General features: G+C 34.1%; 1 protein-coding gene and 3 pseudogenes across 3 annotated transcripts; all 4 read right to left on the bottom strand.

Annotated features, from left to right (window-relative positions):
* Positions 1 to 131419: 131419 nt before the first annotated feature.
* On the bottom strand, positions 131420 to 190944 carry GABRA1 (gamma-aminobutyric acid type A receptor subunit alpha1). 3 transcript variants are annotated; one of them, XM_074291998.1, is made up of 10 exons: positions 190779 to 190944; positions 188336 to 188417; positions 185120 to 185232; positions 171441 to 171508; positions 166035 to 166255; positions 162273 to 162355; positions 157127 to 157270; positions 140896 to 141048; positions 136045 to 136247; positions 131420 to 132587 (listed from the first exon to the last, which is right to left on the bottom strand). In XM_074291998.1, the coding sequence occupies exons 2-10, from the start codon at positions 188404 to 188406 to the stop codon at positions 132276 to 132278; spliced, it is 1368 nt and encodes a 455-aa protein (XP_074148099.1). In that variant the 5' UTR covers positions 188407 to 188417; positions 190779 to 190944; the 3' UTR covers positions 131420 to 132275. The 3 variants fall into 3 exon arrangements, with proteins under 3 accessions (XP_074148099.1, XP_074148100.1, XP_074148098.1); XM_074291999.1 differs by lacking the exon at positions 190779 to 190944 and adding an exon at positions 190654 to 190719; XM_074291997.1 differs by lacking the exon at positions 190779 to 190944 and having other exon boundaries at positions 188336 to 188559.
* On the bottom strand, positions 145731 to 147190 carry LOC141556506 (histone-lysine N-methyltransferase SETD2-like; annotated as a pseudogene).
* LOC141556458 (histone-lysine N-methyltransferase SETD2-like) lies at positions 146914 to 152456 on the bottom strand (annotated as a pseudogene).
* Positions 190945 to 192277: 1333 nt separating the features above from the next.
* On the bottom strand, positions 192278 to 283893 carry LOC141552873 (calcineurin B homologous protein 1-like; annotated as a pseudogene).
* Between the last annotated feature and the right edge of the window lie 4465 nt (positions 283894 to 288358).

Below are 288358 nucleotides of genomic sequence, written 5' to 3'. Positions count from 1 at the left end.
GATGTGAGAAAACTGGGACACTGATACATTGTTGGTGGAGTTGTGAAAGAATCCAACCATTCTGGCGAGCAAACTGGGACTATGCCCAAAAAGTTATCAAACTATGCATACTCTTTGATCCAGCAGTGCTATTACTGGGCTTATATCCCAAAGAAATACTAAAGAGGGGAAAGGGACCTGTGTGTGCCAAAATGTTTGTAGCAGCTCTTTTCATAGTGGCTAGAAACTGGAAGATGAATGGATGTCCATCAATTGGAGAATGGTTGGGTAAATTCTGTTATATGAAGGTTATGGAATATTATTGCTCTGTAAGAAATGACCAGCAGGATGAATACAGGGAGGCTTGGTGAGTCTTGCATGAACTGATGCTGAGTGAAATGAGCAGAACCAGAAGATCATCATACACTTCAACAACAATACTGTATGAAGATGTATTCTGATGGAAGTGGATATCTTCAACATAAAGAAGATCCAACTCACTTCCAGCTGATCAATTATGGACAGAAACAACTACACCCATAGAAGGAACTCTGGGAATTGAATGTAAAATATTAGCAGTAATGTCTATCTACCCAGGTTACTTATACCTTCGGAATCCAACACTTAACGTGCAACAAGAAAATTGGATTTATACACATATATTATATCGAGGTTATACTGTAACACATGTAAAATGTATGAGATTGCATATCATCTAGGGGAGGAAGTAGAGGGAAGGAGGGGAAAAATGAATACAAGGGATAATGTTATAAAAAATCACTCATGCATATATACTGTCAAAAATTATAATTATAAAATTAATAAAATAAAAAATAAATTAAATTAAAAAAAAGAAAAATTGACCTGATATTCTAGAATCAGATGGTAAAATAAAAATTGAATTAAAAAAGAAATTTTTTTCTTTTTTTAAATTAATTTTATAATTATACATTTTTGACAGCATATATGCATGAATAATTTTTTTATACATTATCCCTTGTATTCATTTTTCCAGATTTTTCACTCCCTCCCGTAGATGATAGGCAATCTCATATATTTTCCAGGTGTTACAGTATAACCTAGATATAATATATGTGTGTAAATGCTATTTTCTTGTTGCACGTTAAGAATTGGATTCCAAAGGTATAAGTAATCTGGGTAGATAGACAGTAGTGCTAATATTTTACATTCAGTTCTCAGAGTTCCTTCTATGGGTGTAGTTGTTTCTGTCAATCATTGGTCAACTGGAAGTGAGTTGGATCTTCTTTATGTTGAAGATATCCACTTCCATTAGAATATGTCTTCATACAGTATTGTTGCTGAAGTATATAGTTATCTTCTGGTTCTGCTCATTTCACTCAGCATCAGTTCATGCAAGTCTCTCCAAGCCTCTCTGTATTCATCCTGCCAATTATGTCTTACAGAGCAATAATATTCCATAGCCTTCATATACCATAATTTACCCAACCATTCTCCAATTGATGGACATCCATTCATCTTCCAGTTTCTAGCCACTACGAAAAGAGCTGCTACAAACATTTTGGCACACACAGGTCCCTTTCCCCTCTTTAGTATTTCTTTGGGATATAAGCCCAGTAGTAGCATTGCTGGATCAAACGGTATACACAGTTTGATAACTTTTTGGGCATAGTCCCAATTTGCTCTCCAGAATGTTTGGATTCTTTCACAACTCCACCAACAATGTATCAGTGTCCCAGTTTTCCCACATCCCCTCCAACTTTCATCATTATTTGTTCCTGTCATCTTAGCCAATCTGGCAGGTGTGCAGTGATATCTCAGAGTTGTCTTAATTTGCATTTCTCTGATCAGTAGTGATTTGGAACACTCTTTCATATGAGTGAATATAGTTTCAATTTCATCATCTGAGAATTGTCTGTTCATATCCTTTGACCATTTATCAATTGAAGAATGGTTTGATTTCTTATAAATTAGGATCAATTCTCTACACATTTTGGAAATGAGACATTTATCATACCTTTTAAAAATATAATTTGAAACATAGTTTACGTCTCAAACTTGTGGAGGAGGAAGAAATTTATGACCAAAGGAGAACTAGAGATCATTATTGATCACAAAACAGAGGATTTTGATTACATCAAATTAAAAAACTTTTGTACAAACAAAATTAATACAAACAAGATTAGAAGGGAAGTTACAAATTGGGAAAATATTTTTACAGTTAAACGTTCTGATAAAGGCCACATTTCCAAAATATATAGAGAGCTGACTGTAATTTATAAGAAACCAAAACATTCTCCAATTGATAAATGGTCAAAGGATATGAACAAACAATTCTCAGATGATGAAATTGAAACTATATCCACTCATATGAAAGAGTGTTCCAAATCACTACTGATCAGAGAAATGCAAATTAAGACAACTCTGAGATACCACTACACACCTGTTGGATTTTCTAAGATGACAGTAACAAATAATGATGAATGTTGGAGGGGATGTGTGAAAACTGGGATATTGATGCATTGTTGGTGGAGTTATGAAAGAATCCAACCATTCTGGAGAGCAATCTGGAATCATGCCCCAAAAGTTATCAAACTGTGTATACCGTTTGATCCAGCAGTGCTACTACTGGGCTTATATCCCAAAGAAATACTGAAGAAGGGATAGGGACCTGTATGTGCCAAACTGTTTTGTAGTATAGATAATGGAAAATGAATGGATGCCCATCAATTGGAGAATGTCTGGGTAAACTATGGTATATGGATGTTTTGGAATATTATTCTCTGTAAGAAATGACCAGCAGGATGAATACAGAGAGGCTTGGAGAGACTTACATAAACTGATTCTGAGTAAAATGAGCAGAACTAGGAGATCATTATACACTTCAATAACAATACTATATGAAGATGTATTCTGATGGAAGTGGATATCTTCAACATAGAGAAGAGCCAGTCCAATTCCAATTGATCAATGATGGACAGAATCACCTACACCCAGAGAAGGAACACTGGGAATTGAATGTAAACTGTTAGCATTTTTTGGTTTTCTCCCTAGATTATTTTTATCTTCTGAATCCAATTCTTCCTTTGCAACAACAACAACAACAAAAAATTCTGTTCTGCACATATATATTGTATCTAGTTTATACTATAACATATTTAATATGTATTGGAAAGTCTGTCATCTAGGGGAGGGGGTGGAGGGAAGAAGGAGAAAATTCCGAATTGAAGGGAGTACAAGGGATAAATTTGTAAAATGTTACCTATACTTATGTACTGTCAAAATGTTATAATTATAAAATTAATTTTAAAAATTAAAAAAAAAAAAAAGAAATGACCAGCAGGATTAATAGAGAGAGACTTGTAGAGACTTACATGAACTGATACTGAGTGAAATGAGCAGAACCAGGAGATCATTATACACTTCAACAAAGATACTGTATGAAGATGTGTTCTGATTGATGTGGATATCTTCAACATAGAGAAGATCTAATTCAATTTCAGATGATCAATGATGGACACAATCAGCTATACCCAGAGAAAGAACACTGAGAATTGAGTGTAAACTGTTTGCACTATTGTCTTTCTTCCCAGGTTACTTTTACATTCCTAATCCAATTCTTACTGTGCAACAAGAATTTCGGTTTTGCACACATATATTTTATCTAGGATGTACTATACCACATTTAAGATGTATGGGATTGTCTGTCATCTAGGGGAGGCGGTAGAGGGAAGGAGAGGAAAATTCAGAGCAGAAGTGAGTACAATGGATATTGTTGTAAAAAAAGTTACCCATGTATATGTACTGTCAAAAAATTATAATTATAAAATTAATTTTAAAAATTTAAAAAAGAAGAGGGAGAAAGAAGGGATGAGAGAGAAAAATAGAAAAAAAGAAGTAATCAGGTACCTGAACTATAGAGAGCAAATGAAAAGACCGCATGAAGGAACAGAAAATAATTCAGAAATGATAGGCCAGGTTTAAATGACCAATTTGCCAAGTGAGCCTAGTATTATCACCTCTAAGTATAAACAATTTTCAATCTTTTCAGTCTTTTTCTAATCAGTTCCTATAAGATCACTCATTTTTATCTACTTTTTCATCTCAGTAAAGGTTAAAAAGTAGAACAGAAAAAGTAGAGAGAAGGTTGTAGTAATGTTGTTTTATTGATGTTTTGTTTTTTGTATTTTTTCCCTCTAGAGAATAATGTGTCAGAGAAGCTGGAGGGGAGATGTTCTTCCTAGGAACAGCAGCATAAGCGGTGGGGGTGGAATATATTTAATCCGTTAGGGGGTTGGTACTGAATGTAAATCAGGGAACTGTGGCTATTCCAGCCAGTCTTTGTATTCTCTGGCTGGTGGCTGTCCCTAAAGATACTAAGCCAATAGGGATTAATTTAGAAACCAGGCTGGGCAGATGTCCACTTCCACCCCCATTCCCAATCAGCAGACCATGCAGACTGGAGGTTTTAAATGCCCTGCCTTCTCTTTAGACCTAGTTTTTCTTGTTCACAATGATTCTGTTTCATTAATCTTCTCGATTAAAGTAACTGAAGAGAAACAGCAGGTTATCATGTGAAGATTTTGATTAAATGGAAAAGTTTCAGGAATTTGCTGTCTTTCAATTGACCCACTTGAAAATATAAACTTGTAAAGACTTTTAGAGTAGGAGAAGCAGAGATGACTTTTCTCCCAGATGATATTGCCAATATTCCTGTTTTTTTTATAATATTCTTTTTTCTTCCACATATAAAGATGTTGAGTTTCACATTTTTCTCACAACACTCCCTTCTCTCTAAAATGGTAAGAAAATTAGTATAAGTTACATATGTATAAGTACATAAAACATATTTCCACATTAGTCATGGTGTGAAAGACCAAAAGAAAAAAAAAGTTAAAATAGTATGTTTTGATCTATATTCAGGCTCTACAATATTTTCTCTGGAGGTGTATACTTTGGAGTAGCATTTTCTATTGTGTTGGATCATTGTATTGCTGAGAAGAACTAAATCACTCATAGATAATGATCACACAATGTTACCATTATTATGTACAATGTTTTTCTGTTTATTTTACTTTGCATTAATACTTTGTATCAGTTCCTGCAAAACTTTGAAATAAATAAATAATTGAACTCTTATTTTATTCCAAGCAAACATTTATCAGTTTGATATAATTACATAGGGGTAGTAATTATAAATTCTGATATTAGGCCTCAGAGGTGTGAACTGCATATTGTAAATTCCCTTAATTAATCATAGGAAACTAACACCCTTGTTTACACTTGTTAAGGTGACCAAGTCCAGTGTAGCAGAGGAGACTCAATTTCATGGAAACCACCTCTCTAACTATTTTTGTTGCTCCTTTGTCACTTGAATTCCTTCCATTATCCAATAGTGGGAAATGACTATAAATATGACAATACTACTAAAACTAATCTATTTATTTAGTGCTATACCAATCAAACTCCCAAAAAACTATTTTACTGACTTAAAAAAAACAATAAAATTCATCTGGAAGAACAGATGGTCAAGAATTTCAAGGGGAATTAATCAATTTAATTAATGGGGAAATAAAGAGCAAATGAAGGTGGCCTAATGCTATCAGATGTAAAACTATATTATAAAGCAACAGTCATCAAAACCATTTGGTACTGGCTAAAAAATAGTCTAGTTGATCAATAGAATAGGTTAGGTTCACAGGATAAAACAGTCAGTGACTATTAATCAAGTGTTTGACAAACTCAAAGACCCAGTTTTTGGGATAACAATTGTTGTAAAAAAATTACCCATGTATATGTACTGTCAAAAAATTATAATTATAAAATTAATTTTAAAAATTTAAAAAAGAAGAGGGAGAAAGAAGGGATGAGAGAGAAAAATAGAAAAAAAGAAGTAATCAGGTACCTGAACTATAGAGAGCAAATGAAAAGACCGCATGAAGGAACAGAAAATAATTCAGAAATGATAGGCCAGGTTTAAATGACCAATTTGCCAAGTGACCCTAGTATTATCACCTCTAAGTATAAACAATTTTCAGTCTTTTCAGTCTTTTTCTAATCAGTTCCTATAAGCTCACTCATTCTTTTTATCTACTTTTTCATCTCAGTAAAGGTTAAAAAATAGAACAGAAAATTTGACAAAAACTGCTGGGAAAATTGGAAACTAGTATGGCAGAAACCTAACACCATATACCAAGATAAGGTCAAAATTGATTCATGATCTAAACAGAAAGAATGATATTATAAACAAATTAGAAGAACACAGGATAATCTACCTCTCAGATCTGTGAAGGAAGGAATTTATGACTAAAGAAGAACTGAAAATCATTACTGATCACAAAATAGGTAATTTTGATTATATTTAATTAAAAAAGTTTTTGTACAAACAAAACTAATGCAGTCAAGATTAGAAGAAAAGCAATAAATTGGGAAATCATTTTTACATTCAAAAGTTATAAGGGATTCATTTCTAAAATATATAATTAACTCAAATTTGTAAGAATCCAAGCCGTTCTCCAATTGATAAATGGTCATAGAATTTGAACATAATTTTAAAATGACGAATTGAAGTTATTTTTAGTCATATGAAAAGGTGCTCCAAGTCTCAATTGATCAGAGAAATGCAAATTAAGACAACTCAGAGATACAAGTACACACCTCTCATATTGGCTAAGATGACAGGAAAAGGCAATGATGAATGTTGAAGAGGATGTGGGAAAATTGATACATTGTTGGTGGAACTGTGCATTGATCCAACAATTCTGGAGAGTAATTTGGAACTATGCTCAAAAAGTTATCAAACTGTGTATACCCTTTGAACTAGCAGTATTTCTACTGGGCTTATATCCCAAAGAGATCTTAAAGGAGGAAAAGGTATCCACATATGCAAAAATGTTTGTGGCAACCCTTTTTGTAGTAGCTAGAAAGGAGAAACTGAACGGATCCCCATCAATTATGGAATGGCTGAATAAATTATGGTATATTAATATTATGGAATATTATTGTTCTGTTAGAAAATACCAACAGAATGATTTCAGAGAAGTCTGAAGAGGCTTACATAAACTTTAGTTAAGTGAAATGAACAGAACTAGGAGATCGTCACCTGTGGTAAAAACAATGCTGGGTGGTGCATGGATAGAATACCAGCCCTGAAGTCAGGAGGACCTGAATTCAAAACTGGCCTCAGACACTTTCTAGCTGTGTGACCCTGGGCACATCACTTAATGCCAATTGCCTCAGCAAAAATAAATAAATAAATAATGGAAGTGTGTGCTGAGGGAAAGAAACTTGCTTCTATTTGGATACAAATGTAAGTCATTATTTTGGAATTTCTAAAATACCACTTTCATAAGATAGGGGAAGAATAGTCAGAAAGAAGTTTGCCTTTTTAAAAAAAAGTTAAGGGTGTTAGTGTACTTTACTGTGAAACAAGACTATTGTGAAAATGAAGAAAGCTAATAAAAAATTAATCTGCATTAAGACAAGCAAAGTACTCAAGATTAGAATAGTGGTGGTGCCATTGGTGGTGCCAAACACATGTATGCTAAGATTTAATTCTTAGATGCTACATTTGAATAAAATTATTCACAATATCACAAAATGAATACAGGATGATGGAAAGACTCACAATCATTCAAGATTTATTGAAGGAAGTGGGAATGTTTAGCAATGAGAATATTTAATAGTCTATAATTATAGTCACATGATAGAAAAAGCATTGTTGTTCTCCTTAGTCCCAGAGATTAGAACTTGGATCAACCCATAAACATTTTTAAATAGGCATAATTATACTTATTATCAAGAATGTCTCCCTAACAAATGGATCTTTTTTCAAAGTGGGAGGAAATACTTTGGGAGGGAGTGGGTTTCTAATAAAAACAAAATAAAGAGCTCTCATCTTTGACTATATTATGAATGAACTTATTTTACAATATGTGGAGTATACTACATAGTCTTTAATGTAGTTGCCACTGGGATTCAAGTATTTTGTTTGCTTTGTTTATGTTTGATGAGTACATAAGAATGAAACAAACCAAAGTTACCAAATTATTTTTCATAATATGAACATTTTGTAATCACAGAACAGAATGAGAAATGGAAAATAGAAAACACTTTATCTCTTGATTGTTCATTACAAAAAAATTAATAATTTGTTGAAGCAACCGTGGCCACCAATGATAAATGCTTAATATTAAAATCCTTTAAAGTGTCTCCCATATACATATTAACATAGTACAAAATCACTTGATAGATAGCAGAACAATATCTTATGATAATCAATATAAAGTAAAATTATCTGTTATATCTATCTGTTCCCTTTTCATATGCTAGCTGATGTTTCATGCCCCATCTTCATCAAAAATATGACCAAAATTCATATATACAGGACACCTGAATCTCAGAGATGGGAGGAATTTCAAGGGCCATCTAGTTTAATCCATATATGAAAGTTGTTCTTTCTACAGTATAATATATAAGAAGTCATTCAACCTTTGTTTGAAAATATTTAGAGAGGTGAATTCAGTTATTACATGAAGAAACATCTCATTTGGACATATATGCTCAGATTTCCTTTAGTGTTGTATATGCAGAATCTAAATAGAAGAGAGATTCAATGTAATTGGAAAGGATATCCATATTTTTTGTTTGTTCATAATGTACTAATTCAATAAAGACATTTAAAATACACACACACACACACACACACACACACACATATATATATATATATATTTCATTACAATAGTATATTGAATACAGAGCTGACTAGGAAGAGAAGAAAAAAGCATTGCATTTGAAACTAAACATAAGAGTGTTTGAAGAATCAAAAATATGCACCAATTAAAAGTAAATAGAGAATTTAACAGAAGATATAATTCAACATGAGAATTATTGAAATAGTTTTGGGGTACAGATTGATTTAAAATATTATTGAAATAGGAGAGAATAGGAGATTGGAGAAAAGTGTACATATAGGGAAGAGAAAATCACAAACAAAACAAACTTCAACTGTGGAAATACGATTATATAAGAAAGGAGTCAAAGGGGAAGACAATCATCAGTATCTTGACTGGTTGAAGGAAAAAAAATGCAGAATATTAAAATCATACAATGGTAAAGATTACTTGATTTTTTTAAATTTAAAATGTCTTTCTTTAATATGTTTTCAGTTTCTCTATATAAAGGGACTGAGAAAGAGAAGGAGCACTATAATAATGTCATTATTTTGTAGTATAGCATATTTAATAGGCTGAAAAAGCCATTAAACAGCCAGTCATGATTATGTATGTGAATATGATGCACTCATTCATAAAATAGAAAGGAACCCAAAATGTTACTTAAAAGAAAAATGTTTGAACTATAAAGATCTATATAACATTAAAACAGAAGATCTGGGGATTGACCTTTTATATACTATCTTTGACTAATCCAGAAATGCAGAAGATCATAATTGTAAGGGATAAACAGCCTCTAGTAGCAAGAAATGCAGCTCAAGGCATGTGGGAGGACCTGAGGGATGAGAGGTTCAGAGGTGAAGGCAAGTCCTACATGTAGGTGGGGCACAGCCCCATGAGGTGGTGTCTGATTCCAGGTACCACACCTCCCTCCTTAGTGCTCTCAAAGCCTAGCACGCCTCCCTCCTTCTTCTTGGACCAATCATATTATGCCAGGTTCCTAGAGGACTTTCCCCTTCCCCCATATCATCAGTGGGGTATAAATATGTGCTATCTCAGAATAAAGTTTTTTTTTTTTTTTTTAGCTTCACCCCTACCTAATGGTGGTCTGTCTCTATGGGATCCAAGTTGGTGCCCGAAGACGGGTAAGTGTGGCCTAGCCGTGCCGTTGATGGACGGGCATTAAGAGTAGCTCAAAGGGGAGCTAGCAAATTAGAGTAGTCCATAGGGGTTTAACAATAATCTCAAAGAAGGATTTGGAAATAATAAAGATATAAAAAAATATGTTTCAAACTACATATGTGCAGTGAAAAAATACAAATACTGTGCAACCACACATATGTACCAATACTATGTGTGTGTTGATATTTATATCTCCTTCTGTCTCTACAGAAATAAATGTGCATGCATACAAAGATCAAGTAATACAGAATCAAAATACATAAAAGTAATCAAACTAGAAAGACACAGAAACTAAAACAGCAAACATAAGGTGCTATAATATGTCCTTTTGAGACTTAATCACATCTGAATAAAAAAAGATTAAACACTTTAGAGATCTAAATAAAATTTTACAAATTTAGACATGACAAATATTTCCATTCTGCCAATGGTAACTGAAAATATAGCTGAAAATAGCTATAAATGTTTATTAGCTTTCCATGTGAATCTTACAAAAATAATTATGTATAATTTAAAGCTTAAATCACAAATAAATGTTAAAGTGCCAGAAATATTAAAACATTAGTTACTGACAATAACATTAAACTTTTTAATCTTAAAATGAATTTGATGAAAACATTCAGAGTTAGAGAATAGTTTAGAAAATCAGTGAAATTCTTTCTAGTTAGGGGCTACTTCTTTATGTGTTCTGGTTTTATTTATAGCAAGAAGATCACTGTGAGTATTCCTTATGGACATTTATTCTAGTAACATATCTCTGACCACTTTGTGAATATATACACATTTACATATATAAGGTGCTGTTACATCATTATTGATGGTATGAGAACTTCCATATGTAGCATTCATTTCTGTTACTCCATTCCGATAACGTAAAAAATCAAAGAAATACACAGAGGATTGCTTGTTGTTTTGCATTTATATCTATGTCATGAGTTTAAATATTAAGAAATAGTATGACTTTTGAAAATTTGTTTACTGAATAAATTGATGTATTTATTAGTAAATACCAGCTTGAGGTTTTCCAAGCAGAGAAGGCTATTTTTAATGCCCTAAAGAGAAAAAGTACATTAAATCTTTAAACAATAGAGGTTGAAATATATGAAGTAAAAGCAACTCAAATGAGTCAGAATACTGGCTATTTTCATTTGTTCATCATATGATCAGGAAAAACTCTATAATCTCTCTTAGTTTACTTCTTCATCATTTAAATAAAGAAAAATTATTTTCATGCTTCCTATAAAACTTAACAATCACTTGGTGAATTTAAAACAACTATGAAAATGTATAATTATTGTCTTCTGATACAATTATTCCCCAATTATTTTCCAGTGTTATTCCTATTATTAGTATTGAAAGCCCCCTGCTAGAAAAAAAATCAATTTGTTATTATTGTCATAATACACTTCCATTCCATTTCCAGTTAAGTTTTTTTTAATTTTCTTTTTTTAAAATTTAAAACTACATTATACTCTCTTGCAATAAAAGGACATCCAAACTTAGAACAGGATGACCTAGTTTCAAATCCTAATTCCATTACTTTCTACTGTATTATGTCATTGGCAAATCACTTCATTTCCCTTATCCTCAGTATACTTATTTGTATTCTAAGAATTTCAGTATATTTCTCTCTAAATAAGAACATTCTAACAATCTACCTTTCTTTCTTCCTTCCAGACCAAGCTAAAATCTCATATTTTACTGGACACTTTCCCCATTCCCTCTTCCCTTTAATTATTTCCTATTAATCTTGTATATAACTTGGTGGTTTATATTATTTATTGTCTCTCCTATTAGATTGTGAACTCCTGAAGGACAGGAACTACTTGTTTTTCCCTTTCCTTTTTTTTTCTTTAGCACCTAGCACAATATCTGCCACATTGTAGGCATTTGACAAAATAAATGCTTATTGACTGAGTGAAAAGTGATAGAATCTACAGCACTGTTATTATAAATTATTTTCACATGACTTAAATCTATTGCATAGGACCAGGGTTTTCCTGTTTCTCTACAATAATATTTAGTTTTCTAGAAAGTCAACAAAGCAATCCTTGGGAGTTGGTTAACCCATCCCTCTCTTCAGTCAGCTTCCTAATCAATGAATTGCATTTAAAACTCCTATGCCTTTTAGACAGGCTTCATTCATTTGTTGGTGATTTGTTCAAAACTGGTTCAAAGAAGAAACATCTGTGTGTATGTGTGTGTGTGTATCTACATGTATAAATACACACCCACATATATACACATAATTAATTGATAATAGAAATTTATCTTTAACAACAGGGTGTAATAGGGAAAGGGGAAAATAATTATGGAGTGAGAAAAGAGAAAGCAGATGAAAGAGACGATGGACAGAAGGAAAAGTAACTTTAGAATATCCTCAAGATGGAGAGAGAGAGAAGAATAAAGAGAAGAAAATAAGATGCAGGGAAATACTAAGTATAGTAATCATAAGAGTGATTAGTATTGAATGGAAGCAATTCACCCACAAAATGGAAACAGAAAACAGAATAAAATAATACATTGTTTACAAGAAACACACTAAAATCAAAGAAATATCATGTTAAAATAAGGGAGGTTCAGAATCTATTTTGCTTCAGTTGAAGTAAGAAAAAGTCAAGGGAAGCAATCATGGCCTTGGATAAAAAAAAAATTAAAAAATAAACCTAATTAAAGAAATAAGCTGGAAAAAAACATCTTGCTAAAAGACATTATAAACAATTAAATAATTTCAATATTTAACATATCCAAATTCTTCAAGGAAAACTAAATGAATTATAATAGGATGTCAATTTTCCCCTCTAAGAGCTAGCTAAATGTCACTATAAAATAAATAAGGAAGAAGTCAAAGAATAAAATCTTAGAAAAGAAAGATGTCATAGGCCTTTGGAGAAAGCTGAAAACGGAAAAGTATAAACCTTTTTTTTAACTGTGGCAGCTTCACAAAACCAGCCATTTACTAAGCATACTGGCTTTAATAAGCATGAAAGCCTTACAATAAAGAAAAAGAAATATTAGATAAGCTATTTTAAAACTGTAATGTAATAAAATTATATCTAATAATAGAACATAGAAGAAAAAAAAATTAATTAGAAACTAAGTCACCTAGTCTTAAAGAATTAATAGGTGAAAAAAGATAGAAAGTTATAGAAAAAATCAATAATTCCATTAAAGAGAATGATGAAAATGTTGAAAAATTTGTGGGATGAATTGTAATACTTGGAGGAAATCTTATATATCTAAATAGATATATGAATAAAAAATTTTAAAAAGGTAAATAAATGAATTGGACATGCAACTAGAGAAAAAAAAAAAACTAGAAAAATAAGAAAGTAATTCTTCAATTAAATACCAAAATGTACATCTTGAAAATCAAAGAAGAAATTAAAGTAATTATTAGTTATTTTCTTTAATTAAATTCTAGTAAAACTGACATTCTAAGAATAATGGATAAATATTTGCAAAAGTATAAACTTCCTAGATTAACAAAAGAAGAAATTGAATACCTAAATGAAGGGAGAAAATAAAAGTGAGAAAACAAAACTATTACTCTCAGTGATCCTCAAACTTTTTAAATAGGGGGCCAGTTCACTGTCCCTCAGATTGTTGGAGGGCTGGACTATAGTAAAAACAAAAGCTCACACTCTGTCTCGGCCCCTCAGCCCATTTGCCATAACCCGGTGGGCAGCATAAACGTCCTCTGCTGGCTGCATCTGGCCCCCAGGCCATAGTTTGAGAACCCCTACTATGCAGATGAAATAATGGTTTACTTAGAGTATCAACTAAAAATTGGAATAATTATAAATTTCACTGAAGTTGCAGAATATAAAATGAACCCACATAGATTTGCAGCATTTCTATATAGCATGGCAACACCCAGAAAGAAGAGATAGAAAGATAAATTATATTTAAAATAACTGTGCACCATAAAAATAGTTGGGTATTTGCCAAGACAAGTTTAGTGACTATATGAAAACAGTTATAAGACATTTTTCTCAGAAAGAAACACAGATCTAACCAATTGTAGAAATATTCTTCACTCATGAGTAGATCAAGTCATTATACACATATACACACACAAACATATACTAAATATATATGTGCAAACACACTTTTATAAGGACAATCCTACCAAATTCTACCTTCTTTGTCAAAGGAGACAGCATATCAATTTTAGATTTCAAACTATTTTACAAAGGAGTAATCATTAAAACAATTAGATAATGGCTAAAATAGAGTGGTGGATCAGTGGAATAGATTGAGTACACAATACATAGTAAATGAGCACAGTAAGCAGAAGATTAAAAACTCAGTATTTTACAAGATTCCCAGAAAAAAGTGGGAAAAATTTGGTAGAAACTGATATAAACCAATATCTCACACCTATATCAAGATAAAATCAAATGGGCAAATTATTTAGATGGAAAGGGCCATAAGTAAATTAGGGAAAACATAAAAAAAAACAGTACCAGTCAGATCTGTGGGTAAGGAAAGAGATTATGACCAAACAAGATATAGAAGGATCAGAGAAACTTTTGTTTTTTAAATTTTGATTACATGAAAATAAAAAGGCTTTGTAAAGAAGAAAATATAGCTTAAATTTAGAAGGAAACCTGGAAAATGAGGGGGAAATGTATAGCAAGTGCAGTTGATAGTCAGAACATATGAACAAGCAGTTTTCAGGAGATGAAATCAAAGCTATCAATAGTCATATAAAACATTTTAAAATATTGTTGATTAGAGAAAATAGATAAAAATGAACCCTAGTCCCTGAACCCTAGAAGCTTTAATTTTGCTGATGATGTGGAGAATACAACATTACATACAAAAAATAAGACATAAACTAGAAAGTAATGATAGCAGGGAAGAGAATGGAACAGATTTCCTTGGGGAAATCTGATGAAGATATCATTTATAGCTTTGATGGTAAAGGTGGTAATTGGGGAACGAGAAGCAGGAATCCAAATCAGGTCAAGGAAATCTTCAAGGATGTGATTTTTGAGAAGTTCCTGAAAGGGTAACTTAGTATTTTCTTTGTTTTTTAAAATTTTTGTTGTTATGGGACCTATAGGAAGATCTGTTTCATTTGGCTCATGGTCTCATGATGCAGAATGAAGTCTACCTCTATCAGTTCTATGATGTTTTTCATAGCAGTTTTCAAGGCTTCATTCATTCTCTTCAACTAAGATCAAAAGTTTAGTTGTCTGCTCTTCTACTTGAGACTACAATGACAATTCTGAGGACTGATCTAAAGACAGGTCCATCCTCTCACTTACATTAAGATTATATTTTGCATTGTTTACAGGAAGTTCTGATTTGTTGATGAATTCTGGGAAGTTTTTCTGGGTCCATTTTCCCCCCATCTGCTGCTTCAAAATAAAACTACATTAAAAAATGTATCCCTGTAAACCAAGAATGCTTCTCTTGCTCAATGTTAATTCAAAGTAATGTATCAATTCAGACTTTCAAAGTCTTCAAGAGAAATGGATTTTGATTTTGTTTCATCATGGTTCCATAAGAATTATGTTGGATTATGCTTACCATGTTCTCTTCAAGGAAAGAAGCAGAGAGTAAAACTGGGATTCTAAATAAGGACAAGTTCAGATTAGAGGTAGAATGTCAAAGTAAAAACTTGAACATTCTTTTTTGGACTACAATAGGGAACTAATAAAATATTTGAACATAAGGAGAAGCTGACATAGCCAGTACTATACCTTCAAATTATGCATCTGGAAGTAGGCAGCAGAAAAAGTAGAGAGGATTAGATTGAGGAAAATCACTGCTTTTGCAGTATTTTAAGCAAGAGGAAATGAGGGCAAGATTTAGAGGCATTGGGGCAGCCAGGTGGCGCAGTGGATAGAGTACCAAGCCTGAAGTCAGGAGGACCTGAGTTCAAATCTGGTCTCAGACACTTAACACTTCCTGGCTATGTGACTTGGGCAAGTCACTTAACCCCAATTGCCTCAAAAAAAAAAAAAAAAAGAATTAGAAACATTTAGAGATAAAGAACTGATGAGATAGAATTAACAAAACCCACCTAGATATTTGTGTTCAATTATATTCAAATATAGTCTCACAAAGAATCTTGGTAGTTTTTCCTTAGTAACAATTAGATAGTAACATATTACATATGTGGAAAGTTTAATTACAGGACAGCTCTGCTTATAGAAATGAGAAATTTGTCCTTTTCACACAATGTACAAGATAAGATCTTTCATTAGAATGATCTTTGTGAAAGATTAATCTAATTAATAGAAATAGCAGCAGTCAAAAGAAATTTATGAATCATAAAGTGAGTCCTGATTGTCAAAAAAAGAGAGAAGTATCAAGTTGAACAGAAAAATAACACCGAGGCAATACACATTTTACATAATTTGTCATGTGAGAAATTACAAAACTCAGATTGTATGAATTTATTTTCTAACCTCATGAATTAGAATTTTTTAAATGAAGGTTATCAATTCATAATCAACAACACAATTATTTATAGGTCTTCTGTCCCACAAAGTATGTTAAAGACTCTATCATCAGGAAATATGCATTATAAACTTGGTAAAAGTGAAAGACTTGTAAAATAGCAAAACCCTTAACCCCTTTTCCAGCCCAAATAAGTCCAAAATGAAAAAGACTATTAGAGCCAAAGTACTGAATTTAGAATCAAGAGTCTTAGATTCTGCTATTAAGAAGCAGTATAACTTTGAAAAAAAATGACTTCTGTCTGAATTTTAGTTTTCTCACTTATAAATTTAACAAGTTGGAACAGATAATTCCTTAAAATCCTTTTAATGTCTAATATTCTATTATTCTAAAATATCATACCTCCTTATACCTTTCCCTATTCTCCTACCACAATTGTGCACTAGAAATAATCTAATTATGGATTAATTTGCTACAGATTAGATAAGAGCTGGTCATTTTTTTCTAAATTGCAATATTTATCTAGATGGCAGTTAAGGATATTCAAATCTTTTGGGGAAGGGGTATCAGTCTTTTCAGATCCTTCAAAGAAATGAGTTAGGTGTTTTGAGTCCTAATGCAAAAATATGAGATATAGTATTTGCTTCTTTACAGCTTACAGACTAGAAGACTTGATAAGTTATATGTAAAATTAATTGTGTAAGATAGTGTAAGATCAGATGAAGTATAGAACATGCTTGAGACACTAGGTTCTTATCCACTGGCCCTTTTATATTCTCTTCATGCTGTATATTGCTTCTTTTAGTGATGTAATCAGCTCCCAAGATTTAATTGTCATCTCTCTGCAGACAATTATTAAATCTACCTATTTCCCTCCATTTTTCTTTGTTACCACAAATCTGTCATCTCCAATTGCCCAAGATGTACAGTCTTAAACTCGAGATGTCCAAAGTAGAACTAATTTTCTTTTCCCTTTAACTCTCCCTTAACTTCCCTGTTATTATTAAGATAGTTATGTTTCCAGTTACCTAGGTTAAAACCTCAATTCCTCATTAGTTCCACATCTTCCATATCGAATCTTTTTCCTAGTCCAATCAGTTTCACTTTTGCAACAGTGCTCAAAATATACTTCATTTTCTCCTTTGATACTGTCTCCATTCTGGTGTAGGCCTTCATCACTTCATGCTTAGACTATTACAGTAGTCTACTGGTGGAATTGTCTACTTCAATTCTCTTTACATTCTTATCTATTCTCCATTTAGACATCCCCACTTTTCTTGATCTTTATCTTGCCACTGGACTCAGAAGGCTCTGGAGGGGAAAGTGAGGTAGGTGATCTTGCACAACTTTCTCTCTCATTTAAATTCATTAACTTGCATGCCATGGCATCACCTCCTTGATGTCATGGTCTTCTTCAAGATTTAAGGACAGACAACAAAAACGACAACAACAAGATACTAAAGTGCTTTTCCTTAAATGCATGTATAGCAATGTTGAGCCCTTACCCACCCACCCACAATCAATAACTTTCAATTATCTTCAGAATCTAATAGAAAACACTTTCACATTCAAAAGGCCTTTATAGCCTAGCACCTTCCTATCTTTCTAATCTTCTTATGCCTTTCTCCTCATCATGTAGTCTTTGAGCCAGTGATATTGATCTCCTAGATGCTCCACAATGATAATTCATCTCTCAGCTCTTGGCTTTTTCAAAATCTAACTGTCCTTCATGTATGGAATACTTACTCTCTTCATCTCCACATACTGCTGTCCCAGGTTTCTGTTAATCCCAATTAAAATCTTATTTTTTAAGGAAGATTTTTCCTATTCCTAATTCTCATCTTCTCCTCTCAATTATATGAAATTTATTCTGTGTACATACATATATGTGAGTATGTGTATATATGTATCTAACCTCTCATCGAGGTTACTGATTTGCCAGGGCCATACATACCAATCTTCCCTGGATAAACATGGAGACAAGCCAATGTTAAGGTGCCAAACTGCCTTTCTTTCTGGTAACCTCAGCAGGGATTAGCAGGAAGCAAATGTATTTATGTTTTTGCATCTTTCTTTCTACATCTCTGAATCTCTCTACATCTCTGCCTCTCTCTATTTCTTTTCACATCCTTTTTTACCTATGGACTCAAATATGATTATTTATATTTACTCTCCTCTGGGATTACCCTGTGTTTAACTCACTCAGCACTGCGTAGGTGGATCCACAGAAGAGAGACACCTGGAATTAGTGCTGTGTCCTAAGAAAAGATCTAGCAAGAGGGCACACCCCTCAGTATTTCAAGGAAACACCTATAAGGCACAAACTCCTGCCTCAGAAGACAAGCCCCTTTTTACCTCCTGGGTCTACCCTACCAGCTGACATGACATACATGGGCAATTCTCAGAAGGAAAGTTCCCTAACATATGTATATATATACATTTTTGTATGTATATTGTTTATGTATATTTGTTTTTTCCCCACACTCATTAGGTAATGAGATGTTTGAAGGCAAGAACTATATTTTGTCTCTTTTTGTATGAATAAAACTTAGTAGAGTACATGGCACTTTATGCACTTTTTATTGAACTATTTGTGCCTGATCTGTGATTAGCCTGATCAGCCAACATACTGTGCCTTAATTCAATGATAGTGATGTCATTTGGATCTTTTTCAAGAATAAAAAACCATCAACTAACCAACCAACTTTAAATTAACAGCTGCTTTGGTAAGCAAGTTACAGTTACATGAGAAAAGTGACTAACCTATTAATACCCTTTGTGTCAATGATCCCAATATCAAGTGTAAAAACCAAGGAAGTCAGAGATATGAAAAAGATCCCATGAATGACATTATATTCATCACATTCTTCCTCTGATAAGAAACTATTGGGAACAGAGGGACTTCTGATGTATCATTTAACTAAAATTGCTTTCTGCAAATTTACTGTTAATCTCTTATTTTTAGTCTCCCTTATAAAAACAAACAAATAAAATCCAAACAAATAAGCAAACAAAATTTCACTTTATCTACTTCTGCTAAAAAGCTTCTAATATCACTGTTATTTTTGTGGCCAAACTTATTGAGAACACTATGTTCAAGATATGTCTTTACTTTCATTCTATTTAACTCTCTACAATCTGACTTCTGATCTGACAATTAAAGTCAAACTATTATCTATAAAATTAGTAATAACCTATTAAATGCTAAATCTAATCATCACCCTTATTGATCTCTTAGCAATGATATTAATAAATTGCTTCCTTCTTTTTGATACTCTTCTAAGTTTTCATAAAGCACTTCTCTCCTTGATAATCTTTATACCTGTCTGATCACTCCTTCTCTTTGCTGGTTATTCATTTAAAATTATGTATTTTAGCTGTGGGCTTTGCCCTAATCCCTCTTTGCATGTTCCTTTATACTAATCACTTAGTGACCTCATTAGCTTCCATGGTTTCAGTGATCTTTCCTATAAAGATAACAAAATGAATTGCTTACTTTTAACATATCTTCCAACCTTCATTCTCATATTACCAAGTGCCTATGAGACATCTCTGATACCCCATAGACATCTTAAACTCAATATGCCCAAAACGGAATTTATTCCCTTTTTCTCAAATCCTCCCTTTTTCAAAACATCCTTATTTTAATATTACTATTAAGAATATCATCATCCTTTCAGTAAATCCTAGGTAACAATCTAGGTATCATCCCTAATTCCTATTTTCTTTTTTCCCACCTTATCCAAACTGTTGCCAAGTTTATTGCTACTTTCATAGAATTAATTACCGTTCTGCTCCAACATTTCAACCACTCTACTTCAGGGCTTTATCTCCTCACATTTTAACTATTTTGATAATTTGGTCATTTATTTCTCTGCTTTTCATATCCCCACTTAGCTGTCAGATTGATTTTTCTTAAAATGCAACTCTGATATATCATCTCTCTCCCCAATTCAATAAACTTCAGTAAGTCCTTATTACTTACAATATAAAAGATGTAATATTCAGGCTAGCTTTCTGGAGAAACTCGGGACCAGCCTTGATCTTGTTGAGGTGTTCAGGAGACAGGAGAGACACCAGAAGGATAGTCAAAAATAAAATGTCCCATTTCCATTCCTTCTCAGCCCTTATATACCTTAGTACAATTACATCATTACAGCTTACTGAATATGTGTGAATTAGAGAACCATTACATAACCATACTAAGTATATATGTGAACCAAAGAACCATCTCTCATCAATTCCACTAACTTAACACCTTGTTTCAAATATACTTCTCCAGAGTTTTGGCCCTCTATAAAAATATAATTTTTTTTGGTGTTTAAAATTGTATATAACCGTTCCTATGTTTTTAGTCTTTTTAGGCTATCAAAGTGACTCAGGGAAATAATATTAATAAGGAAAGGTTGAACAAATTATGATCTAAGAATGAAATAAAATGGTTACTTTGTAAGGTATAATGAAGGAAAAAAATGGATAGACTCATATAATTCAAGTATGACAAGAAACCAGCTTTTAAAAAAAGCATGCAATAATGCCAATATTATTAAATAATGGTAAATTATTAAATAGTTCTAAAAATCTGATAAGCATAAATTAAATAATTGATCTTTAATCAAAATGACAGATGATCAGAGTTCACTCTGCAACAGAGATATTGGTGATTATTTTGTCTTGTGCTGCATACATTTTCAAATATGATTGTTTTATCAGCCAATGTTGCTACTAATTTTGTTCATTATAGGATATACTTTTAAGAATTGAAATGGTGCAGCATATTGGGATATAACTCTGACATAAAAAGTAATAATTTTTTGAATGTTTAGTTCAGATTTTGTTACCATACTAGGTAAGATTAATCTTTTCAGTAAGCAGGGAAGTCAAGCCACTTTCAAAATGAATGCCTTTTAATAGTAAGCAATGAGAGAAAAAAAAGAAAAGGCAAGAGGTAAAAGGCCATAATATTTTAACTAAAATTAAAAAGTGACTCTAGAAAGACTAGAGATGAGAAAATCTAGGGGTCACTTCAAAGTTTAGGGTACAATGGTTTTGAAAACAAGAGGGTGAGTTTTTAAAACACTGAATGAGCTTCAATTCCAACAGACTTCCAGAATTGCAATAATCAGCAATTCATCTAGAAGAGAACTATCTGAAAATGTTTCAAACATAAATATCAGTTTGAAACAGAAATTTGGTAAGTCATGAGTGGTAAAATAAGAAAATTTAAAAGGCAATCTGAAAAATGTAAAATATTAATAATTATATGAAAGATTGCATTATATATTTAATTGCATGAGGAATGCAAATTGAATTAAATAAAATTTCACCATTCACTGAGCAAATTGGCGATGGTAAAAAGAAGATAGAATTTCCATGTATGGTATGCACACATTAATCCATTTTTGGAAGGAATTATGAATTAGATAACCCTATTTAAAAACTATCTGGTAGTATGATAGTTACTAGATAGATAGATGGAGACATAGATAGATAGAGACTAAAATGGCCATTTTCTTTAATCCAGAGATACAACTGTCAAATATATATCCACAACGAGGTTTAAAAAAAAACACAAAAAAATGAAGTTTCCATAGGTATCAAAGCATTTATCCTTTAGTAGTATATTTTGTGGTAGCCTCAATTGAAAACCAAATAAGTGTCCATCAGTTTGACCAATGCCAGTACAATGATATCAGAGTTATTTTCCAATGTACTGCACCACTTCAATTCTTGAAATTCTCCCTTATGATAAACAAAAATAGTAGCAATATTGACTTACATTTTACTCAGATTCAAGTTTTGTCATTTAAGATGTTAAGCAGAATATATGGGTGGTAAAATGGTGATTCACATTTATATTTTGGCTTTAAAATTTACAATTTTTTTTCTCAAATAACCTTGTAATAAAGTGGGTAGATGTATTTTGGGTTATTTTTTTTTCCTTAGGTGAGAAAACTGAGAATCAGGGAAGATAACATACATGTGTATAAGTTTAGCAAAAAGATTCAAGTTCCAATATTCTAACTCAAAGTCCAGTGTTGTTTTCTTACATAAAAAGCAATTTGTTAAAAGAAAAGAAATTTTGAAGTGGAAGTTAAAAAAACTCCATGGTAGGCTACAGGATTATTATGTCTACTTTGAATTTAATGTCGTGTTTCCTCTTTTAGTTTAATGACAGATATAAATCAAGAAATTGTTTATCTAAACTTGCTATAACTAGGGAAATTTTACATATATATATATATATATACATATATATATATATACATATATATATATATATATATCTTAATGTACATATATAAAACACACATATATCTATATATCCATTTGGTTTTATACATGCTACCCCCAAGAAATTATATATATATATATATATAAATATATATATGTGTGTGTGTGTGTGTGTGTGCTTACTGCCCCTCCTAATACTGCTCCTCACTCCCTTTCTTCTCTCTTTCCTTCCCTTTCTCCCTCCCTCTTTTTCTTCCTTCTTCCTTCTGTCCCTCCCTCCCTTCCTGTTTTCTTCCTCTTCTTTTTCTGTCTCCCTCCCTTCCTGCATTCTTCTCCTTCTCTCTCTGCCTCCCTCTCTTCCTTTTTCCCTCCCTCTCTTTGTTTTGTCTCCTCTCCCTCCTCCCTTCCTCCCTTCCTTTCTCCCTTTCTCCCTTCCTTTTGGTCCTGGTTCCCTCCCTTCCTTGTGTCCTCCCTACCTTCTCCCTCCATCCCTCCCTCTCTCCCTTCTTCCCTCCCTCCCTCTCTCCCTTCCTTACTTCCTTCCTTTTTTCCTTCCTTCCTTCCTTTCTTCCTTGTTTCCTTCTTTCCTTCCTTCCTTTCCTCTCTTCTCCCCCTCTGTCAACATAGGGAATCATACTCTTGCTGTAGGTGCTTGCTTAAAGGAATATACACTTTAATTACTAAAACCTCATAAGATATATGGGGTTTGTAGGCTAGATTTAATTTAGAAGAACCTTGCTTTAAAACCAAATAAGTCTAGTTCCTATTGGTTTACTGCTAATAAGTCACAACCCCAAACCTTACTTTATATCGCCTAGGAGTAAGATTTTTTTTTAATTTAGAATTTATTTCCCCACAGTATACATGCATGAGTAATTTTTTTTTTATAATATTATCCCTTGTATTCATTTTTCCAAATTATCCCCCCCTCCCTTAATTCCCTCCCCCCCGATGACAGGCAATCCCATACATTTTACATGTGTTACAATATAACTTAGATACAATATATGTGTGTAAATACCATTTTCTTGTTGCATATTAAGTATTAGATTCCAAAGGTATAAGTAACCTGGGTAGATAGACAGTAGTGCTAACAATTTACATTCACTTCCCAGTGTTCCTTCTCTGGGTGTATTTATTTCTGTCCATCATTGATCAACTGGAAGTGAGTTGGATCTTCTTTATGTTGAAGATATCCACTTCTATCAGAATACCTCTTCATATAGCATTGAAGTGTACAGCGATCTTCTGGTTCTGTTCTTTTCACTCAGCATCAGTTGATGTAAGTCTCTCCAAGCCTCTCTGTATTCCTCCTGCTGGTCATTTCTTACAGAGCAATAATATTCCATAACCTTCATATATCATAATTTACCCAACCATTCTCCAATTGATGGGCATCCATTCAACTTCCAGTTTCTAGCTACAACATAAAGAGCTGCCACAAACATTTTGGCACATACAGGTCCCTTTCTGCTCTTTAGTATTTCTTTGGGATATAATCCAAATAGCAGCAAGGCTGGGTCAAAGGGTATGCACAGTTTGATAACTTTTTGGGCATAGTTCCAAATTGCTCTCCAGAATAACTGGATTCTTTCACAACTCCACCAGCAATGTATTAGTGTCCCAGTTCTCCCACATCCCCTCCAACATTCATCATTATTTGTTCCTGTCATCTTAACCAATCTGACAGGTGTATAGTGGTATCTAAGAGTTGTCTTAATTTGCATTTCTCTGATCAGTCGTGATTTGGAACACTTTCATATGAGTGGATATAGTTTCAATTTCATTATCTGAGAATTGTCTGTTCATATCCTTTGACCATTTATCAATTGGAGAATGGTTTGATTTCTTATAAATTAGGGTCAGTTCTCTATATATTTTGGAAATGAGACCTTTGTCAGAAACTTTACTTTTAAAAATATTTTCCCAATTGGTTACTTCCATTCTAATCTTGTTTGCATTAGTACTGTTTGTACAGAAATTTTTAGTTTGATGTAATCAAAATCTTCTATTTTGTGATTAATAATGATCTCTAGTTCTCCTCTGGTCATAAATTCCTTCCTCCTCCACTGGTCGGAGAGGTAGACGATTCTCTGTTCCTCTAATCTATTTATTATCTCATTCTTTATGCCTAAGTCATGGACCCATTTTGATCTTATCTTGGTATATGGTATTAAGTGTGGATCCATATCTAATTTCTGCCATACTAATTTATAGTTTTCCCAACAGTTTTTTTCCAAATAATGAATTTTTATCCCTAATGTTGGTATCTTTGGGTTTGTCAAAGATTAGATTGCTATAGATGGACCCTTTTTTGTCCTTTGTATCTAATCAGTTCCACTGATCTTCCGGTCTATTTCTTAGCCAATAGCAAATGGTTTTGGTGACTGCTGCTATATAATATAGTTTTAGATCCGGTACACTTAGACCACTTTCCTCTGACTTTTTTTTCATTAGTTCCCTTGCAATTCTCAACCTTTTATTCTTCCATATGAATTTTGTTGTTATTTTTTCTAGGTCATTAAAACAGTTTCTTGGGAGTCTGATTGGTATAGCACTAAATAAATAGATTAGTTTGGGGAGTATTGTCATCTTTATTATATTCGCTCGGCCTATCCAAGAGCACTGAATGTCTTTCCAATTATTTAAATCAGATTTTATTTTTGTGGCAAGTGTTTTGTAATTTTTCTCATATAATTCCTGACTATTCTTTGATAGATGGATTCCCAAATACTTTATACTCTCAACATTTGTTTGGAATGGAATTTCTCTTTGTATCAATTGCTGTTGCATTTTGTTGGTGATATATAAAAATGCTGAGGATTTATTTATGTGGATTTATTTTGTATCCTGCCACTTTGCTAAAATTCTGAATTATTTCTAATAGCTTTTTAGCAGAGTCTTTGTGGTTTTCTAAGTATACCATCATGTCATCTGCAAAGAGTGATAGTTTGATTTCCTCATTTCCTACTCTTATTCCTTGAATCTCTTTCTCAACTCTTATTGCTGAGGCTAGCATTTCTAGTACTATATTGAATAGTAATGTTGATAGTGGGCAACCTTGTTCCACTCCTGATCTTACTGTGAAAGGTTTCAGTTTATTTCTATTGCATATTATGCTTACTGAAAGTCTTAAATATATGTTCCTGATTATTCTAAGGAATAGTCCATTTATTCCTATACTCTCAGGAGTTTTTAGTAGGAATGGATGTTGGATTTTGTCAAATGCTTTTTCTGCATCTATTGAGATGATCATATGGTTTTTATTAATTTGATTATTAATATGGTCAATTATACTAATAGTTTTCCTAATATTAAACCAGCCCTGCATTCCTGGTATAAATCCTACTTGATCATAGTGTATTATCCTGGGGATGATTTTCTGAAGTCTTTTTGCTAATATCTTATTTAAGATTTTAGCATCAATATTCATTAAGGAGATTGGTCTATAATTTTCTTTCTCAGTTTTCGATCTACCTGGTTTAGGTATCAGTACCATGTCTGTGCCATAAAAGGAGTTTGGTAGGACTCCTTCATCCCCTATTTTTTCAAATAGTTTATATAACATTGGGGCTAATTGTTCTTTAAATGTTTGGTAGAATTCACATGTAAATCCATCTGATCCTGGGGATTTTTTCCTGGGGAGTTGATTAATAGCTTGTTCTATTTCTTTTTCTGAAATGGGACTATTTAAGCAATTTATCTCCTCCTCTGTTAATCTAGGAAGCCTATATTTTTGGAGGAAGTCATCCATTTCACTTAAGTTATCAAATTTATTGTCATAAAGTTGGGCAAAGTAACTCCTTATTATTTCTCTAATTTCCTCTTCATTGGTGGAAAGATCCCCCTTTTCATTTGTAAGACTAACAATTTGATTTTCCTCTTTCTTTTTTCTGATCAGATTTACCAAAGGTTTATCTATTTTATTGGCTTTTTCATAAAACCAACTCTTGGTTTTATTTATTAATTCAATAGTTTTTTTTTTTTTACTTTCAATGTTATTGATTTCTCCTTTTAATTTTTGGATTTCCAGTTTAATTTTTGGTTGGGGGTTTTTAATTTGGTCTTTTTCTAGCTTTTTAAGTTGCAGGCCCAATTCGTTAATCTTCTGTTTCTCTATTTTCTTCAAATAAGCCTCTAAAGATATAAAATTTACCCTTATTACTGCTTTAGCTGCATCCCACAGATTTTGGTATGATGTCTCATCATTGTGATTATCTTGGGTGAAATTATTAATTGTTTCTATAATTTGCTGTTTCACCCAGTCATTCTTTAAGATGAGATTATTTAGTTTCCAATTCCTTTTTGGTCTATTTACCCCTAACTTCTTACTGAATGTAGCTTTTATTGCATTGTGATCTGAGAAGAAGGCATTTATTATTTCTGCCTTCCTACATTTAATTTTGAGATCTTTATGTTCTAATATATGGTCAATTTTTGTATAGGATCCATGAACTGCTGAGAAGAAAGTATATTCCTTTCTATCACCATTCAGTTTTCTCCACAGGTCTATCATACCTAGTTTTTCTAATGCTCTATTTACTTTTTAAATTTCTTTCTTATTTGTTTTGTGGTTTGATTTGTTTAAATCTGAGAGTGCAAGTTTGAGATCTCCCACTATTATAGTTTTACTGTCTATTTCTTCTTGCAATTCTCTTAACTTTTCCTTTAGAAAGTTAGATGCTATACCACTTGGTGCATATATGTTTAGTATTGATATGGCTTCTTATTTATGCTACCTTTCAGCAGGATATAGTTTCCTTCCTTATCTCTTTTAATTAGATCAACTTCTGCTTTTGCTTGATCTGAGATAAGTATAGGTACCCCTGCTTTTTCGGCTTTACCTGAAGCATAATAGATTCTACTCCAACCTTTTACCTTTACTCTGTATGTATCTCCCTGCTTTAAGTGTGTTTCCTGTAAACAACATATTGTAGGGTTCTGATTTTTGATCCAGTGTGCTATCTGTCTCTGTTTGATGGGAGCGTTCATCCCATTCACATTTACAGTTAAAATTACTAATTCTGTATTTCCTGCCATCATATTATCCCCAGATTATGCTTTTTCTCTTGACCCCCCTGAACCCATTCCCCGATATGTAATTTTTAGACCCTACTTGTGACGCGCAGCCCTCCCTTTTTTTAGTGTCCCTCCCCCCTCCCTCCAAGTCCCTTCCCTTATTCTCCTTTTCCTTTTCCCTTTTCCTCTCCCCCCTTTTAATGAGGGGAGAAAGAATTCTCCCCCTCTCTCAATTCCCTCAGATATGGTGTATTTTCTATGCCTCTTCCTGGGATGTAGTTTCCCTCTTTTTATCACTCCTTCCCATTTTTCTGATACTACCCCCTTCCCTTTACTACACCTCCCCCCTTTTTTCTTTTATTTCAGTAAAATCAAATTATCCATGAGTACTTTCTATATACCCACAACAGAGGTATAGTTTCAAGGGTTCTGTGTACCTTTTTCTGTTTCTCTTCAGTCATGTGGATGTAGATCATATTTTTTGTTTAAGTCTAGTTTTTTTCTTAGAAACATATGGAATTCCTCTCTTTCATTGAATTACCATCTTCTTCCATGGAAAAAAAGATGCTAAACTTAGCTGGGTAGTTTATTCTTGGTTGCAATCCTTGATCTTTTGCCTTAAAGAGGCCCTTCTCTCTTTTAATGTGGAGGCAGCCAGATCTTATGTGACCCTTATTGTGGCACCTTGGTATTTAAATTTTTTTTTTCCTAGCTGCTTGTAAGATTTTCTTCTTTGTGTGGTAATTCTGCATCTTAGCCACAATATTGCGTGGTGTTCTTTTTTTAGGGTCTATTTCAGAAGGAGTTTGATGAATTCTTTCGACATCTACTTTCCCTTCTGTTTCTATTATCTCTGGACAGTTCTCTTTGATAATTTCATGTAAAATAGAATCTAGGCTCTTTTTTTGGTCGTAGTTTTCGGGAAGTCCAATGATCCGCAGATTATCTCTCCTAGATCTATTTTCCAGGTCTATAGATTTTCCCAGTAAGTATTTGATGTTATTCTCCAGCTTTTCTTTTTTTTTTTTTTTTTTGTTTTGTTTGACTGATTCTTGGGTTCTCAATGAATCATTCATTTGTATTTGTTCCATCCTGAATTTTAAGGAGTTATTTTCTTCTTTCACAGTTTTTAGTTCTTTTTGTAGATGCCCAATTTCGTTTATAAATGAATTATTTTGCTCTATTGAATTTTTTTCCATTTCCCTAATTTTTTTTGAGAATTATTTTCTTTTTCCAATTCAGAAATCCTATTTTCTTGAGACTTTTTTTATCTTTTCCAATTCAGAAATCCTACTTTCCTGTTATTTTTTAACCTTTTTGAATTCACAAATTTTGTTTCCCTGCATCTCCTGTGAATTCTTTATTTTTTCCAACTCCAATTTCAGAAAATTGTTATTCTTTATCATAGCTTCTTTTTCCTTTCCCTATTTTTCTTCAAACTCTCTTAACTTTTTAATTGTCTCTTCTAGGAGAGAGTTATGTGATGGGGTGTGGGAATCGTTCCCTTATAGGCTGTTATCTGCTGACTCTCTACTGTTAACTTCCTCGGGGTTGGATACCCGCTCTTTCTCTGTGTAGAAGGAATCGATCATTTTTCTTTGCTTTTTACTCATATTTAAAAAATCTTTTGGGGTCTGTCCCTCTGGTAGGAAATTATTTATTTATTTCTTTACCACTTCCTCCCAGACTGGATGGATGCAGCGGCTCCTGCACCTGAGCTAAGAGAGAGCTCTGGGAGTGAGTTCCCCACCCCCCTCCCTGGAAGTGCCTCAGAGGTGATCAGCATTGCTGTGCTTTGTGGGCGCTGTGTCCTAGCGACTTTCCTGAGGTTTAAGACTAAACAGTAAAGGCGACACAAAGCCCAGCCTATGCGTCCCGGTGGGGCGTGGATGTCAGCAGCAGGTGACGTGAAAAGCCCCTGTGCTCAAACTGGAAGTGTCTGCCCTGAAACCACAGTCCCTAGTTCAAAGGTTCATCTTCTCTGGGACTTCCGCTGCTGATTTCCACAGCCTCCAGCCCAGCAAGGCTCTATGAGTTACCGCCCGCTTTTCAATCTCTTAAGTACCCCCAGGTGAAAGCCAGGACAGCCTAAGTCGGCCACACCCACAGTGGCAAGATCTGCTGAGTCACCCCCGGATTGGGGAAGATCTAGTATCTGGCTTTAAATTTTAAAGTGGCTTGATTTCTCTTCTGAATTACTGTTTTATAAGCAGGGAAGAGCTAACAGCCTGTGCCAGATTCTTCTATCTCAGTGGCTTCTCTGATCCCAGAGCCCTCCTCAGCACAATCGGCGCAGTGTGCCACCACCCAACCGTCTGTGTTGGCCTCTTTTTTTTTTCCTCCCCTGGGAACTAACCTTTTCTGTTGAAACTCCAGATTCTCTTCAGCTGGTAAGTCGTGCTTCCAGTCCTTGTGGTTTCTATCAGTCCAGCGCTATTTTTGAGGCTGATTTATCTAATTGGTAGTGAGGGAAGAAGGGCGCTCACAGAGTCGCATGTATCTTCTCCGCCATCTTGGCTCTGCCCCCCAAGGTAAGTTTAAATAGCAACTTCTGTTTTGGTCAGAATCTCTAAGGTTCTTCTTCCAGAATGATTGTTTTGCTGTTGTTACTTGTCTAGGTAAAATTTATTTCCGTCAGATCTTACATAGCCTTCTGAATGGGTGTTGCCTCTGTCAAACTGAGTCCTGGAAAAGACCTTCACTTCAGAAGGCCCAGGTTTTTCACAGCATCATGATTATTCCCATTTATTTAGATCTATGTCTTGCCATTGTGCCCTGATGGCTTTGGAGGAGAGACTAAGATTAGTGACTCTGCACAATCCTCCCTTACTTAAATACAATTCTCTTGCAAATCATGACATTTAGTTCCTGATGTCATAGTCCTCTTTGAGAATGAAGGATAAAAATGAATGAATTAATTATTTCTATAGATCTATACTTTAAATTATATATACATTTTTACATAGATATAGATGATATGTCCACATGGATACAAAAATAGATAATGAAAATGATAGATATAAATTCAATTATTTAAAATTAAAGGAGAAAAAATGCTTCACAAAATGATTATATTTCAAATAAATATTTGATAAATGCATCCAAGTTGTACAAGCAATGTATACTCATCAAGGATAAGAAAATGACATTCTGGGTTGAGCTACAAAGAAAGCATATCAATCTAACCCAACAAAGTGATGACTAGAATGACTGTGTTGAATTAGAATTTTTACGACAAGAACTATGGCTGGGTATTTGAAACTTTTGGAGGGAGAGAATCATATGAAAGACTCAGCTGAAGTAATTGATTTTGAGGGAAAAAATACTAAAGCCTAGAAAGGAATGCTGGAGGTATAACTATTGGGGATATGAAGTGAAATCTGAAAATTCTATCCTTCTTAAAATTTAGCCTCCAAGGGGAAGAAGCATTGCTGCTACCAAAGCAAAACTCACCATTGAGAGAGAAGTTGATATTGACATTTAACCACACAGGAGAATAATGACATAGGATGAGCACAAAGATATTAACCATAGCTACTGCTAAGGGAAATGTTAGAAAGGGAAGGAATACCTTTAGGAAAAATTTGTCAGGAGTAAGTACCTTCAGGAAGAAGTTATTAATATGCTAAACCTTGTCTGACAATGAATAAACCTCTATTATAACATGGTTATAGCTCTGCTTATGGTTTAAGCATTAAATAAGAAAGAACTCTAGTTTCACTATTAATAAGTGTACTCTCTGACATTTCATTCACACACAACTCTAATGAAAACTGAGACCTGAGAAAGACCTTAACATAGAAAGGCCACAGTCAATCACTGCATAGCTGATCATTATTAGTCATTTTGATTTTAATCTTGCAACTGTAGTTCAATAAATGGAGGAAGGATGATTTAATACAACTGTGTCTCACTTAAGTCCGTTTTACTTGTAAGATAAGATGTTATTCTTTTGATGTCATTGGTCCTTTTTTGAAAACAAAAGATGAACAACATCTCAGATCCCTAAATTTCCCAATACACTGGATTAAAGCACAACAGTGTTTGCTTCAGATGGGAAATCATTGTCTTTCATCAACTGGCAGATTACATAGCTGTCAGAAGACATTTTTAGACCTAGAGTAGGTCTAATATCTGTTGTCATTGAGAATTCATTTGATTCAGCTCAGAAAACTGCTATTGAAAGGAAAATGATACCACACACTTTCTGAATATTTAGTATTCTATATAGTTTTATAGTCTGAAATAGAAAAAAACAAATTATGGTTCTGAATAAAATAGCTAATATCTTTCCTCTTTCTCTATAGTAATTCATCTTCTAACAAGATTTGATCAAAGCCACTTTTCTTCATCAACTCCATACTCAGGGACTCTACTATTTGATTGAAAAGAGTGGAAGGTGAACATTGGAAAGCTTTTTCCAGACAATACACTTAAGAAAGTGGGATGGGCAATAATCTTATCTCCCTCATATTTTGCAAGATTTTCTCATGTAGAGCTAATTATCCTCTGCCCATTCACTTTATTTTATTTTATTTTTACATGTTGTCTTCTCCCATTAAATTCTAAGTTTCTTGAGGGCAAGGATTGTCTTTTGATTTTTTTTTAATTTATTTTTTTTAAATCTCCAGAACTTAGCACAGTGCCTAAAAATGAGTAGGCACTAAATAAATGCTTATTTCTTAATACACACACCCTTCTCCCACACACAAAGTAATTTCAGAATATCTTAATTGGGGTTTCTCAAATTAATTATATTATGTTGTTTTATTTATATTTTAAATGAGCCATTCAAAATATAAAATTAAGAGAAATGGGGTTAAGTCGAGGTACTTATCTGAACCAGAAGATATGAGCAAAAGACAAGAAAAATTACTGTAAGAGGCAAAGTAAATCCATGTGATTGGACTATGCCAAGTCACAAAAGGGTCTGCTAGAAATACTCATTCATTCATTCATCTACTTAAATCACTTACCAAGCACTTGTGAAGTGCTTAATATGCACCAGAATCTGTGATTCTAGGCACCAGAGATATCAAATAAGACAAATATGCTTTGCTTTTGAAATAAAACTTCCAGACCTCTTGATAACAGAGGCTAAAAATGAATAATCAGATCCTCCTGTAAATGGACAAGTTTGACAAGTGAAGGGAGAGGAGCATAATATTCCAGAAAAATGTAATGATATGAACATATGCACAGAGGCTGTAAGTATAGGTAACAAATATGAGAAATGGTAACTAGTATAGAATTTTTGTAAATGGAAATAGTTTGAGTTAAGTCTAGTGTAAGAAACTATTGTGTCTAGACTAGCTCTTTGGAGGATCTCGACCTGAGTCCTTGAACTTAGAAGAGAAGTGATGAAGCAGGTCTCACATGGATGATCAAACATGGAGTCCATTTATTCCAAATTCTCTCAGCCTTATATCCCTAATACCCTTATATAACCAAAGCAACACTGCACATGCACTAACTATATTGAACATGCAGACCACATAAACAACTTGCTATTGTATATAGATGTCCCTTTGCCACTTGGTACCACTCTGCTTCTATTACAAAACAGGTTGTCACTGCTTCCTGATTTCCTGGGAAGGCCAAGAGCCCTGGGGGAAGTGGGGAGCTGATTGAGACATTGTCAGAAGGTTCTCTCTGGGCTGATGGGTCTTATACTTCATACAGAATTCCTCCACTATCTGTGACCCTCTACAAGAAAAAAAAATCTTACCAAGAACTACACTGATGAAGAAAGGAAAAATTTATTTTACATTCCTGTTATGAATGGATACCTATGTTAGTAGACACACCTTTGAAATTCCAAAGAGAACATTTTATTTCCTATTCTAAAGGCAAGATTCCTCCAATTCCCCAGCAATTAGACATTCAGAGTTAAAAGAGATTTGAATCTCCATCCCTCTCCATCCCACAGCCAGTCCCTGCCCCCAGTGTAGAACTTACATTCTAGAACAGAGTAGATGGCAGTGGAGGGCTAGGGGCAAAGAATAAAAGATTCTTTTCAAATCTCTGGGCCACCAGTCTTGATTACAAAACCCAGTTCCTGGCCCCATGGAGCTTACATTCTTACATTCTTTGGGTGAAGATAATCTTCATCCTACTCTTTGATGTCCTCATGGGTTTCAATTTTCTAATTTAAGTTTCATTCCTCTAAATTATTTTTGTAATTGTGAAAACCAAATAAATGACCATTCATTTCTTACATATAGAAAAGTCAAAAGATGCTAGATTTGAGAGGTTCTTAAAGTTAAGTCTTAGAAATTTAAATTAAAATCGTCACTTAAGGGATAATTAAAAGATTTAGGAATACTCATATATACTTAAAAAAATCTTAATACATGATAAATTGACTGACAGAGGATGGATATGTGGGGATAGTTAGAAGTGAGTAGGTTATAGCAATGCATTACCAAATAGTAAGGATGATCTGCCTTAATTCCATTGTGATGGGAGCAATAGATAGGAAGGGATAACTGCAAAAAATATGTGATAAGTAGACACCATAGAACTTGGTAACTAATTGATTATGGCAGGTGATATCTAATAAGACAAAATGGTTGAATAGTGTCATGTGGGACAGTATCAATCACAAAAACAAATCAGAGACTCTCAGAGTAAAAAAAAATATCAAATAGGGGTTCATTACATTCTCATGACAAAGGACATCTCCCAACTCACAAGGTGTTTGTCAGTAAAAGGAGAGTGTAAATCATAAACTGCAAAACACAAAATTGAACACTCTGAACACAGAAGTGCCTATCTCCAACTGGTCTTTTCTCCCATTGTTTAGGAGAATCTGTTATTACATTCTAGTTGAGGAAATCTAATCCAGAAAGAAAAAAATACAAGTTAATAATAATAAACTCTTAGTTTAAATTTCCCTAGGGAATTGCTGTGTAAGCATATATCATCAGATAACATAATTCAAAGTCATCAGCACCTTTAAAAGAAGTACGTGAATAATAATTAATAAGAGGTGATGGGAAACAGAAGGAGACAAACACCTTCAACTTTTAGCTATAGTTTTATTTGTTATTTTAAAGTTTCAAGTCACAATTAAGGGAATAGTTTAAGGTTATATTCCCATGAGAGTGTCTTCACTCAGATAATTCTCCACAGTATGTTGCCACTTACCAAAAAGGTACTGAAATTGAAAGGAGTAAGGGAAGGGATGGGGGGGAGAAAAAATTTACTATCTAACATATAATGGTTAAAATAGAAATGAACACCATTTTCAGTACTTCTAAGTTATTAGGGAATGAATGTGGGGTTCACAAATTATCAGGAGCTTTTTTAAATAGGCAAAGTAAAGCAGTGGAAAAGGAGAAATTAGGTTATTATTCAGACAATGGAAATTCAATCCAATTTAAATTTATTTTGCCAGAGAGCAGTTAAATTAATATAAACTTCTCCACTGTCTTTGCTGGTTTAAAATGTATTCCTAATGGTGTATAGCCATTCCTTTAATAGATCATTTCATTTCCTTCCCTTTAAAGCACTAAGAAACCAGTTACAATGGATCTCAATCAACCTGCTTCAAGCTTGATCTCATTCATCTTGTTAACTGATGGGGAGGCTTTACTTCTCCTCTCAAAAAGTGATTCTTTTGAGGGGAGAACAATAATAAAGGTACTCTCTATTCTCTCTTTCTTCCACCCAAAATACATCCAACTTTATAAGGGACAAGGTTAGAACTAATATATTGATGAGACCTGTTTCACATTCTATATGGATAGCAGAAAACAATCATTAATCCTTTGGAAAAAAGACAAAACAAATTTCATAACTCTCAGGAAAACAAATACAGATCTTCATCACCAAAAGGATAGAAGTGAATACAGAAAGAGAAGGGAGGAGAATATGGAAATATTTTTGTTAAAAGTCTGAAAAGAAAATAACAGCTTACCTGGAGTCAGAAAATATGGATTCAAATAGCCAATTAGTTATTTAATAAATGCTAAAGATATGTTGAGGGGTCCACAACATTTGGGGGTCCACAGGCTGATGTCACAAGTTTTGCAAAAGAATTGACAGTCCCAGTCTCCAAATTAAAGTTGGCAAAAAGGGTTTATTTTGACATTGAGAATTCTCAGTTGGATGGATTCCTGATTGGAATAGTAGCAGATTATTGAGAAATAGAGTTCACTGGGCTTATATCCCAAAGAAATACTCAAGAAGGGAAAGGGACCTGTATGTGCCAAAATGTTTGTGGCAGCCCTTTCTGTAGTGGCTAGAAACTGGAAAATGAATGGATGCCCATCAATTCATCAATTGGAAAATGTTTGGGTAAATTATGGTATATGAATGTTATGGAATATTATTGCTCTGTAAGAAATGACCATCAGGATGAATACAGAGAGGCTTAGAGAGACTTACATGAATTGATGCTGAGTGAAATGAGCAGAACAAGGAGATCATTACACACTTAAACAACAGTACTGTATGAGGATGTATTCTGATGGAAGTGGATATCTTCAACAAAGAGAAGATCTAACTCAAATCCAATTGATCAATGATGGACAGAATCAGCTACACTCAGAAAAGGAACACTGGGAAATGAGTGTAAACTGTTTGCATTTTTGTTTTTCTTCCCAAGTTATTTTTACCTTCTGAATCCAATTCTTCCTTTGCAGCAACAACAACAACAACAACAACAACAAAAATTCGGTTCTGACACATATATTGCATCTAGGATATACTATAACATATTTTATATGTATGGGAATGCCTGCCATCTAAGGGAGGGGGTGGAGGGAAGGAGGGGAAAATTTGGAACAGAAAGGAGTGCAAGGGATAATGTTGTAAAAAATTATCTATGCATATGTACTGTCAAAAATGTTATAATTATAAAATTAATAAAAAAGAGAGATAGAGTTCCATTTTAATTAGTTTTCTACAGCCCAGAGCTAAGAAGCAACCTCCAGAGGAATTAAGCGTGGAAGGTGGTGGTCTACAGAGTAATTTCCAGATGAATTAAGGGTGGAAAGTGGTGGTAAAGAGAGTAATCTCCAGGTAAATTAAGGATGGGAGCTGGTGGGCCAGATACAGAAGGTTCAGGGGTTTGTGACTTAGGTCCCCTACAAAAGTCAGGGGACCAATGAATTTTATTACATCATTCCACCCTCAAGCAGTGACCCCCAAATTCATTTGGGGCAAAGGGATGGAGGTCTCATCTTTTGGAGCCGCTCCAAGCTGACAAGGGGCATAGAATTGTCCCTATGTTCAATGGGAATTCAGGCAGGGAAGGGAAGTGGGATTTGAAGATGGCAGCAGCAACATCTAGTGGATGTTGAGTGTCCCAGTCAGTTATTCCATGATCATCAGACTGAACGAATAGTTGAAATTTTATAGCTTAGAGCCTGGAGGAAATAAACCTCACAAGTAGTTTAAAAATGGGGTGGTATCCGGGGTGGAGATGACAGCATTTGGGAATGGAGCTTTTGCAAATGATGCATTAGGTCCCATCTGTGGGCTACCTTGAGAATCCTAAGGACACACCCAAGAATTCTGAATGCCCTGCTGCTCACAGAGTTTCCTAGCCTGAAAGACCTCTGAGGACTTAACACCCTATTGGAAGGGGTCACAAAATGAGACCAAGAAAGCTGGAGAGAAAATGCCAAGAGTAAAGTTCTCATCCTTGGAGTGGGAAATAGCAAGAAAGAAGACTAAAGTGAGAGAAAGAGGAACACAGACAATTTTACCCTTTTTTCTCCAGAGCGTTTTCAGGGGTCCTATGGAAGAATAGCTTCAGGTCCTCTAAGGGTTCACAGGAATATTCTGAAATACCGTGTTTCCCCGATAATAAGACACTGTCTTATTATTTTTTTGGGACTAAAAAACACCAGAGGGCTTATTTTCAGGGGAGGGCTTATTTTATCCTCCATCATGCCCCTTTTATCCTCCATCATGCCCATTTTAGCCTCCATCATGCCCCTTTTAGCCTCCATCATGCCCCCTGAGTGCTTATTTTATTCTCCATCGCTTACTGAACTTACCGAGTTTTTAGATGGTCCTGTCTCAGCTCTACTCCGCGGCGCTGCTCTCAGTAGCGCCAGCAAGCAAATCACCAGGGAAGAAGAGGATGACGCGCTCACTGCTGCAGCTCTGATTGGATGCAGCTCGGAGCGCGACGTGCGTTTCACCCGGGAGGGGAGGGCGGCGCTGCTTACTGAAGGTACCGCTACGCAGCATATAGCGCAGGGGATCACCATGATGACCGTTTTCATAGTAAGTTCGATAGGGCTTATTTTCGGGGGAGGGCTTAATTTAGCAGGATATTAAAGAGTATGTGGGTGTCTTATTTTCAGGATAGGTCTTATTATCGGGGAAACACGGTATCTAAGGGAGAAGTAACAGAAGGAGTATTTTTAATTCTAGAAACATGAGTCCAGCTGGGGAAACCTTCTAGTTTGACTGACATTGGAGTAGGCACCATGAACTTATATGGTCCTTTTCACTCCATATCCAGAGAGTCAGCACCTTGTGACTTTTAAGATTTTAAGTATATCATGTCCCCTGGATCATATGGCAATCTGAGTATTACTGTCTGTATATTTAGGGAGATGTTCATTTGTGTATTCAGAAAGTTCTTTCTGGATTGCACCCAGCTGTGTGGCAAACTTAGTGACTAGATACTGTTCTGGGTCTACAAGAATGTCAGAGGTTAAGAAGAGTTTTCCATACAGAAGTTCAAAGGGGTTAAGATTAATGTTCTCCTGAGGTACAATGTGGATTCTGAGACGTCCTAACCAAAAGGACTAAGAAGTCCAAAGGGGTGATTCTTCATCTAATCCTCTTGTGTCTCCAAGAACAGTTTAGTAAGGACTCGCTTGAGAATGTGATTCATTTTTTCCATCTCCCCAGGACACTGAGGACACCAGGCAGAGTGGAGGTGGTAAGTGATTTTAAGTACCTGGCCATGTTTTGGGTTACTTGAGAAATTGTCACTCTGCAAGGAGCGAGGCATGCTGAAGCCAAGGTATGAATTATTTTAGCAAGCACTTTCTCATTTCTGCAGGGAAAAGCTTCTGTCCAATTAGTAAAGGTGTCTAACAAAGACCAAAAGAAACTTGAAAACTCTTCAAAGGGGCATATGCGGAACAATTTATTTGCCAGTCTTCCCCTGGGTATTTTGCCCTTTCTCTGAACAGGCTTCAAGAGAGGGGAAGGTTTAACAGCACCTTCAAGATTCACTTGAGCACAAACTGAACAGGCCTGGCAGACCTAATTGTTTCTCCCAGCTTGTCATAAGGGATTGAAGAGCATTTCTTCTCAAGTGGGTAGCTTGGTGAAAGCCAAAAAGAACTTTTCATTGGCTTGCCTTTGGGATTAAAATGTAGCCTTAGGGTTTTTTAAATCAGACAGAAGGACAAAGGGTGTGTCCCCTTTTTTCTGTAAAGGCATGTTTCTGTGAACTCCACAAAAGGGTGTAAGAATCAGGAAGCCTGGAATTAAAGATGCCATAGTCAGGGACAAATGGGAGCAGCATGAGCAGCTGAATCTGCAAACCTATTCCTTTTGGCCTGAAGTGAATCTCCTTCTGGTGTCCTTTACAAAATATGACAGAAACTTCTCTAGGTTCATGGACAGGTTGCAATAGTTGTACAATTTTCCCTGCATATTTAATTTTTGCTGTCAAAGTCTCCTTTCTTTCCATATAGTCCCATGAACAAGCAAAATATGAAAAGCATATTTGGACTCTGTATAGATGTTCACTCTCATTCCCTTTCCATTTCCAAAATTCTACTTAGGGCAATGAATTCAGCTTTTTAAGCAGAAGTCCCAGGAAGGAGTGGCTTGGTTTCCAGGGTGCCATTGAGGGTCACCACAGAATAACCTGCCTTTCTTTACCCTTTTTTTAAAAAAAACTAGACTCATCTGTAACTCATTCGCTATCTGGGATGTCAACAGGAATATCCCTCAAGTCAGGTGGCCTGGAGTTGACATAATTTAAAGCTTCCTCACAATTATGAATAATGTCACCAGACTGAGTGTTATCAGGGAGCAGAGTGGCAGGCTTAAAAGTGTGACACACCCGGAGAGTCAAGACAGGGGGATCTAGCAGGAGAGCCTGATATCTAGTAAGCCTCCCACTAACACTTTGCCCTTTGGCTTCTAAAATGCTTTGAACCCAATGGGGGGTTAAAACCTACAGTGGCTGACCTAGGATGAGTTTTGAGCCTTCTTCAATTAGAAGGGCTATAGCAGCCACTGCTCTAAATTACAAAGACCATCCTAAGGATACTGAATCCAGTTTCTATGAGAAGTAGGCAACTGGGCTGGCATCAGGTCCAAAAGCCTGAGTTAAAACCCCCAAGGCCTGGCCCCTTCTTTCATCTACATAGGAGTGAAAGGCTTTTCTTAGTTAGGTAGGGCCAGGGCAGGGGCAGAGGTCAGTTTGGCTTTCAGGATCTTAAAAGCTTTAGCTTGATTGGGGCCCCAGTCAAGGGGAAGTTGTCAGGCCTTGAATAGAATCATGGAGGGGCCTAGCTATAAAATGTTGGGTATCTCTACCTGAGAATCTGCTACTTCTCTCAGTGGGCAGAAATTAGAAAGGGTGGTTGAATGAGTGTTCTGAGGAAGAAAAAAAGCCCTCCCTCCTGAGAGGGACTGAGGACTGGGGGCTGGAAAGTCTCATGATATGGTTCAGGAAGTAAGAGGCACTGAGTTGAAGAAATATCATTGGACATAAGGTCCTGGCTTTGATAAGCAGTTGGTTCAAGAAGGGATTCACAGATCTCCTGATAAGGACTTCATGGGGGTGCAGAGGAGGAATCCTGTGTCCATGGAGGAATAGAAGGGAGGGGGCATCATTTAAAAGATCAATATATAATTTTGATTTACCCCTAGTAAATTAAGTATCCAAATTCTGCAGAAACCAGCCATGCCTAGGAAATTGCATAGATGTTTCTTTCAGGCAGGTTTGGGGAGAGATACGATTGTCTGCTTTCTCTACTCCAAACCCTTTAAATCTTTAGCAGTAACTGTTTAAATATGTATAGGCTATCTCAGAAGCCCTGGAGCAAAATAGTCCAAGTTAATTGTTGGGGATGTTCCCCTGGCTTTGCCCATTTAAAAGCAAAAAGAAATCATTTTTTATGCAAAAGTGTACAAATGAAGGAATCTTTAAGTTATAAAGTGGAAAATTATTTTGTGTCTTCTGGGATCTAAGTAAGGATTAAGGCTAGGACAGCATAAGTAGCTTGCCCAGGGATTCCTTAGTCCCAGACAGAGGAATCTATCCTCTCAGATTTCAAAGGGAATATGGGAGGGCTTGAGAGAAGCACAAAAAGGTCATCTGGAAGTCTGAGAAGGAAAAATTGGATTGCCAATTTCACCATTAAATCATGCCCCAATAAGGGAACAGGACAGGAGGGGTTTATATAACAGATCACCAAACTGTTAAAGCAGAGGGAAGATCTCAGAACAATTCTCAAGTTTCCCTTCATTCTCCATTATCCTATGGGGAGAAGAGTAGGTGAGACCAGAATGCCAGAGCAAGACAGAGAGGCCCTTATATCCAAAAAGAAATTCATTGGTCTTACCTAATATATCCAAAGTTACCCTGGGTTTGGCTGTCATAATGGAGCAAGAGGGATCCTGGCCGAACTCTGGGCCCCATCACTCTAGGTCTTGAGGACACTACAGGGCAAAGCATAGGGTGGGTGGCAGCAGCTCTACTCCTCCACCACGGACAGACTCTCTTCCAGTGTTCTTCCTGATTGCACTTGGGGCAAGGTCGGGGTGGGCTTTCCTTTGAGGACAGTTGTGAGCCTGGTGGCCCTGTCCATTACACTTGAAGCATGAATTCTTATGGTTCCTAGATATGGCAGCAGCTAAAATTTGAGCCTGTTCTTTGTTTCTTGCTCTGACTCTGCAGTCTTCCTCCTGTTACAATTTGGACCCTGTTAATAAAGACTCCAAAAGCTATTTCTAACAACTGAGTCTGGGAAGTTTGAGGGCCCAAGGCTGACTTCTGCAGCTTCCTCCATATCTGGGGCAGATTATTATTGGCATGTTCCCAGGAAAGATCAACTTGGAGGACAATAGCCTTAAACCCTTCAATATATTTAGAGAGGTCCTTAGAATAATGGTCAAGTTTTTCCTGAATCTGAGAAAGGTCTGACATTGAAAAAGGTTATCTATAGCCTTAGTGTCTCTCCATGAGAATCTGCTACTTCTCTCAGTGGGCAGAGGTTAGAAAGGAGAGTTGAATCAGTATTCTGAGGAATAAAAAAGGGGCCTCCCCTCCTGAGAGGGACTGAGGACTGGGAGCTGAAAAGTTCAGGATATGGTTCAGGAAGTAAGAGGGACTCAGTTGAAGAAATATCATTGGACATAATAAGGTCCTGGCTTTGATAAGGAGCTGGTTCAAGAAGGGATTCACAGATCTCCTGATAAGGACTCCATGGGGGTGCAGAGGAGGAATCCTGTGTCCCTGGAGGAATAGAAGGGAGGAGATCATCTAAAAGATCAATATATAATTTTGATTTCCCTATAATAAATTTTAGCAGCATCCTGCAGTGGTCTTAATTTAGGATATTGAGACAAGGCCATAAAGGCTGACATAGAGAATTTCAGTCTACTTGCCTTTTCTTTAGCAAAACAAATCAAATTTCTAGATAGTGCTATAGTTAATTGGGCCATTAGTGGGCCATTTCCCCTGGTTACACAAGATATATAAGGCCAAGCAGTATTGCAAAAGGAAATAAGTTTCTTAGTTTTGAGATTTTTCAGACCAAGTTTATCTATGTTTTTGTTTTGTTTTGTTTTGTTTTAAAAGAGAATCTTTGGTCATAAACACAGAGATGGATTGTCCTATTTTTGTCACAATCCTTTCACTTTCTGAATTGTATAGTGCCCATCCTCTTCAGGAATCCAAGAGAGGATGATAGGTGGCAGAAATGCCCTACTTAAGGGTACTTCTGTTGAGAAGTGGAGGAACTTTCAAGTCTAGGTGTACCCAATCAAGGAAGTCTGATGAGCATGAAGTTCCCAATAGCCCCAAGCCTTCCTATGTGCTTGGGTGGTCCCAGCTATAGAATAGAGGCAAAAGAGGCAAAATGAAGTTTACCTTAACAAGGAAGATGTAAAATTTCAGGGATCCCCATGTGGACCACCAAATGTTGAGGGATGAGAAACCCTAACTGTGTTTGGGGGTCTGCAGTCTGATGTCATAGGTTTTGCAATAGAATGTACACTTTTAGTCTCCAAGTTAAGGTTGGCAAAAAAGGGGTTTATTGTGACACTGAGATTTCTCAGTGGGCTGGATTCCTGATTGGAATAGCAGCAGAGCATTGAGAGACAGAGTTCAATCTTATTTAGTCTCTATAATGGAGTGGACCAAGGGCGGGAGTGGTCTCTGTGGCTGGAAAAATTACAGGGGGGACTCTACCACAGCTTGGCTGTTCTGCTTTGGTTGCAAAGCAGCAAACAAGCAGAGAAATTAAAGCCAAAGGTAGACGGTTATCTACAAAACACCAGAACCTAACAGGACCTGGCTATACCCAGCCAAAACTGGAAATGAGTGACTCAACACAGACCACAACACAGCTGTGCATCAGCATTCTGCAGCATGGAGCTTTCATGGGGGCAGTCACAAATCTGCACTGCAGGGGGATACAGCCCAAGGCAGCCTCAAATCTGCACAGTGATCTTGATCTGGGGCAATAGAATTTCCGCAGAACAACTGTACTCCCCAAGGCAGAGACACGTCTGGTTCCATGAGGGGTCGAGAAACTGCTAATACCCAAAACAGGCTTTTGTAGGGGGCAATGACACTTTTTTTGCACAGCCTCTAGCCCCAGGGCAGTTGCGAATCCTCACAGTGGGGCTCCTGGAAGAGCACTTCCACAGTTCAGCCCCTGCAACTTAAGCCTGAGTCAAAGTCACTAACATTATGGAGCTTTTCCCAGAGCACTCCCACAGCTCGGCCTCTTTTGCAGCCCGTTTGCAAGACAGCTACTGTCCATATATAGATAGATAGATAGATAGATAGATAGATAGATAGATAGAGATAGAGATAGAGATATAGAGATAGAGATATATCTAGATCTAGATCTAGATCTAGATCTAGATCTAGATCTAGATCTAGATCTAGATATATCTCTATCTCTATCTCTATCTCTATCTATCTATCTATCTATCTATCTATCTATATATATATATATATATATATATATATATATATATATATATATCCTCTGAAGAGGAAGAGGTAATCTCCTTGCCCTGAAGGCAGACCCTAAAGACTTTTTTAAAATGAGCAAAAAAATTAAAAGGACTATTGATAGCTTCTATACAGAAAGAGAGCATGTTTCCAAATCTTAGGAGACTAATAGCAAACAATCTCCAGACAATACCTCAAAGGGGGATGTAACTAATTCCCATGACACAAGGCTCTCATAGAAGAAACTATAAAAAAAAAATTTTTTAAAGACAGCTAGAAGAAAAATGGGGAAAGGAAAGAGAAGCTTTGCAAGAGAGTAACAACTTTCTGAAATGTGAATTGGAAAAGTTGAAGAACTCCCAGGAACTGCAGGGAAACAGAATTTGTGAATTGGAAAAGGTAAAGGATTCATAGAAAAATAGGATTTGTGAATTGGAAAAAGAAAATAACTCAATAAAAAATCAATAGAGCAAAACAACTTATTAATACTCAATTGGACATATCCAAAAAGAAGTTAAAAAAAAAAAAAAGCAAATGAAGAATATAATTCCTAAAAAATTAGAACTGAACAAATAGAATGATTCAATGAGACATCACGAATCAGTCAAACAAAAGCAAAAAGATAAAAGTTAGAAAAAAAAATGTTAAATATCTATTTGGAAAAAAATAGACCTGGAAAATATAGGAGAGATAATCTGAGGATTATTTAACTTCCTGAAAACTATGATGAACAAAGAGTCTAGATATTATTTTTCAGGAAATCATCTAAGAGAACTACCCAGATGGAAGAGAATCAGAAGGTAAAATAGGCATTGAAAGAATTCATCAAGCACCTTCTGAAAAAGACCCTAAAATAAAAACCCCAAGGAATATTGTGGCTAAATTTCAGAACTATCAGATTTAAGAAAAAAATATTATAAGAAGCCAGAAAAAAAAGTCAAATACCGAGGAGCCACAATAAAGATCACTCAACATCTAACTGCTTCCACATTAAAAGATCAAAGGGCCTGGGATCTGATATTCTGAAAGGCAAAAGAATTTGGAATGTAACCAAGAATAAATTATCTAGCTAAACTGAGCATTTTCTTCCAGGGAAGAAGATATATATTTAATGGAACAGATGAATTACATTTGTTTCTAAGGAAAAAAATCAGAATTAACAAAAAATTTGATCTCCAAACATAGGACTCAAGAAAAGCAGAAAAAGGTAAAAGGAACTCTTAAGAACTTTATTTCTGTTATGGATATAAATAAATAGTATATGTATAATTTGATTTTATTGATATAACATAAAAAAGGGAAGTGGAAATGGAAAGGGGATAGTATCAGAAAAAGGGAAAAGATGAGATAAAAAGTGGGAAACTAAATCCCATGAAGAGGCAAAGGAAACTTATCATATCTGAGGAAATTTAGAGAGGGGGAGGAAGATTGTATGAATCTTACTCTCATTAGAGTAGGCTCAAAGAGAAAATAATTGACATATTTGGTTTACAGAGAAACTTCTCTTACCTCATTAAAAAGTGGGAGAGGGAGGAAAGGGAAAAAGAAAAGTGTAATAAGGGAAAGGTTCAAGAAGGGGGAAGGGTTTCAAAGGGTGTGGGAGGGATTTTAAAGAGGGAAAGCTGTGTGAGGCAAGTAGTAGCCATAAGTTTAATACTGGGAAAGGTGTTACAGGGGGCAAGAAAAAGAAAAACATAATCAGGGGATAATAGGATGGCAGGAAATACGAAATTAGTAATTTTAACCATAAATGTGAATGGGATGAATTCTTCCATAAAGTGGTTGCACATAGAAAACTGGATCAAAAGCCAGAAACCTACAATTATGTTGTTTACAGGAAACACATTTAAAGCAGGGAGATACATATAGAGTAAAGGTAAAAGGCTGGAGCAGAATCTATTATGCTTCAGGTGAAGTGAAAAAAGCAGGGGTAGCCATCCTTATCTCAGATCAAGTAAAAGCAAAAATTAATATAATTAAAAGAGATAATGAAGGAAACTATATCTTGCAAAAGGGTAGTATAGACAATGAAGCAATATAATACTAATTATATATATATATATATATATGTGTGTGTATATATGTATATATATATATATATATGTGTGTGTATATATGTATATATATACATATACATATATATATATATATATACAGCAAGTGGTGTGACATCTAACCTCCTAAAGGAGAAGTTAAGAGAGTTGCAAGAAGAAATAGACAGAAAAACTATAATAGTGGGAGATCTCAACATTGCACTCTCAGAATTAGGTAAATTAAACCACAAAACAGATAAGAAAAAAAATTAAAGAGGTAAATAGAATATTAGAAAAAATAGTTATGATTGATCTTTGGAGAAAACTGAATGGTACCAAAAAGGATATACTTTCTTCTCAGCAGTTTATGGAACCTATACAAAAATTGACCATATATTAGGACATAAAGACCTCAAAATTAAATGCATGAAGGCAAAAATAGTAAATGCTTTCTTTTCAGATCATGATGCAATAAAAACAACATTCAACAAAACTGAGGGGTAAATAGACCAAAAAGTAATCAGAAACTAAATAATCTCATCTTAAAGAATGATTGCATGAAACAGCAAATTATTGACGCAATTAATAATTACACTCAAGATAATGACCATGATGAGACATCATACCAAAATTTGTGGAATACAGCCAAAGTGGTAATAAAGAGAAATTTTATATCCTTACAGGCTTACTTGAATAAAATAGAGAAAAGAAGATCAATGAATTGAGGTTGCAACTTAGAAAGCTGGAAAAAGACAAAATTAAAAAAAAAAAAACATTCAAATACTAAACTTGAAATTCTAAAATTAAAAGGTGAACTTAACAATAACAAAAGTAAAAAATAAACTATTGAATTAATAAATAAAACCAATAGTTATTTTTATGAAAAAAAAACAATAAAATAGATAAACCTTTGGGAAATCTGATTAGAAAAATGAAAGAGGAAAATCAAATTGTTAGTCTTAAAAATGAAAACAGAGAACTTCCCACCAATGAAAAGGAAATTAGTTCAATAATAAGGAGTTACTTTGCCGAACTTTATGCCCATAAGTTTGATAACCTAAGTGAAATGGATGACTACTTCCAAAAAATATAGGCATCCCAGATTAACAGAGAAGGAAGAGTAGTCCCATTTCAGAAAAAGAAATAGAACAAGTTATTAATCAACTCCCTAAGAAAATATCCCCAGGACCAGATGGATTTACATGTGAATTCTACCAAACATTTAAAGAACAGTTAACTCCAATGCTGCATAAACTATTTTTTAAAAAATAGGGAATGAAGTAGTCCTACCAAATTCCTTTTATGACTCAGACATGTGATAACTAAACCAGGTAGGTTGAAAACAGAGAAAGAAAATTATAGGCCAATCTCCCTAATGAATATTGATGCTAAAATCTAAATAAGATATTAGCAAAAAGACTACAGAAAATTATCCCCAGGACAATACACAATGACCAAGTAGGATTTATGCCAGGAATGTTTGGCTCGTTCAATATTAGGAAAACTATTACTTTTTATAATTCACCATATCAATAACCAAATTAACATAAACCATATGATCATCACAATAGATGCAGAAAAAGCATTTGATAAAATCTAACATCCATTCCTATTAAAAACTCTTGAGAGCATTGTAATAAATGGACTCTTCCTTAAAATGATCAGTAGCATCTATGTAAAACCTTCAGTAAGCATCCTATGTAATGGGGATAAACTGCAATCTTTTCCAATAAGATCAGGTGTGAAACAAAGTTTCCCACTATCACCATTATTATTCAATATTGTATTAGAAATGCTAGCTTCAGCAATGAGTTGAGATTAAAGGAATTAGAGTAGGTAATGAGGAAACTGAATTATCACTCTTTGCTGATGATATGATGGTATACTTACAGAACTGCAGAGATTCTACTAAAAAGCTATTGGAAATAATCCACACCTTTAGCAAAGTTGCAAGATACAAAATAAACCCACATAAGTCATCAACATTCTTATATATCACTAACAAAATCCAACAGTTAGAGTTAGAAAAAGAAATTCCGTTTAAAGAAACTACTGATTGCATAAAATATTTAGGAATCCATCTACTAAGGGAAAATCAGGAACTATATGAGCAAAACTACAAAAAAAATTCCACACAAATAAAGCCAGCTCTAACAAATTGGAAAAAAAAATATTAAATGCTCTTGGATAGGGTGAGCAAATATAATAAAGATGCCAATACTACCTAAACTAATCTATTTATTTAGTGCTATACCAATCAGACTCCCAAGAAACTATTTTAATGACCTAGAAAAAATGACAACAAAGTTCATACAGAAAAACAAAAGGTCAAGAATTTCAAGGGAACTAATTTAAAAAAATCAAATGAATGTAGCTTAGCTCTACCAGATCTCAAATTATATTATTACGCGGTGGTTACCAAAACCATTTGCTATTGGCTAAGAAATAGACTAGTTGATCAGTAAAATAGTTTAGATTCAAAGGACAAAAGAGTCAATAACTTTAATAATCTAGTGTTTTACAAATCCAAAGATCCCAGCTTTTGGTATAAGAACTCACTGTTTGACAAAAACTGCTGGGAAAATGGGTAATTAATATGCAGAAATTAGGTATTGACCCACACTTAACACCATATACCAAGTTAAGGTCAAAATGGGTTCATGACCATAAAGAAGGAGATTATAAATAAATTAGAAGAAGATAGAATAGTATACCTTTCAGACCTGTGAAATAGGAAGAAATTTATGACCAAAGAAGAATTAGAGATAATTATCAATCATAAAATAGAAAATTTTGATTATATCAAATGAAATGTTTTGTACAAACAAAACTAATGCAACAAGATTAGAAGGGAAGCAGTAAACTGGGAAAACATTTTTACAATCAAGGGTTCTGATAAAGGCCTCCTTTACAAAATATATAGAGAATTGACTCTAATTTATCAAGCCATTCTCCAATTGATAAATGGTCAAAGGATATGAACAGATAATTCTCTGACAAAGAAATTGAAACTATTTCTAGCCATAATGAAAGATGCTCTAAGTCATTATTAATCTGAGAAATGCAAATTAAGACAACTCTGAGATACCATTACACACATGTCAGATTTGCTAGACTATCAGGGAAAGATAATGCGGAATGTTATAGGGGATGTGGGGAAACTGGGACACTGATACATTGTTGGAATTGTGAATACATCCAGCTGTTCTGGAAAGTGATTTGGACCTATGCTCAAAAAGTTATCAGACTGTGCATACTCTTTGATCCAGCAGTGTTACTACTGGGCTTATATCCCAAAGAGATTTTAAAGAAGGTAAAGATTAAAGGAATTAGAGTAGGCAATGTGCAAGAATTTTTTTGTTTGTTTGTTTGTTTGTTTGTGGCAGCCCTCTTTGTAGTAGCCAGAAACTGGAAACTGAGAGAACCCCCATCAATTGGAAAATGATTGAATAAACTGTTGTATATGAATATCACGGAATATTATTGTTCTGTAAGAAATGACCAGCAGGATGATTTCAGAAAGGCCTGGAGAGACTTACATGAGCTGATGTGGAGTGAAATGAGCAGGACCAGAAGATAATTATATACTTCAACAACAATACTATATGATGATTAATTCTGATGGACATGGCCCTCTTCAACAATGAGATGAATCAAATCAGTTCCAATAGAGCAGCAATGAACTGAACCAGCTACACCCATGGAAGGAACTCTGGGAGATGACTATGAACCACTACATAGAATTACCAGTCCCTCTATTTTTGTCCACCTGCATTTTTGATTTCCTTCATAGGCTAATTATACACTATTTCAAAGTTTGATTCTTTTTGTACAGCAAAATAGCTGTTTAGACATGTATACATATATTGTATTTAACTTATATTTTAACATATTTAACTTGTATTGGTCAACTTGCCATTTGGGAGAAGGGGTGGGGGAAAGGAGTGGAACAGTTGGAACAAATGGTTTTGCAATTGTAAATGCTAAAAATTGCATGTATCTTGTAAATAAAAAGCTATAATAAAAATATATCCCCTTTTTACATCATCTACAATGTATCTCTCATCTTATTCCTTCACTAGAAATCCCAACTTTATTGGAAATAAAAATAAAATAAAATAAAAGGGGAAAACATTACATTTTAGTAAAACTAAGCAACAAATAATTGTTTGAAATTGAAAATATTCAATATTCCACACCGAATCTCTCTATCTCTCTGTCTCTGTCTCTCTCTCTATTTGTTTCTGTCCCTGTCTCTCTCTCTCTCACATACACAGACACACACAAAAACACATACAAGAAAGGTATATTCTTATATCATAGGTATAGATTCAGAGAAAGTCAAAATACGTTCTTTGCTCTTAAAGAACTCAGTCTATTTTGTTGTAGTTGTTCTTATCTATGTGTGAAATAGTGACCTTTATCCAAATTAAAATCAGAGTTCCTCAAGTTAAAAACCAAAATGGAATAGATCTCATGAGTCAGGAATCAAACAAAGGTTTAATTTTAAAATAAAGAAAATGGTTTACAAGCAAGGATGCATGTGTGATAGCCTGGACCCTAGTGGAGAGAGAACCTATGTTTGTGTAGGTAGACCTTAGTATTTATAGTAATGATTACACAGTGACCTGTAACCCTGTCAATGAGGGTAACAGCAACAATGTGAAAAGTTTGACTCATATCAAGGCTTTAGGACCAGAATTTGAATTTTTCCAGTGTTTCTTCAAATTCGGAGAACACTTGGCATTGATCAAAGCAATAATATAATTATATGGGATTACTCAGTGACTAAGATTATTCAAAGAGTGAGTACAATGAATTTTTGCTATATCAAGATTCTGCCTGCTTTCTGGGCTTTAACTCTGGAAAAGTGAGTGTCTCCTAATATGATGATGATGGCTAAATGGAGGATAAAAGGGAGAAGAGTCTTGAGGTAGAAAGGCTCATCAAAAGCTTTTGAAGTCGTCCAGGTATGAGGTGATAAGGGCCTACATCAGAGTGTAGGCAGTGTCAAGGGAGAAAAAAGAAAATATTTGAGAGATGTTGCAAAGGTGAATGTAGCAGGCCTTGGTAACATATTGCATAGAGATAGGGGAAATGAGAGATAGTAAGGAGTCAAGGTTTATTTCTATGACTTGAGTCTAATAGTATGAGAGAATAATTTTACCCTTTCTAATAATTTGGAAGATAGGATGGGTTTTAAGGTGAAAGATGATGAGTTTTATTGTGGAATTTTGAGTTCAAGATAACTGACATCCAACCCGAGATGTCTAAAAGTCAGCTGGAGATGAAAAATTGGTGGTTAGTAAAGAGTTTGAAACAGAATAGGGAAGAGTTGAAAATCATCAGCATTGATAAAACTAAATCCATAATTGTAATTAAATTGTAAAATTAAATTGTAAAATTAAAATCCATAAATTGTAACTAAATCCATAAGAAATTATTGGATTACCAAGTGATGTAGTATAGAGAAAAGAGTGACCATGACAGAACTCTGAAGAAGACCTCCAAAAAGGAATTGATATGATTAGAGGATCCAGCAAAAGAGACAGTATGAACTTACTGATCACTCATTTAAGTCATCATTGTGACTGTTTTTTAAAATAACAGGGCCAATTCCAAGTTCCACCTCAGTGAATTAGTGAATCTATCTTTTCACACCCCTCCAGTTCTTTCCTCTTCTTAATAGTCAGGCTTTCAAAGTGAAATGAAACCTTTTATAAATCTCAAGGTATTTTATATTCAAAGGCAGAAAGGATAAAATAAAGAGCTAGCCTTTGACTCAGGAAGACCTGTGTGCCAGTAATCCATCTGACATATGGTGAGAATGTGAACCTTGGTGTCTTACAACCTTTCAGTGATATAATTATTATTAAAATTGAAATTGTAGAGCTGAGTAAGTGTTGATGTAGCTTTGTAGAGATAATTTTTTCACTAAGAATTCATTATACCAATGATTTCATAAGATTTGTTTAAATTATTAATAGGGTTGTTAATAGAAATGTTCATAAGATCTCTTAGAACTAAAGGTGGAAACATCCTTAGAGACCATATTTTTTCAATCACTAATGATACAAATTATGAAATGGAAGATCAGAAAGGTGAGGCATCTAGCTTGATATCTCATAGGTACTGTATAAGTGGCGGAATTGAGATGAGAATCCAAGGTTCTCTGACTTCAGATCTACTGTTTATTCTACTAACTTGATATCTAAGTGGTTATACTTAGCTTCAAATTTTCACCTGCTTTTATCAATAAAGATTCTTATAGGAGAAAAATTAGTATAAATGTCTTACATTCACTTGCTTTTATTATCAAGAAATGTACTGACAATACATCATGCATATAAAATGATACATAGCAGTGACCACACTTGTCTTCCTGTGTAAAAGATTTGTAAAAGGAATAAATTGGATATGAAACTTAAAACAAGATAGATTATGGGAGTTTTGAATAGCAGATGATATGTAGGCTTTGACTTAATTACACAAGTGTAAAAGTTTTTTTCCCCCTTTCCTCCCTCCCTCCATCCCTCCCTTTCTCCTTTGCTCTCTCCCTTTCTTCCTTCTCTCCCTCCATCTTTTCCTCTTTTCCATCCTCCCTCTCTTCCTTTCTTCTTTCCTCCATTCTTTTCTCACTCCCTCTCTTCCCTTACTTCCTCCTTTCTTCCTTTTCTTCCTCATCCCTCCCTTTCTTCTTTCTTTTTTTCTATCTTTCCTCCCTTCCTTACTTCGTTCGTTCCTTCCTTCCTTCCTTCCTTTGTTCCTTCTTTCCTTCTTTTCTTCCTTCCTTCCTTCCTTCCTCCCTTCCTTCCTTGCTTCTTTCCTTCCTTCCTTCCTTCCTTCCTTCATTCCTTCCTTTCTTCTACCTTTCCTTCTTTCCTTCTTTCCTTCCTTCCTTCTGTGTGGGACAGGTGCTAGACTCTCTTCCCAAAATTTACTACTCAGAGGCTCTTTAGATACAAAAAGGAAGCATTTATTCAGTTCTTAAAAGGAGAGGTTAAAGTACACTAGCTGAGCAGATTCAGAACCTCTCTGCTCCCATCTCCCACCATTGTGCCTAGCCTGGCAAGTTGGAAATAGTGGATTTGGTTAAATGGCAAAAGATTTGGGTTCACTGGATGACTGAAAGGGAATTAAGCATTGACCAATGGTCAGCAATGCTGTCTACTTCCTGAGGGTCATGTAAGTTCCTGAAGCTTATACCTAGGATCTCACCTTTCCTGCCTTAAACACCTGTGAAAATCATGTGGCTTCTTGAAATTTAGACTTAGGGACTACTCCATAGATTTTTTTTGAGAAATTCACCTTGTTCCACTCATTTCTTCTCTTCCTTCCTTCCTTCCTTCCTTCCTTCCTTCCTTCCTTCCTTCCTTCCTTCCTTCCTTCCTTCCTTCCTTCCTTCCTTCCTTCCTTTCTTCCTTCCTTTCTTCCTTCCTTCTTTCCTTCATAACTAACAAAAACTAACACAATCTCTAGGGACAGAATCAAAATGATCATAAAGGGAAGAAGCTGGCTCACTGTTGAAGCATATGATTGCAAAGAGTGGTGTTCGGCATGTATCAACATGGACAAAGTATTTTTTAGACTCTGACAGTGTGTAAGAAAGCATGCCATGTTTCTGATACATGAAGGGAGGAATGACTGCAAATGTGAGTTCTGTTTTTTAAGTTCAATGTGTTTTGTAGCACTGTGAAAATGACTAGTTGAAAGAACTTGCCAAATTAAACCCATCTTGGCCAAATATTGCAAGAGCTCCTCCTAATGGAGCTAGCTGATGAAAAAAAATGACATTTGTTAGCATATTTTCTAATATTAAAGTAAGTAGTAGAAAAATTATCATTATGCTCATTTGTATTTTGTCAAATGTTTTAGAGCAAGATAAACATTCTTTTGAAAAACCTACTATACAGCCTGATCTCTAAGGATAAAGGAAATTGCAGTTATTCTTTTCTGTTCAGGATTGCTCTCAAAAAGATAGCAAACATAATTGAATGTCATTTTAGTGTAACTATAAATTCTTTTTCCTTTCTGACTAAATTAACATATGGTAAATCAATGTACAAAGTATTCTTTTGCAAAGTCAAAAATATTTATTCAAAGAAAACTAAAATTCCATTTACACAATGAAAATCTGCCCAGCTAAATTTGATTTTTGGCTTATAATAAAATCACATCATTTGCATTCCTAATTCACCTCTTCAAGACATACATGCTTATACTTGTTGCCCCAATAAAGGTGATAAACTCAAAATTAATTCCTACTCAGAATAGAAAAAAATTAATTCAGGCTATTGCCAATGAAAGAATGGAGCAGAGTGTGCTATGATAATAATTTAGCCAGATGATAATTAGTTTTTTTCTCTCAAGTTTCATTCAGAGATCTTGATTTTTCTTTTTTTCTTTTTTCCAATTGGGCAGACTGTCACCTTAAGACAACTTCAAAATTATATAGTCTTGTATAAAGAGTCACTAAGACTGTGAAGTACTATTAAGTGGCTTTTTTGTTTGTCAGATGAATATGGGGTTGCTTTTAAAAAGTAGCAATTTAATGAGTTATATAATTGGGATGCCCCTAAAGAAATGTTGACTAGATTTTAGATCTTTACAGAATTGCTATTTTATTTTAAGAAAAGGGACAGGTAGAGTTCTAGAAATAACATGATTCAATTGTCCAGGGGCATAGGAAATGACTGAGTACTTAGTGGTCTGGGTCTGCTTTCTATTTTGGAGATCAGAGCATTTCAGCAAATGCACTTAGCAAGAATAAAGCTCTGAAACAATATTTGTTTTCTGTTAGGAATTTAAATCTTAGATACTTGACAAGTTTGGTTACTATATAATGATGTTAAAAAAAAACACAAATAATTACCAACAGAAAACATCCTTGAAATTCACCAGAAAAGGTCTGTTTTTGCTTGGGGGTGGGGACAAACAGATCAAGAGCAGTCTGAGGGCAAGCAGCAAGAGCTTGGAAGGCAGCTCACACTGCACAGACTAGAAGGGGGAAGGGGTGCTATCTCTGTTGTTTCTGTGGAACAACCTTTACCACAATGTGGATATTCTGTCTTGGCAGCAAGACAGGATCAACAGAGAAGCTGTAAACACAGGAGGTAAATACTCCAAAAAGCTAGGGTCTCTCTGGACCTGGCAACCCCTACCCAGAATGACTCAGCACCTTCTTAGAGCGTCAGAGTCTGCAGACACAGTGCAGCCATTTCTGTCCTGCTAGTGCCTCTCTGCTGCTCCCCACAGTCTTTAAAGCAGTGGTCCTCAAACTTTTTAAATAGGGGGCCAGTTCACTGTCCCTCAGATTGTTGGAGGACTGGACTATAGTAAAAACAAAAACTATGAACAAATTGCTATGAATGGTACATATATCTTATTTTGAAGTGAAGAAACAAAACAGGAACAAATATGATATTTAAAATCAAGTTAAATCAAGAAACTTACCAGTATTTCAATGGGAAATATGGGCCTGCTTTTGGCTAATGATATGATCAATGTCTGGTTCCACATTTGTCACTGCTAGTCTTAACAAATGATGCTAGTGTGTGTTAGTCTTGATCTGGTTGGAGATTTCAAATGTTTCATTCTAGAAAAAATTCCGTTCACAGACATAAGTGCTGCCAAAGTTGGTCACCATTTTGAGTGCATGGTTCCTGAGATGAGGATATGTGTCAGAGGGGAGAGATGCATAGAAATTATGAAGGCTGCTTGACTATAATGCGTCCTACAGAGAGATACAATTCTGCAATTCAGCCAGGTCCATTTGGTAAATTGTAGCCACATTTTCAGTGTCAATAGAAAATGGATAACAGAAAAGCTGTATGTCCTGTTCATGAAGATGAAGCTCTTTAAATCTAAATTGGAACTCCTTTTGCAATTTTTCCAATGAATCCACACATGTTTAGATCTGTTTTTTTTTTTCCCTGAGAAACAAATGGAATTCATCTGTTTCATTAAATGTCCATCTTCTTCCATGGAAGAAGATGTTCAGTTTAGCTGGGTAGTTTATTCTTAGCTGCATTCCAAGTTCTTTTGCCTTTTGTAATATCAGATTTCAGGACCTTTGATCCTTTAATGTGAAGGCGGTCTTATCTTCAGTGACCCTTATTGTGGCACCTCAGTATTTGAATTGTTTTTTTTCCTAGATGCTTGTAATAATAATTTTTCTTAGTCTGATAGTTCTGAAATTTGGCCACTATATTCCATGGAGTTTTTTTTTAGGGTCTTTTTCAGAAGGTGTTCGATGAATTCTTTCAATGTCTATTTTACCTTCTGGTTCTATTATCTCTGGGCAGTGCTCTTTGATCGTTTCCAGTAAAATGGTATCTAAGCACTTTTTTTTCATCATAATTTTCAGGAAGTCCAATAATCCTCAGATTATCTCTCCTAGATCTATTTTCCAGGTTTGTTGTTTTCCAAGAAGATATTTAATATGTCTTTCTAATTTTTAATTTTTTTTTTTTGGTTTTGCTTGACTGATTCCTGGTATCTCAATGAATCATTCATTTCTCTTCAATTTTGATTTTTTTTAATTAATAATTTTTATTATATATATTTTTTATAATATTATCCCTTGTATTCATTTTTCCAAATTATCCCCCCATCCCTCTATTTCCTCCCCCCGATGACAGGCAATCCCATACATTTTACATGTGTTACAATATAGTCTAGATACAATACATGTGTGTGAATACCATTTTCTTGTTGCACAATAAACATTAGATTCCGAAGGTACATGCAACCGGGGCAGACAGATATTAGTGCTAACAATTTACATTCACTTCCCAGTGTTTGTTCTCTGGGTGTAGCTACCTCTGTCCATCATTGATCAACTGGAAGTGAGTTGGCTTTTCTTTATGTTGAAGATTTCCACTTCCATCAGAATACATCCTCATACAGTATTGTTGTTGAAGTGTATAGTGATCTTCTGGTTCTGCTCATTTCACTCAGCATCAGTTGATTTAAGTCTCTCCAGGCCTCTCTGTATTCCTCCTGCTGGTCATTTCTTACAGAGCAATAATATTCCATAACCTTCATATACCATAATTTACCCAACCATTCTCCAACTGATGGACATCCATTCATCTTCCAGTTTCTAGCTACAACAAAAAGAGCTGCCACAAACATTTTAGTGCATATATGTCTCTTTCCGCTCTTTAGTATTTCTTTGGGATATAAGCCCAGTAGTAGCGCTGCTGGGTCAAAGGGTATGCACAGTTTGATAACTTTTTGGGCATAATTCCAGATTGCTCTCCAGAATGGCTGGATTCTTTCTCAACTCCACCAGCAATGTATTAGGGTCCAAGTTTTCCCACATCCCCTCCAACATTCATCATTATTTGTTCCTGTCATCTTAGCCAATCTGACAGGTGTGTAGTGGTATCTCAGAGTTGTCTTAATTTGCATTTCTCTGATCAGTAGTGATTTGGAACACTCTTTCATGTGAGTGGATATAGTTTCAATTTCTTCATCTGAGAATTGTCTGTTCATATCCTTTGACCATTTATCAATTGGAGAATGGTTTGATTTCTTATAAATTAGGGTCAGTTCTCTATATATTTTGGAAATGAGACCTTTGTCAGAACCTTTGTTTTTAAAAATATTTCCCCAATTTGTTACTTCCCTTCTAATCTTGTTTGCATTAGTATTATTTGTACAGAAACTTTTTAGTTTAATGTAATCAAAATCTTCTATTTTGTGATCAATAATGATCTCTAGTTCTCCTCTGGTCATAAATTCCTTCCTCCTCCACAAGTCTGAGAGGTAGATTATGCTCTGTTCCTCTAATCGATTTATTATCTCCCTCTTTATGCCTAAATCATGGACCCATTTTGATCTTATCTTGGTATATGGTGTTAAGTGTGGATCCATATCTAATTTCTGCCATATTAATTTCCAGTTTTCCCAACAGTTTTTTTCCAAATAATGAATTTTTATCCCTAATGTTGGTATCTTTGGGTTTGTCAAAGATTAGATTGCTATATATGTACCCTTTTTGTCCTTTGTATCTAATCGGTTCCACTGATCTACCGGTCTATTTCTTAGCCAATACCAAATGGTTTTGGTGACTGCTGCTATATAATATAGCTTTAGATCAGGTACACTTAGACCACCTTCCTCTGAGTTTTTTTTTTTCATTAGTTCCCTTGCAATTCTCCACCTTTTATTCTTCCATATGAATTTTGTTGTTATTTTTTCTAGGTCATTGAAATAGTTTCTTGGGAGTCTGATTGGTATAGCACTAAATAAATAGATTAGTTTGGGGAGTATTGTCATCTTTATTATATTCGCTCGGCCTATCCAAGAGCACAGAATGTCTTTCCAATTATTTAAATCTGATTTTATTTTTGTGGCAAGTGTTTTGTAATTTTTCTCATATAATTCCTGACTTTTCTTTGGTAGATGGATTCCCAAATACTTTATACTCTCAACATTTGTTTGGAATGGAATTTCTCTTTGTTTCTCTTGCTGTTGCATTTTGTTAGTGATATATAAAAATGCCGAGGATTTATGTGGATTTATTTTGTATCCTGCCACTTTGCTGAAATTTTGAATTATTTCTAGTAGCTTTTTAGCAGAGTCTTTGGGGTTCTCTAAGTATACCATCATGTCATCTGCAAAAAGTGATAGTTTGATTTCCTCATTTCCTACTCTAATTCCTTGAATCCCTTTCTCGGTTCTTATTACCGAGGCTAGTATTTCTAGTACTATATTGAATAGTAATGGTGATAGTGGGCAACCTTGTTCCACTCCTGATCTTACTGGGAAAGGTTGCAATTTATTTCTATTGCATATTATGCTTACTGAAAGTCTTAAATATATGTTCCTGATTATTCTAAGGAATAGTCCATTTATTCCTATACTCTCAGGAGTTTTTAGTAGGAATGGATGTTGGATTTTGTCAAATGCTTTTTCTGCATCTATTGAGATGATCATATGGTTCTTATTAATTTGATTATTAATATGGTCAATTATATTAATAGTTTTCCTAATATTAAACCAGCCCTGCATTCCTGGAATAAATCCTACTTGATCATAGTGTATTATCCTGGGGATGATTTTCTGAAGTCTTTTTGCTAATATCTTATTTAAGATTTTAGCATCAATATTCATTAAGGAAATTGGTCTATAATTTTCTTTCTCAGTTTTCGATCTACCTGGTTTAGGTATCAGTACCATGTCTGTGTCATAAAAGGAGTTTGGTAGGACTCCTTCATCCCCTATTTTTTCAAATAATTTATATAACATTGGGGCTAATTGTTCTTTAAATGTTTGGTAGAATTCACATGTGAATCCATCTGGCTCTGGGGATTTTTTCCTGGGGAGTTGATTAATAGCTTGTTCTATTTCTTTTTCTGAAATGGGACTATTTAAGCAATTTATCTCCTCCTCTGTTAATCTAGGGAGCCTATATTTTTGGAGGAAGTCATCCATTTCACTTAAGTTATCAAATTTATTGGCATAAAGTTGGGCAAAGTAACTCCTTATTATTTCTCTAATTTCCTCTTCATTGGTGGAAAGATCCCCCTTTTCATTTGTAAGACTAACAATTTGATTTTCCTCTTTCTTTTTTTTGATCAGATTTACCAAAGGTTTATCTATTTTATTGGCTTTTTCATAAAACCAACTCTTGGTTTTATTTATTAATTCAATAGTTTTTTTACTTTCAATATTATTGATTTCTCCTTTTATTTTTTGTATTTCAAGTTTAATTTTTGGTTGGGGGTTTATGATTTGGTCTTTTTCTAGCCTTTTAAGTTGTAAGCCCAATTTGTTAATCTTCTCTTTCTCTATTTTCTTCAAATAAGCCTCTAAAGATATAAAATTTCCCCTTATTACTGCTTTAGCTGCATCCCAAATATTTTGGTATGATGTCTCATCATTGTCATTATCTTGGGTGAAATTATTAATTGTTTCTATAATATGCTCTTTCATCCAGTCATTCTTTAAGATGAGATTATTCAGTTTCCAATTACTTTTTGGTCTATTTACCCCTAACTTTTTACTGAATGTAACTTTTATTGCATTGTGATCTGAGAAGAAGGCATTTATTATTTCTGCCTTCCTACACTTAATTTTGAGATCTTTATGTCCTAATATATGGTCTATTTTTGTATAGGATCCATGAACTGCTGAGAAGAAAGTATATTCCTTTCTATTGCCATTCAGTTTTCTCCAAAGGTCTATCATACCTAGTTTTTCTAATGTTCTATTTACTTTTTTAATTTCTTTCTTGTTTGTTTTGTGGTTTGATTTGTCTAAATCTGAGAGTGCAAGGTTGAGATCTCCCACTATTATAGTTTTACTGTCTATTTCTTCTTTCAACTTTCTTAAGTTTACCTTTAGAAAGTTAGATGCTATACCACTTGGTGCATATATGTTTAGTATTGATATGGCTTCATTATTTATACTACCTTTCAGCATGATATAGTTTCCTTCCTTATCTTTTTTAACGAATCTACTTCTGCTTTTGCTTGATCTGAGATAAGGATAGCTACCTCTGCTTTTTTGGCTTTACCTGAAGCATAATAGGCTCTGTTCCAACCTTTTACCTTTACTCTGTATGTAGCTCCCTGCTTTAAGTGTGTTTCCTGTAGAAAACATATTGTAGGGTTCTGATTTTTGATCCAATCTGCTATCCGTCTCCGTTTGATGGGATCGTTCATCCCCATTTACAGTTAAAATTACTAATTCTGTATTTCCTGCCATCATATTATCCCCAGATTATGCTTTTTCCCTTGACCCCCCTGATCCCCCTCCCCGATATTTAATTTACAGACGCACAACCCTCCCTTTTTTTTTTTAGTATCCCTCCCCCCTCCCTCCAAGTCCCTTCACTTATTCTCCTTTTCCTTTTCCCTTTTCCTCTCCCCCCTTTTACTGAGGTGAGAGAAAATTCTCTGAAAAACAAATATGTTAATTATTTACTCTTTAAGCCTCTCCTGATGAGAGTAAGATTCACACAATGATTCTCCCCCTCACTAAGTTCCCTCAGATATGGTGTATTTTCTATGCCTCTTCCTGGGATGTAGTTTCCCTCTTTTTATCATTCCTTCCCCTTTTTCTGAAACGACCTCCTTCCCTTTACTACACCCCCCTTTTTTCTTTTATATCAGTAAAATCAAATTATCCTTGAGTACTTTTTATATACCCACAACAGAGTTACAGTTCTCAAGGGTTCTGTGTACCTTTTTCTGTTTCTCTTCAGTCTTGTGGATGTAGATCAAATTTTTTGTTTAAGTCTGGTTTTTTTCTTAGAAACATATAGAATTCCTCTATTTCATTGAATGACCATCTTCTTCCATGGAAAAAGATGCTAAACTTAGCTGGATAGTTCATTCTTGGTTGCAGTCCTTGATCTTTTGCCTTACAGAATATCAGGTTCCAGGCCCTTCTCTCTTTTAATGTGGAGGCAGCCAGATCTTGTGTGACCCTTATTGTGGCACCTTGGTATTTAAACTGTTTTTTTTTCCTAGCTGCTTTCAGGATTTTCTCCTTTGTGTGGTAATTCTGCAGCTTAGCCACAATATGCCGTGGTGTTCTTTTTTTAGGGTCTATTTCAGAAGGAGTTCGATGAATTCTTTCCACATCTACTTTCCCTTCTGTTTCTATTATCTCTGGACAGTTCTCTTTGATAATTTCCTGTAAAATAGAATCTAGGCTCTTTTTTTGGTCATAGTTTTCGGGAAGTCCAATGATCCGCAGATTATCTCTCCTAGATCTATTTTCCAGGTCTATAGATTTTCCCAGTAAGTATTTGACGTTGTTCTCCAGCTTCTCATTTTTTTTTTTTTGTTTTGTTTGACTGATTCTTGGGTTCTCTGTGAATCATTCATTTCTATTTGTTCCATCCTGACTTTTAAGGAGTTATTTTCTTCTTTCACAGTTTTTACTTCTTTTTGTAGATGCCCAATTTTGTTTTTAAATGAATTATTTTGCTCTATTGAATTTTTTTCCATTTCCCTAATTTTTTTTTGATAATTATTTTCTTTTTCCAATTCAGAAATTCTATTTTCTTGAGACTTTTTTATCTTTTCCAATTCAGAAATCCTACTTTCCTGTGATTTTTTTAACCTTTTCTAATTCACAAATTTTGTTTCCCTGCATCTCCTGTGAATTCTTTATTTTTTCCAACTCCAATTTCAGGACATTGTTATTCTCTATCATAGCTTCCCTTTCCTTTCCCCATTTTTCTTCAAACTCCCTTAATTTTTTAATAGTCTCTTCAAGGAGAGAGTTATGTGATGGGGGCCAGGAATCATTCCCCTTTAGGTTGTTATCTGCTGTCTCTCTGCTGTTAACTTCCTCGGGGTTGGATACCCGCTCTTTCTCTGTGTAGAAGGAATCTATGGTTTTTCTGGTTTTTTTGTTCATATTTTAAAAATCTTTTGGGGTCTGTCCCTGGGGTAGGAAATTATTTATTTACTTCTTTACCAGCTTCCTCCCAGACTGGATGGATGCAGCGGCCCCTGTGCCTGAGCTAAGAGACAGCTCTGGGAGAGAGTTCCCCACCCCTCCCTGGAAGTGCCTCAGAGGTGATTAGCACTGCTGTGCCCCGAGGGTGCTGTGTTTTAGCAGCTTCCCTGAGGTTGACACTGAACAGTAAAGGCAGCACAAAGCCCAGCCTATGTGTCCCGGTGGGGTGTGGATGTCTGCAGCAGGTGACGTGAAAAGCCCCTGAGCTCAAACTGGAAGTGTCTGCCAGAAACTGTGGTCCCTAGTTCAAAGGTTCCTCTTCTCTGGGACTTCCTGGAGCTGAGTTCCACTCCCTCCAGCTAAACTAGGCAGTGTGTGTTGCCTTGGGCCATATCCACCCACTTGTCAATCTCTTAACTATTCTCAGGAGGTAGCTGAGGCCACGCCCCCTGGTGCCGAGATCTGCTGAGTCACCTCCAGGATCAGGGGAAAATCTTATCTATCTGAATTTTTAAGGTATTTTAGCTTTCTCTTCTGAACTGCTATATAATAAGCAGAGAAGAGCTAACAGCCTGTGCCAGATTCCTTTATCTCAGTGGCTTCTCTGATCCCAGAGCCCTTCCCAGCGCGACCGGCGCAGTATGCTAGCACCCAGCCGTCTGTGCTGGCCTCTCTTCTTCCTCCCCTGGGGACTGACCTTTTCTGTTGAAACTCCAGATTTTCTTCAGCTGGTAAGTCGTGCTTCCAGTCCTTGTGGTATCTATGAGTCCAGGGCTTTTTCTGAGGCTTAATTTATCTAATTGGTTGTGAGGGAGTGAGGACGTTCATAGAGTCGTGTGTTTCTTTTCCCCCATCTTGGCTCCGCCCCCCTCAATTTTGATTTTTAACGAGTTCTTTTCTTTTCTTTTTTAGATTTTTATACTTTTTTTATATGTCCAATTGAGTTTTAAATTAGTTGTTTTGCTCTATGGATTTTTTTTTCCATTTCATTATTTTTTTTAGTGAGTTATTTTCTTTTTCAAATTTACAAATCCTACTTTCCTGGGAGTTCTTTACATTTTCCAATTCACATTTGTTACTCTCTTGCATAACTTCTCTTTCCTTTCTCCATTTTTCTTCTAGCTTTCTTTTAAGGTTTTTAATAGTCTCTTCTTGTAGAACCTTTTGTGTTGGGGACCAACAATTATGTGTAGACTGTCTGCTATTAGTCTCCTTGGGGTTGAAAACCTGCTCTCTTTTTGTATAGAAGCTATTGATTTCCCTTTTTATTTTTTCCTCATTTTTAAAGCCTGGAGGGTATGCCTTCAAGGCCAGGAGGTTACCAGCTTCCTCTGAAAAACAGGGATAGCTGTATGGATGGTCTGCCAACCAGGTACAAGAGTAGCTAGCTACCAGAGAGCTCTGAGAAATAGTTCCCCAAGGAAGTGACTCAGGCCTGCACAGTAGAGCTTTGGAGGTGACCCTACTAAGAACCCCCACTGGTGGATTAATGAGTGCCCTGAGGCAAGAGGCTGAGCAGTGAAAGTGTCACTATCCCAAGTCAAAGCCTGCTGTGGGAATTAGCAGTTACCCAGCAAATAGTCCCCAAAGGCACCAGAAGTGGCTCTACCCATGGAAGCACAATTGTGCTGGGGAAGTTGTACTGCCCTAAGCCAAGCCTCCACTGTGCATATTAGAGGCTGCCCCAGGCTGTGCCTCTCTGCTGTGCAGATTTGCAACTGCCCTGGATGTGCTGCAGAATGCAGCTGCACAGTTGTGCTGGTCTATGCTGAGTCACTTCCAATTTTGGGTGGATACAGCCAGATCCTGTTTTTAGAGTATACTGTACCTCTGCTTCTATCCTCTCTGCTGTTCCACTGTCTTGCAATCAATCAAGGCAAAGCAGTCAGCTTATGGCAGAGTCATCTCCACTGCTTTTCTAGCCACAAAAGCTACTCCTGTCCCCGGTCTGCTCAGTACACCAGTCTTTTTTATCTCCCTTCCTGTGCTGGTCTGTTCCTGTCCCTCAAGACAAGCCTTCTCTGACAGATTATCTTCAGCTGGTAAGTCATTGTACCTTTAATCTTTGTGAATTTCACCAGCCAAGTGATATTTTTGAGGTTGAATTCAACAACTGGTCATGAGGGCTTGGGAGAACCTTAGAAAATCGTGTGTGCCTTCTCTGCCATTTTGGCCCCACCCTCCATGGCTTGATTTCTTATAAATTTGAGACAATTCTCTCTGTGTTTTAAAAATGAGGCCTTTATCAGAATATTTAAATGTAGAAATGTTTTCCCAGTTTATTGCTCCCTTTCTAATCTTGCCTATATCAGTTCTGTTTCTACAAAAAATAAATAAATAAATAAATAAATAACTTAATATAATCAAAATTATCTATTTGTGATCAATAATGGTTTCTACTTCTTCTTTGATCACAAATTCCTTCCTCTTTCACAGGTCTGAGAGGTAAACTATCCTATGTTCTTCTGATTTATTGATATGCCATTCTTTATGCCTAGATAATGAGCCTATTTTTACTTTATCTTAGTATACAGTGTTAAGTGTGGGTCCATGACTAGTTTCTGCCATACTAGTTTCCAACATTCCCAGCAATATTTGTCAAATAGTGAATTTGTTTCCTAAAGGCTGGAGTCTTTGGGTTTGTCAAAACACTAGATTGCTACAGTTATTGACTATTTTGTCCTTTGAACTTAACCTATTCCACGGATCAACTAGTCTATTTCTTAGCCAGTACCAAATGGTTTTGATGACTGCTGCTTTATAATTTAGTTTTAAATGTTATACATATAGGCCACCTTCATTTTATTTTATTCTATCATTAGTTTCCTTGAAATACTTCCAGATCAATTGTGTTGTTATTTTTTTTTTTGGGGGGGGGGTCAAAAAAGAAAATAGTTTCTTGGGAGATTGATTGGTATAGCACTAAAAAAAAAAAATTACTTTCTGGTGACCTTCCAGATTATTTTCGTGTGGTAAATCGTTGTACTTGGTTAATTTTACCATCAAGCACTATTTTTGAGGCTAATTTTAAAAATCAGTAATGAGAGTATGAGAGGAGTTTAGAAAGTCACATGTGCCTTCTCCACCATCTAGAGGATGTTTATGCGGCCCGCTGGGTTATGGCCAATTCAGAATGGAAGTGACATTCGACATTAATAATGCACACTTCAAGTACTGGGCTAAGGCAGCAGAGACAGAGTGTGAAGTGATACCAAGGTGAGGTGAGTTCCCAGGCTGGAGCAAATGGTGTGGGCAAGGGAGAGAGATGCAGAAGATGGACAACTGACAGCCCACAGCCTTGTTAAGTAATGGAAGCCACAGAAGCAGACAGGCACAAGAGATGTACAGTGCATGTTGCAGATGTCACAGCTGCTGTAGGGGGAATTTATGGGCTATATATGGTGTGTATTAGGGTTAGAAACTAAATCCTGTTAAAGGGTAGCATAGACAATGAAGCAATATCAATAGTAACTATATATATGCACCAAGCGGTATAATGTCTAACTTCCTAGAGGAGAAGTTAAGAGAGTTGCAAGAAGAAATAGACAGCAAAACTATAATAGTGGGAGATCTCAACCTTGTACTCTCAGAATTAGATAAATCAAACCACAAAACAAATAAGAAAGAACTTAAAGAGGTAAATAGAATATAAGAAAAAATAGGTATGATAGATCTTTGGAGAAAACTGAATGGTGATAGAAAGGAGTATACTTTCTTCTCAGCAGTTCATGGAACCTATACAAAAATGGACCATATATTACAACATAAAGACCTCAAAATTAAATGCAGGGAGGCAGAAATAGTAGGTGTTTTCTTTTCAGTTCAAGATGGAATAAAACTACATTCAACAAAAAGTTACAGGTAAATAGACCAAAAAGTAATTGGAAACTAAATAATCTCATCTTAAAGAATAATTGGGTGAAACAGCATATAATAGAAACAATTAATAATTTTACGCAAGATGATGAAAATGATTAGACATCATACAAAAATCTGTGGGATGCAGCTAAAGCAATAATAAGGGGAAATTTTATATCTTTAGAAGCTATTTGAAGAAAATAGGGGTGGAGCCAAGATGGCAGAGAAAACACATGTGGATTTCTAAGCTCTCTTTTACCTCAATACCAACTATTTAATTCAGCTTCAAAAATAATGCTGGACTGGTAAAAATCATGAAGATCAGAAACACTTACCAGCTGAAAAGAATCTGGAACTTCATCAGAAAAGGTCTGTAATGAAGGACGGGAAAAAAAAAAAAAAAAAAAAAAAAAAAAGACCGGCGCAGATAGTGATAGACTAAAGGCTAGCTTATTGTGCCGATCAGGCTGGGGAGGCCTCTGGGGTTAGAAAAGCTATCGAGACAGAAGATACTGCTATAAGCTGTAGTTCTACTCTGTTTCCAGAGAAATCAAGCCAATTAAAAAAACAAAACTAAACCAAACTAAAAAACAACAGAAACTACCTATAGCTACTGCAAACCAAAAGTGAGTCAGACACAGCCAGGGACAGACTCTAATCTCACAGTGGGGAGCTCCGCCTTACGCAGTGGAACTTCCACAGCAGCAAAATTCCCACAACAGTGACTTTGCTTCCAGGGACAGAGACAATTCCAATATGTGTGCCCAGCTGAGAATATCCAAGGCCCCAAGAGGGCTTTGGCCTGGGGTTGTAACACTTTCACTGTTCAGCCTCTAGCTTTAGGGCAGTTGCTAGGCTAAACAGTGGGGGTTTTTCACTGTGCACACTAGCAACCCAGCTCTGAATCACTTCCGTTGGGGGGGAAACTCTGTCCCAGAGCACCCCCATATCTTTTCAGCCCATTCACAAGACAGCTGCCTTCCATAATAAATATATTCTGTAGAGGAAGCTGGTAACCCCCTACTGAGAAAGCAGACCCCACAGGTTTTTAAAAATGAGTAAGAAATTGAAGAGAATGATTGACAGCTTCTATTTACAAAAAGAGCAGATCTCTAACCCTGAGGAGGCTAACAGCAGACATTCTTCAGATAATACCCTGCAGGGGAATGTTACCTGACCCCCACCACATAACTCTCTCCTAGAGGAGACTATTTATTTATTTATTTTTTATTTTATCAATTTTATAATTATACATTTTTTCCAGTATATATGCATGAGTAATTTTTATAACATTATTCCTTGTATTCATTTTTCCAGATTTTCCCCTCCCTCCTTCTATTCCTTCCCCTGGATGACAGGCAATCTGATACATTTTACATGTGTTACAGTATAACCTAGATATAATATATGTGTGTAAATCCAATTTTCTTGTTGCAGGTTAAGTATTGGTGCAGGTTAAGTATTGGATTCCGAAGGTATAAGTATCCTGGCTAAATAGACAGTAGTGCTAATAATTTACATTCAATTCCCAGTGTTACTTCTCTGGGTGTAGTTGTTTCTGTCCATCATTGATCAGCTGGAAGTGACTTGGATCTTCTTTATGTTGAAGATATCTACTTCCATCAGAATACATCTTCATACAGTATTGTTGTTGAAGTATTTAGTGATCTTCTGGTTCTGCTCATTTCACTCCGCATCAGTTCATGCAAGTCTCTCCAAGCCTTTCTGAATTCATCCTGCTGGTCATTTCTTAGAGAGCAATAATATTCCGTAGCCTTCATATACCATAATTTACCCAACCATTCTCCAATTGATGGACATCCATTCATCTTCCAGTTTCTAGCCACTACGAAAAGAGATGCTACAAACATTTTGGCACACTCAGGTCCCTTTCCCCTCTTTAGTATTTCTTTGGGATATAAGCCCAGTAGTAGCACTGCTGGATCAAACGGTATGCACAATTTTATAACTTTTTGGGCATAGTTCCAGATTGCTCTCCAAAATGGTTGTATTCTTTCACAACTCCACCAACAATGTATCAGTGTCCCAGTTTTCACACATCCCCTCCAACATTCATCATTATTTGTTCCTGTTATCTTAGCCAATCTCACAGGTATGGAGTGATATCTCAGAGTTGTCTTAATTTGCATTTCTCTGATCAGTAGTGATTTGGAACACTCTTTCATATGAGTGGATATAGTTTCAATTTCATTATCTGAGAATTATCTGTTCATATCCTTTAACCATTTATCAATTGGAGAATGGTTTGATTTCTTATACATTAGGATCAATTCCTAGAAGAGACTATTAAAGACGTAAAAAGAAAGTTAGAAGATCAATGGGCAAAGTAAAAAGAAGCTATGCTAGAGAGTAACAACGTCCTGAAATTTGAATTTGAAAAGATAAAGAATTCACAGGAAATACAGGGAAACACAATTTGTGAATTGAAAAAGGTTAAAAAATCACAGGAAAATAGGATTTTTGAATTGGAAAAGGTAAAGAATTCCCAAGAAAGTAGGATTTGTGAATTAAGAAAAAAAATAAATAACTCACTTAAAAATAAATGAATAAATAAATAAATAATAAAAATTAAATTAGTGAAATGGAAAAAAATTCCACTGAGCAAAATAATACATTTAACATCTCAATTGGACATATACAAAAAGAACTTTAAAAAATGTGAATGAAGAAAATAACTCATTAAAAATCAGGACTGAAAAAAAGAAATGAATGACTCATTGAGACACCAAGAATCAGTCAAACTAAACCAAAAAAAAAAGTGAAAAGCTGGAGGATAATGTCAAATATTTTCTGGGAAAATCTATAGACCTGGAAAATATATCTAGGAGAGATAATCTGATGATAATTGGACTTCCCTAAAATTATGATGAAAAAAAGAGGCTAGATTCAATTTTTCAGGAAATCATCAAAGAGAACTGTCCAGAGATAACAGAAACAGAAGGGACAATAGGCATTGAAAGAATTCATCAAACACCTTCTAAAAAAAGACCCTAAAAAAAAAAACAAACAACAACAAAAAAAAAACTCCACGGAACATTGTGGCTAAGCTGCAGAACTATCAGACTAAGGAAAAACATTACAAGCAGCCAGGAAAAAACATTTCAAATATCAAGGTGCCACAATAAGGGTCATTCAAGATTTGGCTGCATCCACATTAAAGGATCGAAGGGCCTGGAATGTGATATTCTGAAAGACAAAAGTACTTGGAATGCAGCCAAGAATAAACTACCCAGCTAAGTTGAGCATTTTCTTCCATGGAAGAAGATGAACATTTAATGAAACAGAATAATTCCATTTTTTTCTAAGAAAAAAGCCAGATCTAAACAAAAATATTTGATCTCCAACCACAAGACTCAAGAGAAGCAGAAAAAGGTAAAAGGAACTCTTGAGAACTGTATTTCTGTTCTGTATAAACAGAAAGTCCACATGTATAATTCGATTTTACTGATATAACATAAAAAGGGGAAGTAGAAAAGGAAAGAGAATAGTATCAAAAAATTGGAAAGGGGGAGATAAAAAGAGGGAAACTACATCCCAGGAAGAGGCAAAGAAAATTTACCATATCTGAAGGATTTTAGAGAGGGGGAGGAACACTGTGTGAATCTTACTCTCATCAGGATAGGCTCAAAGAGTTAAAGTTGGCATATCTGTTTTTTAGATAATTTTCTCTCACCTCAATAAAAGGGGAGAGAGGAAAAGGGAAAAGGAAAAGAGTAATATGGGAAGGGTACAAGAAAGGCAAAGGGATTTAAAAAGGAAGAGGGAGGGATACTAAAAAGTGAGGGATGCGTGACACAACTGGGGCCAATAAGTTTAATGCTGTAGAAGGGGTTCAGGGGGGCACTAGGGGGAAAAAAAAGCAAAATCACAGGATAATAAGATGGCAGGAAATACAGAATTAGTAGTTTTAACTGTAAATGTGAATGGGATGAACTCTCCCATTAAGCGGATGCGGATAGCAGACTGGATAAAAAGTCAGAACCCTATAATATGTTGCTTACAGGAAATACATTTAAAGCAGGAAGATACTTACAGAGTAAATGTAAATGGCTGGAGAAGAAACTATTATGCTTCAAGTGAAGTAAAAAATGCAGGGGTGGCCATCTTTATCTCAGATCAAGCAAAAACAAAGATTGATCTAATTAAAAGAGATAAGGAAGGAAACTATATCCTGCTATAGGGTAGCATAGACAATGAAGCCATATCAATACTAAACATATATGCAGTGGTATGGCATCTAACTTCCTAAAGGAGAAGTTAAGAGAGTTTCAAGAAGAAATAGACAGCAAAACTATAATAGTGGGAGGTCTCAACCTTGCACTCTCAGAACTAAATAAATCAAACCACAAAGCAAATAAGAAAGAAATTAAGGAGGTAAATAGAACATTAGAAAAATTAGGGATGATAGCTCATTGGAGAAAACTGAATGGTAATAGAAAGGAGTATACTTTGTTCTCAGCAGTTCATGGAACCTATACAAAAATTGACCATATATTAGGACATAAAGATCTCAAACTTAAATGCAGGAAGGCAAAAATAGTAAATACTTTCTTCTCAGATCACAGTGCAATAAAAACTACATTCAACAAGAAGTTAGGGGTAAATAGACCAAAAAGTAATTGGAAACTAAATAATCTCATCTTAAAGAATGATTGGGTGAAACAGCATATAATAGAAACAATTAATAATTTTACGCAACATGATGAAAATGATTAGACATCATATCAAAATTTGTGGGATGCACTAAAGTGGTAATAAGGGGAAATTTTTTATCTTTAGAGACTTACTTGAATAACATAGAGAAAGAGAAGATTAATGAATTGGGCCTGCAGCTTAAAATGCTAGAAAAAGACCAAATAAAAATCCCCAACCAAAAACTAAACTTGAAATACTAAAATTAAAAGGAGAAATCATTGATATTGAAAGTAAAAAAATGAATTAATAAATAAAACAAAGAGTTAGTTTTATGAAAAAGCCAATAAAATAGATAAACCTTTGGTAAATCTGATCAGAAAAAGGAAAGAGGAAAATCAAGTTGTTAGTCTTAAAAATGAAAAGGGGAATCTTTCCATTAATGAACAGGAAATTAGAGCAATAATAAGGAATTACTTTGCCCAACTTAATGCCAATAAATTTGATAACTTAAGTGAAATGGATAAGTACCTCCAAAAACATAGGCTTCCTAGATTAACAGAGGAGGAAGCAAATTGCTTAAATAGTCCCATTTAAGAAAAATAAATAAAATAAGCTATTAATCAGCTCTTCAAGAAAAAATCCCCAGGACCAGATGGATTTACATGTGAATTCTACCAAATATTTAAAGAGCAATTAGCCCCAATGTTATATAAACTATTTGAAAAAATAGGGGATGAAGGAGTCTTACCAAACTACTTTTATGACACAGACATGGCCCTGATACCTAAACCAGTTAGGTTGAAAACTGAGAAAGAAAACTATAGACCAATCTCCTTAATGAATATTGATGCTAAAATCTTAAATAAGATATTAGCAAAAAGACTCCAGAAAATTATCCCCAGGATAACACATCATGATCAAATAGGATTTATACCAGGAATGCAGGGTTGGTTCAATATTAGAAAAAAATATCTTTATAATTGGTCATATTAATTAATAATCAAACTAACAAAAATCGTATAATCATCTCAATAGATGCAGAAAAAGCATTTGATAAGATCTAACATCCATTTCTATTAAAAACACTTGAGAGTATAGGAATAAATGGATTTTTCCTTAAAATAATCACTAGCAATTATTTTAAACCATCTATAAGCATCATATGTAATGGGGAAAGATTGCAACCATTCCCATTAAGATCAGGGGTGAAACAAGGTTGTCCACTATCGCCATTACTATTCAATATTGTATTAGAAATGCTAGCTTTGGCAATAAGAGTAAAGAAAGAGATTAAAGGAATTAGAGTATGTAATGAGGAAACCAAATTATCACTCTTTGTTGATGATATGATGGTATACGTAGAGAACCCCAAAGATTCAACTAAAAACCTATTAGAAATAATCCACACTTTTAGCAAATTTGCAGGATACAAAATAAATCCACATAAATCATCAGCATTCTTATATGTCACTAACAAAATCCAACAGTAAGAGCTACAGAGAGAAATTCCATTTAAAGTAACTACCGATAGTATAAGATATTTAGTAATATATCTGCCAAGGGAAAATCAGAAACTATATGAGCAAAACTACAAAACATTTTCCACACAAATAAAGCCAGCTCTAACAAATTGGAAAAAAAATTATTAAATGCTCTTGGATAGGGTGAGCAAATATAATAAAGATGACAATACTACCTAAACTAATCTATTTATTTAGTGCTATACCAATCAGACTCCCAAGAAACTACTTTAATGACTAAGAAAAAATAACAACAAAGTTCATATGGAAAAGCAAAAGGTCAAGAATTTTAAGGGAATTAATTAAAAAAAAAAAAATCAAATGAAGGTGGCCTAGCTGTACGAGATCAAAAATTATATTATAAAGCAGTGGTTACCAAAACCATTTGGTATTGGCTAAGAAATAGATTAGTTTATCAGTGAAATAGGTTAGGTACAAAGGACAAAATAATCACTAACTCCAATAACCTAGTGTTTGCCAAACCCAAGGACTCCAGTTTTGGGGATAAGAACTCAATGTTTGACAAAAATTGCTGGGAAAATTGGAAATTAATATGGCAGAAACTAGGCATTGATCCACACTTAACACCGTACACCAAGGTCCGGTCAAAATGGGTTCATAACCAAGGAATAAATAATGAGAATATAAATAAATTAGAGGAACATAGGATAGTTTACCTCTCAGACCTGTGGAAGAGGAATTAATTTATATCCAAAGAAGAACTAGAGATCATTATTGATCACAAAGTAGAAACTTTGATTATATCAAATTGAAAAGTTTTTGAACAAACAAAATCAATGCAGATAAGATTAGAAGTGACAATAAACTGGGAAAACATTTTTACAATCAAAGGTTCAGATAAAGGCCTCATTTCCAAAATATATAGAGAATTGACTTTAATATGTGTAACGTGCTCTCCCGGCAGTTACAATTACTAGTCTGTCCTAGACCCACCAGAGTACCTTTGACCACTGTCCTCTGCAGTGTGAACTCTACCCAGCTTGCCTCCTCTGAGGCCTTCTAAGGTCTCTGGCCACAATCTCTTGAATCTATAGCTTAATAACCAGTAGCACACTCAAGAACAACCACGTGTAATCTTAAAAGCCTTTATTATACCTACTCACATAATGCCCTAACTGATGCCCTGACTTGTTGGTTCCTGAGTGAACACCTGGTCAGAAGACCCACGTGTTCACTACCAAATTCCTTACCTCTTTTGGCTATCCATCTTGGCTTGGCCACCCAGGCTAGGAAGCCAGGGGGAAGAATGCCAGGTTAAAAGAGAGCGCTTGCTGCCTGCAGTGGGCTTACATAGGGCCTGTGAGGTCACACACACAGCCAATCAGTGAGAGAGTCACCCATTACGAAGCTATCTCAATATGGCCAGGATCCCACCCAAGGGCAGTCCTAATATCCACAGAAATTACTTCCAGGCCTCAATCTCCCGATTTGCTGTGGCACCCATTTAAAGGCCCCTTACAAATATGTAAGAAATCAAGCCAATCTCCAATTCATAAATGGTCAAATGATATGAACAGTCAATTCTCGGATAAAGAAATTAAAACTATTTCTAATCTTATAAAAAGATGCTCCAAATCATTATTAATCAGAGAAATGCAAATTAAGACAACTCTGAAATACCACTACACACCTGTCAGATTGTCTAGGATGACAGGGAAAGGTAATGCACAATGTTGGAGGGGATGTGGGAAAACAGGGACACTGATACATTGTTAATGTAACTGTGAATACCATTCTGGAGAGCAATTTGGAATATGCTCAGCAAGTTATCAAACTGTCCATACCCTTTGACCCAGCAGCTTTGCTACTGGGTTTGTATCCCAAAGAGATCTTAAAGAAGGGAAAGGTACCTGTATGTGCAAGAATGTTTGTGGCAGCCCTCTTTGTGGTGGCCAGAAACTGAAAACTATGTGGATGCCCTTCAATTGGAGATTGGCTGAATAAATTGTGGTATATGAATATTATGGAATATTATTATTTTGTAAGAAATGATCAACAGGATGATTTCAGAAAGGCTTGGAGAGACTTACATGAACTGATGCTGAGTGAAATGAGCAGAACCAGAAGATCATTCAACAACAACATGTATGATGATCAATTCTGATGGACATGGCCCTCTCCAACAATGAGATGAACCAAATCAGTTCCAATAGAGAAGTAATGAACTGAACCAGCTACACTCAGCGAAAGAACTCTGGGAGATGACTATGAACCACTACATAGAATTCCCAATCCCTCTAATTTTGTCTGCCTACATTTTGGATTTCCTTCACAGGCTAAATGTACGCTATTTCAAAATCTGATTCTTTTTGTTCAACAAAACAACTGTTTGGTCATGTATACATATATTGTATTTAATTTATACTCTAACATATTTAAAATGTATTGGTCGACCTGCCATGGGGGGGGAGGGGAAAAATTGGAACAAAAGGTTTGGCAATTGTCAACGTTGTAAAATTACCCATGCAAATATCTGGTAAATAAAAACTATTAAAAAAAAATAAAATAAAAGAAAGATATAGAGAATACCAGTGATTCTAGTTGGTGAGAACTAGATGGGGTAGTAGAAAGAACTGCATTTGAAATTAAAAAATTCTAAATTCTAATACAGCCTGAGACTATCTCTCTGATGACCCTGGTTAGTCATTACAACTTTTCCAATGTCATTTTCCTTACCTATATAAAGGAGATACATGACAGTGTTGTTTTGAGAATCAAATTTATGTGTATATATACATACATATGTATATATACACACACATATATATGTACACACACACGCATATATATATAAGGCATTGCAAACTTTAAAGAAGATATCTAAATGTTAAGTTATAACTATCTCCTCTCCATTGTTTTTAAGATTGCATCATGCTTTCAGTAAAATGGAAACCCCATTAGAATGTAAGCTACTTGAAGGCAGAGACTATCTTTCTTTTTTCTTTTCTATTTTTATTCTAAGTTCCTAGAATAGCACTTAGACAATATTAAATATTTAACAAAATTTTGTTACCTTCTTGATTGATGAAACAGTTAAATTTGTGTCTTATTTTAATATACCAAATATTCCAGCCATGAGGAAATCTTTTTCATTCTCTCTTCTTGCTAGCCACCTTGCCGAAAGGATCAGAAAGCATAATTTAATACAAGATTTTTTTGAGGGGGAGCTTCAGAATTAAAAAAAAAAAAATAGACCTATATAGATACATAGATATAGCTAAATTACTGGATAGATAGATATAGATAAAATACATATACATTGTGTAACAATATTTTTTTATTTTTAATAATACATGCAAAAATAATTTCAACATTCATCCTTGCAAAATCTAGTGTTCCAAAATTTCTCCCTCTCTTCCCCATACCTCCCTACCCTAGATAGTGAGTAATCTAATATAGATTAAACAAGTACAATTCTTCTAAACAATAAATATATCTTTCCACTTAAAAAAAAAGAAAAAAAAACATATTAGGCCAAATGATAAAAGAGCTACAAAAAGCCAGTGAGGAGAAAAAAATGCCTTGAAAAGCAGAAAGGACCATACAGAGACAAAAATGTTGAAGAAAAAAATTCTCCTTAAAAAATACAATTGTCCAAATGCAAAAGGAGGTACTAAAACCTTCTGAAGAAAATAATTGCTTAAAAATTAGAATTGAGCAAATGGAAGCCAATCACTTTTTGAGTCAGAAAAAAAATCAAACAAAACCAAAAGAATGAAAAAAAGAAGACAATGTGAAATATCTAATTGGAAAGACAACTGCCCTGAAAAATAGATCTTAAAGAGAAAATTTAAAATTGTTGAACTGCCTGAAAGCCAGATAAAAAAGAGCATACACATTATTTTTGACAGAATATATCAAACAAAACTGTCCTATTATTCTTGTCAGAGAGTATAATAAAACATACAAGAATCAGCAGATCACCTCCTGAAAAAAATTCCAAAATAAAAACTGCCAATATTATTATAATCAAATTCCAGTGCTCCCATGTCAAGGAGAAAATATCACAAGCAATCAAAAAAACTTTTCAAGTATTGTGAAACTATAGCCAGGAGAAAAAAAGAAGATTTAACAGCTTTTGCATTAAAGGATCAGAGGACTTGGGATTTTATATTTTAGAGGCCAGAACAAATAGAATTATAACCAAGAATCAACTACACATAAAAAGTTAACATAATCCTTCATGGCAAAAAAATAGATATGCAATGAAATAGAGGATTTTCAAACATTCTTGAAGAAAATACCAGAGCTGAGTAGAAAATTTGACCTCCAAATATAAGACTCAAGAAAAGTAAACAGTAAAACAAAGTCACACAGAACTTAATAAGGTTTAACTATTTACATTCCTACATGGGAAAATGATACCTATAACTTGTAAGAACTCTCATTATTAGTCATAGAAAGAGTATATATAGGCAGAAGATACAGATATGAATTAAATATGAAGGGCTGATATCTAGAAAAATAAAATTAAGAAGTAAAAGAGGAAATGCACTAGTAAATAGGAAAAGGGAGAGGTAGAAGGGGTAAATTATCTTACATTAAAAATAATATATTTTACAGTGAAGGGGAACAGGAAATATGAAAGAGTAAGTAAGATAAGCATACTTATCAGAATTGGCACAAAGAGGGAATAGCATACACACTCAGTTGAGTATAAAAGTGCAACGTACTCTTCAGGAATGGAATAAAAGAAGAAGAGGCAGATTATGGGAAGAGGTAATCACAAGAAAAACGCCTTTGATGAGCAACAGGGTGAAAAGAGAGAGAATAAAATAAATGGTGTGGAGGAAATAGGGAAATACAGGTAGTAAAAGTTGCCATGAAAGAAGTTTTGAAGTTTCTCTAATAAAGGCCTCATTTCTAAACATGAAAAGCAATTCAAATTTATGAAAATAATATCCATTTCTCAATTAATTAATGAGCAAATGATATAACTAGTTTTCAGACAAAGTAATTAAAACTATTTATAGTAATATGAAAACAATAATCTAATACCCTATTGATTAAAGATATACAAATGCAAGCAATACTGAGGTACTACTTAATACTTATTAGATTGGCTAAAAGTATATAAAAGGAAAATGATAAATGGTGGAGTGGATGTAAGAAAAATGAGACATTAATGCATTGTCTGTGAAACTATGAACTAATTCAACTATACTATAGAACAATTGGGGAAAATGCCCCAAGGACTACAAAACCATGCATACCCTTTGACCTAATATAGCTTTTGAGAGCATTTTGGCTATCATGTAGGTTGGGCTACTGCCTGACTTAGTGTAGCAGGTGAAACTCTTAATATAGTCTATATCCTAAAACAGGTCAAAGAAAAAAAAAACAGGAAAATTCCATATGGGTACAAAGATATTTTCTATCAGCTCTTTTCTGATGTCAAGAAATTAGAAACTGAGTTGATGTGCATCAGTTGAGGAAATGTTGAACAAACTGTGGTGTATGATAATAATGAAATACCACTTTGCTCTAAGAAAGGATGTTCTCAAAAAACCTGGAAAGGCTCCCATGATTTGATGTCATTATGAAATGTATCATGTAAAACAGAAGTGTTATAGGTTGGTTTATTTTATTTTCAATAGAAGTTTATCTTTCCAAATACATGTAAGATGGTTTTCAACATTCATTTTTTTTCAGCTCAGATTTTTTTTTAATTTTATTTATAATTTTTGACAATATATATGCACGAGTAATTTTTTAATAACATTATCCCTTATATTCATTTTTCCAAATTATCGCCTCCCTCCCTCTACTCCCTCCCCTTGATGACAAGCAATCCCATATATTTTACATGTGTTACAATATAACCTAGATACAATATATGTATGTAAGTACCATTTTCTTGTTGCACATTAAGTATTAGATTCCGAAGGTATGAGTAACCTGGGTATATAGACAGTAGTGCTAACAATTTACATTCACTTCCCAGTGTTCCTTCTCTGGATGTAGTTGTTTCTGTCCATCATTGATCAACTGGAAGTGAGTTAGATCTTCTTTATGTTGAAGATATCCATTTCCATCAGATTACATCTTCATGCAACATTGAAGTGTACAGTGATCTTCTGATTCTATTCATTTCACTCAGCATCAGTTGATGTAAGTCTCTCCAAGCCTCTCTGTATTCCTCCTGCTGGTCATTCCTTACAGAGCAATAATATTCCATAACCTTCATATACCATAATTTGCCCAACCATTCTCCAATTGATGGACATCCATTCATCTTCCAGTTTCTGCCACTACGAAAAGAGCTGCCACAAATATTTGGGCACATACAGGTCCCTTTCTGCTCTTTAGGATTTCCTTGGGATATAAGCCCAATAGCAGCAATGCTGGATCAAAGGGTATGCACAGTTAGATAACTTTTTGGGCTAAGTTCCAAATTGCTCTCCAAAATGGTTATATTCTTTCACAACTCCATCAACAATGTATTAGTGTCCCAGTTTTCCCACATCCACTCCAACATTCATTGGTATTTGTTCCTGTCATCTTAGCCAATCTGACAGGTGTGTAGTGGTATCTCAGAGTTGTCTTAATTTGCATTTCTCTGATCAGTAGTGATTTGGAACACTTTCATATGAGTGGATATAATTTCAATTTCATCATCTGAGAATTCCCTGTTCATATCCTTTGACAATTTATCAATTGGAGAATGGTTTGATTTCTTCTAAATTAGGGTCAGTTCTCTAAATATTTTTCAAATGAGACCTTTATCAGAACCTTTAACTTTAAAAAATATTTTCCCAATTTGTTACTTCCCTTCTAATCTTGTTTGAAATAGAATTGTTTGTACAGAAACTTTTTAGTTTGATGCAATCAAAATCTTCTATTTTGTGATCAATAATGATCTCTAGTTCTCCTCTGGTCATAAATTCCTTCCTCCTCCACAGGTCTGAGAGGTAGACGATTCTCTGTTCCTCTAATCTTTTTATGATCTTATTCTTTATGCCTAAATCATGGACCCATTTTGATCTTATCTTGCTATATGGTGTTAAGTGTGGATCCATATCTAATTTCTGCCATACTGATTTCCAGTTTTTCCAACAGTTTTTTTCCAATTAATGAATTTTTATCCATAATGTTGGTATCTTTGGGTTTGTCAAAGACTAGATTGCTATAGAGGTACCCTTTTTTGTCCTTTGTATCTAATCTGTTCCATTGATTGACTGGTCTATTACTTAGCCAATACCAAATGGTTTTGGATACTGCTGCTAGATAATGTACCTTTAGATCAGGTACACCTAGACCACCTTCATCTGACTTTTTTTTTTAATTAGTTCCTATGCAATTTTTGACCTTTTATTCTTCCATATGAATTTTGTTGTTATTTTTTCTAGGTCATTAAAATACTTTCTTGGGAGTCTGATTGGTACAGCACTAAATAAATAGATTAGTTTGGGGAGTATTGTCATCTTTATTAAATACGCTCGGCCTATCCAAGAGCACTGAATCTTCCCAATTATTTAAATCTGACTTTATTTTTGTGGCAAGTGTTTCTTAATTTTTCTCATATAATTCCTGACTATTCTTTGGTAGATGGATTCCCAAATATTTTATACTCTCAACATTTGTTTGCAATGGAATTTCTCTTTGTATCTCTTGCTGTTGCATTTTGTTGGTGATATAAAAAAAAGCTGAGGATTTATATGGATTTATTTTGTATCCAGCAACTTTGCTAAAATTTTTATTAGAATCTCTGGGGTTTTCTAAGTATACCATCATATCATCTGCAAAGAGTGACAGTTTGATTTCCTCATTACCTACTCTTGTGCCTGTAATCTCTTTCTCAACTCTTATTGCCCAGGCTAGAGTTTCTAGTACTATATTGAATAGTAATGGTGATAGTGAGGAACCTTGTTTCACTCCTCATCTTACTGGGAAAGGATCCAGTTTACCTCCATTGCATATTATGCTTACTGACAGTCTTAAATATATGCTCCTGATTATTCTAAGGAATAGTCCTTTTATTCCTATACTTTCAAGCATTTTTAGGAGGAATGGATGTTAGATTTTATCAAATGCTTTCTCTGCATCTATTGAGATGATCAAATGTTTTTTATTAATTTGATAATTAATATGGTCACTTATACTAATAATTTTGCTAATATTAAACCAGCCCTGCATTCCTGGTATAAATCCTACTTGATCATAGTGTGTTATCCTGGGGATGATTTTCTGGAGTCTTTTTGCTAATATCTTATTTAAGATTTTAGCATCAATATTCATTAAGGAAATTGGTCTATAATTTTCTTTCTCAGTTTTCGATCTACCTGGTTTAGGTATCAGTACCACGTTTGTGTCATAAAAGGACTTTGGTAGGACTCCTTAATCCCCTATTTTTTCAAATAGTTTATATAACATTGGGGCTAATTGTTCTTTAAATGTTTGGTAGAATTGACATGTAAATCCATCTGGTCCTGGGGATTTTTTCCTGGGGAGTTGATTAATAGCTTGTTCTATTTCTTTTTCTGAAATGGGACTATTTAAGCAATTCCTCTTCTTCTCTGTTAATCTACAAAGCCTATATTTTTGGAGGAAGTCATCCATTTCACTTAAGTTATCAAATTTATTGTCATAAAGTTGGGCAAAATAACTCCTTATTATTTCTCTAATTTCCTCTTCATTGGTGGAAAGATCCCCCTTTTCATTTGTAAGACTAACAATTTGATTTTCCTCTTTCCTTTATCTGATCAGATTTACCAAAGGTTTATCTATTTTATTGGCTTTTTCATAAAACCAACTCTTGGTTTTAGTTATTAATTCAATAGTTTTTTTTACTTTCAATATTATTGATTTCTCCTTTTAATTTTTATATTTCAAGTTAGATTTTTGGTTGGGGGGTTTTAATTTGGTCTTTTTCTAGCTTTTTAAGTTGCAGGCCCAATTCATTAATCTTCTCTTTCTCTATTTTGTTCAAATAAGCCTCTAAAGATATAAAATTTCCCCTTATTACCACTTTAGCTGCATCCCACAGATTTTGGTATGATGTCTCATCATTGTCATTATCTTGGGTGAAATTATTAATTGTTTCTATAATTTTCTGTTTCACCCAGTCATTCTTTAAGATGAGATTATTCAGTTTCCAATTACTTTTTGGTCTATTTACCCCTAACTTCTTACTGAATGTAGCTTTTATTGCATTGTGATCTGAGAAGAAGGCATTTAATATGTCTGCCTTCCTACATTTAATTTTGAGATCTTTATGTACTAATATATGGTCAATTTTTGTATAGGATCCATGAACTGTTGAGAAGAAAGTATATTCCTTTCTATCGCCATTCAGTTTTCTCCAAAGTTCTATCATACCTAGTTTTTCTAATGTTCTATTTACTTTTTTTTTAAATTTCTTTCTTATTTGTTTTGCCGTTTGATTTGTCTAAATCTTAGAGTGCAAGGTTGAGATCTCTCACTATTATAGTTTTACTGGCTATTTCTTCTTGCAACTCTCTTAACTTTTCATTTAGATAGTTATATGCTATACCACTTGGTGCATATATGTTTAGTATAGATATGGCTTCATTATTTATGCTACCTTTCAGCAGGATATAGTTTCCTTCCTTATCTCTTTTAATTAGATCAACTTCTGCTTTTGCTTGATCTGAGATAAGGATAGCTACCCCTGCTTTTTTGGCTTTACTTGAAGCATAATAGATTCTGTTCCAACCTTTTACCTTTATTCTGTAGGTATCTCCCTGCTTTAAGTGTATTTCCTGTAAACAACATATTGTAGGGTTCTGACTTTTGATCCAGTCTGCTATCCATCTCTGTTTGATGGGAGCATTCATCCCATTCACATTTACAGTTAAAATTACTAATTCTATATTTCCTGCCATCATATTATCCCCAGATTATGCTTTTTCCCTTGACCCCCATAAACCCCTTCCCCAATGTTTAATTTTTAGACCTCACTTGTGACGCACAGCCCTCCCTTTTTTAGTATCTCTCCCCTCTCCTTTCAAGTCCCTTCCCTTATTCCCCTTTTCCTTTTCTCCTTTTCTCTCCACCCTTTTAATGATGTGATAGAGAATTCTCTGAAAAACAAATATTTCAATTATTTATTCTTTGAGCCCCTTCTGATGAGAGTAAGATTCACACAATGTTTGTCCCCCTCTCTAAATTCCCTCAAATATGATATATTTTCTATGCCTCTTCCAGGGATGTAGTTCCCCTCTTTTTATCACTCCTTCCCCTTTTTCTGATACTATCCCCTTCCCTTTACTGCTCCCCCTTTTTTATATCAGTAAAATCAAATTATCCATGAGGACTTTCTATATATCCACAACAGAGATAGAGTTCTCAAGAATTCTTTTTACCTTTTTCTGTTTCTCTTCAGTCTTGTGAATGTAGATCAAATTTTTTAAGTCTGGTTTTTTTCTTAGAAACAAATGAAATTCCTCTATTTCATTGAATGACCATCTTCTTCCATGGAAAAAAATGCTAAACTTAACTGGGTAGTTTATTCTTGGTTGCAATCCTTGATCTTTTGCCTTTTGGAATATCAGGTTCCAGGCCCTTCTCTCTTTTAATGTGGAGGCAGCCAGATCTTGAGTGACCCTTATTGTGGCCCCTTGATATTTGAATTGCTTTTTTCTAGCTGCTTGCAATATTCTTTCCTTTGTGTGGTAATTCTGCAGCTTAGCCACAATATTCTGTGGAGTTCTTTTTTAGGGTCTTTTTCAGAAGGTGTTTGATGAATTCTTTCAACGCCTATTTTCCCTTCTGTTTCTATTATCTCTGGACAGTTCTCTTTGATGATTTCCTGTAAAATAGAATGTAGGCTCTTTTTTTTGGTCATAGTTTTTCGGGAAGTCCAATGATCCTCAGATTACCTTTCCAGATCTATTTTCCAGGTCTATAGATTTTCCCAGAAAGTATTTGACGTTATTCTCCAGCTTTTCATTTTTTTTTTTTTTTGTTTTGTTTGACTGATTCTTGGGTTCTCATTTAATCATTCATTTCTATTTGTTCCATCCTGATTTTTAATGAGTTATTTTCTTCATTCACATTTTTAGTTCTTTTTGTATATGCCCAATTGAGTTTTTAAATGAATTATTTTGCTCTATTGAATTTTTTTCCATTTCCCTAATTTTCTTAGACAATTATTTTCTTTTTCCAATTGAGAAATCCTATTTTCTTGAGACTTTTTTATCTTTTCCAATTCAGAAATCCTACTTTCTTGTGATTTTTTAGCCTTTTCTAATTCGCAAATTTTGTTTCCCTGCATCTCCTGTGAATTCTTTATTTTTCCAACTCAAATTTCAGAACATTGTTATTCTCTATCATAGCTTCTCTTTCCTTTCCATATTTTTCTTCAAACTCTCTTAATTTTTTAATAGTCTCTTCTAGGAGAGAGTTATCTGATGGGGGGCAGGGATCGTTCCCCTTTAGGCTGTTATCTTCTGACTCTCTGCTATTAACTTCCTCGGTGTTGGATACTCGCTCTTTCTCTGTGTAGAATGAATCAATAATTCTCTTTAGCTTTTTACTCATACTTTAAAAATCTTGTTGGGGTCAGTTCTTGGGGTAAGAAATTATTTATTTTTTTCTTTACCAGCTTCCTCCCAGACCATATGGATGCAGTGGCTCCTGTACCTGAGCTAAGAGAGAGCTCTGGGAGAGAGTTCCCCTCCCCCTCCCTGGAAGTGCCTCAGGCGTGATTAGTACAACTGTGCTGTGAGGGTTGCCCAGTGAAGGACTGTGCTGTGTGTCCTAGAGACTTCTCTGAGGTTTAAGACTAAACAGTAAAGGTGACACAAAGCCCAGGCAATGCGTCCACTGGGGCGTGGATTTCAGCAGCTGATGTGAAAAGCCCCTGTGCTCAAACTGGAAGTGTCTGCCCAGAAACCACGGTCCCTATTTCAAAGGTTCTGCTTCTCTGGGACTTCCGTGGCTGAGTTCCACAGCCTCCAGCCAAGCCTGGCACTATATGAGTTATATGTTGCCTTGGGCTGTGTCCCCACTTTTCAAGCTTTTTACTACCCCAAGGTGAAGCCCCAGACAGTAGAAGGCAGCTTCACAACCTTGCTGAGATCTGTTAGGTCACTTCCATATTGGGGTGGTTCTAGTATCTGGCTTTATACTTTAAAGTGGCTTGATTTCTCGTCTGATTTGCTGTTTTATAAGCAGAGAAGAATTAACAGCCTGTCTTCTATCTCACTGGCTTCTCTGATCCCAGAGTTCTCCCCAGCTCGATCGGTTCAGTGTGCTAGCACCTAACCCTATCTGTGCTGGCCTTTTTTCTTCCTCCCCTGGGAACCGACATTTTCTGTTGAAACTCCAGATTCTCTTCAGCTGGTAAGTCGTGCTTTTAATCCTTGTGGTTTCTATCAGTCCAGCATTATTTTTGAGGCTGATTTAACTAACTGGCATTGAGGGAAGAAGGGAGCTCACAAAATCACATGTATCTTCTCCGCCATCTTGGCTCTGCCCCCCCCACATTCATTTTTGTAAAACTTTTTGTTTAAAATTATTTTCATTTCCTCTCTCACTTCCCCCTCCCCAAAACAGTAACCAATCTAATACAGGTTAAATATGTGCAATCATTTCAAATATAGTTCCATATTTGGCATATTGTGCAAGAAAAACTACAAAAAAAAGCTGAAAGCACTATACTTCACTACACATTCAGGCATCATAATTCTCTCTCTGGATCTTATTTACATTTTTTATCCCAAGTTTATTGGAAGTACCTTGAATCATTGCACTGCTGAGAAGAGACAAATCCATCACAGTCAATCATCATACAATTTTGCTGTTACTACGTACAATGTTCTTTTGATTCTGCATTCCTCACGCAACATCAAGAACAGAGATATTGTAAGATGATTAGCTGTGAACAACTCAGCTATCTCAGAAATATAATAATGTAAGACAACTTTGAAGACCTTATATTGAAAAATGCTATCCATCCCCAGAGAAAGAACTGATGATGTCTGAATGCAACATGAAACATACTTTATTACTTTCTTCATTTTTCATAAGATTTGTTTCTTTTTATTAAGTTTTTGTTTTGCTTTATTTTTTCAGTTAATTCTGTTCTATGTTTCCTTTCACAACATGACTATTATAGAAAATAATTGCATGACTACACATCTATAACATATCAAATTTCTGCCATTCTTGGTGAGGGAGTGTGGAAAGGGAGGAAAAAAGAGAATTTGGAATTTAAAATTTCAAAAATGAATGCTAAAATTGCTTTTTACACATAACTATGGAAAATAAAATATTAATTTAATTTGAAAAAATAAAACAAGGGAATTGCTAGATCTCTTTTTTACAATAGTAAAATTCTCTGGCAATGGAATCCTGTGACTGGTGATGAATTAACACTAACCTGTAATAATTTAGATAAAATACACCCAATGCATATGGAAATCAGCTGATAGTTTGGTCTTCAAAAGCCACATACCCACTATAAATCATTACACTGAAGAATACACCTCACACATTTTTCTTTTAGGGAACAGACTTGTAATAAAGTAATAACTTCCACTTCTCGAAACACAAACTCTACCTAAAGTGTATTTGCTTTTGACTCTTAGAAATGATAAGTAGTGTCTAAAGGTACTCAGTAGGGATGAATGCTTCTTTCCATTATAAGAAATAGCTTAATAATGGGAGAATTTACTGTGATTTAGCAAAACTTTTTGATCTATTTTATCTTTCAGACAATAATTAAAATTTGTCAAAACACAGAATTATCTTAATCCTCTCATGGAGACACTATTTTAAATTTTATACTGTACCTAAACTGAATTCAAGGATACAAATTTGCTTCTTCCAAATTAAAAAAAAAATTCTACCAGTTTTTTTCCTCTTTCTTACTTGATGACCAGTAGTCATTCCTTACACTTCTCAGAATTTTAAGTCTGCCTATGGTTGGAGAGAGAGGAGAGGGAAAGAGGTTTTTTTTCTCCTCATCATCTAATTTCTGTTCTCTAATTTCCCCATAACAAAGAAGTCATTAAAGGCAGCCTGCGTAAAAGAGAGCATGGCCATCCCAGAACTATCCTCTCAGAATCAATCTGTCAAAGGCTATTCATTGGTCATGTTCTCTATGTGTCACTTACATTTTACATTTTCTAATAAAATTTTGTTGGGTCACTAGTGTTCAATGTTTTCTCAAGTGTGAAGAGTGAATTTAAACTGTAACTCAATGTCAACTATGTCACTACAATCAAATTTCCTTTCTTGAGTCAGTTTCTGTTGTGAAGATATACCATTCTCATTTATGGTCAAATTATTATAGCTGTATCAGAACAGTATTTACTTTATTTAGAATGAAATGAGTTTTAGAGCTGAGCTGTGACTGTGAAGTAGTAATGCATGGACTGATTACATATCGTTTATTTTCCAGTTCTAACTCTCTCAAACTCTAGCTCTAGTTTTTCATTTTCTCTCTGTGCAGCAGTGCAGAAGATGATGTGTAGATTTTTATTAGTAACTTCCCAATATCTTATCTGATCAGTATGCTGTAACATGTTTCTAGTTTCAGTTCTTGTTTGATTTAAATTTATATGTTATTACTGACTTTTTTCCTCATTTATTTCCCCTTTTCCAGATGTATTTTACCTGGATTTTGAGAAGCCTTTTGACTGATTTAGCAAGCAAACTTATTTAATTCATTTAAATCAGATAGTGTCAGACTGTGAATCTCAATGAACTTTCATTGAATTACATATACTGAGAAAATAAAGATTTTTTTTTATTCTTTAAAGTATATAAAGAACTTTGTTGTGATCTTTCATTTATGATAGGGAGATGAGGGCAGGAGTATCACAAAATCTGGCTTCATAAGAAATTGTCAAAAAAAAAAAAAAAAACCCAAACCAACAAACCATGAATTTAATGCCTACAACATGCACTAGTTATGTTCTGGTGTTCACCTATCTAGTTTTCTAATTTTACCCAACATTATTGTACTTTGAATGAGAAGTACGTATGTTGGAATCTATTTTTGCTATTGATTCTTTTTTTCACCTTTGGAAGCCCCCCCAAAAGACTAGCCATATGAAATGATCTTAATGTCCTAAGAAACCTATGTAATGCTTCCAATTCTGTAGTTCTTACTTGACTATTCTTCCTTCCTTCCTTCCTTCCTTCCTTCCTTCCTTCCTTCCTTCCTTCCTTCCTTCCTTCCTTCCTTCCTTCCTTCCTTCCTTTCTCTTTCTTTCTTTCTTTCTTTCTTTCTTTCTTTCTTTCTTTCTTTCTTTCTTTCTTTCTTTCTTTCTTTCTTTCTTTCTTTCTTTCTTTCTTTCTTTCTTTCTTTCTTTCTTTCTTTCTTTCTTTCTTTCTTTCTTTCTTTCTTTCTTTCTTTCCTGAGACAATTGGCATTGTGAATTGCCCAGGTCACACAGCAAGAAAGTATCAAGTGTTTCAGACCAGATTTGAACTCAGGTCCATCTGACTTAAGGGCTGGCACTCTATCCATTACCCCACCTAGCTGCTCCCAAACTGATTATTCTTAATGAAAATCATATATTGGTATATAAAACACATAGGTATGTGTATAGCATCTAGAAAGAAAGAGACACACAAAGAGATTTAATCAGTAGATTAATATTTATTCAGTGCATTATAATGGCTAGGATCTGACTAAACACTAAATATAAATACATAAACACACACACACACACACACACACACACATACTCACACGTGTCCTATAGTGTTGTCTTTAGATCATAGTCATTTATAGAAACCTTTCTATAAATTAAAGAAAAACAATCCCAAGATAACAATTTTCCCAAAATATCCATAATGGTCACATCTGACAAAGGAGACAATATCCTAGCTTAGCTGTTATGAGGGAGATTCAAAAAATCAACTTTTCCCAGAACAACTATTAGTTGTTCATCTACTCAAAGTTTATTTTCTTTTTAGAGATTTCTTTATTTACACTATGTAGTCAGTGTACAGACCATCTTTTTGTTTCACTAATTCATTCTGAATTAATCAAGATATATATATATATATATATATACATATATATGTATATATATACATATATATATGTATATATATGCATATGTATATATGTATATCCCCATGCTTTTATGAATTCCTCATATTAATACTTTCTTATTATACATCAATATTTCATCTATACTCCACCATTTTAAAAACCTTTTTCCAATTATTGGTACAGTTCTACTTTTATAACTTGCATCAGCAAATGATCCTCCATTTACTATTTATAAGAGTCAGTGCCCTGCTAGCATATGATGTGATAATCTAAATATCATTCAGGAAAATCAATTACTTGTCCATTAAATATATATTATGTGAATATGGCATTCCATTTGAATGTTCCATTCTTCTCTTGAAATCTTTGTGAATACTTTGTTTAAAAAACATTAGTATGATTATATATTTTTTTTCATATGCTTAGATGGCCAAAATTTTGTTTTGGTTGTACAAAAACAAAAATACTCCATTTTCAATATTGTTTCTATAACTGTAATACCTAACAACTCCAACCAACAGATTTCTTACCATTCTTTGCACCTCAATGAAACAATAATGACTTCATATTAGGTGACCTTTAAGATCCCTTCCAATCTCATGATTTTTAGTTCTATAATTTGATAGAACTAAGACTTATTTTACTCATTTGATAATTATTTATAAGAAGATTAATTAGGTAGTTAATCCTATGAAATGGTTTCTCCAAACTATGAAATACAGTTAGAAAGACAGTCTATAGAACCAATTATTCAATGTGCATATATACATATATTGCTACATATATGTAAGTATTCAGTTCATAAAAACATATTTATTGTATTTGCATATATGTGTGGATGTAGAGATAGAAAGATAGATAAATGAATTGATGAATAAATAAATAGATATAGAAAATGTATAAAGAACTGGATTAAGAATGAGAAGATAGTTGGAATGGATTACACTTACAATATTACTCAGTGGGGACTTCCGGCCAAGATGGCGGCATGGAGGCAGACTGCTGCTTGAGCTCCTCTTTTTCTCTCAGAACTTACTTCATACCAAGCCTCAGACTTAATGCTTGACCCAGAAAGAAACCCACAAATAATCACCAAGAGAAGACATCCTTGAAAGTTGCCAGAAAAGGTCTATGTTTGCTCAGGGGAGGGTCAATCAGACTGGGCGCAGACTGAGGGCAGGCAGCCAGAGCGAGACAGGCAGCTCACACAGCTCAGACCGGAGGGGGAGGGGTACAATCTCTGCCGTTTCTGCGAAAAGGCTTTTACCCCAGTGTGGACACTCTCTCTTGGCAGCAAGCCAGGAGCAGGGAGAGGGTGCAAACACCAGAGGTGAAGATTAAAACCCAAGAAAGCCAGCATCTCTCAGAACCCGGCCACCTTCAACCCCCACCTGGACTGACTCAGCGCTTTCTCAGAGCCTCAGAGCACAGACTCAGTACAGTCATCACTGTTCTGTTAGTGGCTCTCTGCTGCCCTACCCCCAGTCTGTAGAGGAAGCCCATTAATACCATCCAGCCCCATGCCCCACAAAACAGACCAATTGTTTCTCTTGTCAGTTTGTTTTCTTCAATTCCTACTCTGACAAAATGAACAAAAAATTGAAAAAGCTGACAGCTTTTGTATGGAGAGAGAGCAGACTTCAAACACTGAGGAGACTAAAAACAGACTATCCCCAGAGGAATCCCCTAAGGGGGATATGAGCTGCTCCTCAATACAAAAGAATCTCATAGAGGAAATCAAAAAGGCTCTCACAAAAGAGCTGGAAGAGAAATGGGAAAAGGAAAGGGAAGCTTGGCAAGAGAGCCTGGAGAAATCATCCCATGCATTTAAAGACAGAGTGGATAAAGAAATCAAATCATTGAGAAACAAGATTAGTGAGCTGGAAAAGGTAAACAATTCCAAGGAAAACAGGATTACTGAGCTGGAAAAAGAAAACAGCTCTCTAAAAAATAAAATGGATAAAATGGAAAAAAAATTCCATAGAAGATAAAAACTCAATTGGACAATTACAAAGAGATATAAAAAAAAGTGAGTGAAGAAAATACATCATTGAAAATTAGACTTGAACAAGTAGAAATGAATGACTCAAGGAGAAACCAAGAGGTAGTCAAGCAAAACCAGAGAAATGAAACAATTGAAAAGAATGTCAAGTACCTTAGTAGAAAGACAACAGACCTGGAAAACAGATACAGGAGAGACAATTTGAGAATAATCGGACTCCCTGAAAAATGTGAGGAAAAAAAGAGCTTGGACACCATTTTCGAGGAAATTATCAAAGAGAACTGCCCAGACGTTCTGGAAACAGAGGGTAAAATAGACATTGAAAAAATTCATCGATCACCTACTGAAAGGGACCCTAAAATCAAAACGCCAAGAAATATAGTGGCCAAGTTCAAGAACCATCAGACAAAGGAAAAGATATTGGAAGCTGCTAGAAAAAAGCAATTCAGATATGGAGGATCCACAATAAGGATAACCCAGGATCTAGCAGCGTCCACATTAAAAGAACGAAGGGCCTGGAACATGATATTTCAAAAGGCTAAGGAACTTGGTATGAAGCCAAGAGTAACTTACACAGCAAAAATGAGCATCGTTTTCCAGGGAAGAAGATGCTTTTTTGGCTTTACCTGAAGCATAATAGATTCTGCTCCAACCTTTTACCTTTACTCTATATGTATCTCCCTGCTTTAAGTGTGTTTCCTGTAAACAACATAGTGTAGGGTTCTGATTTTTGATCCAGTCTGCTATCCGTCTCCATTTGATGGGAGCGTTCATCCCATTCACATTTAAAGTTAAAATTACTAATTCTGTATTTCCTGCCATCATATTATCCCCAGATTGTGCTTTTTCCCTTGACCCCCCTGATGCCCCTCCCCAATATTTAATTTACAGACCCCCCTTGTGACGTGCAGCCCTCCCGGTTTTTTAGTATCCCTCCCCCCTCCCTCCAAGTCCCTTCACTTATTCTCCTTTTCCTTTTCCCTTTTCCTCTCCCCACTTTTAATGAGGTGAGAGAAAATTCTCTGAAAGACAAATATTTCAATTATTTACTCTTTGAGCCTCTTCTGATGAGAGTAAGATTCACACAATGATTCTCCCCCTCACTAAATTCCCTCAGATATGGTGTATTTTATATGACTCTTCCTGGGATGTAGTTTCCCTCTTTTTATCATTCCTTCCCCTTTTTCTGAAATGACCTCCTTCCCTTTACTACACCCCCTTTTTTTTCTTTTATATCAGTAAAATCAAATTATCCATGAGTACTTTTTATATACCCACAACAGAGTTACAGTTCTCAAGTGTTCTGTGTACCTTTTTCTGTTTCTCTTCAGTCTTGTGGATGTAGATCACATTTTTTATTTAAGTCTGTTTTGTTTTTTCTTAGAAACATATAGAATTCCTCTATTTCATTGAATGACCATCTTCTTCCATGGAAAAAGATGCTAAACTTAGCTGGGTAGTTCATTTTTGGTTGCAGTCCTTTATCTTTTGCCTTACGGAATATCAGGTTCCAGGTCGTTCTGTCTTTTAATGTGGAGGCAGCCAGATCTTGATGACCCTTATTGTGGAACCTTGGTATTTAAATTGTTTTTTTTCTAGCTGCTTGCAAGATTTTCTCCTTTGTGTGGTAATTCTGCAGCTTAGCCACAATATTCCATGGTGTTCTTATTTTAGGATCTATTTCAGAAGGAGTTCGATGAATTCTTTCCACATTTAATTTCCCTTCTGTTTCTATTATCTCTGGACAGTTCTCTTTGATAATTTCCTGTAAAATAGAATCTAGGCTCTTTTTTTGGTCATAGTTTTTGGGAAGTCCAATGATCCACAGATTATCTCTCCTAGATCTATTTTCCAGGTCTATAGATTTTCCCAGTAAGTATTTGACGTTATTCTCCAGCTTCTCATTTTTTTGTTTTGTTTGACTGATTATTGGTTTCTCTGTGAATCATTCATTTCTATTTGTTCCATCCTGACTTTTAAGGAGTTATTTTCTACTTTCACAGTTTTTAGTTCTTTTTGTAAATGCCCAATTTCGTTTTTAAATGAGTTATTTTGCTCTATTGAATTTTTTTCCATTTCCCTAATTTTTTTGATAATTATTTTCTTTTTCTAATTCAGAAATTCTATTTTCTTGAGACTTTTTTATCTTTTCCAATTCAGAAATCCTACTTTCCTGTGATTTTTTAACCTTTTCTAATTCACAAATTTTGTTTCCCTGCATCTCCTGTGAATTCTTTATTTTTTCCAACTCCAATTTCAGGACGTTGTTGTTCTCTATCATAGCTTCCCTTTCCTTTTCCCATTTTTCTTCAAACTCTCTTAGCTTTTTAATAGTCTCTTTGAGGAGAGAGTTATGTGATGGGGGGCAGGAATCATTCCCCTTTAGGTTATCTGCTGTCCCTCTGCTGTTAACATCCTCGGGGTTGGACACCCGCTCTTTCTCTGTGTAGAAGGAATCTATGGGTTTTCTTGGCTTTTTGCTCATACTTGAAAAATCTTTTGGGGTCTGTCCCTGGGGTAGGAAATTATTTATTTATTTCTTTACCAGCTTCCTCCCAGACCAGATGGCTGCAGCGGCTCCTGCCCTGAGCTAAGAGAGAGCTTTGGGAGAGAGTTCCCCACCCCCTCCCTGGAAGTGCCTCAGAGGTGATCAGCACTGCTGTGCCTTGAGGGCGCTATGTTCTAGCGGCTTCCCTGAGGTTTGAGACTGAACATTAAAGGAGACACAAAGCCTAGCCTATGCGTCCCAGTGGGGTGTGGATGTCTGCAGCAGGTGACGTGAAAAGCCCCTGTGCTCAAACTGGAAGTGTCTGCCAGAAACTGCAGTCCCTAGTTCAAAGGTTCCACTTCTCTGGGACTTCTGGAGCTGAGTTCCACACCCTCCAGCTGAGCCAGGCAGTGTGTGTTGCCTTGAGCTGTATCCACCCACTTCTCAATCTCTTAACTAGTTTCAGGTGGGAGCTAGGGGCCACACCCCCCAGTGCTGAGATCTGCTGAGTCACCCCCAGGATCCAGGAAGATCTAATCTATCTTTGAATTTTAAAGTAGTTTAGATTTCTCTTCTGAACTGCTGTATTATAAGCAGAGAAGAGCTAACAGCCTGTGCCAGATTCCTTTATCTCAGTGGCTTCTCTGATCCCAGAGCCCTTCCCAGTGCAATTAGCACAGTATGCTATCACCCAGCCATCTGTGCTGGCCTCTCTTCTTCCTCCCCTGGGAACTGACCTTTTCTGTTGAAACTCCAGATTCTCTTCAGCTGGTAAGTCGTGCTTCCAGTCCTTGTGGTATCTATCAGTCCAACGTTATTTCTGAGGCTGATTTATCTAATTGGTTGTGAGGGAGTAAGGATGTTCACAGAGTCGTGTGTTTCTTCTCCGCCATCTTGGCTCTGCCTCCCTATTGTCCCAAGAAACTATTTTAATAACATAGAAAAAATAACAACAGAATTCTTATGGAACAACAAAAGGTCGAAAAGTTCAAGGGAAGTAATGAAAAAAAAATTAAGTGAAGGTGGTCTAGCTGTACCTGATCTAGAACTGTATTATAAAGTAACAGTCACCAAAACCATTTGGTATTGGCTAAGAAATAGACTAGTTGATCAGTGGCATAGGTTAGGTTCACAGGGCAAGATAGTGAATAAATATAGCAATCTAGTGTTTGACAAACCCAAAGATCCCAAATTTTGGGATGAGAATTCATTATTTGACAAAAACTGCTGGGAAAACTGGAAATTAGTATGGCAGAAACTAGGCATGGACCCACATTTAACACCACATACTAAGATTAGATCAAAATGGGTCCAAGATTTAGGCATAAAGAACAAAATCATAAATAAATTGGAGGAACATGGGGTGGTTTACCTCTCAGACTTGTGGAGGAGGAAGGAGTTTGTGTCCAAGGGAGAGCTAGAGACCATTATTGATCACAAAATAGAAAATTTTGATTACACAAAATTAAAGAGTTTCTGCACAAACAAAACTAATGCAAACAAGATTAGAAGGGAAGTAACAAATTGGGAAAACATTTTTACAGTTAAACGTACTGATAAAGGCCTCATCTCCAAAATATACAGAAAATTGACTTTAATTTATAAGAAATCAAGCCATTCTCCAATTGATAAATGGTCAAAGGATATGAACAGACAATTTTCAGATGATGAAATTAAAACTATTTCCACTCATATGAAAGAGTGTTCCAAATCACTATTGATCAGAGAAATGCAAATTAAGACAACTCTGAGATATCAATACACACCTGTCAGATTGGCTAAGATGACAGGAACAAATAATGATGAATGTTGGAGGGGCTGTGGGAAAACTGGGACACTGATGCATTGTTGGTGGAGTTGTGAAAGAATCCAACCATTCTGGAGACTAATTTGGAATTATGCCCAAAAAGTTATCAAAATGTGCATACCCTTTGACCAGCCATACTACTGCTGGGCTTATATCCCAAGGAAATACTAAAGAAGTGAAAGGGACCTGTATGTGCCAAAATGTTTGTAGCAGCCCTTTTCATAGTGGCTAGAAGCTGGAATATGAATGGATGTCCATCAATTGGAGAATGGTTGGGTAAATTATGGTATATGAATGTTATGGAATATTATTGTTCTGTAAGAAATGACCAACAGGAGAAATACAGAGAGGCTTGGAGAGACTTGCATCAACTGATGCTAAGTGAAACGAGCAGAACCAGAAAATCATTATGCACTTCAACAATGATACTGTATGGGGATGTATTCTGATGGAAGTGGATATCTTCAACAAAGAGAAGAGCTAATCCAATTCCATTTGATCAATGATGGACAGAATCAGCTACATCCAGAAAAGGAACACTGGGAAATGAGTGTAAACTGTTATTTTTACCTTCTGAATCCAATTTTTCCTGTGCAACAAGAAATTCGGTTCTACACACATATATTGTATCTAGAATATATTGTAATATATTTAATATGTATAAGACTGCCTGCCATCTGGGAGAGGGGGTTGAGGGAGGAAAAGAAAAAATCTGAACAGAAGTAAGTGCAAGGGATAATATTGTAAAAAATTACCCATGCATATGTACTGTCAAAAAAATTATAATTATAAAGTAAAATAAAAATAAAAAAAAACAATAACACTCAGTTTTTTTCACTTAGAGCTTCTTTCCTCCCCACAGCCTAAACAAAACTAGCTCAGTATTGTCTGTTTTTTTTTCTTATTATTTCATCTTCTTTGAATTATAGTGTACCATTATTTCTGAAGAACTCAAGCTGCAGATTACCAAAAAGATAACTGAGAATTGCATAGGGACCAAGAATAGACAACAGGTTGTTATCAATAAAGAATTGCCCTAAAGTTTGATAATAAAAAATGTCTCCAAAAGGGAAATGGTATATCATCCCAGAGATTTACAAAGATTTAAAAGTGGTAGATTAAGTGGCAAAAGGAAGAGATAATTGATAGACAAGTTTTGCCATAGGGTGCTCACACACTTTTAAGAGGTCCAAAGACATTCCGTGGAACTGACCCATATAAATGATTTCTGAGTATTTCATGTACCTAGAACAATATCTGGTATTTAAGGGATTGTTTTTTGACTTACTATGTGAATGGAATGAATAAACAAACACAATGCAGTAATTTATTTTGGTTTTATAGATAGTTGAGGTTTTTATTTTTGCCTTTGTATTTCCATATTTTTAAAATACAGCAAGGGGAAGATTCTGGGAAGATCATGGAGTAGGTTGGTAAATTTCAAGCTCTCCCAATTTCCCCCACAAATAGAACTGATTTGAGCCTCAGATTTAATTGAGACAGGTGAAAAATCAATAAGATTTGGGTCAGAACTGGTGTCCTCCTGACAACCTGAGAAGATTTGATGAAAAGCTCCAGATTGGGGATTAACCTTTCTGAAGTGTAAACACCTCTGGACTAGCTCAGCAGAAACATCTACTGGGGACTAGTTGGGCTAGCAGGGTGTGGCTGAAGCCTCAGCAGGAATCATAGAGAGTTTCAACTCCCTATCTGTGAAGTTGTGGTTTGAGGATCTGAGACTGAGTGAACCTCAGCTGATTGAGAATGCTGGGTCCACTGTGCTGCTGAGACATGACCTTGATGAGAAGGAACCAGCATGTGGTGAGTATAGAAGGAGCAAGCAGGGACACTGGTGAATATAGGCACTTGCAGGAGGGTAGAACTCTTGGTTTGGGTTTCTGGTCAGAGTGGAGAGCTGAAGGGAAGTTTGAGCCCCCCTCCCCTCCCATGATTTGAAGTGCTTATACTAATACCTCATATTTAAAAAAAAATGAATTGACAATGAGGAAAAAACCTCACCATTGAAACATTATGGGAACAGGGAAGACCAGGGTTTATCTTCAGAGGAGGACACTTTAGTGGGAAAAAAAATCTTTAATGAAAAAAAAAAAAAAAAAAAAACTTCTACTCCAAAGAGTAGCAAGAATAATATATAGTACTTATACACACATATTACATGTATGTATATAATTCACATCAACAATAGGGTAGCTCAAAGAAAGACTGGCAGAATTAAGGTAAAAATAGCAATTATATTATTCAAATGAAATACAGAGGCAGCATAAATAGAGAGGCATTAGGCAAGGAAGACAGCTCATAGTTCTGAAAACCTACTCATATTTGAAACGGGTTCAATAGGCAACACTACATATGTACCATGAAGGGTATATCACCCTCCAACATCTGTAAAAAATAAGAGGGGAGGGAAGATGGGGAATTAAAGAGTGAGGGAAGAAGACAAGGGAGAGATCCTTGGGAGGAGAAGGTTAAGTTGAGCAAGGCAAGTTTTGGAGCAGAAGTTAATTCTAGCTTTGGTAATAAGAGTTGAGAAAGAGATCAAAAGATTTAGAGTAGGTGATGAGGAAACCAAATTATCATTCTTTGAAGATGATATCATGGTATACTTAGAGAACCCCAGAGATTCTACTAAAAATATATTAGAAATAATGCACAACTTTAGCAAAGTTGCAGGATACAAAATAAATCTACATAAATCATCAGCATTTTTATATATGACTAACAAAACACAACAACAAGACATTCAAAGAGAAATTCCATTTAAAATAACTGTTGATAATATAAAACATTTGGGAATCTATCTACCAAGGGCAAGTCAGGAACTATATGAGAAAAACTACAAAACTTTTTCCACACAAATAAAGTCAGATCTAAACAATTGGAAAAATATTAAATGCTTTTGGATAGGTCTAGCCAATATAATAAAGATTAAAATACTACCTAAATTAATCTAGTATTTAGTCCTATACCAGTCAGACCCCCAAGAAACTATTTTAATAACCTAAAAAATAACAGAATTAATCTGGAAGAACAAAAGGTCAAGAATTTCAAGGTAACTAATGAAAAAAAAAATCAAATGAAGGTGGCCTAGCTGAACCTGATCTAAAACTATATAATAAAGTAGTTTGGTAAACCATTTAGTATAGGCTAAGACATACACTAGTTGATCAGTGGAATAGGTTAGGTTCAAAGGACAATACAGTCAATAATTTTAACAATCTAGTGTTTGACAAACCCAAAGACCCCAGCTTTTGGGATAAGAATTCACTATTTCACAAAAACTGCTAGGAAAATTGAAAATTAGTATGGCAGAAACTAAGCATTGACCCACACTTAACACTGTACACCAAGATTAGATCAAAATGGGTTAGTGATTTAGGCATAAAGAAGGAGATTATAAATAAATTAGAGGAAAATAGGATAGTTTACCTCTCAGACCTGTTGAAGAGGAAGGAATTTATGACCAAAGAACGAGAGATCATTATTGATCACAAAATAGAAAAGTTTAATTACATCAAGTTAAAAAGCTTTTGTACAAACAAGTAATGCAGACAGCATTAGAAGGGAAGCAATAAACTTGGAAAACATTTTTATAGTTAAAGGTTCTGATAAAGGCCGCATTTCCAAAATATATAGACAATTGACTCTAATTTATAAGAAATCAAGCCATTCTCCAGCTGATAAATGGTCAAAGGATATGAACAGACAATTTTTGGATGATGAAATTGAAACTATTTCTATTCACATGAAAAGGTGTCCCAAATCATTACTGATCAGAGAAATGCAAATTAAGACAACTCTGAGGTACCACTACACACCTCTCAGATTGGCTATGCCAAGAAACGATAATGATGAATGTTAGAGGGGATATGGGGAAACTGGAACACTGATGCATTGTTGGTGGAGATGTAAATGAATCCAACCATTCTGGAGAGCAATTTGGAACTATATTCAAAATTTTTTCAAACTGTGCATACCCTTTGATCCAGCATGTTACTCCTGGGCTTATCGCCCAAAGCAATATTAAGGATGAATACAGAGAGGCTTGGAGAGACTTACATGAACTGATGCTAAGTGAAATAAACAGAATCAGGCAGCATTATACACTTCAACAACAATACTATATGTGGAACAATTCTGATGTAAGTGGCTATCTTCTACAATGAGAGGATCCAATTCAGTTCCAATTGATCAGTGATGAACAGAACCACCTACACCCAGTGAAAGATCACTGGAAAATGAGTGTGGACCACAACATAATATTTGCACTCTTTCTGTTGTTCTTTGCTTGTATTTTTGTTTTCTTTTTTTCCCAGGTTATTTTTATTTTTTTTTCTAAATCCGATTTTTGTTGCACAAGAAAAATACATATATTGTATTTAACATATACTTTAACATATTTAACATGTATGGGACTATCTGCCATCTAAGGGAGGGGTCAAGAGAAGGAAAGGTAAAGCTGGAACAGAAATTTTTGCAAGGTTCAATGTTGAAAAATTACCCATGCATATGTTTTGTCAATTAAATCTATAATAATAATAATAATAATAATAATAATAATAATAATAATAATAATAATAATAATGATATTTGGGGGGTTTTTCCTTATGGGATTTTTTTTTGTGACAGAGATTGATGAACTCTTTCAATGACTAGTTTGCCTTCTGGTTTTAATTAAATGAGGCAGGGTTTTTTTTTTTTTTTTTGTAATCTTTTTGAAGTGTATTTTCCAAGCTTTTTTTGATTATGGCCTTCAGATAGACCAATAATTTTTAAATTTTCTCTCCTGGATCTATTTTCTATTTTCAGCTATTTTTTCCAATTAGGTATTTTACATTTGCTTCCATTTTTCATTCTTTTTAATGTGTTTAAATTATTATTGATGCCTTATAGAGTCACTAGCTTCCATTTGCCTGGCTCTAATTTTTAATGTATTATTTTTTCAGTTACTTTTTAAATTTCTTTTTTCATTTGATTTTTTCTTTTTCATTTTTGAATTTCACCAATTAGATTTTTTAATGATTTTCTTCAGTCAGTTATTTTCTATTCTTTTCCAAGCTGTTGACTCTTGCATACCTCTCATTTTCCCCCAATGTTTTCTACCTCTTTTATTTGACTTTTAAAATCTTTTATGAGCACTTTCAAGAAGCCTTTTTGAAACCAATTCATGCTTAAATATATCTTTCCTTCTATATATCTATCTATCTATCTATCTATCCCTCCATCTATATATCTATTTATGTGTGTAGACAGATAATTGCTTATACAACAGATCAGCCTCGAAATACATTTGGCAACCTTTTAAGAAACACAAGAAGAATTACATGGTTACACTTCTTGAAAACTAAACTTTTCTTTGTGGCCTTTTTAACTGTGAATGATTTTTCCCCCAAATCCCCATACTTAACAGATATTTTTGTTTCATTCCCACACAAGAGCTGACCTGATTATATTCAATCACCACTGAATTTTTTTCAAGATTTCTAATAAGATTAGCAGACTGCAAACTGATTGGATACATAAAATGAACATGTACTGATTGATTATAAAAATAGAAGTCTGATATCCAGTTAAATCCTTATACTAAAGTTTTCTGTATTTGGGTAGTTATTTGTTTTTATTTGAAATGTGGTCAGTTTTTCAAATGTTATATGTAATCATGTTGGCTTCATCTAAGGATGTTTAGATTTTCTTTGGAGCAAAATATGTCATATCACCTAGATTTTTTTCAAGACATGGATTTAAACTGAGATTTGTTTTATTATGCAAATTCTCTGGAGAAAAATAAATAAATATAGATACTTTCTTTGCATTAAATGTTTAATAACTTTTATAATATGATTATAAAATAATATATATATCTTATTATTATATTATATATGTTATAATATACATTATGTATAACATAGATATTATATTATATATAAACTTATAAAAGTTAAATTGTGCAATATATGTGTACATTATATATACATATGCATATATGTATATATTTGTGTATTATATATGTGCATAAGCAAAGCATCTACATACATGCACATATACATACATGCATGCATGCATATATACATAAATACATACACAAGTCTCTGATTGCAAACTTCAACTCAATATCTCATTGCATATTTTTTCATATTTTAGTATCTCACATGAGCCAATCTTCTCTCTTCTTCTTTGAGAAGGAAAAGCTATTATTTTTAAATTAGCATATCTCTTTTTATAGCATATAAAATATCCATCACTTCTCTCCAAACTACAAGCTCCTCCACTTTTTTTGCGTGAATTATATTCCTCATTTTCACTCTTTTTTTCCTAAAGATATTATTTATCCTTCTTTTCACAATGGATTTTTTGGCAGTGGGAGGTTAGGAATAAATCTTTTCCTTATTTATATTTAAGCCTGTATGATGAAATTTCTTCAGGCATCTTTTCATATTCTATATCAAATAATATGTTTAGCTTTCTACATTCATACATTTTCAAGAAACCTATTTCTCTCTACATCCTACTGCTTTATCTTGCCTCTGCTTCTGAGGCAATTTTTTAACATCAAAAATGTTCTATTGTTTTCTCAGGAGATTCTTTCACTTTGATGTGCAGGCATAGTGGAATTTTTTTAAAAGGAAACCCGTAACTAGGCTTATGATAGTAAGGGTAGTAAGGGGGATTAATAATATTGTAGATTTCTGCTTGAAAAAAAATTACATTTTTACCATTCTTCCTTTTAAAGAAAGGATGAATTAAAAATCAAGATATATTAAAAATGGAATACAATAATAGTAAGATGTATAAGGATATAGGACATAACAAAATGTAGAACAATATTTATTAAATAAAAATAAAAAATAATAGGACAAGAAGAATACAAATTTAAAGGAGAATTTAGATGTGACCAAAAAATACCCAGAAAAGCATATGTGAATAAAAGAGCAAAGAACACTAATAGAGATGGTATGGAAGTTACTAATTACTTATATTTTCTGTGTGGACATTTATTTATTTGAAATTTATGGGAAAAGTATGTTCAAATACGTTTCTATTATTTAAAGTTACTTTTTTTTAAAGGAAAGAATGGTTTTCTATGTTTGTCAGAAGCAGATAAAGTATTAAGACTTTAATTTAGGAAATCTAAGTTCAAATCTGACCTCAAACACAGATGTAACACTGGGAAAATCATTTAAATTCAATGGCAAAGTGGGTACAATATAGTACCCGCAAAAAAAATTGCTTTGAGGATAAAGGTAAGTAATATTTTTAAAGAGCTCAGCAAATGTCTATTATATAGTTGATGTTTAATTAATCTTTCCTTTATAATTTTGGATCTTTTTAAAGTGTTTTCAAAGAGCTTCACTATGATCTTTAAATGGGTCTCAGGGGAATTAAGAAAGATCAACAAATGATTAAGATTCATTCAAAATATTATAATTATATTCATGAGCTTAAGAAGGAAAAAAGAAGAGTTTGTTCCCTTTCCCCTCCAAGTTGAAAATATTTAGGTTCTCTTATTAATTTTATTTTTTAACAAGATGGAGAAGGTACAATGTGAGCTTTGGACTTTCTGAAATTCAAAATTGTTTTTATCCCTGAAATTCAACAAATCTATAAATGTATATGCTTACAGTTAAATATATATTTTCAAATGAATAAATCATAATATTCTTTGATTAGAAGCAAATTTAATTTTTATGTGAGTGAATATAAATAAATATTGTATGTTTATATATGTATGTGTATGTATATAAGTGAATAGAACTTTAGGTTTGGAGTCAGAAAGACTCATCTTTTTGAGTACAAATCTAATTAACCTTGGGCATGTACTAGTTGTGTAACCCTAGAAGTCACTTAACCATGATGCCAATTTCCTTACCTGTAAAATGAGCTGAAATAGGAAAACACAAATCATTCATAAGATATTTGCCAAGAAAACATCCCAGTGGAGATGTGAATGGTTGAATACAACTGAAGTGAATCAATAACAACATAAATATGGGGAGGGGGGAGCAAAGACAAGATGGTAGAGAGTAGAGAGGTCTTTATCTGAGCTCTTCCTGATATACCTCAGATAAATACCAGATCAAGCGTTTAAATGGGTTTTGGAGTGACAGAACCCACAAATACTTAGAGTGTAAAAAATTTCCAGCAGAAGATATTTTGGAATAACTTCAGAAAAGGTCTGTTTCAATCAGGTATGGGAAAGTAGCTGAATACAGGTAAAGTACAGGGACCCAGAATGATGTAGTATTCATAAGCCGGGGAATCTATCAGGAGGCTTATAACCAAAATTCAGCAATGTTGGCTACTTTATTCTGCTTCAGAAGCCACTGGATCAGCAAATTAGCTGTGAACGTCCAATGCAAATACAAATGGCAAACATAAAATAAAAATATTTACCAGATATATGCATGGGCAATTTTACAACATTGACAATTGCCAAACCCCTTGTTCCAATTTTCCCCTCCTCCCCCCACCCCAGATAGCAGATTGACCAATACATGTTAAATATGTTAAAGTATAAATTAAATACAATATATGTATACATGTCCAAAGAGTTGTTTTGCTGTACAAAAAGAATGAGACTTTGAAACAGTATACAATTAGCCTATGAAGGAAATAAAAAATCCAGATGGACAAAAATAGAGGAATTGGTAATTCTATGCTGTGGTTCATAGTCATCTCCCAGAGTTCCTTCCCTGAGTGTAGCTGGTTCAGTTCATTACTGCTCTATTGGAACTGATTTGATTCATCTCATTGTTGGAGAGGACCACATCCATCAGAATTGATCATCATATGGTATTGTTGTTGAAGTATACAACGATCTCCTGCTCCTGCTCATTTCACTCAGCATCAGTTCATGTAAGTCTCTCCAGGCCTTTCTGAAATCCTCCTGTTGGTCATTTCTTACAGAATAATAATAATCCATAATATTCATATAAAAATATAATTTATTCAGCCATTCTCCAATTGATGGGCATCCTTGTAGTTTCCAGTTTCTATCCACTACAAAGAGGGCTGCCACAAACATTCTTGCACATACAGATCTTTTCTTTAAGACTCTTTGGGATATAAGCCCAGTAGTAACACTGCTGGGTCAAAGGATATGCACAGTTTGATAACTTTTTGAACATAGTTTCAAATTGTTCTCCAGAATGGCTGGATGTATTCACAATTCCACCAACAATGTATCAGTGTCCCTGTTTTCCCACATCCCCTCCAACATTGTGCATTATCTTTCCCTGTCATTCTAGCCAATCTGACAGGCGTGTAGTGCTATCTCAGAGTTATCTTAATTTTCATTCTCTGATTAATAATGACTTGGAGAATCTTTTCATATGTCTAGAAATAGTTTCAACTTCTTCATCTGAGAATTGTCTGTTCATATCCTTTGATCATTTATCAATTGGAGAATGGCTTGATTTCTTATAAATTAGAGTCAATTCTCTATATATTTTGGAAATGAGGCCTTTATCAGAACCTTTGACTGTAAAAAAATTTTATTATTTATTTGTTTATTGTTTCCCTTCTAATCTTATCTTCATTAGTTTTGTTTGTACAAACACTTTTCAATTTGATATAATCAAAGTATTCTTCTTTGTGAAAAACCTAACTTGTTAAAATGGAAAAAAAAATGCAATGAGCAAAATAATTAATTAAAAAGTTCAATTGGTCGAATGCAAAAGGAGATTTAAAAAGCTAACTTAAGAAAATAATTCACAAATATTAAAATTGAACAATGAGATATAAATAATATTTCAAACAAATCCAAAATAAAAAGAAAAAAAAATAGAAGAAAATGTAAAATAACTCATTGGAAAAATAACTGACCTGGAAGCTAGATTGAAGAGAGAAAATCTAAAAATTATTGGACTCCTGAAAACCATGATAAAAAAAAGAGTCTAGATATCATCTTTCAAGAAATCATCAAGGAAAACTGTCCTGATGTTTTAGAACCAAAGGGTCAAAAAAAAAAAAAAAACATTGAAAAAATTCACTAATCACCTCCGGAAAGGTATCCCAGCATGAAAATTCCAAAGAATGTCATAGCTAAATTTCAGAATTATCAGCTCAAGAGTAGCATATTGCAAAAAGCCAGAAAGAAACAATTCAAATATTGAGGAGCCACAATTAGGATTACCCAGAACATAGCAGCATCCACTTTAAAGGCCTAGAACTTGATTCCAAAAGTCAAAGGAATTTGGATTGCAGACAAGAATCAAATATCTAGCAAAATTTAGCATTATTTTTCAGGGGGAAAGATGAACCTTGAATGAAACAGGTAAATTTTATTTGTTTCTGGTGGAAAGACAAGAGCTGAACAGAAAATTTGATCTCCAAATGCAGAACTCAAGAGATATAAAAAGGTTTAAAAAAAAGTAAGGAAAGAAAAATAAATGTTTCCTTTAAAAGTTTCAAAGTTTACATCTCTCTGTGGGAAGATGATATGTTTAACTCTTGAAAACTATATCTCTATTATGGGTATACTTAGAGGGTCCAGGTATAATTTGATTTTGTTTTGCTGATATAAAAAAAGAAAGTAGAGGTGGGTTGAAGTACTGCTTTAGTAGTGATAAAAGGTGTGCAGAGGGCCAGGTGAAAGTATTCCTTATGAAATCTTCAAATTTATTGGTCAGAGAGACAACTATAAAACACAAGGTTTTACAAGGGAAAATATTGAAATTTATGTGTGTGTGTGTATATATATATGTGTGTGTGTATGTATGCATATATATATATATATATATATATATATATGTATATATATATATATAATTTCATTGCTTATAGAGCCAATATATACTACCCTCTTTCATATTCCTGTATCAGTCCAAGTCACTGAGTTGCAAATGCTTAGGCCCAGATTTTGGCCAATTCAACGGAAATGTAAATAGTTGTGATACACATCAGAGCAAAATTATCATATCAATATCTTCAGATATATTTATAACCAAATGCCTTTAGTCTCCATTGTGGACTGATTTTCCTGTCCTAACTTCAAAGTTATGTCTTTGATCTATTATATATCCAAGTTTGCATTTTGTTTCCATCACAAATATCTTTATCAATTTCTTAAGTCTGTCTCTGATATTGTTTATTAGAAGAGGATTTGGTGAGCCAAGTTATTGTAAGTTTCAAAACCTGAAATGGACTCTTACCTCCTTGTCTCTATAAAGGTGGAAAGGGGATTATTCTGGAAGAAGAGAAAAATGGAGGCAAAATGTGGTAGATCACATCTCATAAAGAGGCAAAAAAGGCCGATTATAATTGAGAGGTAGAAGCATTGTGTATACCTTATCTCATAATATTTGTCTCAAAGAGAGAACATCAAACATTTAGCTTCAAAGAGAAACTTGCATTACTATATAAGGAAGTAGGTGAGGAAAGAAGAAAGAAAAGGGAGAGGCTAATAGAAGAAAGAACAAAAATAGTAAGGTAAAGATATAAAAAGTAGGAGGGGCTACAAAAGGGAAGGGCTATTTGAAGGATGTGGTGGTCAGAAGCAAAATACTTAAGGAGGAAAAGGTGAAAAGGAAAGAGTAAAGTGTAAGTTGGGGGAAAGAAGATGACAGGAAATCCAGAGTTAGTCATTTTAACTGTGAATGGGAATAGGATGAACTCTCCCATAAAACAAAAGTGGATAGCTGACTGGATTAAAAAGCAGAATTCTACAAAATGTTATTAACAAGAAACAAATCTAAAGCAGAATAATACATTCAGAGTAAATGTAAAGGGCTGGAACAGAATCTATTATGCTTCCTTTGAAGTTAAAAAAACAGGGGTAATGATCCTGATGTAAGAATAAGCAAAAGCAAAAATAGTTCTAATTAAAAGGCATTAGAAAGCATCTGGATAAAGGGTACCATAGTCAATGAAGTAATTTCCAATATTAAATATATATGCACTAAGTAGTATAACATCCAGATTCCTAGAGGAGAAGTTAAGAGAGCTACAAGAAGAATTAGACACAAAACTATAGTGGTGGGAGATCTCAACCTTGCTCTCTGATAATTAGATAAATTGAACCACAAAATAAATAAGAAAGAAGTTAGGGAGGTAAATAGAATTCTAGAAAAGTTAGGTATAGACCTTTGGAGAAAATTGAATGGAGACAGAAAGGAATATACTTTTTTATTGGAAATACATGGAACATATACAAAAATTGGCCATGTGTTAGAGCATAAAAACCTCAAAATCAAATGCAGAAAGGCAGATATAGTTAATTCATTTTCTTCAGATAATTATGCAATAGAAATTAGGCATTGTACATATATATATAATGCATATATACATATATATGTATATATATATACATCATATATATGCATATATATATATGAATCTTATGGAATATTATTGTTCTATAAGAAATGATCAGGCAGGATAATTTCACAAAGGCTGGAGATACTAACATGAAATGATGCTAAGTGAAGTGAGTAGAACCAGAAGATCATTGCAGATAGCAACAGCAACAGCATAAGATGGTTAATTCCAATGTGGCTCTTTCCAGTGAGGAGAAGATTCAGGCAAGTTCAAATGATCTTGTGATGAAAAGAGCCATCTGAATCCAGAGAAAGGACTGTGGGTACTGAATGTGGATCACAACATAGTATTTTCACTCTTTTTGTTGTTGTTTATTTACATTTTGGTTTTCTTCTCATTTTTTTTTCCTTTTAGATCTGATTTTTCTTGTGCTGTGTGTTAATTGTGAAAATATGTTTAGAAGAATTATACATGTTTAACATAAATTGAATTACTTGCCTCCTAGGGGAGGGGTGGAGGGAAGGGAGGGAAAAAAATTGGAACACAAGGTTTTATAAGGGGAAATACTAAAAATTAGCTATGCATATGTTTTTAAAATAAAAAATCTTTAATAATAATATTATTAATAACAATGTAAATATCTACTTTCCTTTATCCAGATGAGAATGAGCAAATATAATTAAGGTTTCTATTTCTTTCTTTTTGTGGGACAAATATTTAATATTTGAACATGTGATTATGCCATTATTATATGGATCCTGTAAAAAATCTCATTCACATATTACATGCCAGAAAATATATATGAACCAAAATATCTTTTTTTAAAATAATACTAGACTAAGTCTGAATTTTATGATAACTCTAATGTTACTTTCTTCCTCTTTATAATTTCATAAAGGGCATTAAAGGAGATAAAAAATATACAGGTACTTATGAATGGGTTACTGGAAGTTAATACTTCTTTTGTTGTTGTTGTTTTTTAACCCCATACTTTACCATCTACATAATATCTTTTTTCTAAATAGATCTAATTTTCTAATTAGAACTTAATATCTAAGAGAGACTAGGCTTATATGGCAAACAAGAAACCTTTTTAACATGGCTGTTTATATGTTGATAAATTTCTACCTTTACGAGTCTGAAGGCCTGTGTATATATGTATGTGAGTGCATAGTATTTTTACATTGGTGATTAGAGCACATTCTTTAAATATATGTATACTAGTAATGGCATGTAAAAATGGTTGTGTTTAGTCAATTAAAGTACTACACTGCATTTAGAAATTTACTCTATTTACATTTATTGATTTCTTTATATTGCTTTAAGAGCATAACATTTAGAATAAAAACAGATTTGATTTCTATTGAGTCTTTATTGTAACACATTTGCTGAGTTTCATTTCTGTATTTGACTTGAGCATTCCATATATTTTGTGGAATTTCTTAAAGTTATAGGCTAAATCCTAAGATTGGTGTATAATAAATACTCAAAAAATGCTTGATTACAATTTTAGGGTCAAGAGTAGCACGATTACAGCTGAAGGGGATCAGTCACCTTGATTGGGAAAAGACTATAGCAAAGATCACAAAAGTGGGACTATAGTTCTTCTAGGCTGAGATCAGCTTGAAAGCACCAGCATTAGATTTGAAAATAGCAGCATGACAAAGCCTGAAACTTGAGATAGTACCTCCCCATCATAGGTGAGCAAAGCCCAACTTTAACATAAAGCTCAAAGTGAAGAAACAGACTAGAAACATGAGTAAACAACAATAGTTTGAATAACAACAAAAATTTTACCATATAAAGCTACCATTGTGCCAGGGAAAACTAAGATATAAATTTAGAAAAAAAAATATCAATGTGAAAGCAGCTACAAACAAAGCCTCAAAAAATACTAAATACAACCAAAGTCAGTAAGAATTCCTGGAAAAGTTAAAAAAAAAAAAAGAAATGAGGAGAAAACCTTGATTAAAGAAATGATAGTTATGCAAGAAAATTATGAAAAAAAATTAATAGCTTGGTAAAAGATGCGGAGGCATCTTGGTGAAGAGAACTTCATACCATCACCATAGAGTTACAAAACAATGTATATCCATTGACCAAGCAATACCAGTAATAGTTCTGTATCTAAAAGACATCAAAAAGTTATATATATATATATATATATATATATATATATATATATATATATATATATATATATATGCAAAAACATTTATAGCAACTCTTTTAGTGGTGACAAAGTATTGGAAATTGAGGAAAAAAACTATCAATTGGCTAAACAAGCTGTTGTATTTGATTATGTAGGAATATTTTTGTGCTATAAGAAATGATCAAAATTATACACTTCAACAACAATATTGTATGAGGATGTATTCTGATGGAAATGGATATCTTCGACAAAGAGAAGATCTAATGTAGTTCCAATTGATCAATGATGGACAGAATCAGCTTCACTCAGAGAAGGAACACTGGGAAATGAGTGTAAACTGTTTGCATTTTTGTTTTTCTTCCCTGGTTATTCTTACCTTCTGAATGCAATTCTTCCTGTGCAAATAGAAATTCAGTTCTGCCCACACATATTGTATCTAGGATATACTATACATATCTGACATGTATAAGACTGCCTGCCATCTAGGGGAAGGGGTGGAAGGAAGGAAGGGAAAAATCAGAAGTAAGTACAAGGGATAATATTGTAAGAAATTACTCATGCATTGTACTGTCAAAAAAGTTATAATTATAAAATTTTTTAAAAATTTAAAGAATAAATGATGATCAAGCTGCTCTCAGAAAAAGCTGAAAAGGCTTTCATGAATCAATGCAAAATGAAATGAGCAAAATCAGGATAACACTGTACACAGTAAAAGCAAAATTGTATAATGTTCAATTGTTCTAAGACAATTCTGAAGGACTAATGTTGAAAAATGCTACCTGCCTTTTAAAAAATGAAATGTTGAAATCTAAATGTGGATCATGTTTTTTTATTTATTTTCCTTATTTTTCTTTTTCTTGTGACTTCCCATAGCATGACTAACATGGAAATATATTTTCCATGACCACACATATATATATATATATATATATATATATATATATATATATATATATATATATATATATATATATATATATATAAATCTATATTAAATTCCTTATTCTTTCAATGAGGAGCAGAAGGCAAGGAGAGAGGGAGAGTATTTGTAACTTGAAAAATTTTTTAAAATTAAATTAATTTTGGGGCGGAGCCAAGATGGAGGAGAAGATACATGCAACTGTGTAAGCTCCTTTCTTCCCTCACAACCAACTAGATTTAATCAGCCTCAGAAATAGCGCTGGACTGATAGAATCCACAAGGACTGGAAGCACGACTTACCAGCTGAAGAGAATCTGGAGTTTCAACAGGAAAGGTCAGTTCCCAGGGGAGGAAGAAGAAAGGCCAGCGCAGACAGTGGGGTAGTGGCACACTGCGCCGATCTCACTGGGGAGGGCTCTGGGATCAGAGAAGCCACTGAGATAGAGGAATCGGGCACAGGCTGTTCTCTCTTCTCTGCTTATAATACAGCAGTTCAGAAGAGAAATCAAAGCCACATTGGAATATAAGCTAGATACTAGAACCTCCCCTAACCTGGGGGTGACTCAGCAGATCTCTGCACTGTGGGTGTGGCCGACATAGGCAATCCAGGCTTTCACCAGGGAGTACTTAAGAGATTGAAAAGTGGGCGGGGCGGTATCTCATAGTACCTGGCTCAGCTGGAGCATGTGGAACTCAGGCCCAGGAAGTCCCAGAGAAGCAGAACCTTTGAACTAGGGACCACGGTTTCTGGCAGACACTTCCATTTTGAGCACAGGGGCTTTTCACGTCACCTGCTGCAGAAATCCACACCCCACTGGGACACATAGTCTGGGCTTTGAGTCGCCTTTACTGTTTGGTCTCAAACTTCAGGGAAGCCGCTAGAACACAGGGCCCTAAAGGCACAGCAGTGCTAATCACCTCTGAGGCACTTCCAGGGAGGGGGTGGGGAACTCTCTCCCAGTGCTCTCTCTTAGCTCAGGTGCAGGAGCCATTGCATCCATCCAGTCTGGGAGGAAGCTGGTAAAGAAGTAAATAAATAATTTCCTACCCCAGGGACAGACCCCAAAAGATTTGTTAAGTATGAGCAAAAAGCCAAGAAAAACTATAGATTCCTTTTACACAGAGAAAGAGCGGGTGTCCAACCCCGAGGAAGTTAACAGCAGAGAGTCAGCAGATAACAACCTAAAGGGGAACGATTCCTGCCCCCCATCACATAACTCTCTCCAAGAAGAGACTATTAAAAAATTAAGAGAGTTTGGGGGCGGAGCCAAGATGGCGGAGAAGAAACACACGACTCAGTGAACGTCCTCACTCCCTCACAACCAATTAGATAAATTAAGTCTCAGAATTAGCTCAGGACTGATAGATACCATAAGGACTGGAAGCACGACTTACCAGCTGAAGAGAATCTGGAGTTTCAACAGGAAAGGTCAGTTCTCAGGGCAGGAATAAGAGAGACCAGCACAGACGGTGGGGTAGTGGCACACTGCGCCCATTGCGCTGGGAAGGGCTCTGGGATCAGAGAAGCCACTGAGGTAAAGGAATCTGGCACAGGCTGTTAGCTCTCCTCTGCTAATTATTTAGCAGTTCAGAAGAGAAAGCCAAAATATTTTAAAACTCAGATTAGATTTTCCCCAATCCTGGGGGTGACTCAGCAGAGACTCAGCATCAGGGGGTGTGGCCTCAGCTACAACCTGAGAATAGTTAAGAGATTGACAAGTGGGTGGATACGGCCCAAGGCAACACACACTGCCTAGTTTAGCTGGAGGGAGTGGAACTCAGCTCCAGGAAGTCCCAGAGAAGCGGAACCTTTGAACTAGGGACCGCGGTTTCTGGCAGACACTTCCAGTTTGAGCACAGGGGCTTTTCCCGTCACCTGCTGCAGACATCCACGCCCCACCCAGACACATAGGCTGGGCTTTGTGCTGTCTTTACTGTTAGGATTACTAAGTGAGAACTCAGGTTGTCTGGATGGTGACAAGGTGAGAATTCAGGTTTTCTGGACAATTACAAGGTGAGAACTCAGGTTGACTTGATAGAGGGGGCAAGCTCATTGGCTGGGGTGGTTCTTCCCAGAAGCCCTTGCATTATCCCACGCCCATTCTCTGGGAGAATAAAAGAGAGGACTCTCAGAGAAAGAAGAAGACTCTCTGCATTACATCAGGCCTGACGGGGCTCTCTGCAGGAAGGGAAGTCACTTCTAAGGACAAGAGTTAACAGCAACTGCCTGGAGACAACGGTTCACTACAGGAAGAAGAATCTGTATTAAAGATTTGAGTAGACAAAGCAGATCTCTTCCCAGAGAGCGATCCGGCAGCTTCTAGAGACGACAGCTCGCTACAATTGGCGCCCAACGTGGGGCAAGGACTTTTGCTTATTCTGACAAGAGGAGCTAGACCAGACCTTCGCAATTTGGCGCCCGAACAGGGACAGACACGGTCCTGATTCCAGTGGAAAAGCTTCCGATCTAGATCTCAGTCTCTCTGACCCAGAACCGTGAGTAACGAGGAAACTTTGTTAAAGATTAAGTGAGCATGCTAATAGATAAATAAGGAACTTAACTTGTTAAGGGCTAAACCAGGAATCTCTTATAGTGAAATGGGGCAAACACCTTCTGTTCAAGGAAAATGTTTAGAGAGCATCATCAAGGTTATGAAAAGCCAAGGATTGATTATAATTTTAGAGGAGATTACTGAACTTTTAAGAACTGTGAAGGTTATATGTCCTTCTTTTTCTCTGGAAGAAGAATTGGATCCAGTTGAATGGAAATTAGTAGGAGAGCAATTAGGTGAACACTACAATTGCCTTTGTGACATTTTACCCTTTGGTTCTAGACCAAACTCAGTTTCCAAAGATACAATTCATACCTACAATTTAATCCAAATGGCTTTAAAAAATGTTATTCTAAAGGAAGAGATGAAGGAGCAAAATGGGGAGGTGTCAACTAAACTAGGTGAAAAGGATGAATCAGATAACAATGAAGTTAAGTACAATTCTGAGCAACAGCAACAGGAGCACCTCCCATCTCCTCCCTCAATTAACCCTTCAGGGGTGGAGCAAGAAGGAGGAGGGGAAGAGGCAGAAACACAAACAGATTTGCCTGTGAAGCAGCCTAAGCCTATGACAAGATTAGAAAAAGCATTGGTTAAAGCTAAGAGAGAAGGACAGGATATAAGTGATTTTATACATGCATATCCTGTGATTGAAAATACTGACTCTGTAGGTAAAAAAAGGAGAAGATATGCACCTTTAGATTTGAATAAAATTAAGGATTTGAAAAAAGGTTGTACCCTTTATGGGGCTACATCAGCTTATGTCAAAATGTTACTAGATGGTTTGTCTTATGAAGTCCTAACCCCGAATGATTGGAAATCCATAGCAAGGACATGTCTGGAACCTGGAGAAAATTTATTATGGCTTGCAGAATTTCATGAATTATGTAAAATTCAAGTCAGATGCAATTTGGAAATAGGAGTTAACACACAATTCACTTTTGAGCACTTAGCTGGTGAAGGTCAATATGGAGAGAATTCGGAACAGATTAATTATACCATGACAATATATGAACAAATTGCTAAGGCTGCAATAAAAGCTTGGGGTGTCCTTCCTGGACAGAAAGATCGTGGAGAGGCTTTCACTAAAATACAGCAAGGTCCCAATGAACCTTTTGCAGATTTTGTGGGACGTTTGCAAACTGCTGTCAAAAGAACTATTGGAGAAAATTCAGCTACAGAAATAATGACCAGACATCTGGCTAAGGAAAATGCCAATGAGATTTGCAAAAGAATTATATGGGGATTAGACAAAGATGCTCCTTTAGAGGAGATCATAAGACGCTGTGCTACAGTGGGAACAAATGCTTTTTACACCCGGACTATGATGAATGTGGAAAGGCAGGGTCCCTCCTGGCAAGGGACTTCTAGAGAAACTCGGCGATGTTTTCAATGTGGAAAAATTGGACATCTAAGAGCTCAGTGTAGGTATGGAGATACAGTGAGAAGACAGGGTGAAAGAAGACCTAAAACCCCATGTCCAAAATGCAACAGAGGACTCCATTGTGCATCAGAGTGTAGAATAATTCAGGGAAATGGGATGAGGGGCCCAGGTCCAGGGCCCCAGGCAAAAAAGACTTGGGGCATGATGGCAGCTGATGTTACACCCAAAGAACCTTTAGAAGGCCAGGACTCTGATTTAATCAACCAGCAGAAAAGCAATCACATGGCAGAAAGGGATTACCCAATCAGTCAGCCAAAAGGCAATCAGATTGCAAAAATGGATTACACTTGGGGAGAATACAGGCCTTTTAAATCAACAGGGCTGTGTCCAGTGCAAACAATTCCAATGTAATTGCCAGATGATGAGAAGAGATTTAGAAAGTGGTAAATAGAAGGTAATTAGATAGGTTAACTGCCTGGGAGAGAGGGTTTGCTTGTATTTCTTCAGCAGGAGAAGGAATCAGATGGGTGCCAACAAGTCATATTCGCCTTGTCCATCAGAGAGAGACAGAAAAAGAGAAAGACCTCAAAATAAAGGAGAAGATCTAAGAAACATCTGACACTGAAAGAGCATGGATAATAAGAAGACTGTTAAAGAACTTAAAAACCAGCAGGAATCATTGGACTTCCTCACACAAGATGAGAATAATGGACAATGGACTTATGGACATTTATAAATTTTCAATTTATGATTATGTTATATACTTCTAGCATGTGTTATGTTACTATGTTACTATGTGCTTATGTAATTCATGTAATTATCTGTAATACTTCCCATATTGATGGATTTATGTTTCAAGGTCATGACTGTCCTATGTTCTAAATCAAAAGAAAGGGGGAGATGTTAGGATTACTAAGTGAGAACTCAGGTTGTCTGGATGGTGACAAGGTGAGAATTCAGGTTTTCTGGACAATTACAAGGTGAGAACTCAGGTTGACTTGATAGAGGGGGCAAGCTCATTGGCTGGGGTGGTTCTTCCCAGAAGCCCTTGCATTATCCCACGCCCATTCTCTGGGAGAATAAAAGAGAGGACTCTCAGAGAAAGAAGAAGACTCTCTGCATTACATCAGGCCTGACGGGGCTCTCTGCAGGAAGGGAAGTCACTTCTAAGGACAAGAGTTAACAGCAACTGCCTGGAGACAACGGTTCACTACAGGAAGAAGAATCTGTATTAAAGATTTGAGTAGACAAAGCAGATCTCTTCCCAGAGAGCGATCCGGCAGCTTCTAGAGACGACAGCTCGCTACACTTTACTATTCTAAGCCCTCGGGCACAGCAGTGCTAATCACCTCTGAGGCACTTCCAGGGAGGGGGTGGGGAACTCTCTCCCAGAGCTCTCTCTTAGCTCAGGCGCAGGGGCCGCTGCAGCCATCCCGTCTGGGAGGAAGCTGGTAAAGAAGTAAATAATTTCCTACCCCAGGGACAGACCCCGAAAGATTTTTTAAGTATGAGCAAAAAAGCTAGAAAAACCATAGATTCCTTCTATACAGAGAAAGAGCGGGTATCCAACCCCGAGGAAGTTAACAGCAGAGAGACAGCAGATAACAACCTAAAGGGGAACGATCCCTGCCCCCCATCACATAACTCTCTCCTAGAAGAAACTCTTAAAAAATTGAGGGAGATTAAAGAAAAATGGGGAAAGGAAAGGGAAGCTATGATAGAGAATAACAACGTCCTGAAATTGGAGTTGGAAAAAATAAAGAATTCACAGGAGATGCAGGGAAACAAAATTTATGAATTAGAAAAGGTTAAAAAAACACAGGAAAGTAGGATTTCTGAATTGGAAAAGATAAAAAGTCTCAAGAAAATAGAATTTCTGATTTGGAAAAAGAAAATAATTCTCAAAAAAAAAATTAGGGAAATGGAAAAAAATTCAATAGAGCAAAATAATTCATTTTAAAACGAAATTGGGCATTTACAAAAAAGAACTAAAAACTGTGAAAGAAGAAAATAACTCCTTAAAAGTCAGGATGGAACAAATAGAAATGAATGATTCACAGAGAACCCAAGAATCAGTCAAACAAAACAAAAAAAATGAGAAGCTGGAGAACAACGTCAAATACTTACTGGGAAAATCTATAGACCTGGAAAATAGATCTAGGAGAGATAATCTGCGGATTATTGGACTTCCAGAAAACTATGACCAAAAAAAGAGCCTAGATTCTATTTTACAGGAAATTATCAAGGAGAACTGTCCAGAGATAATAGAAACAGAAGGGAAATTAAATGTGGAAAGAATTCATCGAACTCCTTCTGAAATAGACCCTAAAAAAAGAACACCACGGAATATAGTGGCTAAGCTGCAGAATTACCACACAAAGGAGAAAATCCTGCAAGCAGCTAGAAAAAAACAATTTAAATACCAAGGTGCCACAATAAGGGTCACCCAAGATCTGGCTGCCTCCACATTAAAAGATAGAAGGGCCTGGAACCTGATATTCCGTAAGGCAAAAGATCAAGGACTGCAACCAAGAATGAACTACCCAGCTAAGTTTAGCATCTTTTTCCATGGAAGAAGATGGTCATTCAATGAAACAGAGGAATTCTATATGTTTCTAAGAAAAAAACCAGACTTCAACAAAAAATTTGATCTACATCCACAAGACTGAAGAGAAACAGAAAAAGGTACACAGAACCCTTGAGAACTGTAACTCTGTTGTGGGTATATAAAAAATACTCAAGGATAATTTGATTTTACTGATATAAAAGAAAAAAAGGGGGGTGTAGTAAAGGGAAGGAGGTCAGTTCAGAAAAAGGGGAAGGAGTGATAAAAAGAGGGAAACTACATCCCAGGAAGAAATATAAAATACACCATATCTGAGGGAACTTAGTGAGGGGGAGAATCATTGTGTGAATCTTACTCTCATCAGAAGAGGCTCAAAGAGTAAATAATTAACATATTTGTTTTTCAGAGAATTTTCTCTCACCTCATTAAAAGGGGGGAGAGGAAAAGGGGAAAGGAAAAGGAGAATACGGGAAGGGATGTGGAGGGAGGGGGGAGGAATACTAAAAAAAAAAAGGGAGGGCTGCTCTTCACAAGGGGAGTCTATAAGTTAAATATTGGGGAAGGGGTTCAGGGGGGTCAAGGGAAAAAGCATAATCTGGGGATAATATGATGGCAGGAAATACAAAATTAGTAATTTTAACTGTAAATGTGTATGGGATGAACACTCCCATCAAATGGAGACGGATAGCAGACTGGATCAAAAATCAGAACACTACACTATGTTGTTTACAGGAAATACACTTAAAGCAGGGAGATACATATAGAGTAAAGGTAAAAGGTTGGAGCAGAATCTATTATGCTTCAGGTAAAGCCAAAAAAGCAGGGGTAGCTATCCTTATCTCAGATCAAGCAAAAGCAGAAGTTCATCTAGTTAAAAGAGATAAGGAAGGAAACTATATCCTGCTGAAAGGTAGCATAAATAATGAAGCCATATCGATACTAAACATATATGCACCAAGTGGTATAGCATCTAACTTTCTAAAGGAAAAGTTAAGAGAGCTGCAAGAAGAAATAGACAGTAAAACTATAATAGTGGGAGATTTCAACTTTGCACTCTAAGATTTAGACAAATCAAACGGCAAAACAAATAAGAAAGAAATTTAAAAAGTAAATAGAACATTAGAAAAACTAGGTATGAAAGACCTTTGGAGAAAACTGAATGGCAATAGAAAGGAATATACTTTCTTATCAGCAGTTCATGGATCCTATACAAAAATTGACCATAAGATTAGGACATAAAGATCTCAAAATTAAATGTAGGAAGGCAGAAATAATAAATGCCTTCTTCTCAGATCACAATGCAATAAAAGCTACATTCAGTAAAAAATTAGGGGCAAATAGACCAAAAAGTAATTGGAAAATGAACAATCTCACCTTAATGAATGACTGGGTGAAACAGCAAATTATAGAAACAATTAATAATTTCACTCAAGATAATGACAATGATGAGACATCATACCAAAATCTGTGGGATGCAGCTAAAGCAGTAATAAGGGGAAATTTTATATCTTTAGAGGCTTATTTGAAGAAAATTGAGAAAGAGAAGATTAACGAATTGGGCCTGCAACTTAAAACGCTAGAAAAAGACCAAATTAAAAACCCCCAAACAAAAATTAAACTGGAAATACAAAAATTAAAAGGAGAAATCAATAATATTGAAAGTAAAAAACTATTGAATTAATAAATAAAACCAAGAGTTGGTTTTATGAAAAAGCCAATAAAATAGATAAACCTTTGGTAAATTTGATCAGAAAAAAGAGAGAGGAAAATCAAATTGATAGTCTTACAAATGAAAAGGGGGATCTTTCCACCAATGAAGAGGAAATTAGAGAAATAATAAGGAGTTACTTTGCCCAACTTTATGCCAATAAATTTGATAACTTAAGTGAAATGGATGACTTCCTCCAAAAATATAGGCTCCCTAGATTAACAGAGGAGGAGATAAATTGCTTAAATAGTCCCATTTCAGAAAAAGAAATAGAACAAGCTATTAATCAACTCCCCAGGAAAAAATCCCCAGAGCCACATGGATTCACATGTGAATTCTACCAAACATTTAAAGAACAATTAGCCCCAATGCTATATAAACTATTTGAAAAAATAGGGGATGAAGGAGTCCTACCAAACTCCTTTTATGACACAGACATGGTAATGATACCTAAACCAGGTAGAGCGAAAACTGAGAAAGAAAATTATAGACCAATTTCCTTAATGAATATTGATGCTAAAATCTTAAATAAGATATTAGCAAAAAGACTTCAGAAAATCATCCCCAGGATAATACACTATGATCAAGTAGGATTCATACCAGGAATGCAGGGCTGGTTTAATATTAGGAAAACTATTAGTATAATTGACCATATTAATAATCAAATTAATAAAAACCATATGATCATCTCAATAGATGCAGAAAAACCATTTGACAAAATCCAACATCCATTCCTACTAAAAACTCTTGAGAGTATAGGAATAAATGGACTATTCCTTAGAATAATCAGGAGCATATATTTAAGACCGTCAGTAAGCATAATATGCAATAGAAATAAACTGAAACCTTTCCCAGTAAGATCAGGAGTGAAACAAGGTTGCCCCCTATCACCATTACTATTCAATATAGTACTAGAAACGCTAGCCTCGGTAATAAGAGCCGAGAAAGAGATTCAAGGAATTAGAGTAGGAAATGAGGAAATCAAACTATCACTCTTTGTAGATGACATGATGGTATACTTAGAAAACCCCAAAGACTCTGCTAAAAAGCTATTAGAAATAATTCAGAATTTTAGCAAAGTGGCAGGATACAAAATAAATCCACATAAATCCTCGGCATTTTTATGTAACACCAACAAAATGCAACAGCAAGAGATACAAAGAGAAATTCCATTCCAAACAAATATTGAGAGTATAAAGTATTTGGGAATCCATCTACTAAAGAAAAGTCAGGAATTATATGAGAAAAATTACAAAACACTTGCCACAAAAATAAAGTCAGATTTAAATAATTGGAAAGACATTCAGTGCTCTTGGATAGGCCGAGCGAATATAATAAAGATGACAATACTCCCCAAACTAATCTATCTGTTTAGTGCTATACCAATCAGACTCCCAAGAAACTATTTCAATGACCTAGAAAAAATAACAACAAAATTCATATGGAAGAATAAAAGGTCGAGAATTGCAAGGGAACTAATGAAAAAAAAAGTCAGAGGAAGGTGGTCTAAGTGTACCTAATCTAAAGCTATATTATATAGCAGCAGTCACCAAAACCATTTGGTACTGGCTAAGAAATAGACCAGTTGATCAGTGGAACCGATTAGATACAAAGGACAAAAAAGGGTACATCTATAGAAATCTAATCTTTGACAAACCCAAAGATACCAACATTAGGGGCAAAAATTCATTATTCGGGAAAAAAAAAAACTGTTGGGAAAACTGGAAATTAGTATGGCAGAAATTAGATATGGATTCACACTTAACACCATCTAGCAAGATAAGATCAAAATGGGTCCATGATTTAGGCATAAAGAATGACATAATAAATAGATTAGAGGAACAGAGAATAGTCTACCTCTCAGACCTGTGGAGGAGGAAGGAATTTATGACCAGAGGAGAACTAGAGATCATTATTGATCACAAAATAGAAGATTTTAATTACATCAAACTAAAAAGTTTCTGTACAAACAATACTAATCCAAACAAGATTAGAAGGGAAGTAACAAATTGGGAAAATATTTTTAAAAGTAAAGGTTCTGACAAAGGTCTCATTTCCAAAATATATAGAGAACTCACCCTAATTTATAGGAAACCAAACCATTCTCCAATTGATAAATGGTCAAGGGATATGAACAGACAATTCTCAGATGATGAAATTGAAAGTATTTCCACTCATATGAAAGAGTGTTCCACATCACTACTGATCAGAGAAATGCAAATTAAGACAACTCTGAGATACCACTGCACACCTGTCAGATTGGCTAAGATGACAGGAACAAATAATGATGAATGTTGGAGGGGATGTGGAAAAACTGGGACACTGATACATTTTTGGTGGATTTATGAAAGAATCCAGCCATTTTGAAGAGCAATCTGGAACTATGCCCAAAAAGTTATCAAACTGTGCATACCCTTTGACCCAGCATTGCTGTTATTAAGATTATATCCCAAAGAAATTCTAAAGAGCAGAAAGGGACCTGTATGTGCCAAAATATTTGTGGCAGCTCTTTTTGTTGTAACTAGAAACTGGAAGTTGAATGGATGTCCATCAATTGGAGAATGGTTGGGTAAATTCTGGTATATGAAGGTTATGGAATATTATTGCTCTGTAAGAAATGACCAGCTGGAGGAATGCAGAGAGGCTTGGAGAGACTTACATCAACTGTTGCTGAGTGAAATGAGCAGAACCAAAAGATCACTATACACTTCAACAACAATAGTGTATGAGGATGTATTCTGATGGAAGTGGAAATCTTCAACATAAAGAAGATCCAACTCAGTTCCAGTTGATCAGTGATGGACAGAAATAACTACACCCAGAGAAGGAACACTGGGAAGTGAATGTAAATTGTTAGCACTACTGTCTATCTACCCAGCTTACTTATACCTTCGGAAGCTAATAATTAATGTGCAACAAGAAAATGGTATTTACAAACATATATTGTATCTAGGTTATATTGTAACACATATAAAATGTATGGGATTACCTGCCATCGGGGGGGAGGGAGTGGAGGGAGGGAGGGGATAATTTGGAAAAATGAATAAAAAAAATAAAATAAAAGAAAAATTAAAAAAAGAAAAACAAAAAAAATTAAATTATTTTTGCATGCAATTTGATGAAACTAATTTTCTTTTAAAAAAAGAACTCACTGAAAAGCATAACAGATTAAATGAAAAAGAAAGTACACACATTTATTAAATAAAATATTTTCTTAAAGAGCAGAACTGGTTAAATAAATAAAACAGTACAAAGCTCACTGAAGAAATAATTCCTTAAAATTACAATTGGGCTAGTGGAAGCTAATAAGCTAATGATTTTCATTATATCTCAAGAAACAGGGGGCGGAGCCAAGATGGCGGAGAAGAAACACACGACTCAGTGAACGTCCTCACTCCCTCACAACCAATTAGATAAATTAAGTCTCAGAATTAGCTCAGGACTGATAGATACCACAAGGACTGGAAGCACGACTTACCAGCTGAAGAGAATCTGGAGTTTCAACAGGAAAGGTCAGTTCTCAGGGGAGGAATAAGAGAGACCAGCACAGACGGTGGGGTAGGGGCACACTGCGCCCATTGCGCTGGGAAGGGCTCTGGGATCAGAGAAGCCACTGAGGTAAAGGAATCTGGCACAGGCTGTTAGCTCTTCTCTGCTAATTATTTAGCAGTTCAGAAGAGAAAGCCAAAATATTTTAAAACTCAGATTAGATTACCCCCCCCACCCTGGGGGTGACTCAGCAGAGAATGGGCACCAGGGGGTGTGGCCTCAGCTACCTCCTGAGAATAGTTAAGAGATTGACAAGTGGGTGGATACGGCCCAAGGCAGCACACACTGCCTAGCTTAGCTGGAGGGAGTGGAACTCAGCTCCAGGAAGTCCCAGAGAAGCAGAACCTTTGAACTAGGGACTGCGGTTTCTGGCAGACACTTCCAGTTTGAGCGCAGGGGCTTCTCACATCACCTGCTGCAGACATCCACTCCCCACCCGGACATATAGACTGGGCTTCCTGCTGTCTTCACTATTCTACGCCCTGGAAGCACAGTAGTGCTAATCACCTCTGAGGCACTTCCAGGGAGGGGGTGGGGAACTCTCTCCCAGAGCTCTATCTTAGCTCAGGCGCAGGGGCCGCTGCATCCATCCCGTCTGGGAGGAAGCTGGTAAAGAAGTAAATAATTTCCTACCCCAGGGACAGACCCCAAAAGATTTTTTTTAAGTATGAGCAAAAAAGCTACAAAAACTATAGATTCCTTCTATACAGAGAAAGAGCGGGTATCCAACCCCGAGGAAGTTAACAGCAAAGATTCAGAAGATAACAACCTAAAGGGGAACGATTCCTGCCCCCCATCACATAACTCTCTCCTAGAAGAAGCTCTTAAAAAATTGAGGGAGATCGAAGAAAAATGGGGCAAGGAAAGGGAAGTTATGATAGAGAATAACAACGTCCTGAAATTGGAGTTGGAAAAAATAAAGAATTCACAGGAGATGCAGGGAAACAAAATTAGTGAATTAGAAAAGGTTAAAAAAACACAGGAAAGTAGGATTTCTGAATTGGAAAAGATAAAAAAGTCTCAAGAAAATAGAATTTCTGAATTGGAAAAAGAAAATAATTCTCAAAAAAAAAAAAATTAGGGAAATGGAAAAAAATTCAATAGAGCAAAATAACTCATTTAAAAACGAAATTGGGCATTTACAAAAAGAACTAAAAACTGTGAAAGAAGAAAATAACTTCTTAAAAGTCAGGATGGAACAAATAGAAATGAATGATTCACAGAGAACCCAAGAATCAGTCAAACAAAACAAAAAAAATGAGAAGCTGGAGAACAACGTCAAATACTTACTGGGAAAATCTATAGACCTGGAAAATAGATCTAGGAGAGATAATCTGCGGATTATTGGACTTCCAGAAAACTATGACCAAAAAAAGAGCCTAGATTCTATTTTACAGGAAATTATCAAAGAGAACTGTCCAGAGATAATAGAAACAGAAGGGAAAGTAGATGTGGAAAGAATTCATCGAACTCCTTCTGAAATAGACCCTAAAAAAAGAACACCACGGAATATTGTGGCTAAGCTGCAGAATTACCACACAAAGGAGAAAATCCTGCAAGCAGCTAGAAAAAAACAATTTAAATACCAAGGTGCCACAATAAGGGTCACCCAAGATCTGGCTGCCTCCACATTAAAAGATAGAAGGGCCTGGAACCTGATATTCCGAAAGGCAAAAGATCAAGGACTGCAACCAAGAATGAACTACCCAGCTAAGTTTAGCATCTTTTTCCATGGAAGAAGATGGTCATTCAATGAAACAGAGGAATTCTATATGTTTCTAAGAAAAAAACCAGACTTCAACAAAAAATTTGATCTACATCCACAAGACTGAAGAGAAACAGAAAAAGGTACACAGAACCCTTGAGAACTGTAACTCTGTTGTGGGTATATAAAAAATACTCAAGGATAATTTGATTTTACTGATATAAAAGAAAAAAAGGGGGGTGTAGTAAAGGGAAGGAGGTCGGTTCAGAAAAAGGGGAAGGAGTGATAAAAAGAGGGAAACTACATCCCAGGAAGAGACATAGAAAATACACCATATCTGAGGGAACTTAGTGAGGGGGAGAATCATTGTGTGAATCTTACTCTCATCAGAAGAGGCTCAAAGAGTAAATAATTAACATATTTGTTTTTCAGAGAATTTTCTCTCACCTCATTAAAAGGGGGGAGAGGAAAAGGGAAAAGGAAAAGGAGAATAAGTGAAGGGACTTGGAGGGAGGGGGGAGGGATCCAAAAAAAAAAAAAAAAGAGGGAGGGTTGTGTGGCACAAGGGGGGGTCTGTAAATTAAATATCGGGGAGGGGGATCAGGGGGGTCAAGGGAAAAAAGCATAATCTGGGGATAATACGATGGCAGGAAATACAGAATTAGTAATTTTAACTGTAAATGTAAATGGGATGAACGATCCCATCAAACGGAGACGGATAGCAGATTGGATCAAAAAGCAGAACCCTACAATATGTTGCCTACAGGAAACACACTTAAAGCAGGGAGATACATACAGAGTAAAGGTAAAAGGTTGGAACAGAGCCTATTATGCTTCAGGTAAAGCCAAAAAAGCAGAGGTAGCTATCCTTATCTCAGATCAAGCAAAAGCAGAAGTAGATCTTGTTAAAAAAGATAAGGAAGGAAACTATATCCTGCTGAAAGGTAGCATAAATAATGAAGCCATATCAATACTAAACATATATGCACCAAGTGGTATAGCATCTAACTTTCTAAAGGAAAAGTTAGGAGAACTGCAAGAAGAAATAGACAGTAAAACTATAATAGTGGGAGATCTCAACCTTGCACTCTCAGATTTAGACAAATCAAACCACAAAACAAACAAGAAAGAAATTAAAAAAGTAAATAGAACATTAGAAAAACTAGGTATGATAGACCTTTGGAGAAAACTGAATGGCAATAGGAAGGAATATACTTTCTTCTCAGCAGTTCATGGATCCTATACAAAAATTGACCATATACTAGGACATAAAGATCTCAAAATTAAATGTAGGAAGGCAGAAATAATAAATGCCTTCTTCTCAGATCACAATGCAATAAAAGCTACATTCAGTAAAAAGTTAGGGGCAAATAGACCAAAAAGTAATTGGAAACTGAATAATCTCATCTTAAAGAATGACTGGGTGAAAGAGCAAATTATAGAAACAATTAATAATTTCACCCAAGATAACGACAATGATGAGACATCATACCAAAATCTTTGGGATGCAGCTAAAGCAGTAATAAGGGGAAATTTTATATCTTTAGAGGCTTATTTGAAGAAAATTGAGAAAGAGAAGATTAACGAATTGGGCTTACAACTTAAAAGGCTAGAAAAAGACCAAATTATAAACCCCCAACCAAAAATTAAACTCGAAATACAAAAATTAAAAGGAGAAATCAATAAAATTGAAAGTAAAAAAAACTATTGAATTAATAAATAAAACCAAGAGTTGGTTTTATGAAAAAGCCAATAAAATAGATAAACCTTTGGTAAATTTGATCAAAAAAAAGAAAGAGGAAAATCAAATTGATAGTCTTACAAATGAAAAGGGGGATCTTTCCACCAATGAAGAGGAAATTAGAGAAATAATAAGGAGTTACTTTGCCCAACTTTATGCCAATAAATTTGATAACTTAAGTGAAATGGATGACTTCCTCCAAAAATATAGGCTCCCTAGATTAACAGAGGAGGAGATAAATTGCTTAAATAGTCCCATTTCAGAAAAAGAAATAGAACAAGCTATTAATCAACTCCCCAGGAAAAAATCCCCAGGGCCAGATGGATTCACATGTGAATTCTACCAAACATTTAAAGAACAATTAGCCCCAATGTTATATAAATTATTTGAAAAAATAGGGGATGAAGGAGTCCTACCAAATTCCTTTTATGACACAGACATGGTACTGATACCTAAACCTGGTAGATCGAAAACTGAGAAAGAAAATTATAGACCAATCTCCTTAATGAATATTGATGCTAAAATCTTAAATAAGATATTAGCAAAAAGACTTCAGAAAATCATCTCCAAGATAATACACTATGATCAAGTAGGATTTATTCCAGGAATGCAGGGCTGGTTTAATATTAGGAAAACTATTAATATAATTGACCATATTAATAATCAAATTAATAAGAACCATATGATCATCTCAATAGATGCAGAAAAAGCATTTGACAAAATCCAACATCCATTCCTACTAAAAACTCTTGAGAGTATAGGAATAAATGGATTATTCCTTAGAATAATCAGGAGTATATATTTAAGACCGTCAGTAAGCATAATATGCAATAGAAATAAACTGCAACCTTTCCCAGTAAGATCAGGAGTGAAACAAGGTTGCCCACTATCACCATTACTATTCAATATAGTACTAGAAACGCTAGCCTCGGCAATAAGAGCCAAGAAAGAGATTCAAGGAATTAGAGTAGGAAATGAGGAAATTAAACTATCACTTTTTGCAGATGACATGATGGTATACTTAGAGAACCCCAAAGACTCTGCTAAAAAGCTACTAGAAATAATTCAAAATTTCAGCAAAGTGGCAGGATACAAAATAAATCCACATAAATCCTCGGCATTTTTATATATCACTAACAAAATGCAACAGCAAGAGATACAAAGAGAAATTCCATTCCAAACAAATGTTGAGAGTATAAAATATTTGGGAATCCATCTACCAAAGAAAAGTCAGGAATTATATGAGAAAAATTACAAAACACTTGCCACAAAAATAAAGTCAGATTTAAATAATTGGAAAGACATTCAGTGCTCTTGGATAGGCCGAGCGAATATAATAAAGATGACAATACTCCCCAAACTAATCTATTTATTTAGTGCTATACCAATCAGACTCCCAAGAAACTATTTTAATGACCTAGAAAAAATAACAACAAAATTCATATGGAAGAATAAAAGGTCAAGAATTGCAAGGGAACTAATGAAAAAAAAAACTCAGAGGAAGGTGGTCTAAGTGTACCTGATCTAAAGCTATATTATATAGCAGCAGTCACCAAAACCATTTGGTATTGGCTAAGAAATAGACCGGTAGATCAGTGGAACAGATTAGATACAAAGGACAAAAAAGGGTACATCTATAGCAATCTAATCTTTGACAAACCCAAAGATTCCAACATTAGGGACAAAAATTCATTATTCGGAAAAAACTGTTGGGAAAACTGGAAATTAGTATGGCAGAAATTAGATATGGATCCACACTTAACACCATATACCAAGATAAGATCAAAATGGGTCCATGATTTAGGCATAAAGAGGGAGATAATAAATAGATTAGAGGAACAGAGGATAATCTACCTCTCAGACTTGTGGAGGAGGAAGGAATTTATGACCAGAGGAGAACTAGAGATCATTATTGATCACAAAATAGAAGATTTTGATTACATCAAACTAAAAAGTTTCTGTACAAATAATACTAATGCAAACAAGATTAGAAGGGAAGTAACAAATTGGGAAAATATTTTTAAAAACAAAGGTTCTGACAAAGGTCTCATTTCCAAAATATATAGAGAACTGACCATAATTTATAAGAAACCGAACCATTCTCCAATTGATAAATGGTCAAAGGATATGAACAGACAATTCTCAGAGGAAGAAATTGAAACTATATCCACTCACATGAAAGAGTGTTCCAAATCACTACTGATCAGAGAAATGCAAATTAAGACCACTCTGAGATACCACTACACACCTGTCAGATTGGCTAAGATGACAGGAACAAATAATGACAAATGTTGGAGGGGATGTGGGGAAATTGGGACACTGATACATTGCTGGTGGAGTTGTGAAAGAATCCAGCCATTCTGGAGAGCAATCTGGAATTATGCCCAAAAAGTTATCAAACTGTGCATACCCTTTGACCCAGCAGCGCTACTACTGGGATTATATCCCAAAGAAATACTAAAGAGCGGAAAGAAACATATATGTGCCAAAATGTTTGTGGCAGCTCTTTTTGTTGTAGCTAGAAACTGGAAGATGAATGGATGTCCATCAGTTGGAGAATGGTTGGGTAAATTGTGGTATATGAAGGTTATGGAATATTATTGCTCTGTAAGAAATGACCAGCAGGAGGAATACAGAGAGGGTTGGAGAGACTTAAATCAACTGATGCTGAGTGAAATGAGCAGAACCAGAAGATCACTGTATACTACAACAACAATACTGTATGAGGATGTATTCTGATGGAAGTGGAAATCTTCAACATAAAGAAGATCCAACTCACTTCCAGTTGATCAATGATGGACAGAAATAACTATACCCAGAGAAGGAACACTGGGAAGCGAATGTAAATTGTTAGCACTAATATCTGTCTGCCCAGGTTGCATGTACCTTCGGATTCTAATGTTTATTGTGCAACAAGAAAATGATATTCACACACATGTATTGTACTTAGACTATATTGTAACACATGTAAAATGTATGGTATTGCCTGTCGTCGGGGGAGGGAATAGAGGGAGGGGGGGTAATTTGGAAAAATGAATACAAGGGATAATATTATAAAATATATATATAAAAAAAAAAAGAAACATAAAAAAAGTCAAAAGAATGAAAATGTAAAATCTCGTTTTAGGAAAACAATTAACAACAGCATATCATATCACATCAATCACATCATGTAATACCACCATTTCCTATTTTATAATGTAATGTCTAATTCCATGACATTCCAAGGTATTGTCATGTTGTTATATTATAATAAATTATATTATAATACACTCTAATACTCTACTGTACTTTGTTCAATTTTACCCTACTCTGCTTACCCTATTAATTCTAAATATTCCATGATATTGTATTACATTTCATTGAAAGAGGGTTGTTCTGACTCATATTATATTAACTTGCAATACACTGAATCATGCCATTCCATGTCATCTCATATGATGTTACATGTCATATTATATTATTTTATGCCATGTTATATTATGTATATTTTATTATTTTAAACTATACTACATTAAGTTATACTACATTATGGTAAATTATGGCATATTGTAGTTTAATGTTTTATACCATGATACTATATTATATTAATGACATTTACTATGCTAAATTATATTGTTATTTTTCATTATACTTTATACTATTATATTAATTTATATTCCAATTTACTTTCTTTTATTCTATTTTTAATGATTAATGCTTGAATCCATGCAAAAGTTACTTTGACAACTAAAAAATCATTTTTTATTATACTTGTTTACTTAGAGGCAGAGTAGAATTACATCTAGAGTTAGAATGACTTGGGTTCAAATAGTACTTTTAAAGTGTGTGCTAAACATGGAAAGGGCATTTAAATTCTCAGAGTTTAAATTTTCTCATATTTATAATGAGTATGATGATATTAGATAATACCTTATTTCACAGGGAGCTATGAGTACCAAATGAGAATGTTGGGTGGAAAGCTGAGGGAGGAGAGGAAAGAAGAAAAGAGAGGAGTAGACAGAAGAGGGGAGAAGATAAATATATTTAGAGAGATTTTAGGATGAAATTTCTTATATATAAAAATAATTTTTTAGATGAACAATGCTTATGATGGTTTAACTCATCAATTGAATACTGTTTTTTAAAAGGGATCAGGTAATATTTGGACTGGAGGCAGAGTCAAAATTTCTAAGACCATTAATTTTTTTTATAATTTAATGAAAAACTTTAACCTATATTATAAAATAATAAAATTTTAACTCATATTCTTTTTCTTTGACTAATACAATAGAAAGCAAACTGGATTTATAGTAGAGGGATTTGGTTCTAATTGAGAAAATTTCTTAGATTCTGCTTAATTCCTTACCTCCAGGTAAGGGATTTGGATTACATAACTTCAAAGATCCTTTCTACATCTAAGCCTATGATTCTATAAACTTATGCACTTAAATATTTTTAGTAATTGCCAAGAGATGGAAGCAATCAATAGAATGTACGCTTCCTGAGGATAAGAATTTTTGTCTTTGGATCCCCCAAACACAAAAGAAAATGAGATGACATTAACATTAGAGGAGCAAGTAACAGCAAAAGAAAACAAAGTAAACAATTTCATTTTGTTATTGAATAATTTTAGCTTTATTATTTTAATAGAATTACAGCCTGACATAAAGAGATTTTGCTAAACTCTGTAAAGCAATGCATGCGTCTGCCATAAACAACCTCTATTAGCTTTAGCTTTTATTGCCACATCACTGCACTGAGGTGCAATAAACATTCAATGTCATCATTAAAATTATCCCAGGAGTAAACAGGAACTGTCCTCTATAAGAGTGTACCATTATATTCAAGGAAGACTTACTAGAATTACATGGTTTAGCAAAGCACTGTAGAAAAGCTACATAAAATATCTGGTCTTCATTAAACTGTGCAATCAATTCATACAATAAAATACTACCCACATATACTAACAAACAAAGAGGTCATATAATGCCATCATTGCATAGCAAAAAGCAGACAACTTAATTAATATCCATATCTATTGTGCAAAATGCAGACCAAAAGTAGTTAGCTGTAACTTGGAGCTTAAAACTCTCTAAATTAACACAGTAGTTGAACACTCAAAAAACCCCAAACAAAACAAAACAAGATAAACAAATACAGAGAAGTTAAAGAGCCATATTTTATTGTGTTTTTTAGTACATATATCTACACATGATAGCAGAGCATGAGACATCCTTGGGTCAACTTCACATTAGTGCCTCATATATAGGTAGCACTAAATCTTGTGTAAGTCAAACATTCCTTTTGTGTGAATATGTGTTTGTGTTTATGTATGTGTAATAAGTGTAGATATATACCTACATATAATATATAGGTATAGATATATATCTATACACACATACTAGTAATTTTTTCTTATTATTGAAGAGAAGAAGCTTTTAGAGAAAAGACGATCAAATGTTGCCCCACATTTGACTGAAACTCAACTGTGTCACTGAAAATTTCTGCTAAAATTTCATGTGGTGGCATTTTAAATGCATTCAGAAGATGTCTCATGAATTTTGGATTACTAAATAAATATGTTCAAAACTCTTTTCAATCAAACATAGCACTTCAAAAATACCTGCTATTTAAATGCTTATTTTTAAAACTTGTCAACAGTAATGAAACTGACTAGAATTATTTCCTAGGGAATAACAAATAGTATACCTACAAAATGAACATTGTATATTTAAAGCCCTTACGTAGTATTCCTACAAAGATATTGCTACAGTAAAAATGAAATGTAATAAGTTTACTCGATAAAATCTATTTTCTGTACATTCTTTTGTGTATGATGTTTGTTTTGTATTGAATGCTACATATATTACATTGCTTATTATAACAGTTATGTATCAACAAATATAGCAGTGATATACAGATGATTTTCTAGCTGAACTTTTTTTAAAAAAGTATTTTCTCTACCACACAGTAACCTAAATTTGATATTTCTCTATAACTGGATCAGAGAGCATCAGGTATTTTTGAAATTGCCAGCTTTCTTTCCATCTGTATAATCCACCCAATATCTTCATCTTTTATACCTTTATTGATTGCTAATCTTTTATATGCAGGCTCTAAATATGTTTCCACAGAATATAACAATATATTAAGACCTAACAGAGATGAGCCCTGCACAGTATTTTAAGAACAAAACTTTAAAAAAGTAAAAAAAAAATGTACAATTCCATGCCACTTATTTACAAATATTAAATACTCTATTTTGTTTTTGTCTGCTAGTCATAAATTTCAATCTAAAGCTTTTAATGTACTGTTATAGAAAATAATACATTCAACATATCTAGAGCTTGCAAAATACATTTTTCGCCCCCTCTTAAAATATTTTCAAGACAAGAAGCAAACTCTTTTAGGACCTGGGTTCTATTGGGACTATTTTTTTTAAAGGGAAGACTTTTTTTTATTCTATTGAGTTTGCTATTCAGATGATGACTCATGTAGACTGCTTGCTAAAAACAACAATGACAAAAATTACAGTTTGAAGCATTCATCAATGCACCTTAGAATATGAAATGTTCATATATTTTAAAATAGTATTTACCTCTATAACAATAAGCTTGCGGATGTTAAAATAGAATTAGCATAAGGAATATTACTTAAAACTTGGAAAACTCAAAAATCAAATCCTTTCATCATTTCAGTGAACAGAAGAGTAAATGCATTATATTGTATATGCAATAAGGAAGTAAGACTTTTTTATTTTTAAAAACTTTTTTTCTTTAAGCCTTTTGCATAAAAATATTTTGACATATGTAGCATTTCTGTTAGGGAATTTGGTAATATAATATCTACATATAATTTGGTGAGTTTGTTGAGTATTTTTCATGACTCCTTTCATTTTCCCTCCATTTGTGCTCTTTGTGCTAACACTTTCTCCCTCTCTCTCTCTCTCTCTCTCTCTCTCTCTCTCTCTCTCTCTCTCTCTCTCTCTCTCTCTCTCTCTCTCTCTCTCTCTCTCTCTCTCTCTCTCTCTCCTTTTTTCTCCTTAACCACAATTTTATTGGGATTTTTTCACTTCCTCACTCAAAATCCAGTTTCCCAGGTGTGTTAACCATACTGCTTTGGATTTAACATACAGGATTTCTTGTTCTGTTATGATTTATTTTTAAAATAAGGAAACCTTCAGTTTCTTTAAGACAGAGGCAATGAAGTAAATGGGAATTACTGTGTTGAGAACGGAAGGCAATTCCCAGTGTGGAAAGATTCAACAAGACTATACAATTTAAAGTGACTATTGATGTGGGTTAGGGGCTTTAAGCTGAGGCTCTCTGTTTAAATATGTAGCCCAGTAGACTAAATTAAAGATTCCAAAAAGCAATGGGAAAGCTATTCTTGACAGTCGGTCAATTTTGCTTACACTATTAAAAGTTTTCTTGGGTTCTGGTGGTTTTGCTTCAGGTTTGACTTCTTTGGGTTCTATTGTTGCACTTTTGGCAATGGTGGCCAACCCAGGATCCCCCCGAGCGATGTTAGGAGTATAGCTTGTTGCTGTGGCAGCATAAGTATTGTTTTTCTTAATCAGAGGATCCTTCACTTTCTTTGGCTGGAGAGAAGAGGAAAATATTCCTTTTAGATTTTTTTTTACAAAAATAACGTAGACTAAGTCAATCTTAATAACCCATAAATCATTCTTTTAAAACAGTGATTTGACTTTATATAAGGAATGACATTTTAAATTGCCCAGACTTTACTCTGTTTTCATGCTGATTTAAGAAATACTAAATACTAATTCTAGCATTCAAAGTAATAATGACTCTTGTTAGTATTTTAACAGTATCTTGGGACTTGTTTATCTCAAAATCACTACAATCTCTGAAGAATTGGAATTTTTAAGAAGCCATTGAAAAAAAGCCATGGGATCCAAAAAATGCTTGCCACATTACACATGCATAATTCTAAAGGAGAAACAGTGTCAAAGATATAAAAAATGCATGAAAGAGATTATGTGTTTGTCACATGGCAAGAGTTTAAATAATATAAAATGTTTGTATTCTACTGCTATGCATGAGATGTCAAAAAATAACAGAAAACGTTCAATCCATAGTACATTGGAGTGAAATTCTGTAGAGGAAAGGAATGTATTATGATCATGCACAAAGGAAGAGTGGGAATGGAAGTATCATGATCTGAATAATTTGAAGGAATAAAATCTTCTTTGATTTTCTTTTATCCACACTAAAATAAATAGCTGTATATTTCTTTATCCATCTGTATGGTTTGTTTAAATTTGTCTATTTAAGTAGAATTCAGCATTGTTTCCAAAATTTCTGCCATGTTCTACAAGACAAATTATTCATAGATTTTAACAAATTACTTGAATCCCACCTATCTCCAGTTTCATTTTCTCATGAAGAAATTCAAATTCAAATTATTTCTAATGTTTTGTCATGCTAGCCATAGAATAAGATAGATAGAATATTGCTAAATATTTGGCAATTATCTGAAAATATCAGTTTCTTTATTGAGAATTGTTTTGTCATTAAAAACTGGTATCACATTGTTTAATAAGCTAAAGGAGGGGAAATTACATCTTAAATGAGAAAGTCTTATATTCACTCAATATGATATATTACAGATGGATAGATAAATAGATAGATAGATGTACATACACACACACATACACACTCAGTGTTGGTGGGGATACTCTGTGCTCCCTCTCTTTTCTTTAGAGGCAACTAGTTGGCACAGTAGATAGAACATTGGACTTAAAATCAGAAGACCTGAATTCAAATATAGCCTCAGTTGTTTAATAGCTTTGAAAAGTCAATTCAAGTCAGCCTATCTTGGTTCCTTCAGCTGTTTAAAAAAAATGGGCATAATAACAAAGCCTACCTTGCATGAAATATTTGTTATGTGCTTAACACAAACCTTGGCACATAACAAGTGTTTAACAAATGCCAGTTCCATTGTTTTCTTAAAATTGCACCTATCAGGATTTGGAGATTCAGTCAGATTAAATACAGTTTTCTGTTATTAATTGTTAAATGATATTCAATTAAATATGTTCTCTTCAGTATAATATATAACTATATTTAAAACAAGATAAATGAAGAATATGTGTTGTAGGGATACTTTAACTTTTAAAGACAATGATTATCATTTTTAATTAAATTTTCATTTAGAACATTTGAAATAATAAATAAAAAGAACCCATGGAGTGATAATGTAAGATGGTTACATGATATATTATATTAACTCATAGTATGCGTTTTTTAACAAAACTCACTCAGACAAACTGGAATTAGGCCTAAGAAGCCTATGGAAGTGTTCAAACAGGAACTGGATAACCATCTGTCAAACATATTGTAGGAGGAACCCTTCATTTGGAGATCTCAAGGTTTTTTCCAAATCCTAAAAATCCTAACATCTTAATCCAAAATTCAAAAAAAATCATTTATCCCCCAAAATATTATTGAATTTATGTTTATACAAGTTCAATCTTTGACAAAGATGGATTTTTTATGTGTTTGCTTTAAAAACAAACCCTAGACAGGGTTTAAAGACAAACCCTATCAGTCTACCTCAGAAGATAAAGGAGAAAATCACGTATATATTTAGAACAATACTATAAAAAAAGATTGGGTTTTGATAGAAATGACTTATCTGTGTAAATTAGGAATATCACCTATTTAATCAATTTTTAAATTAATATGGAAGCCAAATAGCAATCTAAAGGCTAGAACTCTCTTACAAAAATTTTAGCCTGATTCAATTTAGTATACAAATAAGTGATGAATTAGTTCATTTATTAATAATCTGAGGGAATTCATACAAGCTTTAACACTCAACTTTGAAACTAGCATTAATGCAAAGGTTTACTCTGTGGATTTTGTTTCTTTGTTCCAATCTTAGTATTCCTTTCTTTTCCCTATAGCTATAATTCCAAGAATCATTCCACCCCCCCATTTATTTCTCTTGAAATTAAACTCCTTCTTAAAATCAAGATCAATGCCACTTCTACTCAGATACTATCTCTGTTTTTCAGTTATCCATTCCTCAAGCCAAAAATGATTTTTCTCTTTCCTCTGAACTCATACCAACATTATGTAGTTTTCTACCTACATTTTATGTAATATTTATTTTACTGAATCCTATAATGCATAAAATTCTAGAAGTTTGGATTTGTAAGTTACTTTAGTTACAATATAACGCATTCATGTTATAATGTTAGAATCTCCTTATAAAAGTGGTCATAATATTTAATTAAAGGGCTTCTGAAGTAAGAGAACTTATTACTTGAAGAAATAATTAATTTTATTTTTGACAGCTGTAATTGTTATTTTTTTTTTTACTGACACAAACCCTGATTTTGCCTTTACAACTTGGATCCATTCTTTCTTATTCTGCCTCCTGAAAATAAAACAATGAAAAAACCTAATTCCTTTTAGGAAAATTACTTTTCAAATATTTGATGACACTCATCATGCCCTTTTCTTTTTCCCCTTCTTCAGGCTAAAGACCAATTAAGTTTCTTCAATTGATCTTTCAGTGATATATTTTAAATATTCCATATACCATATTACATAGTTTATCTTACCTATGAAATTCCAAAATCCAAGATTTATAGTTTAAAGGGATCTTAAGGCCTTATATTATAAATATCATGTTTTACAAGTAAAGATACTGAGGTTCATAGATATTAAGAAAACTTATAAATGATATATAGACTATAAAGTCCTAAAAGTTAGGATCCAAATAGATTATTATCTTACCTTACTTATTAAATTACCCTTTATCACTTAACACAGTGTATGTATATAGTAAATATATTTTAAAGTGTTGATTAAATGGATGAATCAACTTGGTCAATGCCCACGATATTATGTAATACATAAAAGGCATTTAAGTACTTCTTGGTTTGACCCTTTGACATGGCCCCTTCAATGAAGCTAAAAATTCATTCTAAATGGTTGAAGGAAGTATGTTCTGATTAACTTTCAGAGATTCATACACACACACACACAAAGTCATGCTCTATAGTAACAATTAGAGATGTTTACCTTTTCAGGAACAACACTTTTTCCATCCCAAGCATAACCCCTCTTGGTAAAATAATTGACAGTAGCAAATTCAATCAGTGCTGAAAATACAAAGGCATAACACACTGCAATAAACCAATCCATAGCTGTGGCATAGGCCACTTTGGGAAGAGAATTTCTGGCACTGATACTCAGGGTGGTCATAGTAAGGACAGTTGTCACTCCTAAAGGGAAAAAAATAAAACATACACAAAAAATGCAAAAGAATTAAGAATATTAATCTGTCAGTGAAGGGAAATTAAACAGCTTTATAGAATGAGAATTTATTTTCCCTTTTTTATGTTTTGGAGAATGTGGATTTCAGATTGAATGAATTATCTAATCCTGCTCCAAGTCTAGAATAAGAAGAGATAGATTTAGAAACCATCTCAGTTTTTATTTTTGTGCTTTATTTTCTATACAATTTTGTATAAATCACATGTGTTCTCTGGTCTCAAAGTCACATGGAAATCTTTTGAAGTACACACAGAAATATGTGATGTAGACTATGTTTTTAAAATATATTTTTATTTATTTGATTTAGCAATTTCATTTATTTTTAAAAGTTTAGTCCCAAATCTTTCCTTCTCTTCACTTATCCTCCAATTCTTGAGAAGGAAAATGACACCAATTACACATATAAGATCATAGCAAACATGATTTTTTCATAAGAAAAAAAATAAGGAATGTTCTAAAAGAGTTTTTAAATCTGTACCCAGAATCCATCAATACTGTCTCTGGAGGGAATAGACCTTTTTTTCCTCATTGGTCCTTTGGAATTATCTTGAATCATCTTAATTAGAGTAACTGTCTTTCACTTGATCAATTGAACATCTCATGATCATTTAATTATCACTTAATCATCATTATATTTAAAAGCAGCACACATTTTCTATGACTTTCTAGCTTTTCTTTTCTTTTTTGTAACCTACATCATATTGGTCTCAACATTGGAATAATGCAAGTTACATTGAGGTAGATGTCAACAGTCTAAATTTTAGATGGTAAGGAGGAGCTCAGTAAATGCTTTCTAAGTTGAATCAGTACTAAGCATCTAATAAATATACAAACTACCTTTTTTGGTTCTCCTTCTTTTAAGCATAATCCATGTATGTCTGGTTTTGTCCATATCATGAAAGCAGTTTCACTTTTCTGAGCATCCTCTTTTTTCACTTCCCCCAAGGCCTTTATAAAATATATACATATGTATGTATGTATATATGTAATTACCCTTTAACTAATCTTTATTCCATATCCCAAAAATGCACATGAAAAACTGACTTAATAATAATGCTTCCCATTTACATAACACTTTAAGGTCATATGACTTTTTACCATAAAGTATCTCACTAGTGGAAAAAATAGAAATTTATTCATGTTCCATTAACTTAAAACTACTTAATGGTAACTATTAAGATTCCTATGGACTAGCACTGGTTTAAGAAGGAACAACATTAGTTATTACTATTGAAACTTGGATGTTAACTTATAGCATACAGAAATGATTGGAATGTCATTGAACTTTTCTGGACCTCTTGTTCTTCATTTATTAGAAGAAAGACTTGAACCAGAAGATCTTTAAGGTCTCTTATATTTCTAGAGAGATGATCCTTATAACAATAATTAAAGTAAATATAATGACTTGAGCATTGAGGTCTTTTTGAAATCCAGAGAATGTAGTCCATATTTCACTAAATATTTTTTCAATTACAAAGTTTTTTTTTTATTTATCAGCTATCATTATAACTATTCATATCTTATAATCAGTTCTTTCAGAGATTTGCAGTTCTTGTTGTTTATATGCAGAGTGCATAGTCTCACTGTACCATAAGTAATGTAAAATTAATGCATTTAATGATGAACAGGCTGATTTAAGAAAGGCCTGGAAAGACTTACATAAACTGATGCTGAGTGAAGTGAGGAGAACATTGTATTCAGTAACAGCAAGATTCTGTGATGATTAACTGTGGGGCTTGATTTTTTTCAACCGTGAGGTGATTTGATTCAAAGCAATTCCAATAGACTTGTGATGGAAAGTACAATCCACATTCAGAAAAAGAAATATGGAGTCTGAATGTGACTTTTGTTGCTGTTTGTTTATTTTTCCTTTCTTACATTTTTTTTCTTTTTGATCTGGTATTTTTGTGCATCATGGTGAATATGGAAATATGTTTAGAAAATTGCACAAGTTTAACTTATCTTGGATTGCTTGCTGTCTTGGGGAGAGGAGAGGGAATAGGAGGCAGAGAAAAATTGGAACACAAGATTTTGCAAAGGTGAATGTTGAAAACCAGCTTTACATACATTTGGAAAAATAACACTATTAAAAGTAAAATAAAAATAAATAGTTCATGTAGATACCATGATTATCAACCAAGTTCTTAAATCTCCTAGGTGATAGGGGTTCCCTTGCATATAAAATCAATGCAGGATATGGAATACATACTTTTATAGACATTTATATATTAAGGACACATGTCTTATTTATACATAAAGACAGATAAACATTTTGTCTTTCCTAATGTAATGTATTTTTTTGAGATTAAGGATTATTTCATATATATAGAATATATGTACATGATAATCATTGATTGATTTTAGTTGACAGAAGATATAACTAACAGGCTGCTTTCATTTATATTTAAAATGTATTTAGGAGTTCTTAAATCATATTTTAATAATTACTCACTAATTTATAAAATATAAGTTTATATAATTTTAGTTGCAAAACTTAAGGGATTTTTATTGCACAGTCTACAATCCCTCAGGCAGGGTCCAGTTTAAAATAATATACTCAGTTCAAGCTAAAAAGATCAAAAACATATTTACTAGTAAATGTTAAAGGTATAAAGGTCTCAGGGAAAAAAAAAACTGTATTTGAGATTTTGTTAAAGGCAAAACATTTGGAAAAAAAATGCATCTTGAAGCTCGTAAAACCTTGATCACATCAAAGTTTCCAATGTCATTATAATTATCAAAAGGGCATATATCAGTCAGAGAAAAGGCCTTTGGAAAGCATTGTGATCGAGGCTTGCTACTTGTAGGATATTCTACATAACAAGGGAATTCTCTCCAAAGCAAGGAGGGGAATTACTTTTGCGGGCAATTTTTGTTCTCAAATTTGCCTGTACAATTTCACTCATAAAATACACACACACACACACGCACGCACGCACGCATGCATGCATGTATGTGCACACACACAACTCACTCCCCCAAATATGCTTGGTGTTGGCTTTTAAAATCACTAATGAGCAAAATTTCCTGATTTTAATACATCTTTTATGACTTTGTCTTCAACTCTGATAAACAGCTAAAGTGCTAGTTATGTAACAGAAGATAACAAAGAGTATGGGTTAAAAGAAAAGCTTGAACAGCTGACTAAGGAAACAATAGTGGCATCTAGCATTTTAGAGTACTTAGAGGTTTGCAAAGCATTTTGCAAATGTTATTTTATCCTCCCTACAACCCTTGAGGAAACTGAGAGATAACAAGTTTAAGGGACTTGCTGAGGATCATATAGGTCATAAGTATAATTAAAATACAGGTCATTTTTACTCCACTTCTATTACTTTGGTCATTAAGATTATAATTATCAAGGACCTGATTCTCCACTATGAGGAGAAATGGGGATACTGAATTAAAAATGATAGGATTCTTAAAAGGAAATAATTTCTCTACAAGTCATGATATGTGAAAAGAGATCTGTACATATTGTAGCATGCTTCCAACTCCCATAGTATGAGAATATTTAAAATTTAATGTTTTGACTTTTTTATATATATTTGTGGAATCTGGGGCAATTATAATTAAATTGGCACTAAGGCATTCGAGGTGAGTTCATAGATTCAAAACATTAGAACAAGTCACTTTGCCTTTCTTGACCTCTTTTTCTTCATCTGATGACCCTGGACAAGTCACTTAACCCCAATTGTCTCAGAAAAAAAAAAGTGTTGAGAATTATTTCTACATGGAAACTGAACCTCATTGTTCTCTATACAATGCTGTCCTATACCTTTATCCATCCCAGGGTTAACACAATTAAGATCTCATCATCATTGTTTTCTCCCAATCATTTTCTCCTAAACATAACACAAATGTGGGATGAACAATCTGGGAGACTTTCTTTCCTAATCCAATTTTCCAACTTTCTTTCCTAATCCAATTGAATCCACAGTTGGACTGTCCTTTGTGTAACCAGTTCCTCCCATCACATTATCTTTTGTCCCATTTCTCTAGTAACAAATATTTTTGTTAAAAGAAGAAGGATTCCTGATGAAAATGTTTTGAAAATTGACAGCAATTTAAAATGCAATAATATTTATATGTTATATGTTAATTCCTGAAGTATTTTTAATCACAATATAATATTGTGGGTATTTTATGTTTTGAAATATTCCTATTAATCATTACATTTCTTTGTTCAGGTATAAAGATGTCATTTTGAATTTTTTTCTAAATATGTTTATATATTATACATTAAAATCATTTTGTTATTAAAATCACTATTTACTTCTACTAAAGGACCTTGTTATTCAAAAGGGCCTTGAGGTTATTTTTAAAAGCAAACATTGCTTGGGTGATGTGAACAAATATTGTCTATCTCTATCTGTTGTCAAATTCCTATTTTTACAGCCTTTTTCTATTTTTTAATAAATGGTTATCATTTTTATTACATATATATTTCATATATAATTAATATGATATTATAATAATTAATATTAATAATACAAGATTATTAAATGGATCTCAAGATAGCAACATTACTTTCTTCCCTCATTCCCATTCTCTAGATACATGTGATTGAAATGGAAATACTCATTTTTCACTTACCAAACACAGTTCTTGCTGGAACTGACTCTCGGTTGAGCCAAAATGAAACTTGGGAGAGGATAACTGTCATTATACAGGGTAAATATGTTTGAATAACAAAGTAGCCGATTTTTCTCTTCAAGTGGAAATGGGTGGTCATAACAACATATTCTCCTAGAAACCAATAAAAAGGAAATCATAAATTATGATTTGTCCTAGAAAAAAATTTTTTTTTTTCCCTCTAAGATTCACCAAGAGCAAATCCTGATAATACTAGCACACTCTGGAAAATCCTATTCATCTTGGAAAAAAAAACTCTTTATGGAACACAACAAAATTTCTAATGTCAAGATATTTGATTGATATAACAAATGCCATTAAAGTCTCTCAAATAGCATAATTCAATCCTACACTTAAAACTCATCAACATATTCCATCATGTAGCTGAATTTAGAGCTGAGAAAGATTTTATAGGGTAATAGAGCTCTCTTGTTTATATTTAAGGAAACTGAGTCCTAGAAAGTTTAAATGATCTGCTGAAAGTCACAAGGTAAAAAATATCTGAGTTAAGATTCAAACCTAGACTCTATAATTTCAAATCTACTGCTCTAATCACTCTATCACATGAACTATGAACTGGATTAGGGAGAGGTGTGTAATAATGATCATTAAGATTCCATTCAAAATTTAAAATTCATGATTATATGGCTTTTATCAATTGACAAATCAGTTTGCATTACAATATAAATTGATTTTTAGATATAATTTTGATATCATGTTCACAAAAATTAATTCAAAGATAAAATTAAATTTTGTATGGAAGGAAGTTTAACTAAATAAACTTATTTAATAAAGCACGTATCAAATGTCCACCATTGTCATGAGGTTACAAAGACAAAAATAAGATGATCACTGCACTCAAGAAGTTAACTCTACAAAACACCTATGTCACCTTTGTCAAGTTAATTCCCTTCTCTGATCCCTAGTTTCTAAATCTGAAAACCAAGAAATTGCAATTTATGTCCTGTATAAGGTTTTCAGTTTGGGGATTCTATGCAATATCTTAAGTATTGTGCTTTTAATTTTATTGTGGCTTTGGAGAGTGTGAATATGCTCAACCTAACAGCTGGTTTAAATCAATCACTTTTTTCAAGATCCAAAAATAATAAGACCTTTGTACACATTGTACTTTGTACTCATTTTAAGTAGGTAAAGATACAACCAAATATTGGGTGAATATTTTTCACTTGGAAACATGATCAAATTTTTTTTATTTTATAATTTTTCTACATTTCTCTTTTTTCCAAATATTTTTTAAAAAAATTTATATAAAGTCTCAAAGATGGTACCATACTGGATCAACTGGATCAACAATTGCTTCTAATAGCATCAAGAGCACTGAAGGTATGAAAATCAGTCTGGGAGATGTTCATTTTGTTTATATAGTAAGCATGTATTAAATTCATGGTATTTACTTGTTCAGCAAAAATATTTCCACCAGAAATGTTTGAGGTTGCATAAATTGTGCTTTATATATGAGGTCAAAAGTTTAAATATTATCTTCTTTGGTGATTAAATGTTAAATCAAAATTCTAGTTAAATAATTTTTCATTTTTCAGTGAAGCCATAATATTGTTTTCTCACAAAAGAGATACAACAGGCTATACTACAGGTCTGAGAAATGAGATAGTTTTCCTAACTCTACCATTACTTCTCTGGTCTTAATCAAGATTTGGGTTTCCATTTCCTTTGTAAAATGAGAGATTATAACTAAATGTTTTCTCATGTCCAGCTCCGATGTCCATTGCCTTATAAGCTAAGAGTACTGGATACTTAAGAAAGTCTCAGTCACTTATTCATTTATTCATCAAGCTTTGATTATGTATCTACTACATGTAATATATTTTGTAAATATTTTGGATTAAAAGAAAAAAATGAAGCAATATTTGCCCCTAAGGAATTTATATTCTTCCTGTACAAAGTAGAAGCCATATCTGACAATTGTCTCATGATAAGAAAGGAAACTAGACCATTTTTTTCAGTTTTTTTTATTTTGCACTTCAATATTTGAACTGGATAACTGTCCAGAAAGAAGTCCTATTTAGAAATTTGTTCCCTCAGCTGATGCACTCAACATATAGAAATAAAAATATAAAATATATTGAGCACAAAGAGTGCTGATTTTTTAGCAAGACAATACTTTGAAAGTGGCAGATGATTTCTATCTAAATGGAACTTTGAGTCTTTCAAATATTCATTTGTCTTCAATAGGATTGTAGTAATAAATGTGATCTTTTGAAAATTGTAAGTCATTTTAAATTCAACTTTTTGCCACATTCTTTTTTTTATTAACTCAAAAAATTCTAGAAGGGTTTTAAATAAAAATTAACTTTGACATGAAAGTGAAAATGGCCTTTTCTTCTTTATCTGGTAGTTTGTCTCTATTGCATTATTATGAATAATTTTCATTAGTTTGATGGAAAATAAATGAAAAAGTACTTTTTTGTTATGTGATTTACTATGGTCTAGATATTGTGGTAAGTGCTAAGAAAATAAAGAGACAAATGAGTATGTCCCTGAACTCAAGGAAGTTGTATGGAAGAAGAAAAGATATGTTTTAGAAAAAAATTCACTTTTTATCTTTTTCACTGCATTTAATGATCATTTAATTAATGAACTCTGATAGCAATGAGGAAAGATACATCAATAATCCTTATCAAAGTTAAGTGTTAGAAAGGTCACTCTTCCTTTCTATAATATTTTACATTAGAATCACTTAAATATTACTGTGATTCTTGTAATAGTCTTTGATAACCATAATTCTCAAAGACCTCATTGTTGGAGAAGAGTAATATAGCTTTCAATATACTATAATAACAATAGTGATAATGACTACTACTGCTCTTGCTACTACTAATAGTAGAGCTAATGAAAGCTTGTATTTATATAGGATTTTGAGGTTTGCAAGATGCTTTGCATATATAGTCTTTGTTGACCTTCACAATACCTCTGTGAGTAGAAACTATTATTATCCTTGTTTTACATATAAAAAAAATTACTGAGGCTAAGAGATATTGCTTAGAACTATCTGAGGCAACAATTGAATTCAGAATTTCCTGACTTCAAGTTCAGCATTCTATCCTGTATGACATATTTTTCAGTTTGGGACTAGGGGAAGTTTGTGATTTGATTTTTTGATTTGATATTTCTCCGGTGGATAATGTGAATATGTCCTTGCTTAAATATTTTAGATATTTATTTTATTCATCTTTAAGGATCCATAATTTTGTTCCCTCTCATAACTCAGTTTCCTTAAGCGCACAATATGATGACATCTCAGATATCTTCTATCTTATCTAACATAGATTTCTCTCCCTCTCTGATTTTCTCATCGTAAATGAAAAAAAAATTTCCCTATGAGCCTGCTGATTATGACCCTTTTTGAGCTTAAGCAGATTGGCCAGTGACACAAAGCCCAATGCTAGTGCTGGTAATCAAAGTTTTTATAATTTCATATAACTTGTTACAACTTTTGATCTATAGGCATGTATTGTTAACACTTAATACCATCACCATGTTCCAGAATCTAGATGTCCTTTTATTTGGCCACAATGTTCTAGCTTTCTACCTCTCTCTCTATGTTTCATCACCAAACACTATTCTTTATTCCCACCAAAATCTCAAATCTCTAGGTGGCACAACTTTCTTCCAGACTATCTTCCCTACATTAATCACTATCTGCTCTTTTCTCCATCACTACTACTTGGTGAATGATTTCAAATCTGTACTATCCTTTTCTCTTAAGTCCCTGGCCTTCTTATCATATCACCTATTACTTCCAAAAAACTCGGCCTTGGATGACTCCTACCATATGTTACCTTCATTTTTGAACACATGTTGTTGCATGTAGGAAGAGCAAATCACAGAATTATTCTGATTGATCTACCACAAATTTATATTATATAACCTTAACTGGAACTTTACTGATACCAGGCTCTTTTTCTCCTTAAACCTGCCATGGCTGTCCCTAGCATTATCCTCTTACCTGAACATTTTAAATTATATTTTACAAGGAAAAAAATAAGGCTATTCACTAAGAGTTTTCTATTTTCTTTCTTCTTTATCTAGTATCACTCAGATGACCTGCCACTATCTCTTCTATAAGGTTTACATGATGAGATAGCCTTATTCTTTAAAAACAATTTAGAAAAAATATTCAGTAAAATTGGATAAAGTAAAATGATTTTAAGCAGTAAAATCAATCTTATCAACACAGCAATAGACTGACCAGAATCTCAGAGGTAGCCTACTCTGGAATATTTACATGACACAGAACAAATTTTGCAGGGGAACACAAACCATCCTTACAAAGTGTTCACATGATCTTAGCATACATAGTCTAAATAAATAAATGAATCCCCAAACAAGACAAAAGCAATCCCCAAAAATGTTTATCAGTAAATTCACAAATACATTAACTATAATACAAATTCTCCAGTACATGGCATAGGGAGAAAGGGATGCTCATGGGTTAAACCCATCAGCACCATCAAATAAGAGACCCAAGTTAGAGAGTGGGCGGGGGGGGGAGTCTACCGTACCATCTATCTAAAGTCCCTGAAAGTCTTGGCCCACCTACTCCAACAACATATTACCTGTGGTCTTGTTCTGTCTTAAACTGAATATACTTTCTTTATTTTGTATGACTCATAGATCCGAGTGCCAAGAATCACGAATGGCAACAGCCCTGACAAAGTTGGGAGGGATAGGTTGGAGGAGCCCATGAGTTTCTCTCACTGAGTTAACTTTTTCCTTTCTGTCTTCCTACTCTCAATCACCTTTGCTGACCCATTTTGTTATTCTAAATCTGTGTCTTCTTTGGATTTGTAAGTAGTACCAAACTTCTACATGTACTTTTTGATATATTCTTTTGTTTTGTGTCTCACATACTCATTGCACTCCAGGTTTAAAGACTGTTAATAGTATTTCAACTCCTTGTTCATAACATCATAAGTCAGCTTATGAACTAGATGTTTAAATTTTTCTCTTTGGTTATCCTCCACACTTTGAAGTCAGATTTCTGTTAAGAATTAAGGCACTACACAATGAACTATGGCAGACATCCCCTTCCTGAACATACCTTTGCTTTTCTTGGCCAATTCACTTGAGATATCTGCTTTTGCAATTTTCAGTTTTTTGAAAGACTTCATGTTTTCATCACAAATTGCTATTCCTAAGTCCATTTTGTCTTCATGTTCAAGGCTGACCAGATTTACCAGATAGGAGGATCCCATTGAATTTGCCTTGTGATAACATTTTGATAGTAGTTCTTTCCTTCTGGATCCTGGACCATTTTTCAGTTGGGAAGCAAGACAATGGATTTTGGTTTAGGAGCTTAAGGTGGTAGAAAATTCAGATTATTTGTTACAACTAATGTCCTGAGATTGCCCTGTTGCTCCTATTGTAGTCATTGTAATCACAGCTGGCATTACTCTGCTTTGTGAATAAACTGTAAATATCTGCTGCCCTTGGATACATTGAAACGCTGATTGTGGCTAACTCTATACAATTGGTGGAATTGTTTAAGAATAAAGTGATACCACACTGTAGACGGTCTGATATTCCTGTTTCTATATATGGCTGTTTGAGACTGTGTAGATAACTATGACTGCTACAGAGGAATATTCTATTGATTAGAATCCCAAATAACATATTTTTGTCCGTGTAGAGGATCTGGGTTAGACACTAACCAAATAGCTGTATAAGGTTTTTAATGGACAATGGCTTCATTCTGTGCTATGTGCTGTGAAGTTGAAACCTCCATTGAGTTGATACATTTTGCACTACTGGAACTGGTTGAGGAGTAGCAAGGTTTGGTTCTCTTGAATGTCCAAAAATCTGGGGTGTTCATAGGTGGCAGGAGAGCACATAGAGTCTGTGCTTGGAATGTATAATAGTGTCTTCCCAACATTAGGACTGCTGGAATCCACATTAGCCTGCATAGGAAAATCAGAAGGGTAACCAACAAAGCTATGGTGATGAGCACCACAGACTCATAGGGAAAGAGAAGGAGTCGTTCCAAGGTTCTGCCTCTGCTCCTGCTTTCTTTTTAGCATCTTGCTGGGCTTCCTCCTGTTCAAAAAGTTGTCTTCACTCTTCTAAGGAAAGATCTTTTGGGATCCTTGAGCCACATTATTTTTCTTAAAAGTGAACATATTATATCTATCATCAGGTGTCTTTATTCCTCACTCATAAGCAGCTAGTGTGGTGAAACAAAATCTTTTGTGATTTCTTTTCTTTTCTTTTCTTTTTCTGCGTTTGCCTTTATAGTTTTCTTTCTCTGTTTTGGTGAGGAGGCTTTGGGGTAGTTATTTCTTCTCTGAGAACTGTCTATATTATCCTTTTCCTGATCAACATTGTTTTCTTTTTCAGTCTGACTCTTTTTGGAACTGAGTGGCCAAATTATATTTGCCCACCATTTTATTTGACTCTTCTTGACTCCTCTCCCTTTCTACATCAGATATAACCTTCTCTTCATTTTGGGAAGGCATTTCATAGCAAAATCTTCTTCTAGCTTGCTCAGCCTCTGTCTCAAAAGTAGGCTGTCCATTGGGGTTTCAATGTTACCTTTGTGGAGTAAGTTGCTGTAGTTGCAGTTATAGTGATTGTGATTTTTCATCTTATTCCACCAGAACAGTTTCTAAATGGTTGAAGTCTTCTTTGCCATCTTTGCCTTCTAGGTGACTAGTGACATCAGAGATTACACTGTGCATACTATTTTCACTATAAGTAATTTTATATAAAATATAAATAATTACATAATTATAAATTTTAAGGAATTTTGAGTGCTGTGTGCCCAGATATTGCATTCTTACTGGAATAACCATCATCTTTACTGAAGTAAAGGACAGCAATCTAGTGCTGGGTAATTGGAAGTACTTTGCTCTCTTATAACATGTTTTTGTATAAATAAGCAAGTATTATAAGTTTTTTATAATCTCTTCCTGTAGCTTTTGATTGTTTCTTTAACCATTACCTAGATTTGCCATCCAGATTTGCAGAAGAGACAACCTATGGCATTCTAGAAAGAATTTTAAGCAGGACTGTGCCTAGATATTCTGAATAAGTTTGACACAGATAAGTTTTGGCTCCAAAATATCAATTCTAAACATCAGCATTGATAAACTGAGCACCTGTTTTTAATCAGAAAGACCTTCACCATATTTTTAAAAGTGCTTCACGTGGCTTTTTTGAGACCACTCTTTCTTCATTTTTCCTTCACCTGCATGGATAATGACTTTATTTTCTCTTCCAAGGTAACCCTGAAAGTTTGTTGAGTCAAATATTTTTGAGATTATTTCCAATACCATTGAAACTGATAATCAAATATTAACTCTGAACATGAAGGAGCCAATTTAATAATGAAAAAAAACAAAAAACAATCCTCAGGTGTCCATTCTCAATTCATTTCTTTGTCTCTCAGTTTGGTTCACAGCTATGCTTCATGAAACAAGAACATTTTATTTTCTGAGTGACATTTATTATCTCATTATATTTCAGTGTTATGGAATAATAGTGAATATTCTTGTTATGGTCATATTCCTTTACCCTGGCTTGAAATTCTTTATGGTGTAATACATAACTATAGAGGGATGCAGATAGTGGGGAAACATTGAGTAAGGTACAAGACACTTCAGGGCAGAAGGAACCTGCTGTCAATGTCTGGTTTGGCTCCCCACCTCCTTTTGGTGCTCTTATCCTTCCTGAGAAGTCAGGGAGGGCATGACCACTTCCCTTTGGTGTTTTCACCCATCCTGAGAAGTAAAAGGAGGATATGACCACTGTGTTCTACTTGAAGCAAGGGATACTTACTGTAAAGAGAGGCATTTAAATATCAATAGCAAGGTGCTTATAGTTAGCACTTGCACAGCGTGCTATGGTGATGTAATGCTATTATAGTTAGCACACGCTCAGTGTGATGTGATGACATAATGGTTCTCTAATTGGCACATGCTTAGTGTGCTATACTGATGTAATCAAATTATGGTATTTAAGGGCTGAGAGGACTTGAAAGAAAGACTCCATCTTTGACCATCTCAGTGAGTCTCCTTCCTCCTTCACTCCTCCACCAAGACCAAGGCTGGTCCCAAGATCCTCCAGAGAGCTAGTCTTCATGGTATATTTTGACACCCCAATTTGGGGGCTCTAGAAAGCACACAACATTTTGGTGCCAGAATAGGGACGTCCAGAAGGAGAGTACATTTTGGCATCCAATGTGGGGCACTAGCCATGAGGCTCTAGATGTGAGGCTTTACACTCAACACCTTGAGTGAAGAAATTGGCAAATTCAATGGAGAAGTCCCCCGGAAATAAGATAAGTACAAAATAGACAAGAGGGAAGATGCGGTAAGGGCTAAATGAGACACTTATTTTTCAGCTGAAATGGGGCAATTAATAAGAAAAGAGCCTCCCCCATCCTGAGAGAAGTATGAAGCATGTATAGTTAGGTTAATAGAGAAGCAAGGTTTATTGATAACGCAGAAGCAGATCACTGGGATCTTAAATATAGTAAAGCATGTCTCCTTGGCTCTTTAAGGAAGAAAAATTAGTGCTAGAGACATACAAAATAGTGGGAGAGCAGCTAATTGAATACTACAAATATATGAGTCCTGATTCAGTTACTGAGGAAACATTCCTTATGTGCAATGTAATACAATTGGCTTTAAAGTATCCCACAAGTTTTAAAACAAGGAAAAATTTTAATGTGGATGGCCAGACAAGGAAGTGTGAGGAGAAAGAGCAAGAGAGGGATGGTATTGACAATACAGGTAGAAGACATGGCCAGTCAGGCAGGAAAAGATTTAAGTACCTTAAGGACAGTGCAGATGAGCTTAAGGGGTGTGGTGCTTCTCACTTTCACAGCTCAGGTTTGGCTACACCCAAACATGTGCCCTTAAGGTCTTGCCCATCTCCTGATCTTCCTCCTTCAACTTTGTCTTTGTGGGTGGAGGGAGGAGGAGGAGTGGGAGGGACAGTGACACCACCAGCATCACCCATGAAGCAGTTTTGTCCCCCCTATGTCACCATTACAAGAGGCATTAGTTAAAGCTAAAGAGGAAGGACAAGGTACATCTGGTTTGAGAATGGAAACATACCCTGTAATTGAAGAGATTGACTCTTCAGGTCAAGTCAGGACAAGATGCACTACTTTTAATCTGGAAATTATCAAAGATCTGAAGGAAGCTGCTTTGCAATTCCTTCAAGTGTTATGATTCACAGCTATGGAGGTTCTGGGAGAATTGACCTGCCCCTTTACTTAGGCATAGTCTTTAACACATAACCACAGTATTCCAAGACAAAGGTATTTGATGAGAGATCTTTGGCAGCTCTCACACTCTAGCCTTTCTTTTCACTTAAAATCACTTCTACATCTGCATGCTGTTTTCTTTGGAATAGTATATATAAACAGCAGTCTCCATTTGGACACAGGGGAAAACATTCTATTCTGAGGAGAAGATTGAGATGATCTTCCTCATATGCTATTTCTCCTTGAAATCTATTTTCTTATTGCATTCACTTGATATACTGACAAGATCTATTCCTTTCATGAGCAGCTAGGTGGCGTAATGAATAGAGCACCAGCCCTGAATTCAGGAGGACCCAAGTTCAAATCTGGTCTCAGACACTTAACACTTCCTAGCTGTGTGACCCTGGGCAAGTCACTTATCCCAGCCTCGGGGTGAGGGGGGAATTAAAAAAAAAATCTATTCTTTTTTTTAGTCACACAGATAAGTAACAGAGCCCAAGTTAGAGCTCAGATCATCCAAGTTTAAATTCACTCAAGCTTCCTCTCCTGCATATTACAGCTTAAGAGATGGAGTATTCAAGATCATAGAAATCCTCCAGTTTTAATAATGAAGGTTGCTTCCTTCAGAAGATCTGGAAACAACACAGAGGCTCAAACAACCTCCTCAAAGGCAGGAGAGACATATGAAAGGAGTAGCAGGAAAGGAAAGAAGAAAAAAAAAAGGAATAGAGGAGAGGAGGCAGCTTCTTTAGTGACAGCTACAATGGAGTTGTTGGCTCTGACTGGTGACTTTATTCTTTACCAAGACTCATATCTCCAGTTACTTAAGTGATACATTCAATTTTGTCTCTTCGAAAAGATAGGGCTTTTTTATCATCTCCACTCCATCATTCATCTACACACTTACTCCTTCCCTATTGCCTTCAAACACCACCCTCCACTCTCAAAAATCCTCTTGTTTTAATGATTCCATCCGGGTTATTTGAGGGTGTTCCTTCATTTTATCTTCAATAATTTATATATTGTTCCAGTTCTTTTGGGACAAATACTTTGTAAATGCTGTCTATAATAGATTCTTCCAATTTTATTTCCTTTATTTATTAAGCCCTTATATCAAATTTCCAATCTGATCAGTCCCCTAAAGTTGCTCTCTCCAAAATTACCAATTATCTCTTAATTGCCAAATCCAGTAGTCTTTTCTCAATTCTCACTTTCCTTGACCTTTCTACTCTTGATCCTGTTCTTTTCCTTTTTAGTCTCTTCTTTTTAGGTTTTCAGATCACTGCTCTCTGTTATTACTTCCTTTTCCTGTCTGATCACTCCTCAGTTTCCTTGCTGGATCCTTATTCAGATCACATTTTTTAATTATAAATATACTACAGAATCTTATCTTTAGCCCTATACATGTTTATATCCATGCTAGTTCACTTGGTAATCTCATTCATCTCCAAAGATTTAATGAATTTCTCTATGCTGATGATCCTAAAAGCAGACTGTATTTCCCGAATCTCTTTTGCTGACTTCCAATCTCAAACTCCACTGTCATTCATACATCTTACATTAAATGTCTAGGAGACATATGTGAACTAAAAATTCACAAAAATGAACTTAACTTTTTTTTTCTTAAACCTTCCCCTTCTTCCTAACTTTCCTATTATGATAGTGAACAATATTATCCTTCTAGTGACTCAAGTTTGACATAGGTATCATCCTCAACTCCTCACTATATGATATACTTCATATTCAATCTATTTCCAAGGCCTTTACAATATATCTTGAATAGGTCCCTTTTCTACTCTCATAAATACTATAGCCCAAATTCAGGTCCTTATCATCTAACACTTGGATTGCTGCAATATCCTGTTGATGGATATGATTGTCTCAACTTCTCCTGTCTTCAATGTATCCTCCATTGAGACATCAAAATAATTTTCCTAAAGTATGCATATAATCATGACATCCTCCATCACATAAATCAAAACCAGTAACTTCAAAACACTTCCAGGTTCAATCACAAGTAATACCTATTAGGATTCTTACAAGATGCTAAGTCACTGGAATGGATATAATCATCTAATTTAGCATAGTACTTAACAATTCTCTAGTTCAGAGTTCACATCTTTCACACCTTTAAGAGAACATACTTTTAAGGAGCTCCCACAAGCCCAGAGAGTACCCACAAGCCCATTTTCTGGGAGGATATAAGCCACAATCCCACACTCTTGGAGGCAGAGTCAATCATTCCCACTTCATCTTCTGTGCTGGCTGGAGACATTTTGACAAGAGCTCATTGGGGGAACCAAGGAGAGAGAGAGGTCTCTATTAAAGCTAGCCGGACCCCAGGAAAAGAGTCAAGACTTTGAAGGATGCAATAAAGGATCCATACTTTAACTTCTGGCTGGATTTGGGATTATTGAACTGAAACTAAAGCCAAGGCTGCCTCCAGAGGTTCTTCAAGTAACCTGCTCCCAGAAAACAATTGTAATCTAGAGAAACAGAACATTACAAATACCCACCTCACCCACCCACCAATGCTTTTCTCATTTTCTTAAATCTTATCTCCTATCAACCTTTGATTCAGTAATAGTGATCTCCTTGTTATTTCACAAACAAGGGACTACATATTTCAATTCCTGGAATTTCTCTTGCTATTTGCCATGTCTAGAATGTTCTCTCTCCTCATCAACTTTTACATTTCCTTAATTCTTCCAAATTCAAGTTACAATCTCATTGTCTATAAGATGTATTTTCCAATGGCCCAAATATAGTGCCTGTCAACTTTATGCTATTTTTTTTTGTTTTCTTATTATCTCTCCTTTATCGCCTGTCCTATTAGATTATTATCTCTTCAAGATCAAAGACTGACTTCTGTGTCTTTTTTTTTTTTTGCATCCTGATAACTTAGTGCAGTGCCAGAAGTAATATATTCAAACTTGATTAATTTAGACACAGATCGAATATTTTTTGATGGTCATCAAATTTTGTATTAATTACATTTAAATTTTCCTTTTATAGTTTGCTCATTTAATATTTTCCCCAGTTACATTCAAAATATTTTTTATATTTGTAAGATTTTTGAGTTATAGGTTCTTTCCCTTATCCCTACTCACAATTAAGAAATGTATTGTATTTATTATACTCTAAAGTATTTCCTATTTCTCACTGTACTAGATTAAACTTGTTAAAAGTGTGTATAGAGGGAATGGAAGGAAGGAAGAGGAAAGCTTGCAAATAAGCTTTTATATAGTATGATATTATTTGTCATATATTATGTTAAGGGTTTTTTCTTAATAAGTATTATCCCAGATGATGCTTGCATTGTCCCTATTTTGTATCACTGTTGTATAAGTGTGTAAACCAAGGCCAACAAAAATTCAGTGACAAGCTCAGATTCACACACTTATTGAGTGTCTGAAACTTAATTTAAATTTGGGTCTCCCTAATTCTATGTACAGTAAATCACCAGTTATATTATCAGCTATTTCTCTAGTAAACTCAGTGAATTTTAAATTTGGAAGAAATAAAATATGAAGTATTTGGAAATAGAATACTAACATATTTTAGTAGGCTTGTTTTCTACTACCAGTTCTTCAATTAATTTGCTATATGATCTCATGAAAATCATTTTATTTCACTGGATTTCAGTAAAATATGGTATTCTCAAGGTTCACTCTAATCTAAAAGTCTATGACTTAAACTTTAGCATATAGATTTTATGATATTTATTTCAAATCGGAGATGCATTTTTTTTCAAATTTATGGCTATCTATTTGGTAGGTAGAGTTGATAACTTTTGAAAAAGGTAATTGCTACATTACTTGGCTTATACTGGGAATTATATTCGGGAAAGTATATGTTTATGAGTCTGATTGCTATGGACTAACAATCATATGTTCAAAATGCATCATGCTATTATAGGCTATTTAGGAATGTGATTTTTTTGGGGGGAGAAATGGGAAGGAAGTGAGTATAGGCACTCTGGCTTTATCTCATGCTATGTGCTTGCATTTATTCATTCATCATACGTGATTTTTTTATCAGACGAAGAAGTACACTGTTCTCCAATATTTAGATTCCATATTATGTCCTATTGGCTACTAATCCTAAAGAATAACCCAAGTTTTATCAATATGTACTAGATCCAAAAATCATACTGTATTGGTCAGCCTCTTATTCTCCTAATTTGTCACCAATGAGAGCTAGTAAGGGTATTTGTATCTTCAAAGAACAATGATTAAACAAAAAAATAAATAAATAAATGATGGTCTCTCCTTTCCAGAAAATAATTGAAATGATTTTCTATTCATGGAAAACTCTATAGTGACTAATGATCTTCACTCTCTCACTTCCATTATTATCCTAACTCTATATGCCCATTAGAATACAATCTGGCATCTTTTCTGGACCTCAGGCAGCAAGTAAGTGATAGTTCTCTTATATCTCATATTTTTAAAGCTATACAATCATATGTGAAATGTGCCATTAAAGGCTTTACTCAAACATTTTGTTCCTTCACATTGTACATACAGACACTATTTTAATGAATGGCAAAAACAGAATAAAGCTCATATTCCTTTGGAATGTCTTCATATAATTTACTAAATAAATCAGATTTGCTTTTCAAGCTTCAAACTCATTGCATTCCACCACTTTTCTCCTGTTATGGGCCAGAACTCTGTACTGAAACAAGGATTCTTACAAGGTACTAACTCAGTGAAATTGATAAGACAATCCTTATCTAGTTTAACATTGTGATTAATAGTTCTCTAGTTCAGTACATGTACTTAGTCCTTAATATAATTGTACAAGATTCACACCTAATCTACAAGATTCACACCTAATCTACATGATTCACACCTGTGATAATGTAATTATAATAGAGTATATAAGCTGGGACAAACTCAGCCAGATTCATTCATTCCATCTCATATCATGGTGGCAGGACTGTCCTCCTTCATTTCTCCACTGAGACCAAGGCCCGTCTGAGCCAGAGACAGACTCATAAGGGCTCAGAAACAGACTGGAGGAAGACAGTGGCTGGATGTGGAGCACAAGCTCCAGGACTGAGACAGACTTCAAATCAGTCTTCATAGTGGCTCTCCTGACTCCCCTACAGAAACCAAGACACATTCGGGACGACCTCAAGAAAGCTAGCTCGGGCCCCAGGAAAGGAAACTAGACTGTAAAGGAGATAATTAAGAATTTAGACTTTAACACCTTGCTATTCTTGTGGTGAAACCAAAGGCTGGTTCAGAGACCTCCAGAAAACCAACCAGAACATTACACTCTCCTATTCCTCAAATCATCCCCTGAATTATCAAAGCTACTACTCAAAAATATAAATAATAAGAGACTTATCAAGTCCATTATCATTTCCACAATCTTATATTTCCCCAAAATACCCATGATAAGATTTATTTCTATCAAGTCCATTATCATTTCCACAATCTTATATTTCCCCAAAATACCCATGATAAGATTTATTTCTATCAAAACACAGCATATTGAAGCAAAAAGAGAACTTCATAATTCTCTATCTCCCTCTCCCCAAATATGGATGCTGAAGTACAGGATGAAGAAGTAATATTACAGCTAGTCATAGTATCATAGATTTAGATCTGGAGAAGATTTTACAGATAATCAAATTTCACCCATCTCATTTAATAGATGAAAAAACTGATTCAGAAAGAGAAGAAATTTGACTAAGGTCATATCTTTAGAGGGTACTAAAGCCAAGATTTCACTCAAGGTACTTCTGTTTATTCTACTATGTTATACTGTACTTTTATATAGGTAAGATGAAGATTAAAAATCAATTCTTTTGGATCTAATTGTCCACTACTCTGGCATGTGATGTGGGTGCAAATAACTCTATCCATATGCCATCCACAAGCATTTATTTAGAAACAGATATGTGCCAGACTGGGCTTTACTAGAATTACGAAGCTTCTTTGTTAATGCAAATAAATTATTTTCTCCTTAAAAAACAAGACATTTATAACCCTATTTGGGTTATCCTAAATAATTTTTTTTGCTAAATAATTTTTATTTGGAAACATAAGTCTCTTGATATGAGTGGATAGTTAGATTTTTAAAGGAACTCCATTTAAAAGATTATATTTTACTGAAGACTTTTAAAGTTATCAGCAAATGAACTATTTTTTATGCAGTGGGATTCCAGATTCATGGCTGTCAGCGTTTTGGTACACTTCCCAAAGAGCTAGAATCCAAATGTGAGTTGTGAGTGTTGGTGTTCCCATTTCACTTGGACACATAAACTGGATAACTGAATGATTAAGTTCTGATTTAATTATCCTGCCATGAAATCTGATTGCCCAAATTTGAAAAATTGGGTCCTAATTGTTTAATAACATTGGATCCAGATCGCAAACCTTTAGCATTACCACTGATATATAATGTATAAGGCAACAGAAGACTGGCAACCAATCTACTCTAAACATACCAAACAACTCTAGAGATCAGAAACAGACCTTTTCTGAAACAGTGAACAGTAAATCTGTTCTTTTGTTCAGACTTTAGGTTACAAAAGTTTCTTAAAGAGAAAGAATTATTCTGATAAGTTTATTTATTTATTTATTTTTACATTTTCAGGTAAGGAGTTAGTAATCAAAATCTTTTTAGGGCATAGAGTAGAGGAAAAACCATGAAAATAACCTATTTGATCTCCTAACTTTATAGATGAAGAATCACAGTCCCAGAGAAGAGGAGAGATTTAATGAAAATCATACAACAAATTGGTGCCAGAACTGAAGAAACATAATCTTATAACTTTGACTACAGGGTCTGTTTCACATTATCTTTCATTTTATTAAAAGTAATATTGATTTTTCAATTTGATGACTAGGCACACATAATTTCTATTTTAAATTTCCAATATTTCTTCCCCTAGGTCAACTAACTCTGGAATTTAGAATAACCACTCACCTGTACTGGACTGAACAATTCCAGAGTCCACAGTTTGTCCAAGGAGATCATATTGATTTAGGCGAGAGCCATCTTCTGCTACAACTACAGACCGAGCTGGTTCTCGGGTCCATTCATATACAACTTCTGCTCTAGTGTAAGCATCTAATTGGAAAAGAAGGAAAACATATGAGGTCACAGAAGTCACAGAACTGTTAGAACTGGAAGGGATTTATTGAATATCTAGTCAAACCCAACTCTTTAGAAAGATAAGGTATCATTATTCTCATTTTATAAATGAAGAAACTTGGGTCCAGGAATACTGTGACTTGCTTGTAATTACAAAATTAACATGTGAAGGAGAACTAGAATTTAGAAATTGATCTAGTATTTTTTTTAACATAAGGCAAGAACCACAAGTTCTATCTAACATAAAAATGCCTCCATTTGAGAGAGTTTGTGGCAATGGAAAGTGTGGGGACACTTGAACACAAGCATGAAGTCATAAATAGAGCTTATATTTTTAAAATTATACTTGCTAAATTCTAAGCTCTGTTATTTCTGCATTACTGAAAGACAAATACCATAAGTACCCTAAAAATTTAGTACCTAGAGCTTCTCTAAAAGATCTTAAGTCTCCTTGGCTCTTGGTGCAATGATTCTTCTACTAAATTCCACTATCTCTTAAGAACTTACTTAATATCATTTATCACTATATGTTTAAGATAGACTAAAAATTAAAAGCTGTCTTCAATATGACATGTAATTAAATTATATGTTTATATAGAAAATAAAGGTTAAAGATTATTCATTTGCCAAGAAATTTCAGATAATTTTCTCTTTTTCTAGGAATATTAATATTAATATTAATGTTTCATCTATATAATAAAGCATTTTCACTTATATTAAAAATATCAGATTAAGTTTTACTATCTCAGATTAAAAAGAAAGTTTTTCCTTGGCTCACTTTTATATGTCTAATACTAGATTCCTATATTTACTTTATAGAGTCTGTGTAAAAAAAAAAATCATATGATGAACAGTGAGATGAGTAAATCACTCCTACCAAAATAACAGATTTCTAATACTCACCATTTACACCTAGATTATAGTATTTTTCCCCAATCTGCACATATAATTTGGATTTTGTTTTCCAAACTGTTATGTGAATCCATTGCTAAGATATGAGTGACCAGCTCTGAAAATTAATTTTTTTTTGCCCCGATCATGATGAAATTGTATGAGAGAAACTGAAAAAAAGATACTGAAAACTTGGTGTATATTTCCTTAATGATTTATAGAGTTTTCCTTTTTCTTCTGGAGAAATTTTAAAGGGGTCAGACTATCATGAGGTGAATATTACTATTGAATGCTATCCACATGATTTAATTGTCCATCACTAGGGCATTTTTTTTTCTTTTATACAAATTATTTTCTTTTTGGGTCACCAATCAGTAATCAATTTTTATTTCACTTTGTTTTGGTTTTGTTTCTGCATTCAACAAATTTTTGAAAAAGAGTTTTCTATGAATCAGTACAGTGGTCAGTAGTCTGTATGATATATAAGAATGACAAATGGTACACTCTTTCTGTTTGCTTGCATTTTTGTTTTCCTTCCCAGGTTATTTTTTACCTTCTTTCTAAATCTGATTTTTCTTGGGTAGTAAGACAACAATATAAATATCTGCACATATATTGTATTTAACATGTACTTTAACATATTTAACATGTATAGGACTACCTGCCATCTAGGGGAGGGGGTAGAGGGAAGGAGGGGAAAAGTTAAAACAGAAGTTTTTGCAAGGGTCAATGTTGAAAAATTACCCATGCATATGTTTTGTCAATAAAAAGCTATATAAAAAAGAATGATACATGGACAATTTGGGAATTTGATGTCTGATTTTTAGATGAGGCATTTAGCATGTGCTGCATTAAATGGGAGACTTCCATCTGTCAGCATGCCCCAAAGCAGCTTTTGATTCACATAGATGGGATTGTGAGAATCTAAGTAGAAAACAAATATAATAGTTAGAAACTGTAGGTGATTTCCCTGACTAATGACAAACAATTCTTATCCCAAACTTCACTTAATATGGATGGTTTTCTATTTATTACTGATAGTGTTACATCTTATTATTGGACATTAATAGATCATTAGATCATCTATTTTCCTCCTTCCCCTTTATTTTTGTCATAAATAATTTGATTTTTCCAAAGGTTACAAAGCAAATTTGGGGAAAAGATAGCATTGTAAACAGCTTTCTAGTTTTCTACTACAGTATGTATTCCAAAAACTTCATTCTTCAGAAAATTTTATAAAATTTAGATAATGATATCTGCCCTGCTGTAATGTAGAGATGTTGTAAAAGTCAATACACATTAAATATATCAATGAGCATTTTTAAGCAGTAGCTATAGATTAAAGGTACATGCAAAATAAACATAAAATCCTAAACAAATTAATTTCTCCCCATTTGTAAACTGGGTAGATCATTAAGATACTGTATAGTGCACTTTAGCTTGGAATTGCTTGAAAGAGAATGATTTCTTTTTCCATCTTCACAAGTAGGAACAGGGTCAATGGAAGCTATGATCCCTTGTCTTGAAATCTAATCTGTTTGTATAACTGAACAGAAAAAAATATGGTCTCCATTTTGACAGCAACTTTATAATTATAATGTATTACTTCCCAGCAACTTGTTAGTATTATTAGCTATACTAGTCCTCAATGTCATAATTAACCTGAGCTAATATGAACCCTGCAATTAACTTAGAGGTAGGTTATTTCTTCTTATTGTTCTCTGTCTCAGCCTCCCATATTACAGATTAGAATAGCAAAAATCACATTTTTGTGGCTAGCTATGTATATAGTCTTTTTAAAAGGATATCCATAATGCCTTGATATACATTCCTACAAGTATCACAGCACAGCACATGCAAGCTATGTTCTTTTCTTTGAACTAATTTCGAGGAAATATGTGACCAAATATTAAGAGGTCAAAAGGAATTTAAAAGTAATCTAGTGTAAAACTTATCATATAGGTGAATTGTCTGAGGCCCACTGACTCGGCTAATAGCACATAGTTAACAAGGTATTTTTTTTTTTTTTTTTTGCAAGGTATGACATAATTTAATTGCATCGACAATTCTATTGACCATTGCTCTGATCATAGAGATCAGATACAGGAGGAAAAATTGCAAGAACAGAATTATAACATAACATAAGCAGTCAAAACTCAATCTTCAGCACATACAAGATAAAATAGCTTTAACCTAGTTTCATTCCTTTTTTTTTTTTTTTTTTAAGTAAAAAATTTTTTTTTTAATTTTTTATTTTATTTTATAATTATAACATTTTTTGACAGTACATATGCATGGGTAATTTTTTACAACATTATCCCTTGCACTTACTTCTATTCAGATTTTTTCCCTTCCTCTCCCAACCCCCTCCCCCAGATGGCAAGCACTCTTATATATGTTAAATATATTACAGTATAATTTAGATACAATATATGTGTGTAGAACCTAATTTTTTGTTTCACAGGAACAATTGGATTCAGAAGGTAAAAATAACAGTTTACATTCATTTCCCAGTGTTCCTTTTCTGGATGTAGCTGGTTCTGTCCATCATTAATCAATTGGAATTGGATTAGCTCTTCTCTATGTTGAAGAAATTCATGTTTTAGAGATTCAATCAATCAACCAAACAGAAAACCAGATGAGGGGAAAGTTTCAAAAATCTAATTATGTGATTAAATTTTGCCAAATAAAGCTGAAATTTCTAAAATAAATTCACCGCTCATCCTATCCAACTACAATTTTTCACTGAAAGAAAAATAAACTTGCAATTTTATGAGGACTGTTCAAATGTACACCATAAACTCAACCCATCTTCTTCCTTGCCTGATACACATACAACTGATCCTTTTTGTTCTTTTCACAAGAAGAAAGCTTAAATTAGCAATGGCAATCATATCTCCATGAATTGTGCTAAAGAAAACACCCACTGTGCCCACATTCATTTTATCCTCCAATAGACAAGATAGGGATAAAGATATAATGATCTACTTTTCATATAGACACATATGCTTATCATATATTAACAACCTAAACTCAGAAGGAAAAATGGAAGGAGGAGAGAGTACACACCTCTGAGAAGTGAACCCAGGAAATAGCTCTGAGCTAATGAATTTTGAAATATTTTGAATGTTTTCAAATGGCAGGTGTAATAAGGTTCTGGTTAATTCCTTAGAGACCTTCAAAAGATAATGCACTCTGGTAAAATATGGATTATTATTCAAAATTTATAGTGAAATAAATTATTTATAGTGAAATAAATTTATGGATTCATAACTTTCTCATGGACAAAGTTAATATAATCTCCCTCCCCCTTGCAAAATCATCCCTATAGGTTTAAGTTGTAAAGGGCTGAAACTACACTGAGGTTGAACATGGAGCACTTAAGGCTAATTACTGATTGGACAATACTCTATTAGCATATGCTTGGAGAATGGCCTGGCCCACTACTCTGTGCTGGCTTGATCTGATGGTGTATAGAGAGAATTGTAAAAGACATTAGAGGGTGGAATAAGACAAGACAGAGTTACTTTTTGAGGGGAGAAGTGGAGAAAGCAGGTGTGGAGATTCCTGTGTCCATTCCTCTCATTTCGACCAAAATTAAAGACCAAGGACTTTTGCTTATCCTGACTCCAGCTGATTCCAAAGTATCCAGGGTGCTAACTCTGTCTTCACATTAAGTCATTCTTTTTAAAATATTACCAATTCAAACTGATGTTTATATATAGCTTTTTGTTGTTAGTAAATAATAAAACATCATATCAATATGCGTTTGGGAGTAAATGGTGTTTTGGTAAATCTGAAATTTAAAAAATATATATATTTTTGTCACCATCATCTCCTTCTTAATATCTGCATATTCCACTAAAGTTAAATTTCTAAGTTCAACTTTTTTCATCCCATTGTCTATTCCATTGGTTAGCTCATGTTATCCTCTTTCAAAACAACATAGATAAATCATCAATATAAATAAGGTATCACACATTGAAGGTCCTAAAACTATTTTATCACTGTATTCACTGTCAGACATGTATGATTTTGAGTCTTAGAGTTCTAAAAAGCATAGGTAGTTTAAATTAAGGTAACTCACAGCTTCCAAATTTCAATGGGCATGCATGAGCATCCATTGGAAAGTCTTCAAGGTGCATTGGGCATTCAGCTCGTACAGTCAATCTAGTCAGTTGAGAAATGAGAGGAAAAAGCACTGCAGATCAGATTCTCCATCACTAGTCCCCTCGTCCCCAATACCAGTGAATAGATAGTTTCAGTACATGCAAAATCCAATTGTAGGTAAATGGCCAAAAAAACAGTGTATTGTCCATTTGCAATACTTTAAGTAACAATATTTTCTTTGGTTCAGGCATTCCCTCTCCCAAAGAATATCCCTCTATTCTCTGTTATATGAATTTCATGATTTGCTATAGCTGAAAAAAATTAAAACATCATAACTTGGTGGCCAGCACTCTAAAAATTAGCTTCTTTGCTAGACTACCCAGTGCATCCAGGTGTGCATCCCATCACTGGGCCAGTACTTAATTCTTTCTGTCTTCATGATCAGTTAGCTAGTCAATATATGTATTTCTTACTCACTATGTCCAAGGCATTATGATAAGTTCTGGGGACACAAAGATAGGCCAAAAATAATCTCTACCCTCAAGGAACTTATATTCTAATAGAAATGATAGCATATGAATAACTGAGTATATATAATATCCTATTTCATTCTGCTCTGCTATTATATCATACAATATTATGTAATACAATGTAACATAACATGTTATGATATCATGTACTATATAACACTGCATATATTTACATATGTATGCAGATAATATTATATGTTATATTTTCAGCTGTAGCAAATCACTTAATCCATATAATAGGGGGGTGTTGTTGTTCAGTCATTTCTGACTCTGAATCCATTTTGGATTTCTTTAACAGAGACACTAGTTTGTCAATTCCTTTTATAAGCCAATTTTATAGATGAAAAACACTAAGGTAAATAGGATTAAATGATTTGCCCAGGATCACACTGAGAGTGTTTGAAGCCAAATTTAAACTCAGGTCTTCCTCAATCCAAGGCTGCTATTCTATCCATTTTACCATCTAATTGACCATAATCATAAATAAAGGGCTGGGTATAGATATATATTCATGTATCTATCTATTTAACTATCTCTATTCATCTATATATTGAGAGACAGAGACAAACAGAGAGGTTATCTTCCATTCTCTCTCTCTCTCTCTTCCTCTTTTTCTCCCCCTCTCTTTTAATTAATGGATGATATCTGATTGTTGCAGGACACCAGGAATTCTATTACCACTATGATATTTTTGTAAGTTTGAAAGTAATCTTGAAAATTTAGTGACTACATCATTGGTAGTGTAATAATTTAGTATTTTAACTGAGGTTGTGATAATATTATGGTATTAAGCATGGTATTTTTTAAATAAGTTTTACAATTATTCTTTTAAAATGTGTTAAATAATGTTTCCTTCAAATATCAATGGATAAAATGGATATTGGAAGATAATCAGAAAGGGGAAAAGCACTGATATTTGGAGGAACTAGGAAAGGCCTTCTGTGGAAGATGGAATTTGAACTAAGGCTTGGAGAAATGACTAGCGATTGCACGTCACCTAGTATATGTTCTGAAAACCTGGATATATTCCCATTCTGCATTCTGTGATGAGGCAATAAAGTATGATTAGATTGATATATAGATAAAGATATATCATGTAAAAACATATTTTAGAGTTATATATACACAAGCATATATATATATATACATATATATATACACATATATATATATATCTGTGTGTGGGTGTGTATGTTTTGGCATGTGTATATATACATAAATACACATGATAACCTGTGATATAGATAGATAAATAGAGAGATATAGACCTCTTTCAACTTCCCCTCTATACACATATGCACACATATATGCATATAACAAAAAAATATCCACAGACATTCCTTTATAAGAAATGCATCAAATTCTTCATTGTCTTTAGTTAACACATAGATTTGGAGATCATTGTCACTAATTCAAAAAGACAAGTAGAAGGTTGCATGTATTGGGAGAAGAGTAGCTTGGCAACAAAAAAGGGAATTAAATAAAGCTCCTTTAATTTTCTTGGAGATATCTTTCAATAGTCTTTAATATTTAGACATAACATTCTTGCCCCACCTCTGCACTCAAAAGTTTCCCCTATCTCAATAACATACATATACATCCATAAAAAAAAAAAACAAGAATGTATCTAGACGGTTATTGGAGGTAAGTGAAGGAATGAAGGTCTGATCATAACACCTCAATAAATGGGAGAAAGCAGACTTTCATTTGTCTGTTAATTGCTTAATTCAGAGAAAAACAAACAGGTAAACAAAAATGAGACTATTATTTCAATCTTTTATCTTTGTTGTGTGGGAGCATGATTTCAAGCAATTTTTAGACCTTACAAAAGATAATAGATGACCTAATAAATTTCCTGCAATATATTTTGATTTATGCTCAGGTGTTTTATATTCTACTAAGTGAAATTATCCATTCATATTTAAAGGACACAGATTATTTAACATATTTGAAGGGAATAATTTTTAATGTTTAATGCCATGAGGGTATCATAACCTCAGTTAAAGAGCAAGTTATTTTATTACCAAAGAATGTAGTTAATAAGTTTTCAAGATTACTTTAAAACTCCCAAAGGCATTATAATGGCAATAGGATGCATAGTGTCCTGGAGCAATCAAATGCCATTCATGAGCAAAAGACAGAAATTTAGCTAATGGAAGGACTGTGGCTATTTTTTACAATGAGAAACATTGCATATATTTATAGTGACTAATCTTAAAATTAAAAATAAATAAATAAATAAAGGTAAAGATATAAAAATCTCCGTCCAGCAAAGTGACAGCTGAGCAGTGAAAAGATTGGCTTTGGATTTGGTTAACTAATCACAAAACATAAACAGATCATGCCTAGAATATCTGGCAAAATCTCCTCACACATGGCCAATTGTTCCCTTATTTCCTTCTTTCTGTTGTGTGTTTTTTAACATTGGAACCCTTACACTCACACCAATTCAAGCCAGCTGGGACCAATATCAAAAGCAGCTTTTCAAATTTTTTGAATGTTAGTGAATGAAAATCCAAGATTGGCAGTATGCTAAAGGCAAAATATAATTCTACCTCCATGAAAAAGTGTGCCAAATGAGTGCAGAATTTGCTTTCATTACCTTTTTATATCAAGAGAGAAATTACATGACTCTACTTGCCATGTTTGGGACTAATTCACAAATACAAAATCATTTTTCAAACTATCAGCAAATGGAAACAATTGCTTTCTCAAAAGGAATATAGTTCTTTATGACTTAAAATTTCTAATTGCTTCTTTTCCCTTAAAAAAATCCTACACAGATTATATGAATTATTTGCTTCCTATTAAGGGAGGTAATGAATTTTCTGCTCATGTATTCCATCCATTTACAGTCTTCAGAGATACCTGAAAGGGATTTGAAATGTTAAAGTAGACTTTTCATTTTTAACAACCAATAAATAAGTCTTCTTGTTGTTATCTATTTCATGTAACTTATTCTTTAGGTTTCCTTTTTACTTTTGCTTTGGTCCCCCTTTTTTAGATGTAACACTTTCATTGTTAAGTTTACTTATAAACCAATTCTGAATCCATACCTTTATAAAATTACAAAAATCTAAGATATACTGAGGTAAAGAGAAAATCCAAAGGAAATAGACAACATTTTTAATTGTAGGATGTTGGTTTCAATGGTAAATAGAGATGGGGAGAAATATAATCAATGGTTAATGCACAATATTGGCTCTTACCTCATGGTATACAACAAGGTGCCATCCTCGGTAATGCGAAGCAACTTATTTGGCATGGTCATGTTGTGGGCTACAGATTTCTTCCCATTGTGAAAGAAGGTATCAGGAGTCCAAATTTTACTTGCCATTAGGTTATTTAACCTAAGAACAGTCATAGGCCCTTTAAATTTGAGTCTCTCATCCTTCCAGCTTTGACGGAAAAATACATCTATTGTATATTCCTAAACAAATATAAAAAATGTTTAAGTTTGATGGAATATGTTTTATACTGTAAAGTAACTAAAGATTTTTAGACATAGCATCAAAATTGAAAATTAACAGTTTTCATTATAGTCTTTCAGAAATATTTCATTTTAATTTTGCTGTTTTGGTAGGTAAACATAATTGATATCATCATTATGATTCTAACTGGCAGATTTGGTTGTGCATACTGGTATCAGAAGAAATTCATAGCAGAGGAAAAGTGAAAAATTGTTAGTTAAAACAAAAATAGAGTAACTAATATCTTAGGACTGTAGTATTTCTATTTTTGTATATTAATTTAGAGATTATGTTCAGTTCTCTTTCTCAGAGAAAGAGAGAAACTTGAATAATATGTAAGAGGAACAACAAAAAGAGGAAAATGTAAATTAATGATATAATAATAAAAAATTACTCACATATAGGATCCTAAGTTATATTAAAACAATAGATAATTAACTTAATTTGATCTTTGGAAAATATGTCTTTTATTCTTTGATTTACCCACTTTACAGAAGAAGAAACTGAGATTTAAGAGATTAAGTAGGCTATTCAAAGTCACACAACTAAAGTTACAGAATTTAAGCCTGAATCAAAATCTAACACACTAGCCATTTAGTGGCATTGGCTATCTCTTAGTCATTCTTTGAAGAAATAGATATTAAAACAAGGATAAGGGCTAAATGTGGAATTATAAATTTAGAAGGTAAATTCAAATTTTTATTGTGGCCATTCTTTTGATAGACCAATAGTTAAATCATTACAGACATATGGAATGCCATTACACTATAATATCAAGATTAAATATCTTTGCTATAGCTTTACTTTTATTACTTCTCACTCTCTACTCAGTCAGAAAATACATACTATTCTCCATCTAAGCAGTACCTATATTTGGGGAAAAAAATGTGAAGGACTTGAGAAAGGAAAGGAAAACTTCTATCCACCAGCTTATTTTTCAGTAAACAAAAGATATGTAAAATATGAGAGAGTAGATGTAATAAAATGAATGTGAGAAGCTCATTATTATTCTCAACTATATGAGGCTATTTTGGAATATACTTATTTGAACAAACATGGCATTTTATTTGACAGTAGCTAGAACCAAACATCTATTAATCTTCAAACAATGAGGACTTACCAGCTCTTGAAATTGAAAAGGTTAATATCTCCTTACAGTACTTGCTACTGTGATACAGAATTCATAACTAAAGTTCTTGCAATTAAACGTTCTTCATGAACACAATATTAGCATTTCCCAATGTGAAATGTAGACAATCCAAGAAATGCATTCTACTATCAGTAAATTGCCTTTTTCCTCATTAAAAAGCCAAACATAAAGAAATCTACAAACTAGTTTTCCTTTTCTTTTTTTTTCTAGATACAAAACAAAGCAATATCTGACTTTTGACTATTTCTAAGGTGCTTTATTATAGATTCTTCAACCTATATTATTCAGAGAGGGCAAAGAAATGGGTATCCCATCACTGTGATATAAAAACAATTATGTAAAGGTAAGAGTCTTGGACTTCAGAGTCAGAAGAGACATAGGTATGAACACTGCCTCAGATATTAAAATAAATGACTTTGGACAAATCACCTAAAATTATGAAAGCTAGAAATAAAACAGTTTCCAATCACATTTAAAAAGTGTCAAAGAGAAAGAGTAAATATAACAGTGCAAACCATTGTATGTATATATGATCTGCAAACAAATAAGACTTGAGAAAATAAATACTCCCAGGATATATAATAGGATTGAATTCCTCTACTATATTTTAAAAACTATTTGTAATTTTAATAGTGTGGGGATCTCTAGAAACTTTATTTACCAGTAGAGTTAGAAAACTTCTCTGTAACTTAGTCCACTCTGTGTTCCACTCTCTTGGTCAAAGGAGTGGATATACAAAGAAAGGGAAAATAGCCCTTCCCCTTAGGGAGTTCATAATCCAATTTAGGGAATAACATTTACTATGGATAAACAACATACATGTACATATCTTGATCTATATATAAATATATATGTATATATATATTAAGTTACAGAACTAGATATGTGAGATGAATCTTAGAAACAAGGAACAAAGGTTAATGAGGACTGAGACAGGCTTCTTGAAGATGGTGGAACTTCAGCTGAGATCTGAAGGAAACCAGAGAAAAGAATGATAATGAGGGAAAACCTCTAGGCCTGTGTAGTCACCAGTGAAAATGATCAGAATTAAGATATAGAGAGCCCTGTGTGAGAACAGTAAGGAGTCCAGTGTCACCTCATTATAAAGTATATATAGGAGAGTGAAGTTTAAGAAAACTGAAATAAAATGTTGTTTGGGATACTGGGAGGTTAAATGACTTTCTCAGTGTTGTGCAGAGAATACGTATAAAAAGTACAAGTTAAACTCTGAACTTCTTTATTAGAAGTCTAATTATCGATACATTATATCATCCTGCTTCACACATATACATTTAAATATATATGTCTTGATTTAATTAGACATTCTAGATAATGTTTCTCACATTATCTATGAATAAACAACACACTTAAATTGACTTTTGAAACTCCATTAGAAGTTTTAAATATGTTATCTATGTAGTATTGGTCATTGTTTATCCAAGAACTCTTGATGCAGTAACAAGAAGACTATCAGAATTGGTTATGGATTTCAATCTCATCATTTTAGAGATCAGGAAACTCATGGTTCAGAAATTTGAAGTTCCAAGTTATGTAGTTTGGCAATATTTAAAGAAGTAATGGATTATAGGTTTCTGTTCAGTCTTTATGTAAACATCTTTTCAGATTTATATGACAATAACTTCACAAATTTTTCACATTTAACCCTGATATTTTCATATATGTATATATGTGCATATGTATAAAGTACCTTTATTTGAGAAGACAGAGCAGGTTTTTTTTTTAAATGGTGAGTATTGTGTTTAGAGGAGTAAAAGAAGGTTGCTGGCAGGAAAAGGGGTGTTGAGGAGGAGAGGCAGTGATAACAGGAAGGATAGGCAAGAGAACTGCAGACAATTAAGGAATGCCAAGAAACCCACATTAAGTTTCACAGTTTCAGCCCACGTAACCTGGATGAAATCTCTCACCAAGAAATCCTGTTCTATGTAATGTATTCTAGAAGAATAGAAACTTACTTTATAGACATAGAGTAAAATCCTTTATGTTCCAAAATAAATGTTGTAATTATTTTAGCATTCCAATATGCAACTTTTATTCCCATCTGGGTCTTCTATATAATATCTTTTAAACACTAAGGAATATATGACTCCATTTGATTGAGCTCTCTGAATAATTCTGTGTGAGGTCAGGGCTCTGGGAATTGGCTGCCTGATTATCATTTAGTAGATTTTAAAATAATTTTAAGGAGCTGTCCTAATTTTTTTGGTCCCAAATGAAAGCAAGCTACTTTGGTTTTAAGATAAATTTTTAAAAATCAGCTTCTCATGAAAAGATATAGGAGAGGTGTTTTTTTTTTCTTAGTTAAAAATAGTTCCATTTGGGTTGTGACATTGTCTTGATTGGATTTCTAGAACAGTTCCATTACTTTAAGATCTGTTGCTTACCACTAAATGAGTGTCTTTGCTAGATTCTTCATGATATCACTTCAAGATGATCAAATAATTTAGGTGTTCAGATTGTGTTTTACTATATATTCACTACATATGGCAAAGAGATCACAGACATTGCTAATTATTCAGTTGTCATAGGAGGAGTCTTGGTCACGTTCTGATCTTAATATACAAAACAGAGCAAACTTCCCCTGACTTAGCACATGCACTTCACTATTTCTGATGTTTAGCATCATTTAGCAATCATTTCTGTATATATTACTTGTTTTACTGCTTTAAATAGGTAACTTTTAAAAATTTAATTTGACTTATTGTTGTTATTAGATAAATACAATAACATTTTGCTGCATTTCTGTCACCCAATGCTAAAACTGATGCTAGAATCATTGTATGCAATATGTGTTAAGATGGTAACAATATATAGACATTTTAGAAACTAGAACATAGAGATAGATTATCTGCTTAAGAATTAATCTCATTGTGTGCTTCTAGAGACTTTTATGGGAAACTGATTTCTTTGTGTCTTCATTATAGTAAGAATTTTGGTGCCAAACCAAAAATTTGAAATTACATTCTAATTCAAGATATAAAGGCAATGTGTCGCCAATTAAATACTAGGACTGATTTAACTAAGTTAGTTTGGCATTATATGAGTTTTCCTTTCTTTCCCTCAATACTACATCTACTTTGATTCCAAAGATTCATCATTGACTTAAGAAGAAAATCTTGCCCCATGAGAAAGACATCTGTTCTATGCTCATAGATACAAAAGTAATTTTACTCTTCAACAGAATCCCACAAATGAGGTCTCAAATTCCCTTTGGGCATGCTTTGAAAATATGCACTTTGCTTAATAAATAATTTCAGCTTCTACTGGAAAGAATATAAGTAGCATAAATAGAGTTGTGAAAAAGCACATACATGTCTTAATTTTTTTCTCATTCATGAATTTGCTCTGGATGATCTCTATCATAACTGAAGCATTGGTTTATTCTTGGTATAAATGCTTGTACTGCTTTCTGCCTCTTGTTTATCAAATATTCACTACTTACATTCTTTTTCTTTATGTCCAGGGCAGTTTCAGAATTTCACTTTTGATTATTTTCAGATACCAGGCTATAATCTAGGTACATCATAACTCATCATCCTTTAATCATCATCTTCTTTACCAGAACTAAAGTTAATAACATTCTTTTCTGGCAATCCATCAACAAGAACCACATTATAATCTGAAAATAAGCCCTATAATAATCTCAAGGATAAAGTGGTTGACATTCTTTAGTATGTCATACACATATACTATATATATATATATGTATGTATGCATATGTACATATATATGTATATATATATATATATATATTCTGTAATGCATTATTGGATTTGAATACTCTTGAATGTAGCCTTTGTGAAGAACAATCACTAATTATAAATCTTGGCAATTTGGGGGAGACAAAAAGTTTTAAAATAGATGAATTCATCAAGCTACTGAAAATTCATCCAAATATTTTAAGTTTTCTCCCCCCATATATAAATAAAATTTCGAAAATAAACTATATCAATAAATGCAGAATTAGTGTCACTCACCATATCATGATCTGAGACAGGTCCGAAGCTGGTGACGAAGATATCAGTCTTCACTTCAGTTACACGCTCTGATGAAGCAGGAAATTGGGACAGTAAGTGTCTATCAACAATTCTCATTAGATCTCCCCACCACAAGCTCACACCCAAATGGGAAATTTATTGCCTTTGATTAGCTATTTCTAAAATTGTTCTAGAGTGTAGTGTTGATAATTTACTGCTTACACATGAAATTTCACAGTTAATATTTTCAGCACAAAAGAAAGTTAAAATATTCCACTTTGAGAGGCAGTAATATCTTTTGCTAAATGCATAGGGATTCTTGGTGATACCTCTATCCATTCCCATTATTGTCTAGTCAATTATTTGTTAATGGACAAAATAATTTACTAATTATAAAAAAACACTGATTTATGTTATATTCAAAATAAATCCTAACTGTATGCATATTTTTATATTTTCAATTTTAATTGCTATCATCTGTTTATCATATTTATTTCTAAATATATCCCCACTGTAATAAGCAGATCATCCCTTGTAACAAAAAATTTAAAAAGGAGAGAAATTTCTGCAAAATGAACCAAACCATAAACTGACCCTGATGTCATACTCAGGGTTACATACCTATAATATCCTTAATCATCACAATTACAATGTATTCTGTTCTATTTTTCAGATTCTTTTTGGTGAAAATTTATATCGTGAAATATTAGACTTCTAACACATTGATCCACATTCTTATGCTGTTTAACTAATACTCTGGAGGCACATTTTATACGTCTGGGAACTTTATAATACAATGTTGCAGTTTATCAATGTCTGTTTTTATGTTATTGGTTTTGTTCAAATAATTCCTATTGTTCATTGAGAAAATCTGCCTTAGCTTTTACTGATGTCTTCAAAATTGATTAAAAAGAAACACATTATGGCATTCAAACTGTTTGCTTAAGAGAAAAAATTTCAAGTTCAACTTCATTTTATTTTATTAGTCTTTGGTAACATGTATATCAACCAATAAGCTGAGCTTTATTTTAGTGTTGTGACACTTCTTTACATAAATAGTGACATTTTCTAAGAAATGCAGTAGCAGTAGACAAAATAGATTAGTGTTGTTTACATGAAAGAAAAAACTATTGAAGTACATGAAAATGATCTGCCTATGCATGTATGTATTAGATTACAAAATATTCATGCATTGATTATCAGTGATCACAATTTGGTAGGTCATTTTGTTTAGTAAAATAACTACATATTTGATATAGAATATGAAAACTGCATGCTAAGATTAAAATAGCATTGTATTTGATATGTACTATTTATGATACTAATATAGAAATGCAAATATATTATTATCTAATATAACATACATAATTGCTATTTTTAATTTGTGGTTTTTTCTTACTAGGTCATATTTGACAAATTTATGGAGAAAATTCTTCAGTGAAATTGTGTAACTCAATTCAATATGATGAACTTCCAGAAATATTTAATACTATGTACAAAACCCCTAAATTGAAAGAAAATGGGATTGTTACTTGGTCATACTACACTTTTACTTACCACTTCCAGACAATCAGATTGGATTTGAGGGCAGAATTGTGTTCTTAACCAATACTCCTAAGAGCATCAATCTTAGATATCATCCTGGTGTTACTATTTAGTCTCATACTAGAATGTAGTTGAGCTACATTATAGAAATCACAATAGACTTAATTTTTAAAAATTGTATCATGTACTAGAATAATTTCAAAAAAGATTCAGTATTGAAAGACACCTTGAATAGAATTTTTTTATTCTGTTATATAAGAATTATGGTTTTGCAGGGAAAGAATCATCCATCATGTTTTTCACATAATGTATAGAAATTTATAGTTGTCCTGAAAGAACCATTTTCTGATGGGCCATAACAGACTTTAAAATATTGGCCTTTTTAAAAAAAATTGTAAAAGGTCATACAAAAGATAGAATTCTTCATTCAAAAGAACCAGAAGTTATTAATTGATGTCTTCATTATCTACTTAAATAATCAAACATGAAAACACCATGTATATGCAGACTAATATTTTATTATAATTTAAATGTTTTGTTCTGTTATTTCATTTACATTGAAGAAGAAAGTTACCCAATATTCATGTAGATCTTCTAATGACTGCAACTTCCAAATTAGTATTTTACTAATAATTATTGCTTTATGTCTAACTATGAAAGTTAGAATTATTATCAACAGTAGGAATAGCAGTTAGGATAGAGCAACACAGGGGCAACTAGATGGTGCAGTGGATAGAGCACCAACCTTGACTTCAGCAGGACCCAAGTTCAAATCTAGTCTCAGACACTTAACACTTCCTAGCTGTGTGACCCTGGCCAAGTCATTTAACCCCAGCCTCAGAAAAGAAAAAAAAGAAAAAAAGAAAAAAAAAAAAAAAAAGGATAGAGCAACACATATGGCCTGGAATTGATGGTGATCTATGTTAGCTTTCATTTTTTCAGCATTAACTTCAAAAGAAAGATTGGCTTATGCATTTTATGAACATAGCTGGCTTATTGATCTCTGTCTACACAGCTGCACATACTAACCAACTTGGGATAGGTATTGTTGATCTGTCCTTTGCCTTTAATTACATTAATCAGAGTGAATTTATTATCTGGACTTTGTAGTAGACAAAGGTTTATATGGAAAATAATTAGTTTCACTAACAATTCATCCTAGAGGTTTTATTATTTATTAGCTTCCTAATGATTTAATGTTCAAAAGAAGAAACCATTGTTTCAAATAATATAGGTACATGAAAGTGTCAAACACAAAGAGCCTAGACAACTTTGTCAGAAATATTTCACACCAAATTAAATTCATCCCATTTTCTGATGGGATTCTTAGTTGAGGTCAAAGAAATCCTGGAATTGTAGTTTATTTAATCTGTATTCAAACTCAAGGCTTGCTCTTATTGGCAAGTTGTTGTGAATAGAGTAAATAAAAGTAGGATTGAAAAAGTATTAATTGAATGGATAGACTTGAAGAGTAATCATTTGTATTTAACTGGAAACTTGAATTTTTGTTCAATGTTCCATTGTCAAATTGAATTTTGATGCACTTTTGCATATATTCCCATTGATCTAGTCTCTATGAATATGTTTTTGTGTGTGAGTGCATGTGTAGTACAATCTAGTAGATTGAGAAATCAAAATCAGGAAAACTTAGTTTCAAGTCCTGCTTTTGATATACACATTGGTTGCATGTTTCTAGGCAAGGAAGCTCACCAAGAATATACATTTAATGCACAATGCGTTTCACATTGCTTGCTTTTCTTGTTTTTCATGATTTTCTTGTATCACTCATTTCTCTTCCCAATTTTTCCACTACCCCTCTTACTTGATTTTCAAAATGATTTTTGAGCTCTTCCATGGAATAAGACTATTTTTTTCTTGGAGATTTTGAATGTGGGAACTTTGACTTTGTTATTGTCTTCTGAGTGTGTCTTTTGTTTGTATCTTCCTTGTCACCACAGTAACTTTCTGTGCTCAGAATGTTGTTTTTTGTTTGTTTGTTTTGTTTTGTTATTTGATTATTTTCCCAGCCTGACATTTAACTCTTGTTAATGTAGGGTTCTGCTTCTAGGTTGGAGGGTACACTGCAAACTTCAATATTTTGGTGCTAACCTAAGTCTCCTGACCAATCCCCTAGTTTGTGAGCAATCCACAAGCACTCTTTTGTGCCCTGAAGCTGCTGCCACTGAAATTTCTGGTATGCTAGCACTCCTTCTTACCTTGGGAGAGCTAATAAGGATGTATTATGGATCTAAATGTGAGCAAAGCTACAGAGTCCTACCTCTGTGATAGCCAAGAGACCCCTATAATCTGCTTCTTACCAGTTGTTTTATCCTTTTATTATCTGTAAATTGAAAGTTCTGGAAACCACCTGCAGTTGCTAATTCAGGGTCTCCCTAGGATTGCTCCTGCATTGCTGGGACTATGGCTGTGCTAGCATGGACTGTGCTGGGCTGTACTCTACTCTCACACATATGTGAACCTTCCAAATTATTCTTAGCTAGAAGTCAGAAAAGAAACTGGGAAAATGAGCAAACAGAAAAAAAAATCCTGACTACAGAAAGTTACTATGGTAACAAGAAAGATCTAAACACATACTCAGAGAAAGGAAACAAAGTCAAAATTTCAATATCTAAATACTCCAAGAAAAATGTGAATTGGTTTTGGGTCATTGAAGAGTTCAAAAATGATTTTTTTTAATTATTTAAGAGAGGTAAAGGGAAGATAAATAATTTTGATACAATACAATCATGGGGGGAAATGTTAGAAACTTGAAAGAGGGGACACAAAAAATATTGAAAAAATCATATCTCAAAAACAGACTTGGCCAAATGGAAAAAATAGGCAAAATTTCACTAAAAAGAAGATCGTGATAAAACATAGAATTGTCCAAATAGAAAACAAATACAAAGAGAAAACAAGGTACAAAAACTCACTGAAGAAAATAATGCCTTGCAAGTAAAAACTGGGCAAGTATAAACTAATGATTTTATGAAACAGCAAAAAACAAGCAAACACAATTAAAAGAATGAAAATATAGAAGAAAATGTGAAATATCTTCTTTTAAAAAACCTGATCTGGGAAATATATCCAAGAAAGATAATTTAAGAATTATTGCTTTACCTGAACGATATTAAAAAAGAGCCTAGACTTCATCTTTCAAGGAATAATCATAGAAAACTATCCTGGTACACTAGAACCAGAGGATAAAACAAAAATTAAAATAATTCAGAGATCACTTTCTGAAATTAATCCCCAAATTAACATTCCCAGGAATATTATAGCCAAATTCCAGACCTCCCAGATCAAGGAGAAAATACTAAACAGCCCAAAAGAAACAATTTAAATACCATAGAGCCATAGTGAGGATGACACAAATTTTAGCAGCTTCTATGTTAAAGTATTTGAGGGCTTAGAATATGATATTTCAGAGAGCAAATGCCTTAGAATTACAATAACCAATCATACCCCTTGATCAAGTAGTATCACTACTGGTCTCTATCAAAAGACATAAAAACATAAAGAAAAAAAAACCCATGTGTTCTTTCAAGAAAATTATTTTTATTAATGTATTCTATCACTGCATTAGCTTACTTGGAAGCTATGCGATACTTGTTTATTCAAGTTGAATTTGTGGTCAATTAAAATTCTTAAAAACAAAACAAAAACAAAAACAAAACAACTAGTGTTGTCACTCTTTTTGTAATGGTGAAGAATTAAAGATTGAAGGGTTGTTTATCAACTGGGGACCTGTTGTACAAGGTATTTTGTATGATGGTGATAGAATATTATTGTGCTTTAAGAAATGATGAGAAGGATGCTTTCAGAAAAATATGAACTGAGATAAAGTGAAATTAGCAGAATGAAATCGATATTATATCCATTAAGAGCAATATTATATAAGGCTTTAGTATGAATGATTTAACTATTCTCAGCAATACAGTGATCCAACACAATTCTATAGGATTTATGATGAAAGGTGCTGTCCATCTCCAGAGAAAGTGCTGGAAGATCCTGAAAACAGATCAAAGATCTGTATTCCCCTTTTTTGTCTGTTTTCTTTAACAGAATTTTATACATGGAAATGTTTTTTGGATAACAACACATATATAACCTATATTAAATTGCTTGTCTTCTCAATGGGGGAAAGGGAGTGAAGGAAAGAATTTTTAACTCAAAATTTGAAGAAAATAGCTTATTGCAACTGTTTTCATATGTAATTGGGAAAAATAAAATATTAAAGAAAATTTAAAGAAAGGAGGATAGTTGTATATCATTCTAAATATATATATACATATTTATATGTATCACAGTTATAACATGTGTGTAATATACCACAAACTAGTAGTACATATAACAATGTGAATATAACATTCATCTTAGACAGATAGATATAGCTTATATGTTATGTCTCTATGTATACATAAATAACAAAATATGATATGGATCTATTCATTTTCTGATGGAAATATAGGATATAAAAAGCCTTAGTCTGGGAGTGGGAAAGTAACAGAAACACAAGCAGAGGATAAAGTAAGAACAGTGTCTTCATCTTCAGGATCTGTGAGTCTTACATTGGAAAGATCATAGGTGAGTTTGGTTTTAAGAAGGAGGGAGGAAAAAGGCACAGTTGAATTCCTATACTACTGTTATTTGTGATTTAACTCATTAGACATAATCTAAAATTATTAAAGTAGATATGTCTTAGTGACAAATTTTAAAAGGAAATCAGAAAGACATCAACTTTATAACTCCTTTCCCTACCATTTAATAAAGCTAGTCATTTCACAAAGTAAAGAAGTAAAAGGAGATTTAATATTTTGGGATGAATGAATTGTAACATAAATTATAATGCATTATTTTCTACTTTGAAAAATGGCTTTTTAAACAATTCAGAACATCCTGGACCCTGAAAAACAGCAGATATATTAGAGAAATCATGTCTAAGTGAAGAGAGGGATGGGGATAATTAAAAACAATAATTTTTTTGTCTCAGCCTTATGCATCTTGATTTTGATTCACATAAATGAAAATCTTCTGCCTTTGACCTTTTATTATTTATTGATTTTTAGATTTACACTCATCAATCGCAATTACACTTTTGAAGGTAGAGCCAAGATGGAAGAGTAAAGTCAAGAAGCTGCTTGAGCTCTCCCAGTTTCCCTCGAAAACCACATGAAATCAAGCTTCTGAACAATCTGATAGAATGAAACCATTCTCCAGCTCAAGATAGACTGGAAAAACTTCAAAAAAGGTCACTCTCACTGAGGTGAAAAGCATTTTCAGCCTTTTTTTAGACAGACTTGGAAAGCCAGTGAGAGGATTTTAATTACAGCAAATCAACAGCTATGACACTCTGTCCTGGCTCAGCAAAGAAACAAATCAGTGGGGCAGCTTCCAATCCCAGCTCAGAAAGCAAATTCTGGGAAACTAGGCTGTTTCATGAAAAAAACTAGGCAATTCTACCCCCTTGCAAACACAAGGGGCCCTGTGCTCAAAGTCAAGGCTCAGAACTAGTACAAGAAGCTTGAGATTGTCCCCTCTACTCCAGGAGCAGATACCAATCATAAAAAAAAAAAAAACAATTTAAAAAGAATATGCCAAAAGAAAAGGAAAAAATGACCATAGAAAGCTACTATGATGACAGGGAAGACCAAACAACAAAGAGAGATAAGGATAAAATGTGAAAGAAGAAATCTCAAAGAGTGATACGAATTGGTCTTAAGTCCACAGAGGGTTCTTGGAAGTACTCATAAAAGACTTTGAAAGGCAAATAAGAGAGGTAAAAGGAAAAATAAGAAAGGAAATGAGATATGTGCCTGAAAGAGTCAACAATTTATAAAAGGAAGGAAAAAATTATCTGAAGAAAGCAACTCCTTAAAAAATACAATTGGCCAAATGGAAAAAAAAATCAACTGAATAAAACAATAGCAATTAAGCTTCCTATTCCTCTCCTCCTCAGTCCTCCATGTAATAGAAAGTTCAGGTTTCTAAATTGTTGGACTAAATGTTATGATACTATTATAAATGAAGAGAGGGGAAAAGATAGTTGATTTAAGTTACAAATCAGTAATAGGTAATGTATAGTATAGATGTTTCACAAACAGAAAAATCTACCAAATGCAAATACTTGATCACATTGCTTTAAGAAGTTGTGGATTCCCTGCTAGCTAGAAGTTTCAGGCAAAGAGTCTATAAGTGTTTGTTGTGTGTGTCATCTTGATCAAACAAGTTTGTATTCAATAGCTTTTAAGGTTTCTTCCAATAGAGACTTTCTTTGCTTTTGGGAAATCTCAGTGAACTCTCCTCCTAATTATTTTATGTCATCTGGTTTCTTTTATACTTTTTGTCTCTCCCCCTTTTTTTTTTCTTTTTTTTATTTGCTTTCCATTCTTTTGTTTCTCTTCTTTCATTTCCTTTTCCCACCTTCTATGTTTTTCTTTTTATTTCTAAAATTCTTTCCCTCCCATTATTATCTTCTTCCTTCTATGTATTCCTTCTACACTGACTGTGCTTTAAACTATAAATTCAAAAAGTCTCAGGTATGGTTATTCAGTCTGGATCTTATGTGTAGGCTAAAAGTTTATTAATAACTCCCAGCTCTCAATGTAAAACAAATTAGGTAAATATAGATTAAAAATTAACACACTAATAGGTCTCAAATTTGGATTTTCAAATTTATTTCCAAGATTTAATTATTTAATTCTTTACAAATCAAATGGTGTCACTTGTCATAAGTAGTCAATATTTTGTTCTTTTTTTTTTCTCTTTGAATGAAAGATTATTTTTTTCATCTCTCTAGCTAATTCTTGTGTTTAAAATCTGATATGAGATAAAAAGAGAATTAACAAATTTTCCAGAGACTACTTTAAGAATCATACTGATGTCAGAATGAAATAACACATAAAATATTTTTCAATATTGTTCTAAGTTCAGCCTTTACAAATTGTAACCTTTGCAAAACTTATTTCATTAATTCTGTCAAAATAGGTGATATATCATGATAGAATGTTTAATGGAACTAAGGTATAAAATTGAGGGAAGATATCCACCCTTAGTACTTGGAAAGTCTCCACAGTCTATGAAGATAGCTATTAATAGATGTATCCAGAAATAACTCAAATTCCAATTTTTTTAATAATTTCTTGAAGTCTTACTAGAATATCCTGCTTGAAATAATAATAATTGATATCTATATGTCTCTTAAAGTTTTTCATGTGTTAGGAATATGACACTGCTGTATGTAGATTTAGGTGGGAGAGATGTGGGTTCATATCCTGCCTATGACACAACTTATGTTTTCTTGAAAAAGGAAGTAATCCCTCCTTTTTGAAAACATAGATTCTAATGTCTATAAAAATAGCTTGAGTATATTATCAAATTCAATTAAACTGTAATCTTTTAACTACTGTGTTCATAATGATTGCTTGATACTGGATTATCAAATCAAAAAACAAAACAATACCTGCCTTCAAGTAATTTAAAATCTATTGCAAAGAATATGGCATGCATATAGATAAACTCAATATAATGCACAGAATGATTGTTACAAATTCAAGACCCAATTTTTTTTAGGAATAGGTAACTAGAAGAGAACACTGTTAGTTGTAAGGGAAGGGAGTGACTCTTGCTTTAATTAAGACACTATAAGGCACAGAAGAGAGAGTTGGTATAATTTCAGTGAGAAACTAGTAGCCTAAGGAATATAATATTAGATGTCGACTGAAGAAAATATGAATTGAATCATTTTTTTTCACTTTTACACATTTTTCCTCTTGCTCTATGATCCAATGACATTGTTATTTTTACTCCTTCTTTCACATGGAACTTCATTTCCCAGTTTCCAGTCATTTTTAATGGCTGTCCACCAAGTCTGCAATTCTTTATTTACCTTTGACTCCTGGATTCCATGACTTCTTTCAAATCTCTGCTAAAGCCTCACCTTCTGCAAAAATCTATCCCTCTTTCTTTTAATCTTGATACTTTCTCTCTGCAATCACTTTCACTGGAACAATGTTATTTATTAAAGTTTGTTGTTGATTTAAGCTGACTAGATATATGACCCTGGGAGAGACCCTTATCCTCTTTGTCTTAGTTTTCTCATCAGAGAAACAAAATACAATAGCACTGTGCACTTCACAGGTTATGAAAATCAAATAAAGAAAGATTGGGACATTTTTAAAATGAAATCTATAATTTATCTATATGTATATATGTATGTATAGTATGTTTGTATGTATGTATGTATGTATCCATCTATCTGATTTTAGCTATAATGGTACCTACCAAAATTGTGAGGTTAAATTTCTACTTGTCTTAATTCATATTTTTGTTATCTTCAACTTTACTCCTTGTCATTTTTATATTTGATAAGCATTCTTTGTCATGGGGTATGTTGAAATTAATTTCATGATGAATTATATTGAAGGACTTACTCTACCTATATCACTAGATATAGACAAAAACATATGATAGAGTGCAGTATAGAAGAAAAGTATTAAATTAAAAATTCTATAATAATTATCTACTTCCATTGACTCTCATTATGAAGTTTCACTATATATGCAGCTGACTAGCTTCCCAGAGGCTATAGAAATATGGGATATGCTCTAGGCAAGTTAGGCTTTGGCTATAGGTATGATAACTTTTATTGTCTCCTATATGAAGACTAATCCATTAAGTTTTTTCACCAAGAAGTTTACCCCCAGAATATGACCTATAATTTATATGTTTTTTGGTTATTACAAGGAAGATACTCTTTTATAATGCCTCTGAAGCTGGTAAGACTAATCTACAAACTTTTATCTGACAGTTACTTCCTGGCTCTTCACTTAAACTCTTGGACTTTCAGTTGACTCATATACAAAATGAAGGGTTCAGACTAGATAGTCATTGGGTTCCTTGTCAAGTCTAGTTCCATTTTCCTATGACCATTATTAAGGCACAATAAAGTGGTAATTTTCCAGTGAAGCAAAATGTCTTAGTGAATGAAATTAGAAGTATTAATATATATTAAAATGATGGTGAAATTTTAAAGAAAAAATGAAACATTTATGTCTGTTGTTGCAAGGTGTAAGATTATTTATGTTGGAAATTTTCACAAATCACAGATTTTAGAAACTAGTGGCTATGTTTACATGAAATGCCCTGATGTGTCCCAAATCTAAATGTCACTTAAGATAAATATTGTCTGAAATATATATTATCAGAGGGATGAAAAAAGTACAAGGTTAGTCAGTACTAAAGTTTTCTCTATGACTCAAGTTTGTCAATTTTAATAACAATCCCTCATGTGACATTTTAGATGGAAAATTGGGTAAGAATCTTGTGTTTTTTTCTAATTAGTTTTCTTATAAATATCCAAATTTAATGCTTTCCCCAAAATGAAGCTTTTGAAGTCATACTTAACAAGGAAGGCAGAATTCATTGTTATTTTTCATCAAGTTCCTGCTTTTCATAATTTTTAATTTCCCATTCTATCCATGAAAAAAGAATACCAGCTTAGATGTTTTTCCTGTTTTATAAATTATTTCTGATGTTCTATAAAATTGTCTGTCTCAATTTTCTTTATAGTGTTTAAACCATTTAGCTAAAAGCATATTGTCCCTTTTGGGTTGACATGATGAAGTTATTTTTTAGGGTCTCCTCATACCCTATGTTCTTGTAAATCAATTACTTAGATAATCTGTATATCTTTGCAAACACTAAATCAAATCTCTTCCATAGAATCATAAATTTAATGAATCAATAAGGAATTTAAGAAGACAATATGTTATATTTAAATAAAAGCATAATATTTGTAAATTCTATTTGTAAATTATTTATAAATAGCATTCATTATTTTATTTTCAACACATTATGGCAATACCCTATTTTTACCAAAAAATAATGTTTATATAATAATGTTATTAACAAGATGAGATTACCAAACTCTATCATTTTTCAAGGTTTTAGAAAACAAAAACTTCTATTTTTTATAACTACTCTATATTTTTTAAACTTAGTATTCAGTGGGAAATACATATAATTTTCATAAATGATGCAAATAGGATAACATGTAAAAATCCTGAAAAGGATTTCTTTAATTATGTCAGGGGTCAAAATGGCTTCCATTGTTTTCAATTCATCACACATTCCAGCTTTTGATTTAAAAAAAAAAAATGCTGTAGTTGAGTTGAGCCTGAACCACATATTAAAGACAGAGATTAAGGAATTTCATTGATTTCCATATATTCAGGTTTAAAGATAAGTACTTTGTAAATTAAGGTAGCATACTCATACTTTTTCTTGTATCTACACTTTGATTCTACAATCCTTGACATGCAGTATAAGATCCCATTTCATAATAGATTGTATCGAAAGATGTGCTAATGAAGACCTAATGAATATTTATTTTAGAGCCAATCCAAATATTTACATGAAAGCAGATAAAACTTTGACATACCATATATACACTTTCTATTTTTTGTCATTCTTTTACATGTGGATTCACATTTCAATTGGCAATTATTTCTACTACAAACTAAAGAAAGATGCTTAAATGAAATCTAAAAGAAGTGTAATTTAATCAAAATATGGAAAATCCTTTTCAGAGAAGGAATATTTGAATTTGACAAGAAAAGACAACTAATGAGATTTCTGACATATGCTTGACTTCTGACTTTGACAATGTAGTCCCCTCAGGCCTTCTGAAATCATAATGGCCCTTGGCAGCCATCACAATAACCCCATAATACTCTCAAATGACTCACCTTCTCCAAAGAATAAGGAAATTTCAGGTGATTAGATCAGAATCAGATCTTAAGTATCTGAAACTAAATAACACTGGGTCATATGAGATTTGCCATTTTTCCATTAGTAGTTATTTTCATAGAATGGCCTAAGAATTTGAATCATACTTTCTAACTCTGATGTAATTATCATTTCTTTTTGTTTGAACACACATCAACATTTCAAAAATTCCTAATTCCACATCTTTAATTAAAAACTCAATTTACCCAAAATCTAAAATCTCTATGCTTTACTAAATTATCTTTATGAATTTAGTTACTTAGACTAAGGTATTAGTTGGTTGACCAAATTTTTATGATTAGCTTCATCAAATTAAGTGATGCTTCTTTTAAGATAACAAAACATATCATATACTGAAAACCTTTCTAGTATCACAGACCCTACTAGAGCTATATGCTGCTGTTTTAAAACATTTCATTTATTTAAACCAACCTATTATGCTTTTGGTGTCTTGTTTTAGTTTAAATATGAAAAGATTATAAATATTCATATGAAGTGCTTCATGATTTGTGCATTATCATCCTACTAGCATCATAGATTTAGAACTAGAACACATTTCATAAAACACCTAGCTCAATCTGTTTATTTTAAAATGAGGAAACTTATACTAAGAGAAAATAACTAGCTTGCCCAAGGTAAAAAAAAAAAAAAAAAAAAAAAAAAAAAAAGTGAAAAATGGCAGGGTTAGAGTTTGAACCCAATTGCTCTGATTCAAAATGCAGCACCTTTACCATGATAAATTTAACTAATTAATTTCTCCCTTCCTACATCTATCATTAAAATCTAATGTAATTCTAACATTTCAAAGAAAATAAAAGGATAAAACTCAGGACATTTGCAAAGAAAACTCTCATTGTTCTATTCTCTTTGGGAAAATATTCTTTGAAATACTAAATGATACATCAATGTATACTATTCCAAATCACACCTGTGAATAAATGTATCTATGTAAGTTTTGCTCAAATTCAGTGTTGCCATAATAATGCCTGATGAAGCACTGTTGCTTTTCATTAGATCCTTATGTAGCATGATATTAAAATCTGACATTAATCCTTGAAGAAAGGAAGAAAAGTCTTGGAAAAAATGTTTCTCATGTATGATAAAAGTAAAGTTCTTAAACATTTTATGTTTTCTCATATCATCATGAAATATTCTTATTTGAAGTTCTATCAAGCACATCTCACATTACTTAGTTTCTGACAAATATTTAATTAGCATGGAGCAGTTTTTAACAGTTTTTCACTAGGTGGTACTTTTTTATAATTTTAAAGTTTACAGAATGATCATTACCTAAATTAAAGGGTTAATAATAATTTGTGGAAAAATAATAAAATAATATCACAAACCTCCCAATCCTGGCCTCAGGCGATTATCATAACCATCTAGGAGTCGATCCAAAATTCTTGTAAATACAGTGGTATTGTCTTTAATTTCATCTTGTAATGAAGTTTGCCCAAAGCTGGAAAAAAATAATGGCAAATATAAATTCCTTCCAATGAAATATTCATGCATTCTTCAAAATCCTCAAATCAACAATCCATTTTATTTTAATTACTTTCCTGTAAAATCCTAAGATAAACAAATTTTCATTTTTACCTTATTTACTACTTTTAAAAATTCTGCTTCCATGAAAGTTAAAGTAATTGTTTGTCTTTATGTAAATAGAAGGAAGGCCATTTAAAGATTCCTTAGTCATTTCAGTAACATCCCAGGCATTTGAACAATTTTCCAATTGGAAGATTTTTTGTTGTTATTGTTGTTATTTGTTTTCTTCTTTGTTTATTTTTGTTTTGTTTTGTTGTTGTTGTTTTGGGTTTTTTGGATCATTAATATCACTGATTAAGAATGTACTTTAGAGATCATTTAAGTAAGAATTAATGGATAAGGAAAACTGAATCACATGGAGATACATTCCTAGAGATATTATATCTAATTAGTAGCCCAGAGAAGACTAGAAATAAGTCTCCCCTTTAGTCTGTCCAATTCTCCTTTCACTGCATTCAACTTGTATAGCATTACTGGAATCTATTGATTACATATATATTGAACCTCAGGCTAATAATATAAGCATTTTGAACTTCAAATTCCTTGCTTTCTATGAAGTCAATTTCATCCATGTTTTTGAAATAATCAACTAAAACATTATTTAATTATATTTTCTATAATGAAAAATGTTATTCAAAATTAAATTTTTACAAGTGAGGTTCCCCTTCTAGTAAATTTGAAGTGATACTACTAAATGGTAAAATCATATATATTTTAAAAATTATAACAAAGCTTAAACAGTGAAAAATGCAAAGTTTGGATCAAAATGTTATTGATAACTGATATGATCTTTAAAAGAATGTGTTGGGCTTTCTTTTCCTTAGCTTCTATGGATTTTGTTGGGTGTGAAGACACAAATGAATGAACAAATTAAACTAGATATTCAAAGTTTTTTGGATGGACCAAAATGATGCTATTAGAATGTCATTTAAGAGGAAAACATGAATAAATAGGAATTCAATGTTTATTGGAGGAACGTCCAAGTTATTTTCAGTTCATGCTGAAAATAAAACAATTTTAACATTTTTAAATGTTAAAAATTATTGTAACCAAATTGTTTCTAATCCAAATTCCCCCTAATTAAAATAAATACCTTGTTAAATTTGGTATTTTTCTACCCTAAATATTTGTTTTAAACTTTCTAACCCAGTTTTTCAAGGAGTCCTGCATTTCCATGACCTCTACTTGGCAGATGATGGCAGGAATGCAGAAACAGTCCCCTGATGAAATTTCTTGTAATATTCAATGTCACTAAACCAAATGCTGTATATGTATCATTCCAAGGTTATTTGAAGGTTACATGGAGAAAATACGAAGTAAAATACAGTATACCTTAAACCATGAGAAATATGTGAATGTGCATTAAAAAAAAAAAATAGTGGGTAGAAAGGAAGAGGGAAAGACCATGAAGTTAGAGGGTAAGGCAAACCAAATTTATGTAATTAATATCATCTATTTGCCTATACTGTACTTATTAAATTAGTTTTACAGCTGTTTCCAAATATAAGCTATGTTGCTGTAACTTGAATGGATTTAAGAAAAAAAATACTATTTTCATTCTGATACATTTTGTCCAGCATTGTAGGATATAACTAGTAAATGAATTTTTATCATGCTTTCTTGAATGTTTTTTACTAAAGAGGACCAATTCTGTTAGAGTAGTGGAAATTGAAGAGTTTATTTTTTTTTTTTTATTTTTTTTGTAATGCAATTTGTTAATTTGATCTTCTATTCCTAACACTTCTATTTTACTACAACACTGAAACAACTATCCAGAACATGGAATGACGATAAAGAGCAAGACCCTTTATTTGGTATTTATTGAATATATTTTTGAAAGGAAATGTCAGTTAATGTATGTGACTGGTTTCATACTAAACCACCATATAATAAAACACTGTACACTAACTCCATCTACAGGTCATTACAATAGTGACACCATATAATTTTTCAAAGAGCAATGAATTATATTTAAATCTTTCAATTAGTTTTATCTTATTGTAAGATATATTCTTTACTCATTATTTAAACATCCTTTGCCATAAGTGGTAACAAGACAGAAAGATAAAACAAATGAACAAAAAAAATAATATAAATTCCTATGAAGTACAAGAATTTGGAACATTAAATTTGTTTGTCTCAAATCATAATTTGAATAAACTTATTTTACTTCATTATCTTTTGATAAATATTTTGGATTTTGCATTATGCCTAATCTATCTTTGTGAATAGCAATGGTGAGTTAATTATTGATGTTTTTAAATAAAAAGTTGTTTTGAAAATAATTGGTCCATGAAGTGTTACCAAAAATATAATGTCGATGTTATTAAATGTTCAGATTAGGTTACTGATGGAGTTTTATTTTGATATGATTATAATTTTATGTGTTAATGTTTCTCTCCCAACCAATTTTATACCCCACATTGCTCATCCATTAATACAAAGGTCATATTTTGCTTAACATGGTTAAAGATTTGTTTAAAAATTAATTTAAAAATTAAATCATTCTATGTATATTTAACCAGGAAAAGTATAGTTTTAATTATATACTACATTACCACTTTAAAAATAAAATCTAGAAACCAAGTCTGAGCTATTACTTTAGAAGATAAAGATGAGTCTGCACACATGTCCATCTAATTTCAATATAGAGATATATTATTTGACAGGACATAGTATTTGTATCTGAATTTGGGGATTTTTTCCTATGAATTAGGAAATAGCATGTTATAAGCAGATCCTATTTGGAAATGAAAAGTTCGATTTTAAAATACAATGCTATATTCTCATATTCTTTGTCAAAACCTGTTAAGTGTAATCTAATTAGCATGCCATGCTAAGAAGTGGCATTATTCTTTCAGGCTGCTCTTCTTTATACTTAGCTGAGATTTGACTCAAATTAACTTTCCTGAATTCCCTTAGAAGTGCTTCCATTCAAACAAAATTTACTTCTCCCTGTCAGAATAAATGAAAGGTTGTAGAAATATTCATGCAGTTTTAAAATAAAGTCTCCCCACCTTTTTCCAGCAAGTGTATTCAGGAGCATCCAGGCCCAAAGATATTCAAAAAGACCAAGTTTCCTCTTCATGTTGGTTTTTCCTAGCATAAAAGTATAATAAGTAGATATCAACATCCCCTTCAGGAAAAGTCAGGTTATAGCCACTAAGGCTGAGGCCATTTAGATGAATGCTTTCAAGTCAGGAAATGACCTCACAGTAATATGACACCTATTGGAACAATACAAACATGGCCTCATCTATTTTCTACTCTCTGTTTTCAATTCTCCATTGAGAAATGAATCTATACTTTCACCCACTTGGAAAAGTACAACTATTTAAATACTTTCTGATGTCACTTTCTCAAGTTGAGAACTGTCTTTAGGGACTTAACTTTTCAACTTTCCCAGTATGAATAAACTCTATTCCTACTTTTATTTTTTTTTTTTTATAATCTTAAAACTTGGTCATCTTAAGTTTCCAAAAATTTATTGTGCAGTAACTTCTAAAAACTATTTCTCATATCCTGGAGCGAGTATTATTTTAAAAGCTAATAGAAATGATTTTTGTTTGTTTGTTTTTGATAGCTGTATTTCACCTTTGTATTCTGCATCTACCTTTATCTCAGACCTGATCATGATTATCTTTCTTTATCTTTTGAAACCTACTTGTTTGTACACAAGAATAATGCTGGAATTCTTCCCCTTATGATTTTCTATTCAGTATGCACACTGACACTTCCAAGAGGCTAAAGGACATACTTTATAATCCGGCCATGTGCTGGTTACACATGCATACAAATACTGACATTTCATATCCCCATTTTTATTTTTATTTTTGCCATGCTACCTGCTCAGAAGTGTTTCCTTCTTAATGGGGTATTTTCATATGGAAGCTAACAGAAATTGTTTTGCCATCATTTTGTGTAGCATATTTAACTTTAGATAAAATACAACTATTACTAATTGTTGCATTTTGATATTGTGGATTTTAAGGTGAATAAATGGTAGGAAGGTTTCAGGAATGTAAACTTAAAATATATTCATGACTACAGTTTTTAAATCCAATTTAATATCTGGGTATTGAATAGATTTCTCCATTTTTTAATTCACTTTAATTAAAACATCCAGAAATATAAATGGAAATTTGCATCTCTGTAGCTGAGAAGGTTAATGAATTACAATACATTGAAGCACTTTATAAATTAAGTACTCTAAAGTTTAATATGATATGCCTTTAAAATAAATCCACACTGATTTATTCCATACTCCCAGGGTCTATTTAAATCAGTTTAAAAAACCAGTTATAATCAGATATGTGAGCAATAAAACATAATGTATTTTGAGCAAAATGATCTAGAGATAAGAAATGCTAAGCCATCAATAGATCTGGATTGATTTTATTTTTGGCTTTGACAAAGATGAGTTAAATATAACTGGAAAGAAACAATAAAAATCTATATAGCAAGAAATTTCATTCAAGTTGCACAAACATGACACCTTTCAATAAAGCAGAAGCATCTGAATAAAATAAAACAGCTTCTCTTACTGAGCTCAACTAACTTTTAAAAAAACATTTTGTTTTGGTTTTTGTTTAAGTCTCCCAAAAGATTACCTAGGCATTGAGCTCCAGGTCATTGCTCTTCTTTAATATTTTTAAAAGAGAAAATCAATTCCAATAAGGTACTACAGTTGCTGAAGAAGTAAAGTTTCTTGCAACATGCAAAGAGAAATGCAAACATGCCAATTTTCAAAAGAACCCCAGGCTACTTTCTTCTCTACGTGCCTTCCCCTTTTCCAAAACACAGGCACGCGCGTGCACACAAACACACCACACACACATACACACACACACACACACACACACACACACACACACACACACCCCACACCATACCACACCACACCAATGTAAGAGCTTTTAAAAAAATAATATATATATATATGTACATACATATATGTACATATATATATTATTGAGTTTATCAAATGCAAAATGAGAAAGACTTCCACACGCAAAAACATTTCGACAACATCCACTGAAAGAAGGAAAAGATGCATTTAGTGCATTTTGGTGCTAGATTAAAAGAGTGCCTTTACCCAAAGCTTACATTGAAACATGTTTTGCTTCTCATTATTTCAACTTTGGACGACATCCCTCTGATCCCCACCTTTGCAGAATAGATTTAAAAAAAAAAAATCTTATTTCCCCCATCCTCTTCCAAGAATAAATTCCGAATTCAAATCTATCCAAAACCAGTGGAGAAGGTGGGGGGAGACTACGGGGTGACCCAGCGATTTCTGAGGTTTTCATCCCCCCCCCCCCCCAGTCTTTTCTACCTGCTGTGGAAACGGGCTCTTCGCATTCTCCCTCTCCCTCTCTCTTCCCCCTGTAGCTTCCTGATCTCTCAGGCTTGAAAAACCCACGTTCAAAGGTCTGCTCACTGTCCTGAAGCAGCACTTACCTCCGGCCCCCTCCAGGCACTGGATCTCTGAAGATGCGGGCGGGGGGCAGAGGGGGGGGCGGGTTGGGAAGGGAGGGTGGAAAGTCTGCCAGAGAAAATCGCCAAGAAATCGGAGCTGGTGAGAGTAAGGGATGGCTGAGGAACTGGAGCTGAGTGTTGTCTCTGGTTCTGCTTCTCACTCATACAGTCTGAGGTATCATGGACTCTTCCGTACTTCAATGTTGAAGATTTCACACCCAAATTTCTTCCCAATATTCGGTCTGCAGATATACAACAAAAGATTTCTCTTTACCAAGACAGTAGTAATACGTCCCAGGGTAAACCGGATGTGAAATAGGCAGTGACTTCATGCCAGAGAGATTTTATTTTAGAAAGGAAGGTGGTACCAGTCTCTCCATCTAAAAACCAATCCGCCCATTTTTTTATATGCAGCACAATTTAACTTGCTCTGCTCTCGTCCTAATCCCCATCGCTCTAGTTGCAGACTCAAATCCTTCTACAATCTGCATCAGGCTTTTTTTTTTTTTTTTTTTTTTTTTTTTTTTTTTTTTTTTGAGGGGGAGGGGATGGGGGAAGTTGAGAGATTACATTTGAAATCATTTGACACTTGCAATTTACTAACAGATTATTTTAAGGCTTTCCTATTGAAAATAAAACTGTTCTGCATTAGCATTCTACCTTTAATGAAATATTTAACAATTGCATAAATATGAATGATCAAGAGTTTTGAAATGCGGAGATGTAATGTTATAAATGAATAAAACACACTCCCCTTCTCTTTCTCGTTCACCTCTATATATGTACAGGTCTCTCTGTGTTATATGACATGTAGAGATGAGCCTGGAGTTCAGCAGCAATAGAAATGTCCGCACCCTTACACTTATGGAACGGGACAGGGACAGGACTGAGAAAACTCCTCTGTTCAACTGTCTTTTACTGCTTTCAAGGACGTAAGCGAGCGCGCTTTAGGGCTGAGTTTTATCTGTGCAAAGCAAATGTGTGACTATAGAAAACTAGTACGCATATTTGAGTCTCTATTTTAAGAATTTTGAGTGTTTAAGTTGAATAAATAGAGCTTATGATTTATTGGCTCAAGAAAACAACAAGTGCCCCCATTTCCTTATTTCCTTCTCTTGTCCCAAACTCCGTATGTCCGTGCGGGGTGGTAGTGGTGGTAACAGTGGTGGTATTGGTGATAGTGGGGAATGATAGATGAAAAAACCAAGAAAAAAAAAAATAAAAAATCTTGGGAGAAGGTCCCTTTCACTCTCCTTCCTTTTCTCTCCTCCTATCCCCTCTCCTCGCCACAATCCTTTCCTCGACTTCTCTTCCCTCCCTCTTACTCCGTGTCAGCTTACATACTCAATATTGGTAGGGTAAGTCGTGGGTGTTCACGAGAGTCAGTATAAGTACATTCCCATGTAAACAGAGATGATGGTGGCTCTTTTCTCAGATTTTGTGAATGACTGAATGTTAAAAAGGATGTATGGGTGATGCTTTCAAAAAGCTTTGCTGGAGCTTTGACTGAGACGGCCCACATTACTGGGAGCTGTCCTTTCAGCACCACCATCCTGGAGCTCTAGGTGGTGCTGAATAGTAGGGGTAGTATATTCAGGACAGACCCCACTGGAAAAAAATTAAAGAGACTAAAGCTTTAGCTAACTTCTTGTATGTTTATAGGAGAATGTTAGGGGAAGGATTATGTATCTCTCTCTCTCTCTCTCTCTCTCTCTCTCTCTCTCTCTCTCTCTCTCTCTCTCTCTCTCTCTTTCTCTCAATTTTTATATATAATGAATAATTATATACACATATATAATTATTCATTATATATAAAAATTGATTAAGGATGTTATTTGACTGTCTTTTGAGGTCTGGGGAATAAAATGTAATTTTACATTTATAAATAAAGTAAAAATTCATCTTTACCCAATTCCCCCAGCATGATTATGTTATTCTAATCCAAACTAGATGGTTCCTCATTTTAATACGAAAAATTTCCAGTGTTATAGAAAGTTATTCTGCTCTGGGTAACATTGAATAGAAAACATTTATCTCTAAGGAATTATATTATTAAAATGATGATTGAATTTCCCTGGTTAATGGATAACAATTTCAAAAATTTCTTTTCAATTCTATCTTATATTTTAAAACAATCAGAACTCCATCCTTTGTTATTCTTTTAGGTTAAATTATTCCAATAATTTTAATCTGCTAAATGAAATATCTTTCATTTTATTCATTTGTCTCATGGCAAATACACTACTAAAACTGGTCATTCAAAGAATATACTCTTGCAAATCACTGACCAGAATTTTTATACTTGAACATTGGACTCTGGAAAGCAAGACAATGATACAATTCATACTTATGATGTGCAATATAACTGCACATTTTATAGCTATAGAGCACCTATGAATATTTAAAATTAGGTCACTACAGAAATATCTTACTACTCAATTTGAAACTGTAAGGAGGTTTCAATATACATGTCATAAAATTTATATCATTACTCTGTCTTCAAAGTGAGACTCATGGTTTCCATTATAACTGTTTAGCTTTTCTCATGATTGTATATAATAATATATGCATATTTCTACATATTTTGTGTTATCTGTCTTTTAAATTGAATATTAAAAATCTGGACTTTAAAACCTAACAAGATTTTTAATCTGTATGAGAAAAAAAATTATAATTTAACATTTTGTCTATTTTACTATTCATCTAGTGCCATTTCATAAAATTCATGAATAAAATTATAAGTTCTAAGTAAAATTTCCCTGAAATACATTTAATATACTTACATCTTTAATAATTAGTTACAAACTTCTGATTGTGTACTAATGCTACCCTTTTATCTGAGTAGACGAAATAATTTTGAGAACATATTACTCTGCTATGAGAAAACATATTTGAGATACCAAGAGCTAAAGTTTCTTGTTTGAGGTTAGAGGCAATTAGCCTTGTTCAATTACAGGCTCATCCAGTCTTTATTCACAGTCTATGAGTATCAACTATACTGTCTAATTTTTTATGTATAAATTAGCTACAATATTTTTCTACTTCATGTTAGAATTATCCACTTCAATTCATTACTTAGTCCATCAAGATTTCCTTGGTATTTAAGAAACAGGAATTATCCTATATATTCTAAGAAGTGTGGTAGGTAGAACACATAGTCATGAGCAACAGTAAGGAGTAACTTTATACTTCACAGAGACTAAGAAAAGTATAAAGAAATGAGTTGTATTTCTAATGCAATATTTTGATATGACAATAAAATAAGTATTTGTGAAATGCCTGCTAGACCAAGAGTAGTATATTTTGAAGTAGAAAACAGATTATTTTACTTTATCAGTTTTTTTCTTGACATTTTAAAATATGGTATAGAGTTTATTAAACAAGAGATTTCTAACTTCTTTGTCATTCTTATGGGGGAAATGAGCAAAAGTAGTGGAAGTTACTTCATAATTATACTATATATTTTCACATTTGGGGGCATTAACAATTATCTTTTCTCCTTTGTTTAGAACAGACATGAAGATTATTTTTAAGAAAAAAAAAAGATGTGGCTAAGGGCCTAAAATAGCTATTGCAGCTACTAGATATCTATTATAAATAAAGTCATAAGAACAAATTTCCTCCCTAAGCTGGCAAGAATAAAATCTGTTAGTCTATCTTGAAATAATCCATAAGTAATTAATATAAGGACAATGGTAACTATATTAAAATATATTTTAAAAAACATGTACATTCATTAATGAGTATTCCTTTCATCAATAATTGTTGAAAATAAATCTTGTCTTGGTAGCTAATTTTGTCAGTTTATCTGGTCAAAAAACTTAGCTTTTGGAGGCTGATCTTCTGTTTATCCAAGTTCTCAACTTGGTTTGCTACTTGGGTATCTAAGATATTAGGCTGTCATTTGACCTGTACTTGAAACCTTTCTAGTTTAAGAAAATCCATTAAAACAGTATTCTGTACATTTATCTCCTCGGGACTCATCAGTATTTCTCCAGTATAGTATGACATTTGAGTGGAACTAAATCCAAAAATTTGAGATGATAGTCATAAGAAGATTTTGCATTTGTTTAATGATTCTTGGTTTTCTGAATTACTGCTCATGTACTTCATGATTTAATCCTCAGAGCAAACCTATGAGGTATTTAGGGCAAATGTTTTCCTTATTCTCATAAAAATAAACTGTGGTATAAAATGAATATGTGATTTATCCAAGATAATATAGCAAGTTGAAAATTGATCTCAGGTCTCCTGATTCATATACTTATGAACCTGTCCATAGATTCCTACAAAGAAGAGTCTATACATTCACTAGATTATAAAATAGGTAAAGAAGGTATAAACTAAGAAAAAGTCAACTGTCACACACTTCTTCCCTCCTTTCAACATATACACATATGCACAGCTTCCACTGACCTTATACCTTCCAGGAGATATATTACAATGATATTTTTATTATTTTCATGGACTCAAAAATAATCTGATGTCCATTGGTGGTGAGAAAGTAAAATTCAGGAGCAGAACTCTCTTTATTTAACAGTTGTATAAGTAGGGCACTATCTACTTTTCTTCTGTAGCTGAGATTTTAGTTCATCAGCAACTCACATGTAACCCAGATTTGCCCATTTTCTTTCAAAGACTTTTATTTTCACAGATGTCACACAAATCACCAGAAATAGGGATAGAAAAATAAGGATTTATTCACAGTAAGGCAGGATAAGAATAAGTTAATACTTTGAAAGACATCATTTACTTTTGCAATCAAAGGAAATATCTGCTATGTTCAGGTCTGTGAAAAATCTGCCATAATTATATAGGTTTTATTATTTTTAATGAATACTAATTTTTCAAGATGGTGAGATAACTTTTAAAATATTCAACATATACAGAATGAATGAATCTACATTGTTGTATTTTAAAAATGTTAAAGCTTTACACAAAGAATCACATTGTTAAAAATAAGATACTTTAGAACTAAAGAAATATATTTCCCTTAATTCAAAAATTATGAAACTGAGACAAAGAATGGTGAAATATCTTCCCAAGATCAAACAAGTAATCTTTGAAGAAGTAAGAAAGAAATAAAACATGTTTCCCAACATTCTTTTTACTTCCAGAGAAAGAAAAGTTTAGTATCCCCTTCAATCACAACATGTATTACTTAAATCATGAGGTTTCACATTATTTCTAGGAAATCCTTACTATTAATTTAATAAATACTTATTATTCACTTTTGCTCAGTAAAATGGTAATCAGAGTTTCTAGAACTTTAGGAGTACTTCCAAATTATTCTTTAAATGTTTAAATTAGTTTTCAACTCCATCTGTAATACAATAATATTTCAGTTTTTCCCTATTCTCTCAAGCATGTGTCAACTTTCCTGCCTTATTAGAAAATTTGATAGTATCAGGTAATACCTAAGAAACCTTTTTATTTAAATTTCTCTAATCAGTAGAGATTTTGAACACTTTTTCATGCAAATATGGAAGGTTTGACTTTCTCTTTTTAAAATTGCATGTTTGTATCCCTTAGTCTTTTCTTAAATAAAGAATGACTTCTTTGATTTTTTTGTAATAAATTTTATTTAGTTTCCTATATATTTGAGAAAGGAAGCTTTTATCACAGAAATTTGATGTAATTCCACACCCTGCTTCCTGCCAAATTTTTTTTTCTAATGTTGGTTGGATTCATTTTGTTTGTGCAAAATCTACTTTTTTTTTGTACTTCATGTAATTAAAATTATGTATTTTACTTTCCATGATTCTCTCTTTAAGTTTTTTTTGGATATAAAATCTTTCTTTAGTCATGCCTCTGATAGCTACATTTTCCCATACTCCTCTATTTTACTTATGATCACCCTTTATGTCTAAATCATTTATCCATTTTGACCTCATATTGATATATATAGTATGAGATAGTGGTCTATGCCTATGGATCTTCCTTCTTTTCTTTTTTTCTTTCATTCTTCCTTGGCCAAATTGCTTTTCAATTTCCACGTTTTTTGCCAATTGGAGAATTTCTATCCCCCAAACTTGGATTTTTGGATTTATCAAAAACTAGATTATTATGGTCATTTACTATTGTGTATTTCATGCATAATGTATTCCACTGAGCAAACATTATTTTCCTTAGCTAGTACCAGGTTGTTTTATGAAATGGTTTAAAATCTGAGATATCTAGGGCTTCTTTCACATTTTTCATTGATTCTTTGATCTTTTTTTTTTTCAAGATGAGTTACCAATATTTTTTTAGTTCTACTAAAATAGTTATTCAGTAGTTTTATTATCATGGCAATAAATAAGTAAATTAACTTAAGTAAAATTACCATTTTTGTCCAATTGGCTCAGTTCACACATGAGCATTTATATTTGCAAATTGTAATTTGCAATTGCAAAAAAAAATTGTAATTATGTTGATATGATCTCTAGATGTAACTTGGTAGGTAGATTTCCAAATGTTTTCTGTTATTTGAAGTTATTTTAAATGAAGTTTCCCTTTCTATCTCTTGCTCCTGTGTTTTATTGACAGTATGAAGAAATGATGAGAATTTCTGTGGGTTTATTTTACATGCAGAAATTTTGCTGAGGTTGTTAATTGCTTCATTTAGTTTTTTAATTGATTCTCAATAGTACTCTAAGTATACCATCATATTATCTGCAAAATATGCTAGTTTGTTTCCTTGTTGACCATTTTCATTCTTTCCATTTTTAATCATTTCTATAACTGACATTACTATTACTAATATAATATTTTATAATAATGATGATATGTATGTTTCTTCACTAAAAATTTTATTGAGAAGACTTTAATCTTGTTGTGTGTGTATGCATGTGTGTATATACACATATACATGTATATGTGTGTTGTGTTTATTCTTTAGAATTTTAGATAGATGCTGGTTATCTTACTATGAAAAGCTCCATTGATTCCAATGCTTCTGATGTTTTAAAATAAAAATGTATATTTTGTTTTACTAAAGACCTTCTTTTCTAAATCTATTGTTATATATTTGATGTTTTTATTATTGATGTGTTCAATTATACTGATAGTTTTTCTAATATTATTAAACAAGCCCTGCAATTCTAGCATAAATTCCATCTGGTCATGTAAGACAATTTGTGTGATATATTGATATAATCTATTTGCTAGAATGAAAATTGTTCATTGATATTCAGTAAGGCAATGAAGCTAAGGTTTTCTTTGTATGTTTTAATTCCTCTGGTTTAAGTTATAAGAACCAAATTTGCATCTCAAAGGGAATTTGGTAAGACTCCTTTACTTATTTTTTCTACTACTTTCTGTAATATTGAGATTAATTATTATTTAAATAATTGGTAAATCCATCTGATCCAATTTTTTTTTTCCTGTAGGGAACACATTGGTGGTTAATTGTTTCCTCCCCCTAAAATCAGATTGTTTTAGGATTTTATGCTATTTCCTCTTATGTTAATCTAGTCAGTTTGAATTTTTGGAAATATCCATCTATTCACTTAATTTGTCAGTTTTGCTGACAAGCAATTAGACAAATAACCCCTAATAACTGCCTTAATTTTAGCATCATTTTGGTGAATTTACCGTGTTTGCCTTTAATATTAATAAATTGTTTTTGTCCCTTATTAAAAAAAATTAAAAATTATTTAGTAATTGAAGTTTTTATATTTTTATTTTTAGTAATCTCTCCCTTGATTGTCAGGATTTCCATTTTGGCATTTAATTGGAGATATTTTATTTGTTCTTATTTTATTTTTTTAAGTTATTGAGCCAATTAGTTAACTTGTACTTTCTCTGTTTTATTGATAGAAACATTTATAGATGTTATTTCCCTCATAAGTACAACATTAGCTATATGCACTGAATTTTAAAGCTTCCCCCTCTTGTCCATTTTCCTTATGACCTTTTTTTCTATTTTTACTATTTTTATTTATTTTTAGGATTAGATTATTTACTTTACAAATAAATTTTAATTGATGTTTTCCTTGCCCTTTATGAAATTTAATTTTTATTTTGTTATGGTCTGAAAAGGATGCATTTAATACTTCTGTTTTACTGCATTTAGTTCTGAGGTATTTTTGTTTGTTTTTGGTTTTGTATTTATTATTATTTTTATTGAATATTTTATTTTCAAAATATATGCATGGATAATTTTTCAACATTGACCCTTGCAAAACCTTGTGTTCCAATTTTTCCCTTCCTTCCCTCTACCTCTACCCTAGATGGCAAGTAATGTAATATATGTTAATCATGGCAAAATATATATGTAAATACAATAAGCATACATATTTATACAATTATTTTGCTGCACAAGAAAAAGCAGATAAAAAAGGAAAAAATGAGAAAGCGAAATTCAAGCAAACAATAACAAACAAGTGAAAATATTCAGTTTCCAAAGTACTCTCTCTGGGTGAAGATGTAATTCTTCATCACAAGATAATTGGAAATGTCATGACAAGAACCATGGGCATCAGAATTGATCATAGTATAATCTTGCTGTTGCCATGTACAATGATCTCCTGGTTCTGTTCATGTCACTTAGCATCAGTTCACATAAGTTTCTCCACGTTCTCTGAAATCATCATGCTGATCAATTCTTATAGAACAACAATATTTCAGAACACTCATATACCATAACTAATTCAGCGGTTCTGCAACTGATGGGCACCCACTCAATTTACAGTTTCTTGACACTGCAAAAGGGCTGCTAAAGTATTTTTGCACATGTGGATCCATTTCCCTCCTTTAAGATATCTTTGGGATATAAGCCCAGTAGAAACACTGATGGTTCAAAGGGTATGCACAGTTTGATAACTCTTTGAGGGTAGTTCCAAATTGCTCTCAGTTTTCTCACATCCCTTCCAACATTCATCATTATCTTTTCCTATCATTTTAGCCAGTCTGAGAGATGTCGTAGTGGTACCCAGAGTTGTCTTAATTTGCATTTCTCTGATCAATAATGATTAAGAGCACAGTTTCATATTATTAAAAATAATTTTAATTTCTTCATTTAAAAATTGTCTGTTCTTATCCTTTGAGCATTTATCAATTGGAGAATGGCTTGAACTCTTATAAAGTTGAGTCAATTCTCTATATATTTTAAAAATGAGACCTTTATCTGAACCCTTGAATATAAAAATATTTTGCCAATTAACGGCTTCCCTTATAATCTTGTCTACAATAGTTTTGTTTGTACAAAAACTGTTTAAATAAATATAATAAAAATTATCTATTTTGTTTTCAATAATGAGCTCCAGTTCTTTGATCACAAATTCCTTTCTTCTCCACAGATCTGGGGTAAGCTCTCCTGTGTTTTTCTAATTTGATTTTATCACTCTTTATGTCTAAATCATGAACCTATTTTGACCTTATCTGGGTATATGGTGTAAGGTGTGAGTCAATGCCTAGTTTCTGCCATATTAGTTAACAAATTTCCTAGCAGTTTTTGTCAAATAGTGAGTTTTTATCCCCCAAACTGGGATCTTTGGGTTTGTCAAACATTTGATTATTATAGTCATTGAATATTTTGTTCTGTGAATTTAACCTGTTCCAATGGTTTACTACTCAAATATGGTCTCAGATGCTTAACACTTCCTAACTATGTGACCCTGATCAAGTCACTTAACCTCAATTGCCTCTCAAGAGTGAGAGAGAGAGAGAGAGAGAGAGAGAGAGAGAGAGAGAGAGAGAGAGAAAGAGAGAGAGAGAGAGAGAGAGAGAGAGAGAGAGAGAGAGAGAGAGAGAGAGAGAGAGAGAGAGAGAGAAAGAGAAAGAGAAAAATTCTCAGAGTTCGTATTTCATGAAAGGAATAAATGTTGAGGTCTACTTTTAGGGCAAATGGAAGATTGTCCAAATTTCATCTAAAGGCAATCGTGGCTAGATTGTTTCAATGCAGACTAACTTCCAGTACTAGTGGACATAGCCAAATCTGTGATATTCTGGGGTTTAGGGGCTCAATATTTACCTTTTGTATCTGTGTTGAATTTCTTAAAGTTAATCTGCTGATCTGCTGTCTTGCAACCAGGAGAAAGTAGCCAACACTGCTGTAGATTTCTCCCAGTGGATTCCCCCTTTGCAGGATGGCACACTATCCCAAGTCTTTGTATTGCCCTGCATTGCCCTGTACTCGAGAATATATGCTTGGCTGCCTGTGCTCATCCTGCCTCCTTCCATAAATTATTGAAACAAACCTTTTCTAAAGATATTCAAAATTATCTTCTGCTGTAAATTTGTTACACTCCAAATACTTGTGAATTCTGTCACTCCAAAACCAGTTCAGAGGGTTGATTTCCTTTTTAATTTGAGGGACATCAAGGAGAGCTCCAAAAAAGAAGTCCCTCTGCCGCCTTGGCTATACCTCTGTTTTTGTTTTTCCTCTGACCACAAGCTCTTTTAGATGGATCAAAGAGCCAAATTTTAATGGAATAACAAAACATAATCATTGATTGAGATATTTTATTATACATCCAATGAGAAAATATTTTGTTCATCTTAAGAATTTTAAATATATGTCATAAAGCCATTAAAATGCTTCTCTATTAGTTTACATTGGACTTTAAAAAAAATTCTATATTACATCATTTGAGCAGTAATTTAGGTTCATTGCCTTATGTGAAAGTCTTTGATAATTGATCCATGTGACTACTTCCTTAAACCATCCCACTTTATCATCTAGCATTCTGAAGAAGGGTATGACAAGTACTTTCCCAAAGAATACTGAGTGTATCTTGATCAGTTTTCTGATGCAAATAATGAAGCAATAAGCCAAGAAAAAGATAGTTTAGGGTATTTACATAAATAAAACAATTCATACAGTAGTTAACATGACAATCTGATGTTCAGGGAAATCTCAATTAAGCTGGCTTTGGCACAGAAATTGCTATGACTTTTCCCAAGAGCCTACAAACCCACTTCAGAATGTGTGATGAATGCCAGATCCCTCATTTTTGAAAAAATCATCTGTAGCATATATGTGAAGCTAAAAAATTAGCTAACCAAGAGACAATCATTCACATCTTTGGACCTATATCATAAGCTGGCTATGAATTCCAGTATAACCATTCACAAAGTCAATTTTAAAGAGAATTTGTGTACAAAATTTCAGGATGTCGAGAACAATATTAAAATCAATCTCTTGGTCTGGAGTAAGCTAGGCACTTGTTTAACACTTGTTTATCAATTTATATACTCAAAGTCTAAGATATTTCAGTGTAGTGATGAAGTATAAACAATGCTGTGGATGTCAATACTAAGAATATCAGAAGATGCTAAGCCTGTCTCCATTTCCAAGAATCCATGAGCAATCTCACATACATATTGCTATAGAAGCAATCCCAAACATAGCAGCTCAGAAGTTAATAGTGCTTCCATATAGATGGCCAATTTCTGAAGGATAAATATTGTACTAATAAGAATAATCATGCAGGTCAGAGACAAAAGATGAAGTGACCTAATCAAGGAGCCACAGAAAGCTTGACTGCTACCTCTATCTTGACTACTCATTTTCAGGAAGGATGCTTCTACCATGCAGTCTTTCAACTATAACACAGAGTATAAGAAGCTCAGGGATGTTCTTCTTCTTCAAGGAAAAGGGATAGCTTCCTAAAAACTCTGGAAAGATGATGTCTTACACTTTTGAGTAGAAAATAGTTAAAAATCACAAAGATCCCTCACCAATTTTATAAGCTCTGACAGATTAGAGATTTGACAGTGTGGTAGGTATAACTTGGGGGAATGAAGAGCAAATGAGGGTGAGGTATGTTAAAAAGGAACATTGAGACTGAAGGCCCAGTATATGATTGTACAGTTATATATGTACTTGTGAAGAATTTAAAGAAAGTTGAGGAGATGTGTTAAACCCTAACTAGAACATATATATGTCAGTAAAGATGCTTTGTTGTCTTTTATGGGATACAAAATGGGTGGGAGTGTTTGCTTCCCTCCCTCTCTTTCTCATGCTGATGAATTTATAACTGACAATAGCAAAACATAAGAAAGGCAATATTGATAAATGGAGAATTGTGGAAGGAGAAATTAAAGAGAGCAGGAGAACTCACATATGCCATTCATACCTTAGTGACTAGCTTGTAAAACCAAGGTTGGCAGGTTTGTGTTGGCACTAGTAGAGCAGGGATTGTCATGCAACAATAGCAATCCTTGGGGAGAAAGGAGGCTTTGAAGGGAGAGAGAGAAAAAGCAAAGTTCTGCTTCTTAAATACAAGACAATCAGGAACAATTTAATCCCAATCTATTAACGAAAAAACTGAGTGCTCATCTTTTGCTATACATTCAACTCTCCAAAACCTTGACAAATTCTTAAAGGATGTGGCACTCATTCTAGCCAGGTTTAGTATCATTTTATCTATGATGCTGCCCAACTAATCATCTGAAATATTCACCCCAACCATCATGTATAGTATCTGTAACAATTCCTCTCTGGATCTCCTGTCATCTTTATCCAAGTCATATAATAGAAAAGCAGAGTAGTTTATTATTTTGGCTGTTCAGTGGTTGTGGTAAATTCACATCTTTGATTTTCTCATTATTTTTGATGGGTCTGAAATGAATCAGAGTTTTAATTAATCTAAAGTAGTTTACCTCATCCTCTATCTTAGAAAAGAAGACAACTGATCTTTTAAGGGATTGATGGCAAACTCTGCTAAAAGTCTTCCTGGATGAAAGTATCATTTTCTTCTTTGTCCAGACTAGGAAACAGGGTATACAAATATAACATTTTACTGTGGGAAAAGCTGCTCGCACTCCCCCTTTCTCTCTCTCCCTCCCTCCCTCCATTTTCCCTCTCTCTCTCTCTCTCTCTCTCTCTCTCTCTCTCTCTCTCTCTCTCTCTCTCTCTCTCTCTCTCTCTCTCTCTCTCTCATCAACTTGAGATCTTTGTTGAGTAATAACTTTGAAGTCTGAGAACCAATCACTGAGATAGACAAGCTTTGCTGAGGTACTGCCAAGAGACAGAAACAGTGCAGTGGCACCAGGCAATGGGGATAAAAAGTAGGAAGGAAAAAAAAATAGGGGACATGAAGGGAAAAGATTGTGAGGTTTTTGTGCCTTAATTCATAGTCAATTTTTGTGAAGTTACTATTGCATTGCTGAGAAAAAAAAAAGCATTTATTTTTAAAATCTAAATCAGTATTGATCAGAGAAATGCAAATTAAGACAACTCTGAGATATGACCACACACTTCTCAGATAGGCTAATATGAAAGGAAAAGATAATGGCAAATGTTGGAGGATATGTGGGAAAACTGGGATACTAATACATTGTTGGTGGAGTAGTGAAGTGATCCAAGCATTATGGAGAGTAATTAAGAACTATGTTTAAAGGGCTATCAAAATGTACATACCTTTTGATCCAGCAGTGTTTTTACTGGGTTTATAATCCAAAAGACATCTTAAAAGAATGTATATTTTATTAATAAAAAAGTTTTCATAAAAAAGAAGAAAATCTTCCTTTTTCTATTACTATTCAGTTTTCTCCAGAGGTATATCATGTCTAACATTTTTTGAGAAACTATTCATCTGTTTTAATTTGTAGTTTAATTTGTATTATTATTAGACTTCTCTAGGCTTCACAGGGGAAAGTTGAGGTTCCTTATAACTACAATAATACCTTTCCTTTAAGGATTTGGATGCCAGTTGAATTGAAGCTAGCAAAGTAATAAGAAAGAGACCAAGAAACAACAAAACAAAATATAAAAAAATGTAAAAAATAGAAGAGAATGTAACAGATCTCATAAGAAAACCAACTCATTTGGAAAACAGATCAAGAAAAGAAAACAAGCAAAATTAAACTACTTGAAATTAGATTTTTAATTTAAAAAAAAAGTTTTACATATATATTAACTTTTTAGTACATATATCTTTATGAATCATGTTGGGAATGAATAATCAGAAGAAAAGGGAAAAATCAAGGGAGAGAAAAAAAACAACAACAACAACAACAACAACAAAAAGAGAGAGAAGTGAACATAGCATATGTTGATTTATCTCCAATCTCCATAGTTCTTTTTTCTGGATGCATATGGCATATTCTATGCAAATTTATTGGGATTGCCTTGGGTCATTAAACCACTGAGAAGAACAAAGTCTTTTTATAGCTAAGTTTTTTTTTTTTTTTTTTTTAATATCTATACAATAACATAAGGGATAATTAATGAAAATTGTTCTGGAGTCTTAAAACAGGAGGGGAATGTAGAAATAGAAAAAAAAAATCTTAAAGACATTCTTCAAGGAAGATCTACAGGAATATCATAGCCAAAACCCACAGTTTAAGGGAAAAAAAATATGAGGATTAAGGGGAAAAAAACAATACAAATACAATGCAGAATTAGAATTACATGATTAGAATTGCACAAGATTTAGCAGTGACTACCATAAAATAGTACCTACCGGTCTTGGAATATTATATATTAAAGAGCAAAAGAACTAGATTTTTATTCAAAAAGATCATACCCAACAAAGTATTCCATAATTCTGAACAACAACAACAACAAAAAAGATGTTCATTGAATTGTCAGACATTCAGGATTCCATGGCAAAAAGAGCTGAACTTAATAAAAAATTTGACATACAAGGTCCAAGAGAAATATAAAGTTAACATCAAAGGTTAATTATAGGGGCTCAATAAGGATAAAATGCCTGGGTTTTATATGTGGAAATGTATACTACATGTGACTTTCATAAGTGGGTAGTTAAAAAAAAAAAAAAAAAAGATTGGGATAGAACTGAGTAAAGTGTGTTTGGGCAAAGCAAAACTGTATAGGAACAGGTAAAAATAATAATTACATTGTATGAATGAGATGTGACAGCAAGAACTCAAACAAAGGAATTAAATGGGGGAAGAAAGCTGTTGATTCTAGAATCTTATTTACATCAGGAATGGGTTAAAGAGGGAATAATACATACATACACAGATTCATATATATGTAGATTAACATATGATCACATTTGTATATATATATATATATATATATATATATATATATATATTTATATAAAAATCTTCTATATTTATAAAGTATAGAGAGGGGATGAATAGGATGAAGGCTTATGGAAGGGTGTATAGATTAATCTGAATGGGATAAAATAGGGGGGGAATAGTAGGGGTAAAGGATAAGAGAGGAATTCAAGAAGAAAGAGTAGGTTAAGTAATAGCAAGGCAAGGTAACAGTATAAATAAAGTACAGGAATCAATAACAATAGAAAATAAGAGATACATGCAAACATAATAAAAATGAGTACAACTTATAAGAAAAAATCAGGGATGTTTATCATGATCTCAGACAACTTATAACTAAAATAAATATAATCAAAAGCAAAAAATAGAAAAACTGCTCTATGCATCAGCCATATTAATAAATATTGTTTTAAATTACTTAAAATAATTAGACAGTATAAGGTTTGAATATTGCTATGGTATAGGAAATGATGAATAGATGAATTAGAAAAATATATTTATAGAAAGATCTGGACTTATAAAGGATCATGCTATCCCCCTTCAGAGAAACAGAAGACAAGTCTAATACAGCCTTATATAGATGTCTCTGAATGCATATGTGTATATATTTATATGATTATAAATATCTATGTATGAGTACAGTTATACATACAATATGTATTATGTATGTTATATAAATAAATATATATATATATATATATATATATATATATATATATATATATATATACATATGTATCCATGTTTAATTATAGACTTCATGGAGAAGGTAGGGAGAGGAAAAGGTAGAAAAGGTTAAAGTAAAAAGCATGCAACATGGAAAACCAATGAGGGAGCAAAAGAAAGATGGACAACACTGAGCACAAGATGTATTTATTTATTTATATTATTTGAAATGGAAATGTATTATCTTGTATTTTTAATCCTTTCTTATATTCTGTATATATGACATTTTTTTTCTTTTTTTATATATTTTGTACTTGTATTAAATAATTATTTTTAAAAAGTGTTAGGTTCTTACTAAGTGCTAAGTTGATAGTTAACAATTCTCTAGCTCAGAATTCACACCTTTAAAAGCAGCAAGTTCATTGGTTGTAAGTAATTCCCACAACCCCTGGGAGTACCCACAAGCCCATTCTTTGGGAGGATAAAAAGAGGCAACATTGAGCCTGGATAGCAGTCTGGATTAGGGAAGGACAAGACTTGCCGAGGGAACTTCAGGGAACCTCGAGGAGATTCAGAGCCAAGATTCAGGAAGAAGAAGATTCGAGATTCTACCTTTGCTCTGGCTGGAGGCTCCGGAAGCTTCCCAAGAAACTTGCTCACAGAGAAAAAGATTAACAGAAAAGAAATCTCCTCCCAGAGAAGGATTACAATTGAGAGACAACAGGACATTACAAAAAAGAAAATAATTTGATGTTGAAAATAAGTTTCACTGTTTTAAAGTCCAATTCTTTTTGTACAGCAAAATAACTGTTTAGACATGTATACATATATTGTATTTAACTTATACTTTCACATATTTAACATGTATTGGTCAATCTGCCATCTGAGGGAAGGGTGGTGGGGGAAGGAGGGGAAAAGTTGAAACAAAAGCTTTTGCAATTGTCAATGCTGGAAAATTGCCTATGCATAAAATTTTTGTAAAATTTATAAAATTAATTAATTAAAAAAAAAAGAAAATAAGTTTCATCTTTTCCAGAATTTCTTTTTGAGGTTGCATCCAATTCACTTTTTCTCCTTTGAAACTTTTCTTTTTGTTCCTTTTACTCCATTGTTTCCTTCTGAATGTATGTCTTGATCTTTCTTGTCACCATAGCTAATTTTTATCATCAGGTTTTTTTTTCTTTTGTTATTTGCTCATTTTTTCAGTCCATTTCTTAACTTTGAATTTTATATTAAAATTGGACTCTGTTGCTCTTATTGTTGGGTTAGGAGCACTCTCTCAATTTTCTGACTCCTTTGTACTGTTATATTTAGAGCTAGGGGGAAAGTACTGTATCAAGCTTCAGTCTTTTTAGCACTGCTGTTTCCAGATCTACTTTGAGGAATTTGGAGATTTTTTGTTTCTTTTGAGGTGGTATCAACTGGAGATTGGGTCTCTTGGTCTGCATTCTACTCCTTATGAAGGAAGAGTCCCTGATTCCTTGCAGTTGTAATTAACACTACTCCTTAGGGATCCTGATCATTTAGAACTAGATGTGATATTGTTTTTCAGGGTTTCTGATCTTTGTGATCAAAAGAAATAATGCCTCTCAGAATTTTTGCTTCCTCTTGTCTCAACTTAATTCCCTCTGTCCTTGAACTATCAATCAGAAGTGAATATAGGAAAAATTTCCAAATATTTATCCCTTGGGGTTCTTACTTCCTCTTGACTGAACTTTCTTTTTGCCCTTGAACTATGTCCCTGAAGTGTATAAAAGCAAGAGTTATCAAACATAATTTTATCCTGTTTATATTCCAAACACAGAGATCACCTGTAATCCTTTTTTGACCAAATGTCAAAACCCCTTACAATCTCTGTTTTTTCTGGTCTCAAATCTAACATTATTTCCACTATTCTATGCTGTTTCTTTTTATACTGTGGTCCTTAAACATAGCCTATAACAACAGAACTGTAAAGGGCTAGAACTGATCAATGCACTTGGATAGTGAAGCACGTGAGACTAATTGCCAATTGGACGGTTCCTTATTAACTTGTTTGAAGGTTGACCCTCCCCAGCTGTTCTGTGCTGACTTGATTGATGGAACAAAGAGGGGGAAGTGACTTTTGTGTGGGAGGAGTAGGAGAAACTTGGGTGGTGGAACTCACGCTCTCTCGCACTCGTGACCTGGCGTTGGAGGGGACGGTAAAGATCAAGAATAAAGAAGTTTAGTGATCCTGACTCCAGCTGATTTCTGGGAAGACAGAGTTCCAGCACAGAACTATACAATCATAAAAGCTAGAGACAGAAGGAAGCCTAAAGTTTCTTACTTTACAGATTAGGATCATATAGAAGATGTGTTTCAGTAAGATAAAACCAATTGGAAGCAGACCTGTGGGCCAGATTTCTTGGGCTAATTATCTTTCCATGTTGTTATAGTTGTCAAATTAAGATTACCATGGAAATGGTGCTAACTCCTTAAAATAAACCATTTAAACACATACATAAATATGTGTGTAGACAATATTGTATTGTATATATGCATATTGCATTGTGGATACACATGTATACATGTGTGAATTTACATGTGTATATACTCACACAGGCATCAGTTCTTTCAATATAAATCCAAATAAGGCAAATATTCACGAAAGTGTAATATATTATGTCACTAAATTATCTTTGGATTTCTTTTTGAGACTACTTGTTTGTAAGTCTAAGTTTAGAAGCTGTCACAAAATCAATTAGGATCATGTAACTGAATTAGATTATACATTTCTATGACCCCAATCAAGAGAAATGTGGTTTGTAATTTATAACCATTTAATTAAATCATAATAGAATATCATTTTTATTAGGAGTAAAAATTAAAATATTACTGCAAGCAAAATGTGAGCCAGCAAGTATCATGAAGTTAATCACCTACTCCTCTTGTATACCCTTTTTTTCTGTTGTTTTTTTTTTTTTTTTTTTTAAGTGACTCTGGGTTCTCCTCCTACATCTTCTTTACTAGATCAAAATCCATAATATATTTCTAAGTATAAATTTATTGAATCTATACCCAAAATGCTCCCTTTGGACCTTTTCTCTTCTCTTTCTTTTCAATAACTTTTTCATTTCCATTTATTTAACTATCATCTCTATATGGATAATTCACAGATGGATCAAGATATTTATATGATGGAGAGTGAGGCACATACCTACACATGGAAGGATGGATAGGTAATAAATAGTTTAGTCCCTCATAACCAGTTTCTCATTGTGTGTTTTAAACTAGATGACTCAGAGTTAATTTCAATAAAACATGCTCAAAATTGATATTATTTCACCAAAAAAAAACTTGCCTCTTCCAAATTCACCTGATTCTAAAGAAGAGATTGGGACCCTTCCACTATCTTGGGTTCATAAACTCAGTCATCATGGATTCCACACTGTATTTTTACCATATTTCAAATCAGCTGTCAAATCCTGCCTGTTCAACCTTCATATTTTACATCTGTCATGTTTTCACTACTCACCTTAATTCAGACCTTCTTTACTTTTTATATATGTTATTGCAACAATGTTCCATTTAGTCTCCTTGCCTACTATAGTACAATATATATGTATATATTGTATATATGTATATATATAAAATCTGATAAAATAAATTTTGTTTAAGTGTACATCTGATCACAATATCATCTCACTCAATAAACTTCATGTCTTTCTCTTGTCTCAGAGATAGCATATAAAGCCATCTATTTAGTTTTTAAAACTATTAATCTGTCCTCAACTTGTCTTTCTAGTTTCAAATGTAATATCATCCTATTGAATTGAATTGTAATAAAACTGAACCATTCCATACAAAAAAAGCTGAACTCTTTCTCTCACAAATGAAAGACCATTTCAACAAATTGCTTTGTTTGTGATGACTGTTCCATACCTCTGAAATGTATTTGCTTGAAAAAGTTCCTCTTTTCATTTAAGATTCATCTTAATATGAATGGTGGCTGGCAGTAGCAAACCTAAAATTGTATTAAAAACAGCAGCCATCAAAACCATTTGGTATTGGTTAAGAAAGAGAGTGTGGATTAGTGGAATAGATTAGATACACATGACAAAATAATTAAATCATAGAGTAATTAAGTATTTGATAAATCCCACACTCCTGCTTATAAAATAATAAATCTCTATTTGACAAAAATTGCTGGGAAAACTGGAAAACAATATATCAGATACCTGGCATAGACCTAGCTGCATCTCGCCCTCCATATCAAAATAAAATCAAAATGGCTACATGGTTTAGGCATAAAGAGTGATACCAAAAGCAAATAAGGAGAGCAAGGAATAGAAGGGAGGAATTTGTGGCCAAGAAAAACTAGAGAACATTATGAAAGGTAAAAAGGAACTACTTAATCACATTAAATTAAAAATTTTAGTGCCAAAAAACCCAACAGAAACAAGATTAAAAGGGAAGTACAAATTTGGGAAAAAATATAGCCAGTTTTTTCTGATAAAGGTTTCATTTCTAAAATATGTAAAGAATTGTTTCAAATTTATAAGAATATAAGTCATTCCCTTCTGATAAATGGTCAAAGATATGAACAATTTTCAGTGACAAAATTAAAGCCATTTATAATTAAATGAAATGATGTTCTAAATCACTGTTGATTAGAGAAATGCAAATTAAAACAACTTTGAGGTGCCATCTCATATCTCTCAGATTGGCTAAGATGACAAGAAAAGATAATGATAAATGTGCAAGAGACTGTGGAAAAACTTCGACACTGATGCATTGTTAGCAGAGTTGTGAATTGATTCAACCAATTTGTAGAGCAGCTAATCTTAAATAGGGAAAAGGATCCACATGTGCAAAGATGTTTGTAGCAGCTCTTTTTCTGATAGCAAAGAATTGGAAAATGAGTAGATGCCCATCAATTGGAGAATGGCTGAACAAATTGTGGTATATGAAGGAAATGAGATATTATTGTTATATAAAAATTACTTTCTATTGTGTTACAACATATACTTATATTTACTTATTTTATATTGTGGTGTATATATATTGTGTATGTATTTGTTTTCTTTCCCAAGGAAAAATAAGGTTTTGGGGTAGATGTCTCTGTGCATCTTCTTGTTAGTGTGTGTGTGTGTGTGTGTGTGTGTGTGTGTGTGTGTGTGTGTGTGAGAGAGAGAGAGAGAGAGAGAGAGAGAGAGAGAGAGAGAGAGAGAAATTTTTTTTCTTTACATTTGTTACCTCTGCACCTCCAACCAAAGTTGAAGCCACAAGGAAGATACTGAATGAAAGCTGACTGATTGTTTGTTAGATTGTTTTATATATAATTTAGAATTCTTAAGGCTAAAACTACTTGAAAACCTAAACACCCATCTTGCCAATTAAAATAGGGTTTTCTTCTACCTCTTCCTATCTCTTTTAAGTAATAAAACAAAGCAAAACATTTAAGCATGATTTATATATATGCATATATATACATATATATAATGTATGTATTTATGTGTATATATGTACATGTTTTAATATGGAAATCACTGATAATGGAAGTGTCTTCTACTTTTCTTATACAAACATATAAGCACACACACACACACACACACACACACACACACACCTCATAATCATCACCACTGCCACCATCAACACTAAGACCAACACAAACAAATCATCATATATAAGGGAAACACAAAATAAAAGAGAATCAAAGAATTATTTTTTCTGTTCTGCCCCTTAATTTGCTCTTGATGACAAAAATACTGATTCAAAAAAAAAAAAAAAAAAAAAAAAGGATCAACTTTAGGACACTAAGCTAAAATACTGAAAGATGCCTTAGCCACTCAGTTATCACCACTATTCTCTGGAAGACTTTTATCACTTAATTACATTGGAGGGCAGGGCCACTTATTAATAGGAATCATTATATATTGAATATGTATGATTGGGTCAGGGAAGGAATTTATAAAAGCTGGTCAAAAAATCATTTTTCATTCAATGTCTTCTTTCCCTGTATCTACTATTTGATGACTGTTGCATTTGACGAGGCTTGTTTTTAGTAGAAACTTAATTTTGTTATTAAGCAAAAAATAGATCTAGATATACATTGCCTAAATTATAGAATTAAAAGATAAGAAATTGTATCAGCTTGAATGAAAATTGAATCTATTCACTTTCTAAATCTAATGAAATAGAAAAATATTAGAATAAGGAAACAATTTCAATACTGAAATGGGAGGATCTATATGATTTATTGAAATGTTAACATTGAAACATATAAATATTTTCATTCAAATTCTTCATTTTTACTTATGCGAAGTCAAATTAAATTTTTACAATTACTCTATGGATGACCTTGAAAGACTTGATACCTCAAGGAAAGATATACTTAATGAACAGAATAGTCCTAAATTAGTCTGACAGCAGTATGTTTAAATCACAGATTCAGTGCCCTAAGAAATTCTCATCAAGATGTGAAGCCAAAGAATTCAGGAAAATTTCCCTGAAGCATGGAGGATAGGTGTCAGAGAAAGATGAGTAAAGGTTGACAAGATTTTAAGTTTCAGTAAAGTTTCCATCTTGTGCTATCCTTGTATCTCTCATTCTTTCACTTACTTTTCTACGCAAAATAGTGGATAATGATCATCAGAATGCCTTGGGTCAACACAAATAGATGAATGATATCTCAGCTGTCTATAAGAAATCATGTGGAGCGGAGCCAAGATGGCGGAGAAGAAACACACGACTCAGTGAACGTCCTCACTCCCTCACAACCAATTAGATAAATTAAGTCTCAGAATTAGCTCAGGACTGATAGATACCACAAGGACTGGAAGCACGACTTACCAGCTGAAGAGAATCTGGAGTTTCAACAGGAAAGGTCAGTTCTCAGGGGAGGAATAAGAAAGACCAGCACAGACGGTGGGGTAGGGGCACACTGCGCCCATTGCACTGGGAAGGGCTCTGGGATCAGAGAAGCCACTGAGGTAAAGGAATCTGGCACAGGCTGTTAGCTCTTCTCTGCTAATTATTTAGCAGTTCAGAAGAGAAAGCCAAAATATTTTAAAACTCAAATTAGATTTTCCCTGATCCTGGGGGTGACTCAGCAGACTCGGCACCAGGGGGTGTGGCCTCAGCTACCACCTGAGAATAGTTAAGAGATTGACAAGTGGGTGGATACGGCCCAAGGCAACACACACTGCCTAGCTTAGCTGGAGGGAGTGGAACTCAGCTCCAGGAAGTCACAGAGAAGCGGAACCTTTGAACTAGGGACCGCGGTTTCTGGCAGACACTTCCAGTTTGAGCACAGGGGCTTCTCACGTCACCTGCTGCAGACATCCACTCCCCACCCGGACACATAGGCTGGGCTTCGTGCTGTCTTCACTATTCTATGCCCTCGAAACACAGTAGTGCTAATCACCTCTGAGGCACTTCCAGGGAGGGGGTGGGGAACTCTCTCCCAGAGCTCTCTCTTAGCTCAGGCGCAGGGGCCGCTGCAGCCATCCGGTCTGGGAGGAAGCTGGTAAAGAAGTAAATAATTTCCTACCCCAGGGACAGACCCCAAAACATTTTTTTAAATATGAGCAAAAAAGCTAGAAAAACTATAGATTCCTTCTATACAGAGAAAGAGCGGGTATCCAACCCCGAGGAAGTTGACAACAGAGAATCAGCAGATAACAACCTAAAGGGGAATGATTCCTGCCCCCCATCACATAACTCTCTCCTAGAAGAAGCTCTTAAAAAATTGAGGGAGATCGAAGAAAAATGGGGAAAGGAAAGGGAAGCTATGAAATTGGAGTTGGAAAAAATAAAGAATTCACAGGAGATGCAGGGAAACAAAATTAGTGAATTAGAAAAGGTTAAAAAAAACACAGGAAAGTAGGATTTCTGAATTGGAAAAGATAAAAAAGTCTCAAGAAAATAGAATTTCTGAATTGGAAAAAGAAAATAACTCTCAAAAAAAATTAGGGAAATGGAAAAAAATTCAATAAAGCAAAATAATTCATTTAAAAACGAAATTGGGCATTTACAAAAAGAACTAAAAACTGTGAAAGAAGAAAATAACTCCTTAAAAGTCAGGATGGAACAAATAGAAATGAATGATTCACAGAGAACCCAAGAATCAGTCAAACAAAACAAAAAAAATGAGAAGCTGGAGAACAACGTCAAATACTTACTGGGAAAATCTATAGACCTGGAAAATAGATCTGGGAGAGATAATCTGCGGATCATTGGACTTCCAGAAAACTATGACCAAAAAAAGAGCCTAGATTCTATTTTACAGGAAATTATCAAAGAGAACTGTCCAGAGATAAAAGAAACAGAAGGGAAAATAGATGTGGAAAGAATTCATCGAACTCCTTCTGAAATAGACCCTAAAAAAAGAACACCACGGAATATAGTGGCTAAGCTGCAGAATTACCACACAAAGGAGAAAATCCTGCAAGCAGCTAGAAAAAAACAATTTAAATACCAAGGTGCCACAATAAGGGTCACCCAAGATCTGGCTGCCTCCACATTAAAAGTTAGAAGGGCCTGGAACCTGATATTCCGTAAGGCAAAAGATCAAGGACTGCAACCAAGAATGAACTACCCAGCTAAGTTTAGCATCTTTTTCCATGGAAGAAGATGGTCATTCAATGAAACAGAGGAATTCTATATGTTTCTAAGAAAAAAACCAGACTTCAACAAAAAATTTGATCTACATCCACAAGACTGAAGAGAAACAGAAAAAGGTACACAGAACACTTGAGAACTGTAACTCTATTGTGGGTATATAAAAAATACTCAAGGATAATTTGATTTTACTGATATAAAAGAAAAAAAAGGGGGTGTAGTAAAGGGAAGGAGGTCGGTTCAGAAAAAGGGGAAGGAGTGATAAAAAGAGGGAAACTACATCCCAGGAAGAATCATAGAAAATACACCATATCTGAGGGAACTTAGTGAGGGGGAGAATCATTGTGTGAATCTTACTCTCATCAGAAGAGGCTCAAAGAGTAAATAATTAACATATTTGTTTTTCAGAGAATTTTCTCTCACCTCATTAAAAGGGGGGAGAGGAAAAGGGAAAAGGAAAAGGAGAATAAGTGAAGGGACTTGAAGGGAGGGGGGAGGGATCCTAAAAAAAAAAAAAAAGAGGGAGGGTTGCGCGTCACGAGGGGGGTCTGTAAATTAAATATCGGGGAGGGGGATCAGGGGGGTCAAGGGAAAAAAGCATAATCTGGGGATAATACGATGGCAGGAAATACAGAATTAGTAATTTTAACTGTAAATGTAAATGGGATGAACGATCCCATCAAACAGAGACGGATAGCAGATTGGATCAAAAAGCAGAACCCTACAATATGTTGTTTACAGGAAACACACTTAAAGCAGGGAGATACATACAGAGTAAAGGTAAAAGGTTGGAACAGAGCCTATTATGCTTCAGGTAAAGCCAAAAAAGCAGGGGTAGCTATCCTTATCTCAGATCAAGCAAAAGCAGAAGTAGATCTTGTTAAAAAAGATAAGGAAGGAAACTATATCCTGCTGAAAGGTAGCATAAATAATGAAGCCATATCAATACTAAACATATATGCACCAAGTGGTATAGCATCTAACTTTCTAAAGGAAAAGTTAAGAGAACTGCAAGAAGAAATAGACAGTAAAACTATAATAGTGGGAGATCTCAACCTTACACTCTCAGATTTAGACAAATCAAACCACAAAACAAACAAGAAAGAAATTAAAAAAGTAAATAGAACATTAGAAAAACTAGGTATGATAGACCTTTGGAGAAAATTGAATGGCAATAGGAAGGAATATACTTTCTTCTCAGCAGTTCATGGATCCTATACAAAAATTGACCATATATTAGGACATAAAGATCTCAAAATTAAATGTAGGAAGGCAGAAATAATAAATGCCTTCTTCTCAGATCACAATGCAATAAAAGCTACATTCAGTAAAAAGTTAGGGGTAAATAGACCAAAAAGTAATTGGAAACTGAATAATCTCATCTTAAAGAATGACTGGGTGAAAGAGCAAATTATAGAAACAATTAACAATTTCACCCAAGATAATGATAATGATGAGACATCATATCAAAATCTTTGGGATGCAGCTAAAGCAGTAATAAGGGGAAATTTTATATCTTTAGAGGCTTATTTGAAGAAAATTGAGAAAGAGAAGATTAACGAATTGGGCTTACAACTTAAAAGGCTAGAAAAAGACCAAATTATAAACCCCCAACCAAAAATTAAACTCGAAATACAAAAATTAAAAGGAGAAATCAATAAAATTGAAAGTAAAAAAACTATTGAATTAATAAATAAAACCAAGAGTTGGTTTTATGAAAAAGCCAATAAAATAGATAAACCTTTGGTAAATTTGATCAAAAAAAAGAAAGAGGAAAATCAAATTGATAGTCTTACAAATGAAAAGGGGGATCTTTCCACCAATGAAGAGGAAATTAGAGAAATAATAAGGAGTTACTTTGCCCAACTTTATGCCAATAAATTTGATAACTTAAGTGAAATGGATGACTTCCTCCAAAACTATAGGCTCCCTAGATTAATAGAGGAGGAGATAAATTGCTTAAATAGTCCCATTTCAGAAAAAGAAATAGAACAAGCTATTAACCAACTCCCCAGGAAAAAATCCCCAGGGCCAGATGGATTCACATGTGAATTCTACCAAACATTTAAAGAACAATTAGCCCCAATGTTATATAAATTATTTGAAAAAATAGGGGATGAAGGAGTCCTACCAAATTCCTTTTATGACACAGACATGGTACTGATACCTAAACCTGGTAGATCGAAAACTGAGAAAGAAAATTATAGACCAATCTCCTTAATGAATATTGATGCTAAAATCTTAAATAAGATATTAGCAAAAAGACTTCAGAAAATCATCTCCAAGATAATACACTATGATCAAGTAGGATTTATTCCAGGAATGCAGGGCTGGTTTAATATTAGGAAAACTATTAATATAATTGACCACATTAATAATCAAATTAATAAGAACCATATGATCATCTCAATAGATGCAGAAAAAGCATTTGACGAAATCCAACATCCATTCCTACTAAAAACTCTTGAGAGTATAGGAATAAATGGATTATTCCTTAGAATAATCAGGAGTATATATTTAAGACCGTCAGTAAGCATAATATTCAATAGAAATAAACTGCAACCTTTCCCAGTAAGATCAGGAGTGAAACAAGGTTGCCCACTATCACCATTACTATTCAATATAGTACTAGAAACGCTAGCCTCGGCAATAAGAGCCGAGAAAGAGATTCAAGGAATTAGAGTAGGAAATGAGGAAATTAAACTATCACTTTTTGCAGATGACATGATGGTATACTTAGAGAACCCCAAAGACTCTGCTAAAAAGCTACTAGAAATAATTCAAAATTTCAGCAAAGTGGCAGGATACAAAATAAATCCACATAAATCCTCGGCATTTTTATATATCACTAAAAAAATGCAACAGCAAGAGATACAAAGAGAAATCCCATTCCAAACAAATGTTGAGAGTATAAAATATTTGGGAATCCATCTACCAAAGAAAAGTCAGGAATTATATGAGAAAAATTACAAAACACTTGCCACAAAAATAAAGTCAGATTTAAATAATTGGAAAGACATTCAGTGCTCTTGGAAAGGCCGAGCGAATATAATAAAGATGACAATACTCCCCAAACTAATGTATTTATTTAGTGCTACACCAATCAGACTCCCAAGAAACTATTTTAATGACCTAGAAAAAATAACAACAAAATTCATATGGAAGAATAAAAGGTCAAGAATTGCAAGGGAACTAATGAAAAAAAAACTCAGAGGAAGGTGGTCTAAGTGTACCTGATCTAAAGCTATATTATATAGCAGCAGTCACCAAAACCATTTGGTATTGGCTAAGAAATAGACCGGTAGATCAGTGGAACAGATTAGATACAAAGGACAAAAAAGGGTACATCTATAGCAATCTAATCTTTGACAAACCCAAAGATTCCAACATTAGGGATAAAAATTCATTATTCGGAAAAAAACTGTTGGGAAAATTGGAAATTAGTATGGCAGAAATTAGATATGGATCCACACTTAACACCATATACCAAGATAAGATCAAAATGCGTCCATGATTTAGGCATAAAGAGGGAGATAATAAATAGATTAGAGGAACAGAGGATAATCTACCTCTCAGACTTGTGGAGGAGGAAGGAATTTATGACCAGAGGAGAACTAGAGATCATTATTGATCACAAAATAGAAGATTTTGATTACATCAAACTAAAAAGTTTCTGTACAAATAATACTAATGCAAACAAGATTAGAAGGGAAGTAACAAATTGGGAAAATATTTTTAAAAACAAAGGTTCTGACAAAGGTCTCATTTCCAAAATATATAGAGAACTGACCATAATTTATAAGAAACCGAACCATTCTCCAATTGAAAAATGGTCAAAGGATATGAACAGACAATTCTCAGAGGAAGAAATTGAAACTATATCCACTCACATGAAAGAGTGTTCCAAATCACTACTGATCAGAGAAATGCAAATTAAGACCACTCTGAGATACCACTACACACCTGTCAGATGGGCTAAGATGACAGGAACAAATAATGACAAATGTTGGAGGGGATGTGGGGAAATTGGGACACTGATACATTGCTGGTGGAGTTGTGAAAGAATCCAGCCATTCTGGAGAACAATCTGGAATTATGCCCAAAAAGTTATCAAACTGTGCATACCCTTTGACCCAGCAGCGCTACTACTGGGATTATATCCCAAAGAAATACTAAAGAGCGGAAAGAAACATATATGTGCCAAAATGTTTGTGGCAGCTCTTTTTGTTGTAGCTAGAAACTGGAAGATGAATGGATGTCCATCAGTTGGAGAATGGTTGGGTAAATTGTGGTATATGAAGGTTATGGAATATTATTGCTCGGTAAGAAATGACCAGCAGGAGGAATATAGAGAGGCCTGGAGAGACTTAAATCAACTGATGCTGAGTGAAATGAGCAGAACCAGAAGATCACTGTACACTTCAACAACAATACTGTATGAGGATGTATTCTGATGGAAGTGAAAATCTTCAACATAAAGAAGATCCAACTCACTTCCAGTTGATCAATGATGGACAGAGGTAGCTACACCCAGAGAAGAAACACTGGGAGGGGAATGTAAAGTGTTAGCACTAATATCTGTCTGCCCAGGTTGCATGTACCTTCGGATTCTAATTTTTATTGTACAACAAGAAAATGATATTCACACACATGTATTGTACCTAGACTATATTGTAACACATGTAAAATGTATGGTATTGCCTGTCGTCGGGGGGAGGGAATAGAGGGAGGGGGGGGTAATTTGGAAAAATGAATACAAGGGATAATATTATAAAATATATATATATATATATATATAATAAAAAAAATATGTACATTCTTTAAAAAAAAAAAAAAAAAAAGAAAAGAAATCATGCAAAGGCCTTAGGGGAATGATTTCAACCATAGGCTAGAATATGTGAGACATTCAGAACTCACTCACACACACATACAGACACACACAATGACATAGAGGATGTTGTATGCACAGGTCAAACAAAAAATATTATTTATATAACCTATATCAAGATAAGGTAGAAATGTGTTCATAATTAAGCATAAAAGGTAATACTATAAGCAAATGAGGTGAGCAAAGGATATTTTTATCTATCAGATCTTTGTATAAGGGACAAATTAAAGACCAAAGAAGAAATGGAGAACATAATGAAATGCAAAAAGTGGATAATTTTGAATACAATGAATTATTTTTTTTACAAACAAAACCAATGTAGCCAAGCTTAGTAAGGAAGCAGGAATCTGGGAAATATTGTATAGGCAATATTTCTGATAAAAGATTCATTTCTAAAATGAATAGAGAACTGAGTCAAATTTATAAGAATTTGTGATTTCCCAATTGCTAAATAATCAATGGATATGAACAAACAACTTGGAGATGAACAAACTAAAATCATCTGTAGTAATACAAAAAAAAAAAAAAAAAGTTCTAAATCATGACTGATTAGAAAAATGCAAATTAAAACAACTCTAAGGTATGACCTCCTACCTATCAGATTGGCTGAGATGACAGGAAAATATAATGGTAAATATTGGACAGGATGTAGGAAAACTGGAACACTAATTCATTGTTGATGGAGCTGTGAAATGATCCAACTATTTTGGAGGATAATTTGGAACTGTGCCCAAAGGGCAATAAAATTTTTTATAACCTCTGATACAGCATTTTCACTATTAAATCTCTATCCTAAAGAAATAATAAAAGAGAAAAAAGGATCTACATGTGGGAAAATGTTTCCAGCAGCTCTATTTGTGGTGGCAAGGAATTGAAAATTAAGTAGATGTTCATCACCTGGGGAATGGCAAAATAGGTTATGGTCTATGATTGTAGTGAAAAATAATTGTCCTATAATAAACAATGAATGGGCTGATTTGAGAAAAACTTTGGAAGACTTGTGTGAACTGTTGCTAAACGAAGTGAGCAGAACCAAGAGAATATTGTACACAAGAACAGCAGAATGGTATGATGATCAGCTATAATACACTTAGTTCCTCTCAATGATACAATGGTCAAAGACAATTCCAAAGTATCTTAGGATGGAAAATGCTATCCCTATCCAGAGAAAGAATTATTCATATTGAATTTATATAGAAGCATACAATTTTTAACCTTTTGCTTTGTTTTGTTATTTTTTCTTCCTTGTGGTTTTCCCCTTTTACTCTGATTTTTCTTTCCTAACATGACTAATTAGAAATATGTTACAAGTGATTGTCCCTGTATAAACATGTTCCTTGCTGTCTTAAGAGGGATGGAGATAAGGGAGGGAGAGAGGGAGAAAAATATTTTTGAAACTCAAATCTTTAAAAAAAAAATAATGTGGAGCTTATTTTTAGATGTAATGGTAAAAATAAAATATTTTAGAAAAGAGATTATCTATCCATGATCAGTTTTCCAAAATCTATTTATACAAGAGAGTGATTCCTCAATTATATCTCCAAATACCTATAATAAATTAATCTAGTCATGCTCACAGGAAAAAAAACAGTGTTGAAAAAATTAATCAATTAACTAATCAAGTAACCAACTGGAAGAAATTTATTAAGCAGTTATGGCAATACTAGTAGCTGAGAACTCTAGAGACAAAGTGAGAAACAAACATATTTATTTAAAGAAGACATGTATCACTGTATTTATACATATGTATGCATATATAATGATGAATAAAAAGTATAGGGTATGAGGGTTAATAGGTGTTTGTATATGTATATGTATATACATACATACTCATAGATATGTATTTATTTATAGAGACACAAACACTTGGATGAAAAAATCCTATTTGATAACACAGATAAGGTACTTTTCTGTAATATACAGTCTTATAGAATAATGAGAGGCATTGAATGTTAAATGATTTCCCCATGGTAAAATAACAGCATATTTCCAAAATAGACATTTACAAACAATTCTTTGTAGCTTCAGGGTTAAATCTCAGTCTTCTATAATATGTTGTCTCTATAGCTTAAATGCACAGCCATGCAGTTAAATATATGGAATCAGAAAGATCTGGGTTCAGATCTAACCTCAGCTACTAACTGGATTTGTGACATTTAACAGTTTATTACATTTATCTTTCCAGATTACTAATCTGTAAAATAAGGTCAATAATAGCACCTACTTTCCAGGAAATAAAGTAAGGTAACATTTGTAAAGTATTTTGCAAATCTTAAAGCATTAATAGCAGTAGCAGCAGCAGCAGTAATAGTACTATATAAAATAAATATAAGGTAATAAAAATAAAGTCACCAATGAAGTATCACGTTAGCATTAGGAATATTGCAAAGAAGGTGGTTCTTAAACTTTAAGACATGAAAAAAAAATAGATTTTTTGATAGTGAAAGTAAAGATTAACTACATTTCAGAAATTGGATATAGTGAGAAAAATGGAAAAGGGGTGAAAATTGAAGTGTCATGGAAGAAAAACATGGAAAGAGGCAGTTGATGAACCAAGGAATAAAAGATGGGAAGTAATACATAGTGATGGAGGAAAAAAGTCATATTACCCAAATTTGTCAATACACAAATAATGAATTGATACTTTAAATTAGATTAAATTACATTTGAAAAACCATGCAATGTTTTCAAGGATTTCAAAGTGAATTATTCTTGAACAAAAGCCCAATATTTTAATAATGATATTGTTGTACTATTACTATATAAGAACATATGAACACAATCATAACTTTATAACTAGGAAAGGTCTTATTCCTCTTTTTAAATTAATTTTATAATTATAAAATTTTTTGACAGTACATATGCATGAGTAATTTTTTTAAATAACATTATCCCTTACATTCATTTTTCCAAATTTTCAACTCCCTCCCCTAGATGACAGGCAATGCCATATATTTTACAGGTGTTACAATATAACCTAGATACAATATATGTGTGTAAATCCAATTTTCTTGTTGAACGTTAAGAATTGGATTCTGAAGGTATAAGTAACCTGGGTAGATAGACAGTAGTGCTAACAGTTTATATTCAATTTCCAGTGTTCCTTCTCTGGGTGTAATTGTTTCAGTCAATCATTGGTCAACTGGAAGTGAGTTGGGTCTTCTTTATGTTGAAGATATCCACTTCCATCAGAATATATATTCATACATTATTGTTGTTGAAGTGTATGGTTATCTTCTGGTTCTGCTCATTTCACTCAGCATCAGTTCATGTAAGTCTCTCCAAACCTCTCTGTATTCATCCTGCTGGTCATTTCTTACAGAGCAATAATATTCCATAACCTTCATGTACCATAATTTACCCAACTATTCTCCAATTGATGGACATCCATTCATTTTCCAGTTTCTAGCCACTACAAAAAGAGCTGCCACAAGCATTTTGGCACATACAGGTCCCTTTCCCCTCTTTAGTATTTCTTTGGGATATAAGCCCAGTAGTAGCACTGCTGGATCAAAGGGTATGCACAGTTTGATAACTTTTTGGGCATAGTTCCAAATTGCTCTCCAAAATGGCTGGATTCTTTCACAAATCCACCAACAATGTATTAGTGTCCCAGTTTTCCCACATCCCCTCCAACATTCATTATTATTTGTTCCTGTCATCTTTGCCACTCTGACAGGTGTGTAGTGGTATCTCAGAGTTGTTTTAATTTGCATTTCTCTGATAAGCAGTGATTTGGAACACTCTTTCATATGAGTGGATATAGTTTCAATTTCATCATTTAACAATTGGAGAATGGTTTGATTTCTTATAAATTAGGGTTAGTTCTCTATATATTTTGGAACTTTTAACTGTAAAAAATATTTTTCCAATTTGTTACTTCCCTTCAAATCTTGTTTGCATTAGTTTTGTTTGTACAGAAACTTTTTAGTTTGATATAATTAAAATCTTCTTTTTTGTGATCAATAATGAACTCTAGTTCTCCTCTGGTCATAAATTCTTTCCTTCTCCACAGGTCTGAGAGGTAGACTATCCTCTGTTCCTGTAATCTATTTATGGTCTCATTCTTTATGCCTAAATCATGAACCCATTTTGATCTTATCTTGTTATATGATGTTAAGTGTGGATCCATATATAATTTCTGCCATAATAATTTCCCAACAGTTTTTTCAAATAATGAATTCTTAGACCAAACTTTGGTATCTTTGGGTTTGTCAAACATTAGATTGTTATAGTTGTACAATTTTTTGTCCTTTGTACCTAATCTGTTCTACTGATCGACTGGTCTATTTCTCAGCCAATACCAGATGGTTTTGGTGAGTGCTGCTATATAATATAGATTTAGATCAGGTACAGCTAGACCACCTTCATCTGACTTTTTTTTTTCATTAATTCCCTTGCAATTCTCGACCTTTTATTCTTCCATATGAATTTTGTTGTTATTTTTTCTAGGTTATTAAAATAGTTTTGTGGGAGTCTGATTGGTATAGCACTAAATAAATAGATTAGATCTTTATTATATTCGCTGGGCCTATCCACGAGCACTGAATGTCTTTCCAATTATTTAAATCTGACTTTATTTTGGTGGCATATGTTTTGTAATTTTGCTCATATGATACCTGACTTTTCTTTGGTAGATGGATTCCCAAATATTTTATACTCTCAACATTTGTTTTGAATGGAATATCTCTTTGTATCTCTTGCTGCTGCATTTTGTTGGTGATATATAAAAATGCTGAGGATTTATGTGGATTTATTTTGTATCTAGCAACTTTGCTAAAGATGTGAATTATTTCTAATAACTTTCTATTAGAATCTCTGGGGTTCTCTAAGTATACCATCATATCATCTGAAAAGAGTGACAGTATAATTTCCTCATTACCTACTCTTATTCCTTTAATCTCTTTCTTGACTCTTATTGCCCAGGCTAGCATTTCTAATACAATATTGAATACTAATGGTGATAGTGGACAACCTTGTTTCACTACTGATCATGCTGGGAAAAATTCCAGTTTATCTCCAGTACATATTATGCTTACTGATGTCTTAAATATATGCTCCTGACTATTTTAAGGAATAGTCCATTTATTCCTATACTCTCAAGAGTTTTTAGTAGGAATGGATGTTAGATTTTATCAAATGCTTTTTCTGCATCTATTGAGATGATCATATTGTTTTTATTAATTTGATTATTAATATGATCAATTGTACTAATAGTTTTCCTAATATTGAACTAGCCATGCATTCCTGGTATAAATCCCATTTGGTCATAGTGTATTATCCTGGGGATGATTTTCTGAAGTCTGTTTGCTAATATCTTATGTAAGATTTTAGCATCAATATTCATTAAGGAAATTGGTCCATAGTTTTCTTTCTCAGTTTTCGATCTACCTGTTTAGGTATCAGTACCATATCTGTGTCATAAAAGGAGTTTGGTAGGACTTCTTCATCCCCTATTTTTTCAAATAATTTATATAATATTGGGGCTAATTTTTCTTTAAATGTTTAGTAGATCACATGTAAATCCTTCTGGTCTTGGGAATTTTTTTTCCTGGGGAGTTAATAGCTTGTTCTATTTCTTTTTTCTGAAATGGGACTATTTAAGCAATTTATCTCCTCCTCTGTTAATATAGGAAGCCTGTATTTTTGGAGGTAGTCATCCATTTCACTTAAGTTATCAAATTTATTGGCATAAAGTTGGGCAAAGTAACTCCTTATTATTTCTCTAATTTCCTCTTCATTGGTAGAAAGATCCTACTTTTCATTTGTAAGACTAACAATTTGATTTTCCTCTTTCTTTTTTTTCTGATCAGATTTACCAAAGGTTTATCTATTTTATTGGCTTTTTCATAAAACCAACTCTTGGTTTTATTTATTAATTCAATAGTTTTGTTTTTTGTTTTTCTTTTTTTTTACTTTTAATATTATTGATTTCTCCTTTTAATTTTTGCATTTCTAGTTTAATTTTTGGTTTGGGGTTTTTAATTTGGTCTTTTCCTAGCTTTTTAAGTTGCAGACCCAATTCATTAATCTTCTTTTTCTCTGTTTTGTTCAAATATGCCTCTAAAGATATAAAATTTCTCCTTATTAATGCTTTAGCTGCATCCCACAAATTTTGATATAATGTCTCATCATTGTCATTATCTTGGGTAAAATTATTAATTGTTTTAATAATTTGCTGTTTCACCCAGTAATTTTTAAGATGATATTATTCAGTTTCCAAAAACTTTTTGGCCTATTTACCCCTAAATTCTTACTATTGTAGTTATTATTGCATTGTGATCTGAGAAGAAGGCATTTATTATTTCTACCTTCCTGCATTTAATTTTGAGATCTTTATGTCTTAATATATGGTCATTTTTTGTATAGCTTCCATGAACTGCTGAGAAGAAAGTATACTCCTTTCTATCACCATTCAGTTTTCTCCAAAGGTCTATCATACCTAGTTTTTCTAATGTTCTATTTACCTTTTAAATTTCTTTCTTATTTGTTTTGTGGTTTGATTTGTCTAATTCTGAGAGTGCAAGTTTGAGATCTTCCACTATTATAGTTTTGCTGTCTATTTCTTCTTGCAACTCTCTTAACTTCTCCTTTAGGAAGTTAGATGCTATATCACTTGGTGCATATATGTTTAGTATTTATATAGCTTCATTGTCTATGCTATCTTTTAGCAAGATATAGTTTCCTTCCTTATCTCTTTTAATTAGATCAATTTCTGCTTTTGATTGATCTGAGATAAGGGTGGCAACCCCTGCTTTTTTGGCTTTACCTGAAGCATAATAGATTCTGCTCCAACCTTTTACCTTGACTCTGTATGTATCTCCTTGCTTTAAGTGTGTTTCCTTTAAACAACATATTGTAGGGTTCTGACTTTTGTTCTAGTCTGCTATCCACCTCCACTTAATGGGAGAGTTCATCCCATTCACATTTACAGTTAAAATTACTAATTCTGTATTTCCTGCCATCATATTATCCCCAGATTATGCTTTTTTCCCTTGACCCCCCTGAACCCCTTCCCCAATATTTAATTTATAGACCCCACTTGTGATGCTAAGCTCTCCCTTTTTAGTATCCCTCACCCCTCCTTTTAAGTCCCTTCCCCTTTCTTGTACCCTTCTCTTATTACTCTTTTCCTTTTCCCTTTTCCTCTCCCCCCTTTTAATGAGGTGAGAGAGAATTGTCTGAAAAGCAAATATGTCAGTTATTTACTCTTTGAGCCTACTCTGATGAGACTAATATTCACAAAATGTTTCTCCCCCTCTCTAAATTCCCTCAGATGTGGTAGATTTTCAGTGCCTCTTCCTGGGATATAGTTTCCCTCTTTTTATCTCTCCTTTTCCTATTTTTTGATACTATCCCCTTTCCCTTTCTACTTCCCCCTTTTTTTAAATGTTATATCAGTAAAATCAAATTATACATGTGCACTTTCTGTATATCCACAACAGAGATACAGTTCTCAAGAGTTCTGTGTACCTTTTGCTGTTTCTCTTCAGTCTTGTGGATGTAGATCAAATTTTTTGTTTAAGTCTGCTTTTTTTCTTAGAAACAAATGGAATTCCTCTGTTTCATTAAATGACCATCTTCTTCCATGGAAGAAAATGCTAAAATTAGCTGGGTAGTTTATTCTTGGTTGCAGTCCTTGTTCTTTTGCCTTTTGGAATATCAGGTTCCAGGCCCTTTGATCCTTTAATGTGGAAGCAGCCAGATCTTGAGTGACCTTTATTGTTGCACCTTTATATTTGAATTGTTTTTTCCTAGCTGCTTGCAATATTTCTCCCTTAGTTTGGTAGCTCTGCAACTTAGCCACAATGTTCTGTGGAGTTCTTTTTTTAGGATCTTTTTCAGAAGGTGTTCAATGAATTCTTTAAATACCTATTTTCCCTTCTGTTTCTATTATCTCTGGACAGTTCTCTTTGATGATTTCCTGTAAAATAAAATCTAGGCTTTTTTTATCATTGTTTTTAGGAAATCCAATGATCTTCAGATTCTCTCCTAGATCTATTTTCCTGGTCTATAGATTTTCCCAATTAGTATTTGACGTTATTCTCCAGCTTTTCATTTTTTTTTTTGTTTTGTTTGACTGTGGTTTCTCAATGAATCATTCATTTCTATTTGTTCAGTCCTGACTTTTAATGAATTATTTTCTTCATTCACATTTTTAGTTCTTTTTGTATATGCCCAATTGAGTTTTTTTGAATTATTTTGCTCTATTGAATTTTTTTTTCATTTCAGTAATTTTTTTAGTGAATTATTTTCTTTTTCCAATTCACAAATCCTACTGTCCTGTGGTTTTTTAACCTTTTCTAATTCACAAATTTTGTTTCCTGTACCTCCTGTCAATTCTTTATTTTTTCCAACTCAGATTTCAAGTTGTTGTTATTCTCTATCATAGCTTCTCTTTCCTTTCCCCATTTTTCTTCCAACTCTTTTAACATTTTAATAGTCTCTTCTAGGAGAGAGTTATGTGATGGGGGGGCAGGTATCATTCCCCTTTAGGGTGTTATCTGGGGACTGGCTGCTGTTAGCTTCCTCGGGGTTGGATACCCTCTCTTTCTCTGTGTAGAAGCTGTCAATCATTCTCTTCAGCTTTTTATTCATTGTTAAAAATCTGTTGGAGTTTGCTCTTGGGTTAAGAAGTTTATTTACCAGCTTCCTCCCAGACTGGATGGATGCAGCAAGTTCTATGTCTGAGCTGAGAGAGAGCTCTGGGAGAGAGTTCCCCTCCCCTTCCCTGGAAATGATTCAGAGGTGGTTAACACCGCTGCAGCTTCGAGGAGTACCCAGTGAAGGACCCCACTGTGTGGCCTAGTGACTGCACTGAGGTTTAAGGCTGAACAGTGAAAGCATTAAAAACCCTAGCCAATGCCTCCCATGGGGCTGTGGATATTAGCAGCTGATGTGAAAAGCCCTTGTGCTCAAACCGGAAGTGTTTGCCTAGAAACCACAGTCCCTACTTCAAAAGTTCCACTTCTCTTGGAGTTCCACTTCTCTGGGAATTCAGCTGCTGCTGGAATTCCACTGCCTCAGGCTGAGCCCCACACTATGTGGATTAGAGGCTGCCTTGGGTTGTGTCCCCACTGCTCAGGCTCAGTCCTGCCCCGGGGAGCAGAAGGCAGCTACACAGCCATGCTGAAATCTGTTAGGTCACTTGTGGATTTGGGTGGATTTAGGATCTGGTTTTATATTTTAAAGTGGCTTGATTTCTCTTCTGAACTGCTGTTTTATAAGCAGAGAAGAGCTAACAACCTGTGACAGATTCCTATATCTCAGTGGTTTCTCTGATCCCAGAGTTCTTCCCAGCCAATCTGCACAGAGTGCTAGCACCTAACCCTGTCTGTGCTGGTCTTTTTTTTTCCTCCCTTCAGAACCGACCTTTTCTGTTGAAATTCCAGATTCTCTTTAGCTGGTAAGTTGTGCTTCTAATCCTTGTGGTTTTTATCAGTCCAGTATTATTTTTGGGGCTGATTTTACTAATTAATATTGAGGGAAGAAGGCAGCTTACAAATTTGCGTGTATCTTCTCCACCATCTTGGCTCTGCCCCAAAGGTCTTATACCTTTAAAGGATCTTAACAAACATATAATTTAAGTATCTAATTTTGATAAAGAAATAAAGAACAAAAATAAGTGCATTGCTCAGTGTCATATATGTACCAATTCTGGGATTCATATATTTATAAACATGTTTGCAACTCAGGGTTTAATTCATTTTCATTCATATATCTCCTATGAAAAATCATTTTAAATATATTTTTACTTTATGTGATATGGTTATACTGGAAACAATGGAAAATTATCTTCTCAAAAGAAAGGAAATTGGGAAGCATTTCTAGAAAAATGGCAGAGTAGGTGAGTGAATTTCAATCTCTCCAGATTTTCTGAACAAATAGAACAAATTTGTGCCTCAGGCAGAACATAGAACATAGTCACATCGCATGTATCCATATGAAAAATCAAGAAGACAGGCAGAACAGGGGTTCTCCTGGTACACCCAAGATTTGAAAACAAAACAAAACAAAACAAAACAAAACAAAAACAAAAACAAAAACAAAAAAAAAACAGGACAGGGATTAACTAATATGAAGTGAAAATAAGTTCTGCTTAGCTCCTCTGAAAGAGCAAGTGGGGAACTAAACAAAAATCAGAAAAATGTTTACTTTATAGCCAGTGTGAAGAATCAGAGGTCTGAGTGTAGGAAGACTGAGAGAACATCTGCTGATTAGGAATGCAAAAGCCTGTTCCTCCTACAGAGTCCCAGTTCTAGGCAAGAAATAAAAAGGATATCCAGTGAATGCAGAAGTAGTGGAGCAGGGACACTGCCGGCTGCAGATGCTTGCAGGATGGTGGAGGTTTAAGTTTGGAGTTCCAGGTCAGAGATGTATGGGATAGAGTACTAGACACCCTCTTACCCAAATTGACTACTCAGAGGCATCTCCAGATACAAACAGAAAGTCTTTATTCAATTTTTGTAAGAAGCGGGTCAGCACAATCACTAGACAGTCTAGTAGTGCATGAGACAATTCAGAAGCATAAACTGGGTTATATAGCCAAAAACCACAAATTCTCCCTTATCCTGTTGACTTTTAAATTAATTGGTTGGACTGAATTCTTCAGGAACACAGAATGGGGTTGTTGACCTATGTACAATGTCTCCTTTTTTGGCATTAGCAACCTGAAACTTAGTCATAGGATCTAATTTTTACCCTAAAATCTCTGAAAAATCTTCACTTATTCCACTCAGAGGGGAGAGCTGAAGTAAAGCTAGAGGCACCATCCACACACCCCAAATTAGAGATACTTTCACTAATGCTTCTCATTAAAAAAAAAAAAAAAAAGCTACTTCTGCATTCCACCTCAAAGAGAACATCCCTTTAAAACACATAGAAATATTATTGCCAAATTTTGAAATCCCCAGATCAAAAAGAAAATTTTACAACAAAAAAGTAAAAAAGGAATTAAAACTGGGGCTAAAATTACAGTTGAGTAGAGCTTATTAGCAATCACTATAAAGATCCCAGATTCTGGAGCCATATATGCTGGCTATCAAAAGAATTACGTTTGTGGACAGAAATCTCATATATAGCAAAATTAACCACAACATTGAATGAAAAAAGGGATATTTAGTCAACTTGCAGATTTTCTTTCAACCAAACATGAATGCAATAGAAAATTTAACATGTTAGAGCTAATATCAGATTAAGTTCAAGGAATTTAATTTGGAAAAATTGATTGTTCATAGTTTTTTTTTTTTTTTTTAACCTGGAAATGTAAAATAATTGAATAGCTCAAAAGAAAAATTGGGGCAGAGTTAATGTAAAAATACTAATCATGTTATACTGTAACATGCTGTTGTCTCCAGAAGCTGCCTATCACTCTCTGGGAGGAGATCTGCTGTGTCAACTCAATTAGCACTTAATAAGAACCTAACATTATACAAATGAGATTCAGAGGAACAATAGACACAGAGGTATTAGAGGGGGAAGGAGGGCTTATTGTTCTGAAAACCAACTGACATCAGAAATAGGTTAAATAGCAACACTACATATACCATGAAGGATATAGCACCCTCCAATTTGTACAAGAAATAAGGGGGAAGGAAGGGCAGAGGGGGAAGCAAAGGACTGGGAAATAAGAGAAGAGAAGGATCCATGGGTGGGGGAATGTTAAGTGATAGCAAACCAAGTTAAGGAGCAGAATTAAATCAGAATTAATGTAGGATATAAAAGATATGTGTGGGTATGTGGCAGGGAGCAGAATGAGTGTGTGTATGTATAAATCTCATGTATATGCTTATATATAAAGTTAACTATAGCCTGCTTGGGGAAAGATGAAAGGGGAAAAAAGAATAAAGTAAAAAATGAGCACAGAAAAAAAAAATTAAAAAGTAATTTATAAGGAAGAAAAGAAAAGATGGACATTCATGAATACAATTTTCCCTACTATTATACATATTTTTCTGGAACAATATTTATTTTTACATATTCCCTTATGAATCATGTTCAAAACAAAAGAAAAATGAGGGGAAAAAAACAGAAGAAAAAGGAAAGAAAAGTCAACAAAGCATCTGTTGATTTATCTTCAGTCTCCATAGTTCTTTCTCTGGATGAGGATGGTGTTTTTTTTTTTTTTTTTTTTTTTTTTTCCCACAGCTTATTGGGATTGTCTTGGATCACAGAACTGCTGGGAACCAAATCTATCATAATTGAGCATCACACAATCCTATTGTTATTATGTATTATGTATTGTTGGTTCTGCTTGTTTTGCTTAGCATCAATTCATGTAAATCTCTCCAGGCCTTTCAAAACTGTCTATTATTTTATTCACCAATTGATGGGAATCTTCCAATTCTTTGCCACCACAAATATTTTTTTGCATATATACTTTTCTCTTTTATTATTTCTTTAGAATACAAATCTAGTAGTGGCACTGCTGATAAGTACATGAGTGTCCCAGTTTTTTCACATTGCTCACATTTATTGTCAACCTAACCAATCTGAGAAGTGAGAGGTGGGGCTAAGAGTGGCTTTAATTCATATTTCTCTAATGAATAGTGATTTAGAGCATTTTTTCATAAGGCTATAGAAGGTTTTAACTTCTTCATCTGAATAATTAGTTTGATGTTCTTGACTTTGTTTTTCCAGATAATTTTTGTTATTTTCTCTAGCTGTGTAAAATATTTTTTGCAGTGTAATTGGTATGATACTGAACAAATTGACTAATTTAGGCAGAATTGTCATTTTTATTATATTATCTTAGCCTATTCATGAACAATTGATTTTTTCAATTGTCTAGGTATGACTTTATTTGATTAAAAGAATATTTAATTATGTTCATATAGTTCTTGGTTTTGCTTTGGCAGATATACACCCAAATATTTTATTTTGTCTACAGTTATTTTAAATGGATTTTCTCTTTTTAACTTTTGCTGCTGGGCTTTACTAACAACAAATAAAAAAATTCTTATTATTTGGGTGAAATTATTTTATATCCTGCAACATACTTAAAGTTATAATTGTTTCAAGTAGATTTTGGGGTTATTCTTTAGGATTCTCTAAGTATATTGTCATATCATCCGCAAAGTGAAAGTTTTATCTCCTCACTGTCTACTCTAACTTCTTTAATTTATTTTTATTTTCTTTTTGCTAAAGCCAACATTTCTAATACAATATTGAATACTAAGGCTGATAATGGACATCTGTGTTTCACTCCCTGGTCTTGTAGGTAATATATTTAGCTTCTCCCCATTACAAATAACGTTTGTTGGTGGTTATAGGTAGATGCTGCTTGTCACTTTAAGGAAAACTCAATATATTCATATGTTCTATAGTAATTTCAATAAGAGTGGGTGGTATATTTCGTCAAAGACTTTTTCTGCATCTATAGATTATCATATAACTTCAGTTGCCTTTGTTATTTATATGGTCAATTGTGCCAATAATTTTCCTGCTATTGTACCAGCCCTGCATTACTGGTATAGATTCCATTTAGTCATAATATTTTATCTTCCTGATAAATTCTTGTAATCTATTTGCTAATATTTTATTTAAATTTTTATAATATTTATTAGGGAAACTAGTCTGTAATTTTCTTTCTCTATCTTGACTTTTTCTTGTTTACATATCAATATCATTTTTATGTTATATAAGGTGTTTAGCAGGATTCTTCTTTGCCTCTTTTTCCAAATACTTTATGCAGTATTGAAATTAATTTTTTGGTAGAATTCACTTGTAAATCCATCTAGCCCTGCATATTTTTTTTCCTAACAGAGTTCATTGATGGCTAGTTTAATTTCTTTTTCTAAATTAAGGCTGTTATGTTGATTCTTACAAGGTGCTAAGTCATTGGAATGGATATAATTATCTAATTTAGCATGGTACTTAACAGTTCTCTAATTCAGTAATGTATTTACTAGAATTCCATGAGATTCACACCTTTAAGAAAACATACTTTTAAGGAGCTCCCACAAGCTCATTCTCTGGGAGGAGCCTCATTTCCAAACTATAAAGAGAACTGACTCAAATATATAGTAATACAAGTCATTCTCCAATTGATAAATTATCAAAGGATATAAATGGACAATTTTCAGATAAAGAAATTAAGGCCATTTATAGTTATATATGATAATTTCTCTCAAACACTCTTGAAAAGAAAAATAGAAATTAAAAAAAAAAAGCTCTGAAGTATCACTTCATACCTCTCAGATTGGTTAAGATGACAGGAAAAGATAATGACAAATGTTGGAGAAAATGTAGGAAAACTGGGACACAAATGCATTGTAAATAAAGTTGTGAACTAATACAGTCATTCTTGAGAGCAATTTGGGACTATGTCCAAAGCTGTAGAACTGTGCTTACTCTGATCCAGAAGTGTCACTACTTGGTCTTTGTTGCAGAAAAATCATAAAAATGTGGAGAGGACACACATGTACAAAAATTTTTGTGGCAACTCTTTTGTATTAGCAAGGAAATAGAAATGGAGTGGATACCCCTCAATGGGCAAATACCTGAATACAGTATAGGATTGGAATGTCATGTAATATTTTTATTGTATAAAAAATTTTGAGCAGGATGATTTCATCAAAGTCTGGAAAAACTTACAAACTCTGAAGTGAGCAGATCCAGAAGAACATTGTACACACTAACAACAATATTATGTGATTATCAACTAGGATAGACAGCTCTGCAATTTTGTGTTCCAAAAGAATTCCAAAAGATGAGATCGAAAATGCCTTTTGCATCCAGAGAAAGAATTCTGGGAGATTGAATGAAGATCAAACCATACCATTTGTACCTTTTTTTTTTGATTGTTTGCTTTTTCTTTCTCATGTTTTCTCACTTTTTTTTTCTTTCTTTAGCAATATGACAAATATGTTTAAATGATTTTACATATATAAACTAAGATTATATTGCTTGCTATCTTGAGATAGGGTTGGTAAAGAAAAGAGGAAGAAAAATATTTGGTACTCAAAGTTTTACAAAAATGAATATTAAAAATGTATCTACATATAACTGGAAAATAAAATATTGTTGAGAAAAAGAGTATAATACAGTACTGAAATTCTTAATATCTTATCTTCTATAATGATTATTCCAAGAAGAACACTATTTATTCTTTGGTTTCTTAAAATTGAGGCTATATTTAATACCTTCCTTATTGAAATGATATAATCATCCATCATTTCTTCATTTAAATATTTGTCATGCTTTCAAATGAATAATAAAATTTATCAATCCAGAAAATGACACTGTACAAGTAAATATGTGAATGTTTCAAATTTTGGAAAGATTTATTTAAGAGGTTGGTAGCATTTAGACCAGTGGTTCTTTTTTAAAAATTTCACTTTTTTTTATTAATTTTAAGGTTATATTTTTTCCCATATTAGTCATGTTGAAAAAGAAAAATCAGAAGAAAAGGAAAAGCCACAAGAAAGGAATTGAAAAAAAAAAAAAAAAAAACAACAGAAGGAAAAATATGAAAACAGTATGCTTTGATCAATCTTTAATCTCCATAGTTCTCTTTATGGATGCAGATGTCATTTGCCATCTAAAGTTAAATAAAATAGCCTTGGATGACTGAATTGCTGAGAACAGCTATGGTTATCATAGTTAATTATCCCACAATCTTACTGTTATTATGTACAATATTTTCCTGGTTCTTCTCATTTCACTCAGCATCAATTCATGTAAGTCTTTTTAAGCTTTTCTGAAATCAACGTGCTCATCATTTCTTACATAGCAATACTTTTACATTATATTCTTATATTCTGAAGCTTATTCAACCATTCCCCAATTGATGGGCAACCACTCATTTTTCAATTCTTTATCACCACTTATAGAGCTGCTACACATATATGGGTCTTTCGATCTTTTTATGAATTCTTTGGGATACAGACACTGTATTGGGGTATTTAAAATTTTATAACTTTTTGAGGATAGTTAAAAATTTATCTCCAGAGTGGCTAAATCAGAAAAATCTCTTTCAAAATTGATCATTATCTTTTCCTGTCATTTTAACCATCATTGGAGTAACCAATCCCAAAAGTGTGAGGTAGTACCTCAACATTGTTTTCATTTGTATTTATCTAATAAACAGTGATTTAGAGCATTTTTAAAATAAACTTCTAAAATTTATTTATCTGAAAATTGCCTGTTCTCTATGTGTTTTAGAAATAAGGTCTTTATCTGAAACATTGGCTGTGGGGGGTAGAGCCAAGATGGCAGAGAAGGTACACATGACTTTCTAAGCTCTCTCATACCCTCACAACCAATTATTAAATTCAGCCTCAAAAATAGCACTTTATTAGTAAAAACCATGAAGATTAGAAATACAACAATTTACCAGACGAAGATAATGTGGAATTTCTTCAGAAAAGACTTATCCTGGGGGCGGAGCCAAGATGGAGGAGAAGATACACAGGATTTTGTGAGCTCCCTTCTTCCCTCATTACCAATTAGTAAAATCAGCCTCAAAAATAACGCTGGACTGATAGAAACCACAAGGACTGGAAGCACGACTTACCAGCTGAAGAGAATCTGGAGTTTCAACAGAAAAGGTTGGTTCCCAGGGGAGGAAAAAAAAAAAGAGGCCAGCACAGACGGTTGGGTGGTAGCACACTGTGCTGACCGTGCTAGGGAGGGCTCTGGGATCAGAGAAGCCACTGAGATAGAAGAATCTGGCACAGGCTGATAGCTCTTCTCTCCTTATAAAACAGCAGTTCAGAAGAGAAATCAAGCCACTTTAAAATATAAAGCCAGATACTAGAACCACCTCAATCTGGAAGTGACCTAACAAAACTCAGCAAGGTTGTGAAGCTGCCTTCTGATGTCCAGGGCTTCACCTTAGGGTAATTAAGAGCTTGAAAAGCTGGGACACAGACCAAGGCAACACATAGTGTCTGGCTTGGCTGGAGGCTGTGGAACTCAGCTGCAGAAGTCCCAGAGAAGCTGAACCTTTGAAATAGGGACCGAGGTTTCTGGGCAGACACTTCCAGTTTGAGCACAGGGGCTTTTCACATCAGCTGCTGACATCCATGCCACACAGGAAGCATTGGCTTTGTGTCACCTTTACTGTTCAGTCTTAAACCTCAGGGAAGTCGCTAGGACACACAGTGCCCTCATACTAATCACCTCCGAGACACTTCCAGGGAGGAGAAGGGGAACTCTCTCCCAGAGCTCTCTCTTAGCTCAGGCAGAGCCACCGCTGCATCCATCCATTCTGGGAGGAAGCTGGTAAATAAATAAATAATTTCCTACCCCAAGGACAGACCCCAAAAGATTTTTTAAATATGAGTAAAAAGCAAAAAAGAACCATTGATTCCTTCTACACAGAGAAAGAGCGGGTATCCAACCCCAAGGAAGTTAATAGCAGAGAGTCAGCAGATAACAGCCTAAAGGGGAATGATACCTGCCCCCCATCACATAACTTTCTCCTAGAAGAGACTATTAAAAAATTAAAAGAGTTTGAAGAAAAATGGGGAAAGGAAAGAGAAATTATGATAGAGAATAACAATGTTCTGAAATTTGAGTTGGAAAAAATAAAGAATTCACAGGAGATTCAGGGAAACAAAATTTGTGAATTAGAAAAGGTTAAAAAATCACAGGAAAGTAGAATTTCTGAATTGGAAAAGATAAAAAATTCTCAAGAAAGTAAAATTTCTGAATTGGAAAAGATCAAAAAGTCTCAAGAAAATAGGATTTCTGAATTGGAAAAAGAAAATAATTCTCTAAAAAAAATTAGGGAAATGGAAAAAAATTCAATAGAGCAAAATAATTCATTTAAAAACACAATTAGGTATATACAAAAAGAACAAAAACTGTGAATGAAGAAAATAACTCCTTAAAAATCAGGACAGAACAAATAGAAATGAATAATTCATTGAGAACCCAAGAATCAGTCAAACAAAACAACAACAACAAAACAAAACAAACAAAAAAAAAAAATTAAAAGCTGAAGAATAACGTCAAATACTGGGAAAATCTATAGACCTGGAAAATAGATCTAGGAGAGATAATCTGAGGATCATTGGACTTCCCGAAAAATATGATAAAAAAAAGAGCCTAGATTCTATTTTATAGGAAATCATCAAAGAGAACTGTCCAGAGATATTAGAAACAGAAGGTAAAATAGGCATTGAAAGAATTCATCAAACACCTTCTGAAAAAGACCCTAAAAAAAAAAAAAACTCCATGGAATATTGTGGCTAAGCTGAAGAATTACCACACAAAGGGGAAAATCTTGCAAGCAGCTAGAAAAAAAAAACAATTTAAATACCAAGGTGCCACAATAAGGGTCACTCAAGATCTGGCTGCCTCCATATTAAAAGATCAAAGGGCCTGGAACCTGATATTCCAAAAGGCAAAAGATCAAGGATTGCAACCAAGAATAAACTATCCAGCTAAGTTTAGCATCTTTTTGCATGAAAGAATATGGTCATTCAATGAAATAGAGGAATTCAATATGTTTCTAAGAAAAAAAGCAGACTTAAACAAAAAATTTGATCTACAACCACAAGACTGAAGAGAAACAGCAAAAGGTACACAGAATGCTTGAGAACTGTATCTCTGTTGTGGATATATAGAAAGTCCACATGGATAATTTGATTTTACTGATACAAAAAGGGGGGTGTAGTAAAGGGAAGGGGGTAGTATCAGAAAAAGGGGAAGGAGTGATAAAAAGAGGGAAACTACAACCCAGGAAGAGGCATAGAAAATATACCATATTGGAGGGAATTTAGAGAGGGGGAGAAACATTATGTGAATTTTACTCTCATCAGAAGAGGCTCAAAGAGTAAATAATTGACATATTTGTTTTTCAGAGAATTCTCTGTCACCTCAATAAAAGGAGGGAGAGGAAAAGGGAAAAGGAAAAGGGGAATAAGGAAAGGGACTTGGAAGGAGGGGGAAGGGATAATAAAAAAAAGGGAGGGCTGCACTTCACAAATGGGCTCTATAAATTAAATATTGGGGAAGGGGTTCGGGAGGGTCAAGGGAAAAAGCATAATCTGGGGATAATATGATGGCAAGAAATACAGAATTAGTGATTTTAACTGTAAATGTGAATGGGATGAACGCTCCCATCAAACGGAGACGGATAGCAGACTGGATCAAAAATCAGAACCCTACAAGATGTTGTTTACAGGAAACACACTTAAAGCAGAGAGATACATACATATTAAAGGTAAAAGTTTGGAGCAGAATTTATTATGCTTCAGGTAAAGCCAAAAAAGCTGGGGTAGCCATCCTTATCTCAGATCAAGCAAAAGCAGAAGTTGATTTAATTAAAAGAGATAAGGAAGGAAACTATATCCTGCTAAAAGGTAGCATAAACAATGAAGCCATATCAATACTAAACATATATGCACCAAGTGGTATAGCATCTAACTTTCTAAAGGAAAAGTTAAGAGAATTTCAAGAAGAAATAGAGAGTAAAACTATAATAGTGGGAGATCTCAACCTTGCACTCTCAGATTTAGACAAATCAAATCACACACACAAAAAAAGAATTAAATTTAAAAAGTAAGTAGAACATTAGAAAAACTAGGTATGATAGACCTTTGGAGAAAACTGAATGGCAATAGAAAGGAATATACTTTCTTCTCAGCAGTTCATGGATCCTATACAAAAATTGACCATATATTAGGACATAAAGATCTCAAAATTAACTGTAGGAAGGCAGAAATAATAAATGCCTTCTTCTCAGAACACAATGCAATAAAAGCTACATTCAGTAAGAAGATAGGGGTAAATAGACCAAAAAGTAATTGGAAACTGAATAATCTCATCTTAAAGAATGACTGGGTGAAACAGCAAATTATAGAAACAATTAATAATTTCACCCAAGATAATGACAATGATGAGACATTATACCAAAATCTGTGGGATGCAGCTAAAGTGGTAATAAGGGGAAATTTTATATCTTTAGAGGCTTATTTGAACAAAATAGAGAAAGAGAAGATTATTAAATTTGGCCTGCAATTTAAAAATCTAGAAAAAGAACAAATTTTAAAAACCCCACCAAAAATCAAACTTGAAATACAAAAATTAAAAGGAGAAATCAATAATACTGAAAGTAAAAAAAAAAACAAAAAACTATTGAATTAATAAATAAAACCAAAAGTTGGGTTTATGAAAAAGCCAATAAAATAGATAAAACTTGTTAAATATGATCAGAAAAAGGAAAGAGGAAAATCAAATTGTTTGTCTTACAAATGAAAAGGGGGATCTTTCCATCAATGAAGAGGAAATAAGAGAAATAATGAGTTACTTTGCCCAACTTTATGCCAATAAATTTGATAACTTAAGTGAAATGGATGACATTCTCCAAAAATATAAGCTTCCTAAAGGAAGGAGGAGACAAATTACATAAAAAGTCCCATTTCAGAAAAGAAATAGAACAAGCTATTAATCAACTCCCCAGGAAAATATCCCAAGGACCAGATGGATTTACATGTGAATTCTACCAAACATTTAAAGCAAATTAGCCCCAGTGCTATATAAACTATTTGAAAAAATAGGGGATGAAGGAGTCCTACCAAACTCCTTTTATGAAACAGACATGGTACTGATTCCTAAACCAGCTCGATCGAAAACTGAAAAAGAATATTACAAACCAATTTCCTTAATGACTATTGATGCTAAAATCTTAAATAAGATATTCGCAAAAAGACTTCAGAAAATCATCGCCAGGATAATACACTATGGTCAAGTAGGATTTATACCAGGAATGCAGGGCTGGTTTAATATTAGGAAAACTATTAGTATAATTTACCATATTAATAATCAAATTAATAAAAAACATATGATCATCTCAATAGATGCAGAAAAATCATTTGACAAAATCCAACATCCATTCCTACTAAAAACGCTTGAGAGTATAGGAATAAGTGGACTATTCCTTAGAATAATCAGGAGCATATATTTAAGACAGTCAGTAAGCATAATATGCAATGGAAATAAACTGCAACCTTTCCCAGTAAGATCAGGAGTGAAACAAGGTTGCCCACTATCACCATTCCTATTCAATAGTACTAGAAAAGCTAGCCTTGGCAATAAGAGCCGAGAAAGAGATTCAAGGAATTAGAGTAGGACATGAGGAAATAAAACTATCACTCTTTGCAGATGACATGATGGTATACTTAGAGAACCCCAAAGACTCTGCTAAAAAGCTATTAGAAATAATTCAGAATTTTAGCAAAGTTGCAGGATACAAAATAAATCCACATAAATCCTCAGCATTTTTATATATCACCAACAAAATGCAACAGCAAGAGATACAAAGAGAAATTCCATTCCAAACAAATGTTGAGAGTATAAAATATTTGGGAATCCATCTACCAAAGAGTAGTCTGGAATTATATGAGAAAAATTACAAAACTCTTGCCACAAAAATAAAGTCAGATTTAGATAATTGGAAAGACATCCAGTGCTCTTGGAAAGGCTGAGCAAATATAATAAAGATGACAATACTCCCCAAACTAATCTATCTGTTTAGTGCTATACCAATCAGACTCCCAAGAAACTATTTTAATGACCTAGAAAAAATAACAACAAAATTTATATGGAAGAATAAAAGGTCGAGAATTGCAAGGGAATTAATGAAAAAAAAAGTGAGATGAAGGTGGTTTAAGTGTACCTGATCTAAAGCTATATTATACAGCAGCAGTCACTAAAACCATTTGGTATGGGCGAAGAAATAGACTAGTTGATCAGTGGAACAGATTAGATATAAAGGACAAAAAAGGGTACATCTATAGCAATCTAATCTTTGACAAACCCAAAGATACCAACATTAGGGAAAAAATTCATTATTTGGAAAAAACTGTTGGGAAAACTGGAAATTAGTATGGCAGAAATTAGATATGGATCCACACTTAACACCATATACCAAGATAAAATCAAAATGGGTCCAGTACTTAGGCATAAAGAATGAAATCATAAATAGATTAGAGGAATAGAGAATCGTCTACCTCTCAGACCTGTGGAGGAGGAAGGAATTTATGACCAGAGGAGAACTAGAGTTCATTATTGATCACAAAATAGAAGATTTTGATTACATCAAACTAAACAGTTTCTTCATAAACAATACTAATACAAACAAGATTAGAACAGAAATAACAAATTGGGAAAATATTTTTAAAGTTAAAGGTTCTGATAAAGGTCTCATTTCCAAAATATATAGAGAATTGTTCCTATTTTATAAGAAATCAAACCATTCTCCAATTGATAAATGGTCAAAGGATATGAACAGACAATTCTCAGATGATGAAATTGAAATTATATCCACTCATATGAAAGAGTGTTCCAAATCACTACTGATCAGAGAAATGCAAATTAAGACAACTCTGAGATACCACTACACACCTGTCAGATTGGCTAAGATGACAGGAACTAATAATGATGAATGTTGGAGGGGATGTGGGAAAACTGGGACACTGATACATTGTTGGTGGAGTTGTGAAAGAATCCAGCAATTCTGGAGAGCAATTTGGAACTATGCCCAAAAAGTCATCAAACTGTGCACACTCTTTGATCCAGCATTGCTGCTATTGGGCTTATATTCCAAAGAAATACTAAAGAGCGGAAAGGGACTTGCATGTGCCAAAATGTTTGTGGTAGCTCTTTTTGTAGTGGCTAGAAACTGGAAGATGAATGGATGTCCATCAATTGGAGAATTGTTGGGTAAATTATGGTATATGAAGGTTATGGAATATTATTGCTCTATAAGAAATGACCAGTAGGAGGAATACAGAGAGGCTTGGAGAGACTTACATGAACTAATGTTGAGTGAAATGAATAGAACCAAAAGATCGCTGTACACTTCATTGTTGTATGAAGATGTATTCTGATGGAAGTGGATATCTTCAACATAAAGAAGATCCAACTCACTTCCACTTGATCAGTGATGGACAGAAACAACTACACCCAGAGAAGGAACACTGGGAAGTGAATGTAAATTGTTTTTTTTTTTTTTTTTTTTAAATTGTAATTTTTTTTTTAATTTTTTTTATTATATATATATATATATATTTTATAATATTATCCCTTGTATTCATTTTTCCAAATTACCCCCCCTCCCTTATTCCCTCCCCCCGACGACAGGCAATACCATACATTTTACATGTGTTACAATATAGTCTAAGTACAATACATGTGTGTGAATATCATTTTCTTGTTGCACAATAAACATTAGAATCCGAAGGTACATGCAACCTGGGCAGACAGATATTAGTGCTAACAATTTACATTCCCCTCCCAGTGTTTCTTCTCTGGGTGTATCTACCTCTGTCCATCATTGATCAACTGGAAGTGAGTTGGATCTTCTTTATGTTGAAGATTTCCACTTCCATCAGAATACATCCTCATACAGTATCGTTGTTGAAGTGTACAGTGATCTTCTGGTTCTGCTCATTTCACTCAGCATCAGTTGATTTAAGTCTCTCCAACCCTCTCTGTATTCCTCCTGCTGGTCATTTCTTACTGAGCAATAATATTCCATAACTTTCATATACCACAATTTACCCAACCATTCTCCAACTGATGGACATCCATTCATCTTCCAGTTTCTAGCTACAACAAAAAGAGCTGCCACAAACATTTTGGCACATATATGTCTCTTTCCGCTCTTTAGTATTTCTTTGGGATATAATCCCAGTAGTAGCGCTGCTGGGTCAAAGGGTATGCACAGTTTGATAACTTTTTGGGCATAATTCCAGATTGCTCTCCAGAATGGCTGGATTCTTTCACAACTCCACCAGCAATGTATTAGTGTCCCAATTTCCCCACATCCCCTCCAACATTTGTCATTATTTGTTCCTGTCATCTTAGCCAATCTGACAGGTGTGTAGTGGTATCTCAGAGTGGTCTTAATTTGCATTTCTCTGATCAGTAGTGATTTGGAACACTCTTTCATGTGAGTGGATATAGTTTCAATTTCTTCCTCTGAGAATTGTCTGTTCATATCCTTTGACCATTTATCAATTGGAGAATGGTTTGGTTTCTTATAAATTATGGTCAGTTCTCTATATATTTTGGAAATGAGACCTTTGTCAGAACCTTTGTTTTTAAAAATATTTTCCCAATTTGTTACTTCCCTTCTAATCTTGTTTGCATTAGTATTATTTGTACAGAAACATTTTAGTTTGATGTAATCAAAATCTTCTATTTTGTGATCAATAATGATCTCTAGTTCTCCTCTGGTCATAAATTCCTTCCTCCTCCACAAGTCTGAGAGGTAGATTATCCTCTGTTCCTCTAATCTATTTATTATCTCCCTCTTTATGCCTAAATCATGGACCCATTTTGATCTTATCTTGGTATATGGTGTTAAGTGTGGATCCATATCTAATTTCTGCCATACTAATTTCCAGTTTTCCCAACAGTTTTTTCCGAATAATGAATTTTTATCCCTAATGTTGGAATCTTTGGGTTTGTCAAAGATTAGATTGCTATAGATGTACCCTTTTTTGTCCTTTGTATCTAATCTGTTCCACTGATCTACCGGTCTATTTCTTAGCCAATACCAAATGGTTTTGGTGACTGCTGCTATATAATATAGCTTTAGATCAGGTACACTTAGACCACCTTCCTCTGAGTTTTTTTTCATTAGTTCCCTTGCAATTCTTGACCTTTTATTCTTCCATATGAATTTTGTTGTTATTTTTTCTAGGTCATTAACATAGTTTCTTGGGAGTCTGATTGGTATAGCACTAAACAGATAGATTAGTTTGGGGAGTATTGTCATCTTTATTATATTCGCTCGGCCTATCCAAGAGCACTGAATGTCTTTCCAATTATTTAAATCTGATTTTATTTTTGTGGCAAGTGTTTTGTAATTTTTCTCATATAATTCCAGACTACTCTTTGGTAGATGGATTCCCAAATATTTTATACTATCAGCATTTGTTTGGAATGGAATTTCTCTTTGTATCTCTTGCTGTTGCATTTTGTTAGTGATATATAAAAATGCCGAGGATTTATGTGGATTTATTTTGTATCCTGCCACTTTGCTGAAATTTTGAATTATTTCTAGTAGCTTTTTAGCAGAGTCTTTGGGGTTCTCTAAGTATACCATCATGTCATCTGCAAAAAGTGATAGTTTAATTTCCTCATTTCCTACTCTAATTCCTTGAATCTCTTTCTTGGCTCTTATTGCCGAGGCTAGCGTTTCTAGTACTATATTGAATAGTAATGGTGATAGTGGGCAACCTTGTTTCACTCCTGATCTTACTGGGAAAGGTTGCAGTTTATTTCTATTGCATATTATGCTTTACCTGACGGTCTTAAATATATACTCCTGATTATTCTAAGGAATAATCCATTTATTCCTATACTCTCAAGAGTTTTTAGTAGGAATGGATGTTGGATTTTGTCAAATGCTTTTTCTGGCATCTATTGAGATGATCATATGGTTCTTATTAATTTGATTATTAATATGGTCAATTATATTAATAGTTTTCCTAATATTAAACCAGCCCTGCATTCCTGGAATAAATCCTACTTGATCATAGTGTATTATCTTGGAGATGATTTTCTGAAGTCTTTTTGCTAATATCTTATTTAAGATTTTAGCATCAATATTCATTAAGGAGATTGGTCTATAATTTTCTTTCTCAGTTTTCGATCTACCAGGTTTAGGTATCAGTACCATGTCTGTGTCATAAAAGGAGTTTGGTAGGACTCCTTCATCCCCTATTTTTTCAAATAATTTATATAACATTGGGGCTAATTGTTCTTTAAATGTTTGGTAGAATTCACATGTGAATCCATCTGGCCCTGGGGATTTTTTCCTGGGGAGTTGGTTAATAGCTTGTTCTATTTCTTTTTCTGAAATGGGACTATTTAAGCAATTTATCTCCTCCTCTGTTAATCTAGGGAGCCTATATTTTTGGAGGAAGTCATCCATTTCACTTAAGTTATCAAATTTATTGGCATAAAGTTGGGCAAAGTAACTCCTTACTATTTCTCTAATTTCCTCTTCATTGGTGGAAAGATCCCCCTTTTCATTTGTAAGACTATCAATTTGATTTTCCTCTTTCTTTTTTTTGATCAAATTTACCAAAGGTTTATCTATTTTATTGGCTTTTTCATAAAACCAACTCTTGGTTTTATTTATTAATTCAATAGTTTTTTTACTTTCAATTTTATTGATTTCTCCTTTTAATTTTTGTATTTCGAGTTTAATTTTTGGTTGGGGGTTTATAATTTGGTCTTTTTCTAGCCTTTTAAGTTGTAAGCCCAATTCGTTAATCTTCTCTTTCTCAATTTTCTTCAAATAAGCCTCTAAAGATATAAAATTTCCCCTTATTACCGCTTTAGCTGCATCCCAAAGATTTTGATATGATGTCTCATCATTATCATTATCTTGGGTGAAATTGTTAATTGTTTCTATAATTTGCTCTTTCACCCAGTCATTCTTTAAGATGAGATTATTCAGTTTCCAATTACTTTTTGGTCTATTTACCCCTAACTTTTTACTGAATGTAGCTTTTATTGCATTGTGATCTGAGAAGAAGGCATTTATTATTTCTGCCTTCCTACATTTAATTTTGAGATCTTTATGTCCTAGTATATGGTCAATTTTTGTATAGGATCCATGAACTGCTGAGAAGAAAGTATATTCCTTCCTATTGCCATTCAGTTTTCTCCAAAGGTCTATCATACCTAGTTTTTCTAATGTTCTATTTACTTTTTTAATTTCTTTCTTGTTTGTTTTGTGGTTTGATTTGTCTAAATCTGAGAGTGCAAGGTTGAGATCTCCCACTATTATAGTTTTACTGTCTATTTCTTCTTGCAGTTCTCTTAACTTTTCCTTTAGAAAGTTAGATGCTATACCACTTGGTGCATATATGTTTAGTATTGATATGGCTTCATTATTTATGCTACCTTTCAGCAGGATATAGTTTCCTTCCTTATCTTTTTTAACGAGATCTACTTCTGCTTTTGCTTGATCTGAGATAAGGATAGCTACCCCTGCTTTTTTGGCTTTACCTGAAGCATAATAGGCTCTGTTCCAACCTTTAACCTTTACTCTGTATGTATCTCCCTGCTTTAAGTGTGTTTCCTGTAGGCAACATATTGTAGGGTTCTGCTTTTTGATCCAATCTACTATCCGTCTCCGTTTGATGGGATCGTTCATCCCATTTACATTTACAGTTAAAATTACTAATTCTGTATTTCCTGCCATCGTATTATCCCCAGATTATGCTTTTTTCCCTTGACCCCCCTGATCCCCCTCCCCGATATTTAATTTACAGACCCCCCTTGTGACGCGCAACCCTCCCTCTTTTTTTTTTTTTTTTTTTTTTTAGGATCCCTCCCCCCTCCCTCCAAGTCCCTTCACTTATTCCCCTTTTCCTTTTCCCTTTTCCTCTCCCCCCTTTTAATGAGGTGAGAGAAAATTCTCTGAAAAACAAATATGTTAATTATTTACTCTTTGAGCCTCTTCTGATGAGAGTAAGATTCACACAATGATTCTCCCCCTCACTAAGTTCCCTCAGATATGGTGTATTTTCTATGTCTCTTCCTGGGATGTAGTTTCCCTCTTTTTATCACTCCTTCCCCTTTTTCTGAACCGACCTCCTTCCCTTTACTACACCCCCCTTTTTTTCTTTTATATCAGTAAAATCAAATTATCCTTGAGTATTTTTTATATACCCACAACAGAGTTACAGTTCTCAAGGGTTCTGTGTACCTTTTTCTGTTTCTCTTCAGTCTTGTGGATGTAGATCAAATTTTTTGTTTAAGTCTGGTTTTTTTCTTAGAAACATATAGAATTCCTCTGTTTCATTGAATGACCATCTTCTTCCGTGGAAAAAGATGCTAAACTTAGCTGGGTAGTTCATTCTTGGTTGCAGTCCTTGATCTTTTGCCTTACGGAATATCAGGTTCCAGGCCCTTCTATCTTTTAATGTGGAGGCAGCCAGATCTTGGGTGACCCTTATTGTGGCACCTTGGTATTTAAATTGTTTTTTTCTAGCTGCTTGCAGGATTTTCTCCGTTGTGTGGTAATTCTGCAGCTTAGCCACAATATTCCGTGGTGTTCTTTTTTTAGGGTCTATTTCAGAAGGAGTTCGATGAATTCTTTCCACATCTACTTTCCCTTCTGTTTCTATTATCTCTGGACAGTTCTCTTTGATAATTTCCTGTAAAATAGAATCTAGGCTCTTTTTTTGGTCATAGTTTTCTGGAAGTCCAATAATCCGCAGATTATCTCTCCTAGATCTATTTTCCAGGTCTATAGATTTTCCCAGTAAGTATTTGACGTTGTTCTCCAGCTTCTCATTTTTTTTGTTTTGTTTGACTGATTCTTGGGTTCTCTGTGAATCATTCATTTCTATTTGTTCCATCCTGACTTTTAAGGAGTTATTTTCTTCTTTCACAGTTTTTAGTTCTTTTTGTAAATGCCCAATTTCGTTTTTAAATGAATTATTTTGCTCTATTGAATTTTTTTCCATTTCCCTAATTTTTTTTTTTGAGAATTGTTTTCTTTTTCCAATTCAGAAATTCTATTTTCTTGAGACTTTTTTATCTTTTCCAATTCAGAAATCCTACTTTCCTGTGTTTTTTTAACCTTTTCTAATTCACTAATTTTGTTTCCCTGCATCTCCTGTGAATTCTTTATTTTTTCCAACTCCAATTTCAGGACGTTGTTATTCTCTATCATAACTTCCCTTTCCTTGCCCCATTTTTCTTCGATCTCCCTCAATTTCTTAAGAGCTTCTTCTAGGAGAGAGTTATGTGATGGGGGGCAGGAATCGTTCCCCTTTAGGTTGTTATCTTCTGAATCTTTTCTGTTAACTTCCTCGGGGTTGGATACCCGCTCTTTCTCTGTATAGAAGGAATCTATAGTTTTTCTAGCTTTTTTGCTCATACTTAAAAAATGTTTTGGGGTCTGTCCCTGGGGTAGGAAATTATTTACTTCTTTACCAGCTTCCTCCCAGACCGGATGGATGCAGCGGCCCCTGCGCCCGCGCTAAGAGAGAGCTCTGGGAGAGAGTTCCCCACCCCCTCCCTGGAAGTGCCTCAGAGGTGATTAGCACTGCTGTGCTTTGAGGGCGTAGAACAGTGAAGACAGCAAGAAGCTCAGCCTATGTGTCCGGGTGGGGAGTGGATGTCTGCAGCAGGTGACGTGAGAAGCCCCTGCGCTCAAACTGGAAGTGTCTGCCAGAAACCGCGGTCCCTAGTTCAAAGGTTCCGCTTCTCTGGGACTTCCTGGAGCTGAGTTCCACTCCCTCCAGCTAAGCTAGGCAGTGTGTGTTGCCTTGGGCCGTATCCACCCACTTGTCAGTCTCTTAACTATTCTCAGGAGGTAGCTGAGGCCACACCCCCTGGTGCCGAGTCTGCCGAGTCACCCCCAGGGTGGGGGGGGGGGGGGGAAATCTAATCTGAGTTTTAAAATATTTTGGCTTTCTCTTCTGAACTGCTAAATAATTAGCAGAGAAGAGCTAACAGCCTGTGCCAGATTCCTTTACCTCAGTGGCTTCTCTGATCCCAGAGCCCCTCCCAGCGCAATGGGCGCAGTGTGCCCCTACCCCACCGTCTGTGCTGGTCTTTCTTATTTCTCCCCTGAGAACTGACCTTTCCTGTTGAAACTCCAGATTCTCTTCAGCTGGTAAGTCGTGCTTCCAGTCCTTGTGGTATCTATCAGTCCTGAGCTAATTTTGAGACTTAATTTATCTAATTGGTTGTGAGGGAGTGAGGACGTTCACTGAGTAGTGTGTTTCTTCTCCGCCATCTTGGCTCTGCCCCCCCCGAATGTAAATTGTTAGCACTACTGTCTATCTACCCAGGTTACTTATACTTTAGAAATCTAATACTTAATGTGCAACAAGAAAATGGTATTTACACACATATATTGTATCTAGGTTATATTGTAACATATGTAAAATATATGGGATTGCCTGTCATCAAGAAGAGGGAGTAGAGGGAGGGAGGGGATAATTTGGAAAAATGAATACAAGGGATAATATTATTTTTTAAAAATTAATCATGCATATATACTGTGAAAAATAACTATTAAAAAAAAATAAAGAAAGAAAGAAAAGAAAAAGTTTATCCTGAGGGGTCAGAGCAAACCACTAAACCAGTGCAGGCAGAGATAGAACTAGAGGCTGTGCAGATTGGGCAGGGGTGGCCTCTGTGGTTAGAATAATTGCAGAAATGACTCTGTCATAGTCTGGTTGTTCTGCTATGTTTGCAAAACTGCCGATCAGCAGAGAAATCAAAGCCACTCTAAAAATGCCAGAATCTAACAGGAACTGTCTATACACACCCAAAATCGTAAGTGACTCAGCACAAATCACAGCACAATTGTGCAGCGTCAATGTGCAGTATGGGGCTTTTCCTTGGGGCAGTTATGGACTTGCACAGCAGGGGGGCACCGCCCAGAACAACCTCTAATCTGTATAGTGTGGATCTCAGTCAGCAGCAATAGAACTTCCAGAGAGCCACTGTGCTTCCCAGGTGATCTATGTGGGACTATTCACTGGTCAGTTGTTAATATCCACAACCCCACAGTGGGCTTTGACCTAGGGTAGTGACACTTTCACTGTTCAGCCTTTAGCCTCAGGGCAGTCGCTAAGCCACACAGTGGGGTTCTTTACTGGGTACTTCCACAGCTCAGCCCATGCTAACCAGGTCTGAATCACTTCCAGTGAGGGGGAAGTTTTTCCCAGAGCACTCCCATACCTTGCTGCTCTTTACAACTGCCATCTATATACCTATTTCTGTTCTGCAGAGGAAGCTGGTAGCCTCCTTGCTCTGAAGGCAGACCCTACAAGCTTTAAAAAATGAGTTAAAAAAAAATCAAAAGGATGATCGATACCTTCTTTACAAAAAGAGAGCAGGTCTGCAACCCCGAGGAGAATAATAGTAAACAGTCTCCAGATAATACCTCAAAGGGGAATGTTACCTGGCCCCCATCACATAACTCTTTCCTAGAAGAGACTATGAAAAACCTTAAAAGAGAGTTAGAAGAAAAATGGGGAAAGGAAAGAGAAGCTATGTAAGAGAGTAACAACTTCCTGAAATGTGAATTGGAAAGAGTAAAGAATTTCCAAAAAGTGCAGGGAAATAGAATTTGTGGATTAGAAAAGGTTAAAAAATCCCTGGAAAGTAGGATTTGTGAATTGGTAAAGATAAAGAATTCCCAAGAAAGTAGGATTTGTGAATTGGAAAAAGAAAATAACTCACTAAAAAAAAAAAAAAAAAAAAAAATTGTGAAATGGAAAAAATATTCCATAGAGCAAAACAATTCATTTAAAAACTCATTTGGAAATATACCAAAAAGTAAAATAAAAAAATGCTACTGAAGGAAGTAGCTCATTAAAAATCAGAAGTGAACAAATAGAAATGAATGATTCTTTGAGACACCAAGAATCAGTCAAGCAAAACCAAAAAAAAAAAAAAAAAAAGAAAAATTAGGAAAAAATGTCAAATATCCATTTGGAAAAATGACAAAAGTGGAAAATAGATCTTTGAGAGATAATCTGAGCATTATTGGACTTCCCAAAAATTATGATGAAAGAGCCTAGATACTATTTTACAGAAAATCAAAGAGAACTGTTCAGATGTAATAGAACCAGTAGATAAAATAGCTATTGAAAGAATTCATCGAACACCTTCTGAAAAAGATGCTAAAATAAAAACTCCAAGGAATATTGTGGCCAAACTTCAGAATAATCAGACTAAGGGAAAAATATTACAAGTAGCCAGAAAAAAACAATTCAGATATCAAGGTGTCATGATAAGGATCACTCAAGATCTGGCTGCCTCCATATTAAAGGATCAAAGGGCCTGGAATCTGATATTCCAAAACCAAAAGAACTTGGAATGCAGCCAAGAATAAACTACCCAGTTAGGTTGAGCATTTTTTTCCATGGAAGATGATGGACATTTAATGAAACAGAGGAATTCCAATTGTTTTTAAGGGAAAAAACAGATGTAAACAAAAAATTTGATCTCCAACCATAGAACTCAAGAGAAGCAGAAAAAAGATAAAAGGAACTCTTGAGAACTGCATTTTTGTTGTGATTATATATAAAGACTATGTTTATAATTTTAATTTATTGCTGTAACATAAAAAGGGAAGTAGAAATAGAAAGAGGATAATGTCAGAAAAAAAGGAGAAGGAGGGATAAAAAGAGGGAAACTACATCCCACAAAGAGGCAAAGAAAAACTCTCATATCTGAGGGAATTTAGAGAGAGGGAGGAACACGTTGTGAACCTTGCTCTCATCAGAGTTGGCTCAAGAAAAAATAATTGGCATATTTGTTTTACAGAGAATATTTTCTCACCTCATTAAAAAAGGGGAGAGGAAAAGGGAAAAAGAAAAGAGCAATAAGGGAAGGATATAAGAAAGGGGAAGAGATTCAAAGGGGAGAGGGAAGGATCCTATAGTAGGCAAGTGGTGTAACAAAAGTGGGGTCCATAAGTTTAATATTGGGAAAGACGGTTATGGGGGGGGGCAAGAAAAAGAAAAGTATAATCTGGAGGTAATAAATTGGCAAGAAATACAGAATTAGTAATTTTAACTCTCCCATTAAGCAGAGGCAGATAGCAGACTGGATCAAAAGTCAGAACCCTAAAATATGTTGTTTACAAGAAATACATTTAAAGCAGGGAGATATATACAGAGTAAAGGTAAAAGGCTGGAGGAGAATGTATTATGCTTCAGATGAAGTAAAAAAAAAACTGGGGTAGCCATCCTTATCTCAGATCAAGCAAAAGCAAAAACTGATCTAATTAAAAGAGGTAAGGAAGGGAACTATATCTTGCTAAAAATTGACCACATCTTAGGACATAAAGACCTCAAGTTAAATACAGGAAGGCAGAAGTAGTAAATTAATTCTTTTCAGATCACAATGCAATAAAAGATACATTGAACAAAAAGTTATGGGTAAATAGACCAAAAAGTAATTGGAAACTAAATATTCTCATCTTAAAGAATGATTGGGGGGGAGGGTCGGAATCAAGATGACGGAGAAGATACATGTGAATTTCTAAGCTCCCTCTTACCTTCAATACCAACTATTTAACTCAGCCTCAAAAATAGCTCTGGACTGGTTAAAAACCACAAAGATCACAAGCACAATTTACCAGCCAAAGAGAATCTGGAATTTTGTCAGAAAAGATCAGTGCTGAGGGGTGGAGCAAGACTGGCACAGACAGGATTAGGCTAAAGGCTAGCATATTTTGTGCCAAACGGGCTGTAGGAGGCCTCTAGGTTTAGAAAAGCTACTGAGGGAGAGGAATCTGTCATAGGCTGATTGCTCTACTCTGCTTGCAAAACAGCAAATCAGCAGAGAAATCATAGCCACTTAAAAAAAAAAAAAATGCAAGAACCTATAACTATCCCAAGCCAGAAGTGACTCAACACAGATCCTGGCACTGCTGATCAGCTGCCTTCTGCTGTCTGGGGCTTTTCCTTGGGGCAATTAAGAACTTGCACAGCGGGGGACATAGCCTGGGGCAGCCTAGAATCCACACAGTGGGGGGCTTGGCCTCAGGTAGTGGAACTTCCACAGCAGCAAAACTCCCGCAGCAGCAACTATACTTCCCTGGGCAGAGACACTTCTGGTATGTGTGCTTGGGGATTTTTTGCTGGTCAGCTGCTAATATCCACAGCCCAACAGGGGGTTTTGCCCTGGGGTTATGACACTTTCATTGTTTAGCCTCTAGCCTCAGGGCAGTTGCTAGGCCACATATTGGGGATTCTTCACTGGGCACTCCCACAGGCCAGCCATGCTAACCATCTCTGAGTCACCTCCAGTAGTGGGGGTACTCTCTCACAGAGCTCCCTCTTACCTTTGCAGCCCATTCACAAGACAGCTGCAATTCATCCTATCCCTGTTCTGTAAGGGAGCTGGTAAATTCCCTACCCTGAAGACAGATTTTTAAAAATGAGTAAAAATTTGAAAAGAACGATTGACAGCTTCTATACAGAAAAAGAATGGGTTTCCAACGCTGAGTAGGCTAATAGCAGAAAGTTTCCAGATAATACCATAAAGGGGAATGATACCTGGCCCCCATCACATAACTCTCTCCTAGAAGAGTTAAAAGTTAAGAGACTTAGAAGAAAAATGGGGAAAGGAAAGAGAAGCTATGATACAGAGCAACAACATCCTGAAATTTGAATTGGAAAAGATAAAGAATTCACAGAAAGTGCAGGGAAAGAAAATTTGTGAATTGGTAAAGGTTAAAAAATCACAGGAAAGTAGAATCTGTGAATTGGAAAAGATAAAGAATTCCCAAGAAAGTAGGATTTGTGAATTGGAAAAAGAAAATAACTCAATAAAAAACAAAATTAGTGAAATGGAAAAAAATTCAATAAAGCAAAATGACTCATTTTAAAACTCAATCGGACATATTCAAAACTAAGAGAAAAAAGCGAACAAAGAAAATAACTCATTAAAAATCAGAACTGAACAAATAGAATTAATGATTCATTGAGACACCAAGAATCAGTCAAGCAAAACCAATAAAATTAAAAGCTGGAGAATAATGTCAAATATTTACTGGGAAAATTGATAGATTTGGAAAATAAATCTAGGAGAGATAATCTGAGGATGATTGGACTTCCTGAAAATTATGATGAAAAAAGAGCCTAGATTCTATTTTTCATGAAATCATCAAAGAGAACTGTTCAGAGATAATAGAACCAACCAGAAGATAAAATAGGCATTGAAAGAATTCATTGAACACCTTCTGAAAAAGACCCTAAAAAAAAAAAAAAAAAAAAACTCCACGGAATATTGTGGCCAAGCAGCAGAACTATCAGACTAAGGAAAAAATATTACAAGCAGCCAGGAAAAAAACATTTCAAATATCGAGGTGCCACAATGGGGGTCACTGAAGATCTGGCTGCCTCCACAAAAATGATTGAAGGGCCTGGTATATGATATTCTGAAAGGCAAAAAAACTTGGAATGGAGCCAAGAATAAACTACCCATCAAAGATTAGCATTTTCTTTGATAGACGAAGATGGACATTTAATGAAACAGATTAATTCCATTTGTTTCTAAGAAAAAAAAAAACAGATCTAAACAAAAAATTTGATTTCAAATCACGAGACCCAAGAGAAGCAGAAAAAGGTAAAAGGAACTCTTGTTGTGGATGTACAGAAACTGCACATGTATAATTTGATTTTACTGATACAACATTTTAAAAAAGGGGGAATTAGAAAGGGAAAGGGTATAGTATCAGAAAATGGGAAAAGGACAGATAAAAAGAGGGAAACTACATCCCAGGATGAGGCAAAGAAAATTTACTATATCTGAGGGAAGTTAGAGACGGGGGGGTAATATTGTGTAAATCTTACTCACATCAGAATAGGCTCAAAGAGTTAATAATTGTCATATTTGTTTTTCAGAGAATTTTCATTCAGCTCATTAAAAGGGGGTAGAGGAAAAGGGAAAAAGAAAAGAGTAATAAGTGAAGGGTACAAGAAAGCGGAAGGGAATTAAAATGAGGGGGGAGTGATTCTAAAAAAGGAGGGCTGTGTGACACAAGTGGGGTCCATAAGTTTAATACTGTTGAAGGGGTAAAGGGGGGACAAGGGGAAAAAAAAGCATAATCTGGGGATAATATGATGGCAGAAATACAGAATTAGTAATTTTAACTGTAAATGTGAATGGGAAGAACTCTCCCATTAAATGGAGGCAGATAGCAGACTGGATCAAAAGTCAGAACCGTACAATATGTTGCTTACAGGAAATTCATTTAAAACAGGAAGATATTTACAGAATAAAGGTAAAAAGCTAGAGCAGAATCTATTGTGCTTCAAGTGAAGTCAAAAAAGCAGGGGTGGCCATCCTTACCTCAGATCAAGCAAAAGCAGAAATTGATCTAATTAAAAGAGATAAGGAAGGAAACTATATCTTGCTAAAAGATAGCATAGACAATGAAGCAATATCAGTACTAAACATATATGCACCAAGTGGTATAGCATCTAACTTCCTAAAGGAGAAGTTAAGAGAGTTGCAAGAAGAAATAGACAGCAAAACTATAATAATGGGAGATCTCAACCTTGCACTCTCAGAATTAGATAAATCAAACCATAAAACAAATAAGAAAGAAATTAAAGAGGTAAATAGAACATTAGAAAAATTAGGTATGATAGATCTTTGGAGAAAACTGAATGGTGATAGAAAGGAGTATCCTTTCTTCTCAGCAGTTCATGGAACCTATATAAAAATTAACCATATATTAGGACATAAATATCTCAAAATTAAGTGCACGAAGGTAGAAATAGTAAATGCTTTCTTCTCAGATCACAATGCAACAAAAACTACATTCAACAAGATGTTAGGGGTAAATAGACCAAAAAGTAATTGGAAAGTAAATAATCTCATCTTAAAAAAAATGATTAGGTGAAACAGCAAATTATAGAAACAATCAATAATTTCACCCAAGATAATGACAACGATGAGACATCATACCAAAATTTGTGGGATGCAGCTGAAGCAGCAATAAGGGGAAATTTTATATCTTAAGTCTGGTTTTTTTCTTAGAAACATATAGAATTCCTCTGTTTCATTGAATGACCATCTTCTTCCATGGAAAAAGATGTTAAACTTAGCTGGGTAGTTCATTCTTGGTTGCAGTCCTTGATCTTTTGCCTTATGGAATATCAGGTTCCAGGCCCTTCTATCTTTTAATGTGGAGGCAGCCAGATCTTGGGTGACCCTTACTGTGGCACCTTGGTATTTAAATTGTTTTTTTCTAGCTGCTTGCAGGATTTTCTCCTTTGTGTGGTAATTCTGCAGCTTAGCCACTATATTCCGTGGTGTTCTTTTTTTAGGGTCTATTTCAGAAGGAGTTCGATGAATTCTTTCCACATCTACTTTCCCTTCTGTTTCTATTATCTCTGGACAGTTCTCTTTGATAATTTCCTGTAAAATAGAATCTAGGCTCTTTTTTTGGTCATAGTTTTCGGGAAGTCCAATGATCCGCAGATTATCTCTCCTAGATCTATTTTCCAGGTCTATAGATTTTCCCAGTAAGTATTTGACGTTGTTCTGCAGCTTCTCATTTTTTTTGCTTTGTATGACTGATTCTTGGGTTCTCTGTGAATCATTCATTTCTATTTGTTCCATCCTGACTTTTAAGGAGTTATTTTCTTCTTTGACAGTTTTTAGTTCTTTTTGTAAATGCCCAATTTCGTTTTTAAATGAATTATTTTGCTTTATTGAATTTTTTTCCATTTCCCTAATTTTTTTTGAGAATTATTTTCTTTTTCCAATTCAGAAATTCTATTTTCTTGAGACTTTTTTATCTTTTCCAATTCAGAAATCCTACTTTCCTGTGTTTTTTTAACCTTTTCTAATTCATAAATTTTGTTTCCCTGCATCTCCTGTGAATTCTTTATTTTTTCCAACTCCAATTTCAGGACGTTGTTATTCTCTATCATAGCTTCCCTTTCCTTTCCCCATTTTTCTTCAAACTCCCTTAATTTTTTAAGAGTCTCTTCTAGGAGAGAATTATGTGATGGGGGACAGGAATCGTTCCCCTTTAGGTTGTTATCTGCTGTCTCTCTGCTGTTAACTTCCTCGGGGTTGGATACCCGCTCTTTCTCTGTATAGAAGGAATCTATAGTTTTTCTGGCTTTTTTGCTCATATTTAAAAAATCTTTTGGGGTCTGTCGCTGGGGTAGGAAATTATTTATTTACTTCTTTACCAGCTTCCTCCCAGACCGGATGGATGCAGCGGCTCCTGCGCCTGAGCTAAGATAGAGCTCTGGGAGAGAGTTCCCCACCCCCTCCCTGGAAGTGCCTCAGAGGTAATTAGCACTGCTGTGCTTAGAGGGCGCTGTGTTTTAGGGGCTTCCCTGAGATTTGAGACTGAACAGTAAAGACAGCACAAAGCCCAGCCTATGTGTCCGGGTGGGGCGTGGATGTCTGCAGCAGGTGATGTGAAAAGCCCCTGTGCTCAAACTGGAAGTGTCTGCCAGAAACCGCGGTCCCTAGTTCAAAGGTTTCGCTTCTCTGGGACTTCCTGGAGCTGAGTTCCACTCCCTCCAGCTAAAGTAGGCAGTGTGTGTTGCCTTGGGCCGTATCCACCCACTTGTCAATCTCTTAACTATTCTCAGGTGGTAGTTGAGGCCACACCCCCTGGTGCTGAGATCTGCTGAGTCAGCTCCAGGGTCCGGGGAAAATCTAATCTGAGTTTTAAAATATTTTGGCTTTCTCTTCTGAACTGCTAAATAATTAGCAGAGAAGAGCTAACAGCCTGTGCCAGATTCCTTTACCTCAGTGGCTTCTCTGATCCCAGAGGCCTTCCCAGTGCAACCAGTGCAGTGTGCCACTACCCCACCGTCTGTGCTGGCCTCTCTTCTTTCTCCCCTGGGGACTGACCTTTTCTGTTGAAACTCCAGATTCTCTTCAGCTCTTAAGTCATGCTTCCACTCCTTGTGGTATCTATCAGTCCTGGGCTTATTTTGAGACTTAATTTATCTAATTGGTTGTGAGGGAGTGAGGACGTTCACGGAGTCGTGTGTTTCTTCTCCGCCATCTTCGGAAATTTTATATCTTTAAAGGCTTACTTGAATAAAAGAGAAAGAGAATATCAATGAATTAGGCCTGCAACTTAAAAAGCTAGAAAAAGACCAAATTAAGAACGAATGGGTGAAACAGCAAATTATAGACACAATCAATAATTTCACTCAAGAAAATGACAATGTTGAGACATCATACCAAAATTTATGGGATGCAGCCAAAGCGGTAATGAGGGGAAATTTTATATCTTTAGAGGTTTCCTTGAATAAAATAGAAAAGAGAAGATCAATGAATTGGGCTTGCAACTTAAAAAAGATAGAAAAATACCAAATTAAAAACCCTCAATCAAATACTAAACTTGAAATTCTAAAATTAAAAAAAGAAATTAATAATATTGAAAGTTAAAAAAATATTCATCTAATAAATAAAACTATGAGTTGGTTTTATGAAAAAAAAATAGATAAACTTTGGTAAATCTGATTAGAAAAAGGAGAGAGGAAAATCAAATTATTAGTCTTAAAAATGAAAAGGGAGAACTTTCCACCAATGAACAGGAAATTAGAGCTATAATTAGTTACTTTGCTCAACTTAATGCCAATTAATTTGATAATCTAAGTGAAATGGATGACTACCTCCAAAAATATAGGCTTCCCAGATTAACAGCCGAGGAATTAAATTGCTTAAATACTCCCATTTAAGAAAAAGAAGTAGAACAAGCTACTCCCTAAGAAAAAATCCCCAGGACCAGATGGATTTACATGTTAATTCTACCAAAAATTTAAAGAACAACTAACTCCAATGCTATATAAACTATTTGAAAAAATAGGGATTGAAGGAGTCCTACCAAATTTCTTTTATGACACAGACATGGTACTGATATCTAAACCAGGTAGGCTGAAAACAGAGAAAGAAAATTATAGACCAATCTCCCTAGTGAATATTGATGCTAAAATCTGAAATAAGCTATTAGCAAAAATACTACAGAAAATCATCCCCAGGATAATACACCATGATGAAATAGGATTTATACCAGGAATGTAGGGCTGGTTCAAAATTAGGAAAACTATCAGTATAATTGGCCATATGAATAATCAAATCAACAAAAAACATATTATCATCACAATAGATGCAGAAAAAGCATTTGATAAATCCAACATCCAGGACTTCCGGCCAAGATGGCAGCGAGAAGGCATATAGCTGCTTGAAATCTGTATTTTCTCTCAGAATTTACTTCATAACAAGCCTCACAATTAATCCTTGACCAGGAAAAAAAAAAACACAAATAATTACCAACAGAAGACATTCTTGAAATTCGCCAGAAAAGGTCTGTGTTTGCTTGGGGGAGCGGACAAACAGACTGGGCACAGGCTGAGGACAGGAGCAAGAGTGAGGCAGGCAGCTCATACTGCTGAGACCCAAGGGGGGAGGGGGGAGATTTCTTCCATTTCTACAAAATGACCTTTACTCCAGTGTAGATATTCTGTCTTGGCAGCAAGCCAGGAGCAGCAGAGAAGATGTAAACACTGGACATAAAGAATAAAACCCCAGAAAGCTGGCGTGTCTCTGGACCTGGCTACCCCACCCCCACGCAGAGTGACACAGCACCCAATAACACCATCTAGCCATATCCCTCCCCCAAGAAACAGACCCATTGTTTCTCTTGTCGATTGGTTTTCTCTGATTCCTGCTCTGACAAAATGAATAAAAAATTTAAAAGGGCTCTAACCATTGACAGATGCTTTATGGATAGAGAGCAGACTTCAAACCCTGAGAAGACTAAAAGCAGACTGTCTCCAGAGGAATCCCCAAGGGGGATATGCTCAGCTCCTCAATACACAAAACTCTCATAGAGGAAATCAAAAAGGCTCTCACAAGAGAGTTGGAAGAGAAATGTGCAAAGGAAAGGGAAGCTTGGCAAGAGAGTCTGGAGAAGTCATCCAGAATGGATAAAGAGATCAAATCATTGAGAAATAAAATTAGTGAGTTAGAAAAAGAAAACAGCTCTCTAAAAAATAAGATTGATGAAATGGGGAAAAAAAATCAATAGAAGATAAAAACTCAATTGAACAATTACAAAAAGATATAAAAAAAAAAGTGAGTGAAGAAAATACATCATTGAAAATTAGAATTGAACAAGTAGAAATGAATGACTCAAGGAGAAACCAAGAAGTAGTCAAACAAAACCAGAAAAATGAGACAATTGAAAAAAATGTCAAGTATCTTATTGGAAAGACAACAGACCTGGAAAACAGATCCAGGAGAAACAATTTGAGAATAATCAGACTCCCTGAAAAATGTGAGGAAAAAAAGAGCCTGGACACTATTTTCCAGGAAATTAACAAAGAGAACTGCCCAGATATTTTAGAAACAGAGGGCAAAATAGACATTGAAAGGTACTGAAAGGTACCTTAAAATCAAAACTCCAAGAAATATGCCAAGTTCAAGAACCATGAGACAAAGGAAAACATATTGGGAAGCTGCTAGAAAAAAGCAATTCAGATATGGAGGAACTACAATAAGGATAACCCAGGATCAAGCAGTGTCCACATTAAAGGAACGAAGGGCCTGGAATACGATAAAGAACTTGGTATGCAGCCAATAATAACTTACCCAGCAAAGATAAGCATCATTTTCCAGGGAAGAAGACAGACATTTAACAAAATAAAAGAATTCCATCTATCCTTGATGAAAAAACAAGATCTACACAAAAAGTTTGATTTTCAAATACAGAACTCAAGAGATTTCTAAAATGGTAAAAATAAATCTTGAGAACTATATTTCTGCCATAAAGATATGTAAAGAACACATGTATAATTTGTCCTAGAAACTAGAGGTAGAAAGTAAATTATATTATAAAAAAGGGTAAAGTGGTGGTACTACATCTCATGAAGAAGCAAAGGTAACCTATTATATCTGAGAGAAAGAAAGGAGGGACATGAACATAGTGTGTATCAATAGACATATTCAATTTATGGTGAAACTTCTTCCACTTCATTGAAAAGTGGGTGGGGGCTGGATTCTTTCGCAACTCCACCAGCAATGTATTAGTATCCCAGTTTCCCCACATCCCCTCCAACATTCATCATTATTTGTTCCTGTAATCTTAGCCAATTTGACAGGTATGTAGTGGTATCTCAGAGTTGTCTTAATTTGCATTTCTCTGATCAATAGTGATTTGGAACACTCTTTCATATGAGTCTAAATAGTTTCAATTTCATCATTTGAAAAATTGTCTGTTCATATCCTTTGACCATTTATCAACTGGAGAATGACTTGATTTCTTATAAATTAGAGTCAATTCTCTGTATATTTTGGAGATGAGGCCTTTATCAGAACCTTTAACTGTAAAAATGTTTTCCCAATGTGTTACTTCCCTTCTAATATTGTTTGCAATAGTTTTGTTTGTACTAAAGCTTCTTAATTTGATGTAATCAAAATTTTCTATTTTGTGATCAATAATGATCTCTAGTTCTCCTTTCATCACAAATTCCTTCCTCCACCATAAATCTAAGACGGAAACTATCCTATGTTCCTCTAAATTATTTATGATCTCATTCGTGATGCCTAAATCATGGAGCCATTTTGATCTTATCTTAGTATATGGTGTTAAGTGTGGGTCCATGCCTAGTTTCTACCATACTAATTTAGAGTTTTCCCAGCAGTTTTTGTCAAATAATGAAATCCTATCCAAAAAGTTGGGATCTTCGGGCGGGCTGAGCCAAGATGGCGGAGAAGATACATGCGACTTTGTGAGCTCCCTTCTTCCCTCATTACAAATTAGTTAAATCAGCCTCAAAAATAATGCTGGACTGATAGAAACCACAAGGTCTGGAAGCACAACATACCAGCTGAAGAGAATCTGGAGTCTCTACAGAAAAGGTCAGTTCCAAGGGGAGGAAGAAAAAAGGCCAGCACAGACGGTTAGGTGCTAGTACACTTTGCAGATCGGGCTGGGGACGGCTCTTGGATCAGAGAAGCCACTGAGATAGAGGAATCTGGCAGAGGCTGTTAGCTCTTCTCTGCTTATAAAACAGCAGTTCAGAAGAGAAATCAAGCCACTTTAAGATATAAAGCCAGATACTAGAACCACCCCAATTGGGAAGTAACCTAACAGATCTCAGCAAGGTTGTGAAGCTGCCTTCTGATATCCAGGGTTTCACCTTGGGGTAGTTAAGAGCTTGAAAAGCTGGGACACAGACCAAGGCAACACATAGTGTCTGGCTTGGCTGGAGGCTGTGGAACTCAGCTGCAGAAGTCCCAGAGAAGCTGAACCTTTGAAATAGGGACAGAGGTTTCTGGGCAGACATTTCCAGTTTGAGGACAGGGGCTTTTCTCGTCAGCTGCTGATATCCACGCCCCACAGGAAGCATTGGCTTGGCTTTGTGTCACCTTTACTGTTCAGTCTTAAACCTCAGGGAAGTCGCTAGGACCCACAGCGCCCTCAAAGCACAGCCATACTAATCACCTCTGAGATGCTTCCAAGGAGGGTGTGGGGAAATCTCTCCCAGAGCTCTCTCTTAGCTCAGGCAGAGCCACCGCTGCATCCATCCATTCTGGGAGGAAGCTGGTAAATAAATAAATAAATAATTTCCTACCCCAAGGACAGACCCCAAAAGATTTTTTAAATATGAGTAAAAAGCAAAAAAAAAGTTGATTCCTTCTACACAGAGAAAGAGCGGGTATCCAACCCCGAGGAAGTTAATAGCAGAGAGTCAGCAGATAACAGCCTAAAGGGGAACGATACCTGCCCCCATCACATAACTTTCTCCTAGAAGAGACTATTAAAAAATTAAGAGAATTTGAAGAAAAATAGGGAAAGGAAAGAGAAGCTATGATAGAGAATAACAATGTTCTGAAATTTGAGTTGGAAAAAATAAAGAATTCACAGGAGATTCAGGGAAACAAAATTTATGAATTAGAAAAGGTTAAAAAAAATCACAGGAAAGTAGGATTTCTGAATTGGAAAAGATAAAAAAAATCTCAAGAAAATAGGATTTCTGAATTGGAAAAAGAAAATAATTCTCTAAAAAAAATCAGGGAAATGGAAAAAAATTCAATAGAGCAAAATAATTCATTTAAAAATGCAATTGAGCATATACAAAAAGAATTTTAAAATGGGATTGAAGAAAATATCTCCTTAAAAATCAGGAGAGGAATGCGGAGCCAAGATGGCGGAGAAGAAACACACTACTCTGTGAACGTCCTTACTTCCTCACAACCAATTAGATAAATAGCCACAGAAATAGCTCAGGACTGATAGCTACCACAAGGACTGGAAGCACGACTTACCAGCTGAAGAAAATCTGGAGTTTCAACAGAAAAGATCAGTGCCCAGAGGAGGAAGAAGAGAGGCCAGCACAGACGGCTGGGTGCTAGCATAATGCGCCGGTCGCACTGGGAAGGGCTCTGGGATCAGAGAAGCCACTGAGATAAAGGAATCTGGCACCGGCTGTTAGCTCTTCTCTGCTTATAATATAGCAGTTCAGAAGAGAAAGCTAAAATACCTTAAAAATTCAGATAGATTAGATTTTCCCAGGTCCTGGGGGTGACTCAGCAGATCTCGGCACATTGGGTGTGGCCTCTAGCTCCCACCTGAGACTACTTAAAGAGATTGACAAGTGGGTGGATACAGCCCAAGGCAACACACACTGCCTAGCTCAGCTGAAAGGAGTGGAACTCAGCTCCAGGAAGTCCCAGAGAAGCGGAACCTTTGAACTAGGGGCCAGGTTTCTGGCAGACACTTCCAGCTTGAGCGCAGGGGCTTTTCACGTCACCTGCTGCAGACATCCACGCCCCACCTGGACGCATAGGCTGGGCTTTGTGCCTTCTTTACTTCAATCTCAAACGTCAGGGAAGCCGCTAGAACACAACACCCTCAAGGCACAGCAGTGCTAGTCACCTCTGAGGCACATCCAGGGATGGGGTGGGGAACTCTATCCCAGAGCTCTATCTTAGCTCAGGCCCAAGAACCGCTGCATCCATCCTGTCTGGGAGGAAGCTGGTAAAGAAGTAAATAAATAATTTCCTACCCCAGGGACAGACACCAAAAGATTTTTCAGGTATGATTTAGAAGCCCAGAAAAACCATAGATTCCTTCTACACAGAGAAAGAGCGGGTATCCAACCCCGAGGAAGTTAACAGCAGAGAGACAGCAGATAACAACCTAAAGGGGAACGATTCCTGTCCCCCATCACATAATTCTCTCCTAGAAGAGACTCTTAAAAAATTAAGGGAGTTTGAAGAAAAATGGGGAAAGGAAAGGGAAGCTATGATAGAGAATAACAACATCCTGAAATTGGAGTTGGAAAAAATAAAGAATTCATAGGAGATGCAGAGAAACAAAATTTATGAATTAGAAAAGGTTAAAAAATCACAGGAAAGTAGGATTTCTGAATTGGAAAAAGATAAAAAAGTCTCAAGAAAATAGAATTTCTGAATTGGAAAAAGAAAATAATTCTCAAAAAAAAAATTAGGGAAAGATGGCGGAGAAGAAACACACGACTCAGTGAACGTCCTCACTCCCTCACAACCAATTAGATAAATTAAGTCTCAAAATTAGCTCAGGACTGATAGATACCACAAGGACTGGAAGCACGACTTACCAGCTGAAGAGAATCTGGAGTTTCAACAGGAAAGGTCAGTTCTCAGGGGAGGAATAAGAAAGACCAGCACAGACGGTGGGGTAGGGGCACACTGCGCCCATTGCGCTGGGAGGGGCTCTGGGATCAGAGAAGCCACTGAGGTAAAGGAATCTGGCACAGGCTGTTAGCTCTTCTCTGCTAATTATTTAGCAGTTCAGAAGAGAAAGCCAAAATATTTTAAAACTCAGATTAGATTTCCCCCCCTCCCCCCACCCTGGGGGTGACTCGGCAGACTCGGCACCAGGGGGTGTGGCCTCAGCTACCTCCTGAGAATAGTTAAGAGACTGACAAGTGGGTGGATACGGCCCAAGGCAACACACATGGCCTAGCTTAGCTGGAGGGAGTGGAACTCAGCTCCAGGAAGTCCCAGAGAAGCGGAACCTTTGAACTAGGGACCGCGGTTTCTGGCAGACACTTCCAGTTTGAGCGCAGGGGCTTCTCACGTCACCTGCTGCAGACATCCACTCCCCACCCGGACACATAGGCTGAGCTTCTTGCTGTCTTCACTATTCTACGCCCTCGAAGCACAGTAGTGCTAATCACCTCTGAGGCACCTCCAGGGAGGGGGTGGGGAACTCTCTCCCAGAGCTCTCTCTTAGCGCGGGCGCAGGGGCCGCTGCATCCATCCGGTCTGGGAGGAAGCTGGTAAAGAAGTAAATAATTTCCTACCCCAGGGACAGACCCCAAAACATTTTTTAAGTATGAGCAAAAAAGCTAGAAAAACTATAGATTCCTTCTATACAGAGAAAGAGCGGGTACCCAACCCCGAGGAAGTTAACAGCAAAGATTCAGAAGATAACAACCTAAAGGGGAACGATTCCTGCCCCCCATCACATAACTCTCTCCTAGAAGAAGCTCTTAAGAAATTGAGGGAGATCGAAGAAAAATGGGGCAAGGAAAGGGAAGTTAAGATAGAGAATAACAACGTCCTGAAATTGGAGTTGGAAAAAATAAAGAATTCACAGGAGATGCAGGGAAACAAAATTAGTGAATTAGAAAAGGTTAAAAAAACACAGGAAAGTAGGATATCTGAATTGGAAAAGATAAAAAAGTCTCAAGAAAATAGAATTTCTGAATTGGAAAAAGAAAATAATTCTCAAAAAAAAAAAATTAGGGAAATGGAAAAAAATTCAATAGAGCAAAATAATTCATTTAAAAACGAAATTGGGCATTTACAAAAAGAACTAAAAACTGTGAAAGAAGAAAATAACTCCTTAAAAGTCAGGATGGAACAAATAGAAATGAATGATTCACAGAGAACCCAAGAATCAGTCAAACAAAACAAAAAAAATGAGAAGCTGGAGAACAACGTCAAATACTTACTGGGAAAATCTATAGACCTGGAAAATAGATCTAGGAGAGATAATCTGCGGATTATTGGACTTCCAGAAAACTATGACCAAAAAAAGAGCCTAGATTCTATTTTACAGGAAATTATCAAAGAGAACTGACCAGAGATAATAGAAACAGAAGGGAAAGTAGATGTGGAAAGAATTCATCGAACTCCTTCTGAAATAGACCCTAAAAAAAGAACACCACGGAATATTGTGGCTAAGCTGCAGAATTACCACACAAAGGAGAAAATCCTGCAAGCAGCTAGAAAAAAACAATTTAAATACCAAGGTGCCACAATAAGGGTCACCCAAGATCTGGCTGCCTCCACATTAAAAGATAGAAGGGCCTGGAACCTGATATTCCGTAAGGCAAAAGATCAAAGACTGCAACCAAGAATGAACTACCCAGCTAAGTTTAGCATCTTTTTCCACGGAAGAAGATGGTCATTCAATGAAACAGAGGAATTCTATATGTTTCTAAGAAAAAAACCAGACTTAAACAAAAAATTTGATCTACATCCACAAGACTGAAGAGAAACAGAAAAAGGTACACAGAACCCTTGAGAACTGTAACTCTGTTGTGGGTATATAAAAAATACTCAAGGATAATTTGATTTTACTGATATAAAAGAAAAAATGGGGGGTGTAGTAAAGGGAAGGAGGTCGGTTCAGAAAAAGGGGAAGGAGTGATAAAAAGAGGGAAACTACATCCCAGGAAGAGACATAGAAAATACACCATATCTGAGGGAACTTAGTGAGGGGGAGAATCATTGTGTGAATCTTACTCTCATCAGAAGAGGCTCAAAGAGTAAATAATTAACATATTTGTTTTTCAGAGAATTTTCTCTCACCTCATTAAAAGGGGGGAGAGGAAAAGGGAAAAGGAAAAGGGGAATAAGTGAAGGGACTTGGAGGGAGGGGGGAGGGATCCTAAAAAAAAAAAAAAAAAAAAAAAGAGGGAGGGTTGCGCGTCACAAGGGGGGTCTGTAAATTAAATATCGGGGAGGGGGATCAGGGGGGTCAAGGGAAAAAAGCATAATCTGGGGATAATACGATGGCAGGAAATACAGAATTAGTAATTTTAACTGTAAATGTAAATGGGATGAACGATCCCATCAAACGGAGACGGATAGTAGATTGGATCAAAAAGCAGAACCCTACAATATGTTGCCTACAGGAAACACACTTAAAGCAGGGAGATACATACAGAGTAAAGGTAAAAGGTTGGAACAGAGCCTATTATGCTTCAGGTAAAGCCAAAAAAGCAGGGGTAGCTATCCTTATCTCAGATCAAGCAAAAGCAGAAGTAGATCTCGTTAAAAAAGATAAGGAAGGAAACTATATCCTGCTGAAAGGTAGCATAAATAATGAAGCCATATCAATACTAAACATATATGCACCAAGTGGTATAGCATCTAACTTTCTAAAGGAAAAGTTAAGAGAACTGCAAGAAGAAATAGACAGTAAAACTATAATAGTGGGAGATCTCAACCTTGCACTCTCAGATTTAGACAAATCAAACCACAAAACAAACAAGAAAGAAATTAAAAAAGTAAATAGAACATTAGAAAAACTAGGTATGATAGACCTTTGGAGAAAACTGAATGGCAATAGGAAGGAATATACTTTCTTCTCAGCAGTTCATGGATCCTATACAAAAATTGACCATATACTAGGACATAAAGATCTCAAAATTAAATGTAGGAAGGCAGAAATAATAAATGCCTTCTTCTCAGATCACAATGCAATAAAAGCTACATTCAGTAAAAAGTTAGGGGCAAATAGACCAAAAAGTAATTGGAAACTGAATAATCTCATCTTAAAGAATGACTGGGTGAAAGAGCAAATTATAGAAACAATTAACAATTTCACCCAAGATAATGATAATGATGAGACATCATATCAAAATCTTTGGGATGCAGCTAAAGCGGTAATAAGGGGAAATTTTATATCTTTAGAGGCTTATTTGAAGAAAATTGAGAAAGAGAAGATTAACGAATTGGGCTTACAACTTAAAAGGCTAGAAAAAGACCAAATTATAAACCCCCAACCAAAAATTAAACTCGAAATACAAAAATTAAAAGGAGAAATCAATAAAATTGAAAGTAAAAAAACTATTGAATTAATAAATAAAACCAAGAGTTGGTTTTATGAAAAAGCCAATAAAATAGATAAACCTTTGGTAAATTTGATCAAAAAAAAGAAAGAGGAAAATCAAATTGATAGTCTTACAAATGAAAAGGGGGATCTTTCCACCAATGAAGAGGAAATTAGAGAAATAATAAGGAGTTACTTTGCCCAACTTTATGCCAATAAATTTGATAACTTAAGTGAAATGGATGACTTCCTCCAAAAATATAGGCTCCCTAGATTAACAGAGGAGGAGATAAATTGCTTAAATAGTCCCATTTCAGAAAAAGAAATAGAACAAGCTATTAATCAACTCCCCAGGAAAAAATCCCCAGGGCCAGATGGATTCACATGTGAATTCTACCAAACATTTAAAGAACAATTAGCCCCAATGTTATATAAATTATTTGAAAAAATACGGGATGAAGGAGTCCTACCAAATTCCTTTTATGACACAGACATGGTACTGATACCTAAACCTGGTAGATCGAAAACTGAGAAAGAAAATTATAGACCAATCTCCTTAATGAATATTGATGCTAAAATCTTAAATAAGATATTAGCAAAAAGACTTCAGAAAATCATCTCCAAGATAATACACTATGATCAAGTAGGATTTATTCCAGGAATGCAGGGCTGGTTTAATATTAGGAAAACTATTAATATAATTGACCATATTAATAATCAAATTAATAAGAACCATATGATCATCTCAATAGATGCAGAAAAAGCATTTGACAAAATCCAACATCCATTCCTACTAAAAACTCTTGAGAGTATAGGAATAAATGGATTATTCCTTAGAATAATCAGGAGTATATATTTAAGACCGTCAGTAAGCATAATATGCAATAGAAATAAACTGCAACCTTTCCCAGTAAGATCAGGAGTGAAACAAGGTTGCCCACTATCACCATTACTATTCAATATAGTACTAGAAACGCTAGCCTCGGCAATAAGAGCCGAGAAAGAGATTCAAGGAATTAGAGTAGGAAATGAGGAAATTAAACTATCACTTTTTGCAGATGACATGATGGTATACTTAGAGAACCCCAAAGACTCTGCTAAAAAGCTACTAGAAATAATTCAAAATTTCAGCAAAGTGCCAGGATACAAAATAAATCCACATAAATCCTCGGCATTTTTATATATCACTAACAAAATGCAACAGCAAGAGATACAAAGAGAAATTCCATTCCAAACAAATGTTGATACTATAAAATATTTGGGAATCCATCTACCAAAGAAAAGTCAGGAATTATATGAGAAAAATTACAAAACACTTGCCACAAAAATAAAATCAGATTTAAATAATTGGAAAGACATTCAGTGCTCTTGGATAGGCCGAGCGAATATAATAAAGATGACAATACTCCCCAAACTAATCTATTTGTTTAGTGCTATACCAATCAGACTCCCAAGAAACTATTTTAATGACCTAGAAAAAATAACAACAAAATTCATATGGAAGAATAAAAGGTCAAGAATTGCAAGGGAACTAATGAAAAAAAACTCAGAGGAAGGTGGTCTAAGTGTACCTGATCTAAAGCTATATTATATAGCAGCAGTCACCAAAACCATTTGGTATTGGCTAAGAAATAGACCGGTAGATCAGTGGAACAGATTAGATACAAAGGACAAAAAAGGGTACATCTATAGCAATCTAATCTTTGACAAACCCAAAGATTCCAACATTAGGGATAAAAATTCATTATTCGGAAAAAACTGTTGGGAAAACTGGAAATTAGTATGGCAGAAATTAGATATGGATCCACACTTAACACCATATACCAAGATCAAAATGGATCCATGATTTAGGCATAAAGAGGGAGATAATAAATAGATTAGAGGAACAGAGGATAATCTACCTCTCAGACTTGTGGAGGAGGAAGGAATTTATGACCAGAGGAGAACTAGAGATCATTATTGATCACAAAATAGAAGATTTTGATTACATCAAACTAAAAAGTTTCTGTACAAATAATACTAATGCAAACAAGATTAGAAGGGAAGTAACAAATTGGGAAAATATTTTTAAAAACAAAGGTTCTGACAAAGGTCTCATTTCCAAAATATATAGAGAACTGACCATAATTTATAAGAAACCGAACCATTCTCCAATTGATAAATGGTCAAAGGATATGAACAGACAATTCTCAGAGGAAGAAATTGAAACTATATCCACTCACATGAAAGAGTGTTCCAAATCACTACTGATCAGAGAAATGCAAATTAAGACCACTCTGAGATACCACTACACACCTGTCAGATTGGCTAAGATGACAGGAACAAATAATGACAAATGTTGGAGGGGATGTGGGGAAATTGGGACACTAATACATTGCTGGTGGAGTTGTGAAAGAATCCAGCCATTCTGGAGAGCAATCTGGAATTATGCCCAAAAAGTTATCAAACTGTGCATACCCTTTGACCCAGCAGCGCTACTACTGGGATTATATCCCAAAGAAATACTAAAGAGCGGAAAGAGACATATATGTGCCAAAATGTTTGTGGCAGCTCTTTTTGTTGTAGCTAGAAACTGGAAGATGAATGGATGTCCATCAGTTGGAGAATGGTTGGGTAAATTGTGGTATATGAAAGTTATGGAATATTATTGCTCAGTAAGAAATGACCAGCAGGAGGAATACAGAGAGGGTTGGAGAGACTTAAATCAACTGATGCTGAGTGAAATGAGCAGAACCAGAAGATCACTGTATACTTCAACAACGATACTGTATGAGGATGTATTCTGATGGAAGTGGAAATCTTCAACATAAAGAAGATCCAACTCACTTCCAGTTGATCAATGATGGACAGAGGTAGATACACCCAGAGAAGAAACACTGGGAGGGGAATGTAAATTGTTAGCACTAATATCTGTCTGCCCAGGTTGCATGTACCTTCGGATTCTAATGTTTATTGTGCAACAAGAAAATGATATTCACACACATGTATTGTACTTAGACTATATTGTAACACATGTAAAATGTATGGTATTGCCTGTCGTCGGGGGGAGGGAATAAGGGAGGGGGGGTAATTTGGAAAAATGAATACAAGGGATAATATTATAAAATATATATATATATATATATATATAATAAAAAAAATTAAAAAAAAAATTAGGGAAATGGAAAAAAAATTCAATAGAGCAAAATAATTCATTTAAAAACGAAATTGGGCATTTACAAAAAGAACTAAAAACTGTGAAAGAAGAAAATAACTCCTTAAAAGTCAGGATGGAACAAATAGAAATGAATGATTCACAGAGAACCCAAGAATCAGTCAAACAAAACAAAAAAAAAAAAATGAGAAGCTGCAGAACAACGTCAAATACTTACTGGGAAAATCTATAGACCTGGAAAATAGATATAGGAGAGATAATCTGCGGATCATTGGACTTCCAGAAAACTATGACCAAAAAATGAGCCTAGATTCTATTTTACAGGAAATTATCAAAGAGAACTGTCCAGAGATAAAAGAAACAGAAGGGAAAATAGATGTGGAAAGAATTCATCGAACTCCTTCTGAAATAGACCCTAAAAAAAGAACACCACGGAATATAGTGGCTAAGCTGCAGAATTACCACACAAAGGAGAAAATCCTGCAAGCATCTAGGAAAAAACAATTTAAATACCAAGGTGCCACAATAAAGGTCACTCAAGATCTGGCTGCCTCCACATTAAAAGACAGAAGGACCTGGAACCTGATATTCCATAAGGCAAAAGATCAAGGACTGCAACCAAGAATGAACTACCCAGCTAAGTTTAGCATCTTTTTCCATGTAAGAAGATGGTCATTCAATGAAACAGAGGAATTCTATATGTTTCTAAGAAAAAAACCAGACTTAAACAAAAAAATTTGATCTACATCCACAAGACTGAAGAGAAACAGAAAAAGGTACACAGAACCCTTGAGAACTGTAACTCTGTTGTGGGTATATAAAAAGTACTCAAGGATAATTTGATTTTACTGATAAAAAAAGAAAAAAAAAGGGGGTGGAGTAAAGGAAAGGAGGTCGGTTCAGAAAAAGGGGAAGGAATGATAAAAAGAGGGAAACTACATCCCAGGAAGAAGCATAGAAAATACACCATATCTGAGGGAACTTAGTGAGGGGGAGAATCATTGTGTGAATCTTACTCTCATCAGGAGAGGCTCAAAGAGTAAATAATTAACATATTTGTTTTTCAGAGAATTTTCTCTCACCTCATTAAAAGGGGGGAGAGAAAAAGGGAAAAGGAAAAGGAGAATAAGTGAAGGGACTTGGAGGGAGGGGGGAGGGATCCTAAAAAAAAAAAAAAAAAAAAAAAAAGAGGGAGGGTTGCGCGTCACAAGGGGGGTCTGTAAATTAAATATCGGGGAGGGGGATCCAGGGGGTTAAGGGAAAAAGCATAATCTGGGGATAATATGATGGCAGGAAATACAGAATTAGTAATTTTAACTGTAAATGTAAATGGGATGAACGATCCCATCAAACAGAGACGGATAGCAGATTGGATCAAAAAGCAGAACCCTACAATATGTTGCCTACAGGAAACACACTTAAAGCAGGGAGATACATACAGAGTAAAGGTAAAAGGTTGGAACAGAGCCTATTATGCTTCAGGTAAAGCCAAAAAAGCAGGGGTAGCTATCCTTATCTCAGATCAAGCAAAAGCAGAAGTAGATCTCGTTAAAAAAGATAAGGAAGGAAACTATATCCTGCTGAAAGGTAGCATAAATAATGAAGCCATATCAATACTAAACATATATGCACCAAGTGGTATAGCATCTAACTTTCTAAAGGAAAAGTTAAGAGAATTGCAAGAAGAAATAGACAGTAAAACTATAATAGTGGGAGATCTCAACCTTGCACTCTCAGATTTAGACAAATCAAACCACAAAACAAACAAGAAAGAAATTAAAAAAGTAAATAGAACATTAGAAAAACTATGTATGATAGACCTTTGGAGAAAACTGAATGGCAATAGAAAGGAATATACTTTCTTCTCAGCAGTTCATGGATCCTATACAAAAATAGACCATATATTAGGACATAAAGATCTCAAAATTAAATGTAGGAAGGCAGAAATAATAAATGCCTTCTTCTCAGATCACAATGCGATAAAAGCTACATTCAGTAAAAAGTTAGGGGTAAATAGACCAAAAAGTAATTGGAAACTGAATAATCTCATCTTAAAGAATGACTGGGTGAAAGAGCAAATTATAGAAACAATTAACAATTTCACCCAAGATAATGACAATGATGAGACATCATATCAAAATCTTTGGGATGCAGCTAAAGCAGTAATAAGGGGAAATTTTATATCTTTAGAGGCTTATTTGAAGAAAATTGAGAAAGAGAAGATTAACGAATTGGGCTTACAACTTAAAAGGCTAGAAAAAGACCAAATTATAAACCCCCAACCAAAAATTAAACTTGAAATACAAAAATTAAAAGGAGAAATCAATAAAATTGAAAGTAAAAAAACTATTGAATTAATAAATAAAACCAAGAGTTGGTTTTATGAAAAAGCCAATAAAATAGATAAATCTTTGGTAAATTTGATCAAAAAAAAGAAAGAGGAAAATCAAATTGATAGTCTTACAAATGAAAAGGGGGATCTTTCCACCAATGAAGAGGAAATTAGAGAAATAATAAGGAGTTACTTTGCCCAACTTTATGCCAATAAATTTGATAACTTAAGTGAAATGGATGACTTCCTCCAAAAATATAGGCTCCCTAGATTAACAGAGGAGGAGATAAATTGCTTAAATAGTCCCATTTCAGAAAAAGAAATAGAACAAGCTATTAATCAACTCCCCAGGAAAAAATCCCCAGGGCCAGATGGATTCACATGTGAATTCTACCAAACATTTAAAGAACAATTAGCCCCAATGTTATATAAATTATTTGAAAAAATAGGGGATGAAGGAGTCCTACCAAACTCCTTTTATGACACAGATATGGTACTGATACCTAAACCAGGTAGATCGAAAACTGAGAAAGAAAATTATAGACCAATCTCCTTAATGAATATTGATGCTAAAATCTTAAATAAGATATTAGCAAAAAGACTTCAGAAAATCATCTCCAAGATAATACACTATGATCAAGTAGGATTTATTCCAGGAATGCAGGGCTGGTTTAATATTAGGAAAACTATTAATATAATTGACCACATTAATAATCAAATTAATAAGAACCATATGATCATCTCAATAGATGCAGAAAAAGCATTTGACGAAATCCAACATCCATTCCTACTAAAAACTCTTGAGAGTATAGGAATAAATGGACTATTCCTTAGAATAATCAGGAGCATATATTTAAGACCTTCAGTAAGCATAATATGCAATAGAAATAAACTGAACCTTTCCCAGTAAGATCAGGAGTGAAACAAGGTTGCCCACTATCACCATTACTATTCAATATAGTACTAGAAACGCTAGCCTCGGCAATAAGAGCCGAGAAAGAGATTCAAGGAATTAGAATAGGAAATGAGGAAATTAAACTATCACTTTTTGCAGATGACATGATGGTATACTTAGAGAACCCCAAAGACTCTGCTAAAAAGCTACTAGAAATAATTCAAAATTTCAGCAAAGTGCCAGGATACAAAATAAATCCACATAAATCCTCGGCATTTTTATATATCACTAACAAAATGCAACAGCAAGAGATACAAAGAGAAATTCCATTCCAAACAAATGTTGAGAGTATAAAATATTTGGGAATCCATCTACCAAAGAAAAGTCAGGAATTATATGAGAAAAATTACAAAACACTTGCCACAAAAATAAAATCAGATTTAAATAATTGGAAAGACATTCAATGCTCTTGGATAGGCCGAGCGAATATAATAAAGATGACAATACTCCCCAAACTAATCTATTTATTTAGTGCTATACCAATCAGACTCCCAAGAAACTATTTCAATGACCTAGAAAAAATAACAACAAAATTCATATGGAAGAATAAAAGGTCGAGAATTGCAAGGGAACTAATGAAAAAAAACTCAGAGGAAGGTGGTCTAAGTGTACCTGATCTAAAGCTATATTATATAGCAGCAGTCACCAAAACCATTTGGTATTGGCTAAGAAATAGACCGGTAGATCAGTGGAACAGATTAGATACAAAGGACAAAAAAGGGTACATCTATAGCAATCTAATCTTTGACAAACCCAAAGATTCCAACATTAGAGATAAAAATTCATTATTCGGAAAAAACTGTTGGGAAAACTGGAAATTAGTATGGCAGAAATTAGATATGGATCCACACTTAACACCATATACCAAGATCAAAATGGATCCATGATTTAGGCATAAAGAGGGAGAGAATAAATAGATTAGAGGAACAGAGGATAATCTACCTCTCAGACTTGTGGAGGAGGAAGGAATTTATGACCAGAGGAGAACTAGAGATCATTATTGATCACAAAATAGAAGATTTTGATTACATCAAACTAAAAAGTTTCTGTACAAATAATACTAATGCAAACAAGATTAGAAGGGAAGTAACAAATTGGGAAAATATTTTTAAAAACAAAAGTTCTGACAAAGGTCTCATTTCCAAAATATATAGAGAACTGACCATAATTTATAAGAAACCGAACCATTCTCCAATTGATAAATGGTCAAAGGATATGAACAGACAATTCTCAGAGGAAGAAATTGAAACTATATCCACTCACATGAAAGAGTGTTCCAAATCACTACTGATCAGAGAAATGCAAATTAAGACAACTCTGAGATACCACTACACACCTGTCAGATTGGCTAAGATGACAGGAACAAATAATGACAAATGTTGGAGGGGATGTGGGGAAATTGGGACACTAATACATTGCTGGTGGAGTTGCGAAAGAATCCAGCCATTCTGGAGAGCAATCTGGAATTATGCCCAAAAAGTTATCAAACTGTGCATACCCTTTGACCCAGCAGCGCTACTACTGGGATTATATCCCAAAGAAATACTAAAGAGCGGAAAGAGACATATATGTGCCAAAATGTTTGTGGCAGCTCTTTTTGTTGTAGCTAGAAACTGGAAGATGAATGGATGTCCATCAGTTGGAGAATGGTTGGGTAAATTGTGGTATATGAAGGTTATGGAATGTTATTGCTCTGTAAGAAATGACCAGCAGGAGGAATACAGAGAGGCCTGGAGAGACTTAAATCAACTGATGCTGAGTGAAATGAGCAGAACCAGAAGATCACTGTACACTTCAACAACAATACTGTATGAGGATGTATTCTGATGGAAGTGGGAATCTTCAACATAAAGAAGATTCAACTCACTTCTAGTTGATCAATGATGGACAGAGGTAGCTACACCCAGAGAAGAAACAGTGGGAAGTGAATGTAAATTGTTAGCATTAATATCTGTCTGCCCAGGTTGCATGTACCTTCGGAATCTAATGTTTATTGTGCAACAAGAAAATGATATTCACACACATGTATTGTACCTAGACTATATTGTAACACATGTAAAATGTATGGGATTGCCTGTCATCGGGGGGAGGGAATAGAGGGGGGGGGTAATTTGGAAAAATGAATACAAGGGATAATATTATAAAAAATATATATATAATAAAAAATTAAAAAAAAAGGAAAAAAAAATTCAAAACTCAAAAAAAGCATAAAAAGTAAACAAAAAAGAAATAACCCAAGAATATCACCAATATGCTATTCAATGAGGTTAAACTGTTTATATCCCTACATGGGAAGATGATACTTGTAACTTTTGTAGCGTAATGCCATAGAAATTGAGCAAGATAGAGATTAGAGAGTGTTCAAAACAGAATTTATTAAATAGAGAGATTTATTGGGACCAAATGTATCCATTGTTGGTCCCAACACTGAATGAGACTATCATCTCAAAGAATCCAGCAAGGAATTTTGGATACAGGATTTTTTTATAGGGTAAACAAGAGAACAATGACATAATGGGGGATGTACCTGGATGGGGATGACCTAATAATGTGGGGAAGCCCCTAGGATGAGGATGACATAATGGCGGCAGGCATAATGGAGGGAGGTACTGGAGAGACTCCTGATATTTTAAATGATGCCTAAAATTAATAAAGACCTTTATCCCATCAAATATTAAGAGGGAGTGACTGTAGCCTAAGGTCTAAGATATAAGACCTTTATCTTAACATTAAGAGGGAGTGATTATAACATGAGGCAAAGTAACTGAATAGGACAATTAGGGAAACTGGGTCAGTACATTAAAAGAGAACTGTGACACAACACTACTAAATTCCAATTCAGATCATTATTAATATATTTTTGTATATCTTTTATTTCTCATCCCTTCTGACTTCTCTGCTGTTACTTCTATCTATTTTACCTTACAATTATTTAATTGCACCCTGCTTCTAAGGATTCTCCCTTAATTTCTTCAATCCCCCCACCTTCTTTATCCTGTTCTCATTCATCTACATGCCTTACCACATTCTTGTTAATCTACTCACCCTTCTACAGAGACCTTATCCTATTCCCATCCTTCTTATTTCTTTATAAATTTAGATTTTTATACCCTTTTAGATATATATGTATTGTTCCCTCTTTAATCCAATCCAGATGTGAGTAGGATTCCAAATCCACCAGCCCTTTTCTCCCATCTAATTTCTGTGTCATTTCTTGCTCTTGCACCTCATTTGTATAGTATTTTTTTTTCCTTTTCTTACATGGCTTTGCTTTATAGAATCACATCATATTCAGCTCTATCTGTATTTTTCTTTAGAACTATCCAATTATTAATGGTAATCTTAGGCATATGGTTTACATTTCTACATACAAATTATAATAAATTCTTCCTCACTGAGTCTCTTGTAACTATGCTTTGATGTTTACTTTATACTTCTCTTGGATCTTATATGTCAAATTTTCTATAAAGTTCAAGTCTTTTTGCAACAAATTCTTGAAAATCTGACAATTCCTTCAATGCTCATTTTTTTTTCCCATTCAGGATTGTAATATTCTTCTCTAAAGTGTAATGTTCTCTGGGAGCATGTTTCTTGGGGAGCTTTTGGAGGCAGCTTTAGTTTCAATTCAATATAATCACCCTGAATGCAGCCAGGAGTTATTTTCTCTTTCTAAGTCTTGTCTCCTTCCTTTGACCTGGTTAGCTTTCTTAGAGGCCTATCTCTCTCCTTGGTTATAAGACTTTATACTGCCTTCTCTGGCTTGTGAATCTCCCAGAGTCAATCCTGGTTGAGGCTCCTAGCTTATATATGCTTTCTTAAAGGTGTGAATCTTCTGGAATTCTAGTAAGTACTAAGTATATTACTGAACTGGAGAACTGTTAAGTACCATACTAAATTAGATAATTATTGTCTCTATCAATTCCAGTCACTTAGCACCTTGTAAGAATCCTAACATCTCCCACTTTCTTTTGATTTTGGACATAGGTGGTCATTACCTCTCTGACTTCTCAAGGAGGTGAGAACCCCCCCAAAAAGAAGGTGATCACACCTTCCCTGACTACTCAAAAAAGGAGTGAAAACACCATAAAAAGAGTTGATCATACCCTCCCGGGCATCTCAGGAAGGGAGATGAAAACACCAGAGGAAATGGGAAATCAAATCAGATTAGCAGGTTTCTGAAGGGGCTCACTCTTAAAACAAGTATACATAAATACATCAATATGGGAGGTATTACACATAATAACATAAATTACATAAGCATTACATAGTAACATAACACAGGCTAGTAGTGATGTAACAACATGAATCAACATGAGAAATTATACATGTCCATAAGTCCTAGAAGTAGTCCAAAAGGAATCTATTGTCCATTAGTTCATGTGCCAGGAATCCAATAATTCCTGCAAGTTTTGAAGTCCTGCAATAGTCTCATCAACAATTTTTCATTTCAAGAAATCCAATGATTCCTGCTGGTTCTCAGCTCCTGCAAGTCTCATTATCAGCCATACTCTTTCAGTGTCAGATGTTTTTTTAGATCTTCTTTGTTTTGAGATTTTTCTCTTTTTCTGTCTCTCTCAGGTGCTCATTGCCACCCATCTGTTTCCTTCTCCATCTGTAGTAATACAAGCAAATCCTCTCTCCCAGGCAGTTTATCTATCTAATCCCTTCTATTTACTGTTTTCTAAATTTCTCCTCATCATCTGGCAATTACATTGGAGCTGTTTGCACTGGACATTGCTCTGTTGGTTTAAAAAGCCTGTATTCTCCCCAGTTGTAATCCCTTTCTGCCATCTGATTGCTTTTTGGCTGATAGATCACATCAGAGTCCTGACCTTCTAAAGACTCTCTGGGTGTAAACTCAGCTACCATCATGCCCCACCTATCTTTTGTATGATATCTTGGAGCTGAGCCCTGCCTCTCATTTCCCTGGGTCAATCTACATTCTGAGGTCCAGTGGAAACCCTTGTGGCATTTTGGATATAGGGTTTTGGGTTTTATTCTTTCACCCTGTCCTCTCACTCTATCTCTATATCTACATTGAGCTCTAAGATGTCCTATTTTCTAAAAACATCAACAATTTTCTCCAGAAGTTCCTTGCCAAGAGGGACCCTGTCTTCCCATGTTCATCATAGTCTGGGTATAATAAATACTTGTGCCCACTGTGGCATATCATCTTATGATCTCCTCTAAAGGAGCATCTTTGTGTAGTCCCCATATAATTATTTTGCAAATCTCATTAGCATTTTCCTTAGTCAGATGTTTGATCATTATTTCTATAGCTGCATTTTTTCCAGTGGTTCTTGTGACAGCTGTTTGCAAACATCCCACAAAATCCACAAAAGGTTCATTGGGAGGACCTTGCTCTATTTTTGTAAAGGCTTTACCTTCATCTTTCCCTGGGAGGAATCCCAAGCCTATATAGCAGCAGTGGCAATCTATTCATAAGCTGTTGTGGGGTAATTAATCTGTGTTGAATTCTCTACATACTGACCTTCACCAGCTAGTTGGTCAAAGGTGACTTGTATATTATCTCCAGTTTGCTCATTGTGTTGGGCTTGAATCCTACATGATACTCCAAAAACCACAACAAGTTTTATCTAGGTTCTAAACATGCCCTTGCTATGAATTTCCAATCACTGGAGGTTAGGATTTCATAAGTCAAATTATTAGTAATATCTTAACATAAGATGACGTAGCCTCATAAAGAGTGCAACCTTTTTTCAAATCCTTAATTTTTTTTTTTTCCCCAGATCAAAAGGAGTGTATCTTCTCCTTGGTTTACCTGAAAGGTCAAGCTCTTCAATCACAGGGTATGCACTTATTTTTAAATCAGATATATCCTGTCCATCATTTTTTGCCTTAACCAATGTTTTTGTAATCTTGTCATAGGCTGCTTCATAGGTAATGCTGACTGTCACTGCCCCTTCCCCTCCTAGTTCTTCCTCCACCCATGAAGGGTTAATTGAGGGAAGTAGGTCAGGGGATGTGGAATGACCTAATTTCTCCGGCTGTGAAGTAGCACACTCAAAATTGTACTTAACTCCATTCTTATCTGATTATTCATCCTTTTCACCTAGTTTATTTAGATTCTCCCCCTCCTGCTCTTTTGTCTTTTTCCTTATTCTATAACATATAATTTCCTAAAGCCAGTTGTATTAAATTATATGTAATACGTGTGTCTTTGGCAATTGAATCAGGTCTATTTCCATTGTAGAATTGACATAGTTGCTCTCCTACTAATTTCTACTCCTCTAGATCCAATTCTTTTTCCATAGAGAAGCAAGGAAATGTGTATGGCACAGTTTCTAAAAGTTCAGTGATCTGCTCCCAAATTATAATCAAACCTTGGCTTTTCATAAGTCTGACAATGCTCTCTACACATTTTCTTTGAATCAGAAAAGAAAGCTGTTTTCTAAACATTTGTCCCATTTTAGTTGAAATACTATTTTAGATCTTTAACAAAGTTTTCTTGTTGTACTCACCTTAATTTCTGTGTCAAGGAGACTTTTCCACTGAAATCAAGTTCAGAGACTTTATCCACTGAATGAAATGTTCTTTATAATATAATGTACTCTGGGAGCAGGTTTCTTGGGAGGGGGTGCTTCTGGAAGCAGCCTTGGTTTCAGTTCAGATTAATAATCATCTCAAATGCATCCAGGATGTAAAGTCCAAATCCTTTATTGTATCCTTTAAAGTCTTATCTCCTTCACTTGGGGCTTGGCTAGTTTTCTGGAGGCCTTCCAGATCTTGCCTCTAGTCCTTTGCCTCTGCCAGCTTGTGTCTCTAGCTCCCTCCGAATGCCTCCGAATCCAAAGATTTGTACTTTAACTTCCAGCAAGCACAAAGGTGGAAAATGGAATGAATCTGTTTCCACCTCCGAGAGTTGGCTTGTGCTCTAGTAGGCTTGTCCTATAGTGGGCTTGTGTGTCTGGGCCTGAAAGCTTCTTGTTTATATGCTGTATACTGAGTACACATCAATCATTATATCACTAGGAAACCATTATTTGTTGTAGGATTAAGTCAATGCTAAATTGGATTTAACTACTGTCTCCTCAATTCCACTTAGTACCTTGTTTCAAGCTCTGTCTCATATCATCTCCTTGTAGGATCAGATCAATCATACTGAACCAGGCTAAATTAAGTAATTATTGTCTCTATCAGTTCCACTGTCTTAGTAGCTCCTAAGAATCCTAACACAGGATTATGTTTAACTTTGTGATATTTGTAACTCTTAAGAACTGTATTTCTATTAAAGAAGTTAAAAGGAGTTTACTTAGAAAGATGATATTAAAAAGTTAACTTTAATATGATGATAAAAAAGATTAGTTAATGGGGGAAATAAAAGAGCATAAAAATATATTACAAAAAAGGAAAAGAAGGAAGGGAATGAACATTGTTTGAACATTGCTTTCATCAGATTTGACTCAAAGAGGTAATAACATATGCACACAGCTGAATAGAGAAATCTATTTTTACCCTATAGAAAAGTAAAGGGAGGGAAGGTAAAGAAGTGGTAGGGGAGGAAGTGATAAAAAGGAGGATGCATGGAGGAAGGCAGTGATGAGAAGTAAAGGATGGGTAAGGAGGGATAGGATAAAAAGAAAGATAAAAGTATAAAAAGATGGGGAAATGAGATAAAAATCCCATCATTTTCTTTCAGTATATTTTTCATCTCTGCTTTGAGTGATTAATCATTTTTTTGAGAAACAAATGAGAATAAGTTCTTTTTCTATTTGCTGTTTATTATTCATTTTAAACAGTAGAGAAAGGAAGTTTCTTCAAGGAAGTAAAAACAAAACAAAACAAGTAATACAACATCAAAACATACTTTTGAAATAAAAAAAAATGAGAACCCACAAAAATACAACATTTGAATGCTCTAGTAAAAGGAAGGCATTCACAAAATAGCTAAATTATTCCATTTAAACTGATAATAATACATTTTAACTTTAAATACATTTCATTTCCATATTTTATGCAGTGATGCTATACTTAGATAGAGAACCTAGCCTCAAATAGGAAATGTATTGAAAAATACAACCAAGTTTTACTTTCTTAGAAGTCAGAAACTGGTAGGAATTCTAGGGGCCATAATAGTCCAACTTGTTAATTTTATAAATGAGGAAAATGAAGTACAGGGAGCTGAATTAAATTATCCAATATAACATAAATAGTATCATAAGCAATTCAAATAAAACATTGGTGGAGAAGTGTGATGATTACTTTCATACCTTCTTGGTATAAATGATAATCATTTGAGAAAACAAGATGCTTATTGTATTTATGTGCTGCTGTTGTTATTGTTATGGGGAAAACAAAGAAAAATGAGTTATTTTAAGAGACAGAGACTAATAGTTGCTGTTCGTACCCAATGTGGATATTTTAATTTTGATGACATGAATCTACTTCTGAATAGTACTACAGGAACATTTCTTTTTCTGCTCTAATACAGTCTAGAATGAGAAAGATATTGGGATGAACTAAGACTATCCAATGGGTGAGTCTCCATGGTGCAAAGTGTATTGGTCATCTACTATCATATCTCTTTGAATCAGACAAAATCCCACTCATTGCAGCTTGATACATTTTGGACCATTGATAATTGGTCAAATTATTTTTATTGAGATTTTTAATGATGATATCTTTATCTCCTGTTTTACTTTTCAAGTAATATCATTTTCTTTTAAAAATTATTATAGTATTTTATTTTCCCAAATACATACAAAGATAGTTTTCAACATTCACTTTTGAAAAATCTTCTGGACACTCTTCCATATTTATCATGCACAAGAAAAATCAGATCAAAAATAAAAAAGAAAAGAAAAGAAAAAAAAAAAAAAACAAGGAAACAAACAACAACAGTTAAGATGAAAATACTATGCTTTGATCCATATTCAGTATCCATAGTTTTCTTGCTGGATGGAGATGGCACTTACCATCACAAGTCTAATGGAATTTCCTTGAATTATCTCCTTATTGCAAAGAGCCAACGCCATCACATTTGATCACCATATAACCTTGTGTACAATATTCTCTTGCTTCTGCTCACTTCACTTAGCATCAGTTGATGTTGTCTTTTTTCTTTTCTGGAAATCAGCCCACTCATCATTTTTGTAGAATAATAATATTGCATTACATTCACATACTATAACTTATTCTGAATTCCCTGATGGGCATTCATTCAATTTCCCATTCCTTGACACTACAAAAAGGGCTGTAACTATGTTTTTATCCACTGTGCTAAAAGCACTTTGTAATAATTATCTCATTTTAGCCATAATAACTCTGGAAGGAAAATCTTATTATTATCCTCTATTTTAGAGTTGAAAAAATTGAGGCAGACAAAGTTGAAGTGTCTTGCTCAGAACAATTAATTAGCTTCTAAGGATAGATTTGAATCCAGAACTTTCTGCCTCCAGGAATCAGGTGCCACCTAGCTCATGGTATTAATTTATATTTGTAAAGTTCTTCACATAATAGATGACACATAATAGATATTTACTAAATTATTTTCCCTTCCCTTCCCCTGATAAGAGAAACTGGCAGAATTTTTCCTGCTGCTACTAAAAAGGAAATAAGTTCTAGCATACAGATTGTTTTAGGCAGGGATGCTTTCAACCTGCTATTCTGTCTTCTTGGTATGGCCATAATTTTTGTACCTATCTAATCCATTTTAGAATAATAGAACAAACTGTTTAAATCTGCATTATTTCCAAACTCAGAGTTCTTTTTTGGTTGGTATAGAGAAGTTAATCTGACAATTCATCTCTCATCATAGCAAAAAAAAGGTATCCAGAACCATTTAGTATACCATGAGTCAATCTGGTATCTGGAAGCTTGGCTTTCTTAAAACATGTATAACATTAAATTGTACTTGGTAGTGTGGACACATAATATATTTTTGAAGGAGATTTATTGCTGATAGTTATATTGAACTTTCCCCTAAAGAATATTTTATTTTGGCTATTTGTTAAAGCTTCTGTACAAAAAAATTCTAGGCAATTATAGTCAGGTATACCTCACTGAGAAATGTAAAATAGCCTTTTAAATTTTTAATTTTTTAAAAAAGAAAATGGATTAGTTAAAAGTATAAAGCATCGCAGATGTAAAGGCAGTATTTCTTTTTTTAAAGAAATTTTTTTCTGCCAACTTCCTCCTTTCCTTAGAAAACTCAAATTCCCATTCCACCTCAGAGAATGAATAATAGTTTAAGTATCCAGAATGTGTTTGTAATAATTGATATTTCATTTTCCAGTGCCAGGCAACATGAACAGCATACTTTATATTGGAGACTGAAGAGTATGCTTGTTGATCCTTGTCCTGTTGGTCCCTTGTTGAAATTAAGCATGCCCAAAAGAAATGTAGAGCTTAATGTCACATGAACATGTCAGAGTCAGCTATCTCGAAGAAGTAGGTAGAGCTGGAGGTTTATGAGTTTGATCAAAGGAAACAAAGTTTTCTTTAGGGGAAATGGAGGCATGGAAAATACATAAGTATGAAGAGACCAAAATTTCCTTTTGAACAAATAGATTGTTGTATTTGTAATCAAGACACATTACATAAGTCTATAAGTTCTATATCAATCACAGATTGAAAAGAAAAACAAACTCAGACCTTAAGGACCTTAAATTCCTTTTTTTAAAAAGCAAGAATGATAAATATACTATAGTCAAATATCATCTTTTAAAGTTTCATCAGTATGATAATAATGATTGCTATTGTTATTAAATTATTGCTATTGTCCTTATAGAATCACTTTAGCTCAGATAGAAATAAATCAACCACCTGTTCATTTACATTATCATATAATATTTGGTTGTTGTATTTATTATTATTGCATTTACTATTATTGATTTCATAATTATCATTATTATTGTTTTGTCAAATTGTTTGCTTTCTCCCCAGGATTCTTAAGGATTTTTCTCAAGAATAAACAGAAACTCCTGCTGATTAAAATGGATTTTGCCAAGGTTTAGACTATTCACTTCAGCTATAAAAGAGATTAAAGGATAGAGGGAAAAGCAGAAATACCATATTATGCTATAAAAGTTGTGATGATGAGATGATGCAAAATGTTCTTGATGTCAAATAAAGTATATAGGAAGAATCAAAGTTTATTTTTTAATAGACTCATACATTTAAATATGGAAGATACTTTAGTACATTCCTCTCATTTTATGCAGGAACAAACACATGTAAAGAAATGAAGAAACTGGGCCAATAGACAACATTTATGCATTTTAAAATAAATTTAATTATTTATTTTGAGTTTTTTTCTGAATAATCTCCCCAAATTTAGCACACAATCTTTGCAAACATAAGCAGGGAAAATTTTCATACTCCTCTATGTCTGCCTGAGCATCAATTATAGTGCCTGGCACATCTAAGATATGCAAATACTTACTATCAAGTCCTTTTATGGTAATAGAAAGAATAATGGAATTGGCTTCACTGCTTATTTTCTTTTGATCTTGAGTATATTGTTAAAACTATATAGGCCTCAGTTTCCTTACCTACAAAGTGGGGGGAGGATAATCTTTAAGATTCTTTTTGACTCTAAATAAGAATTATGACCAGTTTTCCTATAATTGATTGATAGAAATCTGGGAGGTTGCCTTCAGCAAAATGTTATTTATTTCCAGTACTTTAATCCATCTCATTTTGAGTCATGCTTCTTTCTAAGACTAGAAAAAACATTATAATTAAACGACCACAAGAAAAGCCAAAAAGTTGGTTTTGTTGTGCCACAGTTCCCTTTTATTGTCCTAACTCAGGTTCCAATAATGGTCCTGACTTAGTTTCCCTGAATTGTTCTGCTTCAGTTACTAATTGTTCTGCTCAATACTGCAACACCACCTGTCCCTCTTAATCATGATTTTCCACATAAGGAGAAAGACTTTCTGTTTTAGACATCATCAGAATGTCCAGTGCCTCTCCCCATTCTGTAATCACCATTAATCTGAATGTCCCGTGCCTCCCCCAACCCTGTCATAACCAGATTGATAGTCCTGTTACCACTTTCAGTGCTCTGATTCTGCCTCTGCCTGGGTCTACCCCTGTAGTTGAGCCACCTGCATATTTATGTCATTGAGAACTCACATTGGTTGCTGGATGCTTTGAACATCAGCATTGGGGGCAACATGGTCCCAGCACAATCTCTCCTTTTCAAATAAATTATTAAAAACTCTCCAGTCTCTAAGTTGTCTCAGTTTCTTGGGCATTACAGTTTCTGTTTCTGTTTTCTGCATTCTATTTCCCTTGATTTTCTACTGACATAACTTTGGGCCCTCATTCATGTCCTTTGGCCATGACATTAGTGATGAACTAGAAAGATCTCATTTGCAAGAACACTCTAACAGAGTTTTACATTACAAGAGTAAGCAAAAAGAGACCACTTAAAAGGATTAGAATTTTCCCAACACTTTTTTTTTCTTCAAAGAGATAACAGAACACTCATAAAAATTGCTCAACTGAAGATTCTACAATAGAATCCCAAGGCTCTACTGTAGAATACAATAGCTTCGTTCCCTCTGCTCTGCAGCAAGCCACCCAAAATACAGTGTTTTGTTTTTTGTTTTTTTTTTGTTTGTTTGTTTTTTAAATGCATTTGAACACCTTTCCCACTGGTATTCAGTTTTTGAGGGAAATGACTTTTAGAATTAAAGGGAGGAAAAGTATATTCAGTGACTGTCAAAACATTTTCAACCCAATCCACCTTTTTACCCTCTGTAAACGTAATGCAAGATAGTGGAGAAAGAACTAATAATAACTAAGTGAATTAGGAAAGGTTTTCCAAAGGTCATGGTACATAAACTTTGATTTGAATAATGATAGATACCATAAGAAGGTGATCTGTAGGTGTAAAGTTGTTGTTACTTGTCCTCTGTTTTTGAAGAGGACCATGACATCAGGGAGATGATGCCTTGACATGCAAGTGAATTGGATTGGAGTGATAGAGGGCTTTGCAAGATCACCAAACTTATTTTTTTCCTATGAAGTAATTTGTGTCCAGTGGCAAGACACAGATCAGGATAACTGTAGGTGATCATGATGCCCAGGTGTGAAACTCATTTAAAGCTATATAAAGGAAATGAAATGCCAAACTCAGGGAATGGTAAATAGGACAGTTTGGCTGAAATAGAAAGTTTATAGAAGGCAGTGATTAACGGTAAACAGAGGAAAATAGGACAATGAAAAATTGCAAAGGTTTTAAAGCTAAAGCTGAAAAGGGTTTTTTAATTTTTTTTTATTTTTTATTTTTTTAATTTTACCCAAGAGACAATAGGGAGCCACTAAAGAATACTGAGCTATGAAGTTGATAGTCAGCCTTGTCACAGAAGATAGACTATTTTGGCTGCTGTGTATGATATAGATTGGAAAAAACAAAGATTGGAAGCCAGGAGTCAAATTAGAGACTGTTTCAATAAATAAGAAGTATATCTCTATTTTCTCCAATAAGAA

The sequence above is a fragment of the Sminthopsis crassicaudata genome, chromosome 2 (genome assembly GCF_048593235.1).
Source record: "Sminthopsis crassicaudata isolate SCR6 chromosome 2, ASM4859323v1, whole genome shotgun sequence".
NCBI classification, from domain to species: Eukaryota; Metazoa; Chordata; class Mammalia; order Dasyuromorphia; family Dasyuridae; genus Sminthopsis; species Sminthopsis crassicaudata.
Note: the sequence above shows the minus strand (reverse complement) of the source record. Positions and strands in the feature narration are given on the sequence as shown.

Bases quoted from the DNA above. Each gene is read 5' to 3' on its own strand.
- GABRA1 (XM_074291997.1), bottom strand. From the start codon at position 188,451: ATGTTGATATCTACTTATTATACTTTTATGCTAGGAAAAACCAACATG. The intron at 162,356-166,034 runs GTAAGAGCCAAT...TCAACTGACTAG, and splicing joins ACCTTGTTGTATACCATGAG to ATTGACTGTACGAGCTGAAT. The intron at 136,248-140,895 runs GTAAGTGAAAAA...TTTTCCCTTTAG, and splicing joins TCCAGCAAGAACTGTGTTTG to GAGTGACAACTGTCCTTACT.